The following is a 288,358-nucleotide window of genomic DNA, read 5'->3' as shown; positions in this document are numbered from 1 at the left end:
GAAACTGAAATCACTAAAAGAAAACATCAAAATCAAAACTAACACAAGAGCTAAAAGTAAAAACATTAAAGGACAACAAATGATTTAATTATAGTGAGTGAAGTTTAATTATGTTGTCCTGTACGTTTCATGTGTTGTGTTAAAATATAAAACATTGAAAGGAAACAGGAGGGAAGAGGATAATAGGGTCATGGAAGATGATTTCAGAACAGGCCTGTCTTTGGTTACGATAAATTTAATGTAATTTAATTTAAGCTGTGATTCTAAGTAAGGGTGCACAAATACCATCTGTTTTGATTCTACCCAAATTACTGTCATACAAATAGCCACTGATTCTCTTCCAGGTAATTTGTAGCCTCTCTGCTTTGATTTGTATCTCAGTATTAGAAAGTAATTATATGGGCCCTAAGAGTGAAAATAAAAAGGGAAATAAAGGGCTTTGACCGAGGATGGGAGTGGGCGAAACTCAGTGGCATCAACCACTGCTGGCCCATCAGTTTCTTTCCTTTCCCTTCCCCTGGCAGAAACCATGCAACTTATTCAAATTTACTCAGCAAAAACATTTTTAAGGAGAAAGGAATACCCTTTGTATCACTGCCCCAGACTGCTGCCTGGTGTGTCACGTTTGCCACCCACCCTGTCTAGAGCACAGGCATGCACAGCAAAAAAAGAAGAAAAGAAAAAAGCCAAAGTGCTGAAAGCATAAAAGTCAAAAACAGTTATTGAAAACAATAAAGTGCAAAACTAATTTTTATTATTTTTATTCATTCAAAATGTTTTTATTCCTCCTTTCTCCTAAGAAAGGGCCCAAGGCGGCGAACATCATTAAAAAAAACACCATATTAGGAGCTTTTTTAAAAAACCAGTAAATTTTTCAAATATTTAAAAAGAATTAATAATATTATATTCTAAATGTTAGATAAAAGCATGAGTAAAAACAGATTTAGAAGCAACAAAATATGAACCGTTCTGTTTATTGTCTCCTAGACAGTCAAGTACCAAAGAAAAGTCTGCCTGAAGAAGAAGGTCTTCACCTGCTCGAGGAAAGCAAAGATGGGGCCAGCCTGGCCTTCTCTGGGAGGGAGTTCCAGAGTCCAGGAGCAGCAGCAGAGAAGGCCCTTTCCCATGTCCTCACCAAGTGCACCTGTGGTGGGACTCAGAGAAAGGCTCCGCTGATGATTTTAGCAGCTGGGCAGGCTCAGAAAGGGCAATACAGCTTTTAAGATAGCTTGGACTCAAATATGAGATATAGCTTTGGTCTTATTCTTAATGCTAATGTAACCTATCCCACTCACACACTGTATGAGAGACTCTAGACATCCATGGTTCATTCTCACACACAGGCAAACAATTGGCCGCATTCTAAAGTATAACATAGAATGAGATTTGCAGCTGCCCAAAAGAAGAAGAAGAAAAAAAACCTCCAATATGCAGCCTTCCTACTGAAAAAGAAACTACAGTACTGCAAATGGCAATCTCTAACAGACTGTATATGGGTCACTCTGAGCACCTTTAGCAGGCTGTCCACCCTTGCCCCACACCCCTGGAAGGCCCAGAGGAGACCACAACTCCTGGTCCCAGGAGAGCACAGACATGGGAAGGTAGCCAGCAGATAGAAGTGAGAAGGAAAGAGGTGATGTGGTACATCTGGATGCGGGGGTGGAAGCTGGGTCCCAAGAAGGGCAATCAGGGAGAAAGGAGGAGGGAAGGAAAGAAGGGAGAGGACTAAATGGAGGAATAATCAGACTCCAATGGCAAGGAATTGGGTGAGGCTGAAGTCAGGAATGCATTTAAAGCAATCACAAAAGCCAGCCTTGAAACCAGTTTTAATGACCAAAGGTCATATGGAAGAAGGTAGTATTTACTGTCCACTGGAATCACCATATTAACTGAGGCTTCCTAATTTCTCTTGACAGAAAGTTGAAGAACTGAGGTACTACTGCTGCCCATGAGCTGCTTGTGAAAAAAGCTCTCTCTGTCATGCCCACCAAACAAACTGAAATTATGGAAGAGCATGAGAATGAGACCTCTATAAACTAAAACCACCATTTTGAATTCGGCACCAAAACTCTTCAGTAACCAGTTCAACTAGCAGAGCATTGGTTCCTCATGTTCTGACTACATCTGGCTACATTATGCACCAAATGAAATTTCTGGACCATCTCTAGGATGACATTGCAAGCAGAGGGAATGACAACATGGTTAGTAATTGTTAATGGACTATTAACTTATAATTACTTTGGGGGGCAGCTTAGTTACCATGCTGGCTGGGCAAATATGAGAACTGAATATTTTCTAACCTCTGCCCCTTTCTCTAGAAAAGGTCATATCTGGTACACTGGATTATTGTAACTGATTAGGTACATTTAAAGTCACACACACAAAAATAATGAAATGAAATAAAATAAAAAAACAGGGAGGAGTGGTACTAGGTATGTGGTCATACACACGCATACACACATGCATGCAAACTGTAACTGCAATTTTGATTATAAGTGCAACCACCTTCTTTGACAACACAGAGTTTTCCCTTCCCTCTTCTGGAGATTTATCACTGGGCTAATTCCCAAGGCTTTATAAAGCTGTCTGTCTAGAATTTCCACATTATAAATTGCTCTTGTTTGGGTACAATTTGAATTATTTTCATTAGCCTCACAGCTGGGGCCTGACCAGAGTTAAGCTAAAAACTTCAGACAAGCTTCAGATTTTGCAGTTAATCTGCCTCCCTCCTGTCATCCCCAAGGAAATGAAAGACAGGGAAGTTTACACTTCAAGTTAATGTTTTAGAAGCAGTTGAAACAGGAAGCAAATGGGCTTTTTCATAAGGCTGAGGATGTTTTGATAGCCCGTGTGGTCTAGTGGGCTGGATGTTGGGGTTTCCCCTGGGAGACCTGTATGCAAAGAATAGCTCAACCATGGACATACTGGGTGGCCGTTTTCTTGAATCCAGAGCCAGAGTTCTGTGTACGCTCTGAAGTATGCACACATCCTATAAGAAAGCAAACAGGATCCTACCAAATCAGAACAAATCTAGCACATTGCTTCCAACAGTGGTAACATGGAGAACCTTCTGGGGAGCATGTAAGTACATCTTTAGGACACTGGACTTTCCCTGTTAATTGTTCCCAAAACAGTGTAATTCACAGTAACCTGTGGACTGATTTTAACACTGCTTTGCAATGGATCCATCTGGATGGAAGACACTTTCTTTCTGCAGTGTCATAGGAATGGCTGTTTATGATCCATACCCTGCTTTAGCAGAATTCTTATAGGGGGAAAAGGATAAAGATATAGGGTCAAGAACAGCAGTGTGTGTACGCAGAGAGATCTTATTAGGACTTCTAAAATAAAGACTAAGAATTACTGTGTAACATGCCTTTTTTGCTACTGCTTCTATCCAATTTCACTAAAATGTCATACTTCTGGTCAGTCTTTCAGTGGCTTCCAATCTATATTTGTGTCCTTAGTTCATTGATTTTCTTTTACATGTCCATTTACGCCCATGGATGTTAAGAAGTTAGAAGGAAATGTCCATAAAAGCTGCTCTGCTGATGAAGAAGAGAATAGCTAACACTGTGTTTCTGACCATCACAACAATTTCCAGTAGTGACAAGCCTATGAACTTTTTCAGGCATTGTGCTTGAATCCAGGGAGGGCTAAACCACAGACAGGGACATGGGGAAACACACCCTTCTATCTTCACCCCATCTGGGAGAATACTCTTACGGTGCTCCAGCAATTGGGAGCTATACCATATCAGGACCACCACCACTACCACGGGATCCTCTCTGCTTTTCAGACCTTCACATTAAATATCTGAAGGCCTGAGGAATTTCCAGGTGGTGCCAAAAGGGCCAGAGCTTGCATACACACCTCTGTCCCCACTACCCATTTATCCCTACACAGATGCAGGCATAATGCACATACTGTATGGCATGATGTCCATGGGCTTTCCTTGTTATTTGGCCTGATTTCAGATGTGCTTTGTGATGATCCATTTAAACATCCAAGACTAGTTCTTTCATTAAACAGCATAAGAAATCTTATATATGATTCATCCCTTCCAGCCAGTTCCACACATCTATTTCTGGAGCTCTGTGCAGCCCAAAGTAGGGTACCAGTGGTGAGAAATCATCCCTTGAACCTATGAAGCCGCCCACCCCGCTAACGAGTACAGGAGAAAAGATGGATCCCTGACGAAAGCCCACAGCACAACCTTGTGGGTTCTCAAATGGAATCCTGTTGTGTCATGGGGACGTAGCACAGGAGGTTCAAATTTAGGGTCCTTGTGCAAGGAAGCATCCAGGACTTCCTTTTGCAAGCTTGTCAATGTTCTGTAATATCTATTCGCGAAGGCTTTCACAGCTGGGGTCTAATGGTGGTTGTGGGTTTTTCGGGCTCTTTGGCCGTGTTCTGAAGGTTGATCTTCCTAACATTTTGCCAGTCTCTGTGGCCGGCATCTTCAGAGGACAGCACTGTCCTCTGAAGATGCTGGCCACAGAGTGCTGTCCTCTGAAGATGCCGGCCACAGAGACTGGCGAAACGTTAGGAAGATCAACCTTCAGAACACAGCCAAAGAGCCCGAAAAACCCACAACAACCATTTCTGTAATATGTTTCTTCACAAGTGTACTGGCAGTGCATGTGCAGAAGGAAAATCTCACATTGCTGTGGTGGCAGAGTGTTGCACTCCACTGGCGTCCAACAGATTCCCAGCTCTAATCTCTGGGATGACTTGGAATCAAACAACTGCTGGAATGTTGGTCACATTAAATTCAGTAGCAACAATAGATGTCACTGAAGGCCAGATCATACAAACTAGCAGAATGATCATCTAACTGGAACGGGGGGGGGGGGGAAATGCCATAATCCTACATTTTTAGAATATTTCACAAGGGAAGAGCTTTTTAATATTCAACATTTGATTTTCCAGACTTCCCTGTGGAATTATAGGAAACAAAAAAAGCAGTGTTATCTCATACATATTCCAATAAAAAGCAAACATAGTGGCTTAAATTCCATTCTTGGTTTAAGCCATGTTAACACCACTGAGTTATATATGGTTTGGTGAGTGTAACTAAGGACAGCAACAGTTCTTTATTTTAATATGGGGAATAAAAACAAACAGGGCTCTGAAAATGTGGCATGTTTACTCTTCTGAGCTTACAGCAGAAAAATGGACCTGATGTCAGAGGTAATTAATTCCACAGAGATGAAATCTGAAAATAAATAAATAACTATTTGCTGTATTTTCAGTTCAGATGGACATAGTGCAGTGTATTAATTCATGCGATGTCAAAACCTGCTGTGTGGCAAATTATTAAACAAACAGAAAGCTGCTCAAGCAAGATATTTTGTATTGACTGGGAAGCCAAAGACATGAGAAATACTGTCTCAGCCCAATGGAATAGAATTACTCAGTCACTCTGTGGCCACACAGGAAGCGCTGTGGCATCTATAACGCTTGTTTTCAGCTCTGGCAGCACTGTAGCTCAATGAAAGACCACATGTTTTCCCTGGTTCCAGATTCAATTGCTGTCACCTCCAGATAGGTGCGGGAAAGATGCAGAGTTTATTCTGAGTGTTGGATGCCTAGATGTAACACCAAGCCTTTTCATCAGATTCATATAGTGAGAATGTCTGTGAGTTTTAGCTTTAAGATTCCAAAATGAGTTATTTTTTATAATCTAGAAAAGAACCAAGTAAGAGTTGAGGTCCATCTAATTCCATATTGTTTATGCCAGATTTTTCCCAATCTGGTGGCATTCAGTTGTTTAAGGCAAAAATCTCTGCAATCCCTTTTGCCTGAGGATAGTGGCTGATAAAATTCAATGCATAGACAGGGCACTAGGCTGAGGAAAGTTGGTTTATGTATTGGCTGTCTGCAGATCTCTGGTGTCTCATGCAGAAGTTTCTTATAGCCAGAGACCTTAGCCATGGAAAATGTCCAGTGTGTTCCACTACCAAATGAGTCCCTTCTGGGAGGTGAGGGTTCTGTGTTGTATTTAGGGATTCAGCTGCTTTGTCCTCAGTGAGATTGATTGGATGACTGATTTAAAATATTTTTATCCTACCTTTCTCCTTAAAAAGAAACCAAGATGTTGTATCTGAGCTTTATATTCTTCCTAACCTATATATATGGCTGCACGTATGCAAGCAAGAACAGAAAATACAGGCTTGGTGCAAAGGCCAAGTATTTTTAAAAAATCACACATAAGATAGAAAAAAGAAGAAAGGCTGTGACAAAAAGTCTAATGATGTAAAGTGGTGATACCTCCTCTAAGAGAAGGCTTACACCTTCTAAGGAAACATTCTGGAAAACTGACAAAAGGATACATCAGCTAGCTTTATTAGCCATTTATAGGAGCCAAGTTCAGGGTTAGCCAATAAGCTCACTTTAGAAAATTGAAAGGGTGTTTTAGATTCTACCTGGACTGAGGCAAAAAAGGGTTTCAATTTTCTAGATTCTGTCTCATAGAAGATCTTCCATCCCATGCAGATCTGCCAACTGCCTTGAAAGAGGCCATAGACCTCTGTAGTAAACTTTGCGGAGAAAAAACATCTTTTATTTGGAATTTATTTATTCCTTTTTTGTGTGTGCAGAAGAAGAAAGAAAGATTGGGTTTCATCTGCCTCCTTTGGAAAAGAAAAATGATTAGTCTCGATGTTTCTTGGTTAAAGGAAATATTTATTTTTTACTTACAGTCCGAGCTTTTGTGCTTTCCTTTTATATAGTGTGGGGCTACGTATATTTCTACACATCTATCCTTAGAGAGCAGAAAAAAAGGGAAAAGAGAGGAAGATGGCTAACACTTTTTCTTTAAGATTGAAAACGCACATACTCCTTTATCATCAATCATCATCATCATCTGTCAAGTCAGTTCTGACTTATGGTGACCCCTTTCAGGGTTTTCTAGGTAGATAATACTCAGAAGTGGCTTACCCTTTCCTTCTCTGGGGGTGCCCTGGGAATCTGCAATTTGTCCAAGACCACATAGGCTGGTTCTACTCACGGGAGGCAGAGTGGGGAACTGAACCCCCGAACACTGGCTTTCTGTTGAGATACCTAAACCAATGAACTATGCAGCCAACTCCTTTACCATTACACTTGTCTTTTTAAAGCTTGAGTTTCTTTCTTTCTTTCTTTCTTTCTTTCTTTCTTTCTTTCTTTCTTTCTTTCTTTCTTTCTTTCTTTCTTTCTTTCTTTCTTTCTTTTTCTTTCTTTCTTTCTTTCTTTCAGCTTCTCAAAGGATTTTGTGAAAAGTACAGTTCTGAAGTGGTTTGTTTTCACTGCTGAGTTGGCAACTGCTCTGGAATCTTTCTACTGAGCTTGCAAGACTTTATCCTCAGGTTCTAGATGTCAGCTTTTCTCCATAAACACTTAACAAAGAATAACAAACTACAAAAACAATAAAGATTTCAAGCTTTCTTAATAATACTTTAGGCCAGTGGGCCCCACCTTTGGGCCTCCAGATGTTCTTGGACTACAACTCCCGGAAGCCTTCACCGCCATCTCTGCTGGCCAGGATTTTGGGAGTTGAAGTCCAAGAACAGTGGTGAACCTTTTTGGGCTTGTGTGCCCAAACTGGGGGAAAAAACAGCGGGCGGTGTGCAGCGGCAGCAGAATCGGAACCGGAAATGAAAGAGGTGGAACCAGAAGTGGCGGCGGAAGGGGGAATCCCAGCACGGAGGTGCCTCACTCACGATCTGCTGCCAGCGTCAGCTGCTCCAGATCCGCCTGCCGAAGCGCCAGCACAGCGGCTGCAGCCGCCTTCTCAGGTTTGGCTGCATGGGGGGGAGTAGCAATCTGGCGACCTATGGCTCACATGCCGGCAGAAAGGGCTCTACGTGACAGCTGTGGCACGCGTACCATAGGTTCACCGTCGCTGTCCAAGAACATCTGGAGGCCCAAGGTTGGGGACCACTGCTTTAGGCAACATAATCTCCATTGAAGTTCCCAGTTTTCACCTTTTGAAAAGCGATCAATAATGTTTTTGTAATTAAGGCAACTGTAAAATAACTTAGCCAGTAAACTTTTGAACGGAGAGAAAAGTTATGACCTGCAAACAAACTTGCAACTTTTCTGTGCTTAAAAAATGTATGAAACTTAGCACATTGGTGCAAATGTTTCCTGACAGATTTTTTTATCCTCCACAGTTTTTACAGTGACCAGATAGAGATGATGTAGACAAATGGGTCTTTCCGTGAAGTTTCTGTTCAATTATAGCTTGTCCTCTTCGTTTTCTGCCAGTCCTATTCCTTGCTCCATCACAGCACTGTCCTAATAATTTGGATAGAGCCAGATTGTTTGTGTCAAGGACCTTTAATGTCATCTGAGTCAGGATGAAACACAATGGGGACTTGTTAATTCAGGCTGGGATCAAGTGAATGTTATTTATTTATTTATTTATTTATTTATTTATTTATCTTATTTGTCTTGTTTATAGGCTGCCTTTCTCCTGTTAAGGCAACCTAAGACACCTCACAGTATTAAAAAGAATAGAATATAAAACACAGTATATTAAAAGCAATTAAACTATAAAATTGATTAAAGTACTATTGAATAATTAAAAACAGATAAATGTTCAAAACTATCTTAACTAAAAAAATGACATTCAGGGACTCTTAGTTGCCTTTTGCTTGTCTGTTCTGGTGTGAATATAATAGCAAGCCAGTTCAGTGCTTCTTCACTTTGCTGTGGCTTAATTCACCATCTCTTTTATGACTGTATTTAATTTAGGTGACCTCAGGTTGTTTTGGTGTCCACACTGGCCTCAATCTGAAGGAATTTGATACCTGCCCATGCCCACAGCCTCCTTCCCTTGATAGTGCCCAACTGGCAATCTCCAGCAATCCTTTCTTATTTTTTCGCCCCTTCTGTGCAGAGGTGATCTACCTCTAATGTATCAATGCAGTGATAAGGTGATCTAGTATTAAACTCAAAGTTTGTTTAGAACAAATAAAAATAAATACTTTGGCGCAACTAAGGAAAATGATTGCAGGGTGACTGGCTGTTTCCACTGTCCCAGTACATTAGACCCAAGTTCAATAAGACACCATAACACCACTCAGAGTCACCCTCCCCCACTGCCCTTTTGTAGACTGAAACAAATGATCACACAGGGGGGACACTTCAAATTGTTCCAGGTTTAAAGAACTAGAAGCCCCCAATAGCAGAGGGGAAAACTCTGAATTGGAAGGAAAAGTGGCTGCACTAATTCACACTGGGCTTTGCATTGTGTGATCATTGAAAAATACTTTGAATTCACCTGTGCTAATTGCAGAGCAAATCCCAAAGTATTTGTCAGTGTTCTCACTGCCTAACAGGGCCACAACTTTATTAATTTATTTAGAACTTAGAACTTCCCTTTAACAAGGGGGCCTACTGTAGTGCTAAAACTGGTCTGTAACCGGAGTCAACCTTGACCTTCTAGTCCAGATCACCAATCGAGCTCTTATATTGGAAGTGCATTGTCCTACCATACAGCACGTCTCCATGTCTCCACTAGCTATGGTGCCCCAAGTCTGCCCCATCCAGGCCTCCTAACCCTAATTGCTCAGTATCCCTTGGGGTCCCCAGCTTCTCTCCACTCAGCTAAACCTCTGCTGCTGCCCTTCTGGGGGGGGGGGTGCTTTGCACCCCTTGGGTGCCTTCTTTGGAACTCAGATAACCTTTATCTTTGAACACTACTCACCTTTGTGTCCTATTTAGCTGCTATTTATTATATTATGCCTAAAGCCGCCCTCGCTGATAAGAATGGAATGGGCGAAAAATCACTGACACTCTGGGCCAATTTGACTTCCAGTCAAAAATTCCCATCCGACCCCGAAGCGACCAGCTAATATCACTCTTAACATAAAGGGTAGGTGGGTGGGCCAACGCCGGAGATCAGAAGGAGGGTGAGGAGGAGCTGGAAAGCCTTCTTCAAGGCTTGGAAGCACCCAGCCCCCTCCCCTCATATGATGCAGCGACGGCTGTGTCTGCCTTGCGGAGAGGCTTGTAGCAATAAGAATCCAAGCCTGCTCTGGTTATTATGAAAACTGCAGAATAAATACATTCTTATGCCTTACTGCAGGCAAGCAAACATCGTTCTTTATTGCAGCTGGGTAGGCAGCACAACCGAAACGGAAAAACAGATCAAAACATTGTGCTTTGGAACATTGGAGTCTTATTGCAGCCCATAGCACAAAGCTGTTGTTGTTGTTGTTGTTGTTGTTTCAATTACCAGCCTTGGAAGGATGGAAGGCTGAGATGGGACAGTGGTGCAGGGAAGCCTCTGAGAGGGCAGCTGACAGGGGAAATGGAGGAAGGAAGCGTGCTGTTGGTGGTGAGAGGCGCCCACTGAAGGAGGCAGGGGAGGTTAAGCGTGTCACTGCCAGTGAGTGGGCGAAATCACAAAGGAGGTAGGGGAGGGAAGTGCACAGCACCCACAGAACATCAGTGCAGGCGTTGCACTGAATGGGGCTAAACCGCTGATTCATGCCCATCTCTAGTCAGAATCTAACTCAGGCTGTGATCAGAGGCTTTACTGCAGTACTGCAGTTGAACCACTGCACCACGAGGCTCAGTTCTAATGTTTATTTCTTCAAGGGTAATGTTTCTGTACAGAAAAGGTAGGCAACTTTGCAGGAGACAGGGGCCAAGTTTTTACTACATCCCACAAGCCCCATTGAACCTGGAAATTGCCAAAAAATTGTCCAATTTTTTAAAAAAAAATTAAAAGAGAAACTTACTGGAAGTGGCACATGGGCTGCACTTTGCCCCCGCCTACTAAATAGATTGTGTTTTTTTCAGGAACACTTAAGTAATCAGCAGGATTATGATAATGAATTGCCTACCTCAGAAAGGGGACATCTTAAGTAAGCAGACTTTGGGATGTACTGTCTGTTGCCCTCCCATATTCTTGCTCCAGCTTCTAAAGCAAAAGTGCATTCTTTAAATAGAGGTTTCTATTGTCTGTCACGTCACAAACGAAAAAGCCACTTTTTAAAATTCCAGGGTGGACTCACTCAGAGGTGTGCACCCATTTGCTTCACAGTGACTTCAGAGGTAGTGATTATGGATGGCTGAACCCACCATGAACATCTCTAATCTCTTTTAGGAGGCTTTGTTTATGGTCATCACTACTTACTAAATCCCGCAGTTCAGCTATATGCTATGTGGAAAAACTTGCTTCTCTTTTTTTGTTTTGAAATCTCTCACCGTTTTTCACCACAGGAAGATCTCAGTGTATCATAAGACTGAGGCTTCTTTATCTACTTTCTAAACAATTTTATACATCTTTGTCCTTCCCCTGCTTTACTGTCTTTCTTGTAAAGGAAAACAAGCAAAACTCCACAGACATTTTAACTTTCCTTCACAAGGGAGATGCTGTACCTCCTTGGTCAGTTTGGTTGCCCTCTGGTTCCACATTTGGCTCCAGAACAGCAGCGTAGATGGGGTATTGCTTTGACTTGCTTCTCCTGCCAGCCCAACTTGCTTTTAAAATGAATATTCTTATGATTACCTAAAGAGCAACATATTAAAACAAGGGGGGGCACTGTTTAAAAGACAGTAAGTTGTCTGTCCTTCAGCTCTCAACTTACAGCGTCCACAAACAGTGCCAAACACACAGTTCATTTTTGTGGTTCTCTTGACTATGACCATTGTCAGTAGATCCACCACAGGCATGAAATTCATACTAACTCTAAATCCTCAACAAAGCCTTCACATCTTTTCCCAAAGCAATTCTTTTTTATGTACGTTGTACCAACTATTTGTGTTTTCTACAGATTTTATTTCCTGAAATTATTTCCACTAGACATTCAGATTTTTTAAAAGCTCTACTAGATGTTGAAAAATGCCGCCCCCCGTTGGGGTTTGGGATGAAGGAGTGCGCCTTTCTATATGAATCTGCGCAATCACTACGATTGGCCTTCCTCTGAGTCCTACAGTTGAGAACAGTTCATAATGTGGAGACATGAGGTGATGTCTTTCTTAGCACTCTTGACAGTGAAATGTCCTCCACTTGGAGATCCAACTGTTGCCAATATAGGCAGGATCTCTGTGCCACGTCGAAATATGTTTATTAGAGCTTGTGAAAGTTGAAGATCAGGGCCTACACAGGTTTTTACAAGGGTTTTAATGTTTGAAGTTTGTGTTCTAAATGGTTTGATATTAAATAGTTTTAAACATTTTATGTTTTAAGATAACTTTATAAGGGTCTATACCTTGAGATGATATTGGATGGGTTATAAATGTTTTAATCAGACAGAGAAACAAACAAATAACTGCAGGGCAAAGATGACAACTCTTTCCCCAACATTGTTTCTTTTCTGACTTTGTAAGCTAGCAAATTAGCTATTTGATGCGGGACTTTAGATAAATGCAGTTTTTTTTTCTTTTCTTTAAAGCACCAACAGGTTTAACTTGGAGATTGCCACTTTACAGGGTCCTTGGCACACTGAAAGAGAGGAAGGGAAAACTGGCTCAATGTGATCAAAATATTAACTCTCAGTCTTTGCTATGATTTCTTGAGCAGCTGTGATATTTCTGCATGCTAACCAGGAATGCCAAAAGCAGTCACAAATTACATGGTGGATTATTTGAAAATTACCGTCTGACTGCCAAGTATTAATGATATGTCAAACAAACATCAGGTCAGCTTTCATGAAAGTCGTGTTGCCATGTGTATGCTTTTTATTATAAGGCTTTTCTATTTTAAAAAAAAAAACAACAACTCCACTTTTTCCTCCCACTGCCTACTGTTACGCACTGTTATGATGAATGGTTAATGCACCAGAGTCTGCAGTATTGAAAGGGAGCATCTAAAGTGATCCTAGGTTGTAGCAAGGCTAACTGGTTCAGCAGCTCACAAGACAGTGCAGACATTTGTTGACCTGATTTCTTTGCCTCATTTCACCTGATAAATGGGCCCTGTGCACAGAGAACTAGAATGTCCTTCATGACTTCAGAAATCACTTCAGTGAATGGGATAATCGAGTATATGGAGGGAATTGTTTGGAAACCTTTCACATGGTTGCAGTAACTGTGGAAGGATATGGTTGCAACCACTTCCTTAGTCTGTTTATCTTCAGTAGGGGAACAATTCAAGCCCTCATTAGTTCATATCATAATTACATTGGGAACTGAGGAAAACATTTGTTTAAACCATGCAACGGAAAAGAATGTTCTAACAAAGGCAAGATATTCAGCTTAATTCGGCAGAACATCTGGCCAAAAGGGGGAAGGGGCTTTTACCACTAGGTCATGGAGTAAGGTGCCAAGCAAGCTATTACAGAAGATTTCTATTTAGCACTCTCTAACAAAGATCTATGCCATAGATTCTATGACACTATCTTTTAGACACTGATTTTGGGAATGCTTACGTGATTGTCTCCTTTCCATTTGTCTTAAATCCAATTGGGAAATTACAGAGCTTTGGAGAAGGCGAGTGAGAAATCTTTTGTTTTGCCATACCAAATTGTCTATAAAATGCAGTGGGACACGGGATATTGCAATTCAGTGGGAAACAAAAATATTGTAAAAGCAAAAGTGCTTGTAAAGTGCTAAGAGCACTTTATGGACTATGTATGAATATAACATTCCTAGCATTCCACCTAGAATCTAACATCCCAGCACTCCCTGGGGCAAAGCAGACATTCCATCAGCCAAAGACACGTGTATCACTATTATGAAATAGCTTCCTGTGGTTTCTGATGCAAAAATTCTTACATCTCTCAATTATTCTATAGTATATAGAATAATAAGTTGAGAAACTTATTCTCAAGTTTTTTTTTCATCAGAACTATGGTGTTAATTTTTCTAGCTGGAAATGAGCCTTAATTATAGGATGATTTATTGGAACACAATGTAAGCTGCAAGATAAATGCTGGATAGCTCAGCGGTTTAGGTATCTGGCCACAGAGTCAGAATTTGGAAATCTGATTATCCCTTGTACCTCCTTGATAGGGGCTGAATTTGATGATCCATTGGGTCCCTTTCAGCTCTGCTGTTCAAATATGATGATGATGATGATGATGATGATGATGATGATGATGATGATGATGATGATGATGATTGTTAAAATGATAGAGGGAGGGAGGAAGTGAGAGTTTCTGAATTTTATATAACAGGAAAAAGTAGTAGTTTGTTGCTCACAAACTACATTTTTATGCTAGCTCTCACCTCATCCATTAGAAGTGCAGAAGTGAACTAAATTGGTAATTTAATTTTGGTGTCCTCTGCTGTGCCTCCCTGTTGTAGGTTAGTTTGAGGGTCCCAAGACAGGATGTGTAGTATATGGAGCTCCACCTTCCACAAAAGGAAGTGGCTGACAGTTCAAAAGAAATGTCAAAAGGTTAAATATAACACCATATCATCCTTCTGTACAACATCTATCACCCTAAACCCACCAGCCTTTTCTGATTTTATAAACTAAGAAGGGTTCAGGTAGCCCTACCAACATCTCCAGGTAGGGCTAGAAACAAAGTTTGCCCAAAATCCTGGAGAATTATTGCATGTCAGCATTGGAAGTTGGAATTGAAAGTGCTTGTTTGGTTGGTTTTACTATTTATAAGTACTAGGCTGCATAGATTAATGGTCTAACTCAGAATAAGTGCAACTTCCTGTATTCTAAGACTATGCTGCTTGGGAAGGTTGCTCTACTTTGCTTTATAATAAGGGCATCAAAACTTCCTGTTGGGTTGTGTTCTAAACATTTTAACTTCTTATAACTTATGTGTGAAACATGTGAATGTGTTCACGGAATAAATGGAGTCAGTGAGATTGCTAAGGACAAACCAAAGGCTGACAGTGATGTAGATAGCGTACTGAATACTTAGGCCCCACCTTTTTGCATTAATTTATTGTGGCCACTGTATTAGGAAAGGAAGAAATCAATTGGCTTTTTGATTTATACAAGTTTGTTTTTATGGGAGCCCAAATGCCATTCAGACTTAAAAATTCACAATGCCTACATCAGTTTCTGAATCTTATTAATATTCCATGAGCTGCTTCCAAGATTTAAAGATTTTAATATCCCCCTCCCCACAAGATACCCACAAAGGCAATGCACAATCAGGTGAGACCACATCACATCTGAACATTTACCTCACTAAAAAAATTAAGATATTGCATTACAGATCCCAGAATAATATAGGAATCTGGTATAATTAGATATGCGTCTGATGTCTACTCATAATTAAGCAATGAAATTAATCTCTAGAATAGACGTGTTGACTTGAATTATTATATCAGCAATGAATACAGTTATACTCTAATTTATGATCAGAAATTGAAGTTGGAGAAGGTCCATTTTGGCTCCAGGTTGCTACATTTGGAGTCACTTCAAGGCAGTTATGTGCAACTGCACACATGAAAATGTGCATAATTATGGTAGAAATACAGTGAGATAACTTCTATATCATTCTAAAATGAAACTGCTAGCATCAAGAAATTTCTAAAAGATTTCAATCATTTCCACAACAACACCTGCAAACTTAATTTTGTGGGATTAACAATTTTGGGCACTTAGCCACCTATATTCAGTGGCCAGTTTGAAATTTTGATAATTAGTTGCCAAAAACAAGAATATGGATTTAAATACAGACACATGCATGATCCCATAGAATAGGTTCTGCAATGTATTTTCAAAATAGCTAAGTAAATGGGAAAAAATGGAAAAAATAGAGATATTTACGCTTCACAGGTGTTTTAAATAACTAGCATTCTCTTCAGAGATAGGGAACATCTCTGAAACATTTGGAATACAGCACCAGGAATCCCAGAGACAAGATGGCCATTGCCAAGTTGACTGTGGAATTTTAGCTGTTGTAATCAGAATTTGGAATCGTTAAAGATTTTATACAGCTTGGTTCAATCATGAATCCAAATGGAGACTGTAGCCAAGAAATCAGAAGAAGACTGAGACTTGGAACAGCAGCGAAGAATGAATCAGAAAAGATAATCAAGTGTAAGGATTATCACTAGAGACCTATCATCTACCCTGTGGTGTTCCTAATTATTACGCAAAGATATGAATGATGGACTGTAAAGAAAGCTGATGGATGGGGTAGAATTGAATGGTTCAAAATATCATGCTTTAGCAGAGGTGTATGGATACCATGGGCCACCAAAAACACAAATAAAGGTATTCCAGATCAAATCAAGCCTGAACTCCCATTACAAGCAAAAAGGATGAAATTGAGGCTATTGTATTTTAGGCATATCAAAATAAGACAAATAGTTTCGGTTGTGGGAAGGACAATAATGTTAAGAAAAACTGAAGGTAGAAGGAAAAGAGGAAGATCAAATATTAAATGGATTGACTTGATAAAGGAAACTGTGGCCTTCAGTTTGCAAGAAAAGAGCAGGGTTTTTACTGATAAGGCATTCTGAAAAACTGACATTCAGAGGGTCGTCATATGTTGGAGGTCCTGGAAAGCAATGTTTCCCATCTTTGGTTGTTCTAACTTAGATTTTTCAGTTTAAAATTCTCACTTTTAAAGTACCTTTTTAGTTTGAACATTTTTATTGTTTCACATTCTGTCTTAATGTTTATTTGTGACCCACCAAGGGAACATGTTGGGCATAAACCATAGTCTACTCTAACACATACAACTTGCCTCAGTCACCTTGATCCCTGGAAGAAAGGTGGCCTATAGATGCAACAAACAAATGAGCAAACGTACATGCAAATTATACCCAAAACAGTAAAACAGAATGTACTGTAACAGAGATTTGAGGAATGGAGGACACTGACAGGGAGAAATTTGGAATGCATTTTGATCAAACTTCAGTATTTTAATCAAACTTCAGTAATAATTAATCTAATATGATTTAATTGGGGGGAAGCCTGCTGCCCAGATATATTAAAGAGAGGCAGTATTTTCTGACTTGCTATGTTATGGTAGCTGAACACGCAGCTCTTGCACCACATCAGTTGTTACAATGGAGTTTGAAGTGGAAAAGTTCCTGGTGAATTGTGCCAGTAATGTTTTACAGCTTAGCTGGGAAAAAGTAAGAAACTAGTGGCACCATGTTCTCATTTCAATAATGCTTCAAATCAGTTCCATATGTTGACCCCATGACCAGACCTTGCAGACTAGTTAGGAAAAAAAGTGAAGTTTCTCGTATGATTTCCAAGTAGGAGATTTGCGTTTATGTAAGTCAGCACATATATTCATAGCCTGTTGCACCTGCATAAACAAGACATTGTCCTTTATCAAGCGTAAAGAGAAATAGGAATTCTTGCCCATACAGAAAAATTATTGCACACAGAATTTGTACATATGTCCATATCCTAATTCAAGCAGAGACTTACAAACATATTATTTGTGAATTCAAGTTCAGAGATTGTTTTTCTTCCTTGTAATGAGCCTTTTGTATGGATTAGTTCATGCACTTATCCAGTGATGGTTGTCCTTTAGTGGAGCACGTGGAGGACATGGAAGGAGCTTCCCCAAAGAATGTGGTGGACACATTCAGCATTCCCTAGATCAGTGGAGGCAAAGCTTTTTCGGCTTGAGTGCCCAAAATGAGGGGGTGGGGAAGAAACCAGTGGCTGCCGTGCCTCCCAGAAGACCAGAACCAGAACAGGAAGTGGCAGTTTCAGGGGGAATCATGGGGATGGACAGGAAGTTAAAGGGGGGAATCATGGGGACAGACAGGAAGTTAAAAGGGGAATCATGGGGACAGACAGGAAGTTAAAGGACCCAGAACAGGAAGAGAAAGGGGGAATCCCAGCTGCAGCCACTTCAAAAGGTTTGTTGCGTGGCAGAAGAAAGGGCTTCGTGTGCCAGCTGTGGCATGTGTGCCATAGGTTCGCCATCACTGCCCTAGAAAATGACAACATCCCATGGGCTGATCCTGCCACTCCAGAAGCACCAGTAGATTGTTTATGATACAAATGAAGAAGAGGAGGAGGAGGAAGAGGTCTTCCCATTAGAAAGAGTAAGGCAGCTGTCTCAGGTGGCAGATTTTCAGTGTCACAGAAGGGCAGCAGTTGTTTAATGTTTTGTATTTGTATTGCCATGGGTGGGAAGAGGCTTGCGTGAGATTTTCTGTCTTGTGTGACAAAGCAACAGCTTTGGGTTCTCCAGGCACCTTATGTTGTTCCACCACAGATAATGAAATATCTTGGACTAAATCTTGTCATTGCATAAAAACTGGTGACACCTGAAAACTCTCTGTGTGCAAAAAGAGCCTTAAAGGCACCTGCCAGTATTATATATCCTAGGTGATATGGCATGTGGTGAAACAAGCTCAGAAGATGGGGATAGATGTAAAGCAAGAACAAAGATTTATGAGCCACCTTGAGTCCTGTAGTGAGGGAAAGGTGGAATAAAAGGAGTGAATAAAATAAATGTTATATGTGTTCCCAGTTAGGACAGCATTGAGGTTCATCAGCCGCTGGAAAAAATACCGTAATAGTCTAATCAAAAAATATTTGAGGTATACATCAATAAACAGTAGACAGGCAGGCAATGGTTTGGTTGTGATATAGTCCAGCAGCATCCTCAGTGCTGAAGAGGCCACATGAGCAATAATAGCCCTAGATAAGTAACTTTCAATGAGTATTATGGGATAGGTTGATTTCTTTTGCCTTTTGAAGTGAAAGGCAAGAGGGCATATTTCCTCTCTAGCCTACACAGAGAAGCTCCCTGTACTGGCATTAATTTATTTTATTTTATTTATTTATTTATTTATTTATTTGATTTTTACCCCGCCCCTCTAGACCATTTCTACTTAAGATCTGCCTTCATTGCCATCAACAGGTACAAGGTCATCCCCCATACTTGAAGGCAGCAAGCTGGTTCAAGAGGCACAGGCCAGTCTGTGTGGCGCATAAATATTCTATTCTCCAAGAGAGGGAAAGGATGGGGGGGATGAATAAGGAGCTCCTGTTGTTGCCCCCTCCCCGCATACCCTCAGCATCTACTGCCTAAGGCATTTGCCTACCTCTGTTTAATGGGAGAGTGATACAGATAACTGCAACCACTTAGCCAGCCTGTCACTTTGAACAGTGTGCCCAGCTGGGAGCCAAACTTTACCATTTCATATTTCACACATCAGAGGTGGATGTGTGAGAAATATGGTTGTCACCAGCATAATTGCATAGCAAGCACTGAAGCTTGGAAAGTGGGCATTTTGACTAATGTAGGTTCTTTGTGTTCTGGAAAGCAAAGTAATTTTCCCAGAGCTGGATTTGATAAGAAGGGATAAGGAAAGGAGTGGTTAATGACAGCAGTTCTATGCACTGTATACTGGGAGCTGTCCCCACTAAAACTGGGGATAATGGGTGATAAAGAGTCTAAAAATGAAACATTTGCAAGTTGATGTAAAACAAAAATTTGAACACATTCACATACAAAATCTGTCCCTGTTATTTTACAAGGCCTATGATTAATTAATGCATGTTTTTTTGGGATGGAGCGACCAAAGTTTCTTGAGTCAGTGCATCAATCATGCCCCACTGCTAACTTTTCCTTTCTAATCTCCTAAAACGATAACATCTTACATTGGATTTCTAGTCTTAACCTACCCCAAACACAAATGGTGTGTGAATTTCCACTGACTGTGCAAATCCACTGTCCTGACATCTGCGGTCCAGAAACAAAAACATCTACGACCTCATCCAAAGTGTATTAAAGTCAGTGGCTGGGTGGTTTTGTCTCTCTCTCCCCCTCCCTGCTTCATTTAGGACTGTACAGCTGAGAGAATTTTCTTGTTTAAGTTAAATAAAATCGCATAAGCTCTGGGGAACCCAAGAAGCACATTGCCCATGCATACCTCACTTTTGAAGACAGACCGCACAAGTAACCTCCAGATTCCTCCCATGCTTTCAGATCTGGAATTCCTGCAATCCATATCCCCTCGTTACCAGTTACGCCACCAATGTCAATAGAACCATTTGGTCCGGTTTCAACATTCCTATTTCGTATCTGGAGAAGCACAAAGAAGGATTGTGCATTTCTTTACTGATGCAATAGGACCACATTGTCGCCTGGCCATACTCCACAGACGTTCACATACTCTAGGTCTGCTTGGTGGTGATGGAGTTCACAGTCTGCTTCTACCTTTCTACTGAGCTTGAAAACGCTGATTTTTTTAAAATTCACCCTCCCAGCCAATATGGCTAGTGACTATGGTCCCCCAAAAGAAACATTTCAAAACTCTCTTTTTTTCCTGCCATACTTGCCATTTATAGATTCTTTTGAGAAGTTCCCTTCTATCACAGATGCATGCATGGGATGTAAACATTATTTTGTATTGGAAGAACAATATTCCCTTTAAAAAAGTGTTGTGCTATGTGAGGATCAGATCACACACTAAGGCAAAAGCGTATTTTCTCCTATTTCATTGTTGTCTCTTTAAGCATGTAAATATTTCAGTGCTAAGTACTTGAGACATCAGAAATGGGGGAAAAGCCATGCTGTTTCCCAGTTGGCCATTTACAAAAGTAAGCTGATTTGACAAACGCACTTTAAGGCAAGCTAGTGTTAGAACAAATAGATATACATTTCCTTTTAAGAGAGGACCTCTTCTAGGTGAAGAAACAATGTAATGAGACCCCAAATTAAGGGCATGAGCTGTAAGATTGCAGCTCATCCATCTATGTGTCAGAGGAAATCTGAACCAATGATGTATTGGCTTGCAACTCACTGTTGGTATTCTCAGTACCAACAATAATGATTCAGGCAGTTGTCTCTGAAAAATCAGGCTGCCAAACAAACAACACGCTTATGGCTTGAAGATCCAATTCTGTGACAATTACAAACAACCAGCAATTAAGGAACAAAAGAACATAAGAAGAGCCCTGCTGGATCAGGCCAAGAGCCCATCTAGTCCAGCTTCCTGTATCTCACAGTGGCCGCACCGGATACCTCTGGGAATGCACGAGACAGATACCTGTCTCCTGATACCATTCCCCTGCATCTGGCATTTTGAACATCTTCTGCTAATGGCAGGTTATCTGGAATCTTATAATTCAGCCCCCAGCTTCCAGTGCTAGAGCTTTGAATAGGGCTGAACCTATAATGTGAACATGCCTGGGCTCTGAAAACATACCACTAGTAGAATTACTAATTTAGAATTCAAGCAGAGATAAACAGAGCATGTCCAGATAGTCTCTTGCTTTTTTGAGCTCAATACTACAGCACACAACCCATGTACTAAAAAGCATCCATAGACAAGACAAATCATTGTTCAGCCCAATGCTCTTCACACTGAGAACCAATCACATGCACTGTACAACCCTATAGAGTTTTGATCACAGATCAGACAGCAGCAGCTGTGACATCTCGCATGTCCTTCCTATGATTACCAGATATTCTGAAGCATTGCAGCTGACATCTCTACCAGAGTTTAGAAATAATGGATTAGATCTAATGCATCAGTATTAACAATACTTTCATGTTAAACAGGAGGAGTGTATTTCATCTTAAGAAAGGAATGTTTTGAAAGTAGTGGTGTTAATTTTAATGCATTAAATTAGCATGTTTCCAAACTCTGATCACAATCTGGTTGTTGTTAAGCGCTCAGATCTCCAAGTTATCCAGCCCAGAAAGACGTAAGACGTTAACGCTGTTAATTCATAACAGAGTACTCATGACTTTTGCATATAAACGTGTTTGGTTATTGTACTAGAGAGTCATTATTGAATCAGCATGTTTTCAAGCATTATTCATTATAATAATGTCTAATGAATGATTTCTTGATAGCATAACTCACAATTTGAACAGTGCTCACTAATCCCATCTCTTAAAGTAGTTTTAGAAGAGGTAGCCCTGTTAGTCTGGGTAAGCATATCAGGCAAAATCCAAAGAAACAAAAGACAAAAACATGTGGCACCTTAAAGACTAACTATTATATTTTAATATAGGCTTTTGTAGACATGTCTACATCCACTTTTGGGGACACAACTGCTTACATTAAAATATAATAGTTAGTCTTTAAGGTGCCACATGTTTTTGTCTTTTGTTTTGCTTTGTTTCTTTGGATTTTGCCTGATATCTCTTAAAGTAGTTTGCTTCCCACCCAACTGCCAACCTTGCAGCTAGGAAGATTTCTAATATTTATTCTCCAGAAACCATTTTCCATTTTGCTACTTCTAGCCGCAAAGAGCTACCATTGCTCGCCTCCTAGGTAGCTTTCAACCACCAACTAATGAAACCTTTCTGGTATGCTTTGATGCCAATCTGTTTGCATTTATCCAGAACATTTCCTGCCTTTACTAATAATTCTTTTTGGGGAGGATGTAACAATAATATTGTGTTTTTAATTATTCCTCTTTCTTATGGCACTCAAACTGCTAACATTTCAAAATAGTCCAAGAGGTTATTGGCTTCTATTGTTCTATTTTGAAATGACATCTACTTTACAGACAGGTTTTTCCCCCTACATTTCTTATAGAAGAAAAAGAAGAAGTAATGATATGCCTTCAAGTCAATTCTGACATGGCAACTCTTTTTCAGGGTTTTTCAGGGAGAGAGTACTCAGGTTTACCCTTCCCTTCTTCTGGACTCGCCATGGGACTGTGCAGCTTGCCCAGGGCCACACAGGCTGGCTCTACTAACAGGAGGCAGAATGGGAAATAGAATTCCCAAATTTTGGCTGCACAGTCAGATACCTAAACCATTGACCTACAAAGGCCCAACAGTAGATCAATTTTGATATTATATTAGGTTTAGATTCAGTGCAGAAGTAAATTAATTGTATTAAGCAAATGATATTTCAAAGATGGGTCATTTCTGAAGGTGGGTCATGAGTCACCCTCAGTACCTTGAAACTTTCAACTTAACTGTATCTTTCTAACCCTTTTGGGTGCTTTTAGGGGGGAAGTATAATATTTTCCATTTCAGAATCACAGAGAAAAACACGGAGAAGAACATTACAACTGCAGAGCTGGAAGGAATCCTATCTTTCATAAAGGGTGGACAGAAGCACTTAAATCAACCTCTTTTGCTATGAACACATGAGTAGAGACTGCTTGTGGGGAAAAAAGTTGGGTTGAATTGATCACAAAATATTAGGTGGGTTGCCCCAGTCACAAGCTCTCAGGGCAGCCCACATTTGACCATATCCAATTATGCAACTCCTCACTGACGTCAGATTTCATTTTAATGGTAAAACCCATAAAGCCCCATGATTTGATCAGTTTCAGCTCAAAATGGAATTTGTAGCTGGCACATGTTATGCACAGTTCTCTTCAGTATGAATTCACTTCTGCTTATTTATTTATTTTCCACAAGTAAAGATCTCACCAGGGTTGGTACACGTAGTGCTCATAGTAATGATTTATTTTCTGGAAATGTTGTAATACTCATAACAATTATTTATTTTCTTGAAAAAGAGCACATTTTGGATAATGACAACTGATGCCATCTTTTCTAACATCAAGACTTATACCATCATAGTATGATGATCTCAGGGATCCACCACCTACCCAGATGATTTGCATTGAAATTAAAGTCATTGTAAAGGTCAGAAAAACAGAGACAAAAACAAATCCACAAAATAATCACTGTTGTTGTCCTCAGCCTCCTCCATCATCCTCACTTGTTTGCTTTATATTCACAGATTACACACACATGCATCTTGAATCCAATCAAACTGATTTTCTTTTGTTTAAATAATTATTTTTCACTCCACTTAAATCTGCAATGTTTCATTCAACCTAAAGCTGCAAACCTAGGAGCACTTTGGTGAGACTAAGCTCCAGAGGCTTTAGTGGGCTTTTATCTAGGTAAGCATGTGTAGAGTTGCACTATGAATGATTATGTATTGTATTTCCTTCCTCCAGTAAGCATACATTATTTTATAATCCCTTTCATCTACATAAACAAGGAGTTGGTGGATTAATGTTTTACAAAAAAAGTGGAAAGATAATTAGGCAGTCTAGATCTCAACTGTTTCTTGACATTCAATTGAGGATTGTCTGACAATAAGTCTCCACAACCCACTTCAGAGTTGCAGAGCTGGTCTATCTGTTTACTAGAGCCCCAGGATTTACCAATCAGAACCCTCTGAAAAAAACTTACAAGAAGAATTAAAGAACTCTGAGCTTAGGAATTTATTTTGAGTGTCAAAACTGAATTGCACCCACAGTCCTTCCATACAAAAACACTCTCTTTAATATGCTGATCTTACTTCATTACTTACTTCAGCACTATAATTAAGAGTGTGCAATGCATGGCAGAGTGTTACATTGCTGCTGGAAATACTGGACGTATCATAAGATGCTGCTTTGTTCTTTTTAAGGCAACTTGTATTAAAATTCAAATCCAGAGATTATGATTTGTTTTGAACAGTAATTGTATTTTAATAACATAATGAATTAAATTCTATTTTAGTGTTTATAAGATTATATCTTAATTTGCTTTTTTTTATTTGTATTGTAAGATGCCGTCTGGGAGAAAGGTAGCATTTAAACAAAACAAAACAAACAACAACAACAAAGAATAAATACCAGCAGACCCTGATTAGCCATTTGCCTGTGCCTTTGCTATGACAACTCGTTGTTTCAATTTATCTTACAATAGAACTTACCCAGCCAGATAACATGCACAGGCTACAAATGCCTGACAGGGTACAGTGCCACTTTATCTTTCTATACACTAAACATACATGATATGGTACCCACAAAATCATATATTATATATGTAGCATAGTATAATGTATCCATAGTATAATGGACCGGGTAGGTGGGGCTTGTCAGCCATGGAAGGCAGCCCATCTAGGAGAAGGAAAACTCAGATTTTAAACCTCCACTGCCTTGTGGCTATATCCACTCATGGAAAAGGCTTCAGGAGTTAACCTAGAGGCAAAATCTGGAGCTGGAGTCCCGAAGGCAGTTCGCTTCTTTCTGCCAACTCCTGCGACATTGCTGGAACCAGTTGTATTGGCTCTTACCTTTCCATTGGACCATTTCAGCAACGTGGAGAGGGGGGGGATCTGCTGTTTGGGGAACAGTCTATCTTCCATATTACTTTACCCAGGCTTCATGCTCTGGAGGGGACACTCCTCAATTCAGAGCATGTTACCATAGTCTCTCGAGACTGAAGGATGCCTATGATAGTATAATGGATTAAATCCAGTTGTTAGTCCCAACTAAAACAGACACTGGGTCCCTCACGATGCTGGTCCATGCACAGGTAGTCTCAAGATTAGACTACTGCAATGCCCTCTACATGGGGCTGCCCTTGAGACTGCTATGGATACTGCAGTGGGTCCAGAATGTGGCAGCCAGACTTCTGAGCAAGGTTAGAAAATGCCAACATATCTCCCCCACCCTGGCCACCTTACACTGGCTACCTGTTTCAAGGTGATGGTATTATTAACCTATAAGGCCCTAAACGGTTTGGGACCTCGATATCTGGCCGAGTGTCTCCTTCCAGTTAGGTCTGCTCATCCTATAAGATCATTGCAAGCAGGGAGGCTGAGAGTTCTGACCCAGGAAAGCAACCACTAGAAATCAGGCCTTCTCAGTGGTAGCACCACAATTATGTAACTCTTCCACCTGAAGTCCTCCTGGGCCCTTCACTGAGCACATTCAAAAGCTACTAAATGCCTGGCTATTTAGACACGTCTTCTCTGAACAAATAACACCTTGATACAATCGTATTTGATAATATAACATCTATCATACTGTCATGCTTCATGTTTTTGTATTTTTCTATGCTTTTAATTGTAGTTATTGTATTAAAGAACTCTGAGCTTAGGAATTTATTTTGAGTGTCAAAACTGAATTTCACCCACAGTCCTTCCATACAAAAACACTCTCTTTAATATACTGATCTTACTTCATTACTTACTTCAGCACTATAATTAAGAGTGTTACATTGCACTTCATGATTTTTGATTTGTGTTCCCCATGTATTGAGTGTGGTCGTAATTGACCAGATAGGCAGGATATAAATAGAATGAATGAATGAATGAATGAATGAATGAATGAATGAATAAATAAATAAATAAATAAATAAATAAATAAATAAATGTTGTTATTTGTTATTTTGCTAATTTGTTGTTTTGTGTTACTTGCTGTAAACCACCCAGTGTGGCCTTGGCTGCCAGATGGGCAGTATATAAATCAAATAAATAATAATATAGTAATAATAGTTGGTCTTACCAATGCAAATTTAGCAAACAATATGCTTTAAAATACAAATTTATCCCTTTGCTTTTTAATAGTATTCTATAGTTTTATCTGAAAGCCAACCCAAGCTTTGTACCTTTGAAGAGAAATGAGTGTTCTAATGAAACCCTATTGGCAGCTTTACTCATTTCCTCTTTGAAAAGTATTCAAGAAATGCTAGGAGATGGAGGTAACCACAGTAGTGCTACTTGAGGGCTGGTGGTTTCTGACTCAGGGGTAGATTTTTGGGCTAAGGAACCACACAGAAAAGTTGCACATGGCGCTCTGACCTCAATATCAGACTTGAAATAACAACAGTCAAAAGCAAGTGGTGTAGGTGGCTGACATGACAGCAGCAGGAGAAACAAATGTCAGCTCAGTGGCAAATATTGAAACAGCACGAACCAAAGATGTTATGGTAACCACAAAGGATGTGATGCTACCAGTGCATGGAACAGAAGCTGGAGAAAGCACATGGCCAATTTCCACATGTCATTCCAGATACACAGGAGAGAGAGAGGAGGACATTTTATGAAACAGAAGTCATTCCGGAAGTCATTCTGCTGCAGAACACAACTGGAAGTAATGATGACATTCATGCAAGAGAGAGAAAGATACATAGTTGGTCTGTTTGAGGATTATTGACTCCCTCCATTTAATAACAAACCATGCTGTAATATTTTTGAAGTCATGATAGTCTGTTGTGTGCTGAAAGTGCTATGTAGCCTGTCTATAGTTAGAAAGTAAAATGCTGTCAAGTCAGAACTGACATACAGTAACCCTGGTAGGGTTTTCAAGGTGAATGAAGCATTTAAGGAGTGGCTTTACCAGTTCCACTCCCCCAGTGAGTTTCAGTGGCTAAGTGGAGATTCAAAACCTGGTCTTCAACATTCTAGTATATATACAAAAATAAAATGAATTTTGCAGAAAGGGAAACATCCTCAATCATTTTATTAAACTTCACCAAGTATGCAGATACACACTGTTGAAGCACCACTGAAATTATGCACCCTCCACCTAAGTAACAAAAAATGTCCAGAACCTTATTGGCATCTTTGTCTTGCATTAACAAAGGCCAAGTTCCTGTGCATGCACTCAGACATTGCTATTTTGGCACAGAGGGAGAAAGATTTTCCCTCCCCACTACAGCTTCCAGAATATTCCAGGGAACATGACCGTAGGAAGAAACTATATCTCAGTGGCAAAGTACATGCTTTGCATGTGGAAGGTCCTGGGTTCAGTTCCTGGGAAAACTCCTTCCTGAAGCCATGAAGAACTGCTACCAGTCAGTGTTGACATTATTGGACTAAATGACCAGGTAGGCGGGGTATAAATAGAAATAAATAAATAAATAAATAAATAAATAAATAAATAAATAAATACATACATACATACATACATACATACATACATACATAAATAAATAAATAAATAAATAAATAAATAAATAAATAAATAAATAAATAAATAAATAAATAAATAAATAAATAAATAAATAAATAAATAAATAAATGGGCCAATGGTCTGAAGTGGTATATTGTTGCTTTCTATGTCACTCTGATTAACAGGCACACATTCAGATTTAAAGTATAGATTGTGATTCACATTTTTGTCCTTTTATTTTTATTTTTATTTTTGATTATTTAAAACTTCTGAGACATTCCCAGAGTAGTCATTCATAATTTTTAAAAGTATGGACATGAAATCGGGAAAAAAGTGGTAAGTATGGATTCTAGGTGATTGGTAGTCCCAGCTAGAGTAATTGTTGATTTTACCATTCAACAGTTGATTCAGTGGCTCTATTTCATTGGACTACCAAGTGAATTTAAACTAATAGTATAGAGCGTATTAAACTGGCTTTCATTTTTTTAAATGGAGTTTTTCAAATCTAATAGCCTGACATAGTTTTTTACATTACTTCTCTCCCCTCTCAGCCTTACAGATCATTGTATCAATTCCAGATTATACTTGCTGATTATGTGCTGGAATATTCTAGGCTGCCATCCCCTTTCCCAACACAGGAGAATGTATTAGTGCTGGCACAAGAGCCATTTCTAGCAAATATATGTGGCTTTTTAATCCTTTCAGCTGGAAGCACAGAACTGCATTTTCCTAAAGGCAATTTAGTGCACGGTAGCCATGGCGAAACTACTTATTGTATGGAAGACACAAAATGGCTCCACCAGATGAATCTTTTATCTGATCCAACGTGACTCTTCAGATCTTCTTATGACACATTTCACTTAAGGAGACATCTGAATACTTTTGAAACGGCCTGTTTATTTCAGGATGTAGTTTTCATTTCTGTGTAGGACTTACCCCAGTACTTGTATTTAACTGATACAGCACCACAGGGAAAAACATTACACTGGAAGACTGCATGGGTGTCCACTCTGGGACTGCCATAACATTTAGGCCCTTCAAAGTGATGACATGCTGAGGGCTATCCAGTAACCTCAGTGAAGAGCTTAGGCTTGAACATGACATAACTGTGCACAGCAAATATGAAAAACAAACACAGATCATTTCAAAACTTGTGAAACAAAAAAAGGGCTTCTGCTCTGGGTTTCCTTTTACACAGTGCTCTCCTGAATCACTCTCCTCAGCACAAATCTCAAAACACTTTGTGCCACTTTTACTGCAAGACCATTATGTACTGTACAATGTCCCTCAAAATCTTGCTACATCTTAAGCAATTTGGGACTGGAATGGAGCTAGAGGTGAAAAGTATGGGCAGTTGATAGCTCAATGTGTACTTCATCTGTAGCATTTGGAAGAGGCTACTGTTCATAACATACTGGGCTAGATATTGTTGTGGCCTAGTAATTCTGGAAAACAGACAGATGGAATGGAACTAAATATCAGAATATTTTCTTGTGACTTTAAATAGAGTTTCTCCCAGTCATTGCACAAAGAGTCTCAGGAAATGCTAAGCAACAAGCCAGCAGTATTGTTGTTGTTGTTTAGTCGTTAAGTCATGTCTGACTCTTTGTGACCCCATGGACCAGAGCACGCCAGGTCCTCCTGTCTTCCACTGCCTCCCAGATTTGGGTCAAATTTTTCTTCCCCTTCTGGGCTCTTAATGGCAGAACTCTCACTTCCCTAGACTCCTTCTTGCCTCTCTGGTACCCACTGGTACTCACCAGCTTCCTTGATGCAATGCAGGTATCGCAGGGCGCAGCACTGGGCCCATAACCTTCTGCTAGCGGTTCTTAGCACAAATCGCGGTTTTAGCAGAGTAATTCGCGGTCCAGGCAGTCCAGAAATAACTTACGCACACTCCAGCAGCATTTCCTCCACCAACGTGTATTTACAGAATATTTACAGCAGTCTGGCAGCATAACGCATAGCAGTCATCTCAAGCAGGAAGGATACATTGTCTGTACAACTCACACATATATACATATACAGAACCACTCAGATTACATGTTGCATAATCCCTGAGTTGCATCATCCATGGGTTGCATCAGCACTGCTGAGTCATCATGACTCAGTTTTAACACACCTGTTCAATATGGCTTCTCATTAATACACTCCATTCTGCTCAGGCCTGTAATTTTCCTTGACAATTTTACAAGTTGAGAATAAACTGGCTAGAGAATATCAAGTTCTAGTCTTATGCTCATCTTCAGAAGCATACACTTTTAATAGAGTGTAGTTTAGAAAACAAAAGATAGCACATGGCAAAGATGCAGAAAACATATTGGCTAGATAACTAATGAATAGACAGGACCCATACAAGTAATTCTTCTGCCCATGAGCTTCTTGGATTGAAGCATTACTGGCAATGTCACACAAAGAAGCCGTAAGAAAGCAGTTATCCCTGAATATAGTAAGGGCCGGAACCAAAGCACTGTACGCTATAAAAACAAGTATCTCTGATTGTTAAATTTGTTATTTGTTTATCTTCTTTCATTCTCCCCAAGCTACTGAATTTATTTAATTCCTAGAGGTCCCACATCTAGATCTTGCAACCTTCCACACCAAAATGTTTCCATTAATAAATTCTAACTTTTGTAGAAAATAGTAAGTTTGCAATGACTTTTTGGTCTGAAGCAGGAGCTTAATAAAACATCAGGAGCTCAAAAGGATGTGCAGATTGCTCAGAAATCTTACCGATCACCTAAAAAATGGGTTTCTCAATTTAGTTTAGTTTAGTCCACCATAAATGGCACTCATCAGTATTCTTCAAGGGTCAAAAACATTTGGTATGGAGCCAATATTGAACTTGATGACTAACTTTCCATGATGGCTACTTCCCTAAGTCATATGTCTGTCCTCATTAGTTACAAGAGAATGTTCTGACATTTAGTTCCCTTCAAGTCGCATACGAATAAAGCCATATGAAGGAATTTAAGAAAAGATTAATTTGAACGCCTGAGCAGGGACTGAGTTCTAACCCCACCACGCTACATGTCTGACAAGGAACGTGTCTGCTACATGGGGAGTACCTCCACATGACTGGGGGACCTGAGAAATAGGTTCTATGTGTAACAGGCTGTCTTCTCTTCTAATTGTTCTCCTTCAAGTCGAGATAGCAACAGGTGGAAGCGGGACTAGAACACACTCTCTGCTTACACATTTATATTGACTCCTTTTATTTTTAACATCTGAATAGGACTTTATGTGAATAAAACTGTGCACAGTGAATGGGGATATAACACAATAATAATATACTTCAGACTTCATTGTGCTGGTATTTTATTACACAGAGTGTGATAGAGGTGGAGGGCCATTTTAGCAGGCCTATACTTGCTATGTCATTAGATTCCCATAAGAAAATACCTAGCTAAAAGAAAACAGCTATCTTAGAGGTTTTCCAGAGTGGCCACTTGTACCTCCTTCCTCTTTCTCCCCCCCCCACCATTGGAATGGTGGAAGAGCCCTCGCACCCCTCAAATATACATGCAGAGGAGCTTCTGAGCACCATGGCTGCCTGCTTTCTTCCTTCTCTTCCTCCCATTCCTACCTATGTTTTTGTGGATTGGTTGTATTGATTTATAGCTCAGTGGTTTAGGCAGAGCTAGAGTTTGGGAGTTCAGTTTCCCACTGTGTCTCCTCGAGAAGGAGGATGACCCGTAGGGTCCTTTCCAGCTCTGTAGTTCTAAGATTATTATATTATTAGTAGTCGTCGTCTAAATTTAATCTCTTCCTTTTTGGTGAAAACAGGGTAGTACCAGGATTCTTTTTTTAAAAAAGTAATTTGGATTAGGAAGAAAAGCACTAAACTCTGCCCCCAGTTAAAAAAAAAATAACAAAATAAACCAAGGACTTTAGGAAGAACAAAAAACCTCATACAAAAATCCCCAAACATGCCAAGATAAGAAAAATGTGATCTGGACATTAGGAAGGCCATTAATATCAGTGCTTAAACAGGTACAAACATCCTGCCTGGAAGACCCTTCAATTAATTGTTAGCTGAATCAGAGCTTCAAAGGGGGGGGGGCATGAACAATGTCTCACTTTAACCAGGAAATCTGGAAAGGCAGATTTATGCTAACTGCTGCCAAAGCTAGTGTCTGTCTTTGTTTTTTAAATATGGGGAAAAACAGATTTTCTCTTTGCAATAGTCAGAGTTTTACAGCACCAGGGGCATGTTTAATTACTATCAGAACTTTCTTTTTGTACTTTGCTCCAAGGAAGGCAATTCCAGACATTCTTTCTTCCTGATCTTTTCAGCTGAGTTTTGTGATACATTGGTTGGATCTTGATTTGGGGCATGTGTAACCAGGTTGAGTGAAGCTGTTCTCCCCATCTTTCCAATTTCCAAGCCACTCTTCCAGTTCCTGAAGAATGCTTTGAAGAAGGTTGAGAGACCTTGCCTAATGGGGTGGGGGCAAATACAGGATCTCAATACAGTATCTCATTCAGCGGCACCTGCTATATGCACAAGTCTTGTGACAGAAATGTCCCTCTCCAGTTTTCAGGGGTCACCCCCTCACTGGTGCAGGACATCCTAACCCAATAATCAGGTCACCTGGCTCTCTCTCTTCCTGTCATCAAGGAGAAGGGACAGGAACATGTGAATAATTTTAGGATCACACAAGCTAGTTGTGGTCACTTGTTGATCCAAGGAATTACTTTTCACATGCATACACTTTTTCCTTGTTTCTGCTGGCAAGAACTGACTAAGGGTTTATCTATATGTGGCATTAAGAGCAGGCTGGATCAGACTAAATAGGGTCACTAGGAGGTCCAGCATGCCATTTGGAGCAATTCTCATATCCAAATGGCATATGGACCTCTAGTGACCCTACTAGATCTGCAGGAGCCTGTTTTCAATTTGTCAGTATTGTGAAACAGCTTAGGAAGAGAGACACTTCAGGATATTGGTAAATTAATCATTTCCTTGGATCCATGGAGTGGCTGAGGAAGTGAAATAATCTTTTTAAAGTGTGTCTAAGGGCGGTGAATATTCACTGCATCACAGTGAATATGACGGCCTAAAAGGCTAATGGAAAGCAAATGTATATTAGGGCAGTGCAGAGCAGCTAGCTGTCAGTTTTTCTACTGTCAAAATACACATTTGCTTTCCATTAGTCTTCCATTTGCTGTCCTTATAGACACTTTTTTTAAAATCACTTCCTTGGCCCCTCCATGTTGCTGAGGAAGTGATTAATTTGCTGATATCCTGAAGTGGCTGTGTTCTTAAACCACTTCATGATACTGGCATATTAGAGGAAGGCTCACTTTTGGTTCATTTCCAGCTATCACATGTGCTGGAAACAGACCAAACCAGAGTGATCCTATTGTTGTTACACAACAAGTCTCCTCCAACCTATATGAATGAGCAATACCTAAAATGTCCTGTCCTCAACAGTCCTTCTCAGCTCTTGTAGACTCTAGCCTGTGGCTTTCTTTAGGGAGTCCTTTAGGGTGTCAGCCCATTTCATATTTGATCTTCCTCTTGTCCTGCTGCCTTCAACCTTTCCCAGCATTATTGTCTTTTCCAGAAAATCGTGTCTTTTCATGATGTGCCCAAAGCAAGACAGTCTCTGTTTCATTACTATTGCTCCAGAGATAGTTCAGGCTTGATTTGCTCTAGGACTTACTTGTCCATTTTTTCTGGCAGTCCAAGGTAGCCACTCCTGTCCCCAAGGAACAGAGGGAGTTGAGAGAATATCCCTCAGTCGTAGAGCATACTCCCGGGGTTTATCCCAGGCATCTTCAGTTAAAAGCTTCAGGTGGAAGGTTATGGAAAAGCCCTTCCTCTCCATCAGACTGTGGTGAAACACTCCTTTAAAGATAACAAAGGACTAACAATCTGTGGTGTCTCTAGTTGACGGAAATCCTACTTACACCCTCCCCAAAGGAACAGAAGACTTGACTGAGCCAGAATGATGTGGGTAGTGATTTTGCTCCCTCCAGTGATTATGTCATGTGAACAAAATGAGCAAATGAACCGATTCCCACAGTGTTCCAAATAGCAGGCTTAACACCTGTCTGATCACACTCTGAGACTCTGCCCTGAACCAGAGTGCATTACACGGGATCTTTAGTGTTCCTGACACCCTTTATATAATCCATCAAATCAGTTAAAGGTCTTTCAGTAGCTTCTGCAGGCTAAGATTTTGTTGTGTATAGTTATTGAGAGGCTGAACCAAACCAAATAAGTTCCTAAGGAAGATAAGTTCCGATCAGTTTTGCCAGAAGCAGATGGATGATATGGAAAAAACAAGAAATGGTTACTCCAGGTACAGGTTGTAGTGACTGGCCCTTTCACTCCTGCCACTCAAGCTCAAGAGCTTATTTGCATGAGCCCATGAGAGAGCTGGATGGGCAGAATCAATGAATATATATGAGGCTCAGCTGAAGGAGGAGCAGACGGATAGTGATAGATATAGATAGGGCTGGTTAGTCAGTGAGAGAGAGGGAACAGATACCGAGATAGATAGGGTTAATCAAAGAGACAGAGCTGATTAGGAAAATAGGTAGAGAAGGTGGTAATGATATCCGAAGAGAAAAGAAGTATGTACTGAGAGAACTGTTGATGAATTGCTTATGTATAATGTGTATCTGAGAAACTTCTGCTATTATTCAATCTGTTTCACTTCAGTAAATAAGTTCTGTTTCTGTTCACAAGACAAGTGTTCTGACATACATCATTTAAATTGTGGATTGAAGTAATCCACTGGTGGCAGCGAGAAGAAAACACAATGTGAGCTTTTGTGAGGGAAAAACAAGCAGGGGCCACAAGGGTAAATGTCACACTGGTGAATAATCAGCATTAAAGAAGGTGAGCGGCGTAGAGCAAGCAACAAGTTCTCCAGTAACTGAGTGTTTCTCTGGATTTGACCCAGGGATACTACCACTGCTCCATTTGTAGTGAAAAATAACTGTTGTTATGACCACTGTAGAAGTTCTTTTCACACCTCACATGGCAAGGGAGCATTGGCTGTTGCTGGAAAAAAAAAGTCATAAAGCTGTGTCTCCCCTAGAAGCTCAGATAAGTTTTATACCTCTTTAGAAGTCATCGTAGTTCTCATTCCCTCTCACAAACCTTGGGAATTGTAGTTTACTAAAAGTGCTGAGATGCCCACTGCTGCTTCCTGAATGATGGCTCCCAGGATCCCTGAGGGTGGATATTAGACTCAAATAAACCACACATATGATATGAGAAATACAACATAAAACTTTAAATTATTCCCTCTCATGTTTTGCCTTTGCTCCAGGGCCATCTATTCTCCAGATTTTCTTTCTTTTTTTACTGGATTTTGCTTTGGGGAAAAATAGTTTCTTCATCTGAATAATTAATTTGGAATAAATTAAACCAGTCATTTATCATCTGAAAAGTCAGGCCAAATACTGTTATATAACAAGAACAGGGAAGCAATAGCTGCTCATGAAATCTCTCAGGAATTTCTGCTTTAATAACTACATTTTAGTGCTGGACAGGGTAATGTTTTAATGCGACAGAGTTCTTTACTTTTGAAGAGAGGATTAGCTTGCATTTATTTAACCTGTCATTACATCATACTGCACAAGCTCACCATGCAATTACAGAGGTAATGGTTACCATGTTGTACTGACCAAGACATACTGCGGTATTCTTCTCTGCTTACCCTGCCCCCACTACAGATGGAGGTTCTATGTGATGAATGAATAAGACCATTAGAAAAAGCCAGGGTAAGACTGTAAGATAATAAAGAAAAATACCAGTTCTACAAATCTCATTTAAAAAATGTTTGCTCCAATGGATGTGCGTATATCTTATTGTTCTGATTTTCAAACTATTATGTGCTCAGAGAACTACAAAAATCAATATATTCCCACAAGACTGCCATTTGTAGGCTGCCATTTACAAGTGTGCAGTTTGGTTTTGCTGTCAGTTGTGGCCCTTAATTCTCCCTCACTGAGCATTTGGGGTCTTTTTACAATAGCCCTATTCAGGCACTACAAACTCACCACAAATAAAGGGGAGAGCTCTAGCCACATGCTCTCCGTCGTCACTTCTGTCACCCACGTACGCAGGTGATTCTAAAGTGGAAGAACTTCTCTATTTGTGGGGATTCTTCAGGTAAATGAGGGTCCCAATTCAAGTGGAGAGCGTGGAGGTCTCCTTTGTCAGACTCGTTGGTCTCCGTGCATAGGAGAGTAACAAAACCAGAAACAGAGTGAGGGCAAGGTTATAGCACTACTCTTTATGCACAGCGGGCTTAGCCAAACTGTAACACCTGAGCAGGGCTTCTATGACACGCCCCACGCACACACACACTTTCATGAATTACTCACCTGCTGAGGCAATGGCATCTTTACTGCAAACAACCATGCTGGGAAGCAATTAACTGACATAGTATCATTACTTGTTATGGTGGGGGAGAGAAAAGTTATAGGGGCAGCATAATTCCTCTTCAGTAAGGAGAATATGATAAAACCAGGGGGTGTTGGCATGGCAGGTAATGTTTACTGAATAGATTAAAATACTACTTAAACTGCTCGATAGTTCAGTGTTTTGAATACTCTGTCTCAGACTCCTTGAGAGGGGCTGCACTTGATGATCCATAGGGTCCCTTCCAGCTCTGCAGTTCCAAAATGATGATGATGATTTGAGAGGACCTCAGGAATATTGGGGGGCCTTTTTCAAATTGCTGAAGAGTCATAAGTAACAATGAATGAATTACATTACATTAATTTATAAAAAATAGTGCATTGGGTTTTCAAAATTTGTTATTTACTCATTAAGTCATGTCGGACTCTTCGTGACCCCATGGACCAGAGCACGCCAGGCCCTCCTGTCTTCCACTGCCTCCCGGAGTTGGGTCAAATTCATGTTGGTAGCTTCGGTGACACTGTCCAAACATCTCGTCCTCTGTCGTCCCCTTCTCCTCTTGCCTTCACACTTTCCCAACATCAGGGTCTTTTCCAGGGAGTCTTCTTTTCTCATGAGATGGCCAAAGTATTGGAGCCTCAGTTTCAGGATCTGTCCTTCCAGTGAGTACTCAGGGTTGATTTCCTTCAGAATGGATAAGTTTGATCTCCTTGCAGTCCAGGGGACTCTCACGAGTCTCCTCCAGCACCACAATTCAAAAGTATCAATTCTTCAGCAGTCAGCCTTCTTTATGAACCAGCTCTCACTTCCATACATCGCTACTGGAAAAACCATAGCTTCAACTATGCAGACCTGTGTCGGCACGGTGATATCTCTGCTTTTTAAGATGTTGTCTAGGTTTGTCATTGCTTTCCTCCCAAGAAGCAGGTGTCTTTTAATTTCGTGGCTGTTGTCACCATCTGCAGTGATCATGAAGCCCAAGAAAGTAAAATCTGTCACTACCTCCAAATCTTCCCCTTCTGTTTCCCAGGAGGTGATGGGACCAGTGGCCATGATCTTAGTTTTTTGATGTTGAGCTTCAGACCATTTTTTGCACTCTCCTCTTTCACCCTCATTAAGAGGTTCTTTAATTCCTCCTCACTTTCAGCCATCAGAATCATCTGCATATCTGAGGTTGTTGATATTTCTTCTGGCAATCTTGATTCCTGCTTGGGATTCATCCAGCCCTGTCTTTCACATGATATTAAATAAGCAGGGAGACAGTATACAGCCTTGTCGTACTCCTTTTCCAATTTTGAACCAATCAATTGTTCCATGTTTATTTATTTATTTATTTATTTATTTATTTATTTATTTATTTATTTATTTATTTATTTATTTATTTATTTATACCCCGCCCCTCTAGACCATGTCTACTCGGGGCGGCTTACAACATAAAAATCAATATAATATATGTCCAGTTGTAACTGTTGCTTCCTGTCCCACATATAGATTTCTTAGGAGATAGATAAGGTGGTCAGGCTCTCTCATTTCTTTAATAACGTGCCATAGTTTGCTGTGGTCCACACAGTCAAAGGCTTTTGCATAGTCAATGAAGCAAAAGTAGATGTTTTTCTCAACCTCTCTGGCTTTCTCCATAATCCAGCGCATGTTAGCAATTTGGTTTCTAGTCCCTCTGACCCTTTGAAATCCTGCTTGTACTTCTGGGAGTTTTTGGTCCACATACTGCTAAAGCCTATCTTGTAGGATTTTGAGCATAACCTTGCTAGCGTGTGAAATGAGTGCAATTGTACGGTAGTTGGAGCATTCTTTGGCACTGCCCTTCTTTGGGATTGGGATGTAGACTGATATTTTCCAATCCTCTAGCCACTGCTGAGTTTTCCAAACTTGCTGGCATATTCAGAGTAGCACTTTAACAGCGTCATCTTTTAAGATTTTAAACAGTTCAAATGGAATGCCATCACTTCTAATGGCCTTGCTGTTAGCCAAGCTTTCTAAGGCCTACTTGACTTCACTCTCCAGGATGTCCGGCTCAAGGTCAGCAAGCAGAGTATCTGGGTTGTCCAGCACATCCAGATCTTTCTGCTATAATTCCTCTGTCTATTCTTGCCACCTCTTCTTGATGTCTTCTGCTTCTGTGAAGTTCCTACCATTTTTGTCCTTTATCATGTCCATCTTTGCACAAAATGTTCCTTTAACAGCTCCAATATTCTTGAACAAATCTCAGGGTTTTCCCTTTCTATTATTTTCCTCTATTTCTTTGCACTGCTCATTTAAGAAGGCCCTCTTGTCTCTCCTTGCTATTCTTTGGAAGTCTGCATTCCATTTTCTGTAGCTTTCCCTATCCCCCTTGCATTTTGCTTCCCTTCTCCTCTCTGCTATTTCTAAGGCCTCATTGGACAGCCACTTTGCTTTCTTGCATTTCCTTTTCTATGGGATGTTTTTTGTTGCTCCCTCCTGTACAATGTTACGAGCCTCCATCCAAAGTTCTTCAGGCACTCTCTCCACCAAGTTTAGTTCCTTAAATCTGTTCTTCACTTCCACTGTGTATTCATAAGGAATTTGGGTTAGATTATACCCGATGTGGTGGCGCTGTGGGTTAAACCTCAGAAGCCTCTGTGTTGCAAGGTCAGAAGACCTGCAGTCGTAAGATCGAATCCACGTGACAGAATGAGCCCCCATTGCTTGTCCCAGCTCCCATCAACCTAGTGGTTCAAAAGCATGCAAAATGCAAAATGCGAGTAGATAAATAGGTACCACCTTGGTGAGAAGCTAACGACGTTCCGTGTCTAGTCGCGCTTGCCACATGACCATGGAAGATTGTCTTCAGACAAATGCTAGCTCTATGGGTTGGAAATGGAGATGAGCACTGCCCCCTAAAGTCAGACATGACTGGAAAAATTGTCAAGGGGAACCCTTTACCTTTACCTTATACCTGACTAATCCAGTGGTTTTTCCTACTTTCTTCAGTTTAATCTTGAGTTTTGCTATGAGAAGCTGATGATCAGAGCCACAATCAGCTCCAGGTCTTGTTTTTGCTGACTGTATAGAGCTTCTCCATCTTTGGCTGCAGAGAACATAATCAATATGATTTTGGTATTGCCCATCTGGTGATGTTCATGTGTAGAGTTGCCTCTTGTGTTGTTGGAAAAGAGTGTTTGTGATGACCAGCTTGTTCTCTTGACAAAACTCTATTAGCCTTTGCCCTGCTTCGTTTTGAACTCCAAGGCCAAACTTACCTGTCTTGACTCCCTACTTTAGCATTCCAGTCCCCTATAATGACAAGAACATCTTTCTTTGGTGTCAGTTCTAGAAGGTGTTGTAAGTCTTCATAGAATTGGTCACTTTCATCCTCTTCAGCACCGGCAGTTGGTGCATAAACTTGGATGACTGTGATGTCGAAATGTCTGCCTTGGATTCATATTGAAATCATTCTATCATTTTTGAGATTGTATCCCAGTAAAGCTTTTCCCACTCTTTTGTTGACTATGAGGGCTACTCCATTTCTTCTACGGGATTCTTGCCCACAATAGTAGATATGATGATACTAATATTTAATTGTCTGGAGGAAAGTGGGCCAAGATGTTTTGTGGAGGAGGAGTCACCATAATCAGTAAGTGTCTGCTAAAAGAAATGTGTGAAAGGCCGAAATATTCAACCAAATTTCTGAATGTTGTCCTTCTTATATTGACCTTCATGCTGGTAAGAAAGGAGAAACAACTGCAGAGTTGGCCCTCCTGTTAGCTGGACTGGAATATATTTACTTTCCTGAGTCCCCTATATAAACCAATATGTGGTCGCCATCTCCCCGTGTGCCATCAGCAGTGCACCATAGCCCAGGAGGTTTCCAAAAGGCCTCTCCTTTTAGCTCCTCTACCGTTAACAGTGTCCTTTCAGCCCAGTAGCATGCTACACTACAAACAGCAGTAATAGCTGCTCCTTCTTGAAGAAAGAAGACTGAGCAGATACAATACAAATACTTGAAAGGTAATCATACAGAGGAGGGGAAGGATCTCTTATCATCATCCAAGAGTACAGGACACAAAATAATGGACTCAAATTACAAGAAGCCAGATTTTGGCTGAATAATAAGAAAAACATCTTAACTGTTAGAGCAGTAAACAATAGACCCAGTTACCTTGGGAGGTGGTGAGCGCTCAAATGCTGGAGGCATTCAAGACGAAATTGGACAACAATGTGTTAGATCTACTTTGAATCATTCTCTGATTCTGAGATTCAAATATTCCATGGTTGACAACTGGTTAAAGGTAAAGGTAAAGGTTCCCCTTGACAATTTTTGTCCAGTCGTGTTTGACTCTAGGGGGCGGTGCTCATCCCCGTTTCCAACTGGTTGACAGGTGATAAATGGAGAACCAGACCAGGACAAGAACTACATTTTTTTAGATAACCTGCAGCAGTTTTTTTTAACCTGTAGCCTAGTTCAAACAGCCTGCTTTAATATGAATCCCCACATTAAAGCAAGACATTAAGCTGTCCCCAAGCCACAAGCTGGCCAGCACTGGGTGGCTTCCTGTTGGTGCTGGGTCAGGGCAAGCTCGACTGCTTGCTATGTAGTGGAAAATAGACACTGGAGCTGCCCTCTTCCAGAAAAAGCAGCCTTTCCGTACCAAGGTGGCTGGGAAACCTTTTCAGCAGTGGCTGGGTAGCAATGCTGTTCTTGCTTGAAGAGCAGCTCCAATGGCTCCTTTTTTATCATATGTCAAGCACTGACCTGGTGCTGTTAGTAGCGGGGAAGTCTCTCACAACTGGCTGCCCAAGATGGAAGATGGTCCCATTTAAAAATGGCATCAATATGTGCTTTTAAAAACTGCACTAGGGCTTGTGTCGTGTGTTATATTTTAAAATTGTTCTATACAGTTTTTTAATCTGCTCAGAAATCCTATAATATAGGGTTGTCTAGAAATGTTTAAATAAAATAGATAAATAAACAAAGAAATAATACAGAAAAGACTAAACTGAAGTATGGGAAGTCAGACTTGCAGTTCTGCAGGCAGTTTGTCATAGGACAGTATTGACTGGGTAGCACCAGAAGCACTCCTGGATTAAGATGCAATGTGAAGCTCAAGAGATGTTTTTTTTTTTTTCCAAAACTGGAGGCACACTCATATTAAGTCATAACCTGAAGGGTTCTCTGGAAACATCCTCATATCTGGAAACATCCATCATATCTGAGCAAGTTGTTGTGATACAACAGTCCCACTATTTCACCTTAGAAGAATAGCCAACACAATGGTAAAGGGAAATAGTTCCAATGAGATGACACAAAAAACTGGACATGTAAACTTTAAAAATTGCAAGTAACCTTCCCAAAAGTAAAATCAAATTTTAAAACATCACTAAATTAGTGGAGCAAATACATGGTGTGTATACATTTGGAGCTGAACCTGTAAAATGTATGCAGTGGAATCTAAAGTGAGGGCACCTCATGACCGGGGCAGGAGAGACACTTCTTCCAAAATTTTAGGGTAAGGTTCCCCGCTTCCTTGCCCCAGGGCACAAGCCAACTCTGATCTAAAGCATGTGTCCAATTTTTTATTTCTCTATTCACCTTTCAAGAATGACCTCAGCTAAGCTGAAAGAAAACTAGAAAAAAATTGTCATGTTAGATGTGGATATGAAACATTCTGTTCCGTCATGTTCCTCATACAGTACTTGCATCTGATATTCATCTTCCATGTTTCTCATTCTTCCAGGCATCATCTTGCTACTTACATACCAGTATTTATTTGAAAATATGAAGTATAATGGTATGGGTATTTCTTACTGTCACTATGATGAATCCAGATTGGCTTATTAGGAGGTTGCGCTTACCCTGTATTTCATCATGCAACTTACACTACAAAAATACATATGGACCATTATCAGAATTTGAATTTAGTGACCTCTGACAAGTATCTTGTCTGAAGGGCTCTGGTATATGGATGTCATCTAAAAATGTGAAACTGATACTTTAAAACAGTGGTTCTTAACCTTTGTTACTCGGATGCTTTTGAACTGCAACTCCCAGAAACCCCAGCCAGCACAGTTGGTGGTGAAGGCTTCTGGGAGTTGCAGTCCAAAACTCCTGAGTAAGCCAAGGTTAAGAACCAGTGCTTTAAAATATATATTGCTACCAGAGGACTAGATATGTATTCCTGACTCTGTTCAATTTATTTTTTCAATACTCCAACTTTAATTGCTGGGACAAAGCTCTATGCTTTATTACAAGCACCAGCAAAACTCAAATGTTACACCATCACCTCATTATCCAATTCTTTATTATTTCCCTCTGATTTATAATCATTCTTTCTTTTTCCATTTTTCTTTTTCTTTTTTCTTTTCTTTTCTTTTCTTTTCTTTTCTTTTCTTTTCTTTTCTTTTCTTTTCTTTCTTTCTTTCTTTCTTTCTTTCTTTCTTTCTTTCTTTCTTTCTTTCTTTCTTTCTTTCTTTCACTAATTTTACAGAAGAAAAAAAGGCACCAAGTTCATGGTTTGTTTTTAATTAGTGCATTTTGTTGGCTGATCCATTAAATGCCTTTTTTCTAATAATTATGGAAAAATATATTTGGCATACTTTCTTAGTATAAAACAGTTGTAGACTATACCGATTATTATTTGCAGATCAAATACACATGCGTGCCTATGTGTTGTTGGTGTCTGTCCTGTCCCCCAACCCTGCTTCACTGCACTTAGAATTGTGTACAAATTGGCAGTACCCCCAACTGTTAAGCTATTTGCCTGAATTATTTCTGCAGTAAATCTCTAGAAATGTCCACTTAAGCAGGAACGGTCATAAATATCTCGTGTTAGCCGTAAAATACAACAGAATTTTGGAAGTCATAATTTTAATGGATATAACTGTTCTATAAAAGAGAGGCCTGTGGGACTGGGGCTAAAGTAGAATTTATCCAAGTGAGCTGTGATGCTAATCCATCTGCAAGCAATAAATTATCCTCTGTCCCAGATGTGACATATTATCCAAAGGGTGCCTAGTGATTAAGGACACAAAGGTACAGATATGGCAGAGGCCCAAGCAAGCCCCAAGCAATTACCAATGACTGGAAATTGTCAACAGTTCTTCTAAATGGTTGATCGTTTCCTATGTGCTTTGCTTTGCCAAGGCACACACATTCAGGAGTATCTGTGGTCAATCTATGTGAGCATAGATCTCAAAGATAGGGGCCCACAGAGGGACCGTTAACAGCCCTTTGTTTTATTCAGACTAGTAAGAATCCTCTTTTGTTTCTGATCATGGGGCGTTCTTGGCAAAGATACTGGAGTGGCTTGCCATTTCCTACTCCAGGTGAGGAGACTGAAATTGAACAATTCTATGAAGATTTACAACACCTTCTAGAACTGACACCAAAGAAAGATGTTCTTCTCATTCTAGGGGACTGGAATGCTAAAGTAGGGAGCCAAGAGATAAAAGGAACAACAGGGAAGTTTGGCCTTGGAGTTCAGAACGAAGCAGGACAAAGGCTAATAGAGTTTTGTCAAGAGAATAAGCTGGTCATCACAAACACTCTTTTCCAACAACACAAGAGGCGACTCTATACATGGAAATCACCAGATGGGCAATATCGAAATCAGATTGATTATATTCTCTGCAGCCAAAGATGGAGAAGCTCTATACAGTCAGCAAAAACAAGACCTGGAGCTGACTGCGGTTCTGATCATCAGCTTCTCATAGCAAAATTCAAGCTTAGACTGAAGAGATTAGGAAAAACCACTGGGCCACTCAGGTATAATCTAAACCAAATCCCTTATGAATACACAGTGGAAGTAAAGAACAGATTTAAGGAACTAGATTTGGTGGACAGAGTGCCTGAAGAACTTTGGATAGAGGCTCGTAACATTGTCCAGGAGGCAGCAACGAAAACCATCCCAAAGAAAAGGAAATGCAAGAAAGCAAAGTGGCTGTCCAATGAGGCCTTAGAAATAGCAGAGAGGAGAAGGGAAGCAAAATGCAAGGGAGATAGGGAAAGTTACAGAAACTTGAATTCAGACTTCCAAAGAATAGCAAGGAGAGACAAGAGGGCCTTCTTAAATGAACAATGCAAAGAAATAGAGGAAGATAACAGAAAAGGAAAGACCAGAGATCTGTTCAGGAAAATTGGACATATTAGAGGAACATTTTGCGCAAAGATGAACATGATAAAAGACAAAAATGGGAGGGACCTAACAGAAGCAGAAGACGTCAAGAAGAGGTGGCAAGAATACACGGAGGAATTATATCAGAAAGATGTGGATATCCCGGACAACCCAGACAATGTAGTTGCTGACCTTGAGCCAGACATCCTGGAGAGCGAAGTCAAGTGGGCCTTAGAAAGCCTGGCTAACAACAAGGCCAGTGGAGGTGATGGCATTCCAGTTGAACTATTTAAAATCTTGAAAGATGATGCTGTTAAGGTGCTACATTCAATATGCCAGCAAGTTTGGAAAACTCAACAGTGGCCAGAGGATTGGAAAAGATCAGTCTACATCCCAATCCCAAAGAAAGGCAGTGCCAAAGAATGCTCCAACTACCGTACAATTGCACTCATTTCACACGCTAGCAAGGTTATGCTCAAAATCCTCCAAGGTAGGCTTCAGCAGTATGTGGACCGAGAACTCCCAGAAGTACAAGCTGGATTCCGAAGAGGCAGAGGAACTCGAGACCAAATTGCTAACTTGCGCTGGATTATGGAGAAAGCCAGAGAGTTCCAGAAAAATATCTACTTCTGCTTCATTGACTATGCAAAAGCCTTTGACTGTGTGGACCACAGCAAACTATGGCAAGTTCTTAAAGAAATGGGAGTGCCTGACCACTTTATCTGTCTCCTGAGAAACCTATATGTGGGACAGGAAGCAACAGTTAGAACTGGTCATGGAACAACTGAGTGGTTCAAAATTGGGAAAGGAGTACGGCAAGGCTGTATATTGTCCCCCAGCTTATTTAACTTATATGCAGAATACATCATGCGGAAGGCTGGACTGGAAGAAACCCAAGCCGGAATTAAGATTGCCGGAAGAAATATCAACAACCTCCGATATGCAGATGATACCACTCTGATGGCAGAAAGTGAGGAGGAATTAAAGAACCTTGTAATGAGAGTGAAAGAGGAGAGTGCAAAAAACGGTCTGAAACTCAACATCAAAAAAACTAAGATCATGGCCACTGGTCCCATCACCTCCTGGGAAATAGAAGGGGAAGATATGGAGGCAGTGTCAAATTTTATCTTCCTGGGCTCCATGATCACTGCAGATGGAGACAGCAGCCCTGAAATTAAAAGGCGCCTTCTTCTTGGGAGGAAAGCGATGACAAATCTGGACAGCATCTTGAAAAGCAGAGACATCACCTTGCCAACAAAAGTCCGAATAGTCAAAGCTATGGTTTTTCCTGTCGTGATGTATGGAAGTGAGAGCTGGACCATAAAGAAAGCAGACCGCCGAAGAATTGATGCCTTTGAATTGTGGTGCTGGAGGAGGCTCTTGAGAATCCCCTGGACTGCAAGGAGAACAAACCTATCAGTTCTAAAGTAAATCAACCCTGAGTGCTCACTGGAAGGACAGATCCTGAAGCTGAGGCTCCAGTACTTTGGCCATCTAATGAGAAGAAAAGACTCCCTGGAAAAGACCCTGATGTTGGGAAAGTGTGATGGCAAGAGGAGAAGGGGACGACCGAGGATGAGATGGCTGGACAGTGTCTGCGAAGCAACCAACATGAACCTGACACAACTCCGGGAGGCAGTAGAAGACAGGAGGGCCTGGCGTGCTCTGGTCCATGGGGTCACGAAGAGTCGGACACGACTAAACGACTAAACACACACACACACAAGAATCCTCTGTTCCATGAGGAACCAAGCCCTCTAGAACAAATGGCAACACTCCATAATTCCAGCTAGAGCAAGGTCAAGCATGCAGGGCACAGTTGTGTGTGTTTAACCTATGTCTCTTATAGGTAAATTTTAGAATGATACATGGCTAGTTCCAGTGAAGTTCAAGGCAAGAAAAGAGGGTGGGGAAAATCAAAAGGCAACAGTACATCCAAGAAAAGGAGATCACTTGCTTCATGAGTGGTATAAAGGTTAAATAAATAAATAAATAAATAAATAAATAAATAAATAAATAAATAAATAAATAAATAAATAAATAAATAAATAAATAAATAAATAAATAAATAGTGAAGTGGCTGTCTTCTTAAGCAGCTACATGATACTGGCAAATTGATCGCAGCTCACTGCAGACCAAAGAGAGTTGCTTGAACTCCATATGTTAGCAAGAGCCACACCAGTTGGCATGCTGGATGTCCTTGTGATCCTATTTAGTCTGATCCAGCCCACTCCAATTGCTGCATGTAGACAAGCCAAAAGCAAGGGGTTAAATTTGCTCTGATGGCTGGCATCACTTTTCTCTGCTTTTTGCTGTACATGACTGTCTAATCTGAAGGCAAAGGCAAAGGGGTGTTTTTCTTTTTTTTTTAAAGGGTGTTCAAGTCAGTGCAGCAAGAGATCACTATATTGCTAGATAAATATATTTTAAAAAGAGGTGGAAATCGCTAATTAGCGCCTCATCAAATCCATTATTTATAGTCAAGACTTAGATAACTGTGACTACTTGAACTCACAAGATAGAGATTACAAACTCAAGGATCTACAAAATGTAGACTATAGTGCCCATCCAGTTTTATTAAGGAACAAATTAACAAAGCAAGACGAATACCCAGAAGCAACCTACTGCAGGACAGACCCAGAAAAGAGAAATCTATTTGTGCCTTTCAGCCCACAACTGAGACCAATCACACACATCATAAGTGACATCCAAACCATCCTTGACAAGAATATTTCACTCTCTCAAGCCATTGGTGGTAGACCTCTACTTGCTTACAGGCAATCCCCCAATCTCAAGCAACTACTGGCACATGATAGACCACACAACAGTGACACAGAGTTGGGGTCTAAACCATGCTACAAGCCCAAATGCCACCTCTGCCCCCACATGTATTCTGGCAACATGATTACAGGACCCAACAAAGTCACACACAACATCAACGGTACTTTGACCTGTTTCTCTGCTAATGTTATCTATGCCATCTTTTGACAACCAAATCTCTATGTAAGAGAATTAATGGACACAAATTGGACATCAGGAATGGCAATATATAGAGTTGCCATTCTGGGGGGGAAAATTGCAGAACAATAATCCAGCCAAGGATTCTTTGGACATTATCAGATATACAGTGGTGCCTCGCTAGACGATGATAATCCATTCCACTGAAATCGCTGTTTAGTGAAATCATTGTCTAGTGAAAAGCATTTCCCTATTGGAATGCATTGAAACATGTTTAATGCATTCCAATGGGGAAGAATCGTCATTGTCTAGCGAAGATCGGTCATAGGAAAGCCGCTTTGCGAACCGTCGATCAGCTGTTTAAATAGCTGTCTTGCGAAGCTTAGGTCCCAAAAACACCTACTTTGCGAGTGCGGAGGGAGCTGTCAAAATCATTGTCTAGCGAAAATCAGTTTGCAAAGCAGGGACCAAACATTGTCCAGCGAAATTTCCCCATAGGAACCACTGTTTTGCGAATCGCTATAGCGATCGCAAAAAGTCAATGTCTAGTGAAAAAACTGTCATGTCTAGCGAGGCACCACTGCAGAATGTTGCATCTTCTGTGATTCCTCAATATAGCCAGGATTTAATGGACTCAATACTGTATAAGATATCTCAATGGACTCAGTATACGCCAATTGACTCAATATAAGTCAAGACTCAGTAGACTCAATATAAGCCAAGGCCATTATCAAAATGTTGCATCTTCTGTAATTCCCAGCTATATTTCCCTACTAACTACTCAGTGCCACCTCACAAGCCCCATAGATTTGATGCCCATTAACACGTGGTTTGTTATCTCTATAGTTTGGGATTAATTAAGCCCCCAATCATTGTTATGGTTAACTGAACAATGTTTCCTGGAAAGGAAACTGAAAATCAGGAGGGGTCTTAATGGTTGTTGCTAGGTGTGAAATGCCACATCATCAACTAATTTTGCCCAGGAATCAACTAATCTTTGCTTTGGGGGCATGTTTCACTGTATAAAAATTTGACATGCAGTCCCACTCTCATGTCTGAAGAAGTGGACTTCTCCACAAAAGCTTACTTCAAAAATACAGAGTTTGACTTTAAGGTGCCACAATGTTTTTGTCTTCTTTATTTTTTATTTTCATTTTCTTTTTATTTGTGCGTATGTGTCATTTTTCCATAGCAATAAAATGATTCCGAACAATACTACTACAATTTGTAATCTTTTATCTATGTTTTAGAGTTACCATAGCAGCACAGTTTATACTCAACAGTATTATTACAATGCTCAACTATTATTTGAATTACTCCTCTGGTTTGTTTGTCTTTTATTCCAAACAATATGACTGCAGTTTTTGTGCCATTAAAACCTTCTGCAAATGATAAATATAATTGAAAGCAGCCTGTGAACATATAGAATGTCCTTCCTCAAATACCTGGGCTTTTTGTTTTTGTTGTAATGGAGGGCCCAATATCTTTTTGAAGGGTGAGACATAATGAGAATAGAACTGACTATTGCACAGGGAAATACGTAAAACCCATATCCAGTAAATGACCTACACCTTGTTTAGCTTTTTGGATCAGTCAACTAGGTTGTTGTTTTATCTGAGCTCCAGTCCGAAATCCACTTTGGATTATTTTTCTAAAAATGTAACTTATTTATTTGGATGTTTTTGTATGAAAATCTGGTTAACATAAAGGGTCTGTGCATGGTGAGAAAGTGTGCATGAACCGTGACTGCCTCCGTTTCAACAGCCAATAGCAATGCTACCGGTAACAATGCATGAGTCATACACACATCCTAATTCATAATTATGATCAGATGGGGGAAGGGGAAAGGATGTTTCACAACAGAGCTTTAGACTAATACTGACACCTTTGAATTCATGCTGATCATGAATCTTATATTTCTTTCTGACAGTTGTGTCTTATTTTGGTTTGTTTTTAAAAATCAGTTAGTACCTTTTCAACGCTCCTGGATGAAACTCTGGACTGAAGCAAATCATGGTGCTTCCGTCTTCACACCCTTGCTAGCACTTTTGTTTGATTCCATGTGGATATGATGGCCTTGAAACAATTAACCAGCAGTTATTAAAGCCACATCAGTGCAAGACAGCTGGTCTTGTAGTTTTGCTAAGTGAGTCCAATACAGTAATTCTCTGATGAATTTCCTGATTACTTTTTATCACCTGATAACAGGTTTGAGAAATGGTTGAATTCTAGCTTGATGCACATGACTTGTACCAAAATATACTATGGGGGACAATATAGTCTTTCTAATCCTTTCCTGATTGTAAGTAGTCACACAGAAAAAGCAAAAAGGGCTGCTTATATGCCGCCCCATAGCACTTACAGTACAGCACTCTCTGGGCAGTTTACAAGTTAATTATGCAGGCTACACATTGCCCCCCCCCCATGATCTGGGTACTGATTTTACCAACATCTGAAGGATAGAAGGCTGATTCAACCTTGAGCCGACCACTTGGAATAGAATCCCGGGTCATAAGCACAGGTTTGGCTGCAGTGCAACAGTTTAACCACTGTGCCACGAGGCTCCAAAAAGAAGCAGATCAGAAGCATTCCATGCAGACAAACAAAAATAGATACAAGGAAATCCATTCAAGGAGATGTTCTCCAAGGCAAACCATGATTACTGAAATTCCCTCTCTTTTTTTGAAATAAAACCTGTAGCCCCTACCCATTCTGAAGGCACAGAGTTTCTATTCTTCATGTTTACACAAGTGAAATCCAATAGCATGCTTGCACTTGCAGAAAGGGTTTGTACTTGCCATTTTGCACAACATTGCACAACTCATTCTGTCTTCTTGAGGCCAGATGTTTCTTGCACTAAATGTGCCATTTGTACAACTGGTGGCAGAGCCAACACCTATATTAATAATATTGTAATATTGGATAGAAACAAATTTATGTGAGTCTTTCTCAAAGCTATATGCTAAACCAACCACCAAGGTATTAACATGTGGTGTAGAATAGCAGTAGCATGACATGTTCCGCCTGTGTGTTATCATCTGCTGCTTTGGCATATTTTCCTTGGATCACTTGAATTGTTCAAAAACTAGTTTAGAATGTAGTCTCCCACTAATAAGTGAGATTGAATAAATAAAATGTATCTGAGCTGACAGAATGGTGCCAACTCCCAGTTTGTTTCTGGGCAGAATTCAGAGTGCTGCTGTTAAAGTCCCGAAAGACCTTGATTCAGAATAACCAAGAGAGTTGACCCACCCGCTCGCTTCTCTTGAAATTATTAGCTAAGCAATTGCTTGGCACTCTTCCTCCAGAACTTGGATTCTGAGGGGGATGAAATGCCTTCTCAGTGTCAGCACCCCCTCTAGCTCTGATTAGTCAAGGGGCAAATGAAGCACTACCTGTGGGCCACACGCAGGTCCCAGTCCCATTCTCCCAGACCCTCCCTACTCTAAAGAATTTTTGATTTTTAAAAAATCTTCTCTGAGGGGAGTGGGAGATAATCTTGCCATGTTTTGGCCTCACTCCCCATATGTAAGCGTGTGCATGGCTTAGGAGCAGGTGTGGTCCTCCACAACCCAGAGGTCATTTGACATGGGAAAGCAGCCTGCCCCCAGTTAAGACTTCAGGGAGTACTGAAGCAGAGGTTCACAGAGGAGAGATGCTTTCTAGAGTTTTCTTCTGTGGCTGTCCTATATTATTCAGGTTTTAAATTTGGGTCCAAAGATCCCAAAAGTGGAGTGTGTTTTGGAGATGTTCTCCCTTATTGCAGCCTGTCCTGCTACACTATATATGCGGCTCCAGAAATCTCCTTCTGCACAACAGGTTTCAACTTGTGTTGGAGTGTGCATCCTCTTGGGACAACTTTTGTTCTTGTAAAATATCTGGTGGATGTTTTAAAACTGGTTTCAACTTATTTTGAGGCAGATTTTTCATCATCAGATTTTATGAATTTGAGGCTGAAAAGCATTACGTTTTAATAGTTATACTGAGATTTTAACTCTGTGTGTGTGTGAGAGAGAGTCTATGCAGACCTAAGCTTTATTGTGTTCAATGGAGCTTGCTCTGTGGGAAGTAAATACGGGATGCAGATTTTAGATTTAGGAGGCATCTTTGTCAGTGCTAAGAATGGTCTCTTTAGAGAGATCAAAAGGCCAGGCTTATTTTCAGAAAGAGAAATGTCTGTCACTTAGTCCTGATGGTCCTCGGACCCACAGCTCAACAGTTAATAGCCTCACAAACTGAAACCGAACTCCAGTTTCCAAAAGGGCAGCATCTTTCATCCTCTGGAGGGGCAGCACATTGTTTTGTTTACACACCTCCTTGGGCCAATTGCTCCAAGCCTAGTCACAAAATGAGGTTAGTGAGGAGACTGGAGTGACAATTCATTGCTGCTGTTACGTAACTGCAGCAGGTGGCGAGATTTCAATAGACAATATATTTGGATGTTTTCCTGCTTGTCACGGCATTTCACAAAAGAGCTGGCTGCATGAAGTGGTGCATAAAAATAAAACCAGACACACGTCCAGCACAAAAAAGGAGACAAAGGCATACAGTGTGGGTTGTGTGTTTTATTTCATGTAATGTGATCTTCCCGAAGCCTACGCTGACACAGACGTCACTGACGTGTTTTCTTAATGTGCTCAGAATAGACTCCTCACTTCAGCCCAGCAATCTCAAATGCACAAAGGCTTCCAACTCACAGCAGATAACTATAAAAAGAGTGTGAAGGCTGGCAATGGATGAAATCCTGGAGTTCCAGAACATGGATCAGGCGTACATAGCCCTCATCCTCATATTGTCCCCAGTCATTATTTTCTGACAATGATTCTTAGTAACTTATTTCTGCCTCAATTTTGCCTTTGTTAGGTGGAGAGAAGAAAGGAGAACAGGGTGGCAGAATGCATGTTTAAAAGGGGGTGTGACGTGTGGCTACCAGTACATTAGCTTTCCTTGTGACTCTACTCTGTTGGAAAGTTACATTTGGACTACAACACCCAGAAGCCTCCAGCCTCTGCTGAAAGTGTTACAGTAAAACAAACAAACAAACAAAACCAACTCTCTCAAGCACTGCTCTTTATTACTAGCACTGCAGTCAGGATATGTGGTTGTGGGGTGTCCATTCTGCAATTAATTCAATTCTATAAAAAACAAAACAGAACAAAACACACATGCTCTGATTTATGAATGTGGGAAATTGTACTTCTGTATGCATGATTCATGTAAGAGAAGACTCCCTGGAAAAGACCCTCATGTTGGGAAAGTGTAAAGGCAAGAGGAGAAGGGGATGACAGAGGACGAGATGGTTGGACAGGGTCACTGAAGCTACCAACATGAATTTGACCCAACTCTGGGAGGCAGTGGAAGACAGGAGGGCCTCGCATGCTGTGATCCATGGGGTCACGAAGAGTCAGACACAGCTTAATGACTAAACAATAAAATGCATGATTCAAAATACCAGGAAATGGTCTGTTATTGCTGCACAATATCATGCCAACATGGCCACCAGGGGAAAGAATGCTGGGTTTTAAGGGCAGCCAGAATGTTGACAGCACCCATGGCTGCAGTCAAGATGGTCTACAGGATGCCCTCTTGTGCTCATTACCATTCACAAAGTGATACCAAATAAGGGAGAACCCCAGAAGCTGCTCCTTTTTTCATCAAATAATCATTTCTCATCCAAACACAAAGCAATTGTCAGGGCTGCTTTTGAAAAAGTGTGAAGTCATTTTCAAAGTTTTTGTTTGTTTATTTGTTTGTTTTGGGTGCCCCCATTTTTAGAATTGCCTTGTAGAATGTTGATTTGCTCTGTCACACAGTATCATATGCTGAAATAATACAACCAGATCATTTGGGAGATTAATGATTCTGTTAGATGTTCTTACATCTTAAGTGAAGAAAGTGGTTAGAACTGGTACAATAGTGTGCCTCTTTCAAAAGGAAGCACAAAAATTGTTAACCCAGGCATTTCCCAACTGTGCACCAAGGCAGGTTAACAAAATATGCAAATATCAATGGCAATGAAATCAGAGCTGATGCATTTTAACGGCTAATGGTTGAGCTTACAGATTGTTTAAATCTCATGATGGCCATGTCAGTCCCAAGGAGCACCACACACCACTTCTTACCACTAAACTGAATAAGGTTCTAAACCCAAGTTGGCAGCAGCCACTACTAGAGTGTTCAATTCTGGGTACCACAGTTTCAGTAGGATATGAACAAGCTGGAATGTTTTCAGAAGAAAGTGACCAATATGGTAAAAATTCTAGAAATCAACCTCTATAAAGGGATAGTTGAGATAAGTGGGTGTGTTTAGCCTAAAGAAGAGAAGACTGACAAGAGATGTGATAGCCATCTTCAAATGTTTGAAGGACCGGCATGTTCTTCAGACTTGCTTTCCTTGGCTCCAGGACTCAAAAGCACTAGATTTAAAGGAGATTTTAACTGAACAAAGGAATGAACTTCTCGACAGTAAAAACTGTTCAACAGTGAAATGTCGTATCATGGAAGGTGGTGGAATCTCATTTGAATTTTTAAAACAGAGTTTAGATGTCAGAGCAGATTTTCTGAATCAGTAGGGATTGCACAAGGTAAGACTTGACACTCTTTCAAACTCTACAGTTCTATGACTTGCTCTTTGTGTGTGAGAAAGAAAAACAAGTACAGTGGACCCTCGACTGACAGACGGCTCGACTTACAGACTTTTCGAGTTACAGACTTCTCTGGCTGCAAAATTTAGATTCGACTTGCAGCCGGAGAATCGACTTACAGACCAGAAAAAACCGAAATGGAACAAAAATAGAATAAAAACTGCCAGTTATGGGAATAATCAGTTTTCAATGCATTGTAGGTCAATGGAGATTCGACCTACAGACTTTTTGACTTGCAGCCACCGTTCCAATATGGATTAATTCCGTAAGTAGAGGGTCCACTGTATATTTATTCTATTTTTGAAAAGGGTTCTAGTGCTTGCTTTAGTACTTTGATAAAAAAATGAGATGTTACTAAGTATTACCACCACTTCAAATACTATGAACAATGTACATAATACTAAAAAAAGATGTATACTGATAGCAGTGATGGAAGGTATCATTTGCCTAGGGTGCTATTTCTCCTTGTTCCAAATGACCCTTCCTTTACACTTTATGTATTATAAAATTAAACCTCTTTGGTCTAAGAGGCCTCCAATTTTATTTTAGTTTTGTAAAGGTATTCCTTAGCTGTCATGTATTTTCAAAGCACAGATCTAAATAAGGCATGTTGTTGTCAAGATGTTCAATAAAAATATGCACTCAGTTTCTTCAGGTTGTTTGAAGCAGCTGTCATGCTGCCAGACAAATTCCCAACAGTTTTTTCAGCTTGTCTTCATTTTATTTCTGCAGTTGAAGGTACAGAAACACTGTGCCAATTAGTTTTTACAACAGCTAGAAAAGCCAACTGTAGCCTGCAATCATGTCAACAATGAACACATGTCCTTCTTGACATGGACAAGGCTTCTTCACTCTAGATCTGGCTTAAAGGAAAGAGAGAGGAACCTAGAATGGACCTTGAAGTGACCCATAAATAATTCACACCCAGACAGCTGAGTGAGTAGATCCACAGGTCACTTGCCACATACCTACGCTGCACCGTTATAGCTTTGCTATGACGTAACTGCCGTGGCTCCATCTTGGGAGATGCTGGGATTTGTAGATTGGTGAGCTATTCACAATTCTTCACTGTAAAAATCCCAGGATTCCACACTTGAGCCACAAAAGTTAGAAGTGGTATCAATTTGGTATCCCTGTGTAGTGCAGATAACAATTCTGGTCACTGTTTTCCTCATGATGCATTTCGATTTAAACCACCATGATTATTTAAAAAATCACATCTATACCAACTACAGTATAACATGCAAACATTATGCAAATCTGTGCCATCTTTTGTTCCTCTTTTTGGGTCAATGCCAAAGTAGCCACCTTAATGGAGTAGGTGTTTGAAGGGAGTGAAAGGAAAGAAAGCATTGGCAGTCAATAATCCTTGGTTTGATAATGAAGTACAGATGAATATAATCCCCATTGTTATGTGTGAAGTGCTGGGGAAGATGCCTGCCACATATTTATTCTAATACTGTAGTGCTATCCCATGTATTATCAACTTTACTGTGCTAAAGTTGTGACTGAAGAAGTAAATTCAGATTCACAAAAACTCACTCTGAAAAAAAATTATAATACAATCATACCTCGGTTTACGAACATCTTAGTTAACATATTTTTTTGTTTATGAACAAAAATCCATTGAAAATAATGTCTCGGTTTATGAATTTTTCCGCAATACGAAGCAAGTTTGCATTGCACCTGGAAGGTTTATTGCACATTCATTCCTATGGGAAACTGTGTTTCAGTTTGTGAATTTTTCGCATTACGAAAGATCCCAGAGAATGCATTAAATTTGTAAACCCAGATACGCCTGTACTTTAGAATGCCATCTCTTCTTTTCCCTTTTAATCTTACCAACATACTAAGACAGACAAACATGGCTACTTCTTTGGGTATCAATACTGTACTCAGTATTCTTACAGTCTGTGAGATAGTTCTGTATTTTGTATCTATCACATTTTAGGGAAAGACAGGCCAAAATTAGATAGGCTGAGTCAGGCTGTAAGAGGTATGCTGAGTTTGAATTTGAGTGAACCTGACTTGGTAAAAATCTATCTAGAGAGTTCATGGCTCCATTCAAATTTGAATCATGATACCCCTTAACTCACTAGTCCTGTACTTCTTTGGTCAAATGCATATCCTTCTGTTTTCAACAGGGCTTTCCCACAGGTGTGCATTCCTTATTGCAGCTTTACTATCTACATAATGGCACGTAAGATCTTATCAGTAGAGAGAGGAGCAAGAAATACCATAAGAGAGAGATTGTTTATAAGTTCCAGAGATCAAACTCAAGGTGTGTGCATCTGTGTTATAAACACAGGTATCTGTTATAAACACTTTCCATACCTATAACAGTTATATTAGGAAAGCTTATAAGGTAAAATTTCTCTCTCGCTCGCTGCCTCTAGAAAAGATTTGAGTTACAACTAAAACACCCTGCAAGGACCTCAGATAAATTTTTAAATGCCACCTGTAAAGCCAATATTTTGAGAACAATTCTGTGAATAGAATTCAGCTCTCACCGTGCAGAAACCACATGGTATTTGGTGATCCTGTCATTATATCTCTACAAGATTGCATTTGAAGAAGTGGACCATGGCTGGATTCACTGTGGATTTTGTCACCATGGACACTTCTGTGCTTCACCCTCAAGATAGGTATTAACCCATGCCATCGCCATCATATTGAAAGTACCTGAACTTTTTTTTAAAGTCCAGGAGTTTTTAGAAGATCCCTTGCTAAATTACTCTACTTTTCCCATTACATTTTTGCTAGTTTTTAATAGTGCTGTATTGCCTTTAAAAGTTATTTTATTTTGCTTTTGTGGAGCTGTTTTATGATATGGGGAGATTTTTCTCCCTTGCAGCTCCCAAATCACTGACTATTGAGATTAATTTATCTTTGCACAGAATGTCAAGATAAAGAAATGTTCTCACTTCCATTTTTATTACCATGTGCTGCCCCCTCCATCTTCAGTGTAACAAAAAGACAGTATGAGGGTGGAATGGACAAATAAGGGAATGAAGACTTGGGGAAAAGGGGAACCATCTGCCAGAGATTGCATTGGGATAACAGCCAACAAAAAGCAAGCAGAATCATTTCTTGGGCAGATTCTGTGCAACTGGGAGCATGAGCAAATGATTTCTATGAAGTGATATTCCTGTGCTCACTGTTTATTACAGATTTCTATGTCCTTCTGTGACTTGATAGAGTTGAATGAGTGAAGCAAGGTACCCCCCCCCAAAAAAAGTTCACATTTGCCCATTTCTGAAATCTAATTGAGGGATAATTAAGACTCTTGAGGATATCAGTCCTCAGTAAAGGGATGTAAATACTGTAAAGTACTGTACATCTCCTCTTGGATGACAGTCACTGTTATTGTACAAAATAAGAGGAAGAAAAATTGAGGTTCAGACTAGATGAAATCTGCAGTATTCACTTTGCTGTCCTGTTGATAGAGACACTGGGTTCGGCTACACTGCTGAAATGAATTGCCAGCTGGATTGGAGGGTTTTTTAAACTCAATTTAATTAAGGTTGCATGGTTTCTGTGCCAGTGGCTGTGTTCTCTTGGGACAGCTTTTACTCCACTAGTAAGTTCCCCTTCTCCAAAGAAACAAAACAAAACTGGATGGGTTGCAGGATTACTTCACCAGGGAGTGGGGGAGGGAACAGCACCACCAGCCTTGTAATGGCGCCACCACTCATAGTCTGTGTGAGAGACATGCACACCATGAGAGGAAAAGCTGATCACAATAGCAACTGCCTTGGCTTCAACCTCTAGTCACTGAAGAAATGTTTCCTAGTGTCTCATCCCTGGCTGGGCTGATCACTTGCTTCCCCCCCACACACACACACACCTTATTTTCCATCCTTCATCTGCTGGAAGCCTAGAGAGCTGGCTTGGCATGCTCTCTTGCTGAGCCCTCTTTCTCTCAGACCAACTGGCTGGCTGGCTAGCATAGCTGTAATTAGGCAATGTTGCCCATTTTGGCACTGGCGCAAGCACACCTATGCTGCCATGAGCCAGGGGATGCAAGTCCCTGTATTGCAATTTACTAAAACCTAAGGACACAGCAAAGTGCAAGAAGATAAACCACCAGCAAGGCAGCTGGCAGCTTAAGTGATACAGTACTATAATTGAAACAGCTGGGGAAAAATGTATAAGGGTAAGTCTGAAACCCATGATCCAATACTTCACAAATCCCACAGATACAATTTACTCTGACACAGGCATTCACACATGCCAAAATGATTCAAAATAAATTGTATTCATAGTTGAGTTAAAATAAACAAGCCCCTTGTGAGTGTTTTAAAAAGCTCCCTTTCCGATCAAACAAATTTGTGCGTAGCTAAACCTGATGCAAAACCAAGTGATTTCGACTTGTTTTTCAACTACATTAATGCAACAATCTAAAACTGAAGACTTTCCATGTAAGCTGCAACATTTCTGCAAAACCATGTTTACCCACCACAGCTCTAGCTCCGTGTCTCATTTCTTGGCCACAGTCTGCACACTTACCTTCCAATCAGTACTTTCTTCAGAACTGTGTTAGAGCCTGTCCACACTGGCATATAGATATGCGATATTGATAGTTGAGGGTTTGGCTTGAGAAACAAGCCTGCTTGTGTTCATATTTAGAGCGACCCATTCTTCCCCTTTAAGAACTGTCACACACCTATCTGGCCCAGCGATAGGGCATGCATTCTTTTGGCATGTGAGATTAAACAGCACCAAAGCTGCAGCTGCAAATGAGGGTTTAAAGTAGAGGGAGAATGAGGGAAGAGAATGTTCTCTCTTTCCTTCTACCTCTTCTTTCTTGCTGTTTCCTTTTGTGATCAGGTGTGATATGGATAGTAGCCACTCAAACAGCTGAGAAGCAAAGAGGAGCAGCTCAGTCAAGCCACCAGCCACAAAATCCACACTAAGAGAGGCAGTGAGCCTTTCCAACACCACAGCCAAGGTCCAATCCTCCTTCATTGGCTGGAAAGTGGACAGTGACTGCATGCACTTAATTGCCAGCTGATTGAGGGTTAGGGGGTCATTTGCAGTCAGAAGGGGGGGAGCATGTTAAAAGGCACATCACTCCCCCTTGACCCCAACAGATCTTTATAGCCCAATCTAACCAGATCCAAAACAGCCAGTCTGGACAGGCTTTTCAAAGATTGCAGGATAGGGTATAATCAATTAAATCAATTTCAAAATATCTGAAACAATTTTTAAAACTCCATAATCACATTATCTGATAGACCACGGGCCAAGCCATGATCTCACTAAGCCCCAAGTACTTAGACAATCAGTCAGGTTTTATTTTGGTGCCCAAATCAACCTAATATTGATGCTACTAAGACCTCCCAGGGGAAGGCTGCCACAACTGGAATGAGCTGCTCACCATATAATGTATTACTTCTAATTATGGAATGCAAAATTACCTCATCACCACCAACATCAGCATAGAGTAAGATATGCACTTTCTTCCTTTACAAACTCACTAAGGTCTGAAAGTCATTGTGAAGAATTTTTGAGTGAGCTGCATTTTTAGTGGTTTGTCTTTACCTGTAGTTTTTTTAAAAAACACCCTTGAGTGTAACGTATTGTATGCAGAGCAATTCAATATCTCAGTACTGATATTGGAAGCCAGCTGTTGGTCTATTGTGCACCTATTGGATATTGTTTTTGATGCCACACACAATAAATGACACAAACCCCGTCATCATTGTGTTTAACTCATTTTGTGAATTCCTTGGTATTTCTTCTGCCACTGTGCAACACCAGCCTGATTTTGATCAGTAGTGTCCTGCTACAGAAAAAAGGGTAGAGTGTTCACATTTACTTTTACATTTTTATTTTCTAAAGAATTTTGTACCAATTCTTGAGAAGTTGGAGGCACAGAGGTTCTAGGTGGAAATCATCACTGAGTTGTTGTGTAGAGCTCACTAGTTGTTGTATGTAGCACATATATCACCATATCTTGAAAGATATGATGGGACAAACCACCGCATACTCTTCCACCCTTCTGCCATGCCATACCATGCTGGTCTATCATGTTTCTGTCACTGTAATGCTGAATTTTTTTTTAAAGTATTGTGAACTTTAAAAGTGTGCATTTATTCATCATCTGCAAAGGTCCTTGGTAAGCCTGGTGTTTGAGAATGGCTAAGGAAGAGTTCTGAATTTAAAAGGTTGCCATAAAACCTAAAGGGTGGGACTGCAAAGGGAAAAAGTAAAGTTGTCAGGTATAATGAAGATTTAGTGCCTTGGCAATAAATTGAGCTTTGCAATAAAGTGCCAGTGCGGTGTACAAGGAATTCCCCCAAGGTTTCCAATCCCCCTTTTCCCCAACTCTTATTCATTTTACCTTGCATATTTGAGTGCAAGCAATCTGTGTTCTGGGAGCATAGATTCTGGCCAGCATGTAAATCACCTCCTCAACCTTTAAATAAAACCAACACAAAACTGAGCTCCAAACTCACTTTACATGCAAGCTGGTTAATGCAACCCTTCCAGTATCGGAATGCAAAGCCAGCAAAGTGAATGAAATTGAATCACAGGGATGTTGGCTCAGCTAGTTTTGAGCCTTCATACAGGAATGGGAGAGGGGGGGAGACCTAAAGATTCAAAATATAGCCGCTCCGAAAAGCTTTCTTACTCTTTCCTTCTCTTTTCTGGAACATATGGAGATCGTTCTGCTGAAATTGTCTTTGGTCAAGGTACAACTTCAATCTGAACACCCAGGGCTGGATGCCAAGATTTAAATTATATTATTTTAATTTTGTTCTCAAATAAACAAAATAGTACAGGACACAATAGTGCAAGTGGCCTTGAGTGGTGCTCGGCCTCATGCCAAGTTGATGCTGTGATGGAATAAGTTGCTACTAGTGGCAGAAGTGTAGCAAATAAAGTTTGAATCTGTTTCTGTGGTCTGGGTAGATTTTGTTGCCAAGTCTCAGGGCTGAAATCTCAGGGAATTACTGGGCTTCTCTAGGCAAGGCAGAAACATCTCAGAGCAAGCAGTACTGGAGGAGGAGAAAGGGCGGACAAGTGTCAGTCTGTGTGGTGTTTAAAAGTTTAGGCACTCACCTCCTCCCATACCTAACAGAGTTGTTGTGGTGATAAGGTGGGGATGAAGAAATGCATGTACAGTATGCCGCCTTGCACTTGAGAAGGAAAAATAGGATAAAAAGTTAACTGATAAATTATGTGTATTATTACTGCCTGTTCATTCTGCAGACTGCAAAGCCAGCACATGGCCTGCAACTACTACCTGGAGATCCCCATGGAGCTGAAGCCATTTTGAAAGAGGAAGCATTGCTCTCAGGGCTCATGTGGGCCGACTTTCACTTCCGACAAAAGCCTTTTTCAAGTTCTCACAGTCACTCTAAAAAGCAGACTTTGCCAGAAGATGGCTGTTGTGGGTTTTCTGGGCTCTTAGGCCGTGTTCTGAAGATTTTTCTTCCTAACCTTTCGCCAGTCTCTGTGGACGCCATCTTCAGAGGACAGCACTCTGCCAGAAGAGTCTGCCTGACTTCAACAACAGACCAAAGGGAATATAGGTAGAGGGGGCGCATACACATTGTCCCAAAATGGCTTACTGATTTGCATTAAACAGCACATGTTAATATCTAGGTACTGATGCAAAATGAAGAATTATTATTGTAAGTTAAGTGGAACTACAATGCATCTCATCCTAGTGGGGCAGATCACAGAGAAGACTGTGACCAAATGACCTTTGTGTCTGTTGACACCCGGGTCTCGCTATGGGTGGGAACAACAAGTGCCCTGTTCTTCTTCCTTGCTGTTCCTTCCCTTTAAGTCAGCTTTGACCAGACATCCCTTTGAATGGAGGACAGCTGACATAGGAGGGTCATGCTCTGGCAGCTCTTTAGGCTGTCTTTCTACACGGAAGGAGGAGAGTCTTGTACAATGCCTTGCACTCACTAAAAAGGTTAGACATATACATGATTAGCTAATGAATGAATAGGATCAAACCCATCACGAAAGCAACACGGTGATGAAAGTGTGATGGTACTGCGGGTACTCCCTTTTTGTCGTTTAGTCATTAAGTCGTGTCTGACTCTTCGTGACCCCATGGACCAGAGCATGCCAGGCCCTCCTGTCTTCCACTGCCTCCCAGAGTTGGGTCAAATTCATGTTGGTTGCTTCGCAGACACTGTCCAGCCATCTCATCCTCTGTCGTCCCCTTCTCCTCTTGCCTTCACACTTTCCCAACATCAGGGTCTCCCTACCTGTCTGTCATATTTGCATACTAAAGTTTCCACAGATCTGTCATCTGTTGGAGCCCTAATCCTAGTCATGAGCAGCATGGCTGGACACCAGTCACCTGATTCCATTACCTAATGTCTTGATACTGCCTTTGCCAACAAAAACAAGGGCCACCCATCAAAGCCCTGTGGTCCACCGTTTGATGACCTGACTTTTCTCATCCCAGTGGCCTGGGTCTCTTTATATTCCAAGTATTTTCTTTCTTACTACATTCTTTATTGTGAAAAATAGTATGCTTGTAAACATCTGAGCATAAATTCGGCTTCATCCTCAGCTCCATACTGAGTTTCATTGAGTTCACTAAAGCTGTATCTATGGAGTACATTTGGCTGCTGTGTAACTCTTCACAGGTCCTTCCTCTGATGGATAAAAATGACAGGGAAACCTGAGTGTGTCCTTGGCCTACATTTGGCATGCACATCATCTCATATAGCACAAGATGGCTTGTGACATTTGTCATTGCCAAAAAAGTAACTAAATCAGGTGGTTCTTTGTCACTCAAGCATTTGATTCTGGTTTTGGCTTAGAAAGTGCTAGTGCTGGGCTCTATATACTTGCGGGCTTGCTTACATTCCACATATTTGGAGGGTTGGCGTGTATTCCTCATTTATTTTGGTGGTACAAAATCTCATGTAGCAAGGATTAGGTTGCTGGATGGTGTTTTGACGCACAGCAGAGAAAAAGGAACAGGCCTGTATAATTTATAAAAGCTAAGATACATGTTCTATTATACTGCTGGAGTCAAAATAAAGTGCTGTACAGAAGTAGTTTTATTACTGGATTGCAACTGGATGCATGTGCAGATAGGAGAAGCATGAAGACTTTAATTTCAGTAACACTATTTTTATACCTTGCTGTATGTCAAAAACATTTCATTTACATTGTCTGAGAAATAAGATTAGGCAGTATTGTTATCATCTCCATGTGGCACTGGGATATGTGTGCTGGCACAGAAGCAGTGAGAGGAAGACCAAGCCAGATAGTAGAGCATATAGTTTGTAAGCAGAGACGCCCCAGATTCTGTATCTGGAACGTCCAGGAAGGAGCAGAAAAGGTCTAAAACCTGGAGAGTTTCACTCAATGTAGACAATGCTCAACTAGATAGTCCAACAGTATGTCTTGTATAAAGCCATATATTGAGTTCCTGTCTCACATCCTTGACCACCAGACCACACCTTCTCTCAATAATTTCAACTTAGATTTCAGATAGCTGGTGCATCATCTTCTCATCAAAAATAGTCTGGCTACAGGGAATTGTGAATTTGGAAGAGCTTTTTGGGATTCCTTGTGAAAGGCTGCATAACACCATTCAGAAACTATGGGTACTTCAAAATATGACAGCTCTATTAGCCATTTTGAACCTGTGTTGTTTATATTGTGAGGGAAAAAAAGCTGTAAAATTAAAAACTCTGGTCTTTCATTATTGATTCTAACTTCAGTAGACACACTGAATCAATGTAAACTCAGTACATCAGCACTTAAGTTCCAGTTCAAGAAGTCTACTCTAGCAGAGAGTAACAACTAGATTTAATCATTCATCACTGCATATAATCTCCTCCAGGAGACTGGAGATGTTATAGGATATGGTACTTATACGGGACAACTAGCCTTGTAAGACCATTTTTATATATACAGTACCTTGTTTCTGCTGGTGGGGGTGAGGAGAGGGATTTCAAATAGAATGGAAGCCTCCTTCCTCTCTGCTGGAGGACCCCATCCCACTGGCCTCTCTAAATTATTGCTCTGCTTATTAGCTATTTGTGAAGTTATTCCATTTCCCCAAAGGCTCTGGTGGAATTCCAGTCTGTTTCTCCAGGCATAATTAACATTTATATGATTATCTTTTCACATATACTTTAGGAAGGGAAAGAAATTCTGCCATATTCTTAGCCAATGGAAATTTAAAAGAATCTCTGCTATTCTACTACAAAGCAAAGCAAAGCAAACCACATAGTACAAAACTATGGAAAGTAGAGGGAGATACAGGTTTCTGGCAATAAGTATGTGAAACTTGTCATACTTTTGCTTTCAGACAATTTTTTCTCTTCCTCTTCATTTGCAGGAGGGAGATTTGTGGGGGAAGGGTGAAGTTTCTGAAGGCTGTTTTTGTTGTTCCTTCAGACTTAAGTTCCTTTCATTCATAGAAACAATAATTACAATGATAGAAGTGGAAAGGTAGAGTCTATGCTGCAGAACACTGAAGTGATACCGTCTGTTCGACTGCTCTGGGGACTTCATTTTGCTTGCATGTGTGAGATCCAGTGCTTCTTTCTGGAATGAGAAGTCTCAAGGCAGCCTGAAAGCAATAAAAAGGAGTGGGTTTGGTGATAAAACTAAGGGATAACTGGCTAAATAATAAGGATAGCATAGGAAGGACTAGAGATATGGTATAGGATAGAAAGCTGATTAAAGTCTATATAGTTTATCAGATGTAGAACCTTACTACTGTTATATCATTTTATTGTGCATTTTAATGTATATGTATATGTTCAATGGCCCGTAGTTATAACTTATAATAAACTTTTACATTGTAGGAATACTTCATATCTCATCTGAACACCCACATGAAATGACTTGGTTTTTAATGCTGAAATTATATTTTAATCTTTTTGTATTTTATATTTTGTTTTTAACCCAGCATTTTGGACAATGTACATATTTGTACAGTATTTTTACTTTTTAATCTGCTAGCATTGTGTCTGTTCAGCTGGCACCATGCTTGTGTATATATTATTATTTGAACTTATACTGTGTTTTAAATTGGTGGGAGTTGGATGGCCAAAGTGGTCAAAACAATAAAGACTGATCCCATACAGTATACAGAATGGATTTGGAAGATGGTTCCAGAGACCAAAGAACAGAGTTTCTGGGTCCCATAGAATTCCATATTTCCTAGTCCTTTTTTTTGCCTGCTCCCACAGGCTATTCATCCAGTCTTTCCATTTCCTTGTTCATTTCTTTGTGGCATGAAACTCCCATAATGCAATCATAATGTGATGTGTATATTAAACAAATTTCCAGACACATTTATTAGTATTGGCCAGAATCCTAGAGGACACTTTCTTTTGGAACAAAATTTTGGTTCCCTATCTTACTTCTCTCTGAGTCTTCTAGCATTCCTCACAAGACAATTTCCAGGGTTTTGCTGTTGTGGCTTTTCTACCTCACGGCATACTTAAGCCATACGTAGGCACTGCCAGGGTGTCTTAGCAAGTGGCCAGTTTTTGAGAACCCTTTTTCCCTATAGCCATTTTTGTTAGGGTTTTTTTTTTTTTAGTGCCCTATGGCTTGCGTGTGCATCTGGGGATGCTGGTTCTCAAATACCACACATCTATTCACTACATTGAAATGTAATGCAAGTATAGCCAAGGTACAGTGATGTCAAGGCAGAATGAGTAGCACTTTTGCCAGCCCATTAATTCCCAGGGACATAAGATCTGATGTAGGTCCCTTTTGAAGACAATAGAAATCTTTCATTGACTTCCAGCGGGATTTGGATCATTCAGGCCACCAAAGAAATCTGCTTATGAAGCAACTGCGGTTAGATTAACCTAAAGTGTGCAATACATTTGGAAATGGCTAAAAAGCCTCAAGAACACCCACATAATGTTAGCTAATTGCACAGTTGAAGAGTAAACTAAAATCAGAAAAGGCCTATGAAATTACTGTGCCCTCTGACAAGGTTTTTCCAGACCTGCAGAGAAGTCGCACGTGGTCTAGCGCTTTTCTGTTCTGTCTCAGCTCTGGAGGGAAGGTCAATATAAAAAAAGCTACAAATGTTCAGGTAGGGCCACCTATATATTTTCTTTCTTATTTAATACAATGACTTACAAAACATTGGGCACAACAGTTTCACAGCTAGTAATAATAGCCACACTTTTTTTGGGGGGGGGAATCTTCAAAGTTATTCGCTATATTACTGGTCAGAAAGCCCCCAGGTCTAATTCATTACCACTAGCATTATCCCCAGTCCCAAAAGCTGTTTTTTTATATATTTCTGATCACTTCCTGTTACCTTATTTCAAATAACAAACACCTTAGAATTGACAAGAGAAAAGCATCAAACTTCAAAAACTCCATGCAAAATATCATTTTTTAAAAAAATCTAAATTAAAACTGCTTTTTAAAAGTACTTTTTAAAATTTAGAAACTAGAAAATTGTCATCGCACTACCTCATTCAGAGTCTTTGTCATAATTGTTGTTGATGATGATCTTATTGTTTTAAAAACTGAACTCTTGCTACTGGAGGAGGAGAGGGGACAGGCATTGCTTCTGCTGTTTCACCTATACTCCTCACTGATAATTTCTGCATTTTCTTCAATGATCAAATGATGTTACTGCTAATCCAAAGATATGTGATCTTTTTGTGTGAATATCTGTTTATTTCATTCCTTTTTGTGTTCCTTGTGACTATGTTTTTCCTCTCACTTCTTTTCCTCAGAATTTTATTGTAAAAATGATTTTTTTTTGGTCCTTCCAGAACACAGTCGCCTCTTTCCTCCCACTAGTTCGCATTGCTGTTAAATAACAAAAACTTTTCTCTTTCGCAGGATGGTTCTTCAGATATACCAAATGCCTGGTGGAACATATGTACTTTCCTAGAAGGCAACGGAGCAAGAACAAAGCAAAGTGTGCTGCTTTTATGCCACTCTATAAAGTTCAAAGCACTCCCTGGGAGGTACACAACATAATTACGCATGCTACACATTGCACCTCTAGCGAGCTGGGTATTCAATTTAACAACCTCAGTAGGATGGAGGGCTTAGTCAACCTTGAGTAAGATGCTACAACTCTTTGTTTTCATTTCCACTATCCATTCTTTCTGATAAGTCTGTATCATAGCCACCTAATGAGAATTCGAACAGTGATTTAACATCAGTGTAACTGCCATAAATGTACCACCTACAACTTAAACTTTAAATGTTGAAATGTACTGACAGTGTTCTAAATGGTAAACTACTACTAACTGTCCTCTCTCTGAAAAAGGCCATGTCCTGTATTTCCACCAGTTGGATCCCTCATGTTAATGAAACAAAGTGGAAGGCTTTCGAAGCTGACCCTGGTTCTTACAGGAGGAGATATTTCTTCAAAGGATGAGCGACACCTTGACCCCTTACTAAACCAAATAAGTCTTTAGAAAACTACTATTACAACAAATGGATATTGTTGTAATTGTGGGAAGTTAACTTTAGAAGCTATTAATACTGCCTCTTCCAACCCACCACCCACAAATAATATAGGCATGTTGTGCAAGACCAAACTGCAGGCTCTTATCCTACAAACATCAAGAAACAAGATATAGCATTGGATTTCACTGATAGCAGCGAAGGCAGCTATTAAGGCCTAAACCCAGGGTCACATTTCTGCCTCTTGCTGGCAAGCGACCAGCCCAATTTGCTGGGCTTCTCTCTTGCTTGTGTTTCTCTTTTGTTTCAAGCCGTGCAGTGGCTTATCTGAATTATGGGTCAAGTCTCAGTCAAATGTGTTCCATTCAAGGCCACCATGGGAGAATGGCAGAATATTGTCTTTCCAAGAGCAAGTGAATTGCAGGCCCGCCTGAAGGTGGTATCCATTTCACCATAATGCTGGTTTATGTTACGGCTCTTTTCAAACTTCTAATTGCTCTGTACGGCTGACATTTATAGACATATCCCTGTTTTAAATGAAAACACAATACTGAGGTCAGGAGGAGGTTTTGGGACAGCCAAGCTCCCAGGTGAAGGCAAAGGAGGAAATTGCTTTAAAACTCCGAAATGCCAAGTATGTTTTCAAGGGATATGGGGGTTGGGAGAAAGTCATGGGGAGTGTAGAAAGACATTAATCAAGAGCCCAAAGGCATGAAGGAATATTAATTATATTCTCCACCCAAAGAAAAGAAAAGAAAAGGTCTTTCATGGTTCTTATATATTTATTCATCTGGTACTAGAAATAGAGACGCCTGGGTCTACAGAGAGATGCATAAGGTCCATTTGTGCATTATATTTTTCTAATAGCGTTCTTCTCAGACCCTTCTGCCAAAGAACCCTAAAATCATTTCTTGAAGACATCTCAGTTTATAAGACATTTCAGGGATTTGGCAATAGAGCAGATGTTAGAAGGGAAATTTGGAGTTCAGAAAACATTTTGTGCACAACTCTGTGCACATTTGCTTTAAATGAAGGTTGTAGAAACTGTCCCTCCCACAACATGCATTTGATTGGGGTTTCTTGTCTCTCACTCTGTGTGTTTTGTTGTTTTGTTTGATTGTTTTGGTGGGAGACTCTGTGGAACGTCTGTGGGGACAGGTGCTGAAAGGGAAAATGAGGAGTTTGGATAAGTTACAAGAATAGGCTTGACTTTAGGATGGCCCAGTGGAAAAGAGGCTTCTGCACTCTTAATAACTGCACAGAAGAGAAAAATGTCAGCAGCTGTAATTTGCAAAACATCCTCTGGAATTCCCTCTTTTGCACAGCCATTAAATGGGTGTGGTCCTGCCCCTCTCTCTCCATCTGGCACCTGGTTGGCTCGTGCTCCCTTCTGTGTGGTATTTTAGGTTGAAGAGACCTTCAGCTGAAAGTGTCCCTGAGACATAAATGTGTTTGCCTTGTGTGGACGGAGCGAGGGAATATTAATTAGTTATGTATTCAAATGACTATAACCCCTTTCAGGGGAAAGGAGGCATATAAATATTTTAAAATTTTAAAAAAAATTATATTATGTGGTAAACATTCCCAAAGTGATTGAAGAAGCTGCTTGGATGAGTAGTTAAATGTTTCAACCTAACAAGAAAAAATCCAGTTGCCATGACTCAGCTTCCGAATAACCACACCTGGATAACTGAGAATATTCACAGATATTAGCAAAATTTAAAATCACAAAATACAATTAATTTACTGATAAACAATACAAATAGTGTTAACATTATAATTCACTATAGTAGCACATATAGCACAGCATCTGACAAAATCTGAACTCAGTTACATTCCAAGGCAAATATGTACATTTTTAGGTCCCACAAGAAGGCCTGCAATGTTGTGCATGCAATTTCTTTTATCTCAGAATGTCTGGCCACCTTTGCAGCTGAACTCTCCTGATATGATTTTACCCAGTGTGGTCTAGTGGTTAGAGACACATCCTAGGACTCGGGAGGCCCAGGTTCTAAACCCCACCCAGTCATGGAAACACACTCCATGTGTGGAGCCAGTAAAACCATTCCTTAAATATCTCACTTACCTTGAGCACCTTGTTAGGGTTGCTGTAATTCAGTTCCAACTTGATGGCACATAACAACAATATCACAATTATACATAGAAGAAAATCTATATGGTCAAACATATCTACCTCCATAAGATAAGGATGTATCTTTAGAAACATCTACCAAAAAAGCATTGAACACAGCAATTATTACTATCCTTTTCCTTGCTTTAGTAATGATGAAGGAGGCCTTGAAACCCTGAGGAGGCCCTTTACTCTCTTAGGAACCCCATGTGCAGCCAGTGCAAATGTGCATTCACAATGCAGTGCTCCTTTGGATCCCACTTGAGGGTGGTGTCTTTTAATGAGTATGTGGGGAGTGTCTTGTGCTCATCTGGTACCATGAGTCACTGCAACAATTTTGCTGCTTGGAACTGGAGGTGAAGTGGAACCCTTAACTTCAAAGTCATCAACAAACACTGTGTTGTTCTGAAAACTGCTAAAGAAATGTTTAAAGCAACTAAATACAAAGCTATGAATCTGTTTCAGTATTAGCTATGAAAGACTATTAACTGTGGCAAGCCTCAACATTAAAAGCAGTCTTTCATTTTCATTTTCATGATGTTGTGAAATACCTCTAAATAATGCTGATGTTGACTTTGTCAACTGTTCCATCATTTTTTACATATCAGATTTCTTCAGCATTTCTAAATTTCTTTAAAATCTACAAAAGCATCTAAAATTGCGCTATATAAATAAAATAGGTAAATTTGCTAAATAAATAAAATAGGAGCTAAAATTACATGCATGCACGCACGCACGCACGCACGCACGCACGCATGCAAATACATACATACATACATACATACATACATACATACATACATACATACATACATACATACATACATACATACATACAATAAAATATGAACTGCTGGATAGCTCTGTAGTTTAGGTATCTGGCTGCAGAGCCAAAGGTTTGATTCCCCACTGTGCCTCCTTGATAGAGGTTGGACTTCATGATCCATAGGGTCTTTCCAGCTCTGCAGTTCTAAGATGATTGTGATGATTAAATACCTTGGCTGGTATTCTTTTGAACTTTGCTGAGTCAATTGTCCTGTCTACGTAGCAGTTCAAGACTGCACCTCTTGCACAGGCATTTCCATTGTGTAAAAGGTGCTCCCTATGAAAAAAAAATCTGCCATTTGCCCGAGCAATCACAGTCCTTGCTCATGTATGGCAGCTCCATGCTGCTTTTAGCTCAGCAGAACCTCAGGAGGGTACTGGTTCATATGCTGAATTCTGTGCAGAATGGTTTTCACAACCAAGTGCCATTCAGATTGTTTGTGATACAGAATGTATCACAAACAATCTGAACGCCACTTGGCATGTATATATCACAATACATGGTGCATCACGATTTAGAATTTGTAATAAAGACAGATATTAAAATGGTGGAAAATGCTTAGAAATAATGTATCTATAATAAATAATTGTGTAGTGCATGATACATATTATTATGCATAATGATATGTTATTATAAAGCAAGATGATATTAATGCAGTAGACTACTCATGTAAAACAACATAAATGATCTGCATAGATCTTTGAATTAATGTTTTACATTAAAATTATTCACAAGTGGAACCTTTTCATAAAACGAAACCCCAAAAGGCATTTTAACACTAAAAATAGAAAAATCTGACTTAATATTTTAAAACCTAGTTTATAATTTAAAAATACAATTTTAATTTTAAATAATTTTTAAATCACTGATTTTTATCTATTTCTGTCCAAATGTTGAGCAGCTAAATTTGGCATTGTCAAAGTTCCACAAAAAAAGAGAGACGTTATCATGTTGGTCTTAAAATAAATCTCCCAATCCACATTAATTTCCTCTCTTTATTAGATTATGAGTATTCTAGGAATTGCAGTTTTTAAAAAAATAACTTTTCCCAACTCTGGGTCTCTCTGTACAGCAGGGAAAATACAGTTTGATGAACTGTGATTCACAGTCATGGAAACCAGCTTTTACTGACTGAAATCTCTGTAGCTGTCCAAACAACAGAAGTAGAGGTGGAAAGCTCAGTTTGCACTGAGCTCCAACAGCAAACGCTGCCTTAAGGTGCTACAAGTGCAAATTGGCAATTTCTAACTCCGTTTCTCTTTTTAAAAAAATTCACCTAAGTGCCATAATGAAACCAGTGTTCCAACACTGAGCTGATAGCTTAAAAATGGTTTAGACACAAGTTATCCTTTCCATCAGGTCAGACAGAAAGAGAAGAAAAATTATGTCAATCCAACTGGAACAAATTTAATAGTTGACACATCCTTACACTTGATCATCTTTCCTAACTTCTTCATTGCTTCCCTTCTAAGTCTTAGGCTTTTTCTGGTTTCTTGGTTGCAGTCTCAATTTCTACTCATGATTAAACCAAGATATACAAAATGTTTAAGAATTTCCGTTTCTTCATTGTCAACATTGGAGTTGTGTAGTTCTTTTGTAGTCACAGTTTTGGCCATCTTAATGTTCAGCTGCAGTCCTGCTTTGGCGCTTCCTTCTTTCACTTTCACTTTCACTAAATGTCATTTCAAGTTGTCATTGCTTTCTGCCAGTAAGATGGTGTCATCTGCATAAAGTACAGTATTCATGTTTCTTCCACCAATTTTCACTCCTCCTTTGTCTGAATCTAGTCTGGCTTTCTGTATATGTTCTATGTACAGATTGAATAAATAAGGGGATAAATCTACCCTTGTCTGACACCTTTGCCTATAGGAAACCATTCTCTCTCCATATTCAACTTGGGTGTCAGTAGCTTCTTGCTCAACATGGCTGCCATGAGATGGGAATCAGGTATATTAATTTCTCGTAGGAGAAAAGAAAGTGCACAAATTCTTAGAAAGTTTTTCTGGCACACATTTCCATAATCTTCAGATTTCCAGTTTGCCAAAGGGAAGACTTGATATGCAGCACAGAATTTCTGCCAATATTTTATTACATTTTCAGATCCAGTTTCTTGTTCATAGTTGATTAGGTTCAGAATGTATGTATATATTTTTAAATGGTGTAAGTTTCTAATTTGAGGGGAGAGTTACTTTGCTCTTTTAATTCTCTCCACTCTGAAATGCCCTACAACTATTAATGTTCTGCTTTAAAAAAAACAATGGCAAAACTGCAAAATAAATGCTTTCTGTAAAAGCAGAGCTGGAAAACAGCTGATTCCAGATGAAGTATGTCTCTAGACTTTTTGAGTAAAAGCAACTTTGGAAAGATTTAATTGGACCTACAACAGTAACTCCAACTTTCTGTTTATGGGATGTGAATGCTTCTAAAAGTTTATGACCTGCTGAATTATAAACTGCTGGGTCAACCACAAAATCGAAGGGCCCAATCAGCTACACCACGCATTATAAACACCAGAGAAATTAAATATCTATAACATTTCTGTAATCAATTTGAAATGATGAGATTTGCTCTCAGACTGAGACTTCCAGGATGCACAAACCACGGATTGAATGCAACCACAATTCCCTCTATGGAAACAATCACATTTTGTAAAAAGTACAACAAATTTTAAGAATAATGAAATGGAAAGAATCTGAAATGCCAACTATACATTTATGTTGTCTATTCGTAACCAAATAATTATGAGAGAAAAGTTGAAGCTTTTTGTGAAGTAAAATAGTTCTGATGTTGGGGGCTTGTGCACATTTACATCCACTCAGAAACTCAATCTACAGAATCCTCCAAACTATTAATACCTCTGGAACATTCTGCCTTGAGACTCACATTAGGATTCTGTGGAGCTGGAAGGGTGTAGCAGAGGCAATTAGTACAGTTTATATATCTGTACAATGAGGATATACTGTTGGCACCATGCCAGAATTGCTGCACACATTGTAGCAGTTTCACAATGCCTTTTGGCCTGTTTCCAAGCTAAGATTAGAAGCCCCAGCCCCGAGGATGTTTGGGTGATGACCAGGAGTTAACTGAAATTTCAGTACTTAATGATTCATTACCTAATGCATGTGATGACAAACATCTTTACTACCTGAGAGAGATCGGAACCAGGAACTATTTGCCTATAATCCTAAGGAAACTGCTAAGATTCTTCAGCCCAGGGGTAGGTTTTAGTCTTCAAACTCCATAATATAATCAATAATGTTGCTGTAGCCTGTTGTTCTCTGGCATATTTTTTGCCCTTCACAACATCGTGATAGAAAGACTTGGTTCAATTTTTCTTAGAACTGCAGAGGTGGAAGGGACTCTATGGATCTACAAGTCCAGTCCCTGTCAAGGAGGCCCAGCGGGGAATCAAACTCCTGACATTTGGCTCTACAGGCAGAAGCTTAAACCACCAAGCTCAGAGATACGCATTCCCCCCTCCCCCCAATTCTGGAAAATTCTCTTCGAGAATCTTTCCAAACTCTAAGATTTTCTATCTCCTCCCGTTCCCCTTTCTTTCTTTCTTTCTTTCTTTCTTTCTTTCTTTCTTTCTTTCTTTCTTTCTTTCTTTCTTTCTTTCTTTCTTTCTTTCTTTCTTTCTTTCTTTCTTTGTTTGTTTGTTTATTTATTTATTTATTTATCTATTTATTTATTTATTTATTTGTTTGTTTGTTTGTTTGTTTGTTTGTTTGTTTGTTTATTTATTTATTTATTTATTTATTTATTTATTTATTTATTTATATCCCGCACGATCTGGCAACCATGCCACTCTGGGGAGCTAACAGCAATATAAGGCATAATATTAAAAACATGATAAAAATAAATTAATACATAGCAAATAGGGAAATTAGAAGGCAATAAAGGTGGTAAAAATGTGATGAAATGGATGGCAAAAAGGATGGTAAAAGGGAGGCTGAGATCTTAATGCTCAGGGAAACCCTGGCGGAAGAGCCAAGTCTTCATTGCTTATTTGAAACCATCCAGCAAGGGTGCCAGATGGATCTCAATGGGCAGGTTGCTTCTTAGGCGGGGGGCGACTGTCGAGAAGACCCGGTTTCTTGTTCTTTCCCTCTGGGCCTCCTTTGGGGTCAAGGTCCTCAATCGCCATGCCTGTGAAGAACAGATATTGTGGACAGATCTGGCTGGGAACAGGTGTTCTGACAGGTACCAAGGTCCTAAACCATTTAGGGCTTTGAATGTTATCATCATAACCTTGAAGTCGATGTGGAACTAAACTGGTAACGAACAAAGGGTGGCCAGAGTGGGGGATATGTGCTAGAATTCCTTCACCACAGTTATTAATCTGGCCGCCGAATTCTGAACCAGTTGAAGTCTCTGCATCAGCCTCAAAGGTAGCCCCACATAGACTGCAGTAGTCTATTCTTGAGATTACTAAGGCATGAATCAGCATAAGTGCCCCCGCATTTAGATAGGGATAGAGGATGGGCAATCCTCTGAAGATGGAAATGGGCTGCCCGGACCACAGATGGCACCTGGGTTTCCATGGTGAGATCTGGGTCTAGGCAGATGCCCAAGCTGTGTACCTCTCTCTTCGTAGGAAGAGTCACTCCCAACTCACTGACGCTGGGGCTGCCCAGATTTACTCTCAGTCCATTTGCCCTCATCCACTCCAGAATGGTCCCCAAGCAGTGTTCAAGGGTCAGAACAGCTTCCACTGCAGTAGGGAAAAAAGGAGAGGTAGAGCTGAGTTGTGCAGGCCCCACAACTCTGGATGATCTTACCCAGCAGCCTCATATAGATATTAAATAGCATTGGCAAGACGATCAACCCCTGTGGAACCCCACAATTGAGGATCCATGGGGTGGGCATCATCTCGCCAAGCTGCACTCTCTGTGGACGGTCCTCCAAGAAGGAACGGAACCATGCCAAAGTGAGATCACCAATTCCCAACTTGGAGAGCCACTCCAGGAGGATACCATGGTTGTCCCTGTCGGCCTCCCATCCTGCAGGGTGACCAATGCTGTTTCCGTACCATGCCGTAGCCTAAAGCCTGAGTGGAATGGATCAAAGTTTCCTCCAGGAGGGCCTGGAGCTGATCGGCCACCACCCTCTCTTTACACTTGCTGCCACCAGGTGATCTCTAAATCACCATTACTTCAGAAAGACTCAGCTCCACACTTCAATTTCTTTAAAATAAAACTTTGGTTTATTGATTACAGAGATTCATAAATATCTTCAGTAGCTAATCACCTTAAATTTCCCAAACTACACACTCTATTACTCTGTCTGGCTTTTCTCTCCTGCCTGACTCTTACATTTCTCTCACTAACTCTATCTGACTTAAACTCCCTTAATCTTCACACACTCTGACTGAAATATTGACTCAGGCTCCACCTCTTATAGCATCTGTCTCGGCTCCATCTCTCTGCAACATTAATATTCATGAACTATTCCATTACATAAACAGAGAACGCTATAGGCCTATACTTGCTTACAGACAACCCTAGAATCCCAAGCAACTATTGACACACAACGAGCTACACAACACTGACATAACGGTGGAGACTATACCCTGTTACAAACCTATATGCCAGCTCTTCCCCCACATTTACTCTGGCAACACTATCAGAGGTCCCAACAGTCACACAAAACCTCAAGGGCACATTTACTCATTCCCCAGCTAATGTAGTCTGTGCCATCTTTTGCCAACACTGCCCCTCTTTACTATTACATAGGACAAATAGGACAGTCTATAAAAAGGTAAATGTTCCCTTTGATATTTTGTCCAGTTGTGTCCAACTCTAGGGCACGGTGCTCATCCCTGTTTCCAAGCCATAGAGCCAGCATTTGTCTGAAGACAGTTTCTGAGGTCACATGGCCAACACAACTAGATATGGAACGCCGTTACCTTCCCATAGAGGTGATACCTATTTATCTACTCTCATTTACATGCTTTCGAACTGGTGGGTTAGCAGGACCTGGGACAAGTGACGGGAGCTCACTCTGCCGTGTGGATTCGATCTTATGATTGTTGGTCTTTTGACTCTGCAGTACCGAGGCTTCTGTGGTTTAACCCGCAATGCCACCACGTCCCATAGGATAGTCTATACACACAAAAAAATTAATGGACATAAATCAGACATCAGAAATTGCAACACACCGAAACCTGTCTTAAATCATTTCAGGACATTCTTCACAATATATAGAAGTGGTTATTCTGGAGAAGATAAATTGCAGAACAAGAATCTATAGGGAAACAGCTGAGCTAAAATATATGCACATGCTGGACACCCATATCAATGGATTAAATATCAGTCAAGGTTTCCTAAGTCATTACCGAATGTAATGATTATGCTGTTATGTACTATTATTTTCCTTCACAACTACCAGACCCATCTTTTTAGAACAAGACCAAATGGTAAAGTCTGTCATTCTTTACATTACCTCTTTAATCATGTTGCTGTTTACAGAACCTAGCTTCAAAAGAACTGAATACCAAGCAGGGGTCATAAATCATTATGAGGTGTGAAATGCAACCAAACGCTACTATCTCTTAGTGAGTGTTTTGCCATGTGGTCTCTGTATTCTACCTATATGTCTGAAGAACTGGGCAATATCCCACAAAAGCTTACATGAGAATATAGCAGACTTTAAAGTACCACAGTGTCTTTTTTTGCTTTTGTTTGGTCTTGTTGAAATCCCTAAATGAGCCTTTCTTATTCACTTCAGTAAAGCAAACTATTCTTTATGTGCAAAGTGTTGAAAGTGAATTGAAGTGACTGGTGCATCCTGCTCACAACGGGAGCTTAGAATAGACACACGTAATGTGTAGTGTATAGGCAAGGAATTGAAAATAATGTATTCTTGTAGCTGCGAATTCTATTTCATCTTAGGTATGAATGAGATCCAAACTGTAAAGATATATCATTCCTTTTGGTAGTGAAATCAGCTGGTGAGTGCCAAATGAATTGTAGCCAAACCCCAAAGAGCGCTACTGACAAATAAGGGAAAAGATAGGTTTTCTTGGAGCAACTACCAAGTTTGTACAAGTACAAAAAATATTTTGGAAACGGGGAAAAAAACTTGTGAAGACCAATAGGGAAATGGGGGGTGGGGACACCAACTTAAATATTCTGATGAAGACTTAGTATGTTCAGCAGCCATGATATGGTGGGTGTCTACTGGGGTGGGGGGCAGGATAGAAAGTTAAGGTAGAAAGTGCTGCTTTGGTTTTAGAGTGGCATTTGTTTGATTCTCTTTAGTATTTGTACAGTTATTGTTTTTAGCTTTAAATATTGTCTTTTATTGACATAAACCACCTTGGGTCCTTTTAAAGGATGAAGGCAGGGTAAACATATTTTAAATACACAAACAAACAAACAAAGGGGCATTAACTGGAGTATCCTACATGTGGGCACAACTGAATGGCTGGCTGGAATTCTGAGTTAAAAACACTCTGTATTATCAGCAGTACGTAAGAAGGACATTGCTAGTTCAGATCAAAAGCCTGTCTAATTCAGATTCTGTTCACACAGCACTCAAAGAGATGCCTATGGGAAGCAGGACCTGAGTGCCTTCTGCTCATAATCTTCAGGACTTAGTACACAAGGGCAGTCTGTTCCTGATGCAGAAGGCGATGCATAGCCATCAGGACTGTAGCCATTGATAGACATCTTCTTTGAATTTGTCTGATTTCTTTTTAGAGAAACCTGTGCTGACACCATCACTTTGTCTTATATTAACAAATTTTACAGTTTAACTAGGTGCTGTGTGACAACATGCCTTTGATGTGTCCTGAATTCCTTTCTATTCAGCTTCAGAGGATGATGGAATTACATATTAGAAGAGAAAAAGAAAAAATGTCTCCCCATACACTTTCTCCACGGTGTGCAAAATTTTGTCCATCTCCAGCATCACTTCCTATATTCAGCATTTTTTTAAAAAAAAGTTAAACAACCCTATATTTAGTAACACTTATTCACTAGGGAATTGCCCCAGAGCCTTAATAATTTCAGTTGTCTGCTTCTATACTTTTTCCCAGCCCTACGAATGCCATTTTTGTGACACAGTTGCAGCAACCACTTGTAAATGAATAACAATGGTAAAAGCAATTTTTTTAAACATGATTCTTTTCCTCTTTAGTAGAGACCTCAACAAAACCTTATCAAAGTTTTCTGTTTTCCATAATAACGGATAACTGCTTTATCAGAAGCCTCTCCTAAGTCATCATCTTTGATAGTGAACATGTGGGAGGCAAGCTGTGGAGAAAGCCACTTGTACACATCACCAACCATTCTTAGCACAGTGAGGTCAAATGAATCGCTTTCCCTGGGCATCATGAATGAGCCATTTCAATCCTCTTGACTCTGTCCTGCACGTTGCTACATGCCTCCTTGGTAATGATACCCTTAGTTCCAAATGAGCTCAACAGGTGCTCTTTCTGAGTGCTTTCCTGCTGCACACCTCGTCTGTGAATCTAAAAACTTTCCAGGAGCTTTAATACTGAAGTAATGGCTAATTATAAAAGCACATTGAAAGCTAATCTGTTTGCCCTTGGATGTTGTCAATCTCCAGCATGTAACAATGTCAAGAAGTTTACACAAGCAGTACACTGTAAGGCTGAATGTAGGGAGGAACAAAAAGAAGAAGGAAAAGAAAAGACACATGGCTAGATAAGGTATCTGTTGGAATTATCACATTCTCATATGCTGCCTTTAGGAGGTTTTGACTGGGAAGGACCTTTCTGGATTGGGGGGGAAAGTCAATCAATCCAGTAGCAGCCAATTGTTCTCACTCTACCTCAGGATTTTTAAGAGAGGCATGCCTCTCTATTTAAGAGTTCTTTCTTTCTGCCTTTTTCTAGACAGAATCTGAATTAAGTCAGATAATCTATGAACAGTTAGAATTAGAGTGATGTAGTCTGTAGTCAGTTACAGTCAACCATGCAGTAAATCAGTTATGCAGCTAGTAAATCAATTAAACTCTGTTCATGTAGCCAGTCATTATTTTGCTACAGAATGTTGTTTGTTTTGATCCATGAAGAACTGCAAGTAAAATAGAACCTTGTTATTCTTTTCTCTTAGCAATATCTCTGAGCAAGTTATTGAAACAGTAAGTGTTGAGGTAAACTAACAAATAAGGGATGGTCTACTGAAGGGAGACTTGAAGCTAATTCTGCTGTGTAGTTAGAATATTTTTAAGCCACTAAGTTTCCACACTCTGCCCATACTATTGGGCCTGAATTCTAGGGGGCCATGTTTTCCTGGGTTGTTAATCAGGAGTTCATAATTTATAAAGACAAATAGTTTTATTTGAAGGTTGTCCTTCTTCGCCAAACTTTTTCTAAAATGCACAGCTGCAAAAAGAATGTGTTGCAATAGTTTCTGGGAAAGGTTGGAGGGCCCATTTCCAGTTCACTCAGAGCGATAGTTAGGTGTTGAGGACTGTACAGTGCATGGTGTGAACTTTTTGTTTCCCTCTGGCTCCACTGAAACATTTCTCAGAATATTTAGCAGTGCTTGGAAATTCTGTTGTGGACCTTCGGGGATCTCTTGGTGGACAAGCCAATGAGAGAAAAAACATTCTTCAACACCATGCCTGGAAAGTGTGATCCTGGCCGCCAGATGGATGGATGGATGGATGGATGGATGGATGGATGCATGCATGCATGCATGCATGCATGCATTGATGCATTGATGCATTGATGCATGGATGCATGGATGCGTGGATGGATAAATAAATAAAGTTGGCAAATTTAAAGAACAGGGAGGAAAAGAAGATAAGATAGTGGGGGGAACAAAGACAAAATATTGTGGTATTTTTTCCGACAGATTTGTTTGTCTTCAAAGTGCCTTGATGTTTTGTCCTCTGTTTTCTTCTTTTGTCTCCCCCATCCCTTTTAATTTTGCCAACATGCTGGGACAGACTAATACCGCTACTTCTTTGGAAACAAGCGTGGGAAGTTACTTTTAAGAAGAAGAACAAGGAAAAGGTCACATAGTCATCAAGATTAAAAAAATGTAAAAGTGGGTGATTTTATTGGAGCACAAAAGAATCAAATTGTAAGCTTTCGGGGAGAAAATTCCATTTCTTCAGACTTAGCATAACCACTACATGGATAGTGCAGAAAAATTGTGGACAAGGCTCCAAAAATTGGTGATACATGTCTGTGAATATTGATGTCAATCCTCTGGAGTTAACACCTCAAGCCTCTTTGTAGCATGGTTTGTAATTTTTTTTAAAAAAAAATTATTCATACATACCTAGTATACAAGACTAAAAACACTAAAAACCTAACAATAATAAACATCAAGACTAAACATCCATACTACCTCTATAGAGCAGAGATTTTGCCATCATCTGGTCATCTAAATATCATCAAAGGATTCTAGTGAGCACTGATTTGCTATAAATTAATTCTTCCTGTAAGTTCCTGTCTTTTCCTGGGCCCAATTATGTATCAACTTCCAGCTTTCATTTACAAAGTTTCTTGGTTGATCCCGTAGTGACTCTGAAAGCATATCTAGTTCCGCAATGTCCAAAAGCTTCTTTAATAGCTCATCCATTGTTGGTGTCTCTCTGTTCTTCCATTTTTTGAAGAGTGACCTAGCTGCCGTAAATATATACAGTAGACTATATTTTGTTTCTTCTCAATAATTTCTGGCATTATATTCAGTAGTAAACTTCAGGTTTAAAATTTAATTTTTGCTGAATAATCTCTTGTAACATTTCCCAAACCTGTGACCAAATTTTTTTGCCTTTTTGCATGACCACTATATATGATAATAAGTCCCTGGATTTTTTTTTTATTTTTTTACATTTTCAGTCAGGTTGTCCAAGTCCTTAAAGTATTTATAATTTAATAAAATTGGTAAAATTTGAAACAGAAGTAACAATTTTGGTAGGATCATCATCTTTATTTTTGAGATTCTTCCTATCATTGAGGTTTGTAGCTTCTTCCATTCCTCCAAGTCTCTCTGTATTTTCTTCTGTGTTGTAAGATAATTTTCTTTCATCAAATTGCTATTTCACTTTTTGTACCTCCTCAAAATTAGTTTTCATTATCAGTTTTTTAACATCTTTTTTATATTTTTAGTCAAGAATTTCGTTATTTTAAGACCTGCTACAGCTCCAAATTTTTCTATTGTTCTTCCTAATTTTTCCAAACTATCCAGAGGATTTTCTAATATCATTGCTAAATTATCAGCATATGCTTGTAGCTTAAATTCTTCTCCCCAATTCTAAGACCCCTAATTCCAGTATTCCCTCTTATTTGTCTGTTTAGAATCTCTAATGTTAGAATAAATAATAACGGAGAGAGGGGACAGCCCTGCCTTGTGCCTTGTTCAATGTGAATATTTTCAGTTGTTTGACCATTGATTTTAATTTTGGCCTTCTGTTTAGTAAAGAATAGTACAGTGGTGTCCTGCTTGATGACAATAATCCGTTCCAGGAAAATTGCTGTTAAGCAAAATCGTTGTCAAGAGAAAAAAAAACCACTGGAATGCACTGAAAACTGGTCAATGCGTTCGAATGGGAAAATACCTCATCGTCCAGCGAAGATTGCCCATACAATCGCCAATCAGCTGTTAAAATTGCGGTCTTCCAAAGCAGGGGTCCAGAAAGCAGCCATTTTCCAAAGGGAGAAAAGCCATTTTGCGGAAGGAAGCCATTTTGCAGAACTGGAAAAATATAGTCGTATAGCGAACAAACAGTTTGCGAAGCAGGCTCTTAATCAACGTAATATGGATTTTCCCCATTGGAACCATCGTTTTGCGATCGCAATAGCGATCGCAAAAAAGTCATAGTTAAGCGATTTTGACGTCATGCGGGGAAAGCGTCTAGCAGGGCACCGCTGTACCTCGGTTTACATAATTTTGGGTTGACAAACAGAAATCCATTGAAAATAATGCCTTGGTTTACATTTTTTGGTTGTTGTGGGTTTTTCGGGCTCTTTGGCCATGTTTTGAAGGTTGTTCTTCCTAACGTTTCGCCAATCTCTGTGGCTGGCATCTTCAGAGGACCACAATCCACCAGATTTTTCTACTACATACCTCCTCCTTTTCACTTGTCATTCATTAAATGCAAGTTTAATTCTTACCTGTGCATTATGTACTCTGAGACTTGGAATTCTTCTTGAGAGTATTTACATGACAGAGCACACATTTCTTTTCTGAAAACAGGGTTATGCTATGGAAAGCACGATCAGGGGTTCTCAATTTCATTTAAAGTCAGGTGGTAGTCACATTATTTTGGGGTCAGTGTGTGCATCCACTTGGGAAAATTTGTAATTCATTGTTAAACTGCCTTGCACATGCACAGAGCCCAGGTGAAGGAGAGTGAGGCCGAAAACACACACACACACACACACACACACACACACACACACACACACACACACACACACACACACACACACACACACACGAGAGAGAGAGAGAGAGAGAGAGAGAGAGAGAGAGAGAGAGAGAGAGCTCAGTGCTCAAGGGTCAGACAGACAGACATGTGACACACAAAGAGAAAGAAGGAGAGACAGATTGAGCGTTATCTTGAGAGCGGTGCAAGGATGGTTTCTCCCTGCGGGATGCAGGAAACCCAAATGCTTTGCCTATTGAGCAAGCCAGTAGAGGAGGAACCATCCTTCCCTGGTGAAACTCTCCTTTTGGGGAGTTTTGACTGAGCTCCCAGCAACCAAAACACCTGCCTGCCTTCTCCAGCTGCTCTTGCTGCACTGGTGGCCACCTGCCCTACACCCCAGCCCGTTGAGCAGGTCCCAGTCCTCCTTTTCCCTTCAGGCTCCTGCATCATCCATCCCTTCTTCCTTCTCCCACCTGTGGCTGTTGTTACTGCTGCTTTCTCTCCCATCACCTCCACTACCTCCTGTCTCCGCTTTCTCCTCTTCCTCTCCAGCCCCTTCACAAGCAATTTAAAAATAAACAATCCTCTGAAGTAAGAGTATTTCACCTTTGTTTCCAACCGAAAAACACGCTTCCCTGTGTGTCATGTAATCACCTTATTTAAAATCAATTTTATTTATGGAAAACCCAATTCAACAATGATTCCTATTGTCAGTTTAACCACAGCCTCAGACTCTAATTCCTAGTGTCACTGTGCCCTCACACTCTCAATATTCTTCTATAGCCAGTAACTCACTGTTTAGACTGTTTCTTTGTTTGTTCTAAACACTGCTTTAATTTCAGCAGATCTTACAAGATCAGCACATTAGGCACATAGATATAAGAAATACCCATAATTCTCAGTGATGATATATAGCTTCGTACCGGCTTTTCCCCACTCATGAGAACAGAATTCCAAACCACTCCAGAACTAGGTAAAAGGCACTCTACCACTCCTTCCTCACCCCTGTTTGGGTCCTGCATTTTATATCTTAGAGATCAAGTTAAAACCACATTATATGGCAGGAACTGTCTACACACATGTTGAAAGCAGTATTGACACGTATAAAGAAAACAATTGGCATACATGGCACAAAGCCTTGTACACCAGTGGCTCTTTTTTCTCCTTTCTTATAAGCACCTTTCAGGCCATTCACAAAGTCTAAGATATCAATCAAAAAGGCAAATGTATAGGTTCAAATACTTTAGAGGCACTGTGGGTAAAGTTATGTTAAGCTCTTCTAAAATCCCCATTAAAAGGTCCTCTTTTTAAATTTTTTTTTCAGGTGGTTTCATTGGATTACATCAAAACTTAGCATGCTTCGAGGACAGAGTCATGTCTAACTTGTTTCATTCATTTCAATAGGTCTACCATAAGCACGACTACATCTGGATTCAATTGTTTATCAGTATTTTCCTTCTTTCTTGAATTTTACAACTTTGTAAATTGATTACATCTTTCTGTGTGAATAAGCAAGACACAAAGAACAAGAAGAGTTTAGAAACTATTTTTGCAACTTTCCACTACAAATTTGAATATAAAAGTAGCTATGCTATTAACACTTCTATTCCAGCCCAAACTGATTTTTAAAATAGTTTAATCATTACACACACACACACACACACACACACACACTTCATGTGCCTGTCTTTATTGAAATGTTGCCTTGCAGCAGTACCTTTAATTGAAAAAGAGGAACCTTTTGTAATTTGCAAGGCTATTTGCTTCAATCGACCTTATTTCAGTATTTCAGCTACTCCTTCTCCACGATCAGTCGGCTTTTATAGTCTTAAAACAGTCCTGAATGAACTAAACAAGTTGATTCTGCTGCTGCCACACTTCCTTTGGGTTAATTATTGTTTGCCCTGGTTTCTCTTGTTTTTATCCTCACAGCAACCCTATGTGGTAAATTAAAATGTGAGAGCAGAGTGATCACTTACACATCTCCAAGGAAGTCGAAATGGATTCCCCCCTCCCCCTCCAAAAAAAAAAAAAGGAATACAGAAGACTGTGTGCAGACTTAAAGAACTTTGGAATGTAATTGCCAGAATTCACTGGTCAGTAAAGGCCAGACCCTGATGGCTGAGAAATTTTGAGCATTGTGACCCCCCCCCCAAAAAAAATCTCTCCTGTTCAGATTCAGTAATGAAATCCTAGGTGGAGTGGCAACAGAGGGGGCATGGCTAGGCACTTCCCTCTACCACATTCAGAGCATTGTGTGACACAATCCCTGCATAAGGCTATGGTGAACACTATTTCACTAATACTGTATGTGAAGTAAGTATTTGCATCACTGTGCTGAACATAGTAACATCGGTCAAATGAAGTAAACATGTCACAGGCACCAGATCTATGAAGATGGGTAGTTTTTCATTTTACAAGTTGTTATCTACTTATTTCAAGTGTTCTTTCTTCTACAATTGTTCCACAGAGGAAAAGTATAAGCTTGTCTCTCTATCCAACTATATATGACACCCGAGATCCACAATAGATTTGTGCAATGTTTTCTACAGTCCTTTACCTAAAAAGCTGTGTGATCAAATCTCTCTCACGCCAAAAGTATACCTTGGCCCAGAGACAGCCACAAGTTGCAGTGAAATATTTATACCGGAAAAATGAAAGAGGATGAAGAAATGTTTCTTTTGGAGCTACCAATTCCACTTTGCTGACCAAAAACTGAAGTGATCATTCTTCCCTTCTGCTCTGCTGTTTCAGGGATTCTTCGGTGCTCAGTCCCAATCACTGTGCATAGTACAAATCAGGATCATAAATAATCGAGCTGGCCTATAAGGCCATCGAGTCCAACTCCCTGCTCAAGGCAGGAATCCAAATCAAAGAATATCTGCCAGCTGGTTGTCTAAGTTCCTCTTAAATGCCTCCAGTGTTGGAGCAGTGGCTACCTCCTGAGGGAATTGGTTCCACTGTCATACTGCTCTATCAGGAAGATTTCCTGATATTCAGCCTTATCTGGTTATCTGTAACTTGAGTCCATTATTATTTATCCTACATGCTGGGATTGAAAACACATCCTGCCCCTCCTCTCTATGAGAATCTTTCAAGTATTTGAAAGTGCGACCATATGTCCCCTCAGGGTTCTTTTCTCAAGGCTAAATATACTCAGTTCTTTCCACCTTTCTTCATAGTGCTTAGTTTCCAGTCCCCTGATCATCCTTGTTGCCCTCCCCTGAACTTGCCCCAGTTTGTCTGCATCCTTCTTCAAGTATGGTGTCCAGAACTGGACGCAGTACTCAAGATGAGGCCTAACCATTGCCTAACAGAAGGGAACTAGTACTTCATGTATTAAGATAGGCATGGATCTCAGTAGAGTAAGAATAAGGCAGTAGATGAGTTTCCCAAGTGTGAAAAAAGATGAAGCTCTGGGAAGTTAGCACATATCAGAGTAGTCACTATTGGGAAAGGGGGATTAAACAGGTTCCATCCAGCGCCATCACTGTAGATAGTGACTGATGGCAGCTTCTTCATCTTGTTCCTACTCATCCAGAATCTTTAAGAAAGAAGCTGTGATTTAAACAAGAGTTTTCAAATTTTTGAAAAGAGATTTTTATTTAACAAGACAATGTAAAAGTAACATGAGTAAACAGAGACAAATTAAACAATAAAAACATATTTAAAGTCACACAAATGTGTTAGGTTTTTTTTTTCCAGAAACCCTTCCAAATTCTAAAATAGCTAGCTGTATATATAAATTGCAGGATCCTTTGGGAAGAATTTGATGTCTTGCTTGCCTATCCTGACAATCTTGATGCTGTTAACAATAAACCTCCCATATTCTGTGAATGGGATTTCTCTTGCACACCCTTGCACATGATGTACAGTATTTGACAGGTGTTATCTAGTATGAGATCAAGAAGGTGTGGCAGCTGCAGAACTTTTAGTCCCTAAGTAACATGTTTCCCTGAACATTCCCTGCCTCCAGTAATCTTATTCAGACATAGAGCAAGTACAGAAATATTTCCCTTTATTTTAAGATCACTAAACATAGGTACCATTTCTTAACTGGGGTCAATTATCAGACCCCCTCTTACATTAAAACCCCATAGAATTTTAGACAGTGGTCCTCTCAGTGCATTAAAAGTCAATATAGGGAAAAGGATTGAAACAAAAATTGCTTCTCCGTTTCTCAACGTACTGCTATATTTTTAGACAGTGGAATTCTAGGTGAGGCTGTGACTGTTCATTATACTAAATCGAACACTTTACTGTGAGTTGAATTTTTAGCTCTCCTTGGGAGAATTGGACTATAATTTATCATTTGTGGGATCACTATAAATTATCTGAAGTAGATGCTTATGCATAATAAATGCCAGGATTCTTAGTTTTCTTCCCCAGAGACATTCCAGGGTTACTACTAAATGCTGTACAGCCGACTAAAAACGTAAGGACCCCTCCTTCTCTCTCTTGCAGGCACAAAGCACTTCATCTCTCCCTGTCTCTGCTAGAATAGTTTGCTAAATACTGAACCCTTGAAACTTGCCACTGGAGCAGAACTAAATATCATTTATCTTTCCCGTCAAGCCAGTGATGTTTGGGGAGGTAAATGAGGGTAGGAAATGAAATATTACTTTTGCACTATTTATTTATATATATTTAAAAGTTGTCAGGGGTTTGAAGCTGTTTAGAGAACTGAATTATAGAGGATGGAAGATGGATGAACGCATGGGTAGAAGTCAAAGATCCATATAAAAGCAAGCTCATCGTATTGTCTTCTCGTTCATCATGTGTCTACTAGCAGATCTCATGATTGCCCATCTTTTTCTTTCTTTCTTTCTTTCTTTCTTTCTTTCTTTCTTTCTTTCTTTCTTTCTTTCTTTCTTTCTTTCTTTCTTTCTTTCTTTCTTTCTGATTCTGTTTTAATATCAAACCAGGGTTAATGCTTTCCCCCACTCAGACAGCATTTATTGGTTGGTGTTGTTTATACCAATAGGTTTTAAATGAATTAATGACAAAAATAAGACAAAGGCCTCTTTTATAAGATTATATATCAGATGCAAAAGAATCCCTGCTTCTTTGCTGAGAAAACTCCCTAGACATCAAGTCCGCAGGCAGAAAGGACATGGAAAGAAAAAAAGATGCAGGGGACCATGGAAAGTAGAGTGAACAGCCAGTAAAAATGGGGGGGGGGACATGAACAGAACTAGTCCTTGGGCAGTTTTCCCCATTTTCATTTATACATTGGGATTTATTCATTTGTTTATAGAAAAGGTGATAGAAAATGATTTTGGTTGGGGAAGGGACTATCTACATCACTCTCCCTACCTATTCTTAACAAAAACTTAACAACTTGAATGCATACTTAAACGTGTATCTATGTGTATCTATGCTCTCAGACCCATATTATGTGTCATGTGCATACACATATACCCTCACACACCAATATGCACATAGCTGGCAATGGTGATGAACAAAGAAGGCTGTCTCTTTGTTCTCCCCTTTACACACACACACACACACACACACACACACACACACACACACACACACACACACACACACACACACACACACACACATGTGCCAACTGGTGTACATTCAAACATGGTGGAAGACATGACTGTTGGTAATTTAAGGATTAACTAGATCAATGTACCTTTCAAATTCTGTATTGTGCCAGAAGTAAAAAAAAATGACTATGTTCTGGTGAGATTTTCCCACTGCAGTATAGAATTTAAGCTGGGTGGACTTTTTCCCTTGCTTAATGTCTTATTTGTCATTATTATTGAATATTTACGCTTTCCGTTGATGTCCTCATTGTAAACTGTCCATTGTAGGGTAAAAAATGAACTAACTAACTAACTAACTAGCTAAACACACACACACACACACACACACACACATACACACACAGAAGTTGCAATGGGAAATGCAGTGAACAATTCAATATATTTTACCATCCCTTTCAGATGCATGCTATGCTCCTTAGATGTTGGACAGAGAGATTATTCTTTTAAATAGCACAGAAGATTTTCATTATCATGCTTATGAAGTCTTGCTATAAAATGCAACTGCAATTAAGTCCCCTTTCATGTACCTGTATAAATACCAAGGAGCATACAAGTCACAACATACTAGTGTGAAAATCTGGCTCTTCCATGCAGTAGCAGTTATCCAGTAATAAAGATATGTTGAACATTTTTCACAGGTGCAAGAGAACCACACTTTACTCTGCTGATGGACTTGGACAGTTATATCATGAACCACTGGATGGGACTTGAATAGTGTCACAAGTCCAGGGCCTGGAACTTTCCAATGAGTAGCCCTGTCAGCTGTTACAAGAAAAACAACCAAGTGTCTTGTAGAATTGAAAAAGTGCCATCTGAATTGGCCCAAACCCAGATCACTCCTCTGCACACCTTTTTGGTTCTCTTTTGGGGGCTCCTCTTTTTTAGGTGCATGTAGGATTGCTCCATTTTGGTTCATTTCCAGCACATGCAATCGCTGGGATCAAACCAAGGTGGAGCTTGCTTCTTTCAGTTTGCCCGATAGCATGAAGTGGTTTAAGCAGACAGCTTAGCCACTTACTAGTATAGGGAAATTAACAACTTCACCTGTTTCTCTGTGGAGGGGAGGGACCAAAAGGAGGAGCAAATGGAGGAAGAAAAGGTAGATTTTTAAAAGCTTATTAAGGCAGTGCTGATGTGCTGTACCTTGGGGGGAGGGATTAAAGGCTTCTTCCTGGAACTAGGCAGAGATAGGAAGGGGTATGTAGGAGGATCTCTGTTTTACTTTGCTTTGTTTTTCTTTTTCTTCTTTTACTTAAAGTACATATGCCATGTGGATGCAAGGATGCCATACTGGAACTCTATATGACTTTAAGCAGCCCTAATTTAACCTGATCCAGCCCATTTCCACTTGAGCTGTCTAGCCACGTCCCAGGTGTTGCACATTACAGAAGTGTTACCTTTTCTTTGCTAAAGTCCCTTCTGGTAGCCAGTTCTGATATTCCACCTTGGCAATGCCTATAAAAGTATTAAAAGAAAAAAGCCATGTTGTTCTTGTATACCATCCAAAGACAATGATGGAAGATACCTTGATTATACGATTAAAATAACAGGCTCATACTAGAATCAGGTATGTTCCACTGAAAGCTAGTCCTACCCTCAGTTTAAAGAAAATCATAAGTCTATAATTTCTACTTTGCACTGTCAATAAAAGACACACTTCATGCTTTAAGAAGGTGGCCAGGTTGAGAAATCGAACTGCAGCATCAGTAAAGAATAATTAAAATTGGGGCTGGGGAAAAGCATATTCACCACCAGATCTGTAAGGGAGACAACATGAACACCATTCATCAAACATAACTATATGGTGCTAGTCATTGTATAATGTAGAACAGAACTACCTCCTTCTTGCAGCTGTATGGGAGAAAGGGAAGGAACTGGGTCGTAGGGGATGAGGCATGTTAGTGTTATATTTGAACACTGTTGCTATAACCTCTAAGATTCTGACATTTGTATTGTAGGCTGAGCGGTCGTCAGGCATGGTGCAGTTAAACTCTCCATTGAGTGAGCGAGATTTCTTCAAGTACTGTACAGTACAAGGAAATGGCTTAGCTACAAAAAAAAAGTCCATACTTTCATCATACTATGCAATACCCAAGGATTGTTTGAACCATTTAGTACTTTGGAAAGTGATTTAAAAAATAAAGAAATAAAGAAAAAGAAAACCACACATTTATGAGCCTGAAAGAATCCATGGGAATTGTCTTTGAAACTCATGCCCTCTCACACTACCCTGAACCATAGAGAGAGCTGTTAGCTCCAAATTTCAGCAGCAGTCAGGACTCTACCAAGAATATCAGCTGGTGTTGCTTAATTTCACTGGCACCCACTATGGAACAGAGTGAGAGTTAGGTCCATTGTGTCCCTCTCATCCTGAAAAGTTGCCCATGTCCAGTTACACAAAAGTCCACACACAATGCATTAGTATTTGGGAGCAGGACTACTGTATGTGGCAAGGTATAGATCAGCCCTGTTCCCTCCGCTTTAGAGAGAGACTGTTATAGAGACTCTTTCATGTGCTATTTGTAAGAAGGGAGTTTAAAATAAAATATTGGAATTTGGCATTTTTATGTATGCATGTCCTTCCAAAGCAATTATTCCATACCTATCAGAAGAAACGTAATGTGTTTTATGATAACAGTTTAAACAGTCTGCAGTTGTCATTACTATCATTATGCTGACTGTTCAAATAGTTTGTGGTGCCTGTTCCAAGTACTGTGCATATTTTTGCAGATGGAAAAGATTATTCTTCCTCTTATCACATATTGATTCAGGGGTCATTAGTTATTTCTTTATTTAAAAAAATCTTAAAAAATATCAAATGTCATACATAGACACCCAATTGTGTCCTATCTTTTCCAGTAAGAAATATCCTGATCCTTCCAACTAAGTTTCTTTGTTTCAATAGTAAATAGGCACTAGAACATTTTTAAGGCAAGAACTCCCAGGGTACCAATTAACCAAAGTGTATAAATGGTCCCAGGCAGACACTGGAATGTTCAGTACATCTGTACCAGGTCTCTTTGGCTTTCGAGGCTCTGTTACCCTGTGACTCAAAGTAGTAGCATTTAGAGTGAGCTATTAGTCATTTTCATTTACTGCCACCATGGCTGGAACAACACATTTGCAATAAACCAGAGAAAGTGTATTTGATTGTATCATTTTACTTGAGGACGGTGCCACAACTGCTGTATGTTTAAACTGCCATGCTGATAATGGCCCTGATGGTGCTTGCTCAGAACCAGTCCTTTATATGTATAAAATGGTAAGAATAAGAAGTCTAAGAGGATATTGAAGAATGAAATGTCAATGAATAAAAACGGGTCTCATACACATTCCAGCTTCCTAGCTTTTACAGACAGTTCATGCATGTTATATATTTTTTTCAGTCTGTTTGCTGGTTAAATACCTACAGAGGCAGATTTAAATGGGATGGATGCGCTTGTCTAATCAATTATAACTCAGTGGGAACTGCAACAAATCTTCAACCGCTGGAGTTTTGCCACACGGTAAAACGGCTGCTCATAGCAAATGCTGTCCACACTCCTGAGAAAATGATCTGTCTTAAAGTCAAGTATCAGGCTTACACTGAAGAAAGAAAAAAGTGCAGGCCCTGCCATTTTGCATTACTTTCTGTTAGGTTTGTATCTCCTCCTCAATATATATTAAAGAAATATATGTGTGCATTTAGAAATATCTCTTGAAATCAATCAGCACCATATGTTCTTAAGCAGTAGGTTGGTCTCTGTACAGGTCATTCCTCACACAATTCAAACTGAATTATTATGTTTGGATACCATGTAGTTTGCATTTTTTAAAAGCATTGATAAACTAGCCAATTTGTCTTCTCTCTCTTTAAAATGGCATAGACAACAGCATATGATATATAATCCTTTCTTAAACTTTTCCTTAAAATAAGACTGTGGAAGAATTGTGTTCTTGGACTAGAATTCCAAGAGTTCCCCAGGCAGCAAATCTGCAGAACTCTACTTACAATGTTCTTTCTGACAGTAGATCAGTGACCAAATATAATAAAAATTAAATTTATCCAACGCTGTACTAAATGTATATGTGCTCCTTAAATCCTTCCCTTCCTGTATGATTCTCAGTGCACTCTCTGAATATAGAAAGGTATACTTGTCAGCCAATTGATGCTTCTAAATATTTGTCAAGCAGGATGAAATGGTGTTGAGGATACAGCCCTGACACTGTAAAATTAGCCAGTTATGCAGCCCAAATCCTACAGGTGTCATGGCAAGCCTTGCCACTGAAGGGTTAGGAACTCATCATTGGACAGCCTAGAGCTACCACATCGCTAAATACTGTGTACTTGAAAGAAGCAGTACACTGTCTACATTGTCTTGGGCATGTCGTGAGAATGGCTGATGGTCGGATTCCAAAAGATCTCCTGTATGGAGAATTAGCGCAGGGAAATCGCTCCAGAGGGAGACCACAGCTGTGATACAAGGACACCTGCAAGCAGGATCTGAAGGCCATAGGAATGGACCTCAACAGATGGGAAACCTTGACATCTGAGCATTCAGCCTGGAGGCAGGCGGTGCAGCATGGCCTCTCCCAATTTGAAGAGACACGTGTCCAGCAGGCCAAGGCAAAGAGGCAGTCCTGAAACCAGCAAAACCAGGGATCTGGACAGGGGACAGATTGTACTTGTCTTCAGCGTGGAAGGGATTGTCACTCTTGAATTGGCCTTCTCAGCCACACTAGATGCTGTTCCAAGACCTCCATACAGAGCACGTTACCATAGTGTCTCGAGACTGAAGGATTGCCTATGGAAAGAAGCAAAAACATTTGATAGTTCTGTTACATACAGCACTGATGTTACCTGTCTGTCATGGGTTTGGAGGGAAAGTTCCATCCTATGGGGAGTGGAAGGCGGGACATCAGGAGGAGGGGCTGTACTGTATATATATGGGGATCCTGTGTGGAGAAGTTTAGAAAGAGAAGCTGGAGAAGAGCTGAGAGAAGAAGCTTGAGTGGGAGTCTGTGTGTCAGACAGGGTACTACTGTGTGTCAGTCAGTACCAACCTGATAGGTTCAGGTGTCTGGATGGTTAGCCAGAACTGATAGGTTCAGGGTCTGTGCTTTATTTAAAGGTGTTCTGTGTGAACCAAACTGGAGTATGTATGATTGAGACTAAGCCACGTTACTGTATCTTATTCACTTGATCATTTTATTTTTCCCTGTGTGTTATTTAAATAAACCTCACTCCTTTGTTTGTTAAAAATCCATTCCTGGTCTGTGTGACTCCTTACAGGGAATGGTTGGTGGCAGCTTAGTGAAACTGTGATATATCCCGGTAGGTCTGGGGTTGTCACAAGTTCTATCAGCAGAGTGCAGTGGGATAGTGCTCATCTTATGCCCGTGAAATACAGGTAATTACTCCAGGCACTCAAATGTAAAAAAACTTTACCTCAGGAAGTCTATTCAGGGATACCTCAAGAGGAAAGAACTTTAAATGTGGCTACAAAACCCCCTAAAGTTGACATCTATGTGTGCATGTTGTTAATTAGGTCCAACTTTTAGGTATAAGGGTACAGTGGGCAAAAGGCATGTGGACATGTGGATTGAACTGGCCTACAGGTACTATATGGTCTATGGAATGGACTACCAATCTGTGGAGTGGCTCCCTATGGAATGGCATCAGGGAAATATTTGATTTGTTTCATAAATAGCACAATTGTGTTGGCTTAAAGGGCTGAGGATTCCTTCCAGCTTGGACTTTTGCATGATGGAATGACTGAAGAAAGACAGCGATTGGACTGCTGTGGTGGTCATATGACTGCTATCCAAGCTGGAAGACAATGAAACTGTATGAACAGGTTACAAGGTTGGGTACTTTCAGGACTGATACGAGGTTATGGTGACATCGTATGCCACAGGACAAAGGGACAATTTATGTTTATGGGAATAAAGAAAGGTGACACAATGCACTGTTTCTCCCAACTTGCCATCTACCAACACAGAAATGAATTTTAGCGGTGAAGGTAAGGAAGCCAACCAGAATGCAAGAAAATTAGAGGCATCAATGGAACAAAAAGCCATTGTTGCTTGGGATAAGGAGACTCAGACTTAGAGTCACACTGACTGATGCTCACATGCAGATGTTTCTTGGTTCATTTTTTCTCACATAATTTTTACTTTTGCAGATTTTGACTGGTCTGGGGCCTTTGGGCCTTAGTTTGCCTTGATCTTGAGGGAAGCTGTAGTTTCTACAATCTGTTAGATTACTCCTTCTTGGAGATTCTACACCTCTCTTGATTGTCTTATTTATTTATTTATTTATTTATTTATTTATTTATTTATTTATTTATTTATTTATTTATTTATTTATTTATTTATCTCTCTCTCTCTCTCTCTCTCTCTCACACACACACACACACACAGAGAGAGAGAGAGAGAGAGAGAGAGAGAGAGAGAGAGAGAGAGAGAGATTTCCATCTGGATACTCCTGGATCAGCTCTCTTTCATAGTAGAGTAGACATGGTCTAGAGGGGCGGGGTAAAAATCAAATAAATAAATAAAATAAAATAAATAAATATTCTCCTAGGACTTCAAGAACTTCTTAGAATAGGTCGCTATACATTTTTCTCTCTCAATATTTAGGCCAAAGGCTGCTAAACACCTGGGAGCATAGCAAGCTTCAACTAGAGGGCTGGTGGAAGATTAGGGGATATTGTATCCCAAATACAATGTTTTATAATGTGATGGCGCTGTGGGTTAAACCGCAGAAGCCTCTGTGCTGCAAGGTCAGAAGACCTGGAGTTGTAAGATTGAATCCACGTGACGGAGTGAGCCCCTGTTGCTTGTCCCAGCTCCTGCCAACCTAGCAGTTCGAAAGTATGCAAAATGCAAAATGCGAGTAGATAAATAGGTACCATCATGGCGGGAAGGTAACGGTGTTCCGTGTCTAGTCGCACTGGCCATGTGACCACGGAAGATTGCCTTCAGACAAATGCTAGCTCTGTGGGTTGGAAACGGAGATGAGCACCACCCTCTAGAGTCAGACATGACTGGACAAATTGTCAAGGGGACCCTTTAACCTTTACCTTTAGCCTTGTGGCGCAGTGGTTAAACAGCTGTACTGCAGCCAAAACTGTCCTCATGACCTGGGGTTTAATCCCAGGTAGCCGGCTCAAGGTTGACTCAGCCTTCTATCCTTCCGAGGTCAGTAAAATGAGTACCCAGCGTACTGGGGGGGGGGCAATGTGTAGCCTGCATAATTCACTTGTAAACCGCCCAGAGAGTGCTTGAAGCGCTATGGGGTGGTATATAGGCAGCACACTTTGCTTTGCTTTGCTTTTACTTGTGGCTAATTTTGCATAATTGTAGTATCATCTGATACTTTGATACAAGTTCTTCTGCTTTGCACTTTTCATCTCATCATTGCATTGCATTTTCCTTTGTTTTCTTTTATATTGTGCCTTCATTTTGTGGATCTTATTACTTGTTTATCTGCTATGATTTAAATAGCTCTTCAAATTAATTGCACCTGTGAATAGACTCAGATCATCTCTAGTTACACCTCTTGCTCACATTTTCACAGGTCTGCTCAGCCACTATGGAGAAACCATTTGAATCTGTATTTCTTCCTCCTAGAAGGAGGAAGCAGCAGCAAATGACCTTAGAGAGAGGAGATGAGCAGGATCCTACCAGTCTACATGTGGATCTAGAAAATACAAAAAGTAGTAACATACATAGTTCTTTATCTGTACCTATTGCTCTCTGTTGGTTTTGATTATTTGCTGCATGTAATTGTGTTTTACTGAAACAAACAAAATAGCTGGAGTAATTATGCATGAGAGACTGCAGAGAGCATTTCCTCTATTCTTTCATCTTCTTTGCTTCCATTCCCTCTATAGCTACCAGAATTCCTTAGCCAACCTCTCTACTGGCTATATGGGAGAGGAAATTCTGGCAGGTATAATCCCCAAAAGTAACTTTTCCAAACTTGCATCTGCCCATCTGTGAATACTTCCAGTCAGGTGGACTGAATTACATGGGAACTACTTGCTTTGGAGCTCCTGACACATTAGTCTAAAAACACTTTGGTGGTCGAGATAATTTATAAACAAAAACGTCCATTGAGTGTGTCCAGTTTTTCAGTTGCACAAACCACCACCCATTATGTCAGCTAATCTTTGAAGACTTGCTATTAAAGACCTTCTTTTCTGTCTAGCAAGCAATATGCTTATTTACATAGGGCTCAGCTGAAATATTCATAATTTTCCACAGGATATGAACAGTGTCCATAAATCTGAACTTCTGTGGTCTGAGATGTCTCCTGCACTCTGTAGCACAAAGAATAGCTGAGGCCTCTTCAAAGGCAATAAGAAATAATGTTTCCTTATAAGAGCTGACCTGCATTGTTCTTCAAAGGCTGAAGAACCTTTGAACCTTGGCCCAAACTCTTACATGGCAGTATTCAGATAGGTTATGATTATGATTATGATTGTGATGACTGAATGAGTGCAGAAGATGGGTAATGGAAATGCAAACATTTATTGTACCACATTTGGAAAGGATATATTTTGTTGACAACAGCATGAATCTCACTACTGTAGGAGCTAGAGAGAGACTATGTCTTTTGCCAGATTTTTGTTAAGCTTCAGTTCGGCTGAATTCACAAGCCCTATGCAACCGTTCTCTTTACAGGAGTAGAACTGCACAAGGGGGCAGCGGAGACTAGTCAAGCCACTTGTTCCACCCATTGCATTGCATTTGTACTTTAAGCTCCACTCCTTGCCACTTATTAGAAAGTGAGCATCTACAGCTTGGAGCTTTAGGTCATTTGTGAAGACTTCTCTCTCAATTTAAAGCCTGTAGAGTTATTGCCTAGACAGCCTAAATGAACACAGGAATCTCAGCACCATAGACATGTGGAGGAAAGGGGTTGTGAATCACATTGTGGTGGAACTGGGTGAGAATCTCTGGTGGTTCTTTGCTTCCACAGGATTATAACTGCACAAGGTGTAGAAGACCTCAATAAATCACACAACCGAAGGGTGTGGAATCCAACTTCCTGCTGAAGCAGGAAACCCATAACCGAGAACCACAGAATTGTAGAAGGAACCCCAAGGATCATTGACAGTATATAGGATTTTCATGGACAATACTGACCTTGCGTATGATTTGTTTCTCATTTTTCTGTCTGTCATCATGAGATCTTACCCCAGGGTTCATTGCCAGCATTGACCATCAAGGGAAATGTGCATAAAATAGGCTTGAGTGAAAAAGATATGAGGGTTCTACAATTCTGCCTCATAATCTAATGGCTGAAATCTAGTAATAAGTCACAGCCAGATTAGGCCCATGGAATCAATGAGATCTGGTGAATCAACAACCATGTAAGTTCAACTGTTTCATTGGGCCTACTTTCATTGTGACTTACTATTAGTTTTCAGCCAAAGCATCCCTTTGTCACTGGCATGAAAGTAAGTGAGAATATTTTTGACAGGAAGTTATTTTTGCTCCAAATAGTCTTCCAGACATAGCTCACACCAACCCTGCTTTACACATCTGACCTGGGCAGCAGCCTAGTTTCATGATTCATAGATAATGTATGAAGAACAGTAATAGAATAATATCTGAGTTGCGAGGTGGGGGGGAGTATATTTACTTTCTGCTCTTTTCCAAAATCCTATCCAATGAAGAGGAGTGTTAGAAAACTGTTCCCCTTGGTTTCATCCTAATTGTAGTGGGTGGGGTAGGGCAGGAGAGGGAGACAGAACAATCCTTTTGAGCCTACAGAATCCCTTGCCACTCTATCATAGGACTGTTCAGACAGACTTATTTTGACCCTTTGTTTAAAGTTTCGTGGTATTCTAAGCGGGGGTGAAAAATGAAACATGCTCACCAAAAATTATAACTGCAGTATAGCAGACATTCAGCCAATTACTGTTAGTGTCATCATCATATTGATACCCGGTGTATGAAACTGTTTGGTAACTGATGCACGCCCACAGTTAGCCTATATATATATATATATAAAAACTTGGTTTACATTTGCAAACTGAGTAATAAACTCAGTTTTTTTGCTCCCACTGCATATTTTGAGCAGCTTCAATATAACCAGCAAAATGCAAGTTCCTTTCATTTGCACCATGGAAACGTTGATGGAGCAATTTGTGCCTTCTCTGTAACAAAGAGGGGATACCTAATGCTGTTCAGAATTTTTGCTATGCTTCAGTCTGTTTCATTTTAAATCATGAAGGTGCCATTTTATTTGACAGTGTCAATATGACCGTACTTGTGAGAATACTGAAGTCTTTCTCCTGAAAGTACCATTATCACATCATAGTCTACAACACTCCTTCAAAACATGTCCTAGAACACTTCTAAATTAATATGGCCACATGTGCGGTAAATTTTCTGATGTGGAGAGAAGTTCACTGGGGACTAATTTGACACCATCAAACTCAATTTCCCTTTATTACCCTTATGCGAGATTTCAACTAGTTTTCTGAGGTGAAAGGTTATAACATTAACCTGCTATGCTGGCCCCAGCAGGATTCTAGTTATGCACAAGCTAGAGAATGTTTTAAAAGTGGGTTTCACTCAATGGCTGCCTTTGATAGTTTTCTACACCCCTTTCCCTTTTGCTTGCCTTTTTTCAATATTTTATTATAAAATAAAGGAAGTGATGCCAACCCATGCAAAATAGCATTGCCTGGGGATGATGGGTGTTGTAAGCCAGCTCTTCTGAAGAGTCACACAACCATTAAGGGGCAACCAATAGGGGAAAAAACCCAAAACAAATTCCCAGGTTGTAGGAGGGGGAAGGGAGAGAATAAGTAGGAACTATTCCATGGATGAAGAGTACAACACTATATGACTATTTTCTCCAAATCTCAAAACCAGGATTTGCATTGCTGCTGGGGAAAAAACATTGTTCAGTAGGTGAAAATCCAACTGTGTTCTGCTGCTTCTTTCCAGCAATACAGGAAAGACCATTAAATGTATTTCTTTCTTCAGCATTAATCTGCTAGATTTTAAAGCCAAGACGTTCTCTTCCTTCCTGCATGTCTTTCCCCATTTAAGTTACCTTGAATGGTCTTCTGTAACCATCTGTACTTTTTGCTTCTCATTTCTCATTCTGAGACTGGAGTACTTCGCTTTCTTCATGTTGTATACTTTACGATTTCTTGATGTTTATTCGTTTGCCCCAGTACTTCTGCGCTGGTCACCCTCTTGAAACAAGACATTTGGTTACAGTAGTACCTTGGTTTACAAATTTAATATATTCTTTGGGATGTTTCGTATTGCGAAAAATTCATAAACCGAAACACAGTTTCCCATAGGAACACATTGAAAACCAATTAATCCATTACGGAGGTCAGAAAAAAGTTTTTTAAAAAGTCTTTTATCTGTTCAAAACTCTTTATAAAATGTACTTTAAAGTCATAAATTCTGTACAGGGACATAATTAATCAAGCAATAACATTTCAAACATCCAAATTCAACTTTTAAAACATCACACATCAATCTGTCTACATGAGCTGGCATGGAAATCAACCCACAATGCAGAACACACAATAAAAGAAATGAAAATGGCAAATCTCAGTTCCCTACCTTTCCACTGCTTGAGAAATACACCAAAAAGTTCCAAAAAGTCCCAAAACCAGTGCAAAAAAATTCCAAAATGGCTCCAAAACTCTAAGCAAAAACCACTCCAACGCCTAAAACACCTCCACACTCAACGCCACGTGCTACTCACAGACTCCATCATACACAGCACTATAAACCTCCCAGGCGCAGTGCATCCTGAGGAAACTTGCTTCATATTGTGAAAAAAATTCATAAGCCAAGGCATTATTTTCAATGGATTTTCATTCGTAAACCGAAAATTACGTTAACCGAGGCATTCGTAAGCCAAAGTACCACTGTACATGTTTTTAACAGATTCTAATATAACACAGATTTCAAAAAGTGTCCATAGCTAATTGGTAGTTTTCAAGTAAGGAATAACCAGCACCCCTGTCCAATGATTCTTATAGGACAGGACAGAAAAGTGCACACGTATCTTCTCTGCCCAGTTCCTTGTTGTTTTCAGTAGAATATGCGTTGGTGTGGCTGTAGAAGGTACTGGAGAGAGTCGAGACACCTGGGAGCAGATGTCCTTTGCATGCCATATGTAGCTGAAGACCATGAGCTATGCATGTTTCCATAGCTAGTGAGTCTAGAAATATAACAAATCTTAATTACTAACTGAACAACTTGAAAAAAAATCTTATAGTAGTTATAACATTTCATTATCAGATCTTGTTAGGAGCTGTGTTCGTAAATCAAGCCACTAAACTCCACAAGGCCAAGTCACTGGAGAACCATTAGCCCAAAACCACCCAGAATACACAATGTTGGGGGTGGTGGAAATGGGCAGCCTGGATCACCAGCTCATGAGCAACTTCTCTTTGGAATAAGCCAAACACAAAAGTGTTGCCACAATGAACTGGACATTTTATTTTACATAATATATAAACTTCTTTAAACACATAATGCATCCAGCCAGCCATGTGGTTCAGCCAAAAAGATGGTTTTCTGAAAGGCACTAATTAATACCTCAAATCCAGGTTGACTGTATTAGCACCTATTATTGCTGTTGTGAATCCATCTTGAATCCAAATAGGCTTTATGTGATATTGTCACAGATAAAGCTCTTCTAGTTCATGGCTGTTTGCCATCACTGGCTCAGTTTCTTTCCTCCCAGTATCCATGTGAGATACATGATCAGTGAGGTTCGTGATTGGCCAAGCATTACTTTATAGCTCCTTGCCTCTGATGAAATGGAAGCAGTCCATGAAGATGAAATTGTATGCTACAATAAGTCATGTTATAAGATTCTTTGTTTCCTTTCTAACAGATTTAAGATACGCTTATATTTGTCATAACAGCGGGCACATGTAATCCATAGTTTGTGACTGAAAACATAATACTGTACACGATCACCAAAGCACCAGTTCTTGAGGGGGTGAGGGGGCACACATCTTAATTCATCATATAACAAAATGTTTTCCCCAGAAAACATGAGAAAGGGGGAAACACTAATCTAATTTACTACTGGATTCAGAGAGAAAAATCACTGTACTGTGTGCCTGCCAATTTTGTTTCTGGTTCATTTATAAGGTATACATCAAGAATAAGAGAGAGAGAGAGAGAGAGAGAGAGAGAGAGAGGCTGTTTCACATCTATTGACAATTAGCTGGAAAGTCTTTGTGGAAGCCCATATTGTATTTCAGACCATGTTCTTTTAAAAAATGGCAGTTTTCTTAATAAAAATTCATTTCTGCCTATATACTGTAACTTTTTTTGATTTGTAAAACTAAAATATTATGTTCTCATCAAATGAAATTGACTTGGAGGGAGGACCTAATTTAATCAAGCTAATTCCTGCACCACATGTTTTCACATACACATACAACCCTTTAGCCCCTGGGTGCCGTGTAACTCATGACTGATGTACAAGAGGGAAATAGGGAGAAACCTTGTGTGAATGCTCTTACTGTATTCCTGCAGTCCTTTTTCTCTAATCACATCCCTTCAGCAACTCTTGATCAGCATTTTCAATGTATGTACTATTTATCTGAGCGAGTCCTCAACTTGCCTCTCCACAAAGGGATGGAAGCCTTCTGCTTGTAGAGGAAACTAAGATAGTGAGCGAAGCCTGCTACGGGAGGAATATGGAACAAAAGCAGTTTTCTCCAAAGCCCTCTCAAGTCCCCAGAACAATTTTCTGCCTTGTTCTAAGTGGGAAGAAGGTGGTACATAGACTTATTCCAGCCCGTGGAGTGCCTGGATCAGGCCCATCTGCCTAACCGAATGCCACTCTTTCTTCAAGCACTGCCTCTTCCTTGCCAGGGCAAGAATCCCCACTATTTCTAATGAATGGTCAGAAACAGCGTGGATTCCTTCTCAGATGCTTCCATGAGATGGGTGAGAGTAAGAGAAGGATTATAGCCCACCACTATTTCTGAGCTGAGAATACAAAGTCATTTTTTTCTTCTTTCAGTCCTCACAGCTTGTGTTGGACCTTATTTCTCACAATTTAAAAATGAAATGAAAATAAACATACACTACTTAATGTGTAGGTTTTTTTTCCAGCTTACTTTATGGCAAGTTAAAAATACTCAGAACAAAGTCTGATGCTGATCATTGATCTTCTTATCGCACAGTCAACACCTTAGCCAATCTTCTATGTTATATCTTTTAACAAACAACTTCCCAGAATCAGGTGTGACACACTGGCAAGGCCCAGTTTAACCTTTCTGTCTTTTTTCCATGCAAAATAAAAGGACACCAAATTTCATTAAATTTCTTTTTCCTCAAATTAACCCTGAGCCTGGGTATGAGCTTTTCTGGCAAGGCAACACTCCATAATCTCTTGATCCATGCTATCTAACAGCTTCCAAAGGTTAGTGATCTCCATTCCTGTAGCAGACATCACTAAGCTAATCAGCTCCTTATGCAGTACATTTTCATGACTTCATATAAAGCAGTTACCACATGGTATTACGAGTTACCCTGTAATCCTTATCATACATGAGGCCCCAGAGAGCTTTGATCAGTGGACAATCTAACCACCTATGAATAAGTGCGCTGATTGTCCACATCATCTTCAATACAATGGAGATAATGTTTTGATTATTCTGTTGAGTCTCATAGGATATATATGTAATGTGAAATGTTGTTGTTGTTGTTTAGTTGTTAAGTCATGTCCGACTCTTCGTGACCCCATGGACCAGAGCACGCCAGGCCCTCCTGTCTTCCACTGCCTCCCGGAGTTGAATTTGACACAACTTCGATGACACTGTCCAACCATCTCATCTTCTGTCGTCCCCTTCTCCTCTTTCCTCCGCACTTTCCTAGCATCAGGGTCTTTTCCAGGGAGTCTTCCTATGTGAAATAACATATCATATATCTGAACAGCATGTTCATCCAACTTTATTTAATAAATTCAGTGGTCACCTTCTCCACAGTGTCTGTTCTCAGAGGGTGACTTGCAATAATCAAAACCAATTAAAATATTAAATAATAAAAAATGTAGGTAAAGTAGTTATAAAAGGTAAAATAGGTAAAGTAGTTATAAAAACCTGTAAGTTCAGCTCTTGACAGGAAAATAAGATTTAGCCAAAGTTAGACAGCTTCTGAATCAGTGTTCAATATGTCATTCAACAGCAGATCCAGAAGACATCAGAGTAAACATCATTCTCTTTCTCAGAAGTGTGTGCTTCATTAGCTTTAGATGCATAGGATGATGAATTAAATGGCTCCTCTGTACCTTACTGCAAGAATCCCAGAAGCTAGGTTTGTCAGAATGTGAGACAGAATTTTCTCTTAAATAGCATTTTGGTCATGGTGGAAATCCCTTCTGAGAGAATTCAGGCTGGCTCCATCGCTCTTTAGCTACCAGCAGGTAGCCAAGACTATATTGTTCTGTATGGGCTTTGGTCTTTGGCTTTTGGAATTGTTTTTAATCTGTTCTAACAAATATTGGTGGGTTTTTACATGGCTTTCAAATCTGTTTTTATAGGGTTTGTTTTGTTTTAAAAACAGAAAGTGACATGCTATTTTTCTGGACTATAGTTCCCAGCAACTCCAACCCCATCTGGGAGGAAGCTCTGGTTTTTATCCATTGTATAATACTTAGGAACCCTAGTAGACTAAATAGTGAATTTAAAAAAAAATGATTAATAAATAAATAAATAAAGAATAACTAATATATATAATAGGAGGATATTGGATGAGTGACAGATCTCCTGGAATCCACACCAACCCATTTGGGCAGCAAAGGAAAATGACATATTTTTGCTTGCTGGAAAAAAAAAAGTTCATCTAAAGTCTCTTTTCAAACACCTACAAGACCTAAAGATTTATTTTCATAATATCCTAAAATTATACAGAGTACTAAGGGGAATGACCCAACTTGAAAACAATACCTCCCTCCATTTATTTTGTTTATAAACATTTTCACTTTTAGTTCTGGGCTGACTCTGTTTGGTTAAAACATAAAGCCAATCCTTAGTGTATGTTTTTCAAAGAAGATCTAATCTTCTGTCATAGACCCACAACTTTAAATAATGCCTTTTTGAGTACCATTAGTACTTGCCCAGTCTGAGCATGTACAAATATGTACAAACAAAGGCTACTTATTAATAGAGAGGGATAAAATAGATAAACAGGAAGCCAATAGAATGTTTTTAGAAAGGCACAAGAGTTGAAATACATGAAACATAAATAAACTTTCTTAGATTTGACTCCCTCTAGAGTATTTTTAAGGGAAAAGCTTCATAACAGAGGTTTCATTTTCATTACAGAAACATTCTAGCAGCAAACCCACAAAAATGCAATGGCTTTGCCTCCCCTGACTATTTTTTTAAAAAACCTCAATTCCTGCAGAAATGGTACGTCAACACTAAATTTTAATTATAACAGTTATCTTCAAGAAGGAACAGACATAAAATTTGTATTCCAGTGAGGTGGATTAAACACTCAAAGTGGCCTAGGGAAAATAAAGGCAGCAGATTTGGCACACTTAGGCCAGTTTAAATCAGTTTAAATAGTTACCTACAGGGTAAGTTGAAGATTTTAGAAATAGTCCAGTGTACAAAGCTATATCTATCACACATCATTTGACTCCATCACTTCTATCTCCTATGACCCTTTGTTATATTAGGAACATAGAAAAGTTCTCCTTGACATTTTTAGTCCAGTCGTGTCCGACTCTAGGGGGCGGTGCTCATCCTGTTTTTCAAGCCATAGAGCCAGCGCTAGTCCGAAGACAGTTTCCATTGTCACGTGGCCAGCGTGACTAGGGAACGCCATTTTACCTTCCCACCGAGATGGTACCTATTTATCTACTCACATTTCTCTCACCCCTACCAGTTGATGTCTTCTTTTCTTCTGAGTTCAGCAGTCAGGCAGATAACCTAAGCAGCACAATACAAGATAGCAGGCACCAGGAACTAGTACACAGATTCCCACAAGAACAACTGAAGTGAAGCATTCCCCTCACAGGGTTCCAGCCAATCCAAGCCCTTTTAAAGTTTCAAAATTCCCACTTGACTGCCCCTGAATGTTCTGACTGGCTGTTGACAGCATCCCTGGTGATGCTATTTGATGAAGAATTTCCCAGGCTATTTTCAAACAGGAGGTGAATGAAAGAGTAAACCAAAGAGGGAAACACAAAGTAACACTAAACTCTTATGTATCCCACTTTTGTTTAAATGAATCACTCATGTTTAAGTGGGTCAATTTTTGAAATCAGTGAATGACCACAAAAACAAAAAACAAAAAGAGAGCCTTTTTGTGTGTTCTTTCTCTCCCCCCCCCCCGTGTTTATGTGAAAGTCCCATTCCTGCAAAACAAACATAATGTTACATTCAAACTATTTTGAAGGGTTCATTAGCTGAGACGTTGTTTCACTTTAAGCCATCAGCGATATAACCGGTCTTTTTCATTTCTCTTTATGTAACCAAAGTATTCTGGCTTTCTGTATTTGGTGTGATTTATGAATAGGTCTTTACCTATTTGCCCTTTTGGATCACCCTCTCAATCCAAGCATTCTTTTGTTCAGCATCCTTTCAATCCAATAAATGTTTCACATCTGGTGATAAATTCACTTTTCAAAAGATAAAATCTTTTCTATAATAGCCTACCTTAGAATTCACATAGCAGATCTCATAATCTATAGCATCATATGGTGCATATTCTCAAACCCAAGTTATTTTATTCAGTGGGTAACAGAAATGCAACAATAATTTCTTATTCTGTATGCCCCAAAGTGGGAACTTTGTCCAAGGTGCTAGGGACAAATACTGTGTTTCCCCAAAAATAAGACAGGTTCTTATATTAATTTTTGCTCCAAAAATGCAGAAGGGCCTATTTTCAGGGGATGTTTTATTTTCTTCATTTACAACAATCTACATTTATTCAAATACTGTTATGCCATCTTCTTCTGGTTGCTGCACAGTGGTGGAGGGCGGGGTTTCACTAAACTGGGGCTTATTTTTGGGATAGAGCTTATATTACGAGCATCCTGAAAAATCATACTAGGGCTTATTTTCAGGTGAGGTCTTATTTTCAGGGGAACAGGGTATGTTCCTTTTTAGTTGCTGCTGTGAGTGATCCAAAGAATCTAACTTAATTAACTGGAGTGAGAAAACACCAGCATATCTCTCCTATTCTGGCCATGCTGCACTGGCTGCCCATCCGTTTCTGCATTTTCTTCAAAGTTTTAATGTTTACTTATAAGGCCCTAAACGGTTTAGGACCTCGATACCTGGCGGAACGCCTGCTCCCACCAAGATATACCCAGATCACCCGTGCGAGCCAGGAGGTGAGGTTGAGAAGCCTGACGCCGAGGGAAGCCTGAAGAGAAAAGACACGAAACAGGGCCTTCTCGGCGGTGGCTTCTCGCCTCTGGAATAACCTCCCACCGGAGATTTGCGGGTCCCCTACACTGGGCACATTTAAAAGCCAACTAAAAACATGGATGTACATCCAGGCCTTCCCTCCTGTCAACACTTGATTCATTCTTTTCTTGCTATTTATTATTTACCATATTCTATCATGTATCTTACTGTTTATATTGTAATGCTCCTGTGCTATTTTAATTTATTTATGTTATGTTGTAAGTTGCCCAGAATGGTAGAATATACCAGATGGGCAGGATATCAATCAATCAATCAATCAATCAATCAATCAATCAATCAATCAATCAATCAATCAATCAATCAATCAATCAATCAATCAATCAATCAATCAGTCAGTCAGTCAATCAATCAATCAATCAATCAATCTATCAATCAATCTATCAATCAATCAATCAATCAATCAATCAATCAATCAATCAAATAAATAAATAAATAAATAAATAAATAAATAAATAAATAAATAAATAAATGTACATTTCCAAATAGCTTCAAGCAAACCACAAACATTTTTTCTCTCTATTTCAGCTCCTGTGAGGAAGAGTTGTAGAAAAGATCAGAGGAAGAAGAGAAGGAGACTAGTAGTAGAACAGAGCTGGTTCTTCTACTGCCTACCATCTCAGATATACACCCCAAATGTCCCCCAGGAACTACAGAGGCAAAAACCACAGGAAGCCTGACTGGGTATTCGGTGGTTTGGTGACATTAACCAATATACCAAATTGCAACCCACATCTCATACCGATTAGCATGATTACAATTGACTGTAGTAATAAGCCAGCTGAATCAACATGTTGCCAAGTAGCCAAGTGTTTCTTTTATTTTAAAATGTTTTTCACCTAGTCATTTATTAATTGCTTCCACGGGTTATCTGGAAAAGGGCTATTTTTCAGTAAGAACTATAGATGTGACATCAAAGAAGGAGGGCAGCATGAAACAAACAGAAACTTTGCTATTATGTTTGATATGGGAGCAACCTTTTTAAAGGAAGATCATTTTCATGTGGACATAGTAGCATTTAAACTGAATTCCACAAAAAAGGAAAAACAACTAATTAATATGAATAGAAAAATGCAAGGTAAGATATTCCTTTTTTATTGTCTTTTAATGGATATAGCATTAATCATGCAACTCAACCTCTAGACTAGATACTTTACTGTCTTGATTACAGCTATTGTAACTGCAAGATAATTGTAAATAAAATAATAATATTTGCATGCCATTTGGGGATACCCAGTGTGGTATAGTGTATAGAATAATGAACTAGGACTCAGGAGGCCTAGATTTGAATCTCCACTCAACCATGTAAACTCACTGGGGGGAGTGAAACTGGTAAAACCATTCCTTAAATATCTCATCTTAAAAGCTCTATTAATGTCTCTATAAGTCAGTTCTAACTTGATAGCACATCATCATCATCATATTAGAACTGTAACACACACATACGCACAAACACAGGAATGAAGTTGCTAGAAACTGACAGCATTTTTTCTGTTTTGTAATAGTAACAATTGTTATCACTTTATAGATATCATTTTTCACACTGGACCTACATGGAGATTCACAACATAAACACCACAGCTTTGCCATGGTTCTGTGCACCCCCCATCAGGTAATATTATTCCGTTCCAATAAATAATGAAATCCTAACTGCAAGGTGCACTACTTATCAAGAATCTAGGATCAGCAACATCCTCTTCTGCCAGTAGAAATCCCTTTATGCGAACACAGAAATTGCCTTGAAATGGCAATCTGCCCAACCATTTTTTAATTTTTGTTATTATTATTTTTTAGCTGGCTGATCTGGGGGGGAATGTCTTCCAACAGTGGGATCTGTCCTCAGAACTGCTGTATTCACTAAGATCTGTTGTCAGGATGGGGGGGGGGAGGAAGGGAGATGAGGTAGAGGGAGGGAGTTTCTGAGATATGCCAGATTCAAATTTTCTTTAGCCCAGGGACACAGCCACTCTCCTGGCATTATTTTAGAAGAAATGCAGACAGTCTTAAGTAATCTCTAACATCCCTAGGCTGGGAGGGGTTTGTATTCAGTACAGTTTCAGCTGGCCTTGTAGCACAGCTTAGCCGGCCTTCAGCCATCTTAGTTAGGACTGTGCTCAAATATGTGTTCCCATCTCAGTTCTGATCTTCCTTCCAATTGGCTCAATCTCTGGCTCTGGATGGCAACTCTGTCATGAAAACCAAACTTGCATCTGCTTAAGAAGCTATGTGGTGACATAAGGGTTTGGTTTTTTTTTTAAGAAAGAAAGGTGAAGCTAAGCTCAGGATTCTCAGATGGAGAAAATAATCTCCAGCACAAGGACAAGTACTTGGTGGCTATTTTACTGAAGAAAAGTCAGACCTGTTGAACAGGTTTGAGTAGTTAAGTTCTCCACATTCCACAACCACAGAATCACCAAGCTGGAAAAGAATCCCAATAGGGCCACCTTGTTTTGCAGAGGGAGACAGCTGAGTCAGGCCACAGATACAGAGGGACAGGGAGCACCCAGAGCTTTATGTGTGTCGTACAGTCTCCCCATCTCCCAAGGTGCACCTCAGGGGGGGGGTCTCCTCACCTCCAAAATTTAGGAGGTGTAGCCCTCCTTGATCTAGTCAAATGTGTCCTGTGATTAACTCACCACTAGCATTAAATAAAGGTTCAACGCCAGGATGACATTTTAAAAGATAGCAAATTATTAGTTTGGTTATTGCTAGGGATGCAGAGATGCACTGTGGGATTTTTCTGTCCCCAGTGCTAAAATAACTTGTCTAGATTTAGGTACTATGCTCCTTGACTTAGGAGTGTGTGTGTTGGAGGACTGCCATTTACTGCTCCCCTCAAAAAAAAAAATTATTGAGCTAACCCTGACATTAAAGTTACAGCTGTGGAGCTAATCAGTTTTATACTGAAAGCATTACATTGGAAGAAATGCATTCAGTGTAAAATAATTCATTCAAGAGCACTTGCAACCAAATACTCAAAGTAGGGACCTTAACAGTAGCCAATCCCCTCCTCATCTTACTTGATATATTATTATGAACCAGGTGACATTTTAGGAGCTGGTACCAGCTGAAGGCATCTTGCTGCCCAAGCAGTACAAGGCTGTGCCTTATTCCATTCCAGAAATAAAAGTTAACCAGACCAGATATAACCAAGTTATTCTGGCACCTGACACAATAAATGGGTGCCTCCCTCTCATCCACGGCTGTACAGATATACAATTTGCTGCCTTTTCATGACACCTGAATGTGCTGTTTGAGGCAGCCATCTCACCTTGCCTAGGCTACCTCTGCCCAAGAGCCATCTCCTAAGAGATCTGTTTATAGCCATGCAGCGAAGTCATATGACTGAGCTGGTCTTGCTCCATGCCTGCTTGCAAAGACATCTTCCTTTTATGATGGGACAGGAATGACTTTCTGATATGAAAGATGTAACTAGCACAGGAAAAGCCTATTTCAGTCAATGCTGTCCATTCTGGAATGACTGAAAGGAAGCAGATTTACTATACTATATAGCCAGAAGATCCGGTAGGGAAAGGAAGCAATGCTAAACTAAGGGAAAGATATGTTAGTGGGCAGTAGTATCTCAGACTAATGGACTCAAGAAGGTCTATGCACAAAGGGGGTTACTCAGAGCAGATGTTTTTTGAACTACAACATCCATAATCCCCCAGCCAGCATGGCTGTGGTGGTGGATAGATTCTGGAAGCTGTCATTCCACAAAGCAGCTTTTCCAAGCTCTTGGTGTCAGGGACATATGGAAGCCAGGGAAACACAAAAAATAAAGGCAGAAGGATAGAAAGCTTAACAAGATAATGCAGAAGTTATTTAGTGAGTTTTCTTTGGGATTACTCTTACAGAATTTGCTTGCTTTGGGGGAAGGGTTTATTTCAGCAGAACAATAGTTAAGAAAACCATCAGCACCTTAGCTTTGATAAGGCTGCTCTTACACTTGATGGCCCTTAATGGTTTAATACATTTTTGGCTGGCTTCCCTTCAGGGGCTCTCCCTGGCCAGTTGGATCAGGTATCTTTTAAATGGGCTTGGTATTATTTGGCATGAGGTCTTTTTCATTTTCCCCGAAGACATGTTATTTGTGATAAGGAGACTAACTCAATCTATGTATTTTTGTTGATGCATCTTATTGCTGCCACTTGTGCCCTGAACCCATCCTATCCTGTTGTTGCATTGGAGGAACCTATAAGAGTCTTGTTCAGTCCATAACAAGGTACAGCTGCCAAGGCTGCCCAGCAGCGACAACACAGGGACCCAAGTGGACCTGAATCCTTCCTACCCTCCCAAAGATTATGCCTATGAACTCATGCTTGGCCATGCTGACTGGGGCATTCTGAGAGATATAGTCTCTGCTGCATGGGGCAGTCTGTAATACGGGGGGGGGTGAGAGGGATGGGGTATCCAAATTCAGGGAAGGTAACTTTGTCCTGTGAATTACTCATTCATGGAGTATGTGTCTGATAGCCAGGAATTTCCCTCTTCTTCCCCAAACCTCCACACAACAATCCACTCCACCAAACAGAGATTCTCCCACCTCAGGAGAAGCTTTGGGTGAGTGGCTTTGATGACTTAGATCTTCATCCATTATTACAGCCCAAATAACAAAGAGTTTTGTTACCAAACTTTACTTCAGATAAGCTTTTGTGAAGGGTGGCTCACTTCTTCAGATGGATGACAATCCGGAAAGCTTAGGCTACTATCAGTCCTTGACGTGCCATAAAATTCTTCCTCGTTTGTTTGGAAATTAATTATTATGATGACTACGCATAGCCCTTGAACTGGGCTATTTGTTTGGAGAACTCTCCCATCTTCTTTCAAACTAGAGAATTTGGCCACCACAGTCAAGAGAAAGAGATCATGAAATGTTTGCCAGGGTTTGTCCCACATTCTTCATATGTCTAGAGTTCTGGTTTCATTCAGGCTCTGCTTTCTGCAGCTGACGCAGGAAGGGAAAGCCTGTATCTTGGTGACAAAACGTGTTAAGTAATGTGAATGTTGTTATACTGCTTAGCTGAAGAGTTGTGTGATGTCTGCTACTCCTCCACACTCACCCCAGGCTGCAATTGCTTGTCTCTTCTGTTTATTTAAATGATGCCGATGTTTGAAATGATTGGGAGGGGGCTTTTATTATCTTGAGTCATGCATTCTCTGACCAGGATGCTTTGCTTAGGCACTCTTAGCACTTCATTAATTACCAAGTGAAGCAAAGTCAAACTGTTTTGCAATTCTGGCCCTTTGTTAAGAGATCACAATCCTGTGTTGGAATGTTTAAAAGGATGATTATCTGCCCTATGTCCCTCTTTGATTCCAAGGAAGACAATTGGCATTTTAATCCCAGTAAATATAAATACAGTTCTGCCCAGGGCTCTTGCACCCCTATCAGTCAAGGCAAGCTCCACATGCATTTTCCTTTTTGTGCAAGACTCTTTTTTCAGAGCAACACCTAATGGTATCCTCTGCTCCATACTGAATAAATGTCTGCAAAGCTTCTCATAAATAATAAAAAAAGAAAATACAAGAATTAAATAGCATTGATGATGGATGCATTGCTCTGGAAATGACTTTTCTGTTGAAGATTATCCTGTTGGAAGCAAAACTTCATAGAATAGCCTTCTCTTCTTCAGTTCCTCCCCCCTCCCCAGTTTATTTTGTTTTATTTTGCTACTGGAGATACCATGATTGCCACCCAAATGAAGGCTCTACAGTCAAAGGAAAATGCTCTTCCAGGAGACGGCACTTCAATGAGGAGGAATCTGTCTCATCCAGTCACTAGGTATGACGACCAATCAGACTCACAGTTGACTTTTTAATCTAATGGGATGACTAAATTCAACCTCCATTTTAGCCTACATAAACCCTATTTTATTTTAATTCTGTCTTTTTTAAATCCTCTAAGCCAAAAAGGAAAGGTTTGTGCGCCTCATCGGTGCAATGGAGGAACCCACACTGGAATTAGATAAACTTGTGTCCAGACCGCAAGGAGAGAGTGTAAACTGATACTTTGACACCTTATTTTTAGCTGGATCTGCATTTAAAGCTATCTTTAATACCTGAATCTCTGGGATGTTGTGAAAAATAATTTTTAAATCAATTCTATATATTGATAAGGTTTTCATATTTATGATTATAATTATTGTCTGTAGTACCATTATATTGTTTTTTAATCGTATTTTTTGTTACTGTCAGGTACAGAGGGTTTGTGAGTTTTAATCTTGTGTAAACCACCCAGTGTATCGCTTGCGCTAATTGGGCAGTATATAAATTGAATGAATGAATGGATGGATGGATGAATAAATGAATCAATGAACTCTGCAGTTTTTATCTTGCTCTGCCATTAGTTTGCTTTCAAGTATAATGACTTCTATAACTAGATAGATTTTTGGGGGGGGGAGTGGACTTCGGGAATGTTTTTGCTTCTTCACCTCCATTTTAATAAAATTTGAATGAAGAGTCCTGGAAGATTTGAAAGCTTGCCTAGTTCTTGAGTTTTTAGTGATTCAGTAAGAGTGTTACTCACCTGAGACTTCTGTTTAGCAGCAAAGCAAACAAAAACTGAATCAATACATATTCTAGAATAAGTCCAGAGGACAACAGGAGAAGGGAAGATAGTGCACATCACAATTAGAATATAGCAGTATAGTGGGATGCACAAATTTTCCAAAGTTAAATAAATGCTGATCTTTCTTCTTTTAAACAGCTCAACATTATGCAGACATGGAAAGTAACAAGTTTTGTCTAATATAATTCATAGTGTCATTAGTAACATTAAGAGTAGTTAAAATTTAATCCAGACAAATTGAAACTTAATGCAGACAAACCAGAGGTGCCTGTGGTTAAATATAAGGGATGCAGTCTGTTCTGGATAAAGTTATACTTCCCCTGAAAACCAAAGGCTCCTAGCTCGGTCATACTTCTACATTCATCATTGAGCCTGAATGGCAAGGTTTTGTTGGTGCCTGAATGAGCGTTCACACAGTTACAGCCTCAGTGCCACCGGTGCCCATTGCTGGATATACTGCATCTGGCTGTGATAGCATGTGCCTTAGTTACGTTCCACTAGGATTACTGCAATGTGTTCTATGTGGAACTGCTTTTGAACCATGTATGGAAACTAAGTTGTCCAAAATGCTGTAGTCAGATTGTTGACTGGAGACAGTCACAAGAAGCATATAACTCCATTGTTATAAAAGCTGCACTGGTTACTGGTTTATTTCTGGGCTCACACCATAGCAGTGGTTATGATCTAGAAAGCTTTATGTTACTTGGATCTAAGATATCAGAAAGATCCATCCCATGTGAACCTCCCATCTATTAAGTTCTTTATCTTGGCCTCACCATCCTTAACAGTCACATCTGGATATATGAAATTGGAAATATCATATGGAAATATGAAATGATATATGAAATTGCCTTGCTTGTAATTGTCCCAGTCTATTACCAACACCTTTCTGTAGGAGTCTCTTTCTGCTTGCAGACAAAGACCTTTCTCTTCTGGCAGGTTTTACCAGTTAGTTAGTCTTCTAAAATCTAAATTCTTACCTTGACTGCACTACATATTACTCTTTTTAACTATCTTTTAAAAACATCATAAATTGTTTCAATGGGGAACTGAGCACCCTGGATATCTTTGGACTGTAACAGTCATGATTCCTCACTACTGACTGTGCTGGTTAGGGCTGAAGGCAGTAATAAGTCAAAATCATCTAGGGAGGACACCGTTGCCCACTCCTAATCTGAAACAAACCAGGAGAGCGGAGTGAAACAAAGCAGCTCCTGTTTCACCACCAGTCTCCATTGCACAGAAAACAGAAAGTGAATTGGGTGACTTTTCAGATCATGAGTGCAGAATGGGAGAAGGGAATCCACACTGCCACATCCAAGCTCTCTTTTGGAGTATAACCTTATTACATGGAAAAGCAAACCTCAAGTCAATAAAACAGAGGGGGGAAAGGTATGAAATGATAGAACTATAGTATATTTACTTTCTTCTTGTATCTAGTCATGCCCGTGTGTGGAAGCAGAGTCAGTGATCCTCATGGATAATTTGCCTCCCCTGCTCTTTCCCTGATTTATTTGCTACTTATAATAGTAGTGGAGCCAGAGTTTGGGAGTCTGAGTCTTCAGTGTGTCCCCAGAAAGAAGAGTCAGCCTGTGTGGCCTTGGGTGAGCTGCACAGTCCCAGGGCATACCTAGGCTGTAGGGAATGGAAAACCACCTCTGTGTTTTCTCTGTCTTGAAAACCCTGGAAAGGGTCACCGTAAGTCAAAATTGGCATGACGTCAATAGTACTGGTAGCAACCCTTGTAGAACTTTCTAGGCCTGTACATGTATAATGCACACTCAGTAGTCCAGTCAGCAAAGAAAGACATGGAAGAGGCTTGAGAATCAGAAAGCAAGTATAGAGGTGGGCACTCTATGCAATTAACATCTGGGTGTCTGGAAGTGGGGGAGATTTTAGAGTTCAGTGAGGGGTGCAGGAGTTTGAGGAAGAGAGGTATCACACAAAGAACAGAATTGACTCTATTTCCCACAGTTGCACCTTGCAATTAGCTGGTTACTTTCTGCAGTCAAATAGGGGCATTCTGCATCCCCATCCCCCACCTTTGATTCACCCAGCTATCCCTTTTCTTCCCACTGTCTCTGCCCTGCAATTCAGGGTATAGGTTGGCACTTTGGTGGGGTTTGTTTTTATCAGTTTGAAATGTCCTTGAAATAGGCCATAGGCCAGCTCCAAGTCTGATGGAGGCCTGAGCGACATGGGACCCCATCTTCCAAATTAGGGGCTTACCTGATAGTGGACAGAGTACTGTGAAAACACTGGGCTTCTGGATCCAGCCCTAAGTTAAAATAACAGTTACTTGTAAGAAGTTACTCAGGGGAAGAGCCAACGTAACAGAGGTATATTTCACAAATAAAGTAATAAGTGGGAACAATATTACTTGGCTTTTTGTGTAATTTATAATATCTTTCAGTTTCTTTTAAAGTTATTTCAAGGCATTTTGGCAGGATTCACACACACATAATGTATGCCTCTTTCTCTTAAACAATCCAATGTGTTTGAAAAATGAATGAATAACATCCATGTTGCCATTGTGGTGGGTCTGAAAAGAAGAATAGAGATGCAGCAGATCAGTGGCAAGATATAATTGCATAGATTTTTAAGCAGCATGCTTTTAGACAGGTTTCTGATCTGCCATTTTCCAGTAATATTTCATAATCTCCAACCAGAAATCAGATTGTGGATCTGCATGCCTCTGGAAAGTGCCAGGTTGGGAGAAAGCAACTTAAACTCCCCTCCAAAAAACACTGTTTTTAAAGCAGCCAATGACATCCGTACCTGATTAACCAGATGGTAGCAATTTTAACCACTCAAAGTATAATACAATAGAGATGTAATATATAGCGACTACTAATCAAAATATTTTGATTGTTCCAGCATATATAGAAATAATAGTCATATTCACTCTATACTTTGAACAGTTTTCCACACCTGGACAAATTATATCCTCAGTTTTCATGTACAGTATAACTTTGACCTTACCAAGTGTATCAACTCCAATTGTTTTTGTGCATCTTAAACTCTGATGGTGCTTCCAGGGCTGAAGCCACCTGTGTATATCACCCTCCTTTTTCAGTTGCACAGAACTCTAAAGGTACTCTTATAGTACACAACAGCAAGCTAGTCAGTTCTATCCTTGGTCAGAGTAATTTTCCTTACCTACTCATCTTGATAGACATTTTATTTTTATTTATACTTCCACCATGATTGTACACTGCTGCTTTGAGAAATATTTATATGCCTCAGCTCACAAAAAGTGTGACTGTGCTTATTGTTTTGGCCATGTCATCATGATAAACAGACGTCTCTCACCCCTGTCATCCCAATATTGAACTAATCCTTTTTTCCATGGAGTGGTATCTTTAGACACATGCTCAGATGAAAACATGTTGGGTTCAGTTTGGAAACTGTCTTTTCTCTCCCCTTTACAGGATTAGGTTCAGATAGAAACTACTCTCTGTTTGCACAATGGAGGTGGCGCAAATTAGCACTCTGAGCCTCATAAATCAAATGACCTTTATTATTCTCTCATACCCTTGAAAAAACCTTGTCATAAAACTTTCCCCACACCTTCTTCCATTTAAGGGCAGAGAATTACACAGCTATCTTATCTCATTTTGCATTACAGAAAAGATGGTAGAAAGGATACAGCACAATAAGGACTAAATATCAGCTCTCTCCCGCATGATAGATCCAAGGTTGCTCATAGATCAATTGTTATTTGTTTCACCTATTGCTTGATTAAGTTAGGGGAATCATTTAGGTTACATCATCCATCTAGCTCCCATCTCACTTTCAGAATATAGCAAATAATACTTTTAGAACTCCAGTTATAAAGCATCATTTTGAACCAGAGTTCAAACACATATATTTTCAGGGGCATGGAGCTTCTTAATATATACAAGACACCAGTTAATCCAGTGGATGTAGGGGAAAATAGGTGGGAGCTCTTATACTCTTGGTCTGTGTGTTCATCGTGAACACTGAATTAGTATTAACTGCTGGGAATGTGATATGATCCTTGTTTACATAGAAGCAAGCACCACTGATTTCAGTGGAACTTCTCTAATAAATATATACAGAATTGCAGCCAGAACACTCTGAATTGTAGGGACCAATTATCTCATGATACATTTATCTTATCATCTCTTTATCATAGGACAGGAAATACCAGTATTCACCCTATCTATCTTGAATCTAATTTCATATCACCCTAAACATATTCTTTATTAAAAATTGAAAATATAAGCTATGGTGAAGCAACCTGGTTCCTTCTAGAATAGACGTTTTGGACTCCCAGCTCTTAGTAGTCCCAGCCAGTATAGCAAAGGATAAAGGATTATGGGAACTAAGATAGAAAACATCTGGAGGATGTCAGCTTGCCCACCTCTGATTTGTCTATTAGTGATGAGAAGATCTCTTAAGTAAATTAAGACAGTTTTATCTAGAAAGATCCCCAGACACAACCTTATTGCATCTACTGAAAGTTACGTACATAGCCTGCTTCTTTAAGTTTATTCACCCTATGATATCATACCATAATCCTCTGCTTGTAATGTCAAATTAACAGGGTCTCTTATTATTTTATACGTCTGTGATTTTTATCATGATTTTATTTGATCATATTTGTATTTTAAACAATTGTGACGGCTTTTAGCTAATACAATAAACTTGAACTTGACTTCATATTAACATCTATTGAGACTTATCCCAATATTATAGAAGATTAATTTCAAAAGCTGGATTTCAAAAGCTGGATGTCAGAAGCTAAAGTTCTATTCAGAAACATGTGGAAATGCAAGAGGATAAGGAATAGAGAGAAGACTTGTTAGATTTAGATTTAAATCATTAAATTTAGGATATCTTAAGAGTTCAAAGACAGCTATTAGCCATAATTGGTAAATGAAACCTGTTCAGAAATTGAATGCCTCTGAACACCAGATGTTGGAGACAAACAGCAAGAAACAACTCCTGCTTTTATTTCATTTTGTTATAAGCCTCTCAAAAGTATCTGGCTGACAATTGTTAGAATGCTAGACTAGACAGAACTTTGTTCTTACTTATGAGATTTTTCTTACATTTTTATATTCTAAATTTAATTTTATCCTGTTGGAATATTGGCCTCATATAGGGAGGATAGGGAGACCAAATATAAAGGTTTGTAAATATTGAACAACTGGAGCATTGCTAAACCTTTATATTTGGTCTCCCTATCCTCAGTTCCTAAGTTCTGCATGTTCTGAGTTTATTTAAGAAATCTACTCTGCCTTGCCTATTCTCAATTTGCAGTGTAATCTCATGGAAATCTTCGTGTTCTGCCATATTGAATCAAAATAAATTTTCCACATTGATTGGGTTTTCTGTTTTCAAATAGCATGTCTGCTAGTTTAAAAATGTTTTGTGGACTCAGAACTTTGAAAGGAACATGCATTTTCTTATCTGAAAAATCTAACCCACAAAATCTTCTGGTGATTTATTGGAAAGAAATTTCACTCAGCACACACTGAAAGATAATTTTTTTTCACAATTTGCGTTTCACAGAGCTCTGCCCTGGCACAAAATATTATTGATGAAATTGCTCTCATTCTAGAGTATGCATCTGTACATGATACTGTGCTACCTCCATGCATTCTGTTGTATAGTCTCGATTCTGGTTAGTATTACTGGCTTAATGGAAAGAGTTTTTAAAAATCTGTATATGTAACAGAAGCCTGGACTGTATGTCTTTGAAGATCCTTTCAAATTCTATGATTTTATGCAGACAACATTAGGTTTCATTTGGATACTCTTCAATGTGGAACAGCAGGTCCTTAAAAATCTTCTGGTTTTCTGAAGCACGGAAAGTCTCTGTCCACCAGTATGTCACCTTTTGTTGTTGTTGTTTAGTCATTAAGTCTTGTCTGACTCTTAGTGACCCCATGAACCAGAGCACGCCAGGCCCTCCTGTCTTCCACTGCCTCCCAGAGTTCGGTCAAATTCATGTTGGTAGCTTCAGTGACACTGTCCAACCATCTCGTCTTCTGTCGTCCCCTTCTCCTCTTGCCCTCAAACTTCCCCAACACCAGGGTCTTTTCCAGGGAGTCTTCTTTTCTCATGAGATGGCCAAAGTATTGGAGCCTCAGCTTCAGGATCTGTCCTTCCAGTGAGCATTCAGGGTTGATTTCCTTCAGAATATATAGATTTGTTCTCCTTGCAGTCCAGGGGACTCTCAAGAGTTTCTTCCAGCACTACAGTTCAAAAGCATTGATTCTTCGGTGGTCAGCCTTCTTTATGATCCAGCTCTCACGTCCATACATCGCTACTGGAAAAACCATAGCTTTGACTATGTGGACCTTTGCCAGCAAGGTGATGTCTCTGCTTTTTAAGATGCTGTCTAGGTTTATCATCACTTTCCTCCCAAGAAGCAGGTGTCTTTTAATTTTGTGGCTGCTGTCACCATCTGCAGTGATCATGGAGCCCAAGAAGGTAAAATTTGTCACTGCCTCCATATCTTCCCCTTCTATTTGCCAGGAGGTGATGGGTCCAGTGGCCATGATCTTGGTTTTTTCAATGTTGAGCTTCAGACGATTTTTTTGCGTTTTCCTCTTTCACCCTCATTAAAAGGTTCTTTGATTCTTCCTCACTTTCTGCCATCAGAGTGGTATCATCTGCATATCTGAGGTTGTTGATATTTCTTCCGGCAATCTTAATTCCAGTTTGGGATTCATCCAGTCCAGCCTTTTGCATGATGTGTTCTGCATATAAGTTGAATAAGCAGGGAGACAGTTAAATAAGCAGGGAGACACCTTTAATATAATTATATTCCTTGGTTACATAAAAATCTCTCAGAGTATATTCCCCTTTTTGCAATCAGAGGTAATGAAAATTCTACCTCAAACAAATAGGTTTGTTTAATTTTATTTTACAAGCTGCTGCTGGTGGAAACTTCTTAAATGTCTCAGCTCAGTATATTTAGTCTCCCACGTCCACTGCTTGTAGGCACCCAAATGGAAGTGGAGAACTTTCTGCCCCTAGATAAGCATGTTGGATTTATGCTTATCTTTGTGCACTTTGCCACTGGCATCATGATAGGTGACATAAAAATCATATAACACACCATGGGAAACTAATGCAGAAACAAGTTCTTCACCTGCCACAGCCTGGCTTCAATAATATTACCCTTCTCACTTTACGGTCACATACATACAGTAATGAGTAACATTTGGTTGACCTTAAGAGCTGCTTGAGCATAGGAGAATTGGTTTTGCTCAGAATTTCATAAATCAAACCCCCAGTCATAGCTTTCTCACCAGTTAATCCTTCAATCAATCAACCAATGTCAAACTCAGCTCTTTTTTTTTTTGCTTATCTATAAACGATGAAGTAAATTCCCATAAAGCCCCTGTTCACTTACATGCCTCCACTATCAGATTTAAAAAAAACTTGTCTTTTTCTTTGAAATTTTAGAACACAAAGAGGAATTTGTTTAGCATCTCTGACTAAAATTGCATGCAAACAACTTTACTTTATATGACACATGGATTCCAAGATTGGCATCCAGTCAGTGTTGTATTTCTTCAGTAATGCTGCCATTAATAGTAATGCCAAAATGTGAAGATGCTCCAACATTTTCCAAAATGTGATAAAGAATTAGTAATGTGTTAAAACAATACATCCAGGTCTTTTTCTTTTCATTTTGGACAGTTTTAGCACACATTCCTGTTATAAATTATTCCCAGAATACTAAAGAAAGCCATTTTTTTTAATTTTGCTTGTATATGAAGTAAAACAATGCATTTTTGTATTTTGTATTATATGGTTCTCTGGCTACTGAAATAGCTCAGGTGGATGCTAAGAAAATGTTTATATGATCTGTCTGTATAGTAGCTGGAAGCGATGCATTAACAGTAGGATATGCAGTTTGTGCTCTGGTGAAGATTAGTCTGGGATATCTTATTATTTGAGATAACATGCTCCTTATACATAATGTTTTCCTTATGTTTTCTGCACACACAAACACTTTTACATACAGTACTTTTACTGTTAACATCACTCCAGCTGAGTTGCTCAAATTTGTGGTGGGTTACTTTGAATGTATGTTCCCTCAGTTTCTTTCTGCATTTATTTATTAGGATCACTCCAATGATCAACTCGTTTTTCAAAAGGCAAAGAAAACTATATTCACCAACATGTTCACCCTCCTGATACTTTTCCTCTCCAACCAGTGTGAAGTCCTGTGTATGAGTAGTTTCCTAAAGTTGGAAGCTGCATGGCCTTTTATTTTATGTCTTTTGCTGCATCCAGCTGAAATTTCCTCAGTTAGAAAGATTTCCCATGAAGTGTTTTTCAAAGGAAGCCTTCCACATCCCCTAACCGATCACCCACCCATATTTTCTGATAAAACTATTTAACAAACTAGCGAGAAGGGGGTGGGGGGAAACCATGGACTCTGAAGCATTTTAAAGTGGCTTTGAACTTTATGATTTCTGGATCAATAATACAGATCAATCAATCATAATCAATAACACAGGCTCTAGGTTTTCATTTATTTGTTTGTTATATGCTGTTTAGTCACTTCCAATTTACAGAGACCCTAACAGGGTTTTCAAGGTATGTGAGCTAGTTAAGGAGTTGCTTTATCACTGCCACCCTCCAACGAGTTTCCTTCACATGGGATTCAAACACATATCTCCTGAGTCCCAGTCTTTCATTCTCTCCTCTACAAGACATTATATATTTTACTTTCCCTTTTCTCCTTTAGTAGGTTGATAATAAGTAAAATAAGCTGGCATTTGTTCTTTCTTATTATGATAATAACGATCACATTTCCTTACCTACTAACGCCAGTTGTATACAAGGCAACTGAGTTACTCTGCAATTATATATATCACTGTTGAGTTCAAAGGGACATATTCCCAGGGAGGTATGTAAAGGGCTACAACTTTATACTTTAATCTAGAAACATTACACATTATTTGGGCATACGTCCCACTGAACTCAAGGTTTCTGAGTTGGCATGTCTTAGATTTAACTGTTAGGCTAACTATGAAAATGGGTTAAGATCAGTATGACATCTACACAAATGTATTTGAAACTAGAGAGTTGTACACATCTGGTAGTCTTTAAACTAAAGAAATGCTAATATCAATCATTCACGAAGCAAGCTCCTACTTCTGATGACTGTTCTAACACTGCTGTTTTGACTAAACTAAATTGCAATGAATGAATGTTCAGTGGGCAAAAAAAACATCTCTCCCAGATTTCCAGCGCTGTCTCTGATTTACAAACACTTACAGTTCTTTTTTTAATGAAGGGACAAATCATATGTTTATCAGGCAATGCAATTAGATCTGTGCGAGTTTTGTGGCAAGATGGATAAAATGAATCACAAATATAATTAAAAAACATTTTACAATATTCCTGAAAAAGAAATAAATGTTAAATAGCATACCCTCATGTAATACTTTTGGGGCTTAAAAAAACCTACAAATATAATTTTAAAAAGTATTTTATAATATTCCTGAAAATAAAATAAAAATAGATTATGTAACACACACACACCCATGTAATGTGATATGGGGCTAATTATTTCTGGGCAAAATTAAATAAAGATATACTGCAATCTTAACTAAAATTAGGTGTGCTAAATTCCTTTGAAATAAATTACACACCATTTACTTGGGAGGCTCCAAAACATTTTCAGCAGGATGACAACATAGTGAGTCATTTATGCTATAGAACACAGGTGGGCAAAGGGCAGCCCTTCATGTGTTATTGTTCTGCAAATTTCAGCACTTCTTACCATTGGCTGAAGAACTGAAATCTAACATCTGGAGGGTTGGCTAAGGCAATGTAGAAGTCCCATCTCTGATTTAAGACTGGGCTTCTGTGATTCCTGGTTATGTTAAAATGTGATCATTGATGTAAACATGGCGAGTGACTTGCTTAGAGTACAGTGGTGCCTTGCAAGACAAATGCCTCGCAGGACAAAACACTCGCAAGACAAATAGTTTTGGCAATGGGGGGTGGTGGGGTGTGATGACTCGCAAGACAAATGTTCCTATGGCCGTGCTTCGCAAGAAGAATGTTTTCCGTTTTTTGTTCCTGCCTCATGTTTGCTGATTTTTAAATGCTTTTCTAAGATGTTTAAAAAGTTAGTTTTTTGATTGAATTTTTTTAAATTATCTCCACAATATGTATGGCTTTAAAGAGCACTTAAAAAACCCCTTTGTAAACCAAACTTGACTTTGTTCTGACTTTTTTTGCCCATAGGAACGCATTAATTAGATTTCAAATGCATTCCTATGGGGAAAAACGTTTCGCAAGACGAATTTTTCGCAAGACAACATTAACCGCGGAATGAATTAAATTTGTCTTGCAAGGCACCACTGTATATGAAGATAGTAAGTATGGGAAGGGATGAAGTGAGCTTGGAGCATTTAACGTTGGTGAGGACTGTCTGGGTTTTCTGAGCAAGAAAAGAGGGTCAGAGAAGTTTCCACTTCATGGAAAAGAGTGGGGAGATGTATAAGAATTAGATCAAGGTCAGGAATAAAACTATATTTTACTGAAATTGTTACTGCAAAAAAATGATTTACTTCAGACCAAGTGATGTGGCATGCTGATTTACCTGAGGATTGTAGTGGGACTGCGAAATGCCAGAACCAAAGTGGCAACATGTAGAGGCCACTAAGGGTTGGTGACAGCTAGTGAAGGTTTTGAAATTAAAGGAATATTAAAATATATGTTTATTCCTATGAGTTGTCGTCAAACTCAGGTTGAACAGTTGAAGTGGCAAGTTAGGGAAACTGCTTATACCCCCAAATAATTCAAAATTATGATTACAGAAGTTGTAACACTATAGAACGATAAGGACAATAATTTCATTTGAAAGATTCCCCTCTCTATCTTACAAGGGGCTGTGATTTCCAATAAATACCTTAGAAAAATTCAGTAACTGTTTGAGTTTACTTTTTCAAAGTGCACAGGATGATTTAGTGGCGTCTGTTCATTTTTGCACTGAATACCTCTGTAACCAGAATGTATGTGAGTCCGTGGTGGGGAATGTGCTCTTAAATATGACTGTAACTTATTGGAAAGGGCAGTTTTTTTCCAGCATGGAATATTGGTCAGATGGATAGATTAGGACTCAGAAGATCTGGGGTGAGCCATGGAAACACACTGGAGGGGCTGATGACACTGGGAAAAGTACTCCTTAAATATTTCACACACTTTGAACACTATATTATGGCACGGTGAGTCACTGGCTAGCTGTTGTTCCGTAATAAACACATGTTTTAGGCAAATGTCTCCAGATTCAATTTCTGTCACCTCCCGGCTGGGAAAGACTCCTGTCTAAAACTCTGGAGAGCTTCTGTCAGCGTAAGAGTGCAATCAGACATTGAGAGATTTGTGCAGCCAACCACACGGGAAAGGGTGGTTTTACAGGGAGCCATCTTCCTCAAAGCTGACCTTCCATCTGTCAGCCCAGCCCCCCCCCCAAATAGTAGCCTTATTGCTGGACTGAAAAGGTCCATCTTGGGCAGGATGTGGGGTTGGGCTAGTGCACCATTCCCCATATATTGTGCTATAGTCAACAAATAGAACATACTGGACTGCTTCACAAGCAGCCCAAGGTGCAATTTATTTTCCCCAAGTTATCCCAACCTAAATTGTTTCCAAAGAAGTAACCAGTCTCAGCATGTGCGCAAAAGTAAAGGTGGAAAACAAGATGAGAGAAATGCAAACTATTGTAAGCATTTTAGAGACTAACCTCTTTATTTTGGTATGAGACTTCATGAACCAAAATTTATTTGATTGTACATATATTTTTCAATGTCTCTGATATTATGTGATTTTATAGAAATAATGTATTCTTATCTTCCTGGTTACTGACTGTAATAGTTGCCTTTGCCCCATAAAGAGATGGTTTTTAAATTCAGGAATGGGACCAGCTGATCCTAAACAGGGTGAAGACAGTGATCTCTCTCTTTCTACCTCCTAAGCATCATCTGGAAGCCTAGTCTATCATTTGCAGCCGATGCCTTAAAAAAGTGGATGTTGATCCATTAAAACTCACAGTGAAATAAATTGGCTACTCTTTAAGTGCTTCAATATTTTGCTAAAATTAATTAATCAGCCGCCCAGAGTAGACTTTGGTCTAGATGGGCGGGATAAACAAACAAACAAACAAACAAATAAATAATTTGCACAAGCTATCAATTGTAACTGGCTTCTCCTGATGTAGCCAGCAGAGTACAAATCAACATGCCTACCTCTCTCTCTTTCTCTTTAATAGAACAAACTTTAAGCATGACGACTTACAGGCAGGAAGCAAACAGTGTCTTATGCACAATATGAATGTGCATCACAATATGAATGAATTGCTGTTGGCACCCTGAAACGGGGAGGAAAAGTGTCCGAAAAATGGGAAGGGCATTAAAGCTCTGCACTGTGTGACCCAACCAGGAACAAATTTTACCTTACCACCGTGTGAGGAACAGGAATACTATCTGAATACAGTATATAATTCAGAGTAAGTCTGATGGCCTGGACCAGTGTCTTCCACACACATCACCACTAAATTAAATACTGTAGTAATACAGTAATATTATGCCTGGGACGGTGGTTGAAGGAGAGGACTTCTGAAACCCGAAAGCCATTATTATATTGCACTCTTTTTTGTGACTTGGCTCTGTAACGGCGAAAGGACCCTGTTGCTAGAGTATGTGAATGGCACAAGAAAAGCGTGTGGCTTCGACCCCTTTGGGCGAGAGGACAGGTCGCCCGGCTGGCCAGGCTCCCGACAGGGGGACGAGGGCCGCCAGCCGGAGAGCATCCTCCAAAAGCCAGGCTCCTGGGCGGGCGCGGGCGCGAGCGCGCATGCCCCCTCCTCTGCTCCTCTCCTGAGGCGTCGTCGTCGTCGTCGTCCCTCCTTCCTCCCTCAGCATCAGCCCGGGCGGCCCGCCAAGCAGCCGGCAAGTGGAAGTGCTTCGCCCAAGCCGCTGGGCGTCCTGTTGGGAGTTTGCTTGCCTGCAGTTGGTGCGGGCTCCCAACCTACTACTGGGCGGCCGGAGAGGGAGGAGAGAAGAGGACGCGCGCTCTGGCTGGCCGGCGGGTGGACAGACCGAGGCAGAGAAGGGCTGGCGGAGCGAGGCGGCTCGGGTCGCTCTTCCTCCCTCACGGCTGACGGCGCGTCGGTCGGAGGTCTGGAGCCGAGGGGAGGGGGCGGCTGGGGCGGCGGCTCCCTCCGGCCTCCGCCTCCGCCACCGCCGCCTGTGGCATCCCGTGCCCCGAGGACGGGGGTCGTTTTCTCTCACGGGTCCGCCTCCCTGGCCGTCCAGAGCGCTCCGCCTCGTCGGGCTGAGGCTCGCCGCCCGCTCTTTCTTCCCGGAGATGCTGCCGGGCTGAGAGACGCCTCAGGCAGCCCTCCGGTTTGGTCCGAGGGCGCAGCCCCTCTGGGAGGGCGCTGCTCCCCTCGCTCGCCCGCCCAACCCGCGCAACCCGCCCCGGCCGGGCTCCTCCTCCCTTCCATCGTCCGCCTCGCCTCTCCTCGGATGGGGTTGCTCTCCGGGAGCCCTTCGGCGGGCGTGAGCGTCGCGGAGAGACCAAGGCACACCTGCCCATGGAGTCCCTGAGCAGGACCGCCGACCCATAGCCGGAGCGGAGCGTGAGCCGCCTCGCCCCCCCCCCCGCCCCCCCCCCGCCGGCCTTCCCAAGGCCATCCCTCCCCGCCGGACGCGCTAGATATTGTCTCTTCTTCGCGCTCTTCTTCATCCTTCCCCCCCCCCCACCCCGTGCAACATGCTACCTGCCCTATCATCGACCGAGCCCCTCAGTGCCGCTTCAGGGCTGCTGCCATTCCTCGCCATCCTCCCGCAGAGACTGCCAGGAGGCGACCGTTCGGACGATTTGGAAGTGCAATAATTGACGATCGTCATTGTCACCAGCAGATACCTTCGCGCGCGCACTGACACACACACACATATATATTTACAAAGATACTTGGGAGTCCTTTGCCAGAAGCAGGTCTTTCTGCTGCCCCTCTTCCCGCCGCCCCCCCTTTTCCCCTTCCCCTCCCCGTTTCTTCTCAACCTCCTCCACCTCCCCCGAAAGGACAAGAGACGGAAACTTCTACAGGGTGGTTACTATGCAATTGCGACTGGTTTCTTGGTTCTTTATCACTTTGAACTTGATGGAATACATTGGCAGCCAGCAGCAGCCTTCCAGAGTCCGGCGACAAGGAAGAAGTAAGTGCCCGTTTTCCTATTGCATCTGCCTGGAAAAGGTCTGGAGTCCTCGCTTGATTGCCTCCTTTTGCTTTCTTGGTGTTCTTGGGTGGTTTTAGCTCTCAGAGGTACGAGGACTCTCCAAGAGGGAAACACTCGGGGCACTGCCAAGTTTCCGGCAGCCCGATCCTGTGAGTAACTAATGTATGCCGTAAGGATTCCTTCGTTAGCTCAACGGGACCTTGCGTCCCAATCATGTACAGGATTAAGGCCTTCGTGAACTGCTGCTGCTACTGCTTCGCTGAGCGGAGCGATCCTAATCATTTGGTTTAAAAGGATTGTCCCCATGAGGAGGAGTATTCTCAAAAAAAGTACACGCAGGACATCAGAACTCGATGAGGCGTATTTCTGAGTAAGCATGAATAGGATTGCGCTGCGCACCCTATTTAAACGCAAGTCTAAAATCCAACCGGTGTGTTAAAGAGGCTATCATGTCTCGATAGGACCCATAGGTTTAAAACATGCATCAACGATTTGAACCAGTAATCAGGTTACAGGAAGACTGAAAGTTAACTTTTTAACATGGGATGCTTTCCTGCAGTCTGCGACCTTGCAGGATCCAAGGAGCATCCGTTCCTCGCACCTAAAGATGCAGAAGCACTAGATGGTCCTTCGTAGGGTCCGGTGGCTTCTTCCATGCTTGAGAGGCAGCCGGGTTGCAGCCAGGCATTTGCTTGCCTGACGGTCTTTGCCCGGCAGTTCTGAGGTCTGCCTCTCACTGAAGTTAATTATGGAAAATTGACACTGGATTGATGGAATGATATTCTAAACATTGTGCCTGATTATTATTATTTTTTTAAGAGAGGGAGTAGACAGTAGACTGGGAGTAGACTGGGATTTCCCGCCCTCTGCAAAATTAGAAGACGGAAATAAGCCCGCGGAGAGAAGACCCCTGCCCGCTCTCTCGCTCGAGCCGCGGGCTCTTTATAATTCGGGGTGGGGTGGGGAGCACCGATCCAAAGTATCCATTTCGTTAAGAATAAGGGTGGGTGGAAAGGGCGAGATCAGGGGTGAGCTTGGAAGGTGTCAGTCAGGGCAAACTCGAAAAACACTCCCCATCCAAGGGAACAGTGTAGATCAAATCGAGCCGACAGATTATGACGGGCTGGATTCGGTCAATGCCAGGCATACTAGGGCATATTTCTAAGCATTTTTACGCCGGAACACTAGCTTTAGGCTTCACCTTAATTAATTCCAAAAAGACCATGTTTAGTCGAGCAGCCAAGCTCTCGCTGATTTTAACGAGAGACCTGAGTTTCAGCACTGGATAGTCAAGTCCCCTTGAGGGCGACGAGGCTCTGACTGGGTGGCGTCCTTCTTTATTTCACACCCATAGCCTGCTCGCCTTGGGATGCACCTAGTGACAGCCGTGGGATCTGGAGAGACTGTGGGTGGCGGGAAAGTGACTTCCACCTAAATAGGGCGGAAACGGGCATGGATTGACCCTCGAATGGCAGCAGCCGGCGCGATCCTATAAACCGATAGGGTCTGGAGTGGAACGAGGCAGTTCTGCCCAGCTAGATAGACGACGCTAAGGAGTTATCTGGGTTTGCCCACTAATGACATCAGAATGTAGACTCCAGTGGAGAAAAAGAATGAGGTAAACCCAGATGAGGAGTGAAAAATGTAATCTGTCGTCTCCCGTCGCAAGAGTCCTATCTCCACAGGGAGGAGGCGGGGTGGGGGCCTCTTTTTATCTTCGCGGCTGTGTCTTCTGGGCGCCCTTTAGCGTTTGTCCTTGCTTGAAAAGGGGGCTGCTTATTTCCCTCTTGCCTGACAGCTCTGTCCTGATAGGCAGAGAGGAGTATCAGAACACACGGCAGTCTGTATTCAATCAATGAAGAAAAAAAAAAGGTACGCGGGGTTATTTCCCCAGCCCTCCTTTTCCGCACCTTTGGCACACGTATCCCTTGAAAGCTTCCTTTGTACGACCAGCTTCTGGAAAACAAGGTTCGTCTGATTCACCGAAGGTGCCCTGAAAGTATCGCTTGCACTCTTTTTTGGCACGAGATCTCCGGACATTCTACAGTCCGGTTTGGCGAGAGGAACAGGAAGGGCTAATGAAACAAGGGACAAGCCACCGCTTCATTGCCCTGGGCGAGAGAGGGAGAGGACGGGTCCTTTTCCTCCCGAACGCCTTCCCAGTTTCAAAAGTTTTGGTTCATTTGATTTCAAAGTTTTTAAAGTCGGGTTGGGTGAGAGAGATCCTTAGAAGCCAGGTGATGATAAGGTTTGGATAGGCCCTGCAGGGACCTCTCCTCTCTCCTTCTCTTTCTTCCCATCCATCTCCCTCTCTGGGAGACAAAAAAAGCTGTTAGTCGCGCAATAAGCGTGAATGGATGGAAGACTTCGGCGTTTGCTTCGTTTGCCCGGGGTCGCGCTGCAAGAACCGGGAGGAAGATCGCAATGGTTCCGCAAGCCAAACTGGCCCCGATTTCTGCGCATCTTCCCCGCGCGGGAGCTGGAAGAAGCTGTTTCATATAAGCAGGTTCATCATTTACATCGAGCAATGATCAACATAATCAGAGATCAAGAACCGAAGAGGCCCCCCTCCTTTTCCATGGTCCCAACCTTTTATGCATATTTACTTGAAGCAAATCTCCTTTAAATCCGATGGGCTTTGCTTCCAAGTAAACGGTCACAGGATTTACAGCCTCACCGAATAGTTCGCTTGCACTGCGTTAAATTCAGGGATATCCTGTGTAACCAAGGGTATTCGTGGATGAACCAAGCATAGGAATATCTGAGGTGTATGTTTTATTCTTGCCTTCCTTAAAGCGACTACAAGTACTTTCTTCAGAAAATGTTCTTGATATAAAATCGTATCCCTATATTGCTTTCTTAATGGGTCCGAATGGCCATGGTTGCTAGATGGTAGGATGGTCGGTTGGGGGGGGGGCGTTATCTTCGGTGACTGCAGAGTCTTCGCCTCTTCGCTTCCTTTCTCAGCCGCTCTTTGGGGAGCTCCAAAATTGTGAGAGGTGCGACCCCTGCCGTCCATTGCGATAATACGGACGCGCATCTCGTCAAACTGCCCTCTTGCTTGCAGGTGCAGAGAGGGCTCTTGGGGGTCCCCATCGTGCCTCGCCCCGTACCCAAACTTTGCCACTGACCTCAGTTCTAACAATGTCGGGCCCTAGATTGTATTTGGAGACAATGGGAGAAGGAAAAGAAAAAAGGGTGGGGGGTCACGTGACTATAACCAGATCAGAGGGACGATTGTGTAAACACCAGGAGAGAGAATCGCTTCTTATCGTTCCTGCAAACTAATCAAGACCGTGTAAACTAGGCAAAAGATTTACTACTTCAAAGGCAGAGGCACCTTTTCCTTGACTCCAGATTTTTCTTTTGTGAGAGAGGCGGTGGTGGGAGAAATATTTAAAAAAGAGACAGAAAGGCTGCTGGGAAACTGTAGCCTCACTGGCATTCTTTATGCATCTAAAGAAAATGGTTAGGGTTGTTGTAGGTTTTCTGGCCAAACAGCCAGAAAAACCTACAACAATGATCAGATCCTGGCTGTGAAAGCCTTCCGGAATACATCAAAACAGTTCTATAAAAATTAGCCTTCAGGCTAGTTGTATGATGTAGGTACTACTTAGTGCTCCTGGTGTTTTTTTTATGGTTTCTCCCCAAAAAATAAAAAATTAAATGCACCTTCAAGAGACTGGTGTGTTGTGTCCCCTTTTGCAATCCATCCCTGTAGCGTCTATCGTGTGTGAAGAATAACATGGAGGGAAACCATTTCTGGGTGTGATATGTGGTAGACAGCAGCTGTGTTTCTCCCATTCCGAATTTTAAACCATGACTTTGCTTGGGGATGGGATTTGGAAAGAGCTCAAGAATGGTTGGGGCCGCCCCACCATGCCTCCTTGATAGGCGCTACACTCAATGATCCAAACAGTCCCTTTCAGCACTGCAGTTCTAAGATTAAAAAGGATGAGGAGGCTGCAGCTGTACCACCACAATGCACCATTTGGGAAAGGTGCAATTTTGGAATGAAATGGGTGGTTTTGTTAGAGAACCTATTGTATAGTCCTGGGGATTTAGAGACCCATGGAAATGTTAAGAATACTTATGTATGTATGTATGTATGTATGTATGTATGTATGTATGTATGTATGTATGTATGTATGTATGTATGTATGTATGTATGTATGTATGTATGTATGTATGTATGTATGTATGTATGTATGTATGTATGTATGTATGTATGTATGTATGAATAAGCTGGTATGCACACACACACACCTGCTCATGATATTCTCAAATGGGATTGAGAGCTATTCTAGAAAGGAAGAAAAGATTGCACCTTATATTGCATTTACATCTCCCTTTTCTCTTTCCTCCACCCCCTCCCATCTCTTCATTCTTCTCCTTTTTATCCTCTTCTAGTCTCTGTTTCTCTGGGTATGATTGTGTGCAATGTGTTCTCAAGTCAAAACTGACTTAGAGTGAACCTAACGGTACTCTTAAGGCAACAGAGATATTTAAGGAGTGGTTTGACCAGCTTTTCCCCATCAGCCAGTGAGTTTCCATGACTAAATGAGGATTCAAACCCAGGTGTCCTGAGTCCTGGTAAGGAGACACTGGTTATCCCAATTCTCTCAATTCCCTTTATCTCTATTTTTATCTTATTGTCAGGTAATTAGTGTCTGTGCATAAAGAAAGAGCTAACATAGCCTCAAAGTATGATTTCACATGCGTCATTTACATTGCTAGCATGTGAGAGCCTAGCTAACATAAGGATAGGAAGGCAGGCAGGACTGGACCCTCCAGATGTTTGACCTTCTACTTCTATCAGCCCGACTAGCATACTCAATGATGAGGAATCACAATAGTTGCTGTCTAACAACATCTGGAGGGACACATGTTGCCCATTGAATCTACACTTGATTAGATTATTTGACTTTGGCAAGGATTAACTTGACCATTCTGGATTTTTTTTTCAAACTAAGTATAGTTTGAGGGTTCTACTGACATTTCATTTGGAAGATGGCATTATTTTCTCAATGTAAATACTTTATTGGCAAGTGATATCAAAAACATATTCCAAACATTTAGGGATTGAAAATGACAAACAGCTGAAATAAGTAGAAGTTATTACAGATATGTACCACACCAAAAACATGGAAATGACAATTTATAAATATATATAAAGAACAATCTGATAACAATAATATTAAGCATACATAGACACGTTTTTGTTATCATTTAAGGAATCAAAACAATGTTAACAATGCACTTTAAGCCTTAGTCATGTATTTCTGAAACCAAACAGCTATTTTCAGACATGTCAATAAGTAATACTCTGAGCAACCTCAAACCTTATGCTCAAATCCCCATTTAGATATGGCGGAATAAATTAGAAACTTTCAAATTACAAACTGGGATCCTAAAAAGAATCAAACCACCATTTAGGAACCAGAATTGCATGCAAATTCTGCCCAGAATCAAATCAGAACCTGTGGTAACATTCTTTTGGGAGGACTTATTGTATTTTTACATGTCTTGGAAATACATTGATTTCTTATATAAAGAAATATATTTCAAAGTTTCCAGAGAGATAGTAGAGTTATGTCTGTTGCAGCAAAACAGTCTTAAAGATTGCAAGTTTTACTGCAGGCCATTTACATCAAATATAGAGTGCATTGCCTCATTTATTACATTTGGTTGGCAAGGTATAGCCAGTGGAATGACAGGGAATAGACATGCAAGAAGCACAAACATTGATCATACTTTAAATGTAGTCATTAACAAACAGTAATTGGGTGGTAGCACAGGCATCTTCATATACACAAGCTGATTAAAACATGTATTGTGGTGACGAAGAAAATTAATCAAGAAAATATAATAATAATAATAAAATATTTGATCTGTATATCTGAAGGAAATCACACCTTGCATTTTTCTTAGTGATTCCTGCATTTTGACCTTACTTTCCCCTAACACTTTGACTGCAAATCAGATAGTAACGTGCCATTTATCATAGAATAGTGAAGTTGGAAGGGGCCTATAAGGCCATCAAGTCCAACCCCCTGCTCAATGCAGGAATACAAATCAAAGGATATCTGCCATGTGGTTGTCTATGTTTCTCTTGAATGCCTCCACTGTTGGAACACTCACCATCTCTCGAGGTAATTGGTTCTGCTATCATACTGCTCTAACAGTTAGGATGTTTTTCCTGACATTCAATCAGAATCTGTCTTCCTGTAACTTGAGACCATTGTTGCTTGTCCTGCACTCAGGGAGTAGATCCTGCCCCCCCCCGTATGACAGACAGCCTTTCAAGTATTTGAAAAGTGTTATCATATCACTCCTCTGTCGTTTTTTTCCTTAAGGCTAAACATGCCTAATTCTTTCAGTCTTTCCTCATAAGGTTTGGCTTCTAGACCCCTGATCATTCTTGTTGCTCTCCTGTGAACTTTTTCCAGTTTGTCAGCATCCTTCTTGAAGTGTGTTGTCCAGAGCCATTAATTGTCAGCCTCTGAGTATGATTCTGTAGCTAACTGTGTATCCACCTGATAGTTGTTCTATCCAGCCCACACCTAGTTAACTTGCTAATCAGAATATTGTGGGGCACTGTGTCAAAAACCTTGCTGAAGTCTTCAGTATGTCTACAGTAGAGATGAGGGTATTCGTATATGAATATCCCTGCACAAGTGGCGATAACAAGGGTCCAGCCCTATGGGACCGGATGGTCCCCTCACTGATCCGCCGCTGCTGTGGACACTGTGATTCTTCCAATGGTAATTCTTCCATCGGCTAGCCACTCCTGGCAGGAGGACAAGCCTCACTGCAAGGTCAAAGAGTGGCTTGTAGATCATGATCTGCGGAGCCATTGGAAGAATTACTGTACCATTGGAAGAATCACGGCATCCACAGCAGTGGTGGATCAGTGAGTGGACCATCTGGCCCCATGGGGCTGGACCCTCGTTATCGCCACCTGTGTGTATTCCTATATTCATATTCCTATATGAATACCCCCATCTCTAGTCTACAGCATTCCCAAATTAGTCTGGCAGGATTTCTTCTTGACAAATCCATGTTGGCTTCTAATTATTACTGTACTGTTTTCTAGGTGCTTGCATAGTGACCATTATGGATGAGTCCTGCTACATTCTCTTTGATCTGTAGGGCTTTTTTGACATTAGTAGAAACTAATGTCAAAGAATGACAATGATCCAAGGAGAATATCACCCAAACTCTCTTGTGTGTGTGTGTGCGTGTGCACGCACGCACACACACACACAGAGGGCATGTTTCCATGTTTCTCCTATCCTCATTCATTCCTACAAGCTGGATAGATCAGTGGTTTAGATATCTGGCTGCAGAGCCAGAGGTTGGGAATTTGATTTTGCACTGTGCCTCCTGCAAGTAAAGCCAGCCTGTGCCCCAGAAGGAGGGAACGGTAAACCACTTCTGAGTATTCGCTACCTGGAAAACCCTTCAAAGGGTCTCCTTAACTCAGAATTGAGTTTATGGTACAAAAGAACAGCAGTGACAAAAGATAGAGACTATCCCAAGGAAACTAATAAGAAAGACTAAGCAGACATTCGAATTTGCATCTCCTTGTTCCAGATCTAGCACACTAGCACTTTACTGGCTCTCCACACTAGCTATATAAATGGTGCCAAAGATGAAACATCTGGAAGATGAAATGCAATGAATAGTGTATGGAAATATTTATTATGCAAATTAAGTTACCCAGATTTGGAGCACCAGATTATAGCAACCCTATTCCTGCATTGCTTCAAACTATGCAATATGATCAAGCATGCACACTCTCCAGCAAGCTCTCGAGACCCCTTTCCTAAGTCCTGGCTTCCAGTTTGCTAATACTGTGCAAGTGCAACATACTTAGAAACCCCTTAGCACTTGAGCTCCTGAACCCTGGAGTCAGCTAGAAATGGGCAGAGTGGGGGACCCCAGAATCGTATATATGGCGCATACAAAATGTATTTATTTTATTATATTTGTATACCACCCATTCATGTAATGCACTACTTTGGACAGTTTACAACATAATAAAGTTAAAAAAAACACAAAACAATAAAATTATTTTTTAAATCAGATAAATAAAACGGATAACACCACAAGGCGTATTATCCTCGTAAATGTTGGGGCATGAGACATAAAAAGGCAGGGTCACTACAGAAGGCCTCTCTAAAAAGCAATGTTTGGAGATGCTTCCAAACATTAGGAAGGAAGGAGCCAGGCACAGCTCCATCAGGAGCTTGTGCCATAGTGAAGGAGGTCTGTCATTTTATAGATTACTCCTGGGCCTCCTTTGGAATGGCCATCCCGAGGAGCATTGCCTGGGAGGATTGGAGAAACAGGCAGATGACCTTGGGGAGAGATGCTTTGCCAAGTATCAAGGTCCCAGACATGAAGGACTTTATATCTAAGCATCAAAAATTTGAACCTGACCTGGGGACACAACAGGTAACCAGGAGAGATGAGCAGAACAGGAGTGATATGATCAAATTTTCTCATGCCACCAGTCTGGCTGCTGTATTCTGGACCTACTGTAGTCTCCAGGTCAGTCTCAAGAGAAGCATCATGTAGGGAGTGTTACAGTAGTTGATCTACAGGATGACCAGAACATGCACCAGCATCGTGAGAACACCCTTGTCTAGACAGGACAGAATCGGGTGATAAACCTCAGCTGGTTGAAGGCTACAGTCCCACATGGCTACAATCTGGGAGTCTCAAGAAAGAGCCGGGTCCAGAAGCATGCCCAGATTATGGATTTGATTGATAAATGGGAGGGAAATGCCATCCAGTCTAGGGATAATCTAGTCTTTCAGAAGGGCCCCCAGGAGCAAAATCTCCTCGTCCAGGTTCAGTTTGAGCCTGTTAGCACTCATCCATTTCAAAAGCAATCTTTTTTTTAAAGCATCACTTGACCTGAAATTTGTATACTTACGTGGAGAACTAGAGAAGTATAGCAATTCCTTAAAGATATCAGATGTTACTATTTCCTTGTCACTGTTTGGAACCTCTTCCAGAAATCTAGGATTGACAGCAAGAATCAGTTCAATACATTTCAGTCTTTCCTCTCCCCTCTGCTCCCACAAACACTGCAAACAAGTGAGAACTGAGGTTTTCCCTAAATTGCAACATTTACTTGGGAACTGGGATAGGATTATCATTAGCTGAATGCTCCTTTCATAGAGAACATTTGGGCAAAACAGTGACTCCATAGTTTGCCTTCTCTCTCTGGTACTGGAAGGGCTAAAAACTTTACCCTTAAAAATATGGAAACCAGGAATCTGGACCAGAGAATGATCCAAACATGTACCAGGTTGCATGGCTAAAATCCAGGCAAAACCCTGTGTATGGCTGCCCCACACAGTGGGTGGAGTTCCAGCATCACCCCTCAGGAAACAACAAGCCCTGGCAGCAACAGTGCAGGACATCATGGACTGGTACTGAGGTTTCCATCAGTCTCAGGAGCAACGAGGAACCCAGAAACTGTCCCTCCTTGTGTTTGGGTGCCTTGTGTTTGTGCGTAGTGTCGTGTGTGGTACAAGTCCTTGCTAGAATGGGAATAATCGCTGGAGCTGGTGGGCATATTTTGCCACATTAATACCCATCAACAATAGTGTTCTTCTAGCCTTATCTTCCCTAGCTCAGAAGATATGCTTCAGCCCTGAAATATCAGGGAACAGTACTGACCTTGCAATTCTAATCCTGAAGTACATAAATGCAAGAAGCCTTATGGGATAAAGGTTTCCTGTCTCTTCTTACTTTTTCAGTCACTTGAAAAAATTATGGACAGGGTCAAGGGATCCTCCTGAAGAATGTGTCATGGAAGGCTGCTCTGGAATCAAAATCACTGCTACGTAGATGACATTTATTTAACTCATATTGGGATTCTAGCCATTAGTTTTGAAGGACAACATGGTGCTATATTGTTTTTATTGCAACTGGTGCACTTGGCTATCCGTCTAGAAATTGTGAATGGTTTCCTCATCTATTAGCAGTTATGACAGTATGCACCTTATGCAACTCCTAATGTTTGAGTTTTGTCAAGTACAGGTTGGTGAGATAGAAGGAGGAGACAAACGGCTCTCAGTCTTAAGAATACATTATTCCCCGTTGCTTTCCTTTGAATTGGAATGGTCAGAAAGGCACCTTGTGGTAGAATATCTCAGCTTATCAATAACAGAAAATACATTAAAATTTTAATTTTTCAATAGTCAATCTGAAGCTGGCCTCAGAAGCTCACCTGTTGATGTCACTTTGGTAAACTTTGGCAGTTTAGTTTTTAGTATAGGAGAGGTTTTGATAGGTATCTGTTGCTACTTGGCAACAGCTTCTTCTTCTTCTTCTTCTTCTAACAAGGGACTGAAGTGTATTTGAAAGGAATCCAAATATAAATCACAAATTCAGTTGTAACTAGTTTGTGCAGAAACACCTGCATCACATCCCTGGATTCCCATGCACATATCTAACCTACTAAAACATGGCATTTTAATGTATCATGAAATTTATGTTTGTTATCAGCACATTCAATGATCCAACATAATTTATTGAAGAGAACTTTAAGAACAAGATATTTGATTCCTATCAGGGAATAGGGTCAGAAAGAGGGAAAATGTCCAGGTTTTTTTGCAGCAGGTCTCCCACAGACTGGCTTAGCAACAGCAAACATTATTCTAGTGCTTGCCCTCCAAAGTGACAAATACCACTGCCTACACATATTTTATTTCTTTTACTACACCTCGTTCTTCACATCGACATAACATATCCATAAACAATCCTCCTATTTCTAAATGAAGAATCAGTATACTCATCTGAAGATCAATTAAGCATTAAATTACTTACAAATTGACTGCTTCAGTTCAATAAATGTACAGTGCATCTATATGCACCATTCATTCAAAAGAAAACCCAAGTGAGTTCAGTGGAGCTTATGTCCCCATGTAAATACATATGGCTGCAGTGTTGCAGTGTCATATGCATGTTTGTTTTTATGTATCCTATTCAGTTTGGTTTGGGACCTCATTACTTGACAGAGCATCTCTTCCTAAGATTGTACACCTTGGCTAGCCAGGTTTCCCATTTGTGTTGGGGTCACCCCTACAGAGGCCTAGAAAACTACTACCAGGAACCATAGAACCATCTTCTTGGTGGTGGCCACAACTCTATGGAATGCATGACCTGTGGTAGAGCGTGATTGGTTAAAGAGCAATAAAGTATTATTTATGTTATAGTGTTTGAAGAGGCCTTCAGAAACATCTTATCCCTCTGACATAATCATGGATCCATCAATTGAATATTGATTTTGATTAGCTGTTGCCTCTAGGTTTATTTTCTATTTTGGGTTATTACTGTTTTGGTCTGGAGGTCATTATTTATGTCTTTGTGGGTTGGAGTGGGTAGCTGTGTTTTTAGCCGTAGTGCTTAGGCACTAGATGGGCGGAGTACAAATGTGATGTATAAAATCAATCAGTCAATAAATTATTCAATAAGGCTTATCTTCAAATAACTACCGCATATAATACTACAAAAATGTACTTGGGGATAAAACCCTAACTGAACACATTGGATTAGCATCTGAATAGGCTTCCATATGGTTGCATCATTCACAGAGAGTTTGTGTTTTAAATATATACTGGAGAAATGGGCATTTCAATTATAATCAATTTCAAATAGGTTCAAATATGATCAATTTCTTACATTAAAGCCAAATTTACTGTTGTAATGTGCTGCTATGTTACTTCCAAGCTATGCAGATTGTAATACAATTTTTGAAGTATGTGAGATTTTCAAAAAGTAGTTTACCATTGCCACCCCCTGTGAGCTTCTATGGCCAAGCAGGAATGTGAACCTAGGTTTCCTGGCTCTTAGTCCAACATTCTATCCAATTTTACCACACTGGATTTCAATTTTAAGTAAAAAAAAAAGTACAGTAAAAAAAAAGCAAGTAATATGATTTATTTTTACTGTAGCAATGTCTGTAAACTGCTTCCAAGAGCTGGGCTCCATTAGATTAAATTACTATATAAACATTATTATTGAGACATATTTCAATATTCTCTGGACCAAAGGTGCCAAGTAAGTCACACAAAAAATGGAAAAGGGTTTCCAGAATTATTTCTCATGATTATTTTCTGGAAAAGGTAATAGTAATTGTTTATATCCTTCCTTATTTTTCTTTCTAGTCATGTTCCTTTTAGGAACTTTCAGTGGTAAGGAAGTTCTCCACCCACAATGGGAAGAAAGACCCAGCAACAGTGGTAAACACTATCCACAACTGAAAAGAAAAGTGTGGAGGCAATGAAATTAACATGCAGCTTCCATATATCTCTGGATCCTAGAAACTTTTGGGTTCTCCTGTCTGACTAATAGCAGATAGAGATGGGCATGAATTAAAAATGAATCACCACATTTGTTCATTAATCGGTAATCTGTTGATTCATGTTCGTACGAATCATGAATTTTTATTTTAAAAATTTGTTTGGCTATAAAACAGAACCCCAAAGCACCTAGAGACACAAAAATTACAGAGAAGCTTTCCACAACTCTCCTCTACAATCCTTCTACGTTTGGTGGAGGTTGGGTTTCCCCAAGCCAGCTGCTAAATGGCACTTTCCTGGGTGGGGGGAATGACCCACTTTGTGGGTGTATAACTTGGATGTCCGAAACCCTGTCATCACCAAACTTGGAGGAAGCTCCTCCTTTTATAGGGTTATAAATTATACAAATAGATGGATCAATTCATTGATTTGCCAGAAAAAAAATATAAATTCATGATTAGTGATTTTTCGATTTTGATGAATCACAAATCAAAACAAGTCGCCATTTGTGCCCATTTCTGACAGCAACCACTGAATAGTGCATTAGCAGCAGCAACAGTAATAATAACCACCAACTCTTCTCTCTTTATAGCAACAGCACAGTGCACTTCACAAAGATCCATTCTTATATTTAGTTACAGGATAAGTTATAAGTTGAAAACTACAGAGCCCCATCAGGAAGATACAGTGGAGAACAGAACTCCCAAATGCCTGAACCACTGAACTACATTGCAAGAGGGGAATGGGTGGGTTTTCTAGGATATTGTAAAAGTGGTAAGAGTCTGACAACATCACAGACCTAATGTAATCCCCACACCTTCTAGCTATGTTTATCTTTTGAACAAGAAAATGAACTTAATAGAAGACATATTTTTCGCACCATAAGACACACTTTTTTCCCACAAAACAGGGGGGTGGAAAGTCTGTGCGTCTTATGGGGCGAAGAAAACAGATTATATTTTCCTGTTTTCTTCTCCTAAAAAATTGGTGCGTCTTATGGCAAGGTGCGTCTTATGGAGCGAAAAATACGGGTAATTAAAATACTACTGGTGCCTCATCTAGTTTGTTCCTGAGTACTCTGGTTTGTTTTTACACTAGGGAAATCCTCTAAAAGTACCTACATTGTACAAAGTTCAAGGATATGGCAGTGGTTGGAAACCCATACATATTAGAGTTAAGCTGAGGACTTAACTCATGAACTAGAAACAAAAGCAGGTTCTTTGCATTTGCTCTGGACTTGCATTGCTTTTATGCAGCAGCTTGAACAGCCAAAGCAACTATAGCAGCTATAACCATGATTTGTAAAGTTGGAGATAAAGGCAAAACCATAATTTGCAGATTTACTTCAAATAATAGTTTGTCAGTTTTTGTATGTAGCTACAAAAAAGTCCTACAATCCATGATCTGGCATGTTATTTCAGATGATACTATTTTCAGATTAATATTCATCAATTATTACCCCAAAATTAAATAACTTGCACATGTGAAAGCATGATCACATAATTAGGGAGCACCATGTTTTTTAGCAGAGGCGGTAGCCCATAAATTAAGCCATGAGTTATTGAGTATTGAACAATTGAGTGCTAAGATATCCTATGGTATGACCAAACAAGCTCTAGATAGAGTAACTTTTACTGTAAAATTGCAGTACATGTGACAATCTTGAAGGTGGTTTACCTGTGTGTAAGTTAATTTGCATAACACACCAGGGCAAATGGCCACTAACTAAAGAGACTGTGGTTCTATAACTAGGAATGTACTGTACTGTTGCACAATTGGGCTCACACTACATGACATCTTCAGTGCCTCAATCGTTAGCAGCAATTCATTGCAGTGAGTTAATTTATGCATACATATATCACCAGCAGAATTCTGGCCAATGGCTACATACCAACTTACGTACACCTCTTATTAATTCCTTTAAAGCTTTTTGCTTTAAAGGTGTGTTTAATATTCTCATTAAAAATACTATAACTTCAATGAGCTTTATTTTGTCTGAACTGTACTTCACATTAGTGACAGGTTTGTTGTTATTGTTGTATGTCATCAAGTTGCCCCCGACATATGGTGACACCATGAGTGAACAATCTCCAAAATATCTTGTCCTCCAAAATGTCCCATTTGTAACAGCTGCCCTGCTTAGCTTTTGCAAACTCAAGTCTGTGACTTCCTTTATGGAGTCAATCCATGTCATATTTGGTCTTCCTTTTTTCCCTGCTGCCTTCAACCTTTCCCAGCATTATTGTCTTTTCCAAAAAATCCTGTCTTCTTATGATGAAATAAGTTGCTAATAGAATAATAAGGAATAGACTATTTTACAATGTAGATATTTGGATATACTGGAATCTTTGGAACCTTCAAAATGAATGGAAATATTTTGGATGCTAATGTGAAACAACAAAGTAAATACCCCAAGATCCAGAGGGAAACAGCTGCAGGGGCATTGTTATTTTCACCAGTCCATGGGACTCTCCCTAACATATTTTGCTGTTTTATAAAGAAGGATCTCTTTTTCCTCCTGGCATAAATATATTCCCTGTGCTGTAAATAAATAGCTTACAAGTACCATAGAGTTAACATATAAGAATAAATCTTAGCTGCCTAATGTCAGGTCAGAAATATAAATCTATTCCAAGATGCCAGGTCAGAAGGGAAGAAGACTTTTCAGTGAAAAAATAGAAAGCACCTTCTAGTAACAGAGCTTTAATCTTGTTTCTTTTTACTACTCTAAAAATATTCTGCTGCCAATAATATGATTTGAACCGTCTACTTTTAGAATTTCTAAAAGAAAAATAAACACACAGACCAGAATTAATTTATGAAATGCTCCGAGGTTTATCTTGGCAGAACACTTTTCAGCAGCAAGATTTTCTTTCTTTCTTCCAGACACTGCACACATTTATTTCTCTCCATTTTTCGTATAAAATGGATATGTTGTTTAACTATAACATGGTACAACTAGAGAATAGATTTCTGTTTACAGCCAATACTAGAAGCTGTGATTTCTAGCATTATTGAAATCAGACAATTGCTACAACGGGAAGCCCCCCATCCAAACCTCATTGATTTCAGTGGGCTCTGAAACAGGGCCCATGATCTTATTTGAGCAGGAATTCAGTTCTAATTATGGGTCATCTTTGAACAACACTAGGCCTATATTAAAGCATTCCCAGGAGGAACCCATCCCCCCATCTTAGCACACTGGTGTGTCACCCATGATGAACAAAGTTAGTGATGCATGTGGCTGTGCAAGTTTGGATGAAAGTGGTAATGAAATAGTAACTGCTTATATAATATATCAGAGTATTTTGAGATCTTTGGATATAGCTTCTTGTCATGATCATTCTATAAATGGAAGGCTGCATCGTAGTCTGTGGGCAAGGAGAAAGTCTTACGAAGAGCCACTGTGTTCTATAAAAGAACCCAATGCTTCCAAGCTAGTCAGAGCTATGTCAGATTAGGTCAAATGCCCAAAGCCAATAAATCTCCACTGAAATGTAAATATTCCAATCAATGAATTTAATTAGTAATTCATGGGATAGACTTGGGCCCATTCCTCTTGTAAATCCTTTATTTGAGGTATCCTATAAGGTTTACCTAAAGACAGCCACCTCACCTTGACCTATCTAACAATCATGCCTAAGTGTAGTTCCTGGGTAATTCTTATTTCACTAAGATGTAAATTCTACCACAGAAATGGCAATCAACGAATTTATCCTGAAGTGTGTTTTTTAGCTATTCTAAAAATATTCTCCTGCCCCTATGATAATTTGAATCATGTCTTTTTAGAATTTCTAAGTGAAATTAAATGTACCAGAAGAGTCATCCAAGCACAATCCTCAAAATCCCATGAGATCAAATGGGCAGGATGCAATGATTGCACCAAAAAAATAAAAAAGAAGGACATATGAATGTTCTGTCTTAATCTAGACACATGGGCAAGCTTGCAAATTATAAGAGAAACACTCACTTAAAGAGCCCTCTATCCTTGGCATAGGATAAAGAGAGCTCCCTGTAAAGCATACTTGTGCCATTTCTCTTCTTGAGAGGAACGTTTATTTATGAACCAACAATGAAAAATATACAAAAGGATCACACTGGGAAAATTAGCTAACTTGAAATAGGAACTGAGTCACAAACCTTGCCATGTAAATAGGGGATTCATTAACGCCATATAAACTGTGTATATAAAACTTGTAATACTTGAGAATCAAATGAACACAAAGAAACACCAGACTGAATTGCAAGGAAGTCACCTTTGAGGAGGGCTAGGCCTCTAAACCAGGGGCCATTTACCCTGGCTTAGGTAGGTTGTAGCCATGCACTGACTGCACAAGACCAGAGAGTTTGGATCAGAGACTGGGGGAAAAAGTAATTCACAAATAATCAGCTGTTTGTAATCAGTAAATATGAAGCCCTCCAGTGATGTTCCTATAAATAAACAATATAGTGAAAACAGTGTAACATTACATTATGTAATGTAACACTACAGTTGCAATCCTGTTGCCAGAAGTTATGCTGCATGGTGATTTTTCTGAAATACGAGGTTTCTGACACACACACACACACACACCCTCCCCAAAAGTCCCAAAGATTCCTTGGGATCCCTTTCATCATGGGAAAGTCATTGTGGCTGCAGGATGGTGTGTATGTGTGTGTGTGTGTGTGTGTGTGTGATTTTCAAAAACTGCAATCCCTAGGGTGATGTTTATCAGGGGTGGGGTGTTTTGGAAATTAAGGACTCTGACCCCCCCCCACCCCACAGCCCCAGCAACTTCTCCACAGTGGAATGGACCCTACAGCGTTTTGAGTCCTTCCAGGAATGGGAACTCGAGTCATGGGACTCACTCTCAAGTCAAGACTTTTAAGTCACACTCAACTCAATTTTGATTCTGACTCAACTCAATTTTTTTTCTTCTTCAATGACTCAAGTCTTATAACTCAGAAGCCCTAACCCAATCCTCCCTTTTTTTCTGGAGGGAAAAACTTGTTTTCAATAGGGCCTTGGATTTGAAGCTTCGTACTCAGGACTTGGTACCAAAGACTTGGACTTGGGACTCGATACTAAAGATTCAAACTTGGACTTGGGACTGAGACCCAAAGATTTGCCAACATCCCTGGGTCCTTCAGGGATGAATTGAAAACTTTTAGCTCTGAAAAATCGTTATGGCTGATGACATAATCAGCCTTAAAGGAATAGGATTTCAGCCAATATTGTGTACATAATGGTTAGAATCCTCTTCACTTAAGCGATCATGTAAATGTTTCCCTGTGACGAGCTAAGGCACTGATTGCAAAATTAGTCATGCTACCAGCTGCATTACTGGCACTTGGAAGGAGAAGAGACAAATGGGAAAAAAATTCTGCACAGTTACCCTTACATATGTATAAAACCTGTTATTGCTACATTATGTACACAATAAGCCAAATCCTAAATTTAGGCAGCAGAAATTGATAATATCTGTAACCAGTTGACAAGGGTAAAATGTAATTTAAATTAATTAAAGTGTAATCTCCTCCTGATTCAGTTTCTGAGGCAAAAGGGACCTCTAGGGAACCCTGGAACCTAAAATAGGTATGGGAATCTTTTAATTAATTTACACAAAATTTTACTGGTGCTGGCTGATGACAACAGCTTCTGCCACATACATTTGCACCAACAGGATTTTGTCTATAGTAACATAACACTATAGTGTGTACATTAATGTTCATTATAATTGTAATGTTAACAAGGGATAATTTAACTCCTTTCGAAGTTTAAATTTTAACTTTTTAGGTACTTCTGCAGTTATGAAGATTTGGCCACCTTAACTGATAAGGAGGAACATCACCCAGTTCAAATGCTGGCTCATGCTCTGCCTTGTGCACCATTATGGGTGTTGGGGTGTTCATGAGATAGATGGCTGGTAATCTTCAGATATTTTGGAGAAACTAAATTTTACTTTTAAAATTATAATGATAGTAACTAAAATGGTAAGTTAGGAGTCTATCCAGTTTGATTTTGAGGTGTTGGTTTTCTTTTCTTTTCTTTTCTTTTCTTTTCTTTTCTTTTCTTTTCTTTTCTTTTCTTTTCTTTTCTTTTCTTTTCTTTTCTTTTCTTTTCTTCTCTTCTCTTCTCTTCTCTTCTCTTCTCTTCTCTTCTCTTCTCTTCTCTTCTCTTCTCTTCTCTTCTCTTCTCTTTCTTTCTTTCTTTCTTTCTTTCTTTCTTTCTTTCTTTCTTTCTTTCTTTCTTTCTTTCTTTCTTTCTTTCTTTCTTTCTTTCTTTCTTTCTTTCTTTCTTTCTTTCTTTTTGTCTGCTATCAAGTCAGTTCCAACTTATGGAGATCCTTCCAGGGTTTTCTAGGTAGAGAAAGTGTAGATGTGATTTACTATTCCGTTCTTCTGCGGTGGGGGGGTGGTCCTCTGGAACTGTGCATCTTACCCATGGCTACACAGGTTGGCTCTTACCCCAGGATCCACAGTGGGGAATTAAACATCCAGCTTCTAGCTCCACAGTCAGATAACTACATCACTGAAGTTTATAGCTAGCAGTCTATAAATTATTCAGCCATGAAAGCCTTGAGATTACTGCTTTTCACAAATTCTTGATCATACAGTACTCACATTAGTGAAGATAGCGCAAGAGTCATTTTCTCCTATCAGTGTTCCTGAATCTTGCTTCCCTTGATGAAAGGCAGCGCTGGTATGACAACTTTCCACACTAGAACAGGCTTCAGGTTTTGCACAACCCTGTGTAAATTCCCCTGGGCTGACATGCTGGCAGAGGGTTAACCTAGCAGAAGTGCTGAGCAGGATGAACCTGCCGTGTTTGATTTTAATATATTGCACTGTCACAGAGCAAAGCTGTATTGAAGGCATTGTGGGAAATTAAAGTATCAGCCCGATCCAGCTAACTAGTTTTGCTTGGAGGACCAGGTAATGGGAGGGAAAAGGAAACAGAGAGACAAGGAAGGTATCAGTGGTAGGCACTGTGAGAGCACCACATCTCTCAAAGATGCCAGCTAAAGCCTCACACAGTAGAAACAGGTCCACGGGGTTCCTGATTTCAGAAGTTATCAATGTGGTGTGGAGTGGAACAATGCAAAAATGGGAACATGCTGCATATGTAATAGATAACGTGTCTCTAGCAAGAAGACAACATTTTGTGAGACAGGTCTGAGCTGATAAAACTCTTTAAAAGCCTATAAATTAGTAATGGAAAGGAAGAACCATCCCCAAAGACAGAAATAAATGTAATGTAGGAGAAAACATTCAAAAACTATCCTAGATGATATGACATGTGGATGAAGCATTCTCCTAACTTCTCATTCTAGTCCCACAATGTTGCCTTCTTGTCTGGCATTGATTATGTAGTCTTCATGGTACTATAAAGATTCTCTTAATGGTCTTCTTCGGTGCAAGCTTTCAGTCCTTTAGATATCCTTCCAAGCTCCAACCAAGCCTAACATAACTATATATGGTGGATCCCAGAGATTCACAAAAAAAAAATCCTTGTTTGGCTAGCCTGTCTGGGGTTTTAGAAACAAATGCTGAGGTTTCAACAAGTACCCGAGAGGCTGTAATATATGGCTGGTGGGCTGTATGGCACAGTTTGTTCAGGCCTGTAGTAAAGTTGAGTGGCTATGTTAAATCTTATTTCTTTGTACTGTGGGCAGCTCTGATAACTTCTAAAAAAGCAGCAGAGCTAAGAGCTGTTACTTTTCAGGATTATATTTCACAAAATGTTGCTGCTATCCTATCCAAAGTTTTCCAACTCTAGACAGAATTATGTTGTTTTTTTTTTGAATTCACTATGTTGTGAGTAAGTATCAGCTGTTCATTCTGTAGGTGTTTTTTTAAAATCTGTGACAAAAGCTCATCTCAGAAGATTCTAACGTGAACCTGAAACTGCAGTTTTGTATAAATGCTGATGGTATGGATTGAATTATCCCTGTACAAATTGGGAGCTGATGAGCATAGACACACCATGTGACAATGTAAGCAATTAAGTTACTGTCCAAATTGCTAAATGTAGCCTTTGATTATGTTAGTGCAAACAGTGATTTATTTCATTAATTTCCTACAGCTGTATTTGGCATTGTGCAAAGGATCAGTGGCAGCTGTAAATTTTGGCAAGAGCATGTTTAATAAGAATTATTTAGTCCTAAACTAAATTTGTTGAGAAGTTCCATAATGAATGTTTGGATCATATGTTTCTCTTTCCTTCTGATGATGAAGAGGAGGTAGAAAACATCTACAGTACTTTATGTTTAGGTAAAAATAGGAATGGAACGGGACCAAACAGGGACTTCTCAATTAAAATTGATGCCAGAAATAGTGTGATGCAATAGAAAAATATCAGAACAATATTTTAGACTATCTTAAACATATTACTCATTCATTGACACTCTTGTTGCCCTCAAACCCATCTGAATGGAACACAGTGGCAGAGAATGGCAACTTCCAAGTAGGATAATCGAACCAAATTCAAGGCACATGTGAGGCACATGAGACAAACGTTTGTTGTTGTTTAGTCATTCAGTCGTGTCTGACTCTTCGTGACCCCATGGACCAGAGCACGCCAGGCCCTCCTATCTTCCACTGCCTCCCAGAGTTGGGGCAAATTCATGTTGGTAGCTTCGGTGACACTATCCAACCATCTCGTCCTCTGTCGTCTCCTTCTCCTCTTGCCTTCAAACTTTCCCAACATCAGGGTCTTTTCCAGGGAGTCTTCTCTTCTCATGAGATGGCCAAAGTATTGGAGCTTCAGCTTCAGGATCTGTTCTTCCAGTGAGCACTCTGAGTTGATTTCCTTCAACATGGATAAGTTTGTTCTCTTTGCAGTCCAGGGGACTCTCAAGAGTCTCCTCCAGCACCACAATCCAAAAGCATCAATTCTTTGGCGGTCAGCTTTCTTTATGGTCCAGTTCTCACGTCCACACATCGCTACTGGAAAAACCATAGCTTTGACTATGCGAACTTTTGTTGGCAAGGTGATGTCTCTGCTTTTTAAGATGCTGTCAAGGTTTGTCATCGCTTTCCTCCCAAGAAGCAGGCGTCTTTTAATTTTGTGGCTGCTGTCACCATCTGCAGTGATCATGGAGCCCAAGAAGGTAAAATCTGTCGCTGCCTCCATATCGTCCCCTTCTATTTGCCAGGAGGTGATGGGACCAGTGGCCATGATCTTAGTTTTTTTTATGTTGAGCTTCAGATGATTTTTTGTGCTATCCTCTTTCAGCCTCATTAAGAGGTTCTTTAATTCTGCCATCAGAGTGGTATCATCTGAATATCTGAGGTTGTTGATATTTCTTTCAGCAATCTTAATTCCAGTTTGGGATTCATCCACTCCAGCCTTTTGCATGATATATTCTGCATAGAAGTTAAATAAGCAGGGAGACAGTTAAATAAGCAGGGAGACAGCTTTAATATAATTATATTCCTTGGCTACATAAAAATCTCTCAGAGTATATTCCCTTTTCTGTGATCAAAGATAATGCAGATTCTCCCCCATATTGCTGCAGAGTATAGGTTTGTTTAATTTTATTTTGCAAGATGCTGCTGACGCCCAGGATGTCAATGTTTATTCTTGCCATCTCCTGTTTGACCACATTGAGCTTACGAAGGTTCATAGATCTTACATTCCAGGTTCCTATGCAGTATTTTTCTTTGGAATAGCGGACTTTCCTTTCACTTCCAGGTGCGTCCGCAGCTGAGCGTCCTTTTGGCTTTGGCCCAACCACTTCATTAGCTCTGGAGTTACTTGTTCTTGTCCTCCACTCTTCCTCAGTAGCATGTTGAACGCCTTCTAACCTGAGGGGCTCATCTTCCAGTGTCACATCTTTTAGCCTTTTGTTTCTGTCCATTGAGTTTTCTTGGCAAAGATACTGGAGTGGTTCTCGAAGGCTTTCATGGCCGAGATCTGATGGTTGTTGTGGATTTTTCGGGTTCTTTGGCCATGTTCTGAATGTTGTTCTTCCTGACGTTTCGCCAGTCTCTGTGGCCGGCATCTTCAGAGGACTGGAGTAGGAACTCCAGTCCTCTGAAGATGCTGGCCACAGAGACTGGCAAAACATCAGGAAGAACAACCTTCAGGACATGGCCAAAGAACCCGAAAAACCCACAACAACCATACTGGAGTGGCTTGCCAGTTCCTGCTCCAGGTGGATCACATTTACTCAGAACTCTCCATTATGACCTGTCCATCTTGGGTGTCCCTGCATGGCATAGCGCATAGCTTCTCTGAATTACTCAAACCCTTTCACCACGACAAGGCAACAATCTGTGAGGGGGTAGAGACAAACGTAGCAAGCCACAAATCATCCTCGGGAAGAACATTCTAGTATGCATTCCAGGCAGAACATCGATATTGAAGGGGTGGGGGGAAGGGAGGAAGCTTGGACGATAACCTCTGAGTAAGACACTCCACCAAAAATCACATGTGCAATCTGACTAGATCAATCACTGGATCAAGCAGCCCCCAAACACCCCAAGAACAACATTCTAGTACTGCTCCAGGCAGAAATTCATTATTGTGAAAAACCAACCTGGAACAATGACTTCTGAGCAGGGCAGTCCAATGAAATTCACCCATCCTATCCAAATAGAGGGGAACTGATTCAACTATCTCCAAAACGCCCTCAGAAACAGCATTCCAGGACTCATTCTGGGCAGAAAATCAATATTATGAAAAATAGCTCAGAACAACTTCTGAGTGGGGCAGCTCAATGAAAATCTCCTGTTGTGACAAATGACACAACGCATAAATAGTTGGAAGGCACAGAACAACAGCATAGTCCCTCTCAGTCTTCCCTTCCATAGGTAAAGCCAAAGTGATGGCCTCGAGAAGGGTAGAAGAAAACAGATAGCCACAGTCTTTTTTGGTGTGTGGACTGTGGTTTCTGTGGAAGGCCAATTATTTAATGTATTACTCCCATCCAGTCATATGTGACAGCTGAATTGGTCGCTGTCACTAGATCAGAAGATGCAGATCATGAGCCTTTTTGAAAATGTGAAACTTAAGGCATGGTTACACTTACAATAAGAACCACTGTTGAATTGGGTTTTGCATAATTAAAAATGTTTTTAAAAACCTAGCTACACAATACACAATGAAGCCCACTTCTTTCTGACCACAAACTGAGTTGTTTTTTTTAAAGAGTCCATCAGGAGATTTTTAATTTAACATGCTTATGAAATTGATTATTTATGAATCTCATTGGCCAATGTGAATGCTACTGTCATAGTAAACTCTGGCTTTGTGGGCAGTTGCAGGTTTTGGATGGCAGAGATGGTGTTGTCCATCTGAAACAATGTTTTTGATTTTTTTTTCTAAACTTTACCACTGCATCACTTTACTGATATGCCACTGTGAGATTTTTTTTTTAAAAAAAAGATAAATACAGACATTCCAAAGGATGTGTAGAAACAAAGAAATACTACACAACAAATATGCTGGTTAATGAAATTACTTAAAACATTGTGTGTAATTTCCCGAAGCAATTTTAAGCCCCTGCTTTATATCAGGGTAATAATTTTTACATTGAACCCGCACAATGATACAAAAACCATGTGACTCTAAATTGATTTAAAACATATTGGAGCTGAAAACTAATACAAATTAGAAGTGTAACAATGCCCTCTGACCCAGAATACGCTCTGGAATGTGGCTGCAATGGGACAGGTGAATTGTGGCATTTTGGCATGCTGTTCTACTTGGAAATTGCCAGTTTGGACTGTTTTGCAAAGTTTTCCTACAGTGGTTTCCAGCCTGTAATAGATACCAGAATGTGCTTCCTGATGATGTTTTGTACACTCTTACCTCATTCCTCTCTCATCTGATATGACATGTCACTATCACTGTTCTGGGTGTTTTTTTTTGCAATACAGATTTTCTGACTAGAATGGGTACCAGAATGTGGTCTCTAGGGCAGTTTTGTGGCTTGTTGCATAAGTCCTCCCTCATCAGGTGGAGAAGTGAACTGGGTATTGGAATGTTGTTCCTGAAGATGATTTGTGGCTTGCTGCATCCATCAGATCTAGTCACATGTGTTTTGTGAATTTGGTTTGATTATCTCACTTGGAAGCTGCTGTTCTGGGCTACTGTGGGGGCAATAAAGGGTGAATGAATGAGTATGCTTTTTAGGTTCCAGGTCTAAAATATTGTTCTGATGTTTGCTCATTGCACCCCACTATTTTTCTCATTTTTTTTTAAATTAAGAAGTCTCCATTCCGCCCCATTTTGTTCTGCTGCAGCTTTTTCCTAGTGCCACCTACTTTTGGTTACAAACTAACCAGTTCCTCATGAAGCCCTTACTGAGAAAGTAGGGATTGTTTAAACTGGTTTATGAAAATAAGCCAGAACTGGTCCAAATACACTATTTGGCAAAAGAGATGGGAGATGTCTCTACATACAAGTCCAAAATATATTTCCCTCTCACCACAAAAGAGGATTCTGCAGTGTATTTATTAGCTGGCCAGAATCCAATGAGCTCTTGGATCAGTCACTTCCATGTCCTGAGGAAATACAGACTTGTTTTTCATGAGCAGCAGCTCCTCATTCCACATGGCACAAACTGTTTATGAAACTGCAGTTTCAAAAGTAGTTTGTGACATTGCTGCTAATTCAGGGGAGAATTATGTCAAAAGATCCACATCGACAAAATAAGAATTAAAAAGGCAAGATAGTGTAGCACTGAAAAAACTATTAGTATTATTTCAGTTTGAGCTTTTGTGAATAAAAATCCTCTTCTTCTAACACAAGAAAACTTTATTGTTTATATTTATACGAAAGATGGGCACTTATCATGGTTCAGCAGTTTGGAGCAGCGTGGAGGAGCAACGTGCAAGCATTGTGCAGGTGCCCCATATTGTGTGCCCCATCTCCTATGGGCTGGAGCAGCAGCATGGGCCTCCCTGCCCTGCTTCATCCTCTGAGTGGGAGGAAGTGGGGCACAGAATCCGGGGTGCCTGTGCAACACTTGTGGGCCAGATCCTTCAAACTGCTGAACTGCCAAACCGTGATAAGTGCTCATTTCTGGTTTATACATATCCCCTTGACCAGGTGTGAGTACAGACAGTAAGCAAAGTGACAATGGTTTTCTGGCACAACAGTAGACTCTGAAGCTATTAGCAACTTTTGTTAGCAGGTCCTGGTCTGGTTGATGGACTTGGCCATCACAGGAATACTAACAGATGTTTCTAGGTAGATGTCAGAGTTTGTCAAAGGAGACAACTGTTTTATACCCATAAGATAAGAAAGCTGGGTTATTAATATATGTAATGCATGAAGGAGCCTTATCACTCTGACCTCTACCTTAGAAATATCTCCTAGCATCCCTGTGACAGTCAAGTCCATCACTCTGACCAGAACCTGCTAACTGAGGTTATTAACAACTTGATAGTACCATTCCTGTGTCAACATACTATTGCCACTTTGCAAACTATTGTCTGCATTCTCACCTGGTTTTGAGGATGTTTATACATAAGTCCATATGTATGATTGTATGTATTTATATAAATACAAAAGACATTTGTACTTTGTACTCCTGGTGTCTGGGGAAGTTGATTTTAATCTATAAAAGGTCACACTGTAATAAATTGCTCCTTTCCTTTCCTTTGCATCCTGAGACACAGTAACATGGCTCCTTTGGATAGTCTCCTCTAGGGCGCCTCTTACGTTACTTAAATTGCTCCTTTCCTTTCCTTTCCTTTCCTTTCCTTTCCTTTCCTTTCCTTTCCTTTCCTTTCCTTTCCTTTGCATCCTGAGATACAGTAACATGGCTCCTTTTTTTCTGGAAAAGTTCCATAGTGTCCTCAAGGGCGCCTCTTACGTTACTTTAAAGGATAACAGATTTTATTTTGAATAAACATTTATGGAGTCCAGTCTACTCCTTCAGGTGGTCTACTCCTTCAGGTGCAGTGGAATGGAGTTGATGAAAACTTAAGTCGAATAAAACTTGTAAGTCTGTAGGATGACACAAGATTTATGCTTGTTTTTGCTACAATATGCTAATGAAGCTATCCCTTTGCACTTTCTCTTGGTAGTTAAACAAAGATGTTGGCAAGGAAACAAATGATACAACCAATATGATCTTATGAGAAGCATTTGATGGTGGAGTATAATCACAGCCCCTTACCTTCCTCATCAGGTGTGTGTCACGGCCCAGTAGATGTACACACATGGACATCATGTTTCAGCAGTGTCTTGTGTGGGAAAATGTACATTGTACACGGTGGAAATTCTAGTTGTTATTCTCCTCCCCTAGTACGTATAGAGAACAATATTGTCTGAACTAACTCGTAACAGCTGAAATGTCAGAGTATTTGTGGACATTACTGCTGGCTCCACAGTCCCTTTTTATAGCATAAGAAAGAAAACAGCCACATGATATTTGTACAGAATCCTAAAACGGGAGTAGGCAATATTAGTTAAAAGAATGTTTTACGTATTTCCACAGGACTCATCTTCAGAGATGAAATGGGAGTGGAGAAAGATAGTTAAAGTTCAGAAATAATCTTGGCCAGTTGCTGGGGCTTCAGTATGTTTAATTAAAGTAAAATCCCAATATGGAGGCTACAAACTTGAAGAACCAGCTTACAGTATCAGATTTCAGGAAATGATCTATCAATCGTCTTTTGCCATCTCTACAGACAAAGGGCTGATAAGTCAGTTTTTTGATTTATTTTTCTTAGTTCTCTTTCCCTAGATGAAAAGATAATAACACAGTCTGCAGTCCTCAGTTATAAGAATACTTAGATTTTATAGACCTCTTCGTCTTCTCATTAGGACAGGGTCAGATTGGGGTTGATTTGAGTGGAATTGTGTTGCTTCTGCCAGTGATGATGGTAATGCTTTGCTATTAGTGCCTTTTGTGGAGAGTATTCTTATTTTATACAAATTCAGTTTGAAACAAACTCAAGAACATTGACCTAGTTTTAAAAAACAAAACTATCCTGTGGTTTTAAATTGTGCCCCTAGCCCAAAATGGCCTCTTTTAACACACACACACACACACACACACACACACACACACACACACACACACACACACACACACACACACACACACACACACACACACACACACACACACACACACACAGAGGTTATTTCTGTTGTGCTGCTGCTGCTGAAGAAGAAGAAGAAGAAGAAGAAGAAGAAGAAGAAAAGTGGCTGAATAGATTTTGCATTCTAATAGATACTAAAAACTCTCCGCTCCACCCAGGACAGAGTCCCTAGGGAGCCTTCGAACCTTTAAAAAAAAAAAAAGGGGGGGAGGAATGATACAATGTTTTTTAATTTTATTAGATTAAAGATACCCATCACCAGATGATGATGTCATCTGCTTTGTGCAGCATACATACATGTCAACAGGATTTCAGTCAATGTCTTCTTATTAAGATGAATAATGAAGAAATCAGGGACCACTTAATCCATGTGGAAAACAGGGAAAGAAAACCCACATGGCTGCGGGATAACATGATTGTGGTAACTTTGGGAATTCACCAGAACCCAAAGACCAACACAGAGGCCTTTCAAGATATAGTATACAGAATTATTGAAATGCATCAGCATGAAGACAAGTAAAACTTATTTTATGATTGACAGTGTGGGATGGAGAGAGTGTTGGGCAGTCTCAAGAGAATGATATTGGAATTGATTAATCAATACTCTCAAGGGGCCAAGGGATTCTTACAAGGCTGAATCAGTCTGGAAGGGGGACAGAAATGCAAATTTGCGGCCACCTGGCCAATCAAATGTATTTCCAGAAAGAAGGAGGCAGGTAGGTTGGATTTATTACATAGAATGCAAAATATTATTTTAGGAGTATGTCAGGTCTATTGGTTTTGGTTGATTAGTATTGATTAGGGGAAGAGTAAATATTCTATCCATTATTTACTGACCAATAGATGCATGAGAGATAATTGATAGGACAGTGTTTTCATATAATAGATGGGGCATCAGATCACTCAGAAATAGTTCATGAAGATGAGTGATTCACAGACCCATGAAATACAAAAGTGACCAAAGCTTAGGGAATTGACTTCTTGTGTTGTGTTTTGCAATTTTGCTGATATAAGCAGTGAAAGACAACTCTGAAGAGAAGAGGTTACAGATTTTCCAAGGCTAAAATAGCTTTCCCCCTCTAACCTTCCACTCTCACGATCCTGGATAACAGAATGACTGTATAGTACTTACATATATATATCTGTTATGGATTAATAACCGTTTGAAGTACATACTAGAATCTCAGAATCTGAATTTATTAGCAAGGTTCTTGCTTACATTGGCCTTCTCAGCCACACTAGATGCTGTTCCAAGTCCTCTACTCAGAGCACATTACTATAGTCTCTTGAGACTGAAGGATGCCTAATCTTGCTTACATGTAACATTTGGATGCAAACAGAAACCTTTCCTCTTCAGATTGTGGAGTGAACAAAGTAAGGAGGCAGGGAGAGTGGTTAGTCAAGCCTCTTCATTCATATCAATAATCCTAGGTTAGAGAAAGGAGAAAAAATGGTTATATCTGCAGGTGGTCCCTGTGGGGAGCATATTATGCATCACTGTATTGTTTATTTGGCTTTGTGTTTCTAAAGTTTTTTAAATTACGTTTTCTTTTTTGTTACTTTTTTGTTGTTTGTATTTTTTGTTTGCATTTTTAGTGTAATGAATTTTTTTTTAAAATAATCTCATCACAACTGAAGAAAGAATAGGTGCTCCATTACATACAGTCTAAACAGACAGGGATTAAGCAATGCAAGATTCCTACTGGAACACCTCTTTTATGTGGTTAAGGAGACGTGTATAATAATGAAATTAATTTGATTTTGTGTGTTTCTGTAAGCCTTCTGGAGAAATATTAAACAAGAAAATGAGTAAGTATAGCTTCATTGGTTTGGTTTCCTTGTTCATGTATGTTCCTCTATACCTTCTTAGATTTAAGAAGGCCAAAGCAGCCCCAAAATATTTTTACTGACTTGTGTTTTGTGGTTTAGTATATTTTTTTCCTGCATTGGTTAAGCATACACTCTATTAGAGAAGATTACAAAATATGTGAAAATAGTAATCCCAAACAAGATTGTGGCAAAGTAGCATAGCTTTCAGATTTTTGATGTTGTACATGTCATCAAACTGAACATTTACAAAGTAAAAGTCATGGCTACAGAAGAATTATATAACTTTAATATTGACAATAAAGAAATTAAATTAATTGAAAATTCAATTAATTCTAATTTATAGTGACCCTATGAATTAGTTCCCTCTGAAAGATTTTGTCTTAACAGTCCCACTCATCTCTTGCAAACTCCAAGTTATGGTTTCCTTTATTGAATCAACCCATCTCTTATTTGGTCTTCCCCATTCCATTTTCCTTCAACTTTTCCCAGCATTTTTATCTTTTTCAGTCACCCTTCTCATGACATATCAAAGGTAGGCTGTCTTCAGTTTAGTAATTTTTTGTCTCTAGAAAGGGCTAGCACCCATTTATTATAGGAACCTCATGACACATTGGTTAAACTAATTCTGCAGCCAAAAATGTGCTCACAACAAGGGCTCCATCACAAGTAGCTGGCTTGAGGTTCACTCAGCCTTCCATCCTTCCAGGCTGAGCTCAGTAAATGGAGTTACCCAGCTTGCCTGAGGGTGTGTGTGATTTGTAGCTTAATTAAATTGTAAACCATACAGAGAATGCTGTAAGCACTCTGGGGTGGTATAAAAGCAGCATGTTTAGCTTTGCTGTTTGCTTTTTATGTCTGGCAGTCAGTGGTATCCACAAAGTTACTCTCTAACATCATATTTAGAATGGATAATTTTTTTTGCTTCATCAGCTTTCTTCACTATCCAGCTTTCACATCTGTACATATTAATCTGTAATAACATAGTATAGATTATTTTGTATCCACTAGCACACTGGTTCTTAACCTTGGGTTACTCAGGAGTTTTGGACTGCAGCTCCCAGAAGCCTTCACCACCAGCTGTCCTGACTGGGGTTTCTGGGAGTTGCAGTTCAAAAGCATCCGAGTAACAAAGATTAAGAACCACCGCACTAGCACATTCTTAGTTTTAAGGAATTTTTTCTAGTTCCTTTATAGCTTTCTTTCTGAGTCCAGTCTCTTAGTTTCTTCGCTGCAGTCCCCATTTTGATAATTAAACCAAGGTATAGAACATTTTCAGTTGATTGAATGTCTTTATTGTCAATATTAAAGTTATATAATTCTTCTGTAGTCATGACTTTTGCCTTCTAAATGTTCAATAGCAACACTACTTTTGCAATTCCTTCTTTCACATTCCTCAATCATTACAAATCGGTCCAGCTTTCTGCCAGTAATATGCTGTCATTTGTGTATCTTAAATTAATGTTTCTTCCACCAATTTTCTTTCCTCCTTCACCTGAATCTAATCTAATTTTTTAAATATGTTATGTGTATAAAGTTGAATAGATTGGGTGATAAAATGCACCGTTATCTGACATTTTCTGTAATGGAGAACGCTGTTCTGTTCTAACAGTAGCTTCTTGTACAGATTATACATTTTGTCCATTATGCATCAAGATAATGAAATGTTGTGGAACAACTACATATTTTAGAAAAGTCCATAGATTTTATGTTGCATATGGTTCACATGGTCAAACGTTTTGCTGTATTCACAGATCAATTTTCTTCTTAATTCTGTGGTATTTTTCAGTATAATCTAGTAGCCAGTGTATACTGCAATATGAGCTCTAGTGCCTCTACCTTTTCTGAAGCCAGCTTGATCACTGGGAATTTCTCATTCCATATACTCTCATTTTTTGGAACCAGAATGTTTCCAGGTGTGACCCATTATTTTCTTTCCCAAATTCCTTGGTGTATTCTTGTTAGGATTTTGATAGATTCAGTCTCTGCAGCTTGAAATAGTATCCTATATATTCTTTATTTCTTTCAGTTATTCTGAGAGCAACTTTTGTTTCTAAAATTACAGATGCTTCATTAAAGGTTCCTTCAAAGAAGTTGGTCATCTTTCCATCTCTTCTGTATAGTTTTTCATTATATTGTTTCCATCTCATTTTTATTTTTATCATGATCAGATAACTATAGTCCACTGTTGATTTTTTAGCCTCTATGCAATGGTTTTTGATTTCTCTCCGACTCCTTGGACCTTCCTTCGACGTTATGGAAGAGATCTCTTGGTTCTTCTCTTCATTTCCTCTCTTGTTTTGCTTCTCATCTGTCATTCATTTTTAAGTATATCCTCAGTCAGCCATCTAGGCTCTTCTGTATACAAAATAATTTAAATAATAAATATTCTCAGAACAATCTACAAAATAAGGGTTCATAAAATATGGCTTTCATTTTTCAATTAATAATGAAAATGGAATTGCTTTTTCTGATGCTTATCTCTGCTTTTCAAAGTGACTGCTCTGGCAAAGGAATCCTTTTGCCTATCTGTCACAGAACTGCAGCATGTTCTCATATAGGATATATAAGCTTACATAGAGCCCTGACCCAGCCTGTTGGACCTTACCATTGTGCTGCATGAACAGGCTACAGAACCTATGCATTGACATACGTCATGAGAATATTGATAGTGGCATTGGGTCTATTGTCTTTGGGGAATGTTAATCTGTTATTGATTTTATCACTGAACTTTAGTAACTTGTATCTGTTAAATACAGTTGAAATGACAAGAGAAGTGCTTAAAACAAAGATGCATTCCTACAATGTTAATGTTTGTTATTTTATTGTATTTTAATCTCTTACCATTTTAAATTGTTCTGTAAGACAACTCTGGGAGAAAGGCAGTATATAAATGAAACAAATGCATACATACAATGCAGTTACTTAGCCATAAGCTTTCTTGGTGAGCTTTATTACTTAATAGTAATAATGTGTAACATTCTGCTTTATGTCAATAAGAATATTGTTCTCTGCATAATTTATTGGATACTAGTCCCATTGCATATAGCATGTTTTCCTACCCTTAAGAATATATAAACAGGATTAAGATCCACAAATTTTAGTTATCTTTTAATAAAGTGTTTTCTACATTAACATGGATATTGAAAACAAGAAGGAAACACGAGTGGAAATCAGCATACAGTGGTACCTCGACTTACGAACTTAATCCATTTTTGAATAGCGTTCGTACTTTGAAAAGTTCATAAGTCAAAGTAGCATTTTACATTGAAATGCATGGGAACGGAATGAATCCGTTCCAGCATTTCAAAAAATTACCTTCAGAGGTCTCAAAGGGCTTCGCCCCCCCCCCCCAACATTGGAGGAAGCCCTTTGAGAGCTCCAAAGGCAAAAAAGCAGGAAGAAAGTGTAGGAAATTCGAATTTCCAGCCATTTCTCCCTGCCTTTTTGCCTTCAGAACTCTCAAAGGGCTTCCTCCAATGTCGGGGGGAAGCCCTTTGAGAGCTCCGAAGGTGCCGATCGTGCTGGTGGGGACCCCCAGGGAGGTCTCCCAGGGCTTGCCTGCCACCATGGGATACCTCCCTGGGGGTCCCTGCCAGTGTGATTGGCACCTTCGGAGCTTTCAAAGGGCTTCCTCCAATGTTGGACAGAAAGCCCTTTGAGACCTCCGAAGGCAAAAAGGCAGGGAGAAAGGGCTGGAAATTCAAATTTTGTAGTAAGTTTGTAAGTTACAAAAGAAGCAGGCTAATCAATCAGTTGATTATGACATCTCCACTGATTCATTGGACCTACTGTAGTTGCAATTTACTATGCTAAGCAACAAGATTTTAGCCACATTATCATTGTCCTGTTAAATTACTGACACATTATTAAAGGCTGCAGTGAAGTTATTTGCAAGGTACAGGTACATTTTATGAGTGATGAGCAATATTTGTTATGTACTGGATTGAGAAAGTGATAGAACATATTCTTTCCCTTTTAAAGAACAGATACAGAATCCATATATTGAATTATTATAAAATTTTATTCCTGTAAATACAAAATTAAGAACAAAGGGAGGGAAAGAAGCTTATTATGAAACATTGGATTTCAAGCTATAAAAAAAACACACACAAGGTTTGAGTACAAGATTTAAAGTTTAGAGAGATGTTATCAGTGATTTAACTAACCCCTGCACTGTTTTCGGCAATTTTCCTTCTTAGTGCATCGCAATATGAGCCAAATTTGCCCAGGAGGATGTGCAACATGTTCTGAATACAATGGGTGCATGTCATGTAAACCTCGACTCTTTTTCCATCTGGAGAGAAGAGACATGAAACAGATAGGGGTGTGTGTTTCATCCTGTCCCCCTGGACACGTTGGACAACGATCCCGAGAAAGAAATGAATGCATAAGTAAGTTTGAGGAAAAAGTTGCTATAACCTTTTTTATGCTCTTTGGAATACTTTGGATATTTGAAAAGACTAAAGGCTAAATCTGGGTGTTAGTTATAACTGAGTAGAAAGAGTCACTGAATCAGTAGTACTCAATGGGTAAAAGCTGGAAGTAAGATGCAACTGAAGTAGGCCAACTGTGGAACTCAGATAGGTGTTGACATACCAAATCCCCAGTGATTCAATGGGCTTGCTCTAGTTGTAACCTACTACTGGACTTCAGCCAATGTGTCAAAGATCTCAGAAAAACAAAGACAATGTAAAAATGAAGTCCAAAGCAAAACAAGAAAAATTGGGATCCATGAAATCTAAAGAAAAAACACAAATAGGAAAAAACAGAAGTCTTTAATACAGTAATCTCTCCTTTCCAAGAACAAACACAAGAAATAAAAACTATCTTAGTAAAAACAAGTCATGAGTATATGTAATAATATGTAGAGTGTCTACAAGTTGACAGTGATAACAAACAACTTGTCTGAGTAGGCAGCAATACACAGCGAAACACCTGAGGCAGTAGTATAGATCTTCATCAATGGTATAATATAATATTATATTATGTTATGTTATGTTATGTTATGTTATGTTATATTATATTATATTATATTATATTATATTATATTATATTATATTATATTATATTATATTATATTATATTATATTATATTATAGTCTATCTCTCCTTTCCACCTACTGTAATTCCAGGGAAGCTGTCTTGACTCTAAACCAGTGCTTGACATCAGTAATGGGCTGGATGAGGGCAAACAAACTGAAACTTATTGCAGATAAGGCAGAGATGCTTCTGGTTAGTCAGAAGGCAGATGAGGGAATAGGGATACTACCTGTGCTGGATGGGTCCACAGCTTGGGTGCACTCCTGGATTCATCCCTAAGCTTGGATGCCCAGGTCTCGGCAGTGGCCAGGAGTGCATTTGCACAGCTAAAGCTCGTGCACAGCTGCGCCCATTCCTTGAGATGTTGGATCTGGCTATAGTGACACATGCCTTAGTTACATACAGTTTGTATTACTGTAACACGCTGTATGTGGGGGCTGCCTTTGAAGACAGTTCAAAACTTCAGCTGGTGCAAAACTCTGCAACAGCTGCTCTGGGGCCAGCTACAGGGAGCATATAATGCATCTGTTACAAGAACTGCACTGGCTACCAGTCTGTTTCTGGGCCCAATTCAAAGTGCTGGTATACAGCTTGGGTCCAGGCTACCTGAAGGACCATATCTCCCTATATGCACTTTCTCAGCAATTAAGATCAGCAGAGGAGCCCCTCCTCTCAGTCTCATTGTCAGCACAAGCACAGCTGATGGGCACATGGGAGAGGGCCTTCTCTGTGGCAGCTCCCAGGCTATGGAACACTCTCCCTCGGGAGATCAGGATGGCCCCTTCCCTGTTATCCTTCCAAAAAAAGCTAAAGACCCATTTCTTCAGGCGGGCTTTTAACAATTACAACTGAATCCCTGAATCCCATTTCAGTAAATAATTGCAATCTTTTCAATGTTTCCATGCTTTAATCTTTAAATTTAATATTTAAATCATATATTGTTTAATTTATCTTTAATATTTAATTTATTGTTTTTTTAAATAGTGTGAATTTTAATGTTGTTAACCCCTTTAGGTCCCTTGTTGGGAGAAATGTGGCATATAAATAAAACTAATAAAATAAAATAATAATAAAAAATATAATACAATTTCCAAATCCTCAGCCATCTAAATGGAGTGAGTTCCCAAGCACTAAAGTCTCCCACAGTAATGTTATATGTGAACTCCCACATTTTTCCATTGCCTTTCACAGCTGATCTTGGGATGGTCTACAATGATATTCAAACCAAGGGCAGCATTCCTCTGTGTTCCTGATCAGAGTTTTTATGGATCCCAGTTTTTGTCTTGTTTCATTCAGCAAGTGTTGAGCAAAGTTTACAACATCTTTGAAAAGAATCTAATTGAGTTACTCCTTACTGTTTGGCAACTTGATTGTTGTTAGTGTTGCTCCAATTGCACAAGTTATTGGTACTGCTATTATTATGCTAGAATTAAATCACAAAAATACTCTTTGTTTTTTGTAGTGGCCAGTTCTGACACTGTACCTTGCAAATATTTACATAGTACAGAAGATGAAAGCAAAGAATTATCTTGCCACTTATGAGTGGTAACATGAAAATTCATGTTACAATGCCTCTTCAAATTCTTTCAAAAGTAACTTTTAAAAGTAACAAGAGAACATTACTCAATATACCTAACCTTGTACTCCAAAGCAACTAGTTATAAGTACAGTGGTGCCTTGCATAGCGACGATAATCTGTGCAGCAAAAATCGCTGCAAAGCGATTTCATCGCTATGCGATATTAAAAGCCGATAGGAATGCATTGAAACCCCTTCAATGCATTCCTGTGGGCTTCAGACTCACCTTTAAGTGAAAATCCACCATACGGTGGCCATTTTTGCTGCCCGGTAAGTGAGGAATCCGTCCCAGAAAACAGCGGGTGGCCATTTTTTTTACTTGGTGGCCATTTTGGAACCACCAATCAGCTGTTGAAAAATCATCACTTTGCGGTGACTGGTAAGTGAAACAGGGTACCGATCATCGCAAAGCGATCACAAAAAGTTAATCGCTATGCGATTTCATCGTTAAACGGGGCGCCGGTTAAGCAAGGCACCACTGTAACTAGTAAGGCACCTATATCTAGTTACTTTCAAACTCTGGTGTTGACTGAACACGTTCCAGTCATTCAATTCATCAACTCTAGTTATAATCTGATTAGAAGCAAGGTCTTGGTTGGTTAGCACTTGAAGGGTAGGCCCCCAAGGAATATTGTACTGAGGAGCAGATGCAGCTTAATGTTACAATTGAGATGGCCTTATGCCCTCCTTTAGGGAAGATAGCCTTCCATTTGAAGAGCTTTGTGGAGACATGTAAGTGGCCGCCCTACTCTCAGAGAGTTTCCATGTACAAGCAGATAAAATCTAGGCTCTGATTGCCAAATTAGGCCACTCTCAATTTTAAAGTAAAATGTTGCAGGGTATATGTGTAATTATGTAAGAAAAGATGCAATCTACTTACACTGATATAATGTCTGATGAATGGCAGGAAGGATATGGCATGCCACGCCAATTCTGTGTGAACCTCTTATGTGAGGTCAGTGTCAGGAGTGGATATTTTGGAATAGTTATTGTTGCCTAGCTAGATATTTTAACGAAACTACAGTGACTTTTGTTTATTTTCTTTATATATTTTGATACAATAAACAGGGTATTTCAGAGAGTTATTAAACCACATGCCTTTATTTATTTATTTATTTATTTATTTATTTATTTATTTATTTATTTATTTATTTATTTATTTATTTATTTATTCATTCATTCATTCATTCATTCATTCATTCATTCATTTATTTATTTATTTATTTATTTATTTATTTATTTATTTATTTATATCCCATCTTTCTCTAATGTTCTGCCTCAAGGTAGTCATCTAGTCACAATCTTGTGCAATTTGATGAGCACTAGGACATTTCTACTTAAATTATGTGAATAAGGTTCTAATTCTGATGGTATTTGCATGTATGAGTTTAAGCTAGCATTTACAAATGTGAGGCAAATATGTCCTCCTTTTTCATGAAGAATTTCTTCCTTTTTTTGTTCCTTGTCCTCCATATCCTCCTTTTTTATGAGGGAGTGGTGGCTACCTTAGCTGCAATATTTTCTTTGCATACAGATCCTCACCATCTCCAGGTAGAGTAAGGGGAATATCCTTGAAATCCTGAAGAACTGCTGCCCCTGAGAGTTAGCAAAGCAGGGCTAGATGGACCAATGGTCCGACTCACAGAAGACAGCTTCCTAGGTTCCTAGTAATGGGCTTGTTTCTTTCTGCTTCAGAATGTAAAGCTGACTGTGAAGCCTGCTTCAACAAGAATTTCTGCATGAAGTGTAAAAATGGGTTTTATTTGCACCATGGAAAGTGCCTTGAAAACTGTCCTGATTGGCTAGAACCCAACAATCATACTATGGAGTGCAATGAGATTGGTAAGTAAATAATCTTTCCTGAAAAATGTTCACAGTAAACACCTGCTGTGTATTTCTTCAGGCTTTATTGATCATTCCCACCTATAAAAGAACATGCATTTTCTTATTTTAAAAAGTGCTTTACTACTTTTATTATTTTAACACGTTAAACTGGAGATGGCTGGGGTGTGGCAAGGCACACAGAATCACTTCCTCTGTGAGGCACAAGGAACATACTGAGAGCCACAGGAGGAGTGACTGACTCAAATAATCTTTCGTCAAGCATTACTCCACCAAACATCATGGCTCTATCTCATGCCAATACTCATATATGCAGAACAACCGATGGTGTCCTGATTGGAATAAACACCTAATATGGCAATCCTAACCAAGGACTATGTAGTCTGGAATTCTGTCCACATAGTCGCCCACAAAATGTATCTTTAAAGTCCACAAGTGGGACTGGAGCACAATAGCAGCATTTCACTTGTGTTCCCCAGCAATTCTCTCTGTTGCTGGAGATAGAAGCTATAGCCATCATAATGAGCTGGGGATATCTTTGTCCTCCACGAACCTGTCTAGTCTTCTTTAAGGCTTGCCATCCAGCTTCAGTGGAAGACTAGTGCTATTACAGAGGAAAACAAAACAGTGCCCTATCCACTTTTTCCATACCAAATGCATAAGAGTATACATCTTTACTTACTTGTCTTTTTTCCCCCTGAGCTAAACAACACCAGACACTGTAAACTGTTACTTCACAGAGCCCTCACTCCTTAAGCCAGAGGTTTCAAACTCAATTTACCTGGGGGCCGCTGGAAGCAGAGTCTGGGTGAGGCTGGGACACATCAGATTTTCCGCCAAGCGGAGCAAGAGCCCAAGGAAGCAGCCCAGGAGTTTCCTTAGCTCCGGGGGGGGGGGCAAGCCCTCTTCACCAGCCACGAACTCCTCTGGCTCCTTCTTCACCACCACCACCACCACCAGCAGCGGGACAAAGAAGCAGAGAAGGGAGGGAGTGCTGGCAACCACCTAGTCGGGGGGGGGGGCATGAGATAAAATAAAAAAAAACACACCTCACAGAATTCACCTTGCCATAGGAGAAAAGCCCCCACTGGTACCCGCGATATTAAACAGAACGTGGCGGGGCCTCCACAGGTATACACACGCATACAAGCCCACACACACACGGAGGTCTGGCAACCTTCCTCTGAGGGCCCCCCTCAAAAAAGGTGCACTCAGCAGCAGCAGCTACCCCCACCACGACAGAGGAGCTAACTTTGCGAGGCGAGGCCAGGCAGCCTCCAGAGCCAAGGCGGCTGAAGCAGGATGAAGAGGAGGAGGAGGAGGAGGCGGCACCGCTGGGTGCTGAGGCGACCGCTGGCTGGGCTGGTGCTGGGGGTGCCGTGAGAGAGAGAGAGAGAGAGAGAGAGAGAGAGCTGCTTCCCTGGAAGAGGCGGCGGTGGCAGCGGCACCTGCTGTTGGCAACTTGGAGGTGCTCTTCGAGGATGGGATGGGAGCAAGCTCCGCTCTCAGGCATCGCTCAGTAGGGCTCGGGCACTCGAGGAAAAGGGCTGGCAGCGTGCCTCGCTCACCGGCTCTCCCCCAAGACAGCGCCTCTTGCACCCTCCATCCGGAACTGCAGCCTGCCAGCTGGCAGACAGGCTGGCTGGCTGGCGGGCTGCAGTTCTGGATGGAGGGTGCAAGAGGCGCTGTCTTGGGGGAGAGCCGGGAAGCGAGGTGAGGCTTTTTTTTTTTTTACTCTTGACAGCAGAGGGCATGTGGGTGCTTTGAGGGGCAGGCAAGGCAGGGGCCACAAACTATCATCCAGCAGGCTGCAAATAGCCCGTGAGCCGCATGTTTGAGACCCCTGCCTTAAGCAAAGTTTGGTACAATTTCTATCTCTACAGATTCCTTTTATTTTATTTTAGAGGACACTACTCAAAATCACAAGTGTCTTGTGTATCCTTTTCAGAAGATATTTGTTCAACATAATTTTTTCATTTAAAAAGTTTTTTTCCTTATACAATTTATAGGTATAGCCATACATGTACAGTAACATATAACATGCAGTATGAGATAAAAATATCCAGTGTAGCTTCTATTAGTACTTGTTTATATGTGTACTGTATGCCCAGACTGATTCGTATCATGTCTTTGTTACAGTGCATTGTAAAGTTGGTGAATGGAGCCCGTGGAGTACTTGCATGAAGAAAGGAAAAACATGTGGTTTCAAAAGGGGAAATGAAACAAGGGTCAAAGAAATACTACAGCTTCCTTCTTCAAAGGGCAAACCATGTCCAGATACAAATGAGACAAGAGAATGTGTTGTACAAAGGAAGAAATGCCTGAGAGAACCAGGTACTTAAGAGTGTTATGGTTCAATATTACTTAATCTGTGAATATTAATTCTATATCAAGGCTAAGTTCATCAGAAGCTTTGCTGGACCTTAATTGTAGCTTTACTTGGTTAACAGCCTAAAAGTCTACATGGAATGTCAAGAATTTTGACTCATGGGTTTTGCCTCTGCTTTTTAAACAAAATATCTGCTGTTCTCCAGAAAGGATAAGAGTTGTATATTCTCTCTCTCTCGCTCGCTTGCTCATTCGCTCGCTCGCTATCCAGACATTACACTAGTTTCAATGTAATCAGTATTTAATCAGCTTGGCAGAAGACGACTAGAAAATGACTACATATTCTTAGAACACTTATGAACAGCTGAGTGTGATGACATCCAGAGCATTCTGATATTTTAGTTTCAGTGAGGAGAGTTATACATTGTTGAACAATGGCTTCCACAGCCTGCACTCACACAGACCACAACCAGAGGTGAGAAAAACAACCCCCTCAATACCCCATTAAAACAAACCAGCAATAGCAATATCACACCCACATCCAGCATACACAACAACACAACTGGTGTCAGGCATACAAAAGCTGGGCATAGTAATCTTGTGGTAATTTTCCTGTGATAATATGCTGTTGTCATGGAAATAATGTGGTGACATCTCCATAATGCTTAGACATAGAAGGAACCAATGCACTCCAATGTAAGGGAAATTTCTTATGCCATCTCACACATAACACACAAATGACACTATACAGAATATCCTCTGCTTGAATTCCAACTCCTGCAGTTAGCAATGATCTGGCTATTGCCAGTTCCTAGAAAGCTCTTCAGGGAGAGGTTCAAACCAGCCTTTTTTGGCTGTGCAATAGAGGGAAAGGAGGAGGAGGATGCATAGGGCACAATGCCAAGCAACTCTCCTGAGTGAGTATAAAGGTCTGCCTGGGAAAATGTTTTATGACCCTTGAAAGAGAGAAAGAAAAGAAACCTTGCCAGCCAAGAAAAATGAGGGACTAGCGCATGTAACGAAACCACAACTATACCCATTGGGACAACCTCCAGTTGCCCAAAGTGCTGTGAGTTCATGCACCATCGTGATGAATGAAGTTTTGGGCCAGGTTTTTTCTTTCTTTCTTGGCTGTCATTGTCATGTAAGAGGTAGGAGAAGGGAAACTCACAACTGCTGCAAAATCAAAGGACGGGGGGGGGGGGGGAGAGAAATCCACACCAAGACTTTATGTTCTTTCTCAAAGCCCATATGACTCTCCCCTTTCTATTTTGCCAGAGAGGGCTGCCTAGCATTCAGCAAGCCTAACCACCCATATTCTTCTCCACCTTGTCAACCAACAACCACACTTGTAAGAGAAACTGCACATATCCAGCTTGTGCATTCTTAGAGCCTCATCCCCTTTCATTGCCTCTCAAGAAACTGATTAAGCAGAAAATGAAGGGATCTTGGATGAGAATTTTTATTTATTTATTTATTTATTTATTTATTTATTTATTTATTTATTTGTTTGTTTGTTTGTTTATTTGTTTGTTTATTTATTTAACTTATATGCCACCCACTCTACCCAAAGGTCTCTGGGTGGCTTACAACAATTAAAATACAATAAAAGAGAAAATGAGTAAAATACAATTAAAATAGGTACTCTAAAAATTGCCGTCAGGACCCACAGTTGATGTTATTTCAATTAAAAGCCTTCTGGGACAGGAAGGTTTTGACCTGGCGCCAAAATGTCATCAGCGTCGGCGCCAGATGAATCTCAGTCGGGAGGGCATTCCATAGTCCGGGGGCAGCTGCCAAAAAGGCCCTTTCTCTACAAGCCCTCCCTCTTACCTCCTTAAGGGACGGCTCTTTCAAAAGGGCCCCCTGGCTAGATCTTAACTGCTGGGTAGGCTCATATGGAAGGAGGCCGTCCTTCAGGTATCCAGGGCCCAAGCCATTTATTCATTCTTCCTCAGATGAGATGAAACCAGGCAGAATGCAGAGTTGGGTTGGGTTGAGGGAGGAATTCCCTTTTTGCCAGTCCCTAGCACAGGGTGGGCAAAGTCAAGTCCTCTAGATGTTGATGAACTGCAATTCCTGCCATTGCTGGCAAAGACAGCCGATGGTGAGGACTGCCGGAAGCTGCAGTCCAACAACAGCTGGTGGGCTGGACTTTGCAGCAAAGAAATGACACATTTGGCATCATGAAAGCCATTCCAGAACAGCACCCAGGATGGCAGAAAGCTAAACATCACAAAGAAACCTGTATCTATGGGTCTGTCAGCCAGTCAACACAGAAGGGCTCCTCTGCCTTTGACAGTTGTGTGGCAGTTAGAAGAGTAAGAAGTACAGTGCCCACCATCAGTCTTGATGCCCTGTTATGAAATTTGCCAGGGTGCAGGAATGGGCCTAGAACAAGTGGGTGGGCAACTTCAGGATCAACATGAAATTTCAGATTACTACTACTTCTCTATGGTGGCTCTTCCTGGGTTAGAGGTAGGACCTCTTCTAGCTTCCTGTAGACAGAGGAAAGAACGCTATGAAGACAGTAACGAGCAATGACTAGAGGTTGGAATGCATCATGCCCTGCATATTTGAGAGAAGAAAGAGGGAATAGTGCCACCTGAGCACTCATCCACTTTTTTATCTCAATCTTCTGCCACGGGAGAGAGTGCAGTGACTGAAGCAATACTTGCCCCTATCCATGTAGGAAACATTCAGTGGAGCTGTGCCTGTGAAGCGGCATTTGCTGCGTTCCATGCATTCAGGCTGTGATGCTTTAAGGAAAAGGTGCTCATTTGTGTTTTGCCAAGAATGGCAGCAATTTGAATGGTGTGTCTGGTGTTCTCCAACAGGGCACTTAACATACAGACAGGAGGGCAGTTGGGACAGAGATGGACATCTCCTGCTCTCTCTCTCTCTCTCTCTCAGCTCCCTCTTGTGAACTGATGCATACAATGCATGGATATGTTGTGATTGGATGCAGAGTTATGCTATTGTGGTGATACTGGAGGAGCAGGAGGGAGTGAGGCATCAGTGAGGCCCTTCTTGGATCTTGGAAGGTGGGGGAGAGATTTTAACTACACCAGTTCTGAGATCAGCATAAATTTCAGCCCTCATCAGGAGTGTACTGCAGTCTGAAAGGAAGTATGGTTTGACATGAACCTGTTCCTTTCCTGCTCCACCCGGATGTCATTTTGACCGCTGTACTAGTGCAGCTGAAGGCAGAAAAGATCCCTTGGTGTAGCACTTGGCCAGTGGCAATGCACTCATGCAGATTTTGAAGCATATTTACATTAGTGAAAGGGCACGTTAAGTTCTATAAGCATACTGGGGTTTCTGCCATATCATTTAGTGGGATTGCCCATAAGATGGTACGTGCCCCCTTATTGTTTTTTGGCTAAGAAGACAAAATGCAGAGTCACTGACTGCAATGACCAGTTGTTAACTTTCTTATATAGCCACTACCTGTATAAGCAACTCATCAATTTAGACATTTGGTAAAAACTATTTTTCTTGGGAACAGTACTTCTTAGGCAATAACCCGGGTGATGGTGAGAATTTACTGCAATTTTAACTATCTGTTTTTAAACCATTTCGTAACTTTCGGCCCCCGTTTTAGGAGGAAGGTGTGCTCTACATAAAAAATACATAAACTAGCAAGCAAGCTACAACTAGTTTAAAATCTGGCAGCCAAACAGTTGTGTGTTGTGCTCTTTAGAAACCACACATCACCTGTCTTAGATTATCATCGTTGGTTTGAGAAGGCCCTGCTGCATGTGTCACCAGCCTGAAAGGCTAGATTGGTGATTCCGCAAGAGAGGGCTCTCTCTGTAGCAGGAACCCAGCTATGGGACTTACTCCCCAAAGAAGACAGCCTGCATGCATCCCTTGTGAGCTTTTGGTGTGCAACCAAGATTGTATTGTTCTCACTGGTCTTTGGTCTTTAAAACTGTCTTCAAAATTGACTTTTGGAATTATTTTCAATCTATTTTGGCTTTCTGAAATTATTTTTTTTAATGTTTAAAATCTGGTTCTAAACAAGATTTTTAATGATTAAATGTTGCTTTGGAAGCCTTGGAACACCCACACACCCAAACTAAATTTCTTTAATTGAAAAAAAAAAGCCCACCAGAAGTAGCTGGATATGTTTGACTTGTTTTGTAGTTCTGCTTAATTGTGTCTTCTAAGGTTTTAATAGTTAACCTTATTTGGTTGTTTGTTCATTCATGTCCATGTATACCTCACCTTTCTGTGTTTAGCATCCAAGGCAGCTAACATACAATAAAGAAAATTTTAAATTCCAGCAACATTTTCTCAAAATCAGTTATCACAGAAGAGCCAATAAAACCAATAAAAAGTTCCAGCCAAGGTCACATTAAAATGTATTAAACTGAGCCAGAAGTAAAATAAAAAAAAAAAAAATCAAGTCAGCTTAGGAGGCCAAAAGCCTGTCTTAATAACAAAGCTTTTGGCCGATGGCAGAAAAACAGCAAATAAGGAGCTAATCATCCCACACAACCCATTTGGATGACCACCAAGAATCTGGGTTTTGCACAAGAGCTACTGAAAGGCTCTTGCCACCAAACCTATCTTGAGTTCTGTGCAATTATGATCCACAATCCTGCTGCACTTTATGGGCATTAAATTTTTCTAGCACTAGCAATAAGCAAAGTTGCAGCAAACTCCTAAGTATAATTGGGATCAGGGACAGAGACTGGCTCAATGGCTATGATGATACAACTCCTGTAGTGTCAAATATATGGACAAGCCAAATCAGCTGCAATTCCGAGTCTCACGTTGTAAGTACCCTCTAAACACAAGAAAAACACTAAATTTATAATAACATACTTTTAAAAAAAGCTATGGGTGCCTCTTAATCTTTACATGTCTTAGGTCTCAGCAGGACCTAAACTTACCCTGATAATAATTAATGGTGCATAAGACTTATTTGCTGGAACAACTTGGGCCCCAGCCTTACATCTTCCTGGAATCACGGATGATTACTCTCAGTAGTGCATTGCATCCATTTATAATGGATGCAGAATCCTGGGGTCTCCATGTCTTTTGCTGTAATAGGATCCAGAGAGCCCAGGGGGTTGCCATCAGCAGAACTGTGTTGTGCATTACAGCTGATTTGTGGAACTCACCCTGTAAAACTTTATATGCCTTCATATTCTGCCTGATTTTTTCATGTTAAACACAGTAGTTGCAATTGCTTTCTCACTGGTAGAGCCTTCTTTGATTCTTATCTTTAATAAAAGTTCCACTAAGTGACTTTTATATGGCATACTTAGTGCACAATATTAAAGGGTTCACAACAGCTCAACATCTTGTTTTGATTTGCAGAGGTGTGCTGGGTAGCTGAGAAAGCAGCAGTACATACACACTTTATATAGATATAAAATAAATGCACTTGAGCAATTTCCATGTCCCTTTTGAGACTACCTTTTGCAAATAGTTTTGGTTTTTACTGGCAACAATGCATGTTTCAAAGTTCTTTGCATTGAATGTTTTGGGGAAATGAATGCCAAGTGTTCACATATTTAATGATATGGTTATTCTTCTGACAAGCAAGGAGGTTATCTTATAGGATATGCATATACTTCAATTAAAATAAATACCTGTGGTTAGTTATTTTTGGGAGGCTTAAAACAGAAAACAAGATGAAGAAGATGTAAAATAAAGTCTGCTGCAACTTATGATTTTAAATTGTCTGTTGCTACCATAAAAGTCAGCAGTTCATCAGTAACAGTCTGAAAATAGTTGAAGTATCTCTTAAAGAAACCTGACATACTGACTTTTGAGGTGTGTGGTTTGTTGTACACAGCTTCTCAAAAGAGATTTTTAAAAGGAGCTTGAGAAAATCTGAGAATGAATTGCAGTTGTCATTTTCCATAGACCATGGATGGTCCTTTATACATGAACTAGACATTCATTTGCACATCCTTCAATTACTTGTGCATTTGCATATACTGTAGCTAATCTCTGGACTAAAGTTAAACTAGTGCACTTCTTGTTGGAAGAAAGTTTATTCTAAGCCAGAGGGTTTCAGTCTTTCTATAGTTCTAATTTTTTCCACACCAGTAGAATTCTTCTGTGGTGTTTGTCTACTGTTCCTGATTCAGGCTGAAGAACTACAGCTAAATTTCCAGAGTCCCCTTGGTGAAAACCACTTATCAAAGTCTTCATAAACCCATACCCAGCTGGTTATGCTGAAAAGGGAAATGTCAGCAGCAGCCTCAAGCTGAAATAAGTATAGCCCATGAAGAAAACAAGGGGGTTTGGAACCTAGAACATCCAAGCCACCCCTTATTCATCTCTATATGTTTATGGTCTGTCCCTTACCATCAGTCATATTTCCAACCTCCACAACGGACATGCCACCAGTAAAATTTCTGTCTACTGACAAAGAGGTATGACCAAATCATCCAAATTTCCCTGCTCCCAGTTGAACACCAAGAGAGTTACAATAACTTCACTATTATGCAGCTAAAAGTGCATAATAATCAACTTTGTTATCTGAAGAGACGGGGGGCAAAATTCTGGCCACATCTAACTGTTTTTATTTATTTTTTGAAATAAGTTCAACCATCCTTAATTAGTATATGTGTCTATGTAGAATAGCCAACATATTTGTAGACTAGATTTGAAAAATATGTAGTTACATTTTGTGAATAGAGAGTCCAGTCAGATGCTCTGTTGGGCTTTCAGCAGATTTTCTAGAACACTTATTAATCAAAATTTTCAAAGTTATGCATCAAAATAGGATAGATGAATGTAACATAATGCCAGCAAACTTAAATTATTAAGTGATTAAATTCCTCTTATTTATGCCCACTCAACACATGACACAGATGTAGACATCAATGAAATGCAGTATTTTGAAAATAAAAGAGGGCTACTCATTTAGCATTTCTGAGGAGAGCACTACTGTGTAATTCTTTTTTAAACTTGTTTATTTTTGTTTATTCACCCAGATGTTGTGCTGTTTCTACAAGAAATTCCCAGCAGACACAGCACAATAGTGCCTATTAAAAGAAAGCCTTTACCCCTTTGCTTTGTTGAAATTCAACTTATTTTGAATAAACATGCATAAGATTGGGGGGGAGGGAGAGATCTTGGGGGCAGGAGATGTTCCTTTTTCTACCTTAGAAAGGTGCTGCATTCACAAAACACAGTTCAGCCAGAGTATTTTGATGATTCCATTCAGTAAAGCAATGCCACTGCAGTTCAGGTGGTACTTATATGTCTTTAACTGACCAAGATATATGATGGATGTATGAAATGAATTTATGACTTCAGTAGGAACTTCAAAAAAAAAATTATCACATGTATGCAAACTTTTCTTCCTGTTCTGTGCTGTCAAGTTCCCTCCAATTTATGGCAGCCTTGTGAATGAGCAAACTCCTAAATGTCCTGTCCTCAACTACCCTGCTCATCTCTTGTAAACGCAAGTCTGTGACTTCCTTTAGGGCAGAGGTCGTCAACCTTTGGCCCACGGCCCAGTGCCGGTCCCTGGCCTGAGTCAGACCGGGCCACAGAGAAAGACCTTCTGCCCCCCCGCATGCATTCCCCTTCCCACAGCTGCTTTGTGCACACACGCATATGCCAGCGCTAGCATGAGTGCTCCCCCACCCCTACACACATGTGCCAGAGTGCCTGCGCGAAGGGGTGGGCGGGTGCATGGGCAGGTGTGGAGGCGCTCCTGCGCATGTGCAAAGGGGTAGGGGAGCACTCACGGCAGTGCTGGTGGGCGGGTGGTCCACCACTGCTACATGCATGCACCTGAGAGAGCGAGCATGTGCCTGTGCGAGCACAAGGGGGTGCCCTGCCTTCCGCAGAGGCTCAGCCGGTCCGCAATCTCAAAAGCGTTGGGGACCGCTGCTTTATGGAGTCAGTCCATCTCATATTTGGTCTTCCTCTTTTCCCGCTGCTTTCCATCTTTCTCAGCAGTATTGGCTCTTCCAGAGAAACTTGCCTTTTCATAATGTGCCTAAAGTAGGACAGCCTCAGTGTCAAATGTTTAACCTCTACAGATAGTTCAGACTTGATTTGATCTAAGACCTTTTCTGGATAGCTTTTAAAATATATTGTCTCTTAAGTATGCTATACTATTTTGGGGTGACTGATTTATTGCATACCAAGATAATTATGCAGTGTCTTTGAAAAGATTTTGATATCTCTTGTAAGTGACAAAGGTCTTATATCTTACAGAGTGCAGCGTATTGTTATTCTGCATAGTTTTCTAGTTAGTATAATCAGTTTAAAAACTGTAGGTTGTTGTAGGGTTTTTGGGCTGTTTGGCCATGTTCTGGAAATTTTTCTTCCTAACGTTTCACCATTTTCTGTGGCGAGCATTTTCAGAGGACAGGAGTTAGAACTCTGTCTGTTCTGGTGTAGTATGTGGGATAGTTGAGTCTTTGTAGCCGTGGGACCAGCTTTTTGTCCTTTTAAGGAGATTACGGTAGGTGATTATGGTGATCAGGGTGGGATTTTTTATGGGTGTATTGTTGTGATAAGGGGGGGATGATCTGTCACTGTGATTGACAGATGTGTTAGCTAGTCTTTCTGAGAATAAAGTTTAAAGACAATTTATTTGACAATTCAAGACCTCAATATTGCCAATGGTTAGGTAAAAATATCGCTAGCAGTTGCCCTTGATTAAAGAAGTGCTTTCACATCAGACTGTGACCACTTCCTCTTCCAGTTTCCTATGGCATCCCAATGTGATCTTGAAAAGTTGATAACGGCTATCAGGCAGAAAGCCTTTTCAGAGGTGATGCCCCAATGACTGAATGTTCTCCCAAAAGTAGCCTCCTACTTCATTGTCCTGTGAACATTAGGGACATATCCTTTTAGATGACCAGATCATTTAGACCAGGGGTCCCCAACCCCCAGTCCATGGCCTGGTGCCAGTCCGTGGCCTGGGCAGGACCGGGCCATGGAGGCAGATCTCTCGGCCCCCTGCATGCACTCCCCCCACGCACACCCACCCACACACATGCATGGCCTGCCTACCTGCACACATGGGTGCCCTGCTCACCTGCGCGCACGTGCGAGTGCAGCACATCCATGCATGCGCAAGCACGTGCCACATCGATCCACACATGCGAGAGTGCGATTTACACCCACCAGCGGATGCACCATGCCCATCCGTGCGCGTGAGAGTGTGTCACACCCATCCGCACATGCACAACTGAGCGCCACACCCACCCATGAGTGTGCCATGCCCACCTGTGAGCACAGGAAGTGCCCCAGGCTCCCCACACATGGACCCGACCCCTGCAACTGGTCTGCGGTTCAGAAAAGGTTGGGGACCACTGATTTAGACAATCCTCGTTTTGATCATCTTTATCTGGTCGAAAATATCTTGCTTTTTTAAGACCTTACATTTTGCTGTTTTTCTCATTTTCTGCTTGTATTTTGTTTGATATTTTTTCTTTTATATGATCTTTTATGCAATTTCTATTGAAGGACATATCAGTGACTAGGATTCTAACAGCTTTTTCAAGACTTACTCATCTCCATAATATGTGAACTGAGCTTTGGAATCCAATTCTCAACTTTGAAGCACTGGCAAAATTTCTATCAGTCTTAAATATTCCCTGCAACTCTTCTACCCCTTGTTAGCATAAACTCCACACACATCAACAAACATACTTACTTTATTAGCCAGAGCTACACTGGGTGTAAAGCAACTAAACCTGCTTCTATTTTCTTTGCATTGTTCTTCTCAACCAGATTTTGTCTGATGACACAACCGCTCCATCTACCTGGGTTTTCTGTTTCAAAAATGCTTCCATATCTGAATGTCCTAGTTTTTGCTAATAATCTCCACGACTGCACATTGTGCAAAACTACGTAGCTCAGTCATCACCTCTCCTTAAGGGTTACCTTATTAGAAATGATTCAGGGGATGTCAACAAAAGCAACATGTTAAGTGACTGCATGGCTAAAAGCCACCTAGAGTGGTCTCATAGGCCAGATGGGCGGGGTATAAATCAAATAAATAAATAAATAAAATAAAAATAAATAAGTAGATAAGACCCATTGCTGCTGTTTAATTGAACTACCAACCTCAACTGCAGTAGACCCACAGAATAAATTGCCAAATAGTAAGTCAACGTTCATTGCAGATGACATTAATACCATCACAGTATGCTAGTTGGGAATAGTAAATGTATTTAGGATCAAGTTGTCTGAAATTTAAATCATTCAGTTTTTTGTGCAAAGCCTTTAGTCAAGAAAACTTCTTTCTTGGAATGTTAAGACTTTTTAAAAGTAATAATAATAATAATACTTGCATGCTGTAAAGCTGATGTTGACCTATGGTGACCTTTTACAGGGTTTTTTATGTAGAGAATACACAGAAGTCGTTTACCATTCCTTTTTTCAGAGGATGCTCTGGATCTGCGCAGCTTGCCCATCAATACACAGGCTGGCTGGCTCTTCTCTCAGGAGGCAGAGTAGGGAATCAAACTCCCAACCTCTGGCTCTGCAACCAGATACCTAAATCCCAATAACCCAATTGATATATACATTTCATCTTAGTAATACCTCCTACAGTGGGTGTTTGCTGTAGGTCAATATTCCAAATGTTGCAGAAAAAAATGAGAGAGAAGGGGAGTGCGTTGGATTCTTTAGCAATCAAGTACAGTGTCTGAGGCTGCCTCCAGATAGAGGGTTTCACTCAGTAATGCTCAAAAGGAATTGTACAATTAATCTGCCTTCCTCCCTGGGTTATTTTCTGGTGAGCAAAAAAATACAGAAAAACAGATGAGAAATCACAGGACATCCTCATATCCAAGGCGCTGCTGCGTGAATCCCCTGGATAACATTCCCTGAATGAAGCAGTGCCACTGTACAGTAAAATCCTCAGTTGGAAAGTACTTAGTGCAGCAGGATCCAAAGACCACAAAGACAATTAGTACAACTCAGGTTTAAAAAGCCCTTTTCCATCCACATCACAGACATGGCAAGTTTGTTACCTGCAAAGAAAGATAAGGCAGCTGATAACCTTCAGATATGAAACACAGAGGAAGTATTTCATTCCCAGTCCTTTATCCCCTCCCACCCAGCATCAAAAATATCCAGCCTTGTGGAAACTGGAGCAAACATTAAGGCCGTTGCAGCTGAGGCATACCACACTGGTGTCATTCTCTGGTAACTTCATGTGAATGACACCAGTGTGGTTGCGGTTACTGCCCTTTCTTTGTGATTATTGCCCAGCCTACTGAGGTTTAAAAATTTACATGAAGCAAATTACCATATCTCAGTACTGACATTTTGCATATACTGCTGGGTCACTGTAACTTTGATCCTATGACTCAAAGCTACTACTGTAATTATGAATATCTTGTGAAATGTTTGACTGTTTATTTTTAATATTTTTTCTGCCAGCAGCCCCCTTTCTCTTTTGTGTATTGTGAGTATGTGTCCTTTTTCTTACAGGGTTTTCTGCTAACATACCACAGCACATTTCTGTTTTATTTGAAGTGTCACTGACATTTGAAAACCTCACTTGTATGGCCCTGTTTATCCCGCTTGTTGGGATTGGATTCAACAAGCTTACTTACCAGATATAAGCTGCAAAGGAAAGAATAAGGGGCAATCTTAACTACCCTGCTATTGATCTTCTGGGATTCCATCAACATAAAACCTGCCCTAGGGCTGAATTAGATGTGGCACTGATTGTGTCAATATGACTGTGTGGATGTTTTCTTAAAACATAAATAGCAGTCATAGAGAGTCAAAGCAGCAGTGAATATGTCTCCTGGAAAAAGCACTGCATCCGACCTTAAAAGCTACTATATTCACTAGAATGGAAGCTTCTGTTGGTGCCAAATGAATCTTGAGCACTGACCAATTCCTTCCAGTTCTTAACCTTTGGCCCTCCAGATATTTTAAATTTCAAAATTAATTTAGTATTAGAATTGTGGCAATGTTCTTCATTGTCAGGGAAAGTGTGAGGAATTGGCTGGAGGGGAGGCCTGTTTAAATAATCAAGTTTTTAATTGGCTTTGGAAAACGCCCAGTGAGGTGCCAGCTGAATTTCAGTAGGGAGAGTATTCCACAGCCAAGGGGCCACCGCCGAGAAGGCTCGGTTTCTTGTTTTTTCCTTCCGAGCCTCTCTCGGCGTCAGACCCCCCCCCCCCAGCCGTCCCTGCTGGCTATGTTGGGTGATTTGGGTAGATCTGGGTGGGAGAAGACGATCTGCCAAATACTGAGGTCCCAAACCGTTTAGGGCTTTATATGTAATTATTAACACTTTGAAGTCGATGCGGAAACGGATGGGAAACCAGTGCAAGGCAGCCAGAGAGGGGGAGGTGTGTTGATATTTTCTCACCCCACTAAGAACCCTGGCTGCCGCATTCTGAACCACCTGAAGTTTCCACATCAGCCTCAAAGGCAGCCCCACGTAGAGTGCATTACAATGGTCTAATCTTGAGATTACGAGCGCATGGACTAGAGTAGTGAGGGCCCCCCATCAAGATATGGTCGCAGCTGGGCAATCCACCGTAGATGAAAATAGGCGGAGCGGACCACAGACGCCACCTGGGTTTCCATGGTAAGCGCCGGGTCCAGATGTATCCCCAAGCTGCGGACCTCACTCTTTGCAGCAAGGGTTGACCCCTGAAAGAAAGGGAGTCACCTAGAGAAAAAAGAGAACTAACCAAGAATCTCCACATTAGTTGGTACTGTCTGTGCCATCAAGTCAGAACAGACTTATAGTAACCCAAACAGGGTTTTTGAGGTGTGTGAAATCTTTAAGGAGTTGTTTTACCAGTTCCACACCCCCAGTGAGCTTCCATGGCTGAGTGGGAATTTGAACCCAGGCCTCCTGAGTCCTAGTCTGTCCACTCACAACACTGGGTGTCCAAATATCTCTATATAAAGGCCATGTCTAGTTTATCCTAATATCCAGTCTGAAAAATGCACAATCAGAGCTGCAGAAATGCTTATTCATAGGCAACTAAGCAGCTAGTTAGCACTGATTTTGATGTCATCAAGCAACAATATCACCAATATGTCCAAACAAGAGGGTGCCATTGTAACATTCAACCAGCTCGTAGAATTAGTGGGAAGTGGGAAGAGACAGGGAGACAGCTGAAATACTATCACCATAACACTCTGCTCAGAGAAAGAGAAGAAAGAACCAAGAATGCCTAGTAGGTACAAGATGATCTCTATTTCTTTACTTTACTAGTAAACCTAGTGCAGAATGCTTTCCCCCTCAGCACTCAGTAACCACAATACAAACAATGCCACTGTGTGTCAATTTATCCTTATATGGTATCTGATCAAAAGAACTAGAAGCAGACCATTGGGAGGCACACACTGAAAAGGCAGAAGCAAAGAATAAGAGAAAAAGAGGTATTCTAGAAGCACTGGAAGTTAGCACTTACAAGTAGGATAATTACCTGTAACTAGTTACTGTTGAGAAAAGGAACATAAGAAGAGCCCTGCTGGATCAGGCCAAGGGCCCATCTAGTCCAGCTTCCCAGATGCCTCTAGGAGCACACAAGAAAACTAGAGACCTGTCTTCTGATCCCCCTCCCCTGCATCTGATATTTCGAGGTACCTTCCTTTGAAACCTGGAGATTATACATCTCCATCATGGCTTATAAACTGTGATGGACTTTTCCTCCAGAAATCTAGGCCAGATGCCATTACCACATCCTGTGGCAAAGATTCCATAGACTAACAACATGCTGGTTAAATAAGTATTTTCTTTTGTCTTTTCTGACGCTCCCAATACTCAATTTGAGCGGATGTTCCCTGGGTCTGGTATTGCGTGAGAGGGAAGAGAGCTTCCCTCTATTCACTTTATCCATCCCCTGCATAATTTTATCCATCTCAATCATGGCTTCCCTCAGGCACCTTTTTCTAAACTAAAGAGCCCCAAACACTGTAGCCTTTCCTCATATAAGGAACTGCTGCACCCAGTCATCATTTTAGTCACTCTCTTCTGCACCTTTTCCAGTTCCACGATGTCTCCTTTCAAGTGTGGTGACCAGAACTGTACACAGTACTCAAGGTGTGGCCTTACCAGTGTTTTGTACAATGGCATTATAATGTTGGCCGTTTTATTTTCAGTCCCCTTTTTAATGATATCTAGCATGGAATTGGCCTTCTTCACTGCCACTGCACACTGGGTTGACACTTTCATCGAGCTATCCACTAGGAAAAATACAACTAGTGGGTAAAAAGCTACTTCTTACATGTAATGAGTAATATATAAGTTACTTAGTCTAATAAGCAAAACCTGGTTACTTTCAAAGTTACTTTTGACAGGAAGGTTTCAGATTTCATGCCATTTTCTTATCTATCCTATGTGGCAATTGATGTGTTCTTTGTCTTTGTCTTTCACACTTCCGTAAATATTTGCATTAGAATTTGCCAGTGGGGAAGCAAGAGAACATGCTGTTGGAAATATTGCAACCTACATATGATATCTAAGGCTGGGAAGGACCTTTCTGGGTTGGGGTGATTGTCAATAAGTGTGGAAGCAGATGGTTGTTCCCTTGCTGCCTCAAAATTTTGAAAAGAGCCACACCTCTCTATTCAAGAGTTCTTTTCCCACCTTTTTCCAGTCAGACAGTCTGGACACATTTACTGTTCTGTCAGCAATGTAGTAAGTCAGTATGCAGCTAGTTAACAAGCTCTGTTTATCTAACCAATCATATTTTTCTGAAAAATGCTCCTTGTTTTGATCTATCAAGAACTGTGAGTAAAATGGAACTTTTTTATTCTTTTCTCTTACCACTGTTTCTGTGTGAGTCACTGAGACAGTAAGTGCCAGTGGAAGAAGACTAGTAATAATGGGTGAGAGACTTGAAGCTAATTCTGCTCTGTAGGTTCCTGAACTTTTTTTTCTGCTGCATAGTTAGAAGGGGTTTTTTAAGCCAATAAGTTTCCATATTCTGCCAATGCATCTTTTCCTATTTTTCTAGTCTGTTGGCAGTGAAGACAAGGGAGACAGGCAGGCATGGTGACTGAAGCAAGGATAATAATAATTGCAACCTGGTTGCCAAGCAGTAATATGTTCTTTTTAAAACAGAACATTCGGAATTCTGGGTTGCAGCAATATGCACAAGTATCATGGATAAGCAATATATTGATACTGCAAGGGTTGAAATCTCACTGTAGAGTTAGAGTTGCAACATTCTACTGGATAGGACACTCCATTCAATTCAGCTACATTTACTTCTGAGTAAACACATAAGAAGGCAATGGTAAACCACTCTTAAATATTTCTCATTATGAAAACCCTATGAGGAGGCAACCCAAAATAAAACAAGAGATAGTGTTGGAATGAGACTTCCAGGTGGGAAGGCACTCAATCAGCTACTAGGGAAAAGCAAAGGACAAGAATGAACATTGCTGTCACTAATGAAGCTGAAAGGGTGTGTAGTGGCCAATGTGAAGAGAGTGAAAGGAAAGTCTGATGCTACACAATACATTTAAGTGAAATATCGAACGTGAGGAGTATGAACCAAGGTACACTAGAAACACAAGAAATTGGATATTTGAACATTGCAGCACTTGGGGACAGTGGACAGGAATAGGACATTTTCAGTCAGACAGTGTTTTACTCTGGAAATGACAAAATCAAAAGAGACAGAATGGCTTTAATATTGTGGCAAGATGTAAAAGCAAAGCAAAAGCAAAGGGTGCTGCTTATATATCACCCCATAATGCTTAAAGCACTCTCTGGGTGGTTTAAAATTTAATTCTGCAAGCTACACATTACCTCCCACCCCCGTGAGCTAGGTACTCTGTTTACTGACCTTGTATGATGGAAGGCTGAGTCAACCTTGGGCCGGCTACTCAAGTCCATTGAGCCTGAACTCGGGTCGTGAGCAGGGAGTCCTAACTGCAGTATTGTGGTTTAACCACTGCATCGCAAGATGTAGCCCAGGAGTTTAGTGGCTGTATCACAAGGTCTAAATGAATAATGTCAGTCAGAGTTCTTTGAAAACTTATGAACATAACTATCATTAAAGTGGATGCTCCCGCTACAGATGCTGAAGAAGAAATTGAAAGCTTTTATGCAAGCATCCAGGAAGAAACCAATCACAAACCAAAAGAAGATGTACAGATACATTTTGGAACGTAAAAGTGTGTGTGTGGGGGGGAAGCAGAACCAAATGTTGAAAATTTGGCGAAGGGGTCAGAAATGAAGCAGGAGAACATTTCATAGAATACTGTAAAGTCAACAATGTGTTTAATGCAAATGCATGTTTCAGACAACTGAACACTTGGACATCATCAGATAGCTGGTATGGAAATTAAAACAAAACAAACAAAGATAATTGGAAGTAGCTGAGAGAGGAGCTGTTATTTTCTCTGCCAAAACAGGACCAGGAACAGACTATGGTACAGGCCACAAACTTTTTAATATCAAAAATTAAAGCTGAAAAAGAATACTAAAATAATGAGATTGCCAAAATATAATTTAAACAGCATTTCTGAAGAGTTTAAAGTCTATATAAAGAATGTATCTACATTACTAAACTCAAGTGATCATGAACCACATTAAGCGTGCATTGAAATCACAGTTATTACCAGCAAAAAAATGCAAAACGATAATTCCATTAGTCAAAAGAAAAGTGTACACAGATTACAGAAAAACCCTTAAACTTGTTAAGGACAGGCAAGAAGCAAAAGTAAAAGGTGCGGAAATGTGGTCAGAATGCAGGATGCAACTTTTCAATGACTATCATGTAGAGAGAAAGAGAACTACTACAATGATCACTGCAAAGAGATAGAGAATAACAAAAAAGGAAAAACAAGAGCTTTCCCTCACAAGATCCAAGAAAGAAGTGCAGCAGTAAAAGAGGAAGAGCACATATGACTCCATAAAGGAGGCCACAACCTTGAGTTTGCAAGAGCTGAGCTGGACTGTTAAGGACTAGAGATGGGGACGAATATAAAAACGGATCAGTATTTCTGATGAATATAGTCGATTTGTCATATATTTGTCGATCTGTATTTGTAAAATTTTAAATCAGGATGAATATGGCTTGACAAATATTTCCTCGGTTTTATTCGTTGATCCGTTCATATTCGTCTATATTCGTTACCCCCTTTGGGAGCCTCTCTCTGGCACCAATTCAAAGCTCTGGCCAATCAAGACAGAGATCCTGGATTGGCATGTCTGGCAGCCAATAGCGGTGCTGAAAGGTGTATCCACTTTTACAGACGCTTCATATAAGTTTTTCCCGTCCAGCCGTTTCCCACTTCTGTTCATGCTCTCCTGAGTGAGAACAGTTGCTGCTTGCTGGCTTGCTGGTGCTCTTGCGGTTTCACTTTTGCGACAGCAAAGCAAAGACTTATATTTTTTCTTTTTCATCACCATTAATCAATCATCAACAACTTTACTGGGAATTTGGGGAGGGATTTCAGGTAGCTTAGGCTACTTCTTCGGAAGGACTTAATTTTACTTCAAATTCAAATCAATCAAATCTTTTTTTTCCTGGAGGCGTGTGTGTGTGTGTGTGTGTGTGTGTGTGTGTGTGTGTGTGTTGTCTGGTGGGAAGGGGGGAACTGTCGTTGTGTCATTGTGGAATCTCTTTTCCTTTATATTCAGTTTTCAAAAGTTTATTTTAGGAGAATCATTTTTTCTTTTCCCCAAATTGTGTGTGTGTGTGTATCTAGGTGGGAGGATTATGCAGTTTCAAAAATTCATTTTAGGGAGGCTTGTGTCTCACAGGGAATTTGGTTGGTGGCTGGATCCATCATCCCTTTTTCTTCTAAAAACCTCTCTCTCTCTCTCTCTCTCTCTCTCTCTGTTTTTGTGTGTGTGTGTGTGTGTGTGTGTGTGTGTGTGTGTGTGTGTGTGTGTGTGTGTGTGTGTGTGTGTGTGTCTGAGTAAGACTTAGCTGGTAGGGCTTTTCTTTTTGGGCTTTTTTTTTTTTGCTTCTCTGCCACAGTGGGTCAGGGGGGAATTTTCCTAATTGCATTATACTAGGGGGGGGGCTTTGTTTAGGCAGGCAGGTCACATTTATGTAAAAAAATTACTCCACCATCATTCTAAAAATAAAATTTACACACACTCTCTCAACCGTTGGGTCTGCCATGACCCTCAGCCAGTGGTCAAAAGGCAAGGCCCAGCAGGCAGCCCCTCATCTGGTCACTGAGACGATCACCCTGCTTGGACTTCCACTGTCCATCGTGGAATCCCAAGTCTTCCGCCAGCTGCTGCATTTTTTCGGCCCCGGTACGACCTCCCCTCATGGAGAAGTCTCAGTTCTAGAGTGCTGCCCTTGCTCTATGACTCTGTGAGGGAAGTGATCTGTGACCATTTTTCATGGCTACAGGGGCGCAAGGTGCACTTCATAGTGGACCTGTGGAGCGGAGGTCAGCATGGCTACCTCTCACTCACAGCCCACTGTTGGCAGCCAGAGGACTTGAGTAGTGGCAGGACATTGGTGACAGGGCCGCAGGGGGAGGCCCTTACCCTGCCCCCAGGCTACAGGTCTGTTCTGCTGCAGGTGCGGCACATGGAAGCTCAGGCGATGGGGAGGAACATCACCAATGAATTCCTGTCTGTGCTGCAGGAGCGGGCACCAGAGGGGGAGGTGACCCGTGGCCACATGTCACAGATGCTGGGCAGAACATGTTGGTGGCATTGAATGTGGCGGACTTTGAGGGCATCGTACGCATGCTCCATCAGTCAGATTCCCTCCATTACTGGGCTAGGAAACTAGTCATATGGCAGGAGTTTTCCAATGTGGCCATGGACCTCCTCTCCATCCCCCCAGCGTCCAGAGCAAGAGCGTGTTTTCCCATCTCAGAGATATACTCCAACGCCGCTGCTCGCATTTGGATCCCGATACTGTGGAGAGACTGTCGTTCATCAAGGTGAACCTTCCCTTGTTGGGCTTACCCTCACTGAACCCAAAGAGGTAGGGTTCCAATGACAGTCTCTCCCTTAACACACCGCCTGCCTGCCTGCCTACCTGCCCATCCTCCAGTCTTCCTGGAAAAAAAGAGACCTGCCTACTTGCCTGCTGGCCTGGACACCTGCCCCCCAGTCAGAACTGCAGCTGCCGATTCCAGTCGCCTGCTCGGGCCAAATTCCAACCAAATCGTACCTGCTTGCCTGCCTACCTGCTTGCCGGATCAAGTCCTTATGCTGAAATACTGGCTTAAACTGATTTTTTCATCAGAAGGCTTGGCCCCACTGATCCTACTAGATTCCTTTCAGTCAGAGTGGAGGAAGCATATAACAAGAGATATCGAAAATTGGCTTTTCTCCCAGTATACTTATAGCAATGGGTCTTACAGATGCCATTAAAGCGGTGAAGTTAAGGGCATGGGACATTGAACTACAGGACCATGTTGGCCAGTTAGGGAAATATAACTTCCTTAAGAAATCTGTTTTTGTTACCTCCTCGTATTTAGCCAGCATTATGTCATCTAAAGTCATAAGGGCTTTTATGCTAGCTAGGCTTAATGTACTACCTTCTAAGCTTCTGGAGGGAAGATTTCGAGGTTTCCATGCATCAGATTGTCTCTGCCCTTGTAATAGTGATAAAGTTGAATCAGTTGGTCATGTTCTTCTTTTCTGTACTTGTTATTGGGATCTTCGCATGGAGCTTTTATCACCTATTATCTGTAAATCTCCTGGGAGATCAGAGGAGAATTATGTGCAGTGGCTACTCTCGGACAATACCCCTTATATTACAAGACAAGTGGCCAAATTCTGTGCTGCAGCAATGGTTAGTTGTGTTCAGATATTTGGGTAGATGATTTTAGATGGACAATATAGTGTTTTTAATATAACATTGCCTGAGGTTTTACCTATATCAAGGATATATTATGTTATTAATTGGAAATAAGGGGTTGTTTTATCATGTTTTAATGGAATTTTATTACCTTGCCTGACTTTACTTAACAATAATTATATGTATCTATTTTATATTGATTTGGTTTTACTGGTCTTGACCATTCTAAAGTATACTACTACATCTCAGTAGGTAGGCAAACTGCCCAAACAAATTAGCTCAGCTCACCAGCGGCCCCATGGATTAACCACTGTAGTAGCAGCACGGCTGGACTCTGCCCCACCCAAAGCCTGTCTGTGCATCACCTGAATGTGCCAAGAGGGCCATCTAACCCTCTTGGCAGGCACAACCAGAGCCGTTCTGGGCACCCCTGAACAAGTTAAGAGGGCCATCCAGCTCTCTCGGCAGGCCCAGACTGAGCAGTAAGTAAAATGAATAAATAGTTGCTCTTGTACAACTAAAGTGTAAAAGAACAAAGTGTTGGGTGACAACCATAATCTGCCAAGACAGAGGGCTGTCCAGCCATGTTGGCACATCCAAAGCTGGGCTCTTTGTCTGTCCAGACGTCGCCCCATTGCCCCATCGCACGGCTTCAGATTGCAGACCTGATCTGGTTTTTCAACCTGTTCCAAGAGAGCCCTCTGAGGGCTATCTTTGTTGTCAACGCACAGTTGGCAACACTTTGCCAACAGTTTGTTGGCAATACAGTATACGTTGCTGCTGCCAATTTCCTCATGTGGTGAGCATGACTAGACGCGGAATACCGACGCCATTAGTAGTACCTTCCCAATGAGGTGGAACAATTCATCTGATGGTGTTATTGTTGCTGCTAATAAGTGTTGCTTGCCTCCTTTTGTTTTCAAAAACAAACAACACACCTCCATGGTCACCTTTTGTTAATCCCCAACCCTGCTCCACCCAAAACTGGCCCAGGCGCCTCCCGTGCCAAGAGGGCTGGGCTGAGCCCCACCCAAGCCAGTCCAGGGATCAAACCATCGCCCCCATCACACGGCTTCAGTTTGCGGTCCTGATTGGGCTCAAGCCCTGCAACCCCATGGATCAACTGCTGTTAGATTAACCGATGGGGCCCAAAAGCCTGCTTTCCAGCCGCCAACTACCTCAGTGCCTGATGGGGCCCAAAAGAGCCTGTTTTCCTGTTGCCAACTTCCTCAGTGCCTGACAGAGCCAAAAAGCCTGCTGTGCTGCCAAATGCCTCCTTGCCTCCAATCCTCATGGCCTGAGGGCAAACTCTACTTCACTGGCAGATGCAATGGTGTGCTGAGCTGAAGACAAACTCAATGCCTCATGCATGCCTCTGCCAAAGCAATCTCTCATTCCACTGGGGCTAAATATAACTCCTTCAATGCCATGGGCTTCTGTGCTGTGTGGCAAACTTTTCTGGGGGACCCAGTTTGTGGGTGTGTAACTCGGAGTTCCGATAGCCAATCTTCACCAAAGTTGGCAGGCATGTTGGGGAAAGACATAGAAAGCTCCATTGTGATTCTGGATTCTCTAAGTACCTGAGGGGAGCTTTCTTGAGGGGATCCTCCTTGTGACTATATAACTTGGGGGTCCGTGATCGTTCACCAAACTTTCAGGTGTTGTAGAGATTGATCTGAGGAAGCTTCCCTGCATATTTGGTGTCTCTAGGTCATCAGGGACCAGTGTTATAGCCATTTAAAGTGCAGAAAAATTGACAGATCGATCTGTCAATTTGTCGAAGAATATTTGTATATTCGTATTCGTTGCTCCATTAAACTTGACGAATAATGGATCAAAATGAATGGCCATTTTTTTATTTGTCCCCATCTCTATTAAGGACATTTTAGGGCTCACCATAAATTAGAATAACTTGATGCTCATAACAAAAACAAAGATACAAAGGCTCTGCAGCATTTCAGGATGGAAGTAGAAAAACAGGTGCTTGGGAAATGGAGAAAAAAACTATAAAAAGAAGTACTTCATATGTAAACAAGAGAGTGATGTGGGGATGCGTTTATTAGTAGATGTGTTTGTGACAAACCCAGACCTACTGGGATATGCCACAGTTTCACTAAGCTGCCACCAACCATTCCCTATAAGAAGTCACACAGACCAGGGATGGATTTTTAACAAATAAAAGAACAAGGTTTATTAAACAACACACAGGGAAAAATAAAAGGATCAAGTGAATAAGATACAGTAACGTGGCTTAGTCTCAATCATGCATACACACAGTTTGGTTCACACAGAACACTTAACTTGAAGCACAGACCCTGAACCTATCAGTTCTGGCTAACCATACAGACACCTGAACCTATCAGGTTGGTACTGACTGACACACAGTAGTACCCTGTCTGACACACAGACTCCCACTCAAGCTTCTTCTTCCCAGCTTCTCCAGCTTCTTCTTCAGCTCTCTTAACTTCTCCACACACGCTCCACATATATATACAGTACAGCCCCTCCTCCTGATGTCCCGCCTTCCACTCCCCATAGGATGGAACTTTCCCTCCAAACCCATGACAGACAGGTAACATCAGTGCTGTATGTAACACCTCCCCTCTTTATAAGTTGTTTTGTAGGGGGAAAGCTAAGGTGCTTTTCACCAAAAAACAACCTGGACCCAAAACATACAAAAACAGTTATACATTAACATACAATACCATACTTACTTATACTTACACTCTATTAGGCATTTAAACATTTACCATTAACAATACATCAAGTTACCTTTATTCATACAAACCAATCATGTTTAATAAACAGGTACATTTAACTTTTTGTCATCAAAATATATACATAGTCCATGTTTCTTTCACCGTCTTCATTCTTCAGGTCTTCTTGACAAGGCGTCAGCAACACAGTTCACTGACCCTCTGACCACCTTCACTTCAAAGTCATAGTCTTGCAGGTTTAAAGCCCACCTCATAAGTTTGCTATTGTGGGTTTTCATTGTCTTTAACCATTGCAGTGGTGAATGGTCAGTGCACAGAATAAAATGTCTTCCCCAGATGTAAGGCTTGGCCTTCTGGATCGCGTAGACTATGGCCAGGCACTCCTTTTCCACGGTTGCCAGATGTCTCTCACCTTTCTGGAGTTTCCTACTCAGGTAGGACACTGGATGCTGGTCACCATTCTCATCCTCCTGGCAAAGAACTGCTCCTACCCCGCTGTTAGACGCATCGGTGTAGATGATGAACTCCCGGTCGAAGTCTGGAGCACGCAGCACTGGATAGTTGATGAGCGCCTGCTTCAACCTCTGGAACGCCTCCTCACAGTCGCTGGTCCACAGGATGCGGTCATCAGCCTTCTTCCTCGTCAGATCGGTCAGCGGAGCCGCAATCTCGCTAAACCTCGGGATGAACTTTCTGTAGTAGCCCACCAACCCAAGAAATGATTTGACTTTTTTCTTGGTGTTGGGTCTGGGCCAATCACGAACTGCTTCTATCTTGGCCTCGAGGGGTTTTATCACTCCTCCCCCTACTATGTGACCCAAGTATTTTATTTCTGGGCTACCCAGCTGCAGTTTGTTCTCTTTGCAGGGCCTAGGCCAAAGCACTCCCTGCCCTGGGTTAAAGTGCCTCTCCCTGCCTTCCTGGTCACCCCAAGCTTTCTTTCTGACCTTTTGAGCTTGCAGGGTCTCTGCTGCTAGCTCTAGGTTTCTCTTTAGGTCATTCATCAAGGTGTCTATATATGTCACAACATCTTGTGGGTCATCCTGGGTGATCTGCTCCCAATTTTGTTTGATCAAATCAAGGGGCCCTTTCACCCTTCTCCCAATTAAAAGTTCAAACGGACTGAACCCGGTACTGGCTTGTGGCACTGATCGATAAGCAAACAAAAGGGATTGCAGCTTCTGGTCCCAATTGTTTGGATTCTCTGCCAAGTAAGCCCTAATCATGCGCATCAAAGTCCCATTGAACTTCTCCGTTAATCCATTACTTTCAGGGTGATAGGCAGTGGTTTCCTTGTGCTTAATTCCACAGATTTGCCATAAGCGTTTCATGAGCTTCGATGTGAACGATGCGCCCAAATCTGTGATTATTTCTGAGGTAAATCCCATCCTGGACATATACCCCACCAAGGCATCTGCCACTGTGTTAGTTTCAATGTTAGTCAAGGGAATGGCTTCAGGGTACTTCGTGGCATGGTCCACAATGGTGAGAATGAACCTGTTCCCCCTCTTTGTGGCCTTGGGCAAAGGTCCCACAATATCCACCCCTATGCATTTGAACGGAGTGTCAATCACAGGCAAAGGGCACAACTTTGCTTTGGTCCTGTCGCGGCTATTCCCCTGCCTTTGACACACATCACATTGTTTACAGAACTCCCTGATCTGCTTCCCTATGTCAGGCCAGTAAAAATTCTGTGTGATTCTCTGCTGTGTTTTGTTCACCCCTAAGTGCGCAGCAAACATGTCAGAGTGCCCCCTTTGTAAGATCATGGGGCGATACTTTTCAGGTACCACTAGCTGACTTCGGATCCCATCTCCCCCTTTTGAGATATTCCTCAGGGTCTCTCTATACAAAATCCCCTTTTTCTCTAGAAATCTCACTGGGGTTTCAGGTGTTAGCTGGGCGTCTGTCACCTGTTCAAAACACTTTTGGAGAGTGGCGTCTGCCTTTTGCTCTTGGCCAAATCTGCTGTCTGTGGTTAAGGTTTCCACCACAGCTTCGGCACTCCCCTCTGCTTCCGTCTCGGGCTCATCAGTACCCCCCTGAACTGTCCCCGTGGTGGCTTGTGAGCGTGTAATCACTAGCACCCGTTTCACATGTTCAGCCAGGTCATTTCCCACGAGCACGGCTGCTGGCAGAGTCGATGAAATCGCTAGCCGCCAAACTCCCCTCCAGCCTTGAAAGTTCACAGATACCTCCGCTACTGGCAGTGAGATCACCTGCCCCTCAATCCCTGCCACCTTCATGCTCTCATTTGGGATTATATATTCCCTAGGAATAATATCTGGATGGCACAGGGTCACCTGGGAACAAGTGTCCCTCAACCCCCGATACTGATGGTCAAGTATTCCTACGTCCACCCCTGCTGTTTCAAACAACTGAGAATCTGTTCTCACGAGCAAGCAGCGCTTGACCTCCACAAGAGGACCATTTTCCTCAGCCTGATCAGCAGATGTAACTGTTCCAGATTGAGTAGCCATGGCAACAGGCTCCCTCAGTGACAAGGAGCTTTGCTCTTTCTGGACACAGAACACAGCTTTTGGCTTGGTTCCACTCGAATCCTGAGGCACAATTCCTTTTAGCTGCTTTAATTTCTCACACTCTGAGATTAGATGGCCCTTTCCCTGACAGAAATAACATTTTCTGCTATATTTTGTGTCTTTCTCATCTTGTTTTGGTTTTCCCTCCAAAATCTGAGGTCTTGGTTTCATGTCTGAGGGCTTCCCTTCACCATGGGCCCCTCCCCCTTGCTGGCTTTTCCCTGGTCCCTGAGAGTACTTGCTGTAGGTTTCTTTGGGTTTACCTATAGATTTCCCCTCACCCAAGGGCTTTCTTATTTGGGAAATAAAATCTGCGATCTCGGCTGCCTCTGCCACAGATTTTGGTTTCCTTTCCCTCACCTGGAATTTCAGTTCCCCATGCAGGACTGAATAGAACTGTTCCAGCGCTATCAAGTCTTTGAGCTGCTGAAAGGTCTCTGTCCCCTCCTGAGATAGCCATTTCTCTAGCAGCCTCACCAATTGGGCCCCCACTTGGGTAAAAGTCTGCTCTGGTTTCTTGGTGATTGACCTGAATCTTTGCCTCAGCTGTTCCGCATTTATCCCATGTCTGGCAAACACCAGTTTTTTAAACTCTGCAAAATCTTTCATCAGTTCCTCTGGCATCTCTGCATAGACTTCTGCAAGGCTGCCACTGATTAAAGATCGCATGATGGTCATCTTCTCAGTTTCCCTTACTGAGAAGTCCACAAACACTCTTTCCACTAAGGAAAAGAACACCTCAGGACAATCTCCCTTGTGGTACACAGGGAATTTCTTCAGGTCAGCTTTAGACAATTGGCCTCCCTCAGAATCCCTATTGTTATTATTGTTCTGATTCATCAGTTCCAATTTTCTTAACTCAAACGCCATTTTCTCTCTCTCCCTCTCCATTTCCATTCTCTCTCTCTCTAATCTTTCTTCTTTTTCCAATTGCCTCATCCTCAGTTCATGCTGTTGGGCTATGAGCAATTTCCTGAGTTCTGGGTTCTGTTCTCCCGTGCTGTCATCCTGCACTGAGCCAAATTCATCCTCAGAACCTTGGTCTACCTGGGGTTCTTTCACTTCACCCATTTCTGCCATTTGGCTTCGAGTCAAGGGCATAATCCCCCCCCCAGAACAGGCTGCTTTCAAAAGTCAAGCCTCAAAATAAAGCGACCACTTTTTTTTTCTTTCTCTTTTGCCTCAGAAACAGCCTTCTATAGATTGCTGCTGTTCTTTCAGCACTAACTTGCAACAGTTGCGAGCCAGAGTCTACCCCCCTCTGCTAGGCCTCTCAGCAGGCAGGCTAGATCACTGCTACTACACAGTTTTGCCTCAGCTTTTTTCCCGCCAAAACAGGCTGCCTCAGAGCTCCCTAATCTAGTCCCCAATCTGAGGTTACACGTTCTTCTACTAGCGCACCTCCCCGTGAGGTACACCTAGAAGATTACCTACGTGCTCTCAGATTGTCCCTGACTAGACCCCCCTTGCTCTGGGCACACTTGCCAAGGCTTTGCTGTACCACTGGACAACTGGACCAGTCGTATCCCACACGCTGGACACCAATCAATGTGACAAACCCAGACCTACTGGGATATGCCACAGTTTCACTAAGCTGCCACCAACCATTCCCTATAAGAAGTCACACAGACCAGGGATGGATTTTTAACAAATAAAAGAACAAGGTTTATTAAACAACACACAGGGAAAAATAAAAGGATCAAGTGAATAAGATACAGTAACGTGGCTTAGTCTCAATCATGCATACACACAGTTTGGTTCACACAGAACACTTAACTTGAAGCACAGACCCTGAACCTATCAGTTCTGGCTAACCATACAGACACCTGAACCTATCAGGTTGGTACTGACTGACACACAGTAGTACCCTGTCTGACACACAGACTCCCACTCAAGCTTCTTCTTCCCAGCTTCTCCAGCTTCTTCTTCAGCTCTCTTAACTTCTCCACACACGCTCCACATATATATACAGTACAGCCCCTCCTCCTGATGTCCCGCCTTCCACTCCCCATAGGATGGAACTTTCCCTCCAAACCCATGACAGACAGGTAACATCAGTGCTGTATGTAACAGTGTTAACCAAGGTGACTGGACAGAACCATTAGTGGGGCAGCTGGTTTAAGAAAAGAGAAGTAAGCAAGATTAAGGGCTCCTCTTCTTGGATTCATTCTCTGAATAAACATCCACCCTTTGTGAAAAGGAAAGATAGCAGCCTACGCTGCTGAGATCTGGATAGACTTGGCCATGTAAATGTAAGAATGGTTGCAGAAACGACTTTTAATAAAATATTATGCAATGACAACTGAAAGTGAAAGCAGGAAAATAAGTGTTTCCAATTCCAGTGAACATGTGGGCTTCTGTTCAGTCTGTTTGGGAAGAAACTGAGGTTGCTGCAGGGAATTACAGACATCCATGCCTGCCCTGTTTCCCCAAAAATAAGACCTAACCTGAAAATAAGCCCTAGTATGATTTTTATATATTAAATTTTATTAATTTTTGACACATATTTCAGACTTATCCATTATATAATTCTGACTAGAAACAGATCTTATGCCCTATTCCCATACTACATTATACTATACCTGTATATATCTAGGCATGTTATATTTCATATCCTTATTTCAAATGGCCGTAGTATGATTTTTCAGGATGCTCGTAATATAAGCCCTACCACCCAAAATAAGCTCAACTTAAGTGAAACCTCACCCTCCAACATTGTGCAGCATTGTGTAGCCAGAAGATGATGACATGATTGTATTTCAATAAATGAAGATTGTTGTAAATGAAAAAAAAATCCCCTGAAAATAATCCCTACTGCATTTTTGGAGCAAAAATTAATATAAGACCCTGTCTTATTTTCGGGGAAACACAGTAATTCCGATCCTCCCAAGATATATACTTTGTTTGGAATAAGCATTTCTGTCTCTGAAGGTTTGAACAGTATGGAGGGGAAAAGAAGGGCAATGAGGAGGAGGAGGTGATGTGGTGAAGGCAGAGGAGGAGAACAAATAAATTATAAGTACCTCTAATAAACATGGCCAAAGTATGCAAAACATTTTGGAATGTCAGGCACAGAGCAGACTCTTTTTTAAAGAGTAAACTGTGGCAAAATTTAGTACTGTTTATTAATTATTTCCATGTACAGCAGCACAGTTATGATGGTGTCAACCACAGAGCTCAGTAGTATTTATGTACTATTGTGTTATTACCCAGAATTTGTAAGGGCTGATTCCAAAGCAGTACTGAATCTGCTCTCCTCTGGCAAACTACTGTATTTCAAATATCACCTTAACCAACGTTTTTATAGAGAAGCCCTGCAAGGCATACTCAGTTCCACTTATTAGGAAGTGGTTAAAAAAAAATATTCAAGTCTGTGCAGACATTCAAAAAATTATCACAGTTTCAGAAGCAGCAGCATCTGGTCCAAATGAGACTGTAAAATCATCATTTAGTCTAGACTCTTCCATAATAAAAAAAACATATTTATCAAATAATTGTGGCACTGTTGCTAAGATGTACAGCTAAGGCTACCACAACTGATGGAAAAAGCAGCTGAGCTTTTGGTTTGTGGGGTTCTCTAATACTTGCTGAAATCCTGTTGCTTAGCATAGTAAGTTGCACTAGAGTAAGCACACTGAATCAGAGGGGATTTGGTGAGACAATTCCTCTATATGTTCCATTGATTCAAAAGCTTATTAAGTTGCAACTAGAGTAGGCCTGTTCAAATCAATGGAATTTATAGAGGGGTTGACTTATCAACTCCGCACTGATTCAGCAGACCTACTCTGGAGCTGCTTTACTGTGCTAAGCAACAAGATTTCAGCCACTAAATTAATATGGAAACAAACTTTCCTTTTACAAAGAGGCAAATTGTTCGGCGTGAGCTTTGTTTCTTTAAAGAGGAGTTCATGGGTTCTCCTGTGCTATGGATGAAGCAGGAATTCAGCTTTGATGAAAGTATTGAAATGCAGTTCAAGAAAAATATTATTCTGAAAACACAATAAATTTTTTTACAAGCGGGAGAGAAAAGAGAAATGAGCACTTGTCTTCATGGGCTTCAGAAGCCAACACAACCGTCCATCCATGAAATGTAACAGGACACCTAAAACTATGGTGTAAATCATGTTTCTTGTCAACCACAGGTCAGGCATGGACTATAGCTTCTACAACTCTGCAGAAATTCCCCCAGCCAGAATTTGGGGGGCATTGACCCCCAAAAATCAAAGTCCTCTTCAGGTATCTCAAATCGCTTACACCTGAAGAAGAAAGGCTAGGAAATACCTCCCTGCTTTACTTTTATACATTTCCATTGTGACCTTGTCAAATGAATTGATGCCACCTATAAATCTACAGGATGGATAGCTCAGTGTTTTACGTATCTGGTTACAAAGCCAGAGGTTGGGAGTTCAATACCCCGCTGTACCTCCTCCAGAAAAAGCCAGCCTGTGTGGTCTTGGGTAAGCTGCAAAGTCCAAAGACGCCTCCAGAATAAGAAAATGGTAAACCACTTCTGAGTACTGTATCCTAGAAAACCCTGGAAAGGGTCTCCATAAGTCTGAACTGATTTATCGGCATATCATGATGAGGATGAGGATGATAAATCTACACAGATGCGGGTTGAGGTGGACTGGTTATGCTGGTCAGGAGATTCTGGGAGTGGCAGTCCAAAGAAAATAAAAATTTTCAAGCTCTGTGTGAAAGCATTTTCCAAAATGTGTGGCCTGCTCTTAAAGTATTACATATGTTTCCACTTTTGATAAAGTATGCACAGCATTGGGTTGTACAGAAATGTATCAAAAATACCTGAATGCATACTTCATTATTCTTGTAACTTTAAAACAAATAGTGACTTTCTATCATTCATTCATACCCTATGGTCACTTTTCCCTTCTCATCATATTAAATAATTAGCTAAACTTATCTCATTTTGAATAATAAACTAAACTTCTTCCATATGGAGAGGAAAATAATTGTTCCAAACAGTAACCCTTGTTAGGCCTGTGTCTGCAGCGAAAGCGTAGTCCCACTAAAAAGAATTTCAGCTATATTCATGTCTGTGCTTTAATCTTCAGCTTACAATTATATTAAATAGTTATTTTTTAAAAAAATGCCCCCACTGTCTTTCACCATCTAAGGGATTCCTTTAAAACACAAGCAGTCTTTCAACTTGAAACATAGTCACATTCCTAAAACATGAGATGAACAAATTTGCACAACCTTTGATTTATTGTGCCATGTAATGGATGGTACACCATGATTAAGAATAATTCTTCTTCATGTTTTAAGCCAGCACAAAAGGTTAAAATTTTTAAACATTTAAAGATCATTCCTGACACATTTTCTCCCTGTCTCCTTTTTCTTTCTACTATTTTCACTGATGACGCTTGGTTTTTGCTGTGTACAGCAAACTCCACTTATTGTTGGCTTTGAATATGGAGATCCCCTGTAACAGAACCCTTTCTATACAAACTCTGACAAGGTCAGATTGTGGAAAAATCTCAGCTGCTGGACTTGGATCCTCTCAGCTAGCAACCATTTATAATTAATATTAATGAATGGCAGATGACAGATGTTTATTGCCTAAGCAGAAATGTGTATTGCAAAACTAGGATAACTTAGTTTAAACTCTGAAGAATTGACTTCATTATTTAGACTGATGACTCTAAATTAGGGGGGAATTACCAGTGTGAGATTCAAGTAATGAACAGCAAAATATGTGATGCCATCAGAAAAGATGAAAACTCCACCAGTCCTTTATTATGCTACCTGCATCATTACAATACTTCTAGCATTTGTAACATCCACTGTAGTCTTGCTACTGGCTTACAGATGTATTGCATTAGATAGTACTGTTAGCCAAGAACTGAAACTTCTGCAAAAGCACGTAGAATATAATAATGGTGCTTTTGGTGGGGACATGGGAGAGGCCCTTCTTTATCAATGCTCCAAACTTTAGAACTCCCTCCCACAGGAGGCCAGACCGTCCCCATCTTTGTTGTCCTTCCCCAAGTAGACTAAGGCCTTTTTCTTCAGGAAAGCTTTCCCTGAGTGACTGCCTGCCTGAGTGGGGATTTTAAATGAATAGTTGTGCATTACTACTTTGAATGTGTTTTTGGTCTTGCTTTCGTTTATCATTATTTTAGTGTGGGATTTGTTGGATCCTTTTTAGTATGTGTATACAGTTGTACCTCGACTTACGAACGTCTCCACTTGTGAATGTTTCAAGTTACAAATGGCTCTGTTCGCAAAATGTTGCTTCAACTTATGAATGGAGCCTCGACTTACGAACTAAAAAAAAGAAAACATTTCCTGCCTTTTTTTTTTTTTTACCTAAATTCATCTTAGGTCAAAAGAAGAAACTTTTTTAAAAAATTCTCCCCCTAGTGGTAGAGTACAGATTAACTGGCTTTGCATTAGTTCCTATGGGAACTACTGCCTCTACCTACAAACAGCGCCTCGACATATGAACAAAATACAGCCTGAATAGATTAAATGGTTTTCAGTGCATTCCTATGTGAAATCTTGCCTCGACTTACGAACTTTTCGACATACAAACACCGTTCCAATATGGATTAAGTGTGTAAGTCGAGATACCACTGTACTTACTGTTTTTAGTTTTAAATAATGTATTTTAATGATATGTTACATTAGGTCCTTTTTAAGGAGAATGATGAGGTAAAATATTTTAAATAAAATAAATACAAAATATAAATGTTATACTATATACCTTATATATAAAACAACAGCAATTAACAATAACATTTTGTCCCCATTTTATAGGTTTTGGACAAGCATATGGTTGTATTTGAAGGCTGTGGCAGGTATCTGCCTCTGTGGCCAAGTGCTTGACTGGTTACCTTTAAATGACATTTTGTCTAAGAAGCATAGAATTGATATAGAATGGTTAACACCTCACCATAGTTCCAAGATTATTCATTGAGCTCCATGTCTGAGGATCTAAATGTACACAACCAATCTGCTAGTATCACCACTGTGCACCTTGGTTCAATGAACCCCTTTTATTAACTACCCTTCAGATGAATTTGGTTCCAGTTCAATCACAATCAGGGACACACTGGGATGTTCTATTTGTTTGTGAATGTTTATTTTGTTTGTTAATTACGAACATTTATGTCCTGCTCAACTTAGTGGGACCAATTCTATGGGTGGTCTTTACAATATATGTCTCTCATAAAAGGTTAGTTACTCCAGAAATAGATTTTTAATGTAAATTTCAGATGTCTGTGAGTGTGATAATTTCCCTCCCTTCTGCCTGTTTTTCTTTCTCAGTGCAGACCTGAGACCAAATGGTGTATTTTACATTGATCAGCAGTGGTATATTAATTTTTTTAATGTTATTGTTTTAAAATGTTGCACACTAATTAGAAACTAGTGACATTACATATCACAGAAACTCAGAATAACTAGTTTTGATTGAAATTGATTAAGGAAAGTAAGAAACCAAAACAGAAATGGAATTCTTTCAACAATCCACACATCTTTTTCCTCAGGGCTGCTTACCAATGACCTGAGCCAAATTCCACTAAGTATTCAGACACTCTCCAAATGAATTCAATTGGAATGACTCTGGCCCCAAATATGTTTTCTTCACCATTCATTGTTACTCACAGAGCACAGTTATGTCTTCAGTTTTAAGTGAAGTGTTTTGTATGAATGCAAAATATTTTGGTTTCCTTTTTTCCAATGCAAAAAGGAAGAAGAAAAAAAGAGTTCCATTGCTGAAAGAACTGTACCAAATCAGACATAAATTGGAGGTTAATATTTGCTTGAACTCACATTCAAGGCCATGACAGGGGACTGTACACTCCTGCTTTTGTTGCTATACTCAGTAGCAATGGTGAGTGTGTGAATGGGGTAGGAAGAATCTTTCTTCCAGACATTTCATCTACAACATAATGCTGAAATCCCATTACATGAATTGCTTAAAGTATCCCAACTGCCTAATACAGTACTGTGTGTTGTACTATGTCTTTCTGGACAAATTCCATAATTCGAGTGGACCATGTCTGGTGGCTGAAATTAATAAGGGGAATACTGACTGGATGGGCTTTGGTCTGGTCGAGCTAAGTACCGCTTAAGGTCTTAAACAATAATAAATACTTAAAATAATTTACAACAGATTGGATATGTTTCAACTGTTAGGATCACCTATCTACTTTTGCTGTATACTGTATATTTAAAATGTACCAGCAGATGAAAAGATTCAATTTTTTTAAAAGGAGAAATCATGGACTACTAAGGTCTGTGCACTGACATCAGCCACTTCCCTCACTGAAGAGTGTTGACAGATTGTTTGAAGATCATTGCATCTCCAAGGGTGATGACAGGTGCAATTGAAGTTCTATTTGATGTATTATATTTACAATGACTTATTCACATATCCAAATCAATGTTTCCTGCGGGACAAAATAAGAGTCTCGCTGGATAAGACCCAAAGTCCATCTAGTCCAACCCATCATTTTCCAAAGTGGCTAATAAATACCAACAGGAAGCACATATAATGAACATAAGGGCAATAGACCTTTCTTTTGCTGCAGTTTCCCAGTAACTGGTATTCAGAAGCAACTGATCTTTAAGATGGCATATAGCTATCATGAATACTAGATGCTAACAGCCTTGCCCTGCACGAAGCTCTCTAATCTCTTTTTAAAGCCACAGATCTACATTGCTGAGTATCATCACATCTTGTGGAAAAGAATTATTATGCACAGTATGGAAAAAAAATACTTGCTTTTTCCATTCTGTATCCCCATACATCAAATGATGAATATTCAGGTTTGTGATAAGTTCTGTGGGTACTGATTTTGAGTGAAATGCATGATTAACAGCTGAAATAAAAATATTAGATTATCAAAAGAGAAATATTAAAACATTTTTCAAAAACACAAGGCTAGGCATGATAATAAATATATTGGTAAAAGCTACACAGGGGTACTAATTTAATAAAACAGACAGCCTAGATCACATTAATGAATCAAAGCACTCCCAGCCTACATTTTAAATTTTTAAAAAACCTTGTTGCTAATCTCAACTAATGTAAAACCTATGCCACCAAAACTAACTATAAATTCATTGGGGGGGGGGTTGCGGTGATTTAAAAAGAACAAAGATGAAATATTCTTGCTAAAATAAAAAAACATACATTTGGATCATTCATGTAAAAGTTTCATTTGAATTTCAGCTAGATTTCCATCTGATTTGTTTCATGATACCACTTTCTCTGTGGGACTGCTGGCACAAGGCAAAATTAAATGCATGGTATGTGGCTCTTTGTGGTTTTTCTCATGTAGAAATTTCAGAAAGAATATGAAATAGAAGTATATGCAGCTAATTCAAATTGGCTCACAGTGACAATAGTTTCTCTTTACCAAAGCTTTACTCAGGAAGGATGTAAGCTATTTTCTGATTGTCTGTTTTCTATAGTTTTCCTTCAGGTAAACTACTCAGAGGAAACTTAGTTCTATCATACTAAGACTCAGTTTATCTTATCTCTGGCTTGGTTCATAGGATTAAACTCATTATAGTTGAGACACAATTACAGAAACACTGAATTTAGAGTAAGAAAAGTCAAGAAAACAACAACCACAGCAAATCAGATGTCTCACATCTGATCTTAACAGTAATACCACATTGCCTTTCTGCCTCCTTAGTGTCTGTGAGGGAACACTGAAATGTCCCTGCAACCTATGATGATCAAGCGACTTCATTTAGTTTGGTATGTTTGTGCCTCTTTCCACCATTGCATGACAGCATTTAGGCATCCTGCTGTTTTTTCACCAAGCACACAGAATAAATCATATATGTAGTCCTGCAACAAATCCTATTAACGTTCCGAATTATTCTCGCTGCTGGTATTTTTGGCACAAGTTGCAGGAACCAAGTGTAAGTACTGTCCCAAAGCATGCCACAGAGTAAGACCTACAAGCCTCTGTATCTGAATACATGTCTTGATCTGATCACTTTGGTTTTTGATGGTGTGGTTTTTACACAGTAATGCTTCTTTCTTTTCATCATTGTGTTTTACTGTTGTTCCATTCATCTTCCATTCATCTTCAGTGTTGCTCTGTCTCAGATCATGAAGTATATAAATCTTGAAATAAATAAATGTTTCTGGCTAGAGAAACTGAGAGCAAAAAAATAAGGAGCCTTTAAGGGATGCAATTTCTACATGTAGTATCTTCAAGGGTGAGAGTTTTCTTGAGGTGCTCATGTTGACCTCTAAAATTTGAACCTGGCATAGGATGGTCACTTCCATATCAGTAAAAAGAGGATAAAAGAGGATGCAATTTTGCACAGAATTATTGTATAATTACTAACATAGAGTAGAAATGGGGGTTGTTGTTTAGTCGTTTAGTCGTATCCGACTTTTCATGACCCCATGGACCAGAGCACGCCAGGCCCTCCTGTCTTCCACTGCCTCCTGGATTTGGGTCAAATTCATGTTGGTCGCTTCGATGACACTGTCCAACCATCTCCTCCTCTGTCGTCCCCTTCTCCTCTTTCCTTCACACTTTCCTAACATCGGGGTCTTTTCTAGGGATTCTTCTCTTCTCATGAGATGGCCAAAGTATTGGAGCTTCAGTTTCAGAATTTAAAACATTTTGTATACAAATATGAATGTCCTTGCACAGGTGGCATTAACGAGGGTCCAACCCCATGGGGCTGGATCGTCCACTCACCGTTTCTACTAATGGCGCCACAGCGCGTGATCCACTCGCCACTCTTCGACCTTGCAGTGAATCTTGTCCTCCTGCCTCCTGCCAGGAGTGGCGAGTGGATTGCGCACTGGGGTGCCATTCGTAAAATCATGACGTCCATGTCCATGGCAGATTGGTGAGTGGACCATCCGGCTTCATGGGGTTGGACCCTCGTTAATGCCATCTGTGCGGGGATATTCATATATGAATACGAATACCTAATCTCTAACACACAGAGATGCAAATTTTGAAGTAATTAGTATGAATTAAATAGAAATAAGCTATATCTGACCATAGTGCATAAAACAGAGACAAGGGGACCTATGTGCCTGCTCAGTTTGCTGTACAGATATGGATGGCAACTTCAGAACCACTGCTGATCTCATGTCTTAGGACTCTTCATCTGTATTCTGCACTGTTATTGGGCAGCCTTTCAAAGAGAGATGCCTTCATACAGAGTTATGTCCACTGCAAACCTTTCACGCACAGGACTATTCTCTGTAAAGTAGTATACAGTGGTGCCTCACTTAACGAGCACACCGTAGAACAACGGATCCGCATAGCGAGGGGGTTTTTCGATCGCAACTGTGATCGCAAAGCGATGTCCTCTATGGCCGAAACTCGCATAGTGAAGGTCGGTAAGCATTTCGCTTACCGACCTTCGCTTTGCGACCCGCGGATCAGCTGTTCAGCGGCTCCAAAATGGCCACCGGAAGCCCCAAAATGGCCGCACACAGCGTTTTCGCGCCCTCGGTAAGCGAGGAGAGGGCGCAAAAATGGCTGCCGGCCATAGGAAAACATCGCTGAACGGTGAGTTTTCGGCCCATTTGGAACGGATTAAACGATGTTTAATGCGTTCCAATGGGTTTTCTTGATCCATTCAGCGATGTTTTCACATAGCGAGGGTTAATCCGGAATGGATTAACCTCGCTATGCGAGGCACCACTGTATATTTTACCCTGAATTAACAGAGCACATTTTTTTCCTATTATGCACTTTTGAGGGCTGGAAAGTAGTTTCCTGTTGATTAGAAAAGAATATCCACCTTCACTCTCTGAGTTAACATTACATTTTGCTGCTTTTTTAGAGTTGGAGGGATCTATCTGTTCCATAAGTTTTTGATACATATGTTACTGCTCTCTTTTGTGATATGTCATGCTCCATATTCTGTTTAAAGATAAGATGAATGGTGCCTGCTATCTAACCCATCTTAGCCCCACAATTTGAGGAATAAATGATATGAATTACCTCCATAATAAGACAATAAACTTGCTAACATTACAGTTATTTTTTAAGTGGGAGTTTAAAGAGAAATGTCATTATTGTTCATTCCAACACGGTCAGACTGAAATATCATTTGTAAACTTGAATCATTCCTTTGGTTACTTTCCAATTGTTGTACTGTAGTTAATAAGTTCAGATATGTGCAGCAGCGGGAGCATCTGTATCTTATCACATATAACTTTTCCTGATTATTCCTCAAAAGGCAGACTAAACATACAGTTTTGACATAATACAGCATCACATTTGTATTTCTGGTTTGCACAAATGCCTCTACCAGCTGAACTAATCTCCCTCCATGACCTCAAGGGAATCCAGTGGAAGAGCTTATGCTGTTAAAGGCCAGGAACAAACTCTTTCAATCCACATATTTGACAAATAACCCAAAATCTGCAAAAACATACCATTGTACAAGCTACATCCCTAATTTCTTAATTTAAGGATGAATACAATAATTGCAACCTCCAGCCCATGTTCGGTAAATTATGAATGTGTGTGCCGTATATCAGAGAGATAGACTAATCTTGCTACAGCCTCTTATTGCTCAAACCTATTCTTTTTCCCAAAGTTTGTATGGCTAGGTGGTAAAACCTTGAGGACGAGAAAATGTACAACTGCTGAGAGGTATTTTGGAGCCAGTATGTGGCAGTGGCAGTTATAGCGAAACTATAATTAAAGTAGGAACTTAGAAACCATGTGTTCTAATGCCTACATCCAAAGAGCTGTGTAGTCTACTGCCTCTGCCAGTGAATCTGTTTGGTCAATCATTCTCACTCACATCTCAACAGAAAAAAAACAACAAGCTTTCTGACATCTAGGGAAGACTTAGACATTAAAAGGTGATGAAGAAATGCTTTAAATAAATTAAATAAATTATGACATAAGCTTTCACAGACCAGAGCTCGCTTCCTTAGATGCATGAAATGATGCTTTAGCTGGCAGATTTTTATACATGCTTAAGAGTGGGCAGGAAATGCCAGCAATGACAAGGAAATGGAAAGACGAGTAATACTGACAGTGATAAGTGTGATAACAGCTGCAATTCACAAGACTGTTGTTTGGTCATCATACAGAAATCACTGTACTGGTGAGTTAATTAATACATGCAGTGTGCTTTTAAAAAACTGCTACTGTTCTAGAGCTGAATTTCTTGCTGAATTATACAGTGATTTAGCACTGAAATCTGTCTTTGAATTTCCTTTGTACAGCATTGGTATATTGAGGCTACAGACCAAAACCTGAAATGTGACCTCTCCCCACTTTATTTTGAACATTGTTTTGATGGTACACTTGTAGTTTTTATTGTTAATGTTCTTATATAGACTGGTTTGTTTGATCTAAATACAGTGTAGAAAGGCACTGCTGGCAAATGATGGCACATATCAGATTAGAATAGGTATATGAACACCTGATATTGTAGATCCCAATAATAGATCCTGTAATAGTGTTGTAGGAAAAGAGATAGAGACCAAATTAACCTCTTGGTCTGGTTCCAGTCTCTATAGCTTACCTGTCCTCTAGCTGGTAAGATTCTCCCCCCTTTTTTTGGGTCAGGGGATAATCTGCAACAGGGTGGGCACCCCCAGATGTTTGAGGGCAGCCCATGCCCAGCTCTGGATCTTGGAGGACCACTCCCACATTCTTCCTTTTTGTAAAAACTGAAAAAGCAACCTGTAATAGCCATATTCGCAATTAACACGGGGTACAGGGCACCAAGAGTGCTGGAGGAATCCAGAACACGTGGCAAAATTGCCTTGTAAAGGGCAAAAAGGACTTCTTGAGCCAAATTTGTTGGGAGTGGGGGGGGCAGCACACTTTGTCCACCCCAGGTAAGGGTAAAGGTTCCCCTTGACATTTAGTCCAGTCGTGTCTGACTCTAGGGCACAGTGCTCATTCCCATCTCCAAGCCGTAGAGCCAGCATTTGTCCATAGACAGTTTCTGTGGCCATGTGGCCAGCGCGACTTAGACACGGAGCGCCGTTACCTTCCCACTGTGGTGGTACTATTTATCTACTTGCCTTCGTACTGCTAGGTTGGCAGGAGCTGGGACGAGCAACGGGGGCTCACTCCGTCACGTGGATTCAATCTTATGACTGCTGGTCTTCTGACCTTGCAGCACAGAGGCTTCTGCAGTTTAACTCGCAGTGCCACCATGTCCCCAAGCCATAAGCAATTCAAGGTCTGCTGTGTATTGCCTATGTAAAGAAAGTGCCACTTGACACTCTCTGTAGTAATGGTTTTATAGGGGAACTGAGAAAAACGTCTTGGAGGCAGCAATAGGAAACTGACCTCTTTCTTTACTGTGTACATAAAATACTGGGGGATAAAGCTATTCATTGAATTTTTAAAAAGTTGGCAAAGAAAAAGGCAATTTATTTTGTACTAGATAGGACTCTTGGGATAGGGTCCTGAAAATTATGTTTCTGGCCGATAGCTACAGAGTTCACTTTCAGTGTATCTGAATGCTGGCCTTTTTCTAAAAAATTTGCTAATGCTTCTTGGAAATGAGAAAGGAGCTAGGAATTTACGTAACATTGCATTAATGGACTATAGGTGACTCAAAGCTGACCCACGAGTAAACAAGAACCACACTAGAGATTTCTATGGAGTCATATCTCCCAGTTTGTTTCTATTTGTTGTTCTCTTTTTGTGCCACATTGAATGGTTGGGGGCAGGGAGAAGGCACCTTAAGCCATGTAGGCTGTATGCTACCCATCTAGGCCCTGTGCTGCTGCCATGTTATGACTAAATTGTAAGCCAATATATTACAGGATAAGGCCCACATACCCCTGTTTTATACCTCTGCTTTGCATTTGAAAAGAATTTCAGGGTAGGCAACTTGAGAAGTAAAAAACTGATCTTATTTATAACCTTAGCACTTTTGCAGTAGATCCTATTAGAGATTTTAGATTATTAATAAGAACAACTAGACAACACATTTCTCCTATCTGTGAAATCCCAAACTTTGGATCAGTGTCCCATCTTGTGCAGTACAGGATTTTACCCATCACACCTCTTCACTCATGTATCTCTGGTTCTCAAACTCTAATGATACACTTGCTTATTCTCACATTTTGTTTTTATTCCTTTCTTGTGGGTTAAGTGTACGTTAAAACTAGTTGTTCAGCATTAACATTTCTACAAACAAATACACAGAACTGACTGGAAAAGCAACATTCTACAATTTTTAGTGAAGCAAACCAGTTTGGGCCAAATTCCTCAGACACTGTGGAAGGAAAAAATTAGAAAACTTAAGACACTGTACTCAAGACAAGTGTGAGCTATGATCAAAGCTGATCTTCAGTGCCCTCCTTGTTTCAGTCCTAGAATTCTGCAGAAGGAGTGGGGCCGCTTTTTGTTTTCTAATCTGAGCACGTAGTAAATGATGGGTTGGGAAAGCTCAATGGTGCCGCTCGGTGGATTTTTATTGCTAGTTCACATAAACAAAGAAACTGAGTTATTCAGAATCAGGGCACTTGTTTGTCAGGATTTCAAGCCTCTAATGGACAAATCTGTATTGCAGCATCTTGAAGAAAATCCTAGTTACTGCACTGTGAAAAACAAACAATCCTCTTGACTCTTTAAACCAAACTTTATTTCATCTACAGATGTTTCTTTCCACACGATTTGTAGACATAGATAACTCGCGCTCCAAATATGCCTGTAATGCTGATATCCAATTGTCAATAACAGAATTGTGTATATGCCTCACTGGTGTGTGTATGTGTGTATGTGCAGAGCCATTTAATCTGCATAATTTATTTTTATAGATGTCAAGGATGTTGACTGTAGCATAATTATAAGGCAATGAACTAGAGCCATTGTAGAAGTTTATTTTTACATGAAGGATGATAAAAAAAATTGCCAAATTCTGATTACAGTGAAACTGAGGGAGGGAATCCAGGGCCTTAATGATATTTCATAAAATAAGTGAGTTGAATATAAGTTGTACATGCTGGCGGAAAAAAAAGTAATCCCTGAGACAACAGGCTGAAGTTTCTGTTCTTAGCCTTAACATATATTTTGTTCTCTTTCCTTTATTAAGAATATCTGAATTTGAGCATAACAGGATTAAACAGGGGAAATTATAAATACTGTACCATTCTTGGAAAAAATGTTAATGTGCCTTATTATGTACTGTAGTTTTTTTTTATTTTTTGGCAGGGAGAGGGAAGGAAAGAAGAAGAAAGCCAAAGAGGGAAGAAAACAAGGAAACCAGTCAGGAAAACAGAGGCCAGGAATCCAGAAGGCAAAACAGAGAACAGGAAAACAAAAGTAAAATACGATCAAAGAAAAGAAGAACAGAGGATAAACAGCAAAAACTAGCATCCATTAGCACTACACCCTAATTGCCTTACACCACTGTTTAAGATTTTTGCTGCTGCTATCTCCACCAGGTCCCCGGAACTGGTGCTCCACAATACAGGCCACAAATGGACAATATTACCAGTTATACTTAAATCTTAAACAACATTCCAAATAATTGCTATTATATTCTTCATGCAGTCATGGTTTATTCAAGAGACTGACATGAGCCAAGAAAATAAACTTTGACTGGGATACTTCCAATCTGCTCTATTATATGCTTCCAAGCATCTCCAAGAGGCAATTAAAAAGTTTTGTACATAATTATCAATATGGTAATAAAGCATAGCAATATATTGAATGGCATTTGGAAAAAAAAACCCACCTTTTTCTCTTGTAAAATATTTTTTCCGATCTATTGTTTATGATGCAAGAGATATGCACATAATTTTATAAGCATTATGTACAAATAGGAAAGAGTGGCTGAAATCCTATTGCAAGAGAAGGCCCACTGAGCCAGTGGGGATTTGGTGCGTCAACTCCTTCATAGGTTCCATTAGTTCAAAGGTTTCTACTCCATGTGTGACTTGTAGCAAGTCATAACTGGAATAGAAATATTTGAATCAAAGGAGCTGACTCAATAAATCCCCACTGATTAAACAGGCCTACTATAGACCAACCAATGCTAAGCAACAGGATTTCAGGCAACGGAAATCTGTTTTTTCATACCCCACAGTCTGTCAGAACTAAGCTACCTGTATTTACCTGTATTTAATCCCAAATTCATGTGAGAAATACCTGAGTGAGTATCTCCATGGCTCTGAAAGCAAAGGGAGAAAAAGAAGTGGAAGCAACGGTAGACATGTTGGAGGCTCTTCCAAGGAATAAAGGCGCTTAGCTATGCAGCGCTCTTACCTGCAAGACAGCACAGTTCTTCTGGGCTACCTTATGATTATACAGCATGTGCTGTTCAATGCTTTTTGTAATTTTGTGTAACTTAAATCTTTTCGAATCTTCCAGACTGGCAAACTGTACTTGTAGAAAAAAAAAAAAGAGAAAACACTGAGTGAATAAAGAACAGAGCAAACTGACCGCAGAAACAGAAATTCATTTGCACTGATTCCCTACTACCACACTTTTAATGAAAAACTGTCACACGACCTGCTTTGTAAATAAAGGGATGTTGTTCTTTAGAAAGTTTCCTAATAAACTAAGACCAGTTTCCAGAATATTGGATGGTATTCAACTACTCTTGCCTACAGAATGATTTCCATCTGTGGAATGGGAAAAGTGACAATTTCCCCTCTTAACTACACCACAGCCACCAGGAAACCTTCAAGAGCAGATTTCATAAAGTTTAGGGATTGCTGGGAGAATAAAAGAGGGGAAGGCTGCATAGGGAAATCCACTATGTAATGTTGAATTTTATGTGTATGTGTAGCTGAAGTGTGGATGGTTAAACTTTGGAATGAGTTCTATAGCTCTGCTTTCAGCAAGGTCTTTATCCATAGCAAGTAATGGGTAAAGCTCCCTGCATTGTGGAGACAAATGTAATGACCTGCTAATTAATGCAAAACAAGATGCTTTTAAGGCATAGCTAGGTGGGGCAACTCAAAGAAATGGCAACTATAGCTCAAACTATAAAAGCTCAGTCCTACAGCCTGGTGAAACTTATCACAGAATATTTGTACTGTTGAATTTACACAGTTCACAGAAACAACTGGCACAGTGGTATAAATTCCATTTGTCTCACTTCTTGTAAATCCACTAAGTGTAGCTCACTAACTGAGCTACAGGTGGGAAAAATATCCCCAGTGTAAAGTCACCAAGAATGAGAAAAATTGGTTTCATGAAAAGCTGAACCACTCTAACTGCACTTTGTGAGAGGCAGTCTTTATTTTGCTTATCATTTACAACTAAATCTAAATTTTTCCTGAGGATTGAGACATATACTACCTTTTCATGAGGGTGATGTGGTAACAGCAGAAGTTGGCTGTGACTTAAGTGAGTTTTACAGTACTGTTTAAATATCGGCAACAATGGATTTTGTAGTCAACTTCAGATCTCTATGTAAATTGTTTTTTACTTCTAGCCAACAGACACATTTGACTTTAAAAGATCTTGCTTCAGTGGCTACTGCTAGAAAGCATAATAGCCATAAGCACATTATTTTCTTTCCTGTTTAGCACTTACTCTGCTATAGAGACCAACATAGCTTTGAGAACTATTAAGTTTTGGTGTCTATACTACTATAGACAATAAAAATTCTCTTCTTGTTAATTAACTTAGTTTCTACTGTCTTTTCTCTCTAAAATAGCAAGCTTGGATAATCTTTCATAGAACTGAATCTACAGTCACTCATGCCTCTATGCTTCCCTCTCAGCAGCCAATTTACATTGCTCACAGTTGGACTGGCAGCTAGGTGAAGAAGTGGTTGCCTTGGTGTGAAGTTATAATTATTAACATTAACAATTTCAGATGTGAAGTGCAAAAACTTTCCTTTACAAGCACTGTCTACTATCACATTGTCATTGCCCATGGCTGCATTTGTTAATTAAGTAGCAAGATATAGCAGAAGGCTCTACACTGTTGATTATTAATGCATGGCTTGGGTGCATAGAGGGAAAAAAAAACTCTGTTATCATCAAATTGGTGTTGTCAAAGAGTTCATCACTTTGTCCTACACAGCAGCATTGTCTAGAATGCCTGTGATTTCAAAATGGACATTTTAAAAGAAAAAAACTTTACCTTTCCAAAAAGACAGTTTGGAACTTTCTGGTGACTGGCAAAAAAACTGGTTGGACAGCCTGGATACAAGGTCAGAGACCAGAAATTCAAATCTTCATTGAGCCTCCCAAGGAAGGGGACAAATAAGATGACGTGCGGTATACATTTCTGATGGGTGTCTGTGTGTACGTGCCTTGTCACCTGTTCAGCCTTGGGCAAGCTGCATGATTCCAGAGGAACACCAGAATTATAGATTAGTAAATTACTTGAGTGTACATAATACCAAAAAAGCCCCAATAGGGTCACCTTGAGCTGGAATCAATTTGATAACACATAATTATTAATAAATGACTGCCAACAGTGTGTAATCTTAGACATTATTTATGGTGACTGTATGTATTAACTGGAGTGCCATTTCAGGAACATTTCACAAGATACTATTTCAGAGTGAAGCTCAGATTTCAACTGCCAATAAAAGATCGGTATCTACTCCTGTATGTTGATAGTTTGCTCAAGTGCTATACAGATGGTTAGGAGTAGAAATAAATATCTGATCAATACGATTCACATCCAGGCATCTGAAAAGAGGCCAACCGTACACAAAAACAATCATTGTTTAATGTAGAGAAACACAAACCTAACATTTACATCTGCAAATTCTTCATGGAATCCCATTAAAGCTTCTCTGAAATTACTGTAATTCCCCAAGGAAAATAGTTCTGATAATGAAAGTATAGCCGAATAGTTTTAATCAAAGGCAAAATAACAGATTCATACATATCAGTTCTGTCACATCATCTATACATTTATGGGAGTCACTTGCCTTATAAAAGATCACACAAATGGAACTGCCAGGGTTTTGTATTATCAGTACACAATAGTTCTGCATGAAAATCATATTGCAGGGGCATTATTTCATAAGAAAGTCAATTGGCCAATATTTCCACATAACCCTTTCTTAGACAGATAACGGTACATGTCATGCTAGAAATGACTTCAGTTCATTCTGCTGAGGGCTTCAAAGTAGCGACTTTACTAATTTATCTCAGTTGCAAGAGCTCCAAGCAGCCTGGGGTGTTGAATAAACAACAGGACATCCTAAATGTGCCCGGCTCCCAGCATTAGTATCCTCTGCCGCCATGTTCCCCTGGCGTGTGATTCCTGTCTCTGTACGCATGCATGAGGAATATAGGATCCTTCCATGACTTTCTTCCTTTCAAACAATACCTTTGCACTATTATTATCATGTTACCTTATTAGGGTGGTTTTGAATAAAAAGAGCTTAAGGATATAGGACAAAATGGCTACATACCACTAAAGGACTGGTTAATTGAGAGCAGTTCATTCCTGTCAATGCTAGAAATGAATTATTTATGATATTTAATTTGCCATAGTAAATGCATAGGAAAAGACCTAATTAAGGGTTTGGCATCCTATTGTGCCATCTACTACATATGTATGATGAGCCCTAATTAGTCCCACTGAACTCAGTGTAACAAAGAGACAGAGGACTCAGGTCTTGCCTGAAAATAAGCTCAAGAACAGCCACAGATTTTTTTTATTTTTAATTATAATTCTTATACCCAACAAAACACCATTGTCATGGTTACATGATGCACTATTACTTTTTTTAAAAAGAGCCCCAAAACATTCAGCAAATGGAGTAGCATCACAAATCTTGGATTCTTTAAAGAAAGAATCAATCAATCAATCAATCAATCTCAAGCACTTTATGCAACTGATCCTTCCTATCATGTTTTGATAACCTCAAGCTTTAGTATCAGCAGAGACACAAAGTGTTAACTAGCAGTCTACAGCCTCAAACTGCCTAGAGGAAGGTTTAAAGATGTATTTTTATATCTAAAGATTCTGTCCAAAGTTTTTTTTAATGGGGTTTTTTTTTGAGAGAGAGAGAGAGAAAATTTCAAAGCCATGCCAGAACCCCAGCATTTTTTTTGATGAGGAGAAAGCTGAAAATTGACAGGTAGAACGCAATAAATTTGATCTATTTGCAGGCATGTTTTTACACCTGATCATTTAAAAGGTAAAATAAATAAATTGTCTGCCGCACTGCATTCATTTGAATGCATCTTATAATCAAACTTACAATCACATCTTTGTTGTCCTTCTGCAAGCAGGTAAAGAATTTCTCTTCAGGCAGGCTTTCCCTTAATGACTGGCTGCCTGAGTGGGGTTTTTTAATGAATAGTTGCACCTTAGTGCTTTGAACATGTTTTTGGTGTTGCTTTTGTTTACTGTCTTTTATACTTGATGATTTTGCCATGATCTTTTATTACTGTTTTCCCATGTCTCGGTCTTCTAAATACTTGGCTGCAGTTTCCAATTAGTTTGATGACTGAACTAAGGTATACAGATTCTTTTAACAATTTCAAATTCTTTCTTTTCTTTAAATTTACATAACTCCTCTGAAGTCATGATTTTTATCTTCCTGTTTATGCACTTGATTCTTTTACTCTAATCATAAGTCATTTCAAGACATTGCTGCTTTCTGACAGCAATATGGTGTCACTTGCATATCTTAAATTATTGATGTTTCTTCCACCAGTTTCCATCTACTGTCATCTGAACCTAATCCAGCTTTCTGTATGATATATTCTACATACAGATTGAATAAGGGAATAAAATCCACCCTTATCTTACACCTCTGCCTATAGGAAATCATTCTGCCTCTCCATATTCTGTCCAAAGAGTAGCTTCATGTCCACAACACAAGTTATGCATCAGGACCATCGAGCGCTGAGGCATGCCCATTTTTCAGAACAATCCATTATTCCTCAAAACCCACACAGTCAAAGGCTTAGTTGCTGTAGTTTATAGAGCACAGACTGGACACAAGCTGAATAGGAGCCAATAGTGTGACGTGGCTGCAAAAAAGGCAAACACTATTTCGGCTGCATTAACAGAAGTATAGTTTCCAAATCCCCTGAAGTACCAGTTCCTCTCTATTCAGAACTAACTAGGCCTCATCTTTCCCCTTCACAGATTGCTGCCTTGTCGTGGCACAGGGGCTTGAGTAATTCAGAGAAGCTATGGGCTATGCCGTGCAGGGACACCCAAGACAGACAGGTCATTGTGGAGAGTTCGAACTGAACGCGATCCACCTGGAGCAGGAACTGGCAAGCCACTCCAGTATCTTTGCCAAGAAAACTCCATGAAGAGAAACAAAAGGCTAAAAGATGTGACACTGGAAGGTCAGAAGGCGTCTAACATACTCCTGAGGAAGAGCGGAGGACAAGTACAAGTAGCTCGAGAGCTAATGAATGGTTGGGCCAAAGCTGAAAGGACGCTCAGCTGCGAATGCACCTGGAAGTGAATGGAAAGTCCGATGCTGCAAAGAAAAATACTGCATAGGAACCTTAAATGTAAAATCTATGAACCTTGGTAAGCTGGATGTGGTGAAACAGGAGATGGCAAGAATAAGCTGGATGTGGTGAAACAGGAGATGGCAAGAATAAACATTGACATCCTGGGCGTCAGTGAACTGAAATGGACAGGAATGGGCGAATTCAATTTAGACGATTATCAGATCTATTACTGTGGGCAAGAATCCCGTAGAAGAAATGGAGTAGCCCTCATAGTCAACAAAAGGCCTACTCCATAGCTGTACTGGGATACAATCTCAAAAATTTTAGAATGATTTCAAAACAGATCCAAGGCAGACCTTTCAACATCAGAGTCATTCAAGTTTATGCACCAATCACCAATGCTGAAGAGGCTGAAATTGACCAATTCTATGAAGAATTACAACACCTTCTAGAACTGACACCAAAGAAAGATGTTCTTCTCATTCTAGGGGACTGGAATGCTAAAGTAAGATAAAAGGAACAACAGGTAAGTTTGGCCTTGGAGTTCAAAACAAAGCAGGGCAAAGGCTAATAGAGTTTTGTCAAGAGAACAAGCTGGTCATCACAAACACTCTTTTCCAACAACACAAGAGGCGAATTTACACATGGACACCACCAGATGAGCAATACCAAAATCCGATTTATTATGTTCTCTGCAGCCAAAGATGGAGAAACTCTATGCAGTCAGCAAAAACAAGACCTGGAGCTGATTGTGGCTCTATCATCAGCTTCTTATAGCAAAATTCAAGCTTGAACTGAAGAAAGTAGGAAAAACCACTGGGCTAGTCAGGTATAATCTAAACCATATCCCTTATGAATACACAGTGGAAGTGAAGAACAGATTTAAGGAACTAGATTTGGTGGACAGAGTGCGTGAAGAACTACGGATGGAGGCTCGTAACATTGTACAGGAAGCAGCAACAAAAACCATCCCAAAGACAAGGAAATGCAAGAAAACAAACTGGCTGTCCAATGAGGCCTTACAAATAGTAGAGAAGGGAAACAAAATGCAAGGGAGATAGGGAAAGTTACAGAAAATGGAATGCAGACTTCCAAAGAATAGCAAGGAGAGACAAGAGGGCCTTCTTAAATGAACAGTGCAAAGAAATAGAGGAAAAGAAGAGAAAGGGAAAAAACCAGATCTATTCAAGAAAATTGGAGATGTTAAAGGAACATTTTGTGCAAAGATGAACATGATAAAGGACAAAAATGGGAGGGACCTCACAGAAGCAGAAGACATTAAGAAGAGGTGGCAAGAATACACTGAGGAATTATACATAAAAGATCTGGATGTCCCAGACAACCCAGATAGTGTGGTTGCTGACCATGAGCCAGACATCCTGGAGTGTGAAGTAAAGTGGGCCTTAGAAAGCTTGGCTAACAAGGCCAGTGGAGGTGATGGCATGCCTGTTGAACTATTTAAAATCTTAAAAGATGCTACATTCAATATGTCAGCAAGTTTGGGAAAACTCAACAGTGGCCAGAGGATTGGAAAAGACCAGTCTACATCCTAATCCCATAGAAGGGCAATGCCAAAGAATGCTCCAGATACCATACAATTGCACTCATTTCACATTCTAGCAAGGTTATGCTCAAAATCCTACAAGGTAGGCTTCAGCAGTATGTGGACCAAGAACTCCCAGAAGTACAAGCTGAATTTCGAAGGGGCAGAGGAACTAGAGACCAAAGTACTAACATGCACTGGATTATGGAGAAAACCAGAGAGTTAAAAAAAAAACACAAATCTACCTCTGCTTCATTGACTACGCAAAAGCCTTTGACTGTGTGGACCACAACAAACTCTGGCTAGTTCTTAAAGAAACGGGAGTGCCTGACCACCTTATTTATTTCCTAAGAAATCTATATGTGGGACAGGAAGCAACAGTTAGAACTGGATATGGAACAACGATTGGTTCAAAATTGGGAAAGGTGTACGACAAGGCTGTATATTCTCTCCCTGCTTATTTAACTTATATGCAGAATACTTCATGTGAAAGGCAGGACTGGATGAATCCGAAGCTGGAATTAAGATTGCCAGAAGAAATATCAACAACCTCAGATATGCAGATGATACCACTCTGATGGCAGAAATTGAGGAAGAATTAAAGAGGAAGGCACACAAAATGGTCTGAAGCTCAACATCAAAAAAAAACTAAGATCATGGCCACTGGTCCCATCACCTCCTGACAAATAGAAGAGGAAGATATGGAGGCAGTGACAGATTTTACTTTCTCGGGCTTCATGATCACTGCAGATGGTGACAGCAGCCACAAAATTAAAAGACGCCTGCTTCTCGGGAGGAAAGTGACGACAAACCTCAACAGCATCTTAAAAAGCAAAGACATCACCTTACCAACAAAGGTCTGCATAGTCAAAGCGATGGTTTTTCCAGTAGCGATGTATGGACGTGAGAGCTGGACCATAAAGAAAGCTGACTGTCGAAGAAATGATGCTTTTGAATTGTGGTGCTGGAGACTCTTGAGTCCCCTGGACTGCAAGGAGAACAAACCTATCCATTCTAAAGGAAATCCACCCTGAGTGCTCACTGGAAGGACAGATCCTGAAGCTGAGGCTCCAATACTTTGGCCATCTCATGAGAAGAGAAGACTCTCTGGAAAAGACCTTGATGTTGGGAAAGTGTGAAGGCAAAGGGAGAAGGAGACGACACAGGACGAGATGGTTGGACAGTGTCATCGAAGGTACCAATATTTATTTATTTATTTATTTATTTATTTATTTATTTATTTATTTATTTATTTATTTATTTATTTATTTATTTATTTATTTATTTATTTATTTATACCCCGCCTATCTGGACTACCAGGCCACTCTAGGCGGCTTCCAATACAAAATCAGACAATAAAACACAGGTAAGTACATGATAATTCAGTAATAGCTACAATGAAATAAAGGATTGGGAAAAGTAAGAAAAATATAAAAAATCAAGAGTTGGCTGGAGGGAAGGCCTGAATGAACAACCATGTTTTCAATTGGGTTTTAAAGATGAATTTGACCAAACTCTGGGAGGCAGTGGAAGACAGGAGGGCTTGGCATGCTCTGGTCCATGAGGTCACAAAGTGTTGGACACAACTTAATGGCTAAACAACAAGAGGCCTCATCTTGAGTATTGTGTCCAGATGGATGCTGGCAAATAGAACAAGGTTAGAGGAGGAGAACAAAGAGGTGGACAAAATACTGCTCTCCAGATGTTGCTGTACTGTTACTCAGCCCAAGTGACCACAGCTAATGGTGAGGAATACAGGCGACTGCTGTCCAACATCTGGAAGGCAGCTTTTTATTTATCCTCAGCCGAAATAATTCATTGAATACAGGTGTATTCTTTAATAGCCACAATGTCCCAACACTTTGAAGCTTGAGTGAACCTAGAAAGCTTTTAATGTAACATAGTAAATTGAAATATCCAACATTGATGACACTATGTTTCTATCTGAAAAGCCTCTTCTCCAAACACCTCCTTCATCCTATTGATCTCCTAAATTCTATTGTTTTTCTAACTATTTTGCCACTACTTCATCTTCCACTCTTTCCCACTCTTCATACATATACTGAATCTGTTTGTTGTCATTATATTGTTTACAGCCTCTGCTCCTGTGCCTTCTGAGCCCCGTGGTCAGCAATCTGACTCAAATGCATTTAAGAAATGAACATTTCATGACACTGGGAAATAAGCACTGCCAGATTTTTTAAAGGGGGCAAGGCAATCTTATTCAGCAAAGAACTGAACCCATGCATTATCCCTATTAGAGTGACAAGGATGTGAACAGGCAACCTCATTAACCTTAGGAGTGAGAAAAATATATACCAGCAGAAATTCTATGGCATAGATTAGTGATTTGTCAGCAGCCCATGGAGAACAAGTGAAGGTGTAAACTAAACTAAAACCCTCAAAATACACTAAAGACAAGCAACCCTAAAACGAAGTGCTTGTCAGGGAGCATTTTTTGTGCTTTCATTTTCCTGTATGTTTTTTTTTATTACCGTAATAATTCAACTCCATGCTGCAGAATGATAACTCTGAAGCTGAACAACTGCAGGGATGACAAGAACACCTGAAAGAACTTTCTATCTGAATTGCAAAAGATGTTTGGGAAAGACATGTGTGATTTTTACATGAAGCAGTTTGACAGAAGCTAGCATAGATGTGACAAAATCATTATTAGCTATCAGTGGGAGATATATTCTGAAAAAAAGAGGCAGAAAGAGTATGATTACACCAAAGGAAATGAATAATATGATTAAACCAAAGGGACAGTTCTATTTCGTGATATTTAAACCTCTGAACCTGCAGGTAGAATAAGGACAAAAAGAGATTCTGAATAACCAAGCTCTACATTAAACCATCAGAGAAAACTGTTCTTTCTTTCTCCACCGGAGCACTCCTCTTATTTCACTCTCACAGATCCACAAGTGACACTCAAAGACAGTTTGCAGATGAAACAACTGCTTATTCCTCCCCACCTGGGGGCGCATATTTAAGCCTTCCTCTGAATAGGAGCAAATGGACAAAACGCCCTGTGACCTGGAGGTTGCATTGGTCTGACACACACTGACCAGAAATGTCTCTAGGATTCTCAAAGTGGCTCTGTAATCTGCACAACTCAGTCTACACAGAAAGATTTTCCACGGAAGCATGTCTTGGCTCTGAGAAGACTCTTGAGGGACTTAATTCTGTACCTTTCACACTGTGGTTTTCCCACTTGGTGTACAGGATTCTACCATGGGCATTCTGATGTCATCATTGGTTCTATCAGTGCTCCGAGTTTGGTATTTGCCAGATCAGCCTGCCTTTTCTGAGGCTTGAACTCAAGAGCTTCAGGTACTTCCATTTCCTCTACACAGGGGTGAGTCAGTACAGCTTACTTGCCCTAAGTATGCATGTGTAAATACTCTGTTACCACAATTATATTAGCTTTGCAATAGAAGACTTTTAAGTATTGATTTTATGCAGTCATGTTTTGAGAGTTCTTTTTAGAAAGACTACAGAACTTTTTCACTTTGCATTTAGTAATGCAGAATAGTTGACTGTCACTTCTATTGTCTTTAGACCAAAGAGCAGGAATAAGGTTAGTAAAGGATTTATATTTGTTATTCCTAAGTTGGCATTTAAATATTCATTCCTTTAACAGTACAATTTGGTTGGATGACCTTGGCACAATATGCATTATTAGTGCCAACTGGTGCACTGAATTAAATGCTGTGCGGTTCCAGAAAAAGACAATTGTGTGTGTCATTGCCAGATGAAGTGTGAATGCAAGGGAAACTGTGGAAGGAGGACGAGGGCTGAGAAGATGGGTGCTACTTTACTCAGTATCTAATTCATAGGCCAATATCCTGTTCAGCATTTACATGTGTGCAGAGCTGCAACTGCAGAAGTTGCCATAGAAATCGGTAGGTCACCAGTCATGCACTGCCAGCCCCATGAGCAGCAGTTCACTAAATACTCACATCAACTTCTGCAGCTAGAGATCTCTGTGTGTAAATATTGAACAGGCCAAAGTATTCAAGGACAGGTATTGTGCAGGTACAAAGTTAACAACAAAATGCAACAACAAACTTTGCAGGTATGAACTATGGCAACCATATCCTCAACAGTGACCAACCAGATGCCTCTGAAAACTGAGAAACAGCTCAGAATGGAAGATGCCCATGCTCCACTACTTGCCTACAATATCTAATAACTGGAGATACAAGTGAGACCCACAACAAAATAGTGCCAGCATGTCCTAGCAGAAACATTCCTGTTCACAGCTTTAGCCAACCAGACAGATCACCCTCCTTTAAAGTAAACTTTAATAAGGCATTAGGGCTCAAACATGCATTCAGTTCTCCTGCCTAATTTTCCAACCCCTCTTTGCCCTGCAATATTCAATATTTTACAGCTCAGTCTTAATTGGACTGATTTTGCAATATATTCAGGGTTCCCTCCCACATTTCCCAATGTTCCTATTTTGACTCCATTTTTGTCAGCGCTCATTTCCTGAGTTTGCTATGGGGGGGGGGAGATAATAAATAAGTATGCACCATCAAGTTTATCCATCTTACAGAAACTTTCCCAGGGTTTTCTAAGTATACGGACTCAGAAGTAGTTTACCACTTCTGAGCACCTATACTTCATTCTGGTGGCACTCTGGGACTATGCAGTTTGCTCAAAGCTAGAAGGGTGGCAGGACATATAACCTCTTCAGCAAAACATGTTCTGGGAGATCTCAGCTGGTCCTCTCCAGGAGGCACAGTAAGGAAAATTCCTAGCTGGTACACCAACCAACAAAGCTACACTATCTGTTCAGAAGGAAGATACAAGTCTTCAATAGCTGCCTTTCCCCCACATCCCCTGAACTCTGATCAGTGAAGTTCATCAGTGTATGCTTAGTTTTGTTGTTGCAAAAAAAATACTACAATTTTGGAAAACAAAACAAAAATATTCTTGATATGGACTACAGTGGTGCCTCGCAAGACGATTTTAATTTGTTCCGCAAAAATCATCGTCTTGTGAAAAAAATCGTCTTGCAAGGTTCCCTATGCGTTGGTCTCAAAAAAAAATCTTGTAACATTGGTCTAAAAAAAATCTTGCAAAGCATCGGTCATAGAAAAAAACGTCTTGTGAAGCACCATGGTGATCGCAAAACCCAATTGTCTTGTGGGTTTTTCATCCCGCGAGGCAATCGTCTAACGAGGCACCACTGTACACATGATAATGTTTTAGACTGTAGGGAAGCACTGACTTTGAAATGACCCCCAACTTTTTTTGATATGTCTATGAGATATATGTTCCCACACATACACCAAAGCTTGAAAGTTACTTTTCAAAAAGTAATCAGTAGGTGTCATTCCTTCTTTTTTTTGGGGGGGGGGGGGTGAGGTTGACTCCAACTCCCAGAATTCTTTGAGAACTCCCCAAGCAGAATTCTAGGAGTTCCAGCCCACCAACACGGACCTATACATAACTACATTCCTCTCACCAGGAACAAAGCAAAAGCAAAGCAAAGTGTGCTGCTTACATACTGCTCCATAGTGCTTAAAGCACTTTCTGGGCAGTTTACAAGCATACATTGCCACCGCTGCTCCAGCAAGCTGGGTTCAAATTTTATTGACCTCAGAAGGATGGAAGCTGAGTCAACATCAAGCCAGCTGCCGGAATCCCTGGGATCAAATGCTGGCCGAGAGCAGAGTTTTGACTGCAATACTAGTTCAACCACTGTGCCACAAGGTTCCTACTATCTTCCAGTCTGCTTGACTATCTTGAACCTGTTGTTAATGTACAAAAAGAAAACTGTTCCACTCTTCCTGGGAGGCATAGTTCTTTGGAGGAGATCTCTAATGGAGCCTAACAAGCAGCAAAACTACAGTTCCCACAAAGTCCTAGGCCTCTCAAGAAGCATTGGGGCAGTTTCCTTTTTGGACATTGCCCTGTTTCCCTGAAAATAAGACCTATCATGAAAATAAGCCCTAGTATGATTTTTCAGGATGCTCATAGTATAAGCCCTACCCCAAAAAGAAGCCCTAGTTAAGTGAAAGCCCGTCCTCCACCATTGTGCAGCAACCAGAAGATGACATGACCATATTTGAATAAACAAAGATTATACATGAAAAAAAATAAGACATCCTCTGGAAATAAGCCCTAATGTGTTTTTTGGAGCAAAAATTAATATAAGACCCTGTCTAATTTTCGGGGAAACACGGTAGCAACAATAGGTCTGAGATAGCTAAGCATCCTGGAAGGCAGGTCTTGGTCCAAGCGCGTGAAATGTAGGTGTGTATGCAGGCTAGAGAATTCTGGGAGATGGAGTTCAAAAAAAGAAGATGATGACAATTACAGTCCAAAAGACCCCATTGATGGCCTACTGCTCAGCTGACTGGGCCTGAATTAACAGACACACAACACACACCACGTAACTGGAAGAAAAAGACCACAACTTTTATTAATCACAGTGGCAGTTGTCCTGGCCAGCATTGTGTTAGATCTACCTCATCGGGTGGGGAGGGAATGCCCACCCGATGCAGTCCACCATGTCCTTAAGAGACCTCTGGGATGGCAGTTTCCTCGGGAGGCCATGTGGACGTAAGCCACTCCATGGCTCCCCTATCTCCTGGGGCCCGGGCAAATCTCTCCCCACCACCACCAGCTGGGGCAGATTTCGACCCGGCACCAGGTTCTTGTGTGGGGATTTCTCTCCCACCCAGACCTGCAGGTCGCCACCTGCTGTCCAATGAATGGGTGGATCCTTCACAACGCCTGAAAATGCTTACCAAATTGTGATGAATGAAACACAATTTTGGGAATCCAACAGATTAACAATCCAAATCAATTTACAGTATGAGCACAGAAATGCAATGCTACCAGTTATGTACTGGGGGGGGCTTGATTTCCAGCAAACTGAGGCCCCACACCTCAGCTCTCCCTCCTTTTAAAACATGCCAGCGGGCCAAACTGAGACTCCTGTCCTTCAGGTCTGCCAGCAGGCAGCCCCACCCCCATTACCCTACCTGGCTAATCCTTGAAGGGGCTTGTGCCGCCAGGCCTGCTCTGGCTTTCCCAGACCGCTCTTTGCTGCTCGCCAAGTGGCAGCCTCCGATCTTCTTTTTCCGGCCCCCTTTGGTGGGATCCCAGTCGCCGCTCCGGCCTCAATGTGGGACCAGGTAAGTCCATGTCCCGTCCTTATCTTCACTAATACAGTTACAATTTTAACAAAGCATCCAGTCTCAATTTCTTTGTCGTTTTTATGTATGTATCTGGAAGCCGCCTAGAATGGCTGGAAGACCAGATAAGCAGGATATAAATAAAATAAATAAATATTTTTTAAAAACCCTAATGTTACAAACCAACAAACTTTGCTCTTCCTGACTCAGCAACAGCACAACTATTACCTGGATTTTAGAGCTGCCATGGGGTGCCTGTTTAATTTACAGTATCAGTCAGCCTGGGTTCTATGCTTCCTTTTTTAAAAATAGAACCAGAGATGCAAGGCAAAACATACAGTCACTGTTTTATTCAATTATCTGGCAAGAAATAAGCTCCTCCATGTGGTTGGCTAATAAGTGAAACCATCCACAATTAGACAACATTCTTATTATGTAGAAACGTACATATAAGATTCTGGTTAATATTGCAATTGTGGGAATGCCTGATGCCTAACTGGTTTGCAAAGAGCTGAAATCTGTGAAGGCTAGCTGGGGATTATGGGAGCTATAGTACAAAAAACAACATTTCCCAATCTCTATTACACACTACATTACATTTACTTTTTGAGACGGGGTTGACTTGATGACCTTTTCAGCCTTCTGGAAATTTACCTAGGTGTTGCCCTGAGAGGGGAAAAAGAATTGGCAGAAGCAAAAGATGACTAGAAGAAGGTATATAAATTACCGTATTGAAAGATTCTGTTTGTTATTGTTGCTGCTGCTAATGAGATTATGATTGCTATGAAGCTTACATTTCTAGAAAGAGGTTTCAAACAACAGTTAGGAAATCATAATGTTGTTTTTGAAGAACTAATGCTACATATACCTGTCTCACTATGGAGAGAGAGAGACAGAGAGAACTAAATTAAATGGATCTCATTATAAGCCATCAAGTGGCTTCAAACTCACAGTGGTCCTATAAACAAATAATCTCTAAAAGGTGCTAGCATTAAAAGTTTGCTTAGATCCTGCAAACTAAAGCTTGTGGCTTCCTTTATTAAATCAACCCATTTTGTATTTAATCCACCTCTTTTCCTGCTTCTTTTTTCCAGGGAGACCATTTTTTTTAGTGTTGAGCTCTCAGCAGTGGCATGGTGTGTGTTTCCACAGTTCAAAGGAGTGCATCAGCTACACCCATTTATTGAGAAGTCTGATATGTTAGGCTCCCTTTGGAAAGTATTTAGAAACTTCAGCAGGTCCTGAATGCTGTTGCTAGACCCCTGATGGAAGTTTGTTTCAGGGAGAACAGAAAATCCTTGTTACAACAGCTTCACTGGTTCACAGTCCGTTTCAGGGCACAATTCAAAGTGCTGGTCTCAACCTGTAAAACCTTAAACAATTTGAGTGCAGCTGTTTCCAGTCTGCCTTGGCCTTAATATCTTTGAGGGGGGACCTATCTTTCCCTTCAACCTCACAGTCAAGTTTGGGACAGAAATAGGAGAGTTTTGGGGGGCTAATCTCACATTATGGAACTCCCTTCCATGGGATGACATTCTATCCTTCTGCTGGTAGGCAAAGACTTTCCTCTTCAAGCAGGTTTTTAATATGTAAACTGCTGCTGCGGAAGGGATTTTTGGAGAGGAAATTATTTATTTTTAAACTTATACCCCGCCCATCTAGTGGACAAGCCACTAATCCGGCCAGCTTCCAAGAAAGTAACATTAATATACAGACCAAATTGGAAGAGTAAACATATACAGTAAAAGCAAAAAACATCCTAATCACCCCCCTGTCTATCAGACATTACAAAACACAAGATAGCAAACTATGGGGTTGTCAAAAAATTAAAATTAAAAAGGGGAGAGGTTTTCAAAGGCCAGGGTTAAGCATGTATATGTCTGTGTGTAAAGTCAAACATGGAAAATTAATTTAAGCTATCATAATTTCTAACTATTAAAAATATTCAGCTCATTCTGAAAAAAAGACAGGTTGAGTTTCACAGTCTGCTATCTTCTACCCTGCAGCTAAGATAACACTACGATACCAGTAAAAACTGACAGCAGAAAATGATAGCCATCTCATAAGACTATCACAAGGCGGCCACATGTATTGCAAAATTTCATTATTTCTATGAATTTTAATAGCTTCTTTACATTGTCCCCTCTTTCCATTTTATTCCAAAAACAACCATAGCAGGTATGATTCCCTGAGACATAAGGATTGGTCCAAGGATACTTGGTAGGCTTTGTGATGAAACAATTTGAACTTGGTCTTCAAGTCCTACATGTCAACCATTACAATATACTGATTCTGTCAGATCAGTGGTTACTATATAATGGGAAGAAAAATAAATAAATAAATAAATAAATAAATAAATAAACAAACAAACAAATAAATAAATAAATAAATGTGCTTTAAATGTGCATAATTTTAAAAAGCAGCAATTTGCAAGATGTTTTTCTGCAAGTGGATAGACATCTCACTCTTGACAGGATAACTCAGCGAAGCCAGAGATTCAGTGATTCGTCCTCCAACCCTCTTGGGAGAAAATATGTAATACTGTATAGTTTTACTTTTGTTATGGGGAAAAGGAACTAAGCGTTTTCTTCCACACTTTGATACTTCCTAGCTCACCAAACTAGTTGGCTTTCAAAGTACACATCAGAACTTAGAAAATTAGCCGCCTAGAGTGGTCTTAATTGACCAGATAGGCAGGATATAAATACAATAAATAATAATAATACATTTCCTGAATTGACTACAATTTCCAGAATCCCCCAGACAGGCAGCCTGACCAGTGGTTGCTCCATCTGCCTATTCCGGCGGGCTGCAGTCTAAAGCAGTGATCTTTTCCGACCTCTACGACAGTCCAGGTACAGATGCTCAGTTTCTTAAAACTCGTTCTCTGGAAGCCAACATTCCTGAGTATGTCAATACGTATTGCACTAGTACCGTAATAAGACTGTCAGGCATTCAAATAAATGATCAAATAAATGAAGTTTTCCCTTGCTCATTCGATGCAAAAAAAAAACTGCAGCCTGCGCACGCGTACCCGAGAGCCACCCTCTTCAACGGCACGAGGCCACTCACCGCTCCGCCCGCGGAAGGAGGAGGGCGCTTGCGGAACAGAACAACCACTGACACTACCCCGGCGAACGCGGTCCTAGAGCGGCCAGGCTTTCCCTTGACCCCTCCCCTTCCTTTCGACTCCACCCACCCTCGGCCTCCGCTTGTTCGCCCCGCCCTCCCTGCGTCCTGACGTCCCCCGAGCCACAGCCGCCCGCCCGCTCGCGGCGGTCGGGGACGGGGGAGGGGGGGGAGTTAGGACTGGCGCAGCCTAATCGCCGAGCGGAGGAGGCGGGGAGAGAATAGAGAGAGCGAGACAGGCAGAGAGACATCGAGAGAAAGCGAGCGAGCTTGACTGGCGGGCAGAGCTTCGGCTTCCAGTACTCGGAGAGGGATTAGGCATCGGCGAACCGGATCCAGTGAGGGAGGTGAGTGTGTGAATTAACGAGCTTGCGGGGCGACGCCGGCTGTTGTCTGTCATGGGAGGAGGAGGAGGAGGAGGAAGAAGAAGAAGGAGGGGGGGTCCTTCTCTTGCTCGGCGTGAAGAGGTGGACTTTGGCGGCGGGCGGCTCCGTCGTGGTCGCGGCCTTCTCCGCTCTTTCTCCCTCGTAGGAAAGCTGACACTTCCCTCCCTCTCGCCGCCGCCGCCAGCTTTGCCTCCTTTCGGGCTTCAGCAGATCCGAACAAAGCTCTCTCTCTCTCCCCCCCCCCTCCGGCCAATAAACACCTCCTGACGGTCGTCGCCCATCACGGGCCCCGAGCTCGGGTTGCACCAGAGGTGGGGTGGGGTGGGGATAAGAACGGGGGGTGGGGGGGTCCCCCTCCCTGCCTCCCCTCCCCTCCCCCCCTTCCACCCAGCGCAGCCTGGGGGTGAGGATCACTGTTTGGGAAAGGCGGCATTCGCCCAAACGGTTCTCTTTTCCTCAGACCGCTCCCCCCCCACCTGCCCACTCAACAGGCGCGTTCCCAGTGAGAAGGCGCATTTTTAATTTCATTTTATTTGGAGACCGAGGGCCGTGGGGAGGGGGCAGAAGGTCTGGGTCCCCTCTGGCCAGATTTGTTGTCACCACCTGTCTACCTCCTGGTCTCTACTCGGTTTTCCCCTGGCCTATTCTCTTCTTATTTCTCTTTTTAATTTTTCAGGCAAAATGTAAAATAACCTCAGCTCCCCCCCCCCCCTTTAGAGGTTGAGGAAGAAGGCTGAATTTGGTGGAAGACGGGTGTTGTTGTTTTTTAAAATGTCTTCCTTTCTGTACCTTATGAAAAAGAAAGCAGAACTACAACTTTTTCGTTGGTCTGGTTCTTGTTTACCATTCATGAGAAGGCTTTATTCCAAGCTTTAAAATGTTAACTAGTATTACAATGGAGGGGTATTGTTCTGCTTGTGCTGTTCACCTCAGATGCTTACAGAACACTGGAAAATGTCTGAGGGGGAAATAGGAGAGGAAATGGCCTGGCTTGTCTCATGCCATCCCCACCACCCCTCCTTGTGAGGAGCAGAACAAAGAGCCATATGATACTATTGACAACAACACCTGGTATTCCAGATCTAACAGTTCAAGAGCAATATAATCTATGAACAAATAGGATTTTGTTGTTCTGAACTGCATTGAGAATTAAGACTCTGTCTTTATCAGTGGCAAATAATTTGGAAGCTTTGAAAGAATTGTTTGGAAAATATAACAGGTGAAAAGACGGTTCACTGGTCATGAGGCCTGTTGATACTTGCATTAAGTAATTTAGGGAAATTGGTATTGGAGGGATGAAGTCTAAAGTTTAAGCAGTAACTGCTACATTGGATAAACCTGTTGGCAAAAGAGGAGAAAGGCAGGGGGAGGGGGACCAAAATATTGTTTCACCTTAGACACTAGGATTTTTATTTCAATGTGAAATTTAATGGATCAAGTTCTATTTTCTAAATTTGACATAGTTTAATAATTCAACTTAATAAGAGTCAAATACAGATTTTTTCATGCTTTGAGTAAGAGTGAAGCTTACATGGTTAACAGCTGACTTGTCCTCTTGATTTCAGTTGGCTGTGTCTGGTAGTTGGTCCCAATTAGAATAGTTGCACTGAACCAGTGAGACACACACACAAACATATTGATGAAAAGTGCCATTAATTCAGTGGGTCTACAGTAGCTGGGACTAACAATTAGATTTACCTTTTATTCTGAATGTAAATAAGTCTTAATGTGGCCATATATATATGGCTGTCTTTATCACAACTATTTTTCTGCTTGAATGCCCTTGAGTGAAACTAGCATCTGGAGGAATTACTTAAATAGTAAAAAGTCTGTAATGTTGAGAATTCACTTTCTTACTACTTTAATGCATGCAGCATAGCGGCAACATTTGTAGTAAACAAGTAACGGATTCCAACTTTTCAAATATTTATGGATGTAAGTCGATACGTACTCTTATTAACAGTAGGGGTAGGTACATATGTTTTAGCTAGTGTTGGAAGTTTTAAACTGTAAGAGGGAGAGAGTTGTCTTCTCACTTGAAGGCATTTGTATGTGCTCCATAGTAGCCAGCATAAGCTAGTCTGAAGACAAAGGATAGATCTAGGGGACTACCATTGCAGCAGGTTCTTGCATGCCCACTGCTGTTGTTTAGGTCAACCTCTGACACTTCAGATGTTTTGAATGGTGCCTCTCAGAATATGCAACCCTTGGCCATGATTTCTAAGGCTTTTTGAAGTTAAAGGCCAACAGCATCTGGAATTTCAAAGTTGAGAATCTCTGTTTAGGCTACAAAAAGCATACCCCAGTGCTCTCCCATCAATTGATGTGAGCCATTTCCTCCTTAGTCTTAACAATATAGAGGACTTCCTAATTGCAGCACCTTGGTGCACTATGAGAGGACTGAGAAGAGGGATGTGGTTAGCTACAGTAGTTCACATCCTGATCTTACATATATATCATCAGTATGAAAATATGGCCATATTGTAGTTGTTGTTCTTTATCATTAACTGAAGTTTAGTTTATATGTGCAGAGGTTTAACAGTTACCAGATTTGTGCTTCATTATTTCTTAATCCTTTCATACTTCCTTCCCTAATGATATTTTAAGTTTTGACTTTTCTAGAACTTGTACTGTAATAAAATACTGTACAGGAATACAAAGTACAAAGAATGATGGTTCAAATCTCTGAAAGGTAGCAGCTAAGTACTTTTAATGAAAATACCTTTGCTGTTCTTTGTAGCAATCAGTTTGAGCCTAGAGATTTCCTGACTGTTCTGTTGTGGATAGAAAAGAACTGAAAATTAGTTTGTAGTCTTAAAAAACAAACAAAAAAACATGGGAGATTGTTTCTGCAGTGAATCTAGAGCTATTGGGAAAAGTTGGTAAATAGAAAGAACTTGGATTTATAAGACAAGCAAATTAGGTAACCTATGTCAGAAAGATAAGGAAGTATTTTATGGAGTATAGGGTATATACAGTATGTGACTTTTTGCAAGTTTCAAAATTTGTTTCACCACTAGAAACAAGATGACCCAGGTTTTCTCTAAGTTGTGTGCATATTTGATCTTCAGTACTAAAATAAAATATATAAATGTGGCAGCACTGTACAGACACATATTTAGTGGCCTCTGCAAAACATGCTCAAAACATAATTGCATATAAGATTTCCTGTAATTTGTGAGATAAAGTTAACTGAACTAGAAATCTTTTTCCATTTGTACCTGTTAAAATTCAAAATATGGTACTGTCTTTTATTTTATGTGTATTTGGAATTGAATATTTTGGGACTGAAATGTATTTTGATTAAGAGAGGAAATCATTTTTAAAGCTGCTAAGTACTAAATTGGCTTGACTGTGAATGTAGCAATACATTAGGTTTCAGAGAAAAGTTATAATATGCTGTGCTATTTGTTACTGCTTTCAATCTGAGATTTACCATCCTGCTATTTTGCACTTTAAAAAAAATGCCAAAGAGTCTTCCGATCTTTTAAATTAGAGACAGGTAGCAAATGGTATTCAACATTAGAGCTGTCATTACTGAATATTGAAAGGCATCGAAGGATATCAAACTCAAGTGTGACCAGATCCACATCAGGTTGCCTAGATTAAACTTTTTCTATTGTATGTAAATTTTGTATGCATATCTTACATAACATATAGTTCATTATATCTAACCAGGCAAGCAAGTGTATAAGACATTCAATGAAAACAATTTAGTACATTCAGTGGTAGTAAACAACCCCCCCCCCAAAAAAAAATTATAGCTTAGATTGAAACCTAGGACTCCCTCACAGGGAAATTCATCAGCCTTATCTAAATGCAGTGCTGCATATTGGGAAGCTTGATGGCCAAGGAGATTAGACAGCATCAACTTAAAAAGAGAGCCTGGCATTACAGTATGATAGATATTGCTGGTTTCACTAGCTGCACTGCGATGCCCCAACCTAGAAAGAAAAATGTGTCCTTGTAAATGTGATGCATATTAGATTTCAGTGCAGATACTATCTGCAGGACATTGATTTCAATGGGGCATGCATTACCATCTAGATTCTAGTATAAACTGGAATATACATTCAAATATACACATTGCTAAAAGCAATATAGTATAGAAAATGCTAGCTACACTAAAAGATGTGATTTGACTTTTATCTGATTTAAAGTATGTACATAGACTCTTGTAAGAATTAAAGAGGATGTATTTGGGCCCCATGGATTCTAGATTGGGCAAAAGGGTCCTAAAGTGCAGTTTTTCTATAAAATGTTATAGATAATTATAAATAGGACCTCCCTCTCACTTTTGTGGAATTATCAGACAACAATTTCAGCGTGCTGCTCTATCTCATTATGTCAGCACATGGTGTTGGATGGGGTTTGTCCCTATTTCTCAAACTTGGTTGTAATGTTCTCCAAGTGTGGGAGTGTTTAGAAATGCTGATCTTGGTACCGATATCTAGTAAATAAGCAGAGATCTACAGTGTAAACCACAAAGCCTTTTAAATATATAGATGAAAATGCAATGCAAGTATTTTTTTTCCTGGCTATTAGATTTATAATTATAGAATCTGATTATTATTATTTTTTGCTCTTTGAAGGCGGTCAGCTAAAAAATGTAGATTTGCTTGTCAGTCTTATAGCCATTATAAACATTTAACATAATGTTCTAATAATACAGTGATTAGTTCTGTAAAAATCATTGGATGTTTATGTAGTTTAGTAAAGACATGTTATGTTTTAAATGAGAACATAGAATTTTCTCTTCCCGTTTGATAATTCTTCTTCTTTCCTGTATAACCAGCGGACTATTTAGTGTTTCATCCTTATAGTTTAAAAACATTTTGACTTTCAGAGCAGTATCTTCTGAGGATCAAAACCTGTTGTGTAGCTACATATGCATAACTTGAAGTTATGCAAGCCATTGGAAGACTTGGACCAAGGCAGCAGTGGTCACATCCAGAAAGGATCTGTGGGCACAGCTACACTCAGTTGCATTGTCATTGCATGGTTGATACAGTACTGTACATGATTCCTTGTGTAGTCAGACACACATACTACCTGGCTGTAACTCCCCATGAACTTAAAGCAGTGATATAACTTTATGCTATGGCAATAGCATTTCAGTTCTTTCATAAAAGTTTTGTTCCATCTGTATGCAAGCTTGCATGTACACCACCTGTAAAACAGTTCCATGTAGCAAATGAGATTTCAGAGTGGAGGTCAGTACTGAAAGGGTTTAATTGAAAGATCAGTTAAAACTCTCCCTAAAGCTCTGTTCAGTTATATACATTGCCATTAACCTCAGAAGGACCTGTTGATTTTTTTAACTTTAAATCAGCTGCATACTTATGAGATGAGCTTAATGTATGCAGTAAAATTTCACTTAAATAGTTATGCTTAGGCAGTTGAAAGTGCAGCATACTCAAGTTCAGTTAAATATGCCTCTCAGTGTAACCTCTTTTGGAGCAAGTGCAATGCAATGGTGCTTGGTTAGATAGCTGTCTAGACACAAAATATAGGCCAGAATTCTCGCATACGGGAAACTATACAAGTCTTGGCAGCAAACTGCCATACCATTAAGGAGGACCTGGCTGCATTCCCGGGTGTGCGCCCACTTGCATGATCTAGCATGTTTCCAGGCACACCACCGGAACACTGCGTAATGAATGGCAATTTGTCATGAAGACTTGCATGGCTTTTCATATGTATTAATTGTCAATAGGATTCTAGGTATAGTATTGATAAACGAAAACTGCACCGAAGTGTTCAATGGCGTAGAAAATATTTCAGTTGGTGGGATGAATTTCATAACTTCCAGGAGAGGTCATTGCAAGTGATTTTGAAGAGAGAGGAGAATAGTATCACATTAACTGGTAAGGCTTGAATTGTGGCCGTTAGGCATGAGACTTTTAATTTAAAACAAAAATAACATGGAAGAGGCTCCCTTTTTCCATTTCCATTTTCTTATATCTCTATTAACTGAAGCAGGATACACAAACATTCCGTGTTTTTTCATGTTTCCCTCTTAATTAAACATTTCCTTCATCCTTTGTCTGTCAGTCCAGCAGGATATATTTCAACCTATATCTTTGCAAGACCTGTTTTCAGCAGCAAATCAGAATGTCTCGGGAGAGGGGGGGATTTTGACCTAGTAAAAAGGCCTGGATTGGTTGAGACCCTGCTATTCATTTAATTTCTCTGTAAGTAGTTGTCTTTTGCCCCACCCCATCTCTACTGTAGTATTCGTACAGAGGAGTTAGAATGGGAGTGAGATATTTTCTTCATGACAGAAGTCTAGCATGGCTGACAGTGGTATTTGGCTTAAGAAAATGGTGCACCTCATCCGGGTTTTCCCTAGAGCAGGGGTCCCCAACCCCCGGTCCGCGGCCCAGTGCCGGTCCGTGGGCTTCCTTTAACTGGGCCCCGGACATGGATCTCTGCCCCCCCGCCCGCCTTCTCCCCTGCCAAAACACACAGACACATAACCTGCCTGCCCGATCGCCTGGCTTTCCATTCCTTGGCGCAGACCCCATGGCTGCCTTTTCCCCTTGCAAAACATATCCGCGCGCACACACCCCCCCCGCCCCAATCGCCTGCCTTCCCGGTTGCCTGCCTACAGGCATGGGCCAATTGCCACCTTTCCCACCTTGCAAAACACACTTGCGCGCACACAACCCAATTGCTTGCCTTTCCCTGCCTTCCTGTGCCTTCCCGGTTGCTTGCCTGAAGGCACGGGCCAATTTCCACCTTCTCTCTTTGCAAAACATGCGTGCGCACACACACACCCCGCCCCAATTGCTTGCCTTTCCCTGCCTTCCCGGTTGTCTGCCTGGAGGCACGGGCCATTTTCCACCTTCTCCCCTTGCAAAACACACGCGTATGCGCGCGCGCACCCCTCCCCCCCGCCCCAATTGCTTGCCTTTCCCTGCCTTCCTGGTTGCCTGCCTGGAGGCAGGGGCCAATTTCCACCTTCTCCCCTTGCAAAACACACGCACGCGCGTGTGCGCACCCATCGCCTGCCTTTCCCTCTTTCTCTCTCCCCCCCCCCCCGGCCTTTCTGGTTGCCTGCCTGGAGCATCAGGCAGGGTGCTGGGGCAGTTTGTGGTTTTGCCCAACTCTCCACAGAGACTGCCCCACAGAAAGAGGGAGCAGAACCACCCCTCAAATTTTAGAGCTGCTGACAGTAGAGTCATGATGATGCCTAGCATCCAGCAGGAGAGATTGTACAAAGGAACAAGAGGAATATCTGAGGGTCAAAACTGCTTGTTCCTAAGCAATGGGGTGAGTGGAAAAATTTCCCTTACTGCTATTTCTCTACTCTGCATAATCAATAACTACATGCTATCAACTCTAACTTACAGTGACCTTTCCAGGATTTTCTAGGTATAACTAATGGCTAATGTTGTAAGCTGCCCAGAGACCTTTGGGTAGAGTGGGCAGCATATAAGTTCAATAAATAAAATAAATAAATAATCAGAACTTTTTCCACCTTTAATGAAACCTATGAACTGTACAACTCAGTTGAACAACAAACTGAAATATTTTAGGTGAAGTAAAAATAAAAAACTGAAATAATATGGTTGCATATGTGTGCACACCCTTAAACTAATACTTTGTCGAAGCACTTTTTGATTTTATTACAGCACTTGGGCTTTTAAGGTTTGAGTCTATCAGTATGGCACATCTTGTTTTGCCAATATTTGCCCACTCTTCTTTGCAAAAACACTCCAAATCTGTGAGATGGCAACGGCGCCTCCTGTGCACAGCCCTCTCCAGATCACCCCACAGATCTTCAATCAGATTCAGGTCTGGGCTCTGGCTGGGCCATTCCAAAAGGTTAATCTTCTGGTGAAGCCATTCCTCTGTTGATTTGGATGTATGATTTGGGTCATTGTCATGCTGAAAGATGAAGTTCCTCCTCATGTTCAGCTTCCTAGCAGAAGCCTGAAATTTTGTGCCAATATTGCCTGGTATTTGGAACTGTTCATAATTCCCTCTAGCTTGACTAAGGTCCCTGTCCCAGCTGAAGAAAAAACTGCTCCAAAGCATAATGGTGCCACCACCATGCTTCACTGTGGGTATGGTGTTCTTTTGGTGATGCACAGTTTTGTTTTTGCACCAAACAGATTTTTTGGAATTATGGTCGAAAAGTTCAACCTTGGTTTCATCAGACCATATCACTTTTCCCCACATGCTTTTGGGAGACTTCAGATGTGTTTTTGAAAAATTTAGTCACACTTGGATGTTTTTCTTCATAAGAAAAGGCTTCCATCTTGCCACTCTACCCCACAGCCCAGACATATGAAGAATACGGGAGATTGTTGTCACATGTACCACACAGCCAGTACTTGCCAGATATACCTGCAGCTCCTTTAATGTTGCTGTAGGCCTCTTGCCAGCCTCCTTGACCTGAACAATTTTTTTCTAGTCTTTTCATTAATTTTGCAGGGACGTCCAGTTTTTGGTAATGTCACTGTAGTGCAATATTTTCTCCACTTGATGATGACTGTCTTCACTGTGTTCCATGGCATATCTAATGCCTTGGAAATTCTTTTATATCTTTCTTCTGACTGATACTTTTTTAACAATGACATCCCTCTGATGCTTTGAAGGCTCTCTGCGGATCATGGCTTCTGCTGTAGGATGTGACTAAGAAAATGTCAGGATGGACCAACTAGCATAGCTGATCATTATTTGGGATTCCTCAGAGGCACTTTAAATGATGGCATAACATACTACTGCATAACAAGTACCCCCACGCATGGACGCCCCCCCATGCCACCCCCATTCATGGACAATGGTGGCGGCAGCCCCCCCCCCGGTCCCTGGAAGAATGGTCTTCAAGAAAACCGGTCCCTGGCATTAAAAAGGTTGGGGACCACTGCCCTAGAGGCTTGTCACAGAAAAGGAAAAGAAGTGGTAGTGATCTTGAGCATGCAGCTTACGCAAGGCACAGCCTCTTTCATTATTTGCTATTGTAGCCTTGGCAATGGCTGCACATTCTAGCAAAGACTCCGGGCAGACTAGCAAGGGCAGGCTTGGTTCCTGACATGAGACTGGATGGTCTGCACAGCAGTGGCTTCCTGGTAGGTAAGCAAGCCTCAGGATATTTCTGATCTTTGTGTACCTTTTTTGGGTTTGCGACTTACTGTATAGAGATGCTGCCGTGAAACATAAAAAGGAATATGGAATTGGCCTTAACAGGAAAACAGCATGAGGAGAGCCTGCCTCATCTGTGTCCTTGAGTCTCCCAGAGGAAACTGCTCGCTGCGGATGGAGGCAGAGCACCATGCTAGAAGGACTCATGGGCTTCATTCACCAGCAGATACCAACTCCTGACATACTGAGGAGGCTAAATGTCAAGGCACAGAAATATGCCATATTATGAACCCAAAAAGAGTGTCTCTTTCTCATTAAAAGAAAGAACGAGTATGAACAGAAGACATGAAAATGGATGGACCAAAATTAATCAGCCCCAAATGTTTTCTCATGTACATCCCTGGTGACTGCCTCTGCACTAAACCCAGCAGTTACTGAGGTATCCTTCACTAGTTGTTCCTTAGGACAGTGGTCCCCAACCTTGGGCCTCCAGATGTTCTTGGACTTCAACTCCCAGAAATCCTGGCTAGCAGAGGTGGTGGTGAAGGCTTCTGGGAGTTGTAGTCTAAGAACATCTGGAGGCCCAAGGTTGGGGACCACTGCCTTAGGACACTGAAATAGTATAGCAACTGTTGCCTTTAAGGAGGTTGGTTCCTGCTTCTCTAAATTGTATTCTAGAGCTGTTCTTTCAGTTTACAGAGGAAACTTTTGGAGCAAAATCAACAGGGACACAATACTTGGTTCTTTCAGATGTACTTCATTTCTCAAAGTGGCGGATTACTTTAATTCCCACTGTTGACTTATTGCCACTTCTATCTTGAAGGGACTTGAGAGAGTATTGCTGTGGTTGTAAAATTGGTTCAGATGTAATACTTTTAATCTTCACTGAGTTTCCAATGACTTTTCAGTTGGAAGGCTGCTGACTTTCAAACCGCTGTTGCTTGCTGACTTTGTTGAACATTTCCATTTGGGTATGCAAAGGAGAAATGAGATGGCGTAGCCCCCTCCATGGAAGTGACTGGTAGCAACTTGGATTTGGCTTCTCTCCTCCTACAACTATCTCATGCAAATTGTCATTCCATCATTGTATCTCACTGCTGAATTAGTTGTTACCTAAGTTTGCTGATTTCCCCCCATTGTTTTCTTCACGTATAATATCCTGTTGTAAGCCTTTGTTATGAAGTGCAAACTATCGTAATTAGACAGAAAAATAATATAGCTACAAGTAATTGTTTTCCATGAGTTTGAGACTCTATTTTTCTCTGAACCCACAGTAATACTTCAGCATTGTCTGTCCAGCAAACACCATGCAAGAGGAATAAACTTATGAATGGAATACGGGGCACCCAGCTTTGATCACACACAGTAAAAGATGTCCTGTTAATTTTGCAGTATGTTCGAAAAAGAGGAGTAAGAAGGAAAAAAAGTAAGTAACTCAGTATGGTAAAGCTATTGGATAGAGTCCTGTTCAGTCATCCCCCCTTGCAACAAGGCATTGGTAAGTGAAACATGGAGCTTAGGCAAAGATATGTCCAGCACATATTTTTGCAAGTTGTGCTATCATGGATAGGTGAATTCTGCAATCTCTGCCTGTACAGTGAATGATGTTGCATGTGGATAATGTAGCACTTTACTTACCTTCTTTTATTTGAATCCTGCCCTTCAGTATATCATTACCAAGGCAGTTTTCAGAATCAAACAAAATACTGAAATCACAGTGAAATACAGATAATTAACCCAGTTTCAGCTTTCCTCAGCAAATGAATAAAAGTAACCATATGAACCATCAATATAAACAGAATTCTGGATTGAGTAGTACTTTTGTTGGAACTGTTGAAAAGTTGTAAACAGGACAGATGTAATGTCCTTGCAAGTCAAGATTGGTTCTACAAATTCAGCATGAAACAGAGGTCTCAGTGTGTATCAATGTGTAGCTTCCATCAGTGATCCTAAATACCAGTTTAAAACTTCTGCTATCTTACCTGCAGCAGTTGTGATAGAAAGAATTGGATGCTGTTGGTATATATGTGACACTGTATTCCAAAATACCCAATACAGTAGTTGATAAATTATATTCTAGTTGGCTTTGTATAAATCTGAAGAAGGTAAACTGGAGTCAGCTATTTTGGTAATGTAACCAACAAAGTGCCATTCCCACCCTATGAAGCTAATATCTAAAACTACTCAGAGGTCCAGAAAACAGGGTACTTTTCCTAACATAAATATCAGAATATACCTACAGCCTAGAGTTGTGTAGCAACTATTTTGAGTTCTTTTTTCTTGGTTGCACATCACAAAATCCATCAAAATGTTATCTTATAGCCTTCCTACTTATCACTGAATTAATTAACCCTCTCTCATAGGGGTATGGGATATATGCATTCCAGCTGTTAAAACAATAACTAACATATTAATGTTTATCTTAGTATATTGTATAATAAAATTTTAAGGCTAGTGTTTTAACAGTTGGAATGTATATATCTCGTCATGGGGTGGGTTAATGAATTCATTCATCTTACTGCATTATCTGTGCTTACCAAGTTGGATTTGTAAGGCACTACTGAATGAAACTCAACATTTTATATAATGCTATTCTGGAAATCAAATGGCTGCATTCTGGACTACTGTGCTATAAAGATTGTGAACATATGAAACAAGTTATGAAATAAGTTATGTACAAATGTGAAAGAAGCTGCAACTTCTGAGCTTACGACAGTTAAGAATCTTCCAAAAAATTGATGATGCCTGATAGGGATGTGCCATTTGTGTTGTTTGGACAACAAATTCCAAAATTATCCATTCTGGGAATCTCACCTTTCAGACTCCTATAGGCACCTAAATGTAGATCACCTGAAAGGCCTAAACTTTTTGAACAGGAAGCTGAGTGTATCTACACCTATGCTAGGCTGAAGCCTTCCAATTTATACCGTTCTCCCATGTGAGCCATATTTAGGTGTATGTACGTGTATATCTGTCAGGTGGGACCCACAAAATAAAGAATTTGGGGGATTTGTAGTCCAAAAAGGCACATCCTTAATGCCTGATGGAGCTGTTGTGTGCCACAGAACTTGTGTGTAGTTTTCCATTAGGGAAGAGTCAATCCTTTTATATACTGACAAAGCCAATGGCTGCAACATGTCAAATGGCAATAACTATTATGCTTTAGTGAAGGAATGGAGATGAGAAAAACTGGATTTGAAGTGCTCCTCTCATAGGATTGATACGAAGATTAAAGGAGGTAGCCTAATATATGCCCAGAGCTCCTTAAATTGCAAGTCATTCATCCTTTTCTGCAATTGTAAAATATTCAGCTCCTACAGACAATTGAGTTTAGCTCATGTGGTTAGGCAAAGTTGGTTAATACTAAATCATGCCAAGTATTTTTGTCCTTCCTAGGATGGCTGGCTGTGGTGAAATCGATCATTCAATCAATATGCTTCCCACAAACAAGAAGACGAATGAATCGTGTTCCAGTGCAGCACCATCTCTTATGGTCCCTGAATGTGCTATCTGTCTGCAAACATGTGTCCACCCTGTGAGTCTGCCTTGTAAACATGTCTTCTGCTATCTCTGTGTGAAAGGAGCTTCCTGGCTGGGAAAGCGCTGTGCACTCTGTCGGCAGGAGATTCCTGAGGACTTTCTTGATAAGCCTACCTTGTTGTCACCTGAGGAACTCAAAGCAGCCAGTAGAGGAAATGGGGAATATGCTTGGTACTATGAAGGCAGAAATGGCTGGTGGCAATATGATGAACGTACCAGTAGGGAGCTGGAAGATGCTTTTTCTAAAGGTAAAAAGAGCACTGAAATGTTAATTGCTGGGTTCTTATATGTGGCAGATCTTGAGAACATGGTTCAGTATAGGAGAAATGAGCATGGACGCCGCAGGAAAATAAAACGGGACATAATAGATATTCCAAAAAAGGGAGTGGCTGGGCTTAGATTGGACTGTGACTCTAATGCTGTTAATCTAGCAAGAGAGAGCTCTGCTGATGGTGCAGACAGTATACCAGCTCTGGGAGCTGCTGCTGGGCAGCCTCTAGCAACTGTTTCTGTTAGACCCCTACCGTCATTAGATGGTCAGCTGACAAGTCCTGCAACGCCATCACCTGATGCAAGCACTCTAGAGAACTCTTTTGCCAACCTGCAAATAAATGGAGACAGTATGGTTGAAAGGAGCCATGGGGGTGAGGGAGAGGAAGACCATGAATCATCATCTTCTGGTAGGGTGCCAATTCTTGACACCTCCATTGAGGAAACAGAATCGGATGCTAGCAGCGATAGTGAGGATGTGTCTGCCCAACTTCAGCTGCCTGTATCCTCTGCTCAGCAGAGACATCTGAATGCAAACCAGCCAGCCTCGGATAGAGCAGTGGCAGGGAATGGGGTGGGGAGCACCAGTGTAAGATCTAGAAGGCCGGATGGACAGTGCACAATAACTGAAGTTTAAATCAAGAGCCATGTTTTAAAAACTCAGTCTTGTACCTGTACATTTTGTCTGTGTTGACATTGCACTCCAGCCCTGCAGTGTATTTAAAGTGTTTCAGTGTGGGAGAAGGGGAAAGGGAAAACCAAACTTGATCATCTGAGTTTAAAAGCGGTCTCTTAACATGTCTTGGCTGGAAAACTCAATATTAAAAGCAACAACTGGGCACATGTTAATAGTTTGACAACTGCTTAGCAATACCCAGTTTTATAAATGTCTCATACTTTATTTTGTAGTATATTCCCTTCCCCCAGTAAACCCTGTCCCCCTTTTTTGACCAGTGTATATCCACTGTACAACTTGGAACTGTCATTATTTGTTGCATTAAGTATCTTTACTATCTGCATGGATTGATGTATGGAAGGAATATTAAACTGGAAATGAACAAGAGTTTGGATATGAGCAGGATGCTTAATTTTAACATAAAGTAGGTGTGTCTTCTGAAGTTCAGAAATTTTACTAAAACAAAGAATCATCTTTCCAACTGAAATGTAATATAACTTCTCTTGCAGAGTTTACTTGTAAACATGTCATGGTGTCTTCATTTGCTCTCATGTCTCGTCCCTGTAGGTTGTGTCTTTCTTGTTCTGTCTTGTTTTTGTTACAAAATTTATAATTTAATAAACAACATTTTATCAACAATCTGAGCTGGTTCCATATGGGACTGTGCCGTTATGTTGAGGCAGTTTTCAAAGAAGCACAGTATTGACTAGCTCTGAGTCCACTGGAGAATCAAGACTCGTGTCCAAGATGATCAGAGTACTGAATTATCGTGTGTGAGCCAAATGAAGCCAGGCTCTTATGCATTACGGTCCTTGGGACAGATACTTCTACTACTCAGTAGACATGGTAGTGGCTATCGTGTTACTAATATCCATTTATTTCTCCTGACTTGTCTATTCCTATAGGACAATAGAAAATCAAAAGAGAAATCTATGTAGTGAAATCAAGCAAAGGGTGCTGCTTTTATACAGCCCCATAGTGCTTCAAGCGCTCTCTGGGCGGTTTACAAGTTACAGTGGTACAGTACCTTGATTTAAGAACTCAATCCGTATTGGGACTGCATTCTTAAGTCGAAGCACCATCTCCCATAGGAATGTATTGAAAACCATTTAATCTGTATCTGCTGTTTTTCATTCTTAAGTTGAGGTGCTGTTCTTAAATTGAAGCATTAGTTCCCATGGGAACTAATGCAAAGCCGGTTAATCCATATCTACCACTAGGGGTTGATTTTTTTTTCTTCTTTTGAGCTAAGGTGAACTTAAGTCAAAAAAAGGGGCAGAAAAGGGTTCCCCCCCCTCTTTTTTGGTTCTTATGTCGAAGCTCCATTCTCAAGTCGAAGCAACTTTTTGCGAACGGAGCCGTTCTTAACTTGAATCGTTCTTATGTAGGGACGTTCTCAAGTCGAGGTACCACTGTAATTATGCAGGCTACACATTGCCCCCCCCAGCGAGTTGGGTACTCATTTTACTGACCTTGGAAGGATAGAAGGCTGAGTCAACCTTGAGTCGGCTACCTGGGATTGAACCTCAGGTTGTGAGCACAGTTTTGGCTGCAGTATAGCAGTTTAACCACTGCACCACAAGGCTCTTTGTGAAAAAGCAGCCTGCGGTTCAGCTCTCTGCCAAAGCACTATCTGTCAGCATATGTCTCTCAATTCATATTTCATATTTAAATAAACTTTTGTCAGGAAGGGTTTAATATGCATGTTGTAGCAATTCGTAGCAACAGCATAAGCATTAAGAGATCCTGCTGCATAGATTTTATAATATAGTTACAGTTGATGGTGCAGTACAGTGAGTGGTCCCTGGGAGGATGACAGAAATGCTGCAGGCTCCTGCTGGTGGAGCAATAGGCTTGTTCCATGTGGCAAGATATTTTGCATTCTATGTAAAAGAATTAGCACCTTGTGGTGTTACATGCTTCAAGTTGCTTCAGACTTATGACTATGTGAATTAGTAAGCTCCAAAAGATCTTAATCATGCTCAGGTGTTGTAAATTCAATGTCATGGCTTCTTTTGAGTGAGTCCGTCTCATATTTGAGCTAACACTTTTCCAGCACCTTTCAACTTTTCCTGGCATTATTGTCTTTTCCAGTGAGCCTTGTCTTCTCATGATGTGCTGAAATATGATAGTCACTGTTTTTGCTTCTAGCAGGAGTGCAGGCTTGATCTTATCTAGCACCCAATTATTAGTTTTTCTGGCAGTCCTTGGTATCTGTAGTGTGCTCCTACAACACCATATGTTGAATGAGTAATTTCTTCCTGTTTGCTTTCATCATAATCCAACTTTCACATCTGTACATGGGAATTAGGAATACCATGGTATGGATGGCCTTGGTCTCTAGTAGTACATCTTTACGTTTGAGGATTTTTCCTTCTTTGTTGCACTTCTGAATCTTGTACTTCTTTTCCTGTTTTGACCAGTCTCCATTTGGATTGATGATTGAATTGTGATAAAGACTTTTTAAAAGCAATTTTGATATCATGGTCAACATTAAAGTCATATAGTTCTTCTGTAGTTGTGTTTTTTGTATTAATGTTCATCTGCAATTCTGCTTTTCCATCTTTACACCTTTGCTAGTAGTCATTTCAAGTCACTTTTATTAGTAAAATGGTGCCCTTTATATACCTTGTATTAGTATTTCCAGTTATAGGTTAGTATCAATTAGGATTTATCTACAGACTTTCATTTCTCCTTCATCTGAATCTAACCAAGCTTTCTGAATGTCATACTCTGTATATAGATTTAACAAAGAGAAAAAATACACCCTTGTCTCCATATTCTGACTCATAGTAACTTCTTGTCTATTTGTACACATCACACATCAGGACAATCAGATATTGTGGCACACCTATTTTTATAGAACCATCTATAGCTTTTGATTCACATAGCCAAAAGCTTTACAGTATTTTAATAAAGCAAACTGTTTTTCTTTTAAAATTCCTTGCATGTGTATTTGCAATATGATGTCTAATGCTTATGTAAAGCCTTGGATATCATTTTGCTTTCATGGGACAGTAATTTAATGGTCTTAGTTAACGGTTTTGCATCTTATGTCCGTCTAGTCTGTAGGCCATTGTTCTATTTTCCATGTTTGCATATTTTTGTTAGGATTTGTCTCTGTAGCCTGATTAGTTCTATTGATATGCCATCTATTCCCAGTGATTTATTTCTACCAAGAGCTTTGAGAGTGGTTTCATTTAGCTTTCTAAAAATAGAGGTTCTTTATCATAGGCAGCCTTTTCAAAGATATCTATCATCCTTGCATCATCAGTATCCTTGTCTTTGTTTTATCCTGATCAGTTGATCTTTCAACAGAACCCTTTTATTTTCCTTAAGTCTGTTAAATTGTCCAAAAATGCTATTTCTGTCAATTATCTGTATTTTCAGGAAAGTTAATAATAATAAAAATCTTTTTCTGAGTGCAATAATTGAAGATGAAAAAAAGTAGTCTTCATGGCTACCTCTGAAAATATAAGGACAATAGCCTTTGAACCACCAGAATCTTTTCCTCCACACCCTACCTGTGCTGCCATTCTTGGGTAGCAGCACTATACATAAGTGGCTTCCCCTCCCAAGATCAACATGAGCCTGCATTATATGGTTTCCCTAAGTATTATGTCGAACTATATGAACTTGGATCTTACCACTCATGAAGAGGAACTACCATAGACATTAAACACTATTCACAGTGATTTTGTGAAAAAGCACTTGATTCTAAAGCCATGGTCTGCATGATTGGAACCTCATGGTTGCATATTGCATTATGGATAAAAATCTCCTGCTGATTCTACTCACTACATTTTCCAATAATTTTTTTCTGTTCAATATACTGGGTGTGACACAGTCCACCAAACAATAACTAGCATATTTCTAGTATAATCATTTTCTGCATGCAAACTTAAGGTTTTTTTTAATTTTGCAAAAATGCTAATCTTGAAAGTGCTACATATATAATTAATGAGTAGCAGTTGCTACCAAGACTTACGCAATTTCCCCAATGCAAATATAAATTAGGATTGTGACCATTAATGCTGCTCTGGTTTCACCTAGTGTGGCAGGATACAATGAGTGGGGATGCTGTCATCCATATAAAAGAATACTGTATATCGATTTTTCTAATAGGCTTGAACAAAATATTAATGATCTAGGGCCAATTACTACAATGTTTAATTAGCTGTTCCTAACCCACCATAAATCTAAATAATTAAACCCACACATAATTTGAAATAATCATAAAATATTTAGGTTTATAAGCCAAGAATATAAATATTCTCTATTAAAATATACGTCTTTCCAGATACACATATTTAGCTGAATTAACATCTTCAATCTTAGGTTAAGAATGAACGGGTAACTTTGACAGTAACTTGTATATTTATTCTAAGTATCCCTCCTGTATTTTCAACAAATTACTTTAAATATCTTTGAGGCCGTGCCGATACATACAGACCTCTAATATACTTTGCTTACAACTTGGTGCCATACTGCCCAGAGTTGCTTGGCTGCCAGATGGTGCGAGGTATAAATCTAATAAATAAAAGAAATATGTTCATTTCAACAGAAGTAATTTTATTAGTGCAGCATCAACTAAATATGATCATAAGCTTTATCTGAGCACTTTCTGATGAGTCTGCAAGTGTAGTAAATTCATTGAACTCAAGTTACAGACATTTTCCTAGCAGTATTGATGTTCCGCTATGCTACCTTTAATCTAAGGTTCATACACCTAGGATACTCTTGGCAACCATGTAAAGTTTGTTGTTTCATGGGTGAAACGTGATTTCATGTTTTATCTCCATTATTTCTACCTCCAAAAGGAGGGTCTGGGGTTTATCTGATACCAACTTCATTCTTAAGCTGTGAGTGAAGAAAGACAGAAATCATATCAATTTGAATAAGCCTCAGGTTTACCCAGAAAATAGTTACAAATCTTTTTTTTTTTGGCCTTTCCAGTGTTCAGCACTCCGTTAGCGAGAGCCATTGGTTTTATCCAACCTAAATAAAAGTAATGCAGTTGTTCCCAGTTTTCAGTATACTTTATTTAATATACATGCTGACAATGAGTTCATTTGTGGCTCTTATCCTTAACAGTAGTTAATTCTTAAAACTAGCAGGCTATAACAGTTGATAGCTTTGCACTCAGGAAGATCTCTGCTGCTGCTGGGTGGGGACACTTGGGGAGGGGGGAGGGTTATGGAATTTCCCCACAAACCAGCATCCTTTTAGCCCGCCATCTGTTCAGGTGAACTTCTGAATAGCATTCCAGTAGGTCCACTAAAGACAGGAGGGCCTGGCATGCTGTGGTCCATGGGGTCACGAAGAGTCGGACACGACTAAACAACAGGTCCACTAAAGAGAGCTAAATTGATATGTTTCAAATAATGTTTCACCCATATGTGGAAACTTCTGCATGATCAGATCTACACATCCCTTTTAATCTTTCCTGAATCTGCGGATACTCCAGTTCTGGCCAAATCTACACAACAGACAGCAGAAATGACTATGGATTCAGGAAGAAGTTAAAGGAACATTAGATCTAACCTATGTAGCTCCTGAACTGACACCATTTTGTGCCCCAAGGCTGAAATCTCATTTCTCCCCTAATCTGGGAGTCGTGTTAAAATCAATAACATCTGAGTAGACACACAGATCTACCAGCCAACAAAAATGACTTTTCTGTTACCAGAACGAACAGCCCTCATTTCCTAAAATATACTGTATATCTGAAAAGAAAATCAGTGGGATCATCACTGGAAAGTAAGAAGCTTAAAGAAATTTGTTAAGGTGATAACCAACATAAACAATTTCTTTATCTAGTTTGAAGCTCTTATTAGTGCACAGAACTCAATGAAGTGTAAGGAAACTTCTGCATTTTGAATGCATTATCTTAAATATAAAAGTTAGATCACCATTGTCCAAGTGTAATGCAAAATATTTCTGTTCAGTCATTTCAGTATCATTGAGATACTCTCTTTGTCCAACTTGAGTGGAGCAGTTAAATTTAATTCCAGTCACTGGGACATACTCACAAATTTGCATAGAATTTCATCTTCATCATAAGAGATCTGTCAAATGTATCAAACCCATGATATACCTTTGATGTGTGATATCCATGCCATCGTTGATAGTTTGCACCATATGGTTGCCTTATCCATTCCTTTCACTATTTAACAAGAACATGTTGGCCAATTTTAGCTACACTAAGCCCTAAGGTATGAAACTGTTCTTGTTTATAGGTTCATCAATAGTAATACAGTGGTGCCTCGCTTAACGATGTTAATTGGTTCCCAAAAAACATCGCTATGGGAAAACATCGCTAAGCGAAACACAATTTCCCATAGGAATGCACTGGAAACTGGTTAATCCATTCCAATGGGAACGGATTACCGTCCTTAAGTGAAAATCGCCATAGGAAACATCGCTAAGCGATACAATGTTTCCCCCATTGGAATGCATTGAAGCCTATTCAATGCATTCCAATGGTTTTGCGATGTCCGTTTTCGCTATTTTTAAAGTGTCTTACAATGTTCAAAAACAATTTTAAATGCTTGGGATCATTAGTGCACCTTGCAAAACCTGTGCAAACGTAATTTGGCTTTGTTCTGAGTCTTCGTTAATTTTTGGTGAATTTTTTTCTCCGAATGCATTGAACTGTAGGAAACAATCAACATGTTTTGCAGTGTTTAATAAATTGAAAAGTTTAATAATCTGAAAGAAAAACTTTATAAGATAATGAACTCACATATAAGACAATGAACTGACCAAGAATTACAAAATACAGTTGCCTTCATATTTTGGTTTTACCTGTTTGAAGTCTCAGTTGTGTCCTTGCAAGCCAGTTTTCAGTCTGCTGGTTTCTGATATGCACAATATGTTACAATGAGCCATCAAATCACTAACAGACTTCTTGTGAGATGTTGAAGGAGTGGTATACCGCTATCTCTGCCCTGTGACTTTCCATGGGCAAATGTAGTTTTGAATCCAGGTGTCCTAGTTTCACTATGCACTATACTACTCAGGCTCTTTATCCCACATGAGCTAACACATTTCAAAACTTGTTTTTAAGCTATCAAAATTTATTCATAAAATTGTTCAAATGGTGGAAGCTGGAGACATTGACAACTGAATCTGCAAAAAGACAAATTCTCATACCAGTATTAGAATCCTTGCGAAGACAAAGTTAGCCAAGGCATCTGGGTTTACATTTTGGAAGCTATGTCCATAATGTGATACACATTAGATAATGCTACCTACCAGTGAAGGTACTTCAGAAAGATGCATTCTGAAATCTTATGGTTCATTTGCCATAAGAAGTGCAATCCTATGAATATTTACTTTCAAGGGGATCCATTGATCTCAGCTGGATAGGCTTACTTCTACCTGGTTTAGATGAAAATACCTGCAAAATTATTTGCAAAATTCCAAATTCAAAGAATTTCAGCATCCAATAAGCAGCAAGGTCCTCAAAGCAAAGTAATTTGACTCTACATGGACTAAACTGAATTTCTGTTGTTTTTTATAAATATAAATCTAATGTTTTTAATTTTTAAAATTAAACTTATATACCGCCCATCTAGAACATGTCTACTCTGGGCAATTTACACAAAATATAAAAAATAAAACTATGAAAATATATATGTAATTAGAATAAGATGCAAATTAACAGTAGAATCCAAGATGGAAAAAAGATAGGCTAGGTGATGGCTGTAGGGAAGGCCTGCCGGTATAGCCATGTCTTCAGATTTTTTGCATGTAGGTTCAAATCCACATTCAGCCATGGAAGCTCACAAGGAGGTGGCAATGGTAAAGCATTCTTTGAGGACATCCTACACATTTCAAACCCTAGTATGGTCACCATAAGCTGGAAGCAACTTAAAGGCACATAATGTAACTTGCGTTCTAACTTCTCTAACCTCTAATTCAGTGCTGATCAAAATATAGAGGAGTTCACAACCTTTTTTGAGAAAGGAGACAGAGAAACTACTGTCACTGTTATTTTCCAATAGCTGTAGTTTTTCTGATGTCCACTTTCCCAAAACTTTAAAACACATATATCCTTAATGTATTCCTGCACATCTGGATTTCCCTCATAAGAATTTTGACAATTCCCAATCAATTTTATTGGGGGAAAAAAAAACAAAAAATCTTGAAAAGGAATTTCGGATAAACTCTGACAGGTGATATTCCTTATTCCTGTTCTTGCCTTACTTATGAGGTGTCTGAGGAATTTGTTTGGAATGTCTTTATTTCACTGAACATTCCCATCCACCGATTTCTCACAATTCAGTTAAAAGCTGAGGGGAAGACATGTTAAGGTATCTCTTTCAAAGGGCTTTTTTGCTTCAGGAAATGTTGGCACAAGGGAAGCTGCAGAGCAGCAATAATAAACTGTGTACTAGGAACATAAACACAGCACAGGTATTATAAGTATCTGCAGCAAAGACAAGGTGTATCTACAGTGACCCTCATTTGGAAGATCTGAGGAATACACTCAATAAATATCAAATGCTGAGGCGAAATTTCCAAGACATTTCCTGAAATTTTTTTCCTGAAAACTGCCATTTCTGATTCCCCTACAAATAAAAGGCCATTTTGTAAAATTATTTACAAAAGCTTTCCTGTTATTTTTGTCCCTGCCTCCCACCCACACCCATTCCTATTGTGCTACTACCTGGAAGATACTGTGTAGGTAGCAAAATGGTGGCCAGGCTGCCAGCACAGCCTGGTATGGCATGGCTACCTGCAGTGCAAAAAAACCCACAATACTCCTTGGGGGTAAAGAACAAAGCTGCGCTACAATCACTGCTAACCGTCACCTTTTGAGACACTGTTGGACAATTTTTCCTTTCACTGAAGAAACTGTCTCCCCAGATTTTTCTATATAGCAGAGAATTTGAAAAGTCAGTTTGTGCAGTTATCGTTTGAGGCTTCAGGCCTATTATTTATTCTACATAACTGAAGAAAATACCATTTTCATAGAAGTTAGCCTTTTGATGCAGAGAGAAGCCCCCTCCATTACACAGCCAAAATGATCCCCCAGCTGTGGAAAAAAAAGGCCACATTACTGACTCCAGACATAGGGTTTATAATTCAAAGCCTCTGAACAATAGTGCCCAGTTGATTTGATAAGTTTTCAACAGTTTCCTATAAATCTGTTCAGCAAAGGAGTGACCAAAACCAGTTTCTTTTCAGCATTACTCATTTATGTTTTGTTCTCTGTGCCAAGGCCTGCAGGTTGGCAGGGCCACCCCAAACTGTTCCAAAAATTTCCTTTTCTGTCCTCAAGGCAGCTTCTAAGTGGAGCTCTCTTCCTCCTGAAACAACCCTTTTGATGGCCTGAATGACTTCCACTGGGCCATTGGTGTAGTGCTTGAGCCAGGTGCATGTTTCTTCTAGAGAGTGAGCTTCACTGGATGAGGGCAGCACAGCCTCTATCAAGCCCATGCGGAGGGCGCTCTCTGGATCGATTCTGGTGGCACCACTCAGCAGCTTGAGGGTTGGGCTGCTGCCAAGGATTTGTACAAGCCGGGCAGCTCCTCCCCATCCTGGCACTAAGCCCATCTGCTTGTGGACAAATCTTATTTCACTCTCCGGGGTCATTAACCTGTCAGTGAGAAATAAGTATTCTGTCATTAATTTATAGTGAAGCTCAGCAGCCATGCCTTCTTGATCTTCATTGCTTCATTTCTATGCAAAGCACAGAAATCACCTTAGATTTTATTCAGATGTACCGCCTTCCCTCCACACTAATGTTTGTTGTTGCAAACACATAAAAATATAGTAGTTGCAGTGAACACATACAACCTTATGTGCATGGGGCTAGAGTCAGATTAAGTGATTAAACCGTCTAAGGGTGCAACTACGCAGTGAGAGAAATGTGAATGCATTCGCATTCAATTGCTGTGAAGTCACACAGGAATTGAGGTCTGTTTGATTTAGATGGCTACACAAGGAGACAGGAAAAAAGCCTTGTCTGCTGCTTGTTTGCAGCTTTATTGAAGCCTGTAGGAGGCAAGGTTAAAAGGAACTGCCTTAACAAGCAACAACAAGGGTTTCCTCCTCTGGTTAACTCATCATATTAGCTTTTTTCTTTTTAAAATAAAACTTGTTGATGGAGAGAAGCTTCATTCTTAAGTTTTTTTAAAAAAATTAAGAGTTTTGCTCATGAAGAGAAGAGAAACTATAAAGCAAAAGAAGAGGCTTGCCCATGGAGAGAGGCTTTGCCAGAGAGTGCATTTGCTGACATGACAGGGGTTTTTTTGCAGCTCATCCTCCCCTATTCTTATTTATCTTTTAAAAACATAAAACAATCATACAAACAAAAACATCTAATAACACATCACAGTAAGAACAACAACAATAAAAAACCGCTACACAAATCATGTTTTCCCTCCACCCACCCTCTATGGAACCCCATTCCCATCGAAAACAGCAGTGACTCTTGCAAAGGTACATATTCCTTCCCCTTTATAAATATAAAATCAATAAATTCTCCCCAAACTCTGTAAAATTATTCTTGCTTAGCAACCTATTCTTTACCCCTTTTATTTTAATATTACATGCTAACTTATTATTAATAGCTATATTAATAGCTTTCCCCCATGAGTCAAGAGGCAAAGGGGATAGTGCTCGAAGCAGCAAAGCAGAGCTTTGTGTGTGAGTGTGTGAGCAGCTTATCCTCCCCTTTATCAATTCAAGTGATCATACCTCTGAATGGATGCAAATGGATACTTTTTTAAAAAGTAGAAGCCCCAGCAGCAGAGGGGGGAAAACTACAGATTGGAGGGGGGAACTCTGAGTTTATTTGCATTTCATTTTGTATGATGTGGTCAATGAAAAAAAAATGCAAATCAGTCTCTCCCACTGTATTTCCTGGAGGTTTTATCAATGTGGTCACCTCCTTACCCATGTCTCCATCAAGTGGGAGTAATTTAAGCTGGAGACAAGGAGGGGGATGTGCATAGTTCTATGGCTTATGCCCTGAGCAAATGTTTTGGCTGGTCTTGATAGGTTGTGGTCATTGGCACTCTGCTCCATCAGAGCAATTTTATCCAAGTTCTCTTCAGATGTGAATCCCACTGAGTTAAATGCAGCTTCCTTATATGGGGTTTACCTGATGTGCACCACAGTATAGCCTTAATCCTTGGCTTACACTTTAGCTCTGTGAGGCCAGAGACAAGCCTTCCTCTCTTGCTCCATGCTTTAAAGTCTGGTAAAGAAGCGTGCTGGACCATAAAGAAGACTGACCACTGAAGAATTGATGCTTTTGAATTGTGGTGCTGAAGGAGACTCTTGAGACTGCAAAGAGAACAAACCTATTCATTTTGAAGGAAATCAACCCTGAGTGCTCACTGGAAGGACAGATCTTAAAGCTTAGGCTCCCTGGAAAAGACCCTGATGTTGTGAAAGTGTGAAGGCAAGAGGAGGAGGGAATAACAGAGGATGAGATGGTTGGACAGTGTCACTGAAGCTACGAACATGAGTTTGAACAAACTACGGGAGGCAGTGGAAGACAGGAGGGCCTGGCGTGCTCTGGTCCATGGGGTCACAAAGAGTCGGACACGACTTAACAACTAAACAACAACAACAAAGAAGCGGGCAAGGGCTTTTTTGGGGGGAAGGGGCAAGTACCCTGTATGTCCATCACTGAAATGGTCAAAACCCACCTTCCCTTCTAGAACCAGAAGAATACCTTGGGGCTGGATATAGCAGTGAAACTGTTAACATATATCATGCATTTGTGTGAAGATATACAAGTTATTGTTCCTAATACCAAATCTATTGTGGTGTAGCAATCTTATGTGTACAGTGGACCCTCGACTTACAGACGGCTCGACTTACAGACTTCTCTGGCCGCAAAATTTAGGTTCGACTTGCAGCCGGAGAATCGACCTACAGACAAGAAAAAAACCCAAAATGGAACAAAAATGGAACAAAAACGGCCGGTTATGGGTTTAATAGGTTTTCAATGGATTGTAGGTCAATGGAAACTCGACCCACAGACTTTTCAACCTGCAGCCTCCGTTCCAATACGGATTAATTCTGTAAGTAGAGGGTCCACTGTATATGATTCACTGTTAACTTACATATCGGGAGTATCTTAATGGGGACTGGTAACTACTTAAATGAAGGCTTGCATCTCCTTCTGATTCTTGTTTCTTCCTGTTCCACTGTCACCATAAATTATATGTTCTGTTTCCCTGAACGCCTCTTATCTGGCATAAGATATCAACTTCAATGTGTCTGTTCTAAATATGACTCCATCTGGACCCAATCCAATAAAAGAAAAACTAAATTCAAAGGCTTTCAAGTACAGTGATGCCTCACAAGACGAAAATAATTTGTTCCGTGAGTCATTCATTTCGTATTGCGAAAATTTCGTCTTGCGAAGTGCGGTTTCCCATAGGAATGCACTGAAATTTAATCTTGCGAGGCACGGCCATAGAAAAATGTCTTGTGAGTCACCAAAAAAATCACAAAGCGCTTTCGTCTTGCGAGTTTTTCGTTGCATAAAGCATTCGTCTTGCGAGGCATCACTGTACCAAATAAGGACTACATAGTTTCAGTTTCAGTATATGGAAAGGCAATAAAAATGGAGGTAGAGGGGTTCTAGAGAGACAGTGCTGCAGATAATGGAGGATAACTATTTTAAGCATTCAGAAAATCCAGAACAGCACAGCCTACAAAACAAAAGCATAGGTGCAGTAAAACTAGTGCTGCAGTAAAATGCTTGGTCCGACACAATCATCACCATTAAAAGAGCAGAGAGATCCTGAGTCTTGAGCCCAAATCTGCTTGAAACTGATCCACATAGTGAGTAAGGAACTGAAAAGACAGCTAATTTTTCGTATGCTTTGTAAGAAAAAAAGTCAAAGGCAGTCTTGTAATTTAATTTAGACAAGATCCAGAGAACTGTGTTTGGGAAAAGAAACTAGACAGTTTATAGTACTTGGAAATGGGGCAGGGCAAAGAAAAGAAACATTTGGCCAGTAAAAATAATTTAAAAAGCATAGATACTTTGTCCGGTTCTCCTGACAAGTAGTAAGGAATAGTTAATTGCTACTGTGGTCAGGACTTTGCCTTTGGTTGCCACCCACAGGAACACTCTCTTGTTTTTTTACTATGCATAAGAAAGGAGGGGGAGCATAGTATACCACACACATCTGAAATCCCCATATTTTCTCAGGAGGCAGTGGCATCTCTGTTGTTGCAAAAAGGCAAAGGACATTAACATCTTTTGCAACATCTCAGAATTTTCTGTTTTATTTTCTATTGCTGCATGTGGTGGCAAAGGGAGTAGAGAAAACTATAAGAGTTATGAAAAAATATGATACACAGATGAAGTGAAAGGAGAAAAGTGGCAAGTTGGATTCCAAAACATCAATGAGAAGAGGGGACAGTGGTTATTAAGGAGGAAGAAAGAATGGGATGAGGCTGGAATCCACCAGGAAAGAGAAACAACAAGGAGATAAGATATGCTGCCAAGGTTAGATGATGTTTGGGCAGGAGGAATGTCATGTATGTTGGTCCTGCTGAGTCCCACCCTATTCTTTCTTGAGCCTTGCTGCACACCTGTTGCTTGTTTACTGGCCACACAAGACAGAACTCAAGGTGACAAAAATAAAATGTAAAAGAGTAAATGACACCCCCTACAAAATATTGTCAGTAAGCACCAGGGGGGACAAATAAGAACAAATTGTAGGCAGAGAATGTGCTCAGCTACTAATGCACAGAGGAACCCTTTGGGTAAAGACTTGCTCTACCTTTTAAAACCCTTCCATGATGGGTTTGACTGGCCTCAGCAGGGAGTGTGTTCTACAGCTGCCACTGAAAAAGTTCTATTCTGTCATACACTTGTTGGCTTAGCAGGCAGAGCGTCTGAAGTCTATCACTTAGACACTGAAATGTGTCTTGAATGAGTGGATGGGCAGAGAAAAAGAAATAATCTATGACATACAACCCACCCTCCATTTTCTCCCACTATAGCCACATAGCAAAAAAGCCAATATATTATGCACACTACAGAACCCATCCAGACATTTAGACCTCAGTGATCAAGCTGCATTTTAAGACAGACTGCAGAATAACATACTGTGAATATTCTTGGTTGGGCACTGAAAAGATACAATAAACTGAACTTGTGTGTTCAGAACTCTTCATCAGACAAAGATAGTAAAAAATATGAGGTATTTATTTTGTTGTGGAAAAGAGTGAAGTTATCAATTCACAGATTCACTCCTCTCCACAATAAAATATATAAAGTAAAAAAAATGCCCAGGTTAAAATTTTAAATGCTCCCTTCACTCCATAGATTGCTGATTGCCTTTGGACAAGGCCACAGAACTCTATTTAATATGCCTGTGTGGAACTTGAATACATTTGTTTCCAGATATACAACCCTCGATCACTGCATTGACAGATAAGTACCTCTTTAGCAGATTGAACAACAACAGCGATCAGATATTAATTCAAAACAATGGAACACTGCTGCAGGAAAAATCATAACTTTCTTTGCTTCATTTGAAGCCTGGTGGAACCTGACCTGCATGCAGCTAAGTTACACATAATGACTTAGTTCAGTGCATGCCCTCCACAAACAAACTTTTGTAGAAAACACTGAGATACAGTAGAGGTTGCTAATAGGCAAAAGGGAAGAAGCTGATTCTCCCTCTGCCCTTTTAAACTCCCCATAGCACTGAACAGCACCTGCCACACTATTCCCCTGACCCTCTAGACTCAGAGCAGCTTTTCAGGAGGCATAAACAGCTGCAAGAGGAGTTAATGAACACTGTTTTCCCCACCATTCCCTAGGGGAGGACAGTCCCATGGGTGCATTTTGTCCATTGGCAATCTGGATCTATTGCAGTGAAAGCAACTGTACCAAAAAAGGCCCTTTCCAACAACTAGCCAAACAGCAAAAAGAATAACCTGTGGATTGAAAGGGAGGGCACAATACCACAAATGTCAATCATAGGTTGCTTGTGATTACCCAGCTGATTACCCAATTATGTGATTTTGGAGGATAGTCTATCATGAATTCTGGAGTGGGAGAAAACTCTGCCTCTTTTAGAGCTTTAAGACGAAGTCATGATCTGAGTATTAAACACTTTATTCTTACATTTCCACCAGTTCCAAAAATGTTTTTCAAATACAAGTATTCCAAAATGACATTCTGCTCTTCTTCGGGTGACTCAGATTTGGGGTAGGACGAACCAACTGACCAAACAAGAGACTGAAAAAACAAAGCCCACCAACCTTCAGGCAGAGAGTAATCCCTCTGTTCTGTAGCCTACGCTATAGCTCTTGGGATAGTGCTGGCTCACACAAACGCGCCCCTGCCAAGCTCCTAGCCGTGTTTAGTCAGCTTGTATTTCTCAAGAACAACTCATGAATATGCGAATATGCTGCATGAAATTTAGGCCACTATTCTGCCTCATTAAGAAAGGATTACTGTGAATGAAGGTGATTTCATTTCAAATAAAAAACATCCTGTTAACCTGAATGTGGCTCTTGATTTAAGGGAAAAAATGCAATAAGCATTACAAGATGACATTTTAGTGTTCTTTCATGCAGTGAGGTCGAGATTAAAAAGACCTGGAATGCTTGTAGTTTGAACAGTTGTTGATACTTCTCCCCTGGAAAAATGAGGAAATACACAAAAGTCTGATGGTTGTTGTAGGTTTTTCAGGCTGTCTGGCCGTGTTCTTGGGGGTTTTCTTCCTAACATTTCGCCAGTCTCTGTGGCTGTCTGAGACAGAGTTCTGACTCCTGTCCTCTGAAGATGCCAGGAACTGAAACCATCCCAACTACCACCTCAGCTCTAATGAACACCTGCCAGAAAAGGCACAACTGGAGTGATGTTTTCAATCTAAAGACTCCCATCATGGCTTGCCCCCCCCACTAACTGTCACATGCTTGCAGTTGTGCACTCAGCAACACTCCCTTTGCTATTTCAGTGCTATCTGAAGCTCACTATTCCTTGTGTTATTGAGCATGAATTTACATTAAAGATGTCCCAAGTCTTGCTGCACATCGTGACTCAGTCCCAGTTACCTAGAATCAGTACTTACCATCTTCCTTTTTCACAGATAGACAATCCATACTCAAGGACAGTGGAAATTACTTCTTTGTACTACAACCCAGGATTCCTCGGCTGGCTGCATGTTAGTAAAATGCAACTGGATTTCTATTTTAGCAGTTAGGGTTTGGATTTGGCTATTTGGCTAATGACTGAATTCAAAGGCTAAACTGTCATTTGGTGAATGGACCTGCCAATGAAACCAGAATGCTAGAATAACTCTTGAATTATAGTCTAAAAAAGTAAACAACAAGCTTTGTTCAGGAAACCTAACTGGAATAGTGCATGAAATTAATGGTAAATAGAGCAGTATTTTTATAACTTGTACAGATAAACATATGCATATGCTCCTGTATAGGAAACAGAACAAATTGCCCAGAGGAATTGTGGGCTTGGACAACCAAATGGTGGGGAAGAATCTGCCCCTAGTCTCACAAAATGCTTTCGTAATATGCTGAAATTGCCAGAACAGTGACAGAAAGACAAGTTTGCAAGAATGAGGTGCCTACCAATGGCTGCTGGTCACAATAAAGGCTATCTGTATTACCCTATTCTCACATGCAGTATTCTTCAGAATGCCAATTCTGGGGAAGACAAGCAAGAGGGAACTCATGCACCACTTCCAGGCCTCATCCTCCTCTTCATCATCATAGGACTGCAGAGCTGGAAAGGACCCTATGGATCATCAAGTCCAGCCCCTGTCAAGGAGGCACAGTGGGGAATCAAACTCCCAACCTCTGGCTCTGCAGCCAAATAAACCACTGAACTATTCAGCAGTTCACAGGTGAAGAGAATGCCGAACAAGACAGACATTTGGTCTGATCCAGCACCGTTTCTCCTGTATTCTTGAAAGAGGCAACTCTATTCAGGAATATAATGATCAGGCTTATGCTACAGCCCTGCTCTCTCTGTTTTAACATTATTTCTAATAGCATTCTGTACAATTTCAAAATAATTGAAGCCAAAGCAAAACCTACAGTCAGGAGAAGAATTAAACATGAGATATCAGAAATTGGCTAGATAGCTTAATGAGATGGAGTACCTGGTTGAAGAGCAAGAGTTCAAGAGTTTAGTTCTCCACTGCAGGAGAAGAGCCAGCCTGTGCGACCTCAGACAAGCTGCACAGTCCCAGGATGCTCCAAGAAGAAGGAAATGGTAAACCACTTCTGAGTACTCTGTACTTAGAAAACTCTGGAAAGGGTTGCCCTCAGAGTCGACTTGATGGCATTTAATTTTTAATGATCAAACTAAAGCTATCCATTGCATGTGATGGACTCAATATTATACAATATTATCCAAACTGCTCAATGGTTCCCAGTCTTGGGTCCCCAGTTGTTGTTGGACTCAAGCTCAGTGGGGGTTATCTGGCTAGAATTTCTGGGAGTTGTAGTCCAAGAACATCTGGGAACTCAAGGTTGGGAACCACTGGCATAGCTAAAACAATACAATTTTAAAATGTTTCTTTGGAAGTGTATAAACTGTTTCTGCCCTGGGCTATTCTGACATCATCTTATTCAAAACCAAATAGCCTGCTTAGAGCTTTGTGCCAAATTATTCTACATCATTCATCTAATGACACAGATTCCAGTATTCAAGGTCCTGACATTTACGTCTTGTGCTCTAGGCCTTGGTCAATGGTATATAAACTTTCCCTCCCGCCGTATCTTATACTCTCGCCACCTTGGATTTATAATATATGCTTATGGGTTTTATTGTTTTTAAATTTGTAAACCACCCACAGTATACCTTTGGTCTAGATGGGCGGGATAGAAATCCATCCCTCCCTCCCACCCAACCCAACCCAACCCAACCCAACCCAACCCAACTCAACCCAAGGAAACACAATAGATGATGGTACCAAAGATGATAATGTACAACCACATGGCATTCCATGGAGCAGCATAATATTTGTAGTCTTTGCTGTCATAGATAATCTATAAATCCACTAATGAGAATCCATTTAAAATAATTTGATTGGCCAATCACTTAAGCCTATCCATTATATATACACCCCACCACAATCCTTAAAACTCTAATAACTGTGTTAATAATTGTAGTTGGTATCACATAGCAAGGTACTCTGAATGGCTCTCCCATATCTGTGAAAATCTCTGGAAAAGCTTGAAGACCTTTAGAAAACAGTATGAGAGTATGGAAGGGGCTTGGCTCTTAACAGGACAAATATATTTGGGATTTGAGTGTTTATTTATGTATACTGTACAGTATTGACATTTATTTCAGGTTTTACCTGGATATTTACCTCTTAGTATAATTGTGATAAAGTGGTTATAGCTCTGAATAACATAGCATGGGACATTTAAACTCATAAGTTATTACCCTAAAGAGATTCACAGACACACACTCCTGCTGCAAGAAACCTTGTGGAGGTGAGAACCTTTCTCAGTCTTGGGGTCAAATGCCAGTTTAGGAAGAGTCTCTGGGCCTTCACTGCAGACTTGAGTGAAGCCAATGGCACAGGGCAGGGAGAAGGCCATTAACAGCTGAGCCAAAACACTGCTGAGTTTTGTTATGTGCCATCAAGCCTTATTTATTATTCTGTACCAAATCTTGACAGCATCTTAAAAAGCAGAGACATCACCTTGCCAACGAAAGTCCAAATAGTCAAAGCTATGGTTTTTCCTGTTGTGATGTATGGAAGTGAGAGCTGGACCATAAAGAAAGCAGACCGCCGAAGAATTGATGCCTTTGAATTGTGGTGCTGGAGGAGGCTCTTGAGAATCCCCTGGACTGCAAGGAGAACAAACCTATCAATTTTACAGGAAATCAACCCTGAGTGCTCACTGGAAGGACAGATCCTGAAGCTGAGGCTCCAGTACTTTGGCCATCTCATGAGAAGAGAAGACTCCTTGGAAAAAACCTTGATGTTAGGAAAGTGCGACGGCAAGAGGAGAAGGGGACGACTGAGGATGAGATGGCTGGACAGTGTCTGTGAAGCTACCAACATGAATTTGACACAACTCCGGGAGGCAGTAGAAGATAGGAGGGCCTGGCGTGCTCTGGTCCATGGGGTCATGAGGAGTCGGACACGACTAAACGACGAAACGAACGAACAAACAAACCAAATTATATATATAAAAATAAAAATTTACTTAACTACATGCATTCTGGTCTGAGTAGAATCTAAAATTAGCACTTCTCACCTTTCTGTGCTGGCTTTATAGCACACAGCAAACTACATAAACAGCCGAGTCTTTTCTTTCTCTGTAAATCAGTAGATGGCAGCAGCAGGTTTGTTTGGGGGCATATTAAGTCATATTAGGATTCAGTGGACAGGCTGAATGACTTATCTAATGGACATTGGAGGTCAGGACCTTGTTGGGGACAAAGAGATAGAACCATGTGAATGTGGCATAACTCTTAAGGCAAAGTCTATTTAGTGAAACTTTTAATCTTACCTGAAATCACATGCAGTGGTCAGTTCTGCTCCTCCTCCCAGAGCTTTCCCTTGAATCAAAGCAACTGTAATTAGAGGTAACCTAAACAAATGAAGAAGCAAGGAAAAAATACATTTCAAATATTAAATACCAGGACAGTCAGAAGTGTCAGACAATCAGGAGTTCTAACATTAAAATCAAGGCAAATAATTGATTTGGAAAAAGAAATGCTAAAAATGTCACTATGGTACCGAAGAGTATAAAATGTTTTTCTGACTTAGGTAGGACTGACAGTTATTATCTGATCTCCCTTCACAAACAAATTTTGAGAAAGACATATGTGAAATTCTGCATTTAGATCAGCAAAATCAGAAGCACAAATCCAAGAAGGGTGGCACTGCTGCATTTGGTTTGAGAACAGTACATATGAAAAGGAGCTGGAGGCTCTGGTAGTTTGTACACTGAACTTAAAGAGGCAGCTTAAAGAGGCTAATGTAATTCTAGGCTGCACAGCTGGACATACAGTGTCCAGGCCACCAAAAATAATGGAACTAATGTTTTGGCCTGACCTCACCCGTGGATGCTACAGTAGCAAATTTCCTGCACAGACACAGGGTTGGGCTACATAGCCTTCGGGATCCCATCCATAATTCTATAAAGGCAGCTGGTCAGTGGTTGAAATCTTATTTGATTCCAGCTGCACAACAGGAATGACACCATTGTCAGCAGAAGACTGCTGCTAATGAAATACCAGTACTTTTTCAAAGTTGGGGTACATGTGGCTTTATCTCATTGTATGCAAGCCATGAGCACTGTGAAATAAAACTGAAGTCTTTAATCAGCAGCAATCTGCTGTGGATTATTATGTCATTCTTATTGCACAGACAGCTGTACAACATGACTCTGGCCATCAATTTGGTTTAATAAGACAGGTACCAATGGTTTCAGCAAGGATAAAATGTCAGGGAAACGTGATTTCAGAAGTTATATTTTTGTTCACACTTAAGTAAATGCTTTCTTTTTTTAAAAAAAAAATGTTTTCTCCTGTCAAACTCATAACAAAATTACTTTCATTAGGTGTTTTGCCAGCCTCACTCTACTATCAAACACTTTTTCTCGCTGTTTACACAATTCTAACACATTGGTTGAGCAAGACGCCCAGAAACATGACCAGAAGACTTCTACTACCCAAAAATGTATGGTACTTCAATCAAAGAGAGATGTTCTGTAGGTTTAAATTATGACCAAGAACAACACAATACCAGAGTATTTCTTCATGTGCAACATGCTGCTTTTAGAAAAGATTTACTCCAGCAGATTTTCTTCCCTGAAGCAAAATTTGAAGAAGAAAGATACATTTTTTTTCTCATTCACCTCACAGCCAGCCATTCTCTGTATCATTATTCTTCTGTGGCCTTGGACAGCAATTACTCTATGCCTGTGATCAAGTCCATGCAAGCCATAAGTCTACAGTCTGTTAGCAAAATGTCTAGAATAATGAGGAAGGGGATTAAAATGTCAGCAGCATACAGATCATTTCTCTCATCTCCAGGTCCTCACATTAGTCATTTTACAAAGAAAGAACCTTCACAAAATTGAAGATCAGAAATCAACTACTGTTATGTAGGCACAGGAGAAATACGAATTTCTGGTCACTATAGAGATAATATTAAATACTGAAGAAAAAGAAACCTACTTGTGTCAGGGGAGAACAGATGAAAGATTAAACCAGTATACTCCTCCCCTGCACATGTTCCTTCCCTGTGCCAACGTAGGCTGTGGTGCTGCTGCTTGCCAACTTATACAAGATGACTAGCCTCTATGTCTTTCAAAAAGCATCAATGCTTTCTAATTTCTGAGAATTTATTCCTCCCAAGGGTTTTGCTATTTTTCAAAAAATCTGTAATGCCAGAATCTTAAATGCCAGATCTTATGTTGATAAGAACCAACTGTTCAGTTTTCTAAAACTAGCGAGACGTAACAAAGAGCGCAATTCAAACATTAGATGTCACTTTTGAAAATTTATTAGAACTTCAGCATGAGCATTTTAGTTTGTGTGTGCGCGCGTGCACACACGCACGCACGCACGCACGCACGCACGCACACACACACACACACACACACAAAAATAAATATACCTCATGAGTCTGGTTAAAGTGTTCTGCATGAACATACACATGTCCATCCCATCCTAGAGTGAAGAAATAAAACAGATGAAATGATCATGAATTATGCTACTACCAAAAGAGAAAAATGCACCAGTGATATTCACAATTCACATCTCATGACTTCAACTGAATTTACACTGGCTACATTCTCTATATGACGTCCTTACACTATGTGCTCCTAACTATGAGAAAAAAAGCAACACACCGTCACACCTTCAATATTTCAAATATCAAGGTTTTTAAGCAGATGAAAGTGTCTCTTATTTGTCGTTCGCTTGTCAAGCTCATTTATATAAATTATATTGCTATTTTTATAACATCTTTTCTAAAAAACTTCTTCCAGAGTGCAAACATATTGAATAAATAAACAAAGGCGGGAGCAAGGAGTCAAGCAGAACCTAAGGTGTAGATCAAAAGCAGACCACTAACTGTAGCTCTTTAGATTTGGTCAGATTGCAGCTCCTATGATGTTGCACCATAGACTATAATGGCTAGGGGTCATGAAAATGATAGTCAACCATAGCTGCCCATTTCTACTGGAAAATAATCAAACATCCACTAGTCCTTTGAATACTGGTGTGTAGATATGTAAAGATCAGTACTGTAAATGTCACGTATCTCTTTATGTGATGCACACAAGCAAGAGAGATAGCAACCTTCTTCCTGCCCACCTTGAACTTCGATACTTGGCGGAACGCCTACTCCCACCAAGATCTACCCGTGTCACTCGTGCGAGCCAGGAGGTGAGGCTGAGGAGCCTGACGCCGAGGGAGGCCCGGAAGGAAAAGACAAGAAATCGGGCCTTCTCGGCGGTGGCTCCTCGCCTCTGGAACAACTTACCTCCTGAGATTCGCGTGGCCCCCTCGCGGGGTATCTTTAAGAATCAATTAAAAACATGGCTGTTTCGGCAGGCCTTCCCATCAGATAATCCCTGACGCCCCTTGACACCTTTTTTCCTCTCTTATTGTTCCTCCCACCTTGTGTAATGTCTTACTATTTAATAATTGTTTTATATATCAATTTTATTGTATTATTTATGTTGTTAGCCGCCTAGAGTGGTCCTGACCTGACCAGATAGGCGGGATATAAATAAAACAAAATAAAATAAAATAAAATAAAACTGATCTAGAACATAAAAGAAATCCCAAAATGTTTGTCATTTGGCATGGCTACATAACACAGAGTCAGGGAAGTATGCATGGTGAAGGCCCTTGGGATCTATATATAAAAGAGAAGAGCCATCACATTCTTTAAATTATGAGCCATGAATTTCTCATTTCACAGACAAAGGGAGGATTTATATTACAAAATTTTGTAAATATTTCAGTCAGCCAGCTGCCCCTCCATTTCTTGATCTGCTGTTTTTCTTTATATTCATCTATTTCTAAATAATTTTGCTCCTCTTTTCTACCAAAGAAGAAAGGCATTTTCTCATACAGTAGCCTTGTCAGTACTGTATTTCATTTTTAAAGCAACCCAAACAGTGTACTAGGGAAAGCAAAACAAAGATCTAAACTGTCAATGAATACAAGGATGTATCTGTTCATGGAGGAGAATAGAAAAACAAAGACAAGACTGATTCACAATGGAAATGTTTGATACAAATTCACACCAATGATCATGGCACATCTCTGTTTTTACAGGGCTTATGTTAACATTCGCCTGGCAACCAGAGCTACAGTCTGCGAAATGTGGACAGTTATGAATAGCATATCAATTAAAAGCCAAGGAAGGCATAATTCCCTGAAAAGGCTTGAACGCAAAGATGATTAACTTCAGTTAAATGATCCCAAAGATTAAACAGAATAAAGGCTATGCCAGATTAGATTAAAGGCTTGATCCTATTTCCCGCAACAACCAGGTGCTGGTTGCCTGTTGTGAAAACCAAGTCCACCAGCCAGCTTTCTCTTACTGTTACTTGGAGACATTATCTTATGGTTACTTAGAGACATTCTTTCCCACAGCCAGATTCCACTCAAGAAATGATCTTTATTGAGCAGAACTTGGGTGAAACTAACTGCATATGATGACGCAATCCAAGTCAGACATTTCTTTCTCACATAATGCAAAAGCAGAGAGAGAAGCATATTGTGGCTAGCTATGAGAGCGACATCTTGGGCATTTGCTATAATAATGAATAAAACCCAGTCATCACCCTTCATCTCCAGCCCTAATTTACTGACCCCACAAATGAAAGCAGCACTTTTCAGTACTGCCTTGAAAAATGTCACATTATGGTCTGGTCAGATTATTCATTGCCACTGGCTGTTCCAAGTTGCCATGGTTTCAAGTGCTTTTCAAAGAAAATGAGTTTGTTATCCACATTAACCATACAATTATGAAAACAAAAGGATTTGGCAAAGGGAGAGCTGCACAGAGATTTTCTCAGTAAGAAGCAACAGTGTTGAGGAAAACTGGCAAAAACCTGCAAAATTAAATTGTATTTCAGTCCAGTGGGGGTTACCCTCAGGCAAGTAAACAGAGGACTGCAGTCTAAATAGCTTTCTTACAACTCTGATCCCCCCCCCCCCCATTACCGAACTGCAGGCAAAGGAAAATGACCCTTTTAACAGCCTAGAAAACCAATCAGGTTTATCATTCCATCTGCATAAGGTCTTATTCCTCTGAACAGTAAGAGGGTCAGAAGAAAATGTTTGAAATAAAACTGACTATGCTGAGTAAAGACTATATAACTTGGGTTATCTTGGTAATGAATCAAATGCATCACTAGCTTGACAAGATTTTAAAGAACACCGATAGCATACTCAGCAACCCGATGCAGAATGAAATAATTTCTGTTTTTTATTATCCCTCTTAGGCAGCCTTGAACCTTTGGCAGCTAACTTTCTTAGAGACATAAATGCTTCAGAACTTTAAAGGGCGCACGGCAAATTGATTTCCACCAACACTTGCCTGCGGCCGAGACAGTACCATGACAGCATTCAGATCAGATCCTGAGCAAAATGTATTTTCTGCACCACGGACAATAAGTCCTTTCCCATTCTTCCAGTTTTCCAATTCAGCAACCTTTTCCTGTAATTCTACCATCATGGTTCCTGCCATTAAAGAGAAAGCACAGCCAAAGGATATCTTTAGTCTGCAGCTTTGGAACACACCCAACACAACAGAATATAAGAGGCAGTCATTGGTGTCAATCCTTTTTTTAAACAATAGGTTTATTACTAACATGTAGCAAAGCAGCAGGAGAAGATATAGAGCATGCATGAACAACTGTGTCCCACCAGATATTTTTGACTTACAAATCTTGTCAGCAGAAGCCAAAACAGCCAAGTCACATGATTGGTGTCCACTGAGGAATAGATCCTTCCTTCATTAGCAGCAATTTGTGACTGAGATTTACACCATTTGACTCACAAGTTAATAAGATTCCGCCAACTCTTTCTACTATTTACTTGCTTTTGAGCATTTACTGTGCTCTCTCTAGTGGGGATAAATGTGGTGGACCTCTCTCTCTCTTTTTTATTTTAATTTTTTTAAATTATTATTATATAACAAACAAACACAACAATCAAAGGAATACAAATACTGTACAGGGGGGAAAGGAAAAGAAAAACAAGACAAAACAAAACATAAACATAGGGAAGTGCTTACAATAATACAATATCTAATATAATCTTGACTCCATGGCTGTGTTACAGTACTAAAATCCATAACATATATTATATTCTCTACTCATGTTTGTTTCTTGGCCCAATCATAAAACATTTTCCAGCTTTCTTTAACATATATTCTCGGGTTTTCACGTAATGCATCTGACAAACTATCTATTTCTGCAATATCTAATAATTTTTGAAACAGTTCCTCTATCTTCCCATTTTCCTGATTTTTCCATTTTTGGGCCCAGATCAGACTTGCAGCTGTAAATATGTGTGACAACATATATTTAATTTTTTTATCATCAATTTATGGCATTATATTCAGCAAAAACATCTCTGGTTTATAAGCTATTTTCTGTTGTATAATTTCTTGTGTAATAACTTTTATCTGTCTCCAAAATCTTTTTGCTTTATCGCATGTCCACCACATATGAAAAAAATTCCCGGGTTGCTGAGAATACTTCCAACATAAGTTGCTAACCTCCAACATCATTTTTGCCAGGTGTGAAATGCCATCTATAAAACATCTTTAAAACATTTTCTCTCAGGTTTACTGGTTTAATCAATCTATAATTGTCATTCCACATTCAAGTCCAATCATCTATATCTATATTGTAACCAAATTTTTGTGCCCATTTAATCATCACTGCTTTCACCCTTTCATCTTTTAAATTATATTCTAACAAAAAGTATACATTTTGTATAATTTTATCACTAGTATAAATCTATAACTCATCCATCTGAACCTTCCCCTCATAAAAACCCATTATTTTGTCTTTTTTAAACCTTGATTCTAATTTTAACGTTGCCCAGCAGTCTGTCTGTAGACCCATTTCCTTCAGCTCCTGTATATGTTTTAATTGTTCTTTAATTAAGAGCTCTTTATACATATGTCTCCATTCTTTCAAAATTAAAGGTTGTGTAAAAGCTTCCAAAGGTGCTACCCATATCGGAATTATTTTATACATTTACCCCTGAAATTTTTGCCAGACCGGATACAGCGCTTTTCTTACAATATGTGCTGAAAAAGGTGTTTGGTCTTTGCCCTTCCCATACCACATATATGCATGCAATGCTAATCGTAAATCATGTCCTTCCAATTTTAAAAGTCTTTGGTCTTCCAAAGTAATCCATTCCTTTATCCAGTTCAAGGCACAAGCCTTATAATATAGTAGACAATTTGGCAAGCCCATTCCTCCTCTTTCTTTTAAGTCCTGTAAAGCTCTGAGTTTTATTCTTGGTCTTTGGACCACTCTCTGTTAGGTCTTCAAGAAAAAGAAATGTAATTAACAATTGGTTAGTGCAGGTGGAGTTATTCAGTCACTGCTTATGTGACAAGAAGGACACAGCCATGAGGAATTAATTACCATGAGGCGAACCACTAATTTGATTGGTTGGAGGTAGTATAAATTAAGAGGCTGGCTAGTGTTCCCTTCACAGTTCTATCTTGACTGTCATGCTTATGTTCTGTCCCTTTGACTGCTGAATGCCTATGTTTACGTTCCTGTGAGCACTATGTAAATATGTACAGTAAGTAAATATTTTCTGTACTTATTCCTGATGTCTTCCTGTGTGCCTCACTACGCTGGAGCTTCTGGTCCAAACCTTCGTAAGGAGAAAATCTTCTGCTGTGTTTTTAAATGCTAACACTCTCTTCATATTTTCACACAGCCCCGGCAGTGGCACTGGAGGTGGCGATCGGGCCGCCACAGCCACAGTCAACGGGCAGCTGTGAGTGGTGGCCAAGCACGGCTCCTCCTTCACCTCTGCCTCCTGCTGCCGCTGCTGCCCAATCACCTCCTCCTGCGCCACTGCTGGGGCTCACCTCAAGCTCATGCCGTCACCTTGTTCCCTGCCTAAAGGGAGCCCACAAGTGGTGCTGGAAGAGGCAAGCGGGTGGCTGCAGCTGCAGTAACTGGGCAGCTGCGAGCTGTGAGGAAGGGCCGAGCACAGCTCCTCCTTTGCACCCACCTCCTGCTGCCGCTGCTGCCCAATAGCCTCCACCAATGCCACTGCTGGGGCTCAGCTCAAGCTCACGCCGCTGCCTTATCCCCTGTCCGAAGGGAGCCCACGGGTGGCGCTGGAGGAGGCAATTGGGTGGTGGCAGCAGCAGCAGGTGGAGGTGAAGGAGGAGCCACACTTGGCCATCCTCGGCTGCCCATTAACTGCAACTCTGTTGCTGCAGGAGCGCAAGTGAGTGAAGCAGAGTGCAGTGCAGGAAGCCTGGGCCAAGGCCCTGCCTATATTTGGGGAGGGGAAAAAGGCGTCCCCTGGGCAGCCCTCTGGAGGATGTGCCAGCCCTGAAGGTGCCCACTGATTTGGGCACTCAGGCTTAAAAGGGTCAAAATTGGGGGCATCTTAAACATAGGGTCCTCTTATACACGGAAAAATACAGTATTCTAATACTGGGTGCCTCTGATCAGTTTTCATTGTGATGTTTCCTACACAAACACTATGATAATGTAAAATGTAGCAACTTCAATCCTCTTTAGTCTTTCTGTCTACAGAGCTGCTTCTATCAGCAGAAAATGGGGAGGGGTCAATTTTCTACCCATGCAATTTCCCTGTGTCTTCAGAATCTCTTCTAACACCAGGGTGATCATGGAGCTACAATGGTTAGGGGACAGTCCTGTTGTATAAAATTCAGTCCATGGACACAATGTTGGATTCTGGAGGGGTCCATCAACTTTGCCCCTGTCAACAGCATTCATTCATTTATCAGTGCCAAAGAAATTTCACTACTGCCTATAGCTTTATAGCTATTATTCTTGTCTCCAGTTTTTATCTAAAATATCTCAAGTTCTATCCCAATGTTCACTGGCAATGATGATTACCATATACAGCATCAACTGGGGGCAAACGGGTGGTGGTGCTTCGGCTATATGATAACTTCTGCTCTGAGAAAGTCTCGTGTATTCCAGAATTTATTTATTTATTTATTTATTTATTTATTTATTTATTTATTTATTTATTTATTTATTTATTTATTTATTGTATTTATACCCCGCCTATCTAGTTATTTCGACCACTCTAGGCGGCTTACAACATAACAACAAGACTTTTCTGTTGTTTTGGCATTCAGTGAAAATTATGGAAGCAGTCCTGAGTGAATCCAGTTGTAGCTATATACTGGAAATCTTTGTCAATACTGGCTCCGCACCTGGAGCCTTAAGGAAAACCCAGGTTATAAACTTGAATACCTTATGCCATAAAACAAACGAAGAAGAAGAAGAAGAAGAAGAAGAAGAAGAAGAAGAAGAAGAAGAAGAAGAAGAAGAAGAAGAAGAAGAAGAAGAAGAAGAAGAAGAAGAAGAAGAAGAAGAAGAAGAAGAAGAAGAAGAAGAAGAAGAAGAAGAAGAAGAAGAAGAAGAAGAAGAAGAAGAAGAAGAAGAAGAAGAAGAAGAAGAAGAAGAAGAAGAAGAAGAAGAAGAAGAAGAAGAAGAAGAAGAACTGGGACTGAGGGTGTGATCAGATGGGGAAATATATCACACTCCAATCCACTCCCAAGCTGGACCTTTTTGTTCCAACTGTAGGGCCTCTGCTTTTGGGGAGGCTGCAGCAACTGCTCAGCGGACAGAAAGGTAAGAGACAACATTTCCTCTAATTTTTTGCTAGCATGGGGTGGGGTACCCAGGTACCCACCCCATGTGCGTGGGGTTCTAGCTGCAACCAGAAGCAAAAGGGCAGGGACTCTACATCAGCTGTGTGGCCCTGATCCAATGCTATGAAACACTGATCTAGCACTGTGTGGCTGTGCAGTTTAGAGGGAACATTGGCAAATGACCATTTCCAGTACAATCAGGCATGTGCCTCTGCAACCATCTATTCACAACCTAAGTCTTATTAAATTGTTTTTCTAAGCCTAATGAATTTTGTGTTATTACAATTTCTATGAATCACAATATCCACATCAGCACCTCTACATTTCAAAGCTAAATTTTCTCACTGCTAATGCTGCATGTTAGGGTGTGGTTTCTTATTTTTGCTTTAGCACCTACATAATGGAAGCAAATCCATTAAATTCTTAATACTGTACCTGTAAATGCATTCATGAACTTTGGGTTGTTCAGTGTGAGAATCCCAATGCCGTTATCTTCTTTAGAAAGATCAATGGATCCACCAGGGAACTGCTGAAGCTTCTCTTTCACTGCGTCCTCCTCAAAACCATGGGTGTGGTTGTAAAGAGACACCATTCTTAGCTGCAACAGCCTGCTTTTAGTAATATGAGGGAAGCTCTTCCCCAATAAGACTGCCATTTCTGGAAAAAACACACATCAGAAGAGTCAACCCTGGCCACGTTGCCAACATTTTGCTCAAGATCAAACCACTCTGCTCGAAAAGCAACAATTGTCTGATTCAATCTAACAGCAAGATCACAAAAGTGCCAAGAGATAAACATACTGGAGGAAAGCAGACAACAGGGAAGCCTTTGAGCCATTTAGGGAAGAAACATGAACCTCCCTGCTGGCAAAGGACTGGGATAAGCATTAAGAGTGGAAGCGAATTCAGATTGAGCTGAACAGATCAGGAGGCCACTTCTGTGATATGAGGATTATTTCTAGTGAAAAATCTGCTTTGAATTATTCTACAAAGTTTTAAGAATCTCTAAATATTTCTTATTAATGTACAAAAATGTGCTCAAAAGCAATTTTGTGGTGTTTAATGTATTTCACATATGCAAAATGTCAAGGGCCACACTCTTCCATCATGGCCATCCCTGCATGATATCTGGTGGCAACTCATTCATCATTAGGCATCCTTCAGTCTCGAAAGACTATGGTACAGCGTCTAGTGTGGCTGAGAAGGCCGATTCAAGAGTGACAATCCCTTCCACACTGAAGACAAATACAATCTGTCCCCCGTCCAGCTCCCTGATTTTGCTGCTTTCGGGACTGCCTCTTTGCCTCGGCCTGCTGGACAAGGGTCTCTTCAAATTGGGAGAGGCCATGTTGCACCGCCTGCCTCCAGGCTGAACGCTTAGATATCAAGGTTTTCCATCTGTTGAGGTCCATTCCTAAGGCCTTCAGATCCCGCTTGCAGATGTCCTTGTATCACAGTTGTGGTCTCCCTCCAGGGCGATTTCCCTGCACTAATTCTCTGTACAGGAGATCTACAGCATCACTTAAAAGATTGGGGAATAGTGGCCAGAAAACCACAAAGAACCATGCAGTGTAACTGCTTGGCGGACAAAGCATTATGCACCAATTCCAGCTGTCTCCAACTTGTAATAATGCAAGCTGTTCATCACCCCGTTAAAAAGAGCATGAATACTCTCTTGTGCAATTGGCACAAATTAAAAAGGGAAAGAAAAGACAACTGCATACCTAACCGACCATTGTGCATGTGGAAAAAAACAAGCTGGATTCTTGTAGAGTTTCACCACTAAATAAAATTGACAGAATGCTAGGGTGTTAAGGGAAATTCCTTGCTCATTTCAGTGATGTGGCTTCTAATAATAGAAGTATTAAAAGTATTAAAATTTAGCCAATATGATGGGACTAGCAATGAATATAAAATGGGGTTCAAGAGGTGTATACCATTTACAGACTATACACCACTCAGCATCTAGGCTACAATGGGACTATACAATATAGCAGTACTATATTGGGTCTGATCTTCAAGTATGGGAAGATATGTGCCTTGCTCCCTTCAACTGAGGCCCAGGTATGTGGTCTCAAGGTATAAGCGCAGAGGTACACTCTGCCCAGCATCAGAAGAAGAATGGTACCAGCTACTTCCTTCTTACATCAGAAGAACAAGTTGCCTTTGAGCCCAAGACACAGGATAAATACACAGGACAGATTTCGAATATTTCCACTATTGAGACTTCAGGTACATGTGCACAGGCCCTTTTCAGAACTAATGCACACTTATTTCACAAATCAGAAACTGGTAAGTGGCTAAACAACATATGGTATATTGCTGCAAGTGACTGCTTTTAAAGACAGGTAAAAGAAAAGCAGGGCTCCAATGCAGGTTGGAATTTAGCGTAACAGAGCACAGTGGTTAAGTGTCTTTTTAAATGTTAAAATTATTCACAAGGAGCAGAAATTCCTGCAGAGAGTTAGTAGCAAATGGTTGCAAAAGTTAGGGATTTGAATCTGATTGAAAAGAAATGAAGAGTGAGGGGAGATGATTTACAACCATTTCCCCAGAAGTGCCTTCTGCCACCTCCCTTGCTGTTGAAAGGTGTTCCCCAAGATCTCCAATCTGCTAGAACATATTTGAGGGGAAGGAGACTAGGAGTTGCAAGAGAGATCACACCAAAAGTGGCCTTCCTGTTCTCGATCTAGTGAGTATCCCTTAAATATCTCCAGGGAGGAGTTGATTTAAATAAGAAAAATTAAATTGATTTAAATCATAATTTATTTATTTTTTTAAATCTGGGGTGGGCTTTTTTGACAAATTAAATTTTAAAAATTGTTATTTTTATTTGAATAATGATTTAAATCAATTTGATTTTTTAAGAAAATATTTTATTTTTATCCAACCTAAATATCTTGATGGAAGCTTGCAATTCATAAAGAATGTACAGCTTTGAAATTGTACCACTGCAGTAATTTTATCCCAGCAACTGAAAAGGGAGGCAACAAATATGCAGTATAGCCGGTCAACTGTATAGAGTATTCATTATACAAATCAGGATGACTGAGTCACATGACACAAGATGGAATAACATTTTTTGCTCTCTTCTCTCACGCTAGTCATTGTATATCATGATCTATCTGCATTTACAGTCATTTTTAAAAAGGATATTGTGATTTGGCTCAAGCACAAAAAAGAATATACTTACGTTACTATATTGCTAATAGCTTGAAACTGAAACCACTTCAGTAAGCAAGCATAGTACTGGAAGTTATGCCGCCTTCCATATCAAAAGAGATTCCAGAGTTCCCATTTTTCAAAAAGAGGCTATTAATATCCGATTTGGAAAAAAAGGTCTTTATTTTTTAAATTTCTAACATTTGATTTAATAGGTTATCTAATATGAAGAGCCAATTAACATTTTTATAGTCTCCTTGACCACTAAACATTTGTTCCAGTAAGCTTTACCAAGCATATTTTCTGGCTGTTTATGTACAGTGGTGCCTCACATAGCGACATTATCCGCGCAGCAAAAATCGCTGCTAAGCGATTTCGTCACTATGCGATTTTTAAAAGCCCATAGAAACGCATAAAAACCCTATGGGCAAAAAACTGACCTTAAAGCGAAGATCCTCCATATGGCAGCCATTTTCGCTGCCTCTTAAGCGAGGAATCCATCCCTAAACACAGCGGGTGGCCATTTTTTTACCCGGTGGCCATTTTGGAACCGCTGATCAGGTGTTAAAAAATCATCGCTTTGCGATGATCAGTAAGCGAAACAAGGAAGGGATCATCACAAAGCGAAAAAAACCCATTTAAAACATTGCAAAATCTTCATCGCTATGCGGTTTCGTCGCTAAACGGAGTGCCCGTTAAGCGAGGCACCACTGTACCTGTTTTATTTGACATATCTGACATATCTCTGCCCTAAAAGGCTCCCAGAGTCACAGATATCAGAAATAAGACGATCCCTGCCAGAAAGCTAAAACAAATGCCACAAAAGGAAAAATGTTTGGGAAGGGAGGAATCCAAATGTAGGCACTATATTCTTGGTTACAAAGTTCAGCAGGTAATCTGTTTAGGCAAGCAAGTAACAAATTTAGGACAGTAGGACACAGCTGGATTGAAAAGCAACATAAAGGCTCCTCTTCTCTCTGTTGCCAGTGGATATTGGAGAATGAGATAATTTCAGCAGAGCTCAGTAAATTTGGATCCAGTTGGCACAATGGATGATGGCTTTTCCTTTGCTTATAAGATTCTCCCGGAAAACCTAAGAATTCAAGCAGTATTCTAACTTCAGGATGAAACTGAGCATGCATGAGATAATTCTGCTGGTGGTTGTTGCCGTGGTTTTTAATGATTCGGGGAAATCTTGATTAATGTTTGAACCACTATTTTGCACAATATAATGAATGCCTTTCCATCATAGACTCTCCCAAGACTGTTGGCCTCCAATGACCATCAGAGCTAGAAAACAACGTAAATTAACAGGTTTGATGGAGACTGGAATCCAATAACCTCTGGAAGTTCACATTATTTCCTGCCCTTGTTGTATATCCTCCCTCCCCAGCATTTCATTTGCCCCTGCTAGGTATGATAGACCACAGACATATACAAACCCTTCTACAATCAAAGTAGATAAAGAAAAACAGTGCCAGAGAAAAGTAACTCCTTCTCATTACACAGAGGCATTAAAGGGCTATAAAGCCTCCATTTTAATGTTTCTATATTAAAAAGCTACTCTCCCATGGGACATGTGTTCCTAAAGAACTGGATAACAATTAGTGTGCTTTGTATAATCCAGACTATGAGTGTGACTATATAACCCAATTATTCCAGCCTAGATCTAGGTTTAAATCAGGGTATTTTCGAGATGCAGTTTGTTATTTGGGGTAATCCTTACATCCACATACAAGGAATGATGACACTATACCCCAAGCAAACTTGTCTGGATCTCTAGACCAATTTTCTTTCCTTTTAAAGGGAAAGAAAAATAACTGGGGGGAAAAAAGAGTCTCCTGACTCCTCCTCAATGCTTTGCATAAGCTACTTAACAATCTTGAGAAATAGGAAGCTTCCTTTCCTGTCGAAGGGAAGGTGGATGAAGCTTTCCACTTCTTTTTAATTGTTGCTAACCAGCACAGTGGATCAGCAATTATTTGAAAGGGCTTTAAAAAATAAAATAAAATGGAAACCATCCCCTCCCTTTCCCTCATCAGACAAGCAGCAAGGAAAGCTTCCCATTTCTCAGGATCATTAAGTGACTTAAGGACAGGGACATTCAGCCAGTCACTTTAATTCAATCCCAGCGAACACACACAACGGAACCAAACCAAAACGAGGCAATCCTACCTACACTTGAAAAAAAAAAATTAAAAAAGTAGCCCCTGACAGGAACCCCAAAAGATGCAGGTAGGGATTGATTGGGGCATGCTGGTTCGTGATGGCACATACATCATGTGGCCAGTGGAAAAAAGAACGAACCAGCCTGTCCCAAATTCAAACCAGAGTGCCGGACAAATGTCCATCTGATTGCACCCTATGTTGTTCTGTTCTGCAGCTATTTTTCCTGGATTAATACCAAACAAAACAAGCATATCATTGCAAGATATATGTTCCTGCAGAACCAGAATACTGGAAGTTTTCTGTGTTTAACCAGTTGTTAATAGATATAACATTTAAAACTAGCGAAACACTCATCAAAAGCAAGTCATACCTGCAGTAGGTCCACTAAAATCAATGGAACTTTGGAGTGTTGACTCACCAAATCCTCATTTATTCAATGAGCGTACTCTACTGCACTTTACTACACTAAGCAACAGGATTTTGGCCACTAATCTTTTTAATTCAATTTTACTTCTGAATGAGACATACTTCACTTAAATTAAGTACTATACCCCATAGAATTTTACATAGGACAAACAGGAAATTTTACATTGGGCAAATTAAAAAGTTTATTTTTAAAAAGTTTGACACAAATCTGGCATTAGAAATAATAAACAAATAAATAATAACTCCCAAGACAAAATGAACAGTGGGGAAACGCTTCAGTCTCCCTGGACATTTTGTCTCTGACCTCAAGGGGGCCATGCCTGAATAAAAAAACTACAAAGACTAATTGTCACAGGAAAACAGATGAATAAGAATATGACAGTAATCCAACTATGGATCCCTCGGCCTGAAAGAAGACTGGGACCTTTATATCATTACATATTTTAATCTGTTTATCTGTACAGATTTGCCTGTATTACCACCCTAAAACACATAGAGCAGTAATAACATTACAATCTCTCTGTCCCTGTCCCTAGCTTTTCTGAATTTTGCGTAATCTCTTTCATCACACAAAGCCATGGGAGCTAAAGGAAGGAACTCAATAGGGCCTACTTCCAGATTAGCAGGCACAGGATTACAGCCTTACATTTCATTTATATTGTGGCAGAAATTCTCTTGTTTTGTTTTGTTTTCTTTTAAAGGCAGAAGCCAAACCAATGGCCTGTTTCTTTGCCACTCACATACATATACACACAGTTTCTTCCTATTAGGTCTGTCAACAGCATGTATATTGTGTTGAGATTTTGATATGAAAATGTATTAGAGATACTTATGACACTGTGATAGTAAAACCAACAACTTAGTCTATTTACATATATACGTACATAGAGAATAGACATTCCTCTGGCAGCATAACATGACATGAAGCAACACACAGCATAGGAAAAAGTGATCTGACTTACAGCAGTTAAAATAGACTAAGTCGTTGGTTTTACTCTCTCAGTGTCATAATGTCATAAATATCTCTGCTAACCAATATCCCCTTACCCTGCTGATGTTATGAAAATACACGTTATAATCAAAATTCTCAACATATTGCTGTATATACCACTTCACTCAAGTAAATACAAAATTACTTTTTAATTATTAACATTTACTTCAATCACCTTTTTTTGTTTAAAGGGACTCAGGCAGGCATACAACATAATTTTTTAAAAGAGCTAAATACAAAATTGAAGTAGATACAGTTGATCCTTTCCCCTGTCACTGCCCATACTCTTCCCCAGCCCTGGCAATGCATCTGAAACAAACAAATAAACAAATGTTCAGCCACAACACTAAACATTTCCCTTTTCTCTAGAACCATTTGGAAAATCAACTTTGAATTGATTTAAAAAGTTGGAATCAGTAACAGACCTGTTTAAAAATATACAAGAAATATTTTCTTTTTTTAAAAAAAAATGAAATCTAAAAGAAAAACTGACATTGTAATAGACTGTTGCACACATACCCCACTCTTCATCCTGGTCTCAAGACTGCAAAATGAGAACGTCTTAAAAATCTCTAAATAACTGTTCCTGCTAGATCTTCTAGTGGGTTTTTGAATGCTGTCTAGAAATGATCAATGTGTTTTCTGTTTTCCTTACAAGTAGCTATTTACTGCTGCTACAGCATGATGAAAACAGAAGCCCTGTCCCATGAATGCAACCAGCAATGCAAAAAACAAACAAACAAAAAAACCCAATAACAACAAACCAATTTGATTGAAATCTTGTAATCAAAGCAACTTGCTAGGAATATGTTATTTGTGACCTAACAGCAAGAGATCATGGCAAGGCAAAAATGGCTTCTGTCTGTAACATGTGAGCAAAACTGAATACAGTATACTTTATGACAAACACTAGAAGATTTTATTGCAGGATCACAACAGTAATATCAGATACTGTACAGAGGTCGACTATAATACAAAAGTACTGTACTTCTACAGGTGACTTTTTCTTTCTTCCTCCCCTTCCTCCCCATGCTCCCCATATTTACTGTCACAAGAAGATGAAGTAAATACTGTATTCTAACACACATTATCAACGATGAAGAAAGGGGATCCAGTTCAACAATCACTGAAGAACCACACATTATCCCAGCTTCTGACCACAAGGGAGGGCAGGCATAACTGGGCCCATTACTCCAAACAGACCTCTCTCTATATTCCCTTATATCTCTTATATCTAATATTCTCAGTATCCCTCTGCTGGGATCCTCATTGGTACTGGATTTGTCCTGATGAAAGCTTGCCATATGTATCGCAATGTTGATAGACTATTTTCAAAGCAAGGGTAGAAGAGATTCCATTTAGTGCTTGCCTTGCCTACACTTGGTTTTTTTTTTTAATTTTATGGTGGGATATAGAGGACACTTATTTTATGTACGAAAGCTGTTGACTGCAACTCCCACCAACCTTAGCTAGCAGACTACTCAGTAGTGAAGCGTTGTGGGAATTGCAGTTCCATGAGATGTGAAGAGCTCCATGAGCTCCATTCCTGATTTAGTAACCATTACAGTAAGCAACCTCAGATATGCAGATGATACCACTCTGATGGCAGAAAGTGAGGAGGAATTAAAGAACCTTATAATGAGAGTGAAAGAGGAGAGTGCAAAAAACGGTCTGAAACTCAACATCAAAAACACTAAGATCATGGCCACTGGTCCCATCACCTCCTGGGAAATAAAAGGGGAAGACATGGAGGCAGTGACAGATTTTATTTTCCTGGGCTCCATGATCACTGCAGATGGAGACAGCAGCCACGAAATTAAAAGACGCCTGCTTCTTGGCAGGAAAGTGATGACAAATCTTGACAGCATCTCAAAAAGCAGAGACATCACATTGCCAACAAAAGTCCGAATAGTCAAAGCTATGGTTTTTCCTGTTGTGATGTATGGAAGTGAGAGTTGGACCATAAAGAAAGCAGACCGCCGAAGAATTGATGCCTTTGAACTGTGGTGCTGGAGGAGGCTTTTGAGAATCCCCTGGACTGCAAGGAGAACAAACCTATCAGTTCTAAAGGAAATCAACCCTGAGTGCTCACTGGAAGGACAGATCCTGAAGCTGAGGCTCCAGTACTTTGGCCATCTCATGAGAAGAAAAGAGTCCTTGGAAAAAACCTTGATGTTAGGAAGGTGTGACGACAAGAGGAGAAGGGGACGACCGAGGATGAGATGGCTGGACAGTGTCTGCGAAGCAACCAACATGAATTTGACACAACTCTGGGAGGCAGTGGAAGATAGGAGGGCCTGGCGTGCTCTGGTCCATGGGGTCACGAAGAGTCGGACACGACTAAACGACTAAACACACACAGTAAGCATTCCAGGCCTTCATTTCCTGCCACAATACTGCCTGGGAGGCCTCTACTGTGATGCTTCCACTTCCCAAAGAAGTACCTCACCGACAGGGCATTGCAGCATCTTCCTCCCAAAGGGGCATTGCAGCAGGAAATGAAAACATATGGAGGAACTAAGTGTGGATTCCATAGAGGAATAGACCTTTTCGCAGGGGAGCAAAATAAAAGTGTCTACAGTTCTGCATCTGTGGCCTAAAATTCCCAGAATTCTGCCTCAGGAATTCTTGGAGAATTCTAGGAATTGGAGTTCACACACAAAACCCCCCAAAACAAATGGCACATCCCTAGTAACTATACATTCCAGCCAGGCAAAATTTTGACATTGTTAATAATATAAATAAATAAAATTAGTCCCATGCAAAACTCATTCTCCATTTCCCACAGAAGACTATAGAAGAAAGAAGAGAAAGAAAAGGGTAGAACGAGGCAGACATGCAAAGTGCTAACACAACAAATGCAAAGCCATTTCAGATCACAGAATGATTGGCAGTGGTGCTACAGCCCTTGGAAGTTTCTAGTGATACTCAGATCAATTATTTTTGCTTGGTCACCAAATCTGATCAGATACAACCTTTGACAACTGCTTGCTAAGACCATCTTGCAAACTAATCTATTTAAGTAGGGTGAGAAACATATGTTCTTTGCTTGCAACTCCCATCTGCTGTAGTTAGGATACCAATAGAGAAGGATGATGGGTGTTGCAGTCCAAGTATATCCAGTAGGGCAGTGGTCCCCAACCTTGGGCCTCCAGATGTTCTTGGACTACAACTCCCAGAAGCCTTCACCACCACCTCTGCTGGCCAGGATTTTTGGGAGTTGAAGTCCAAGAACATCTGGAGGCCCAAGGTTGGGGACCACCGCAGTAGGGCACGTATTCCCTGTTCTTGCCTACACTGAAGCATTCCCCATCCTCTTCGGGTGAGAAAATAGCTCTAAGCTACACCAGCCTAGAAAACTGTATTTCTATTCTTGCATAGTTTAATGAATTCCTGCTATGAATAGCAAACAACCTAACCTTAATAGAAGGCAGATATAAATCTTGTGCATGGGAGGTGAGGAGATGTAATCTGCTCAGTTTTTTAACATAAATTTTAAATAGACAGGTGCTTCAATCAACCACACCCACCCCAGATTTACAACCAAAGCTGTGGTAGTTTAAAAGCAGCAGGTACATTCATAGTAAAAGAAATTTGGAAATAATCACTGTGATGTATGGATTAAACTGCAAAGGAGTTGCTAAGAAGTTGACAATAAAATTTAAAATTAGAACGTTTTGCCTAAAAGCAATTAGAATTCTGTGCACACTGACAGTTCACCGTCAAATCTTCACACATTACGTTTTAGGAGAGACATTTGGGTAGCAGACTCAGAATATTCTTGAAAAAAATCAGGGGTTTCTTTTTTGCATCAGCTCTAATTTCCTTAAAACGAATACGGAAAATACGTTAAGAGACCATGACCGAACAGAAGAAGACAGGTGTCAGATTAGGAAATAATCCAATCTGCACTTAGTTCCAAGTAGATTTTACTGTATCAAAGGGATTCCAAGTAAACATCAAAGATGTTGATTCAAAGGAAAGTAAGGTTGCCAAATACCTCCTTCTCTTAAATAAGAAATATCTGACTGCTTTGCTTATCTCATTATTATTGTTCCCGATTCCCAGTTCATCATAGCTCTACAGAATATAAAGGGACTCCAGAGCCACTTCATTCAACCACTGAACAAGTGGCTCACACTATAGGACCTTCGACCTATCATGTCTCCACAGATCATTCCACACAATCTGATTTCAGTTTACCACAAAGAACAGTCTGCAAAGCAAACACATTCAGATAAATAACTATGCAAACATCTGTATGTTTACTTAGAAGTAAATCAAAGTTCAACTGGATTTCCCCAAGTAAGCGGATGTAAAGTTGTAACATAAAGCAAAGATATATAGAGTAAAATTGGATGTTAAGAGGAACACCTACTCCCTCCAATTAATCCACTTTCCTTCCAACACAGATTTCTTCAAAATTACGTGTCTTAGCAATAAGACTTGCCAATTAAGCCTGTGCTTCTCTTGAAATGACCAATTACACAACATGCTAAGTGCAAAGTACAGAAGTGAAGGAAATCATATGCTAAGATAAACAGACACCTTTCATTACTTCTAAATACTTGTTCTAAGTGTATTGCCTTGTTTAACTCTCAGTTTCTGAAGCATTGTGACATAATAAATCTACTTTCAGTGAAAACAATGTTTTCTGGAACGAAGTCCCACAGAATTTGATCAGTGAAAGTTACTCCAAAATAAGTACACTAACAGGACAATCTAACCTGAAAATTCAAAGTGTTCTAAAACAGAGAAATGTGTCCATGATCCATCCAACACAGAAAAAAAAATTATCCCTCTTCCGGAGATGCCACCAGTCCTTCCCCCTGAACCACATTGCCAAGAACATAGTAGATGATTGTCGGCCTCTGAATCCTTTGGATCTAAAGCATTCTCCAGTTTAGACACACCATAGATTCACCCTCTTCTTTTCACCTTTCACAATGTACTGGAATTCCTTCTCTGAGTATGAACTGGTTTCTTTCCCTTCCTTCCATACAATCCGTGGACTACCATCTCAGCAACTGCAGGAGGGTACAGCTAGGACCACAGCAAAAAATCTGAATCTTAAAGATTTTTCAGCCTTCAAACTCTGTAATATCCTTTACTTTTCAAAAAAAATTGTCCACCAGGAGTGAGAAATAACAAAAGAATACTATACAGACGCACAGAGTTCAACTTTAACCAAGTTTAATCTTCATAACAATTCATCTGAACATATGTAGAATACCATTCCCTGCAAATCTGACAATTCCTACATGAGAAAAGTACAGTACCCATTTGCCATCACTTAAAACACACCAAGAAAATCTCATACCAGCAAAGATTATTTCCTTAATCGTTAAACTGTATTGTAGGATTGGACTAGCTAAGTACAGTAGAACAGTTAGTTAGGTAGATGTTGGGACTGTGTATACAAGGAGTAAGACACGCTATGGAACTTTGGCTGAGTTGCATCATCTCATGGTGCCCCCAAAACAAGGGAATGGTAAACCACTTCTGAGTACTCTATATACCTAGAAAACCTTGAAGTGGGTTGTTATGAATCAGAATTTACTTTGTTGTTGTTTAGTCATTAAGTCATGTCCGACTCTTCGTGACCCCATGGACCAGAGCATGCCAGGCCCTCCTGTCTTCCACTGCCTCCCGGAGTTGGGTAAAATTCATGTTGGTAGCTTTGATGACACTCTCCAGCCATCTTGTACTATGTCATCCCCTGTCCTCCTGCCTTCACACTTTCCCAATATCAGGGTCTTTTTCAGGGAGTTTTCTCATGAGATGGCCAAAGTACTGGAGCCTGAGCTTCAGGATCTGTCCTTCCAGTGAGCACACAGGGTTGATTTCCTTCAGAATGGATAGGTTTGTTCTCCTTGCAGTCCAGAGGACTCTCAAGAGTCTCCTCCAGCACCACAATTCAAAAGAATTTACTTAATGCTACATAATTATTATAGGTAAAGATAAAGGTAAAGGTTCCCCTTGACATTTTTAGTCCAGTAGTGTCTGACTCTAGGGGATGGTGCTCATCCCGTTTTTCAAGCCGTAGAGCCAGCGCTTGTCTGAAGAGTTTCCGTTGTCACGTGGCCAGCATGACTAGGGAGTGAGGTTTTACCTTCCCACCGAGGTGGTACCTATTTATCTACTCGCATTTGCATGCTTTCAAACTGCTAAGTTGGAGAGGAGCTGGGACAAAGCGACAGGAGCTCACTCCGTTGCGTGGATTCGATCTTACAACTGCTGGTCTTCTGACCCTGAAGCACAGGCTTCTGCGGTTTAGCCCGCAGTGCCACCACGTCCCTTTTATTATAGGGCTGGCTAAATACCGCTTCCCCTAAAATAAGACCTAGTTAAGTGAAACCCTGCCCCCCCCACCACTGTGCAGCAACCGGAAGCAGATGACATGACTGTATTTGAATAAATGTAGATTGTTGTACATGAAAAAATATAAAACATCCCCTGAAAATAAGCCATAGTGCGTTTTTTGGAACAAAAATTAATATAAGATCCTGTCTTATTTTCGGGGAATGACAGTAGCTCAGTGAAGTATCTCAGTATAGAGCTTGATTCTCCTCTGTGCCTCAAGGGACAAAAGCCAGCCCACGTAGCCTTGAGCAGGCTGCACAGCACCCCTCATAAGAAGAAAATTGCAAATCTTTTCTGACTATTTTACTCCTAGAAAACTCTGGAAACCATCACCATAAATTGAAATCGACTTGACAGCAGGTAAAATTTATTATATTCTGGGATTAATACAAAGGGGTAGCCCACCAAGCAAAAAGAGAGAACTTAAAGCAAGATATAACGAAAGAAGACGACACACATTAATAAAGCCCCAAAAGCTAGGTTTGGCAGCTTTTAGCACCGCTTATTTAAGCACACAGGGCAAACGGGAGGAGAGGAAGGGAGTTGGACTGAATTGTCGCACTTCTGTCGTCATCTCTGCAAAGGAGAGGCAAGAAAGCCGTCACATCGAACACAAACCAAAGCCAAGATTACTAACCTGCACCCACAACGCGGGTCAAACCCTCCAGCGTCCCAAACAGTAATAACCTTTGTGTCACAGAGAAATGGTTCCCCCCAGGAAACCGTTGCCGTGCAAAAGAGATCCTGACCAGGAAGCCGACAGGCTTAACAATGGGACTTTATAATCATTTATAGAAAGTGCTGAAAAGATCTGGGAAATGTGCCCGCAGTGTGCCGGGAGAGAACTTGCGGGCAGGGTTCTTAACACCCATTTCTCATCTAATTTAAAGGAAAGTACGCAGAGGATTTCATGACTACTCTCGTGTGCGGGAAACTATGGGGTTTCAGAATATAAATACGCAGTATTTTCCACAGGGCAATGAACAGCCACCAAAGAATCACTAAGGCAACCCGTGTACACTTCAACACATACGCCCCCACGTGGCTTTGCCTTGCACTACCAACATGTGCACCGCCTCCCAGTGGAAACCGCCTCACTGTTCTCTTTTTGACTGCAGTTCGACAGCGCGGTGTGAACCCGCCTTACACACAATCGGAGCATCCATTTGTATCTGGCAGCGAAACTGACGCTTGTCCCCAAAAGCAGGAAACATCCGGCCAAACACAACTGAATTGGCTTCTTAAATTGGCCAAGTGTTAAATGGGTTAGAATTTAGTCTGCGATGTTGACAAGATAGTGTTTCGCTTGTCTTCCCCGCGGAGCTGTGTTCTCTTATAGTAACCTGTATTGTGCCCTGAAAAGCCAATACATTTCTAATTCTGCTTTAGTTCCAATCTGAATTGTTGTTGTTTAGTCATTAAGTCGTGTCTGACTCTTCGTGACCCCCATGGACCACAGCACACCAGGCCCTCCTGTCTTCCACTGCCTCCCGGAGTTTGGTCAAATTCATGTTGGTAGTTTCGATGACACTGTCCAACCATCTCATCCTCTGTCGTCCCCTTCTCCTCTTGCCTTCACACTTTCCCAACATCAGGGGCTTTTCCAGGGAGTCTTTTCATGAAATGGCCAAAGTATTGGAGCCTCAGCTTCAGGATCTGTCCTTCCAGTGAGCACTCAGGGTTGATTTCCTTTAGAACTGATAGGTTTGTTCTCCTTGCAGTCCAGGGGATTCTCAAGAGTCTCCTCCAGCACCACAATTCAAAGGCATCAATTCTTCGGCGGTCAGCTTTCTTTATGGTCCAGCTCTCACTTCCATACAACACTACAGGAAAAACCATAGCTTTGACTATTCGGACTTTTGTTGGCAAGGTGATGTCTCTGCTTTTTAAGATGCTGTCGAGGTTTGTCATCGCTTTCCTCTCCAGAAGCAGGAGTCATTTAATTTCGTGGCTGCTGTCACCATCTGCAATGATCATGGAGCCCAAAAAAGTAAAATCTTTCACTGCCTCCATATCTTCCCCTTCTATTTGCCAGGAGGTGATGGGACCACTGGCCATGATCTTAGGTTTTTTGTTGTTGAGCTTCAGACCGTTTTTTGCACTCTCCTCTTTCACCCTCATTACGAGTTTCTTTAATTCCTCCTCACTTTCTGCCATCAGAGTGGTATATCGGAGGTTGTTGATATTTCTTCTTGCAATCTTAATTCCGGCTTGGGATTCCTCCAGTCCGGCCTTTCACATGCTGTATACTGCATGTAAGGTAAGTAAACCGGGGGACAATATACAGCCATGTACTCCTTTCCCAATTTTCAACCAATCAGTTGTTCCATATCCAGTTCTAACTGTTGCTTAGATTTTTCAGGAGATAGATAAGGTGGTTAGGCACTCCCATTTCTTTAAGGACTTGCCATAGTTTGCTGTGGTCAACACAGTCAAAGGCTTTTGCATAGTCAATGAAGCAGAAGTAGATGTTTTTCTGGAACTCTCTGGCTTTCTCCATAATCCAGCACATGTTAGCAGTTTGGTCTCTAGTTCCTCTGATCCTTCGAAATCCAGCTTGTACTTCTGGGAGTTCTCGGTCCACATACTGCTGAAGCCTACCTTGGAGGATTTTGAGCATAAGCTTGCTAGCATGTGAAATGAGTGCAATTGTACGGTAGTTGGAGCCTTCTTTGGCACTGCCCTTCTTTGGGATTGGGATGTCAACTAATCTTTTCCAGTCCTCTGGCCACTGCTGAGTTTTCCAAACTTGCTGGCATATTGAGTGCAGCGCCTTAACAGTGTCAGCTTTTAAGATTTTAAATAGTTCCACTGGAATGCCATCACCCCCACTGGCCTTGTTGTTAGACAAGCTTTCTAAGGCCTTGACTTCACTCTCCAGGATGTCTGGCTCAAGGTCAGCAACAACACTATCTGTGTTGTCCGGGATATACAAATCTTTCTGATATAATTCCCCCGTGTATTCTTGCCACCTCTTCTTGATGTCTTCTGCTTCTGTGAGGTCCCTACCATTTTTGTCCTTTATCATGTCTACCTTTGCACAAAATGTTCCTTTAATATCTCCAATTTTCCTGAACAGATCTCTGGTTTTTCCTTTTCTATTATTTTCCTCTATTTCTTTGCATTGTTCATTTAAGAATTCTGCTTTAGTTCCCATCTGAATTAGCCCACCATATATTGCTGCCCAGTGTGGTGTAGTGGATAGAATGACAGACAAGGATTCTGGAGACAAGGGTTCAAATCCTCACTTGGCCATGGAAATGCAATTGGGGAGTGGAAGTGGTAAAAACACTCCTTAAATATATCATTTACCTTGAAAGCCCTATTAGGGTCTCTGTGAGTTGATTCTGACTTGATAGCACATAACTAACTAAAGGCAAAGGAGAGAATGGTGCCTTTGGCCATTTTCTTTGGGTACAGAAGTCAGGTGGGCTTTCTCCACATATGAGGGCAGCCAAGTAATTTAAACTTGGTGCAAGAAGCAACGTGCGGCATAGATAGCTATGAGGTTCAATGGGCATAGAATACATAATTGGGCTTAGAGTTTGGAAATTCTGATTTTTATAAAATATAATTGCCAGAATCCCATAACCTGTATGAACCTGTTCTAAGCTTGGGACAGAACTGCTACCAACACTCCTCCCAGCATCATCTACCTCAGATAGCTGCCTCGCCCTTCCTAGCTGAAGGGCCACCCCCCGGCTCCATACTTTTCCAGATCCAATTACATCAGATGAGATGATACAATAGCTTCAAGCCTCTTTTTTTTTTTTTTTTTTTGCTCTGGCATTTAATTAGTGTGTGTTCATGAATACATCTACAGATCTCTTGTCTTCATGCTCTGTCTAGTATATAACAGGAAACTATAGATTTTTTTTTTTAAAAAAAGGTCACACACTGAAAATTAGCAGACTGTGCATGTGTAGAGATGTATGCAAAAGTTACAAATAACACACAAAAATCTAAGTTTCCTTAGAGGGAGTTGTGTTAATACACTGCAGCAAAAATGGAAAAAGAAGTGCTGTTTAAGAGTAACACTTTTTTCAGTGCAGGCTGAGAATGGATTGCAGTCTACAAAGTTCATATTGAAATAAATATATTAAACTTAACATTGCCATAATGCCTTTGGTTTTTAGGGGGTTTTATGCAGCCTCTGTGCTGCAAAGGTCAGAAGACCAGCAGTTGTAAGATTGAATCCACACAACGGAGTGAGCTCCCGTCACCTGTCGCAGGTCCTGCCAACCTAGCAATTCGAAAGCATGTAAATGCGAGTAGATAAATAGGTACCACGGCGATAGGAAGGTAACGGTATTCCGTGTCTAGTCACGCTGGCCACGTGACCATGAAAACTGTCTATGGACAAACGCTGGCTCTACGGCTTGGAGATGGAGATGAGCACCGCACCCCAGAGTTGGACACAACTGGACTAAATGTCAAGGGGAACCTATACCTTTACTTTACATATAAGGAGAGAAATAAGAGCAAATAATTTGAAACTCTAAAATGGAGGAGGAATATCAGATGAAGAGATTTCAGTAAGCATCTCTACTATTTAATGTTTAATTATTCTAATTTTTCAGCACGGGCGTTGTAGTGACATGTGGTTTTAATCAAGGGGCTTAAAATTCACAGATGCTTTCTGTACACAAGAAATAAAAAATGTATATTTAGACACAAGCACTATAAAACTGCTAACAGTATCAAGTAGGGCATAATTTACTATCCTATTTGCCTATGTAAAAGCAATTCTATTTGCATAAAGATGCTTGCACACTTTATATGATTAATTTTAAATAATAATATGTAGAGAGACCTTTCAGGGCCAGACTTTGTGGAAAGTCTCTGTCCCATTTTGCTAAAATATTCCAGTTTTGCTACAAAAATGCTACCTACTTCAGAATGCAGTTAGTTTAATTAATGCAGTTAATCACCTAGTCAGATTAATAACTTCAGAATGACATAAGAGGAAGAAGCTCAAATGAGCATCTTCACACATTATATAATTCAGCTACCATTCGGTATGTTCCTTCATTTGACTGTGTGGGTTCTGTAGTTTCAGAATTGGTGATTTTAAATTTGTGAATCTCTGTGTAACAAACATGTACAAATATTTATCATATGGCTTAGCTACAGCTAATGGATTTTGTGATATGTTTTGGGTCAAAACTGGAAGCATGTGCAAAGTTTGTGTTCCTCTATACCTTGCAGGATAGTCTCTGGGGGACTCTCATTGGCTTGTAATTTCTTCAGAAAATTATTAATGTCCATAAGTAAATTCAATTATTGGTCATCTCTAAGAATTGAATCTGTATAAGCTACCAGATAGTCCCCAACTGTGGTGGTGTTGACGCCTCAAACCCAGAGTTGGAAATAACTAGTAAAAGTAACGCAATTACATGTCACTGTGTAACAAATAACAAATAGCTGCAAAGTTACATTAGAAATAACATCAGTTGCAGTTATTTCGTAGGTATAATAAGCAATTTTTTTCCAGTAACTTTCAGAAGTCACTGTTTAAAGAACAGTTAAGCTATTTGGAGTATGACTGAACAGGGTTGCCCCCAGTAAATTTAGGTTAATTTGATGTTTTCTATGGCTGTTAAATTGCAACGGTCATTCACATGGGCTATCTAATTATCCCAAGCAAGATAGAGTGCAAGCATACACAGACTCCACACCACAACTCAAATTGCTTCAATTCTCACCAGGATCACAGACTGCCCACTCTCTTCTGTTATCTTCCCTACCTATTAAAGTGTTTTGTCCACAAATGACATATTGCTGATCAGTATAACAACTTGTGACACTGCAGTGCTTAACTGACATGGTACTAAATTTAAAAAATATAATAAAATTGTTTGGAAGAAGGACAAGAGGTGCTCATAGTGTGCCAGTACAGTGGGAATATCCCCCTCAAGTGACTGTCTCTAGTTTCTGAACAATTTTTAATGCCTTTTCTATTTTGTGCTAGTGCAGTTTTGCAAGTTGTTATATTAGCTTAGTGCTAGGTTAGATGCCAAAAAACACCTAACCATCAACATCATCCTAAACCTTGTGGCGCAGTGGTTAAACTGCTGTACTGCAACTAAAACTGTGCTCACAACCTGTTCTCACAAGCCGCCCAGAGACCTTTGGGTAGTGTGGGCGGCATATAAATTAAATAAATAAATA

General features: G+C 40.4%; 3 protein-coding genes across 5 annotated transcripts; 2 read left to right on the top strand and 1 right to left on the bottom strand.

Moving 5' to 3' along the window:
• The first annotated feature begins 126,657 nt into the window (after positions 1-126,657).
• Positions 126,658-210,655, top strand: RSPO3 (R-spondin 3). Of its 2 annotated transcripts, XM_072997004.2 has the most exons (5): positions 126,658-127,086; positions 160,505-160,696; positions 164,618-164,764; positions 166,904-167,098; positions 208,231-210,655. In XM_072997004.2, exons 1-5 carry the CDS (start codon positions 126,987-126,989, stop codon positions 208,413-208,415), a joined length of 819 nt encoding a protein of 272 aa, XP_072853105.1. In that variant the 5' UTR covers positions 126,658-126,986; the 3' UTR covers positions 208,416-210,655. The 2 variants fall into 2 exon arrangements, with proteins under 2 accessions (XP_072853105.1, XP_078239509.1); XM_078383383.1 differs by lacking the exon at positions 160,505-160,696 and having other exon boundaries at positions 126,830-127,086.
• Positions 210,656-226,374: 15,719 nt separating this feature from the next.
• Positions 226,375-243,643, top strand: RNF146 (ring finger protein 146). Its single transcript, XM_020790723.3, has 3 exons — positions 226,375-226,597; positions 237,004-237,155; positions 239,126-243,643. The coding sequence occupies exon 3, from the start codon at positions 239,127-239,129 to the stop codon at positions 240,174-240,176; it is 1,050 nt and encodes a 349-aa protein (XP_020646382.2). The 5' UTR covers positions 226,375-226,597; positions 237,004-237,155; position 239,126; the 3' UTR covers positions 240,177-243,643.
• Positions 243,644-246,884: 3,241 nt separating this feature from the next.
• ECHDC1 (ethylmalonyl-CoA decarboxylase 1) lies at positions 246,885-283,113 on the bottom strand. 2 transcript variants are annotated; one of them, XM_020790724.3, is made up of 6 exons: positions 282,825-283,113; positions 269,513-269,734; positions 264,773-264,915; positions 261,830-261,882; positions 259,713-259,793; positions 246,885-249,822 (listed from the first exon to the last, which is right to left on the bottom strand). In XM_020790724.3, the coding sequence occupies exons 2-6, from the start codon at positions 269,730-269,732 to the stop codon at positions 249,417-249,419; spliced, it is 903 nt and encodes a 300-aa protein (XP_020646383.3). In that variant the 5' UTR covers positions 269,733-269,734; positions 282,825-283,113; the 3' UTR covers positions 246,885-249,416. The 2 variants fall into 2 exon arrangements, with proteins under 2 accessions (XP_020646383.3, XP_078239508.1); XM_078383382.1 differs by lacking the exon at positions 264,773-264,915 and having other exon boundaries at positions 282,825-282,945.
• Positions 283,114-288,358: the final 5,245 nt, after the last annotated feature.

Source organism: Pogona vitticeps, chromosome 1 (genome assembly GCF_051106095.1).
Source record: "Pogona vitticeps strain Pit_001003342236 chromosome 1, PviZW2.1, whole genome shotgun sequence".
Taxonomy (NCBI): domain Eukaryota; kingdom Metazoa; phylum Chordata; class Lepidosauria; order Squamata; family Agamidae; genus Pogona; species Pogona vitticeps.
This window is presented reverse-complemented; position numbering and strand designations above follow the sequence as displayed.

What these genes read in the sequence shown, in the direction of transcription:
- RSPO3 (XM_072997004.2), top strand. Translation starts at nt 126,987, where the DNA reads ATGCAATTGCGACTGGTTTCTTGGTTCTTTATCACTTTGAACTTGATG. An exon ending in AGAAAGAAATGAATGCATAA is followed by an intron (nt 160,697 to 164,617) that starts GTAAGTTTGAGG and finishes TTTCTGCTTCAG; the next exon opens with AATGTAAAGCTGACTGTGAA. An exon ending in TATGGAGTGCAATGAGATTG is followed by an intron (nt 164,765 to 166,903) that starts GTAAGTAAATAA and finishes TCTTTGTTACAG; the next exon opens with TGCATTGTAAAGTTGGTGAA.
- RNF146 (XM_020790723.3), top strand. Translation starts at nt 239,127, where the DNA reads ATGGCTGGCTGTGGTGAAATCGATCATTCAATCAATATGCTTCCCACA.
- ECHDC1 (XM_020790724.3), bottom strand. Translation starts at nt 269,732, where the DNA reads ATGGCAGTCTTATTGGGGAAGAGCTTCCCTCATATTACTAAAAGCAGG. An exon ending in TGGTACTGTCTCGGCCGCAG is followed by an intron (nt 261,883 to 264,772) that starts GCAAGTGTTGGT and finishes TCTTCACTCTAG; the next exon opens with GATGGGATGGACATGTGTAT. An exon ending in ACCACTGCATGTGATTTCAG is followed by an intron (nt 249,823 to 259,712) that starts GTAAGATTAAAA and finishes TCTCACTGACAG; the next exon opens with GTTAATGACCCCGGAGAGTG.